Source organism: Tachypleus tridentatus, chromosome 12 (assembly GCF_004210375.1).
Source record: "Tachypleus tridentatus isolate NWPU-2018 chromosome 12, ASM421037v1, whole genome shotgun sequence".
In the NCBI taxonomy this organism is placed as follows: domain Eukaryota; kingdom Metazoa; phylum Arthropoda; class Merostomata; order Xiphosura; family Limulidae; genus Tachypleus; species Tachypleus tridentatus.
The window spans coordinates 83,486,368-83,774,725 of record NC_134836.1 but is presented as its reverse complement, the minus strand read 5'-3'; the positions used below and the strand labels follow the sequence as shown (position 1 = coordinate 83,774,725).

General features: G+C 33.2%; 3 protein-coding genes across 7 annotated transcripts; all 3 read left to right on the top strand.

Annotated features, from left to right (window-relative positions):
- Positions 1–20,983: 20,983 nt before the first annotated feature.
- On the top strand, positions 20,984–54,142 carry LOC143233839 (glycoprotein-N-acetylgalactosamine 3-beta-galactosyltransferase 1-like). Of its 2 annotated transcripts, none has more exons than XM_076470602.1 (4): positions 20,984–21,108; positions 22,352–22,705; positions 42,540–43,213; positions 48,799–54,142. In XM_076470602.1, exons 2-4 carry the CDS (start codon positions 22,429–22,431, stop codon positions 48,997–48,999), a joined length of 1,152 nt encoding a protein of 383 aa, XP_076326717.1. In that variant the 5' UTR covers positions 20,984–21,108; positions 22,352–22,428; the 3' UTR covers positions 49,000–54,142. The 2 variants fall into 2 exon arrangements, with proteins under 2 accessions (XP_076326717.1, XP_076326718.1); XM_076470603.1 differs by having other exon boundaries at positions 21,107–21,161.
- A 17,880-nt stretch (positions 54,143–72,022) lies between these two features.
- Positions 72,023–210,706, top strand: LOC143235683 (adenylate cyclase type 1-like). Its single transcript, XM_076473902.1, has 23 exons — positions 72,023–72,196; positions 73,290–73,890; positions 131,265–131,414; positions 131,690–131,808; positions 137,977–138,088; positions 139,017–139,144; positions 141,763–141,921; positions 145,634–145,777; positions 149,329–149,347; positions 149,722–149,880; positions 150,744–150,784; positions 159,182–159,326; positions 161,791–161,888; positions 166,170–166,254; positions 167,575–167,670; positions 168,655–168,914; positions 169,500–169,620; positions 180,706–180,825; positions 187,891–188,037; positions 192,946–193,044; positions 195,296–195,416; positions 206,663–206,787; positions 207,174–210,706. The coding sequence occupies exons 2-23, from the start codon at positions 73,318–73,320 to the stop codon at positions 209,826–209,828; spliced, it is 5,676 nt and encodes a 1,891-aa protein (XP_076330017.1). The 5' UTR covers positions 72,023–72,196; positions 73,290–73,317; the 3' UTR covers positions 209,829–210,706.
- Positions 210,707–225,183: 14,477 nt separating this feature from the next.
- Positions 225,184–266,451, top strand: LOC143233838 (serine-enriched protein-like). 4 transcript variants are annotated; one of them, XM_076470598.1, is made up of 9 exons: positions 225,185–225,491; positions 235,427–235,548; positions 236,349–236,428; positions 240,132–240,278; positions 247,641–247,832; positions 254,900–255,047; positions 257,855–257,972; positions 265,243–265,400; positions 265,701–266,451. In XM_076470598.1, the coding sequence occupies exons 5-9, from the start codon at positions 247,651–247,653 to the stop codon at positions 266,238–266,240; spliced, it is 1,146 nt and encodes a 381-aa protein (XP_076326713.1). In that variant the 5' UTR covers positions 225,185–225,491; positions 235,427–235,548; positions 236,349–236,428; positions 240,132–240,278; positions 247,641–247,650; the 3' UTR covers positions 266,241–266,451. The 4 variants fall into 4 exon arrangements, with proteins under 4 accessions (XP_076326716.1, XP_076326713.1, XP_076326714.1 ...); XM_076470601.1 differs by lacking the exon at positions 240,132–240,278 and having other exon boundaries at positions 225,184–225,491; XM_076470599.1 differs by lacking the exon at positions 236,349–236,428.
- Positions 266,452–288,358: the final 21,907 nt, after the last annotated feature.

The following is a 288,358-nucleotide window of genomic DNA, read 5'->3' as shown; positions in this document are numbered from 1 at the left end:
TGGGGGATATTTTTACCTTTGAATTGAAACTTTAGTCTGATGCAACCACTTAGTTGAATGAAGTATTTGAAACAAGTTTTTACCCACATTATTTATTACTAAGTACTAATACCAAAATAGTCACAATCAATGATATACCAGATATTTTCCATTTGTGGTTATTGCTCAGGCTTTACTGTCTGCCATAAAATATTGACAAAGGCTGCCTTGTTTTCTTGAAGGCTGAGAGAGGAAGACTCAAGTAATGCTTGTGGGTGACTACATAATTCATACCTAAACAATGAAGGTAAATTTTTGCAGTGTCTTCCAACCTCTGGAACAACAACTGAAGATCTACTTGCACAGTCTCATTTTCGATTTGACAGCTTGTATAGAACCAAGGGTAAATGCTTGATCAGCCTTCTTCAAATCATGGCCTCAAGAACCTGTATACCTCTCAACATTAACCTCTTCCTGGGTGATCATGCCATTTGCAGTGTTAAGAGGTGACTGACTTGGCACAAATGGTTCTCTTTCTCTTAGATATGTTCTAAATGTGAGGGTGTCACTGACATCTCTAGCATGTCTAGCAGTTTATACATCCTTATGTTGAGTGCTGGTTTTGTATATTACACCGTTCAGCTCTTGCATGACATCAGTGATGTTGGTACAACCTATACAGAAGAAGCCATGCCAGTTACTGTGTTTCTATCATTCCTCATCCTCACGTGAAGCCCCTACATACCTATACACTTCTCATCAATACCAACTTTATTATGAAGCCCATTGATAGTCCTGCCCAATATCTTTCACTTTTTCTCACCACATGGCAACCTTCTTCAAACCTTTTGTGCACCTCTAGAGGGGTGTCTGGCAGACTAATTGTCATTCATTGGTAGATATATTCAGGTTTTGCATATAATGTATAACCATATGCTGCAAAGTATGTTAGCATCTCATTGACAGATTGAAGGTGTAATCTCCAGTTCCCTGTCCTTTCTTTAAGAAACTTGCAAAGACGATCTCCACCATATTCATATACTGCACCCAAAGTGTCCCAGTCTGTCTGCATATCCATGGCCTACTTCTCATCATTCACTTTCTTTTTTATTTCTTGCAACACTTCTGCTGAATATGAATCCTCAATGGATATCACATCAGATACAAGTTCATCATACAGGCCTATTAGTGCTGTCAAATCCATTGTTGTGTTTGTTTGTTGGGTGGCTTGTCAAGTCCAGGGTCATTACATACATACTCTCTTTCAGAGTACTCTGATGTATCTATGGTTTATGCTGTGTCCTTGGTTGTTACTGGAATGTTGTATGCATTAACTGTCAGGATTGTGTTTAGTGCAGCATCTAATGCATGTGAGCTTGCACAATGTGAGAAATAACCTTACCTTTTTTTATATTTCACCTGTTAGGTTGTACTGCCAAAATGTTAAACCTAGTGATATGCTCAGTTTACACTTGAAAATGATTAATACACTTTTTTTTAAAAGTTAGCTTGTCAAAAACAAATATATGTTATTAAATTTGAAATCAGCTTGTAACACCTTGCAACATACATATGTGTGTGTGTGTGTTTATTTCTTCCATTAAATGAAAAACTAAAAACTAGTCTTGTTAAAAGTTATTTCAGTTTGTTAGGTATTATTTTTGTGGTTTAACTTGTTGAATAAAATTTTACTTCCTAAAGAAATGTGTGTATCCTATCTACTTACAAATAGAAAAAAACTATATTTCTGGGTGTTTTCAATTCATCACATAAGTTGGTACAAGTTACATTCATGTCTACACTGAATAATTCCTAACTAAGCTTAAAGCTATTAGTTGTACATTACAAGATGAAAATACTTCACTTTCAATTCTTCCTCTCTTGGATCCAAACAAGTATCTTATTTAAAATACATTTTCCTATTACTGCTGCCTTACAAAAGTTTAATACACTGAACAGTATTAATATTAATTTAAAAAAAAGTTTTGTGAATAAATTATGTGATAGTGCTTTCTGAATAAATTGTAAGTAATAGATTACTTCTCTGGCACTGTTTTTTTTATTCTTTTGTTACATGTCCCACATTCTCATATTTAATCATATTTTACAAATATCAAAGAGCTGATTACTAAAATTCTAATTTAATTCTTAATAACTAAGATATAAAATGCAATTAATTTTTCTGTTTTGTGCTAATTTCATTCTCATATTTATGCTCATTTACTTAAGAATGTTTTATAATGTAATTTTGTATTAAATTAATTATTTTGTAATTTGGAAAATTTATTGATGAAAAAATCACTAACATAATGATTTAAAAATCTCTAATGGTTTTATGAAAGCATTTAGACAGGTTATCAAGCTGATGAAACAGTTCCAGCAACTGTTTCCTTTATATTATGTGGAATAAGACACACATGGCTGATTATTTTTCAGGTGTTCTGTACCAGTTTTATCATAACAGTCCTGCATTCAGATTGGAGTATTTTCATGAAGAATGAAGAAATGTTAGTGCTATGTGTTATCAGAACGTGATGCTCAAGTGGACTCAGGCAAGGCATCAATGCTTAGGCTGATTGCCACATGAGCAAGTACAAGTGAGAGCTTCACAATTTGCAAAATATAGTAACTTCAGTCAGTAGAGACAATCTAGCATTGAATCTGCAGATGTGTACGATAATAGGTTGCCCTGGGTGTGCCCAGGAGAAAGTAGTGAAGTGAAACAGTGTATGCCCCCACCTTTCAGAAGTTCAGTAATGGAAGATTTAGGTTGATTTCTTAAGCAGTTTTACAGGGTAGCTATTTGTAATTACCAGAATCAGTAACAATTAATGCAGTACTATATACTGTAAAATACATGGTATTTTATATGGTGCTTTGTAGTAAGGATTTATCTCTCTAGTTTGTTGTTTAACTTGTGAAAGGATAATTTATTTATGTATTTCTATATATCTTATCATACTTTGCTGTAAATAGGCAGATGAAATATTTTAGTGGTTATTCTTTTATTTGTGCTGTATTTTCCTGTGGATATTATTATGGATAACAAAGGAGTTTTCTACTGTGGTCTTTGTTAATGTCACAGTGGCATTTTTATATAATTTCTATCATGATTTTTAAAGCATTAGCATCATTCCATAGCATTTTGCTGTACGTTTGTTATTTGTTCATCTCTTTTCAAAGGCTTTTCATCCCTTTGTTGATCCTCCTCCCCAGATATTTGTGAAAGCTACAGAAGTGCTATCTACAATAGCAGTCCATAATTTTGAGCTGAGAGACAAGATGGATGGCAGCTAGTAAACAGTATGTATTTCCAACTTGAGGCTACTCTAATCAAATAGTTGGATTTGACTGTTACTCTTATAATGCACCCATAACCTCAGAATGTAGAGTTTTAAAACAACAGAACACAAAGCATGAACTCTTAGATTCACAGCCTGCCATGTTAATTACTAAATATATCTAGCACAACTCTCAATTTTGAATGGAATATATTACTAGTATATTCTCATTATTAAAGGGCATTTTGAGAGAATTATTGCCAAAGGATTACATTTTTGGAAATTCTGTAGCCTTTCAGGTGAATTACTTGGCACAGTCTCTCCTCATAGCCCTCCATGATCGTTTGTCAGTACTCAACTGGTATTTTCTTCCATTCTTCTTTACAGAAGGCCTCCAACTCTTGCAAGTTTTTCGGATGACGCTGATGAACCCTGGTCTTCAACTCATGCCAAACGTTTTCAAATGGGTTGAGATCGGGGTGACTGCGATGGCCACTCCAAAATGCTTATATTGTTCCTCTGCAACAAGGATTGCACATATTTCAATGTGTGTTTAGGGTCATTGTTGTGCTGGAAGATCCAACGACGCCAAAGTCGCAACTTCCGAGCATCATTCCTGATATAAGTGCCTAATATATCAACGTACTTTTCTTTTTTCATGATTCCGTTGACGTGGTGAAGGCTGCCTACACCAGAAGAGCTAAAGGAACCCCATAGTATGATCGAACCACCTCTGTGTTTAACTGTAGGGATGGTGTTCTTTGGAATATTTCGTTCCCCCTTCTTACGGAAAATATTGCAAACATCATTGTGGCCGAAAAGCTCGATTTTAGTCTCGTCTGACCAAAGAATACTCTTTCAATAGGTAAAAGGGTTTATCTAGATGCTTTCTTGCATACCTCAATCATGCTTTTAGATGAACAGGCTTTAAATATGGAGTTCTACGAGGACGGCATGCTTTGAACCCAGAAGAGCTTAACATGTTCATAACTGTAGAGGTGCTTACTTCAACCCCAGTTTCCCTTACCAGTTTCTGTATGTCATTACGTGTTAAACAAGGGTTCCTACTAACTTCTCTGAGAACCTTCCTGTTGGTTCTCTCTGGAATTTTGGTGAGGCATCCAGAACAAGGGAGGTCAGCAGTTGATCCTGTAAGCTTAAGCTTGGAAATTATGCTTTGAACAGTAGATTTTAATGCATTAAGTTGTGTAGCAATACTGGAAAGAGACACACAAGACTTGTATTTTACAATAATTTGTTTTTTTTTAAATCACTGGTCAGTTGTTTCCTGTTCGCCATGATGACCAAGCAGATAATGACGGAGATGGTGCTAAATTGCTGGAAGTAAATGTTTTGCTGGCTAAATTCCAATAATTATGAACCCAGTGTCTAGTTCTGGAATGGTATAATGTAGTTTATTTGCCAAACTAAACAAACTTTTTATGGGAATATCAGTTTTTTCACACGTTCTGAACTGTACAAACACTTTCTGCTCCTCCTATTTTTGGTTATTTGTTTATAAACAGTTTATTTGTCATTCAAATTTCATAAAAATTTATGTAGATGTGTGTTAGTATAATATTTATAATATACTATACTTTCATTATCCTAATCGTGATACTTTTTAAGTTATGAGGAAAAAACTACTCACAACTCAGAGGTATGAACACTTTCTGTCGTAACTGTAAAGTGAAGGGAGGTGTGATATTTAAGAAATACCATGTTTTTCCAAGCTAAGAAAGTTGAACAATTTTATTTCATTACATGTTTTCATATGTTTACACATTTTGCACATGTATTCTGTTCTGTGTGTATTTAAACTGGCTATATTCTGTATCAACTTTGTTCTATTATAGTTGCACATTGCCAAAGGTTATTCTCATTTGTTGTTACTGAACTTTCTCATAGATGTTGTTGCAAGTGAATTTGTAAATCTTGTTTTTAGTGTTTTCTTTGGTGACCAGCACAATGTATAGCTGGAAATATATCTAGTTTATTTTAAATGATATGAATGGTAAGTGCACTTCAGGATGATTAACTTTTTTATGCTCTTCCAGTTTAATTTACACTTTCTGTTGGTTAAAACTTCTAATCATTGAGAGATCATTGTTGTTTAGTATTTGATGCAGTCATTTCCTGTTACCAGTGTTTGGTCTTGTTAGGAGAGCCTAGGTCCACTCGTGGAATAACTTCACTTGATAAAGACTGAGTCAGATATTCTGTGAACAACTCAGACATTCCTTAATCAAAACCACTCAAAACAGTTCTTTTACCACAATTTTTGTATATTGTATGGTGTAAATCCTATAGCAGCACAAGTGAAAACAATGGTTTCACTATGTTTCTCACATGATAAAGATGTAAATTCTTGAGCAACTGTATTTCTCTCAATAGAAATAATACACTTAAGAATTTTCCAGTTTGAGACCAAACTGTGAATTTCTTACCTGCACTAAGAAAACACAGAATTCACTGACTGTAAATTACAATACAATAAGTTTATTGTTGCAGTCTGTACCAGATATTCCACTTCTCAGTATTTTAAGCTTTAGAAAGTTTTCTCATATGTATACCACATTCATTTAGATGTACATACCTAAGTTAAAGCATGGCCTATGGTGTTGAATGCATGTATCCACCATCACATATTAATCAATGCATTCTTGCAATATAGAACATAACCATTCAGTATTTAATTTGGTTCCCATTGCAACTAATGCCATCATCTCCCATGTGTATTTCACCAATGGAATTAGCAAAAATAATCCTTCTTACCATAATCTAGCCAGATCAGTTTTGTATCATTAATTGTAAAATACATGAATATAATGAAGTCACTAGAGATGGCAGCAAAGTTACTTTTGGTATCATAACACAACAGTCAGTCCAAAATGTCATGTTTATCCCTTTATTTCTGCCAGCTGGGGGTTGTGAAAATATACTGCATCAGATAAACATTAAAATTAAATGCAAAACATCTTAGCATTAGTATTTCATTTCTGGCTATCAAGCATAGTCTTGTCTATCAACATCGTGTAAAATCACATCTATATACACAAAAGATCCCTAGTTCACCTAAGAAGCTTCTGTCAGAAAATGTCTACATAAGTTCACCAAAAAACTCAAGCTGAGTGCTTGAAAAACAAGGATTGGCCAACATCTTGATGATAAACTTTATTTGATAGGTCAGACAGTAACAGTTGTAATAGTCTTTCTGCTATTCACTTTTAAACCAGATTACTGTGCTGATTGCAAATTAATTGAATAGTTATTACATAATATCCTAATGAAATTTTACTGCAAACCAACATTTGATAGCTTAGAAAGCAAGAAATGTTAGTCCCTTTCAATCAGTGATTGTTAACTGACCAGCCATCCTAACTGTTGATTGAGCATCTAATACAATCCATAGTGATTAGAAAGTTTTTCTGCAGCATTTTGGTTAGTCATCAGAGCAGACACTTCCTTTACAGATACTTCTTCACACAATTCCTTACAAATAGTCAGATATGTATACAACTATCATCTGCATCATCAACCAAGACATGATTATATGATACTGTACTCTCATAATCAATGTCAACCTCTTCATCTATCCCTAATTCTTGACGTTACCACTTCCCCAGTTTCATCAACAATGATGTGTGTCAAAATGTTCAATATCTGTGTGTAAATCTCATGAATGTTTTAACTTGTTATTCACCTCATTGAGCTTTCACAGGCAAGATATTACTAATCTAGCTGTCAGTGCATATCACAACCATAACAACACTTTCAAAGTTTCATTTCAGTGATATCGAGAAAAACCCACTTGTAGAGAAATATATATGTAAAACGGCTCGTTTGGGTTGAGAAATTTTTTTTATGTAGAGGAGTGAACAACGTTTCGATTTATTCTTCGGTCATCGTCAGGTTCACAAAGAAAGAAACAAGTAACTGACCGGAAGCTGACCACATGTTTGAAAGGGGTTGTGTAACTGAGTGTCGGAATGTAGAGGACGGGCTTAAATATTTGAATATATAATTTTATATTATTTATTATATTATTTTTTTTAATATAGGTATAAAGGTGCTCCTTTGTATTGGTTTATTTTGGGCTTAAGTTGTTGTATAAGTAAGGCTTCTTTAATTTTGCGTTTGTTTATATTTGTTTCTTTATTCAGTATTTGAGTGTTTTCTATGGTTATGTTGTGTTTATTTAATTGTAAGTGTTCGAAAACGTGTGAAGGTAACTTTTTGTGTTCTTTGAATCTGGTTTCCAGTTTTCTACTTGTTTCTCCAATATAGAAATCGTGGCAGTTATCACATCGTATTTTATAAATAATGTTGGTGTTTGTCAGTGTAGTTTTTACATAATATAGACTTTAGTTTTGTTCCTGATTTTTGAATAAATTTGGTATTAACTGGAATGTCATATTTTGTTACTAGTTTTTGCCAAATGTTGGTTATTTTCCTGCTGATGTCAGGAATATATGGTATGCAGCAGTATATGGTTTCGTGATTTTTTGATTCGTAAGATATATTTACTTTTGTTGGTTGATTTTGCTTTCTGTCTAGGTGTGTGCGTATAATGTTTTCTACGGTTTGTGGAGGAAACTTATTGATGTTGATGAAGTATTGTTTTATTTTGTCTAATTCATTGTTAATTTTATCTGGTGAGCTTAGTTTTATGGCTGTATTTATTTGGTTTCTTAGTATGTTGAGTTTTTGTTTTGTTTCATGTGCTGAGTCCAAGGAATGTATAGTCCAGTATGGGTGATTTTTCGGTGGATTTCTGTTTTGAATTGTGTGTCGGTTCTTGTAATTTTGAGGTTAAGAGATGATATTTGATTGCTTTCTTCCTGTTCACATGTGAAGTTAATGTTGGTATGTATAGAGTTAATGTGATTGAAAAAATTAAGTATGTGTTCTGTAGATGTGAATCCCGCAATCGTGTCGTCTACATATATGTGCTTGTATAGTGGTGGATGTAATGCTGTGTTAATTGCTTGTGTTTCAGCTTGTGTCATACAAATATTGGCTAGAACTGGTGATACTGGGTTGCCCATGCTTAGGGCATTTGTTTGTATATAGTTGTGGTTGTTGAACATAAAGTTTGTCTTCATCGTGGTGAATTCTATGAGGATTGCTAATTGGTTACTGGGAATGTCTATAGATGGGTTAAGGTCTCGGATATAGAGTTCTAAGGCTATCTTGCAGGCTTCAGCGGTTGAAACTTCTGTAAAGAGGGATATAACATCGAAACTGGCCGTTAAGGCTTTTCTCAACCCAAACGAGCCGTTTTTACATATATATTTCTCTACAAGTGGGTTTTCTCGACATCACTGATTATTATTTCATCACGGCGATTGTACGAGAAGTGTAAGTCTTTGTGTTTTTTGTACTTACCTGTTACCATTATGTCTGAACTAGCATACCTTACAACATTATTAACAGTACACGCTTATACGATCGTTAAGAAACTAAGAAATTTAAACCAAAGAATTACCAATAGAAAAAAATGACATCTATTTCATCCAACAATGTAGAAAAGAACAACTACCGTTTTTATTCGTTTATAAGGCGATTCGCTTATAAGACGGGTCCCAACTTCACCTGAGAGATTGTCGATATTCTGTTTAGACTCGTTTATAAGACGAAGGAAGGAAATCTTTATTGATTCTTCTTCGTTAGCACTTTGGATGCATTGTGCTTACCGGTATGACGTTATATGGAAAAACGAAGTCCCGCGCGCCCTTCAACGAACGATGCGCTGACTCACAATCACAGATCTAATAATAACAAGATAGCTCACTTCCCTATTTTCACTGTCTGAAATATCTGCACAGTTCTGAGTGAACTAAATTTATTTTCTATGTCTGTAGACCTCGCCTATAAGACGGGCCCCCCAATTTGAGCCCGAAATCTCGAGGAAAAATCCCCGTCTTATAAGCGAGTAAACACGGTAACCCCTAATTTTGTAAAGGTAAAACTATCAAAAAATTTTAATACATACACAAACATTATCCAAAATTTACAGAAAAATCTACTTAAAGCCATGTTGAACACGAAATACAAAGAACTACATGACTTACAAAAACAAAAAATGAACCTAGACCATTACTAGCATGCTGCATCAAACCAGAGATTTACGGACTTATACAACGAAACGTAAACCAAATCAACACTAGGAATGACAGAGACAAAAAGATCTGCCGCAACAAAAAACTAGAAAAACTAAGATGCAAACAACAGAAAATAAAACACGACAAACCGTTGACTAACCTCATAATTAACAGATCCGACCGACAATTAAACACAGACGAGATACGTCTACTTAACAAAGGACTCAACTTCGCAATATCACCAAGGTACATTCCAACCTTAGAAATAAAAACATGGTTAGAAGATCTAGCCAGGAGACTTGTGATACTTTCCACAGAAAACAACAGAAGGAAGACAACTTAGACAATTTTATTGACATCCAACAGCCTAACTTCGCAGGTAAAATTAAAAATTTATATTTCTCAGAAACACCTAAAAACAACATCTTAAACGGTTTTTTCAAAGAATTTTCTCACAAAACAGAAAGTTAAAAAATAATCTTACAAAAAGAGACATTAATTCCATTAAAAACCTAAAACAAGACAAAGACATTAAAATTCTAAAAGCAGATAAAAGAAATGCTATAGTCATAATGAACACGAAGGAATACATCCAAAAAAATGAAGAACATCCTATCATACACTAACAAATTTAAACCAATACACACAAATCTAACAAAGACACACGAAACGCAACTAAAAATACTACTATACTGGTACAGATATGTAGACGACACGATTGCGGGATTCACATCTACAGAACACATACTTAATTTTTTCAATCACATTAACTATATACATCCCAACATTAACTTTACATGTGAACAGAGAGAAAGCAATCAAATATCATTTCTTAACCTCAAAATTACAAGAACCGACATACAATTCAAAACAGAAAATCACCCATACTGTACTATACATTCCTTGGGACTCAGCACATGAAACAAAACAAAAACTCAACATACTAAGAAACCAAATAAACACAGCTGTAAAACTATGCTCACCAGAAAAAATTAACAATGAATTAGACAAAATAAAACAATACTTCATCAACATCAATAAGTTTCTTCCACAAACCGTAGAAAACATTATACGCACACACCTAGACAGAAAGCAAAATCAACCAACAAAAGTAAATATATCTCACGAATCAAAAAATCACGAAACCATATACTGCTGCATACCATACATTCCCGACATCAGCAGAAAAATAACCAACATTTGGCAAAAACTAGTAACAAAATATGACACTCCAGTTACTACCAAATTTATTCAAAAACCAGGCACAAAACTAAAGTCTATACTGTATAAAAACTACACTGACAAACACCACACCAACATTATTTATGAAATACGATGTGATAACTGCCACGACTTCTATATTGGAGAAACAAGTAGAAAACTGGAAACCAGATTCAAAGAACACAAAAAGGTACCTTCACACGTTTTCGAACACTGAATGTCAAATAAACACAACATGACCATAGAAAACACTCAAATACTAAATAAAGAAACAAATATAAACAAACGCAAAATTAAAGAAGCTTACTTATACAACAACTTAAGCCTAAAATAAACCAATACAAAAGAGCACCTTTATACCTGTGTTGAAAATAATATAATAAATAATAATGATAAAATAAATAATATAAAATTATATATTCAAATATTTAAGCCCGCCCTATACATTCCGACACTCAGTTACACATCCCCTTTCAAACATGTGGTCTGCCTCCGGTCAGTTACCTGTTTCTTTCATTGTGAACCTGACGATGACCGAAGAAGGTCGAAAGGTTGTTCACTCCTCTACGTAAAAGAATTTTCTCAACCCAAACGAGCCGTTTTTACATATATATAGTTTCATTTCACTATAGTTTTATAATATCTTTTGGGACATAACCACTTTACCTATTTGATGATGCATCTATTCCTGCAGACACTGTTGCATGTTTTCTCCAGATATTCACTATGAGCTCTACCATTCACCTAATCATCAAATGTAAAGAAAAACTAGTTAAATTTTGCTCATTTGTTTGGTTAGATTTTATGACATGGTAAGTATCCATCCAAATCAGTTTAGTCAGGGGTAACAAGCTTAGCAAAATATGCTTTTCATTATTTTGTCCATTTAGTCACACCATTAGATTAAAGATGAAATGGTAGATTCTAAGAATGTTTTCACCACACCTAACACCCAACAGAACTGAGTAAACAGCTGACAGATGAACTAAGCTCCTTGATTGTTTGGATCACAACAGGTGTTCCCAAGCATGACATCCTTCAGTCAATAGAGGTATGATGGTCAGCTGTAAGTTGTCTAATTAATAAGCTTTGGCCAGGTTGTGAAGTAGTTAATAATGATCATCACATACCACTTACCAGTTATCAACTATATCTAGACCCACCGACTCTCTGATGGAACATCTTGATGTGGTTGGTTTTCTCTAAGCTATACATGTGGCACAGTTTATACATCATTGTTTAATTCCTTCAAGTGAACGTGATAGAAATGCTTCTGCATGTTTGCAACAGTACATGAAATTCCCTGGTGTCTTGATGCAAAGTCTGAAAATTTTTTCTTAAAGTTTTAAAGAACATTAGCTACATTAAACTTGTTACTATATTTCAGCAGTTAATAATGGTGGTTCAATATATTATCCTGTATTCATAATGACTATACAATGACAACATTTTTGTATGTCAGTATTAGGTTTGCCAGTTTGTGACTGCACTTTATCTTGCTGCATGGCAATAAGCATTCAAACTATGTCTGGATCCTTTAGTTGGTTTATGGAAATCTCATGAGTTGTTATTTGTTATGACTGCTGTAACAATGGCTTCATGTACTGTATGAATTCCAGGATTTGAAACTAGCTGCTGAGGTATTCTATTGGTATTTTTATGCTCAGGCATTGTTGTAGAACAAAGTTGCCCTTATGCAGTGTCTTACCTACTGTGAAATTGTTTCTTCTGGATTTTTGAAGTTCATAATAATTTCAGGAATGCACAATCCATTCCAATGGTGAACTCCTTACCATTCAACTAGTACAAATAATGTTTGGTAAACACAGCGATTATAAGAAGTCCATTCGTTTTCTTGTACAGTATTAACACTCAGGAACAATTACTGTACGACAACTCCATGCTATTCTACACCTGTGATAAAACACAGCATTCCATTATCAATGACATTTATAACTGGGATAAGTATATACTCTTGACAAGGTTCACCCAGTACCATTGTTCTGACCAAAGCGTGCTTCAAAGTGAAATTCATATTGACATTCCATTATTCACTTAAGGTGTGCATTAACCTTAGCTAATTCAAACAGTTGTGTGGATATTTTTGAAAAGTTGGCATTAAATTTTCGATAGTATAACATGACCTAAAAAACTATAGATTTCTTGTTTGTTTGCAGAATGAGAGCTGCAAACCATTATGACCATTATGATTTTTGCAGAGTTTGTGGTTTTTACATCCCAATTTCTGCGCAATAATGTATGATAGCTGTCTGAACCAATGAACCATCTGTTCCCAAGACTGTTCGCCAACTTCATGAGCAATACACTTTGCTAATGTCTTCATACTGAGCTCGTATTCTTAAACAGCTTGAGGTTTCAAACACTCTTCAAATTCTACCTTCATTCTTCAACACTGTAGAATGTTTGTGGCACTAAGTACTTGGCATGCTGTTTTGTTTTTGTTGTGGTTACCATGTTAATAAGAATCCTAGCAGTCAGCTGAATAGTCGAACAGATTAAAATAGGCACAATACACGCCTTTGTGTTAGTCATTGTTCAAATAATTATAACGTTTGCCACAGATCTACATTTTCCCTGTCACATAAATAAAGCTCATTAACAATTTGTGCAGTAGGTGTGGTCGAAAAATTTCAGGGTCTGAAACCAGATCAGAGATATCTACCATCTTTTGTTTAAGCAACATTGCCAAGAGAAAATCAGAGATGCACCTCTCTAAACACATTTTACTTGAAACCATTTGCCAAAATGCAGTTAGTGCCAAGTGGTTAAAGTAACAGCCTTCCACAGAGTACCTATTACGAAGGTGAAGTGAAGTTAATACTAATGTTGTGATACCTAGACCATGGTTATCCAAACTATCCACCATAAATAACATTGTTATACATCAGCTAGTTTCTGCACTTTTGAGCTAAAAACCAGATTTAATTCAGGTTCCTTTAATTCGGATTAACTGAGGTAGTTGCAGCCATAACTTTTTATCAACCTTCCTACATTTGTTTTAACATTGGTATGAATAATACTCATGTCCAATGGTCATATACGCAAATAGAATGTGGAAATTTCCAAACCAGTGGCCAGATTTAAGTGCAGTTGAAACAGTGGCTCCTTCCTTCCCTTGTACACCTGATGTTTTTAGAGGTTCAAATCTAGGGATTGTTTTGACTTACACAGGGTACACTTGTCATAACATTTCCCTTCTGCTTTAGTTTTAGTCATGGCCTTGGGATGGCGTTATTCCTTAAGATCTATTTGATCTTGAGGAAATATTAGTTATTCTGCCTTGCTGGAATTCACTCTTGCTTGTTTTCGACGAAATTAACCAATGGTGATATTGGTAATGCTAACACCCTGGTATTCTCAAAGATCTATTTGATCTTGATGAAATACTAGCTATTACGCCTGGGAGTATTGCAGAATATCATGCTGAACTTCACCCAATGTAAACATATCACTTTCCTTGGTCACAGTTTGCTCAACTCAGTACTCTGTGATACTTTGCCTTTTCAACAAACATGTTATCCAATAAAGACCACTTTATTAGTTTGGGGAGATTCAGACTGCTCTTTGCTGCTTTTTGTTTCAGAACACTACCAAAATTACATAATAGCAACCTGGGTTTCCCTCAGCTACCCAACAATTTCTTAGTCTCAAGGATTTGTTTGTTTGTTTAGGAATTTCGCACAAAGCTACTCGAGGGCTATCTGTGCTAGCCGTCCCTAATTTAGCAGTGTAAGACTAGAGGGAAGGCAGCTAGTCATCACCACCCACCGCCAACTCTTGGGCTACTCTTTTACCAACGAAAAGTGGGATTGACCGTCACATTATACACCCCCACGGCTGGGAGGGCGAGCATGTTTAGCGCGACGCGGGCGCGAACCCGCGACCCTCGGATTACGAGTCGCACGCCTTACGCGCTAGGCCATGCCAGGCCTAGTCTCAAGGACAAACAGCGATATGACCATAACATAATGGCTGGTTTAAGACTGTTTCTCAAATAAATTGTCTTTTGTAGTTCTTATTGCATTTGAGTCCTTGTTTGTCCTGCTATTTCCTTTCCTCTGACTGACATTTTATGCATTCTCAGAAAGTGCACTTTCATAATCATGACTTACAAACGTTATTTTACCAAGGAGACAATCAGAAGAAACATTCAAATTAAATTCCCCAATAACTAACTTATTTGATTATGGAACCAAAATGTAACTTGACATCTAATCTTTGGCATTTTGATAACTGATGTTCAATAGATTATCTAAAGTGTCTGTAAAATCCAGATTCAAGAAGTGTCAAATATATAGAGTTAAAATGCACTTGGAGAGCAAGGTAAAATAAGAATACACAAGCAAAAAATAAAACATCTTTATTTGCAAAAGTAGTTATGTTGAAACAAACATTGCTGGTTTCTATTTTACAGAGTGACATTAACAGACTCTTTTGGGAGAGATTTTCAAAAAACAAACAAACATGCAGGACACAGACCAATCAAAGAACAGTGTAATACCATATATTCAAGTCTGTTCAAGATTCAAATGCAGTATCACACAATCTTTAGATTACATGTGCCAACAACTGTTTCAAATAGCATGTGCGAGAGAGAGAGATATCCTCCAACTCGGAACACTTGAATATCTGTATCAACCCATAAGATAGACTGGTGCCTAGATAAGATAAAGACATGGACACAGGATCAAACTGGTATGGGTTTCTGGTAGATAGCTGCTGTGTTGTGTAATCTTTCATTTAGCAAAATTGTTGATCAATTCTGATGTTTTTCATACATCCAGTTTACAAGATATTCATATGAATATACTTTATTAAATATATTTTCTGAAATAGTTGTAAAAAGATGAAGTTGCCAGTTATTTCAACTGTAACACTTGCTGTGCATTTCTAATATACATACTTACATATATACATGTGTATATAGTATTTTGTATCATCTTGTGAATCACAGAAGTACACAATGGGCTGTATATGTTTACCGACCAAATGTATTGAAATCTGTTGTTTAGCATCATAAGCCCAAAGACTTACTGCTGAGCCACTGGTTTGAATACCTGTCACATTAAACATGCTCACCCTTTCCGCTGAGGGGGCAATATAATGTGACGGTCTTTCTCACTATTCCTTGGTAAAAGAGTAGCCCACGAGTTGACAGTAGGTGGTGATTGCTAGCTACTAAATTAGGGATGGCTAGTGTAGATAGCCCTCATGCATCTTTGTGTGAAATTCAAAACAAACCAACATGGGCTACCTTCAGTAGTCATCTTAATAACAGTTATTGTGATACTTTATCATCTATGAGCTACAAAACTCAACATTTTTCTTTTTTTACAGAATGTAGTTCATACATTTTACAACAGTGGTGCACAAACGTTTTGAGTCAGAGACCACAAAAAAAGTGAATATTAAAATCGTCCCATAGTTATTTCACACAAGATGACATCACATTTAAAAACACAAATAACGATTACATCAAAGATTTTGCACATTATTCTAAGAAATGTTATGATACATCAACTATCACAAAGTCAGTGCGATGGATGGTGCTGCATGTCATCTACGAGCTTAGAAATGTCCGGCTTGATGTTTGACATTGAAAGACGCAACACTGCTTCCAGATGATCATCAGTCAGCTGATTGCGAGTGTTGTTTTTGTTCAGTTTCATGTATGAGAAAGCCTGTTCGCAGTAGTACGTGCTGCCAAACATGCTGGTGTGGACAAGTGCATTCTCTTTCAGATTAGCAAATGTATCAGGCAACGTTTTGTAGAAGTCAAGCAAACTGTTTTCTCGGTAAATAGCAAGCAGTTCATCAGATGCCTGGAGATCAGTACGTTTGAGCTGATATTCTGCTGACAAGTCATCCACTGACACACTGAACGGATCAGCAAAAAGTTTCATCAACAATCTGCATTGGTCAAAGTCATAAGACCGTGAGATGAAGGATTGAATCAAGGTATCTAGCTTCCCAACATAAACTTGTGTGTCAATGTCCTGATTCTTCTGTATCTGTGACTGAAAAGTGGGAAAGTGCACGAAGTTGCCTGATGCTGCTTGCTGCCGGAACAACTGCAACTTTATCCTGAAAGCTGAGACGTGATTTGCAAGCTGACAGACAAGCTGATTTTTGCCTTGCAACTTCAAATTCACATCATTCAAGTGTTGTGTCATGTCGGCCAGAAAGGTCAAATCAGCTTGCCATGCTGGATCAGTCATGGAAATCAATTCTGTGTCTTTGTTCTTGCTTCTAAGGAATTCTATCACCTTATCAATTAACTCCCAGAATCTTCTGAGCATCTTCCTTCGACTCAGCCAGTGTACTTCACAGTGATACATAAGGTAACCATAGTCTAAATCAATTTCTTCAAGAAGACTTCGAAACTGACGGTGATTGAGCCTTCGTGATTCGATGAAATTAATGGTTTTCGTCACTAATGCCATCAGTGCCTGAAAACCAAGTTCTTTACTGCACAGGTTCTGTTGGTGAATAATACAGTGCAACTTCACCAACTGTCTGTTCTGCTTTCCTCGATGTTTCATCAACAGTGCTACCAGCCCGCTACTTTCTCCGGCCATGGCTGGTACTCCGTCAGTTGTCACACTTACCAGTTTCTTAAAATCCAATGAAACACTACTACACAGTCGTACTGTCTCTTCGAATAGAGCAGACCCAGTGGTCTGACCCTGCATGGAACCCATGCCGATTAGTTCCTCTGTGATATCAAACGATGACGACACACCACGAACAAAAACTTGTAACTGTGCTGTTGAACTGATGTCAGTCGACTCGTATGCTGTCAAAGAGAAGTAGATAAAGTTGGCTGCTTTATTTGTAAGCTGCCTTGTCACGTCTGCTGAGAGGTGTGAAATTCTTCATTGAACTGTCATACAATTCAAAGCCACCGTCTGTAGCTTGCAAACTGCTTCCGGACACAACTTGTCTGATGCAGTAATCATAATTGCTTGACAAAATCACCATCAGTGAACGGTCGGCCAGATTTCACTATCATCAACGAAATATCGTAACTGACCTCACATGCTGCACCTAAATCTGCTGACTGCTTTGAGAAAAAGTTCTGCTGGTGATTCAGCGACCGCCGCAGAGATTCAGTTCGAGCTGTTCGTCCATCACAGACAACGTTATGGAAATCTTTATGCTTCGACTCATAATGACGCTTTATATTGGATACCTTCCCCACTGCTGCTGTCGAATGACACAGCAGACAAATCACGTTCTTCTGTTGTTGAACAAAACAGTATTGCGCAGTCCAATCGTCATGAAACTGCCGGTTTTCGTCGTAACTTTTTTTTTACGATTAGCTGCCATTTTTGTTACGAAATAATATCAAAATAGGGCTAGTAAGTAAATCTTGAAGAACAATTGGAACGCGTGAGATTTCGTAATTACGGTAATATTACGCCATTGCGCCAATGATTAAATGCCTATGCATTAACGAGATTTGCCAAATAAATTTTCTTTATTGCTCGATACAAATACAGAACCATCCAGTATCTAATCTAATACATATTCTTCTATAGCGCGTAATCTTCGCGCAGGCTTGAACTCTCTATGTTTGACTTTTCCATTGGACATTGCGTCCACTCGGCGACTCGTCGCAGGCCGGATTTGGCCCATGGGCCGGACTTTGTGGACCACTGTTTTACCATGAAATATCACTTAGTAACTTAGAAATCAAAAGATCCTAATTACTTTCAATCATCTTTAATATAATTATTATCTCTAAGCTACTAGTTTGGTAGATGATCCCACCTAACATCAGAGCTCTATTTCACCTCTCCTCTTGGAACTTCCTCGTCTGATACATCTTGTACAAGAAAATCTTTCAATAAATTAATTATCATCAGTTGAGTTCAGGGGTATGGAACATTGCTCATTATATTCTTACTTATCAATCTCAACCTCTGATTCCAGTCTATCCTGTGAGTTATAAGTCTTCATGTGGTCTTAGGTTGTTAGTGTATTCAATATGTTCATGTATATCAGGCAATGACCTTAACTTATACCTCAATGACTTGTTCAGCAAAAGTCAAATTCTTTCTATGCTGTTGATGTGTGCCAAAGTCATACCCATTTTCGTTTCAAGCTGCACCTTCATCATACCAATAATCTTACACAACTTGGACAACATTTGGCTATTAATATCCTGATTTGTGTTTATTTATTCAGATATGCCAAATTAGTATATTCAATGTTTCACCAATACATCAATGATAAACTGTGTTTAAATATAGGCCAATAGATAAGCCATAGCTCACTTATTTAAAGTAATTAACAACAACCAGTATATATACAAGTTACCTCTTACTTTCTGGAGGCTCATCATGGCCAGATGGTTATTGCATTCAACTAGCGATCTGAAGGTCGTGGGTTCGAATCTCTGTCCCACCAAACATGCTTGCCCTTTCAGCTGTGTAGACATTATTATGTTACAGTTAATCCGACTATCTGTTGGTAAAAGAGCAGACTGAGAGTTGATGGTAGTTGGTAATGGCTAGATGCATTCGCTTGCCACTTGAGCGATATATGGGTCACTTAAATGGTAAACTTTTACAACGCAAGTTATTTGACACAAATCACAATTGTATATAATTTTTTCTTTGTTGTGCAGTACTTGCATTCAATTCCCATCAACATATGACTAGTGTATATAATACACATCAACTCCATCTTGCAATGATTTACTATTCATTCAAATCAATATAACTATTAGTGAATGAAAACATCTTTAGAAAATGAAATTCTCAAACACTAGCTTATGTATCATACATTATGTAACTTTGGAGTAAGCAAGGTTTTATGGGCTAATGAATGAATATATTGAGTCATGTAGATGTAATATTTTATATACATACAGTTTTACTGACCTTTTTTTAATATTGTTTTAATACAAAATGTAAGTACAATGCATTAAAATGCAAAGTTTAAGTATACAACTGGAGGCAGAAACTGACACCTATTTGGTCAGATATGGCTTGTACTAATGTTTTAAGAGAGTGCACCATGAAATGAGATGTGTGTGTTATTGGATACTCAATGAAGGGAATGTGGTTAAGTTTGAAGGTAGCTATATTAGCTGCTATTATGATAATTCAGGATGAGGACAGTGTTGTGAGATACATTTTAAATGTTTTAATTTGGATGTTAACTAGAGGTTGCATGATGTTAAAATCAACTAAGTTTGTGAGATTAGGTCCAGAATGTTCTAGATGATGTTATGAAAATCTATATTATGGATATGAGAACTAGTATTTTACTTCCAACGAACAGTGAATGAGTATTGAGTTGGTAAAGAGTCAGTCAGTTTTACTCCGGTGAAGTATTTAGATCACTATTAGTTATTGCACATATTCACTTACTCAACAGGTTGGCCGTGAAATTTTGCAAGTTTCTTTTCACGTTACTCGCAGTACAGTTAGCGTGTTATTTACTTAAGCCTAAAAGTTATAAAAGTGTAAGAGGCCTACTGGCATTTCTATGGATGTCCGCAGTTTTTACAGGGAAGGGCAGAATAATATGAAATAGTGTATTGAATAAAAAGTTTATATACATATGCTAAATGAATAAAGGAAGAATTATATTTATTATTTTCCAGGAGGGTGCTCTTGCTCCTTCTGTGGACGTCTGTGATCATTTTTTTGATTTGCTTACCAAAACTGTGCTGATAAACCTTGAAAATGCGAAGCTGCAATTCATAGCGGTAAGTACGGCCAATCAAATAATACATTGCATCTCAAAACGGCTGGAATGGGTATTAACATTTTTGTTGATAAGTAGAGAACAAACATTTTATTAACATGAAGATGACCGAGAAAGGTCGAAATGTTGTTGTCTGCTTATCAATAAAAATGTTAATACCCGTGCCAGACGTTCTAAGATACATTTTTGTTTCAAGTGGGTTCCTCGTTATCAACAAAGAATGCATTAGACTTTATGTCACAGATTATCTTTTCGATTTTACTTTGGTGAAAAAGAGAATAAATCTTTAAAGTTTAAGAAACACATACAAGTGAAAACTGTTTTGTAGAAACGTAAAACAAAAACTAACCTAGTTTGTTACCATTAAATAAACTGGACTTTGAGCTATTTTTGTAAAAATTATTTAAAAGAACCTACCCGACAAAAGAACAATGTTGCAATAGTTGGAGGTGTCCAATTGATAAAACTCCGTGCCTTTCGTATACAATACCTTTCGAATTATATTTATTAAAATTTAAAATATATATAAAGAAGTAATTATTGATTTTTTCTTATCATGACTTTTATAGTTGTTTTTTTCTTGCAAGCTTATATGAATAATATCTCTTGATATTTGTATTTGTCAATAAAATAATAATTTTGTTTATATGGTCTTTGCTAGAGGTCACTGCTTTAGAGTTCGGAATGTGAGCTTCTGTGAAGGTGAAAACTAGACATAGTTTTCTAATGATGGAAAAGTGTAGGGTTGGTGTGTTAAACTTATTGTTGGTTACATCTCTTACGTAAGTATAGAATTCGTTAGTTGACATTGCAACATTATTTGGAAAGTTTTTGGGTGAAGTTATTGGTTTGCAGCAATTATCGTTTTAGGGTTATTAACGTTATTTATGTTAAATTATTACTAAAAATTTTAATATATATGGATAAGGTAGTATTGTATTAGTTTTATAAATAGTAAATACCCAGAATAGTACTATTTTTAGTCTTGTGTACTAGTAACATCTCTTTTAGTAGACGTATTAGTAGCCGTGTTTCTTTCTGGTACTAATGTTGATTTGTTATCATGTACTTGTTTGTTTGTTTTTTGTATTTAAATTTGAATGCTACATTAGTCTACTGGCTAATATAATTCAGCCTTTTTACTAATTTAACTGAAAGCTATATACACTAATAATTAATATTTAATAAATATAAAAGGTTCCACAAGAGAAATAAAATAATAAATTAGGTATGTATGGAACTTTAAAAGAGGTGGAAAGAAAATTAACTTATTAGTAGGAAACAAATATGAGCATTTCTTTTGTAACGAGTTTAATTGAGGCAATATTTTTATATGGTGATCATTGTGCAAAGTTTGATGTTTTGCTACATGTTGAGATAAAAAAAACGAAAATAAATTTTAGCTTATACATTTCAATAGCCAAGTTTTAGTCCATGAAACAATATTTGTTATTAGACAATTTTAATAATATTCAAATGGTGAGGTGGAATTGGTTTTGGAAATTTTAAGAAAAAGTTACTTTTAATTTCAGATGTGAATGTTTGTTTTTAAAAATAAGAAAAAAATATAACTGTAAACTGAATCTATTTGTTTTACCAATGGCATGAAAAGAGAAAACCAAGTGTAAATACAATTACTTCAAGGAGGTTAACACTTTTTGGATGTTGAAGATCTATTCTGCTTATTATATATTTGTTTTTTAATCTAGGCTCATCCTTAGCCTGTATTAAACTGTATGAACTAGTAGTCTCAGGCAAAAATGTCTAACACAGATCAACATCACATTTTGAACATTTTTGAAATATAGGACTTTAAGAAACTTGTAATTAATTTTTTAATTTTTTATAAAAGATAACATATAATTGCTTCATATCATTTCTAAAGAAATAATTATTTACTGTGAATGTTATTATTCCAACATGTTACATATAAAAGCCACAAACACTAATACATGGCAGTGATGTAAGTGCTAATGAGAATGATCTTAAAAGTTGAACTATATTAAATTTTTACTTTTTTTTCAGCATAATAATGAATGTTGCAACAATGACTGATTTGCATTATCCGAGAGTTGTATAAGATATTGTCAAAGCAGGAAGACATGTTGACAATGGTAAATCACCAACCAGGGACAGGACTTTCTAAAACCTTTATCTTGACTTTAGGTGTTGGTATCATCTTTGGTTTCAGTTTTGCTTATGTGCTATTAAGTGTGGTATCTTGGGAAAAGGCTGATTTATTAAATAACATAGCAGCATCAGCACTTACAGGACAGTATGTTGGTCATCATGATCCTCATTCACATGAGGACATAGAAGATTTATCTGGTCCTGATGTTCCCCTTTCATTCCATAGTACTGATGAAGATTTTCATAAAGGTAGATACTATGCATTCCCTTCTTTAATACTATATCTTAAAAAAAATTAATAGAGTAATAATTTTTCATAATTAATGAAGTATGCTGATTTAGAATGTCAGTTTTGACTTGTAAATGAGTTGTATAATTTCAGTTGTTTTATAGTAAAGAAATTTTAATAATTTTTGTAAACTAAGAGCAAGAAATATAGAAGATAATCATGGAGTAATTTTGCAGACTATTACAGGTGAAACACTTATAAATTAATGATGCACCAGATACAGATAGTGTGCTCAGTTTTCCAACTGTATTATTGGGATGATCATAGCATATGTAAAACTTGTAAGTAATGAAGCACCATGTACAGATAAACTTGTGTACTAATGGTACCAAGAAGGTGATCAGACATTTATGAACAAGTTAGTATCATATAAAACCCCTTTTCAGTCTTATTTAGAGGAAAAATTGGATACCACATTATAAATCCCTGTCTTAAGTGTCAGTGGTATCCAGTGTCATCAAATGAATTCCAGACCTCTGTATACTTTAATTTGGAGTTTCAGAATGAAACTAATTGAATGTTCAGATCTGGTGGGATTGGAAAATTTTAATGAATATTTTACATCAAAGCAATGACTTAAAACAGAGGGCAAATTAGTAACCCATTCATGGTTGGGAACATGCAACTTAGTGATGAAGTAAAATGGAAATGTAATAATAGCAAGCATTCATTAAATGTTATGGCATCTTTGAAATTCCATCATTAGTAATCTAGAGGTACAAAAAATATTCACATTTTGCTTAAGTTACATTTTTTTTAAAAAAAAGGTTGATTTCTGACATGATGTGGAAGTGATTATCCCAGAACCTACAGAAATGTTGAAAATTGAACTACTAAACAAAAAAGGGAGCACACTGTTCTAGAAGCTTTTGTCATGTCCAAATCTTCCAAAATTGCTTGCTTTTATAGGTTAAGTGACTTGCATATTCCTTTACCCGACATATTTTTCTTTGGATATCAAGATCATGTTCTATATACTACGCTATTTAGAATGTTATTGTTTGCATATCTCCATGTATTTTAGAATGTGCTGAAGAATAAATTTAAGGTTTTATCTGGACGTGTTTGATGTGTTGTGGTTGGTTTTATATTTTTCTGTATTAACACAATAAAGCCTTCACTAAATGGAGATTCAGGGATAAGGTGATGAATCTATGGCTACCATTCGTTGAAATCTCTTGCAGTCTTTCCATCAGTCAAAACCAGTATAAAAAAATCATAATAGTAACCTTTTACAATCCACCAGGATACTATCTTGCACAACCTGACCTGAAGACAAAGGACAAAGTACTTTTGAAATGTGTTTTACACTTAAGTTTTTATAACAGGCAGTTGCTATCCATTCATCCACACATTCAAATTGTACCTTGCCATTTGTTTTGTTGAATGTTTTTGCTACCATCAGCTTCAACAAGATTTTTATTTGTATGTAATAGTATTATATACGTTATAAATCTTTATTGTAGTATATTCACAAACCTTTCATAATGTATTTATTTTGAATTTGTTGTTTATTCTGTATATTTGTGAATTTCACATAATGTTGTCAATATTATGGAAAACCCTTAGTTGTTTTTGTTCTATCTGCCTTTGTTCTTTTGATATTCATGAATATATAATACCTGCACTTAGTTTATTTTGTTCTAGGTGACTTTATTCTTTTGGTATTCTAGAATAGATAACACCTGCTCTTTCTATGGAAGGTGTTGCTGTGATACTGCATGTTGTGCAAGGATGCAAACAGTGCTATCCTTCAGTGGTTTTTCAGTGAATGAGAATGAACAGTCATGTGGTTAATGCCAGGTGCTCTGGGTAAATATATATTTTGTAAGGAATAGTGGATTTAGTTTGGTAGATGGATTTAACTTGGTCTGATGAAGTTAGAAGAGTGAGAAAATGTTAGTCTCATGTCCATAAAGCAAGCTCACACACACACTGTGCTTGTGTTTTAAGTGCCATATAATATTCCTTATTTTGATATTCACTTTGCATCTAGTCTATTTCATCCATTCTTATGCCTAAGTCACTTGGAGATACAGCATTAGTTCATAATTTGTATCTTGACCAAATCTTCAGTTACCAAGTTCATCTGCTACCTTGTATTCCATGTAACAAATTATCAGCAAATTTAATATTAAACAGTATATGCATAAGAATTGATGATTGAAATAACAACATGGTTGTATTTCTTGTCTTTTCCTTAAATTTTATTTAATGTTTTGTGTACTGATTTTCTTATCTGTTTAGTTTGTTTAGTTTTTCTCCAGTTTCAGGTATTAAGTAAACATGAGTGTTGTTCCCGAATGATACAAGATGTGAGAAAAAATTGGATAAATGATAAAATAATAAATTGACAATTCTAAAGTAAAATGTTTTCTAATTTATTTTGTGTGATGTTTGAGCAGGCACCTTTCGTCATGCAGTAAACACCATGTACAATAGAATTTGGCTCAGACAGAATGAAAAAGTTGCACAAAATAAACTAGAAAAAGTTTTTATTTAGGCATGTCAATTTATTTTTTATTATTGTGTACCACATTTCTTGCTGAGCAGGTATCACCATTTGGAATTAATTGTGTGTTTTAAGGTGATTTAATCAGTACGGGAACAAAAGATATTAAGATGCATTTCAACTTTTCAAATAGAAAAGTGTTCCAAACAACACTCCTGATCAGCTTAGTTAAAAAAACAAAAAATTATGCTCATTCTTCAAAATGTTATTGGTTTTAACCTCTTTTTATTTTCTTTTTGTACTATGCCTGACCACAGAAGAAGGGCTAAACTCTGTAAAAAGAAATATTGAATGTAAACCTTTCAGGCCAGCATATGAATGGTGTAGACTGTTCAAGTATTTGATAAAAGAGTCTTTCTCTACTTGTTGATTCTTATCACAGCGTCACTGAGTACATCTGTCTGTTTACCTACCACGTGCATGTGACACGAAACAGGGAAGGAACCAGCTGTGAGTTCACCAAAGTGTTGCTCTGTTTATTATTGATTTCTTCGTACAAACACACGTATATCGGTATATATATGTTTATGTGTGTGTATATGTATAATTATAAATTATTGCTTTTAACCTGAGTTTGGCTGATTTAGAATATTCGCTTTTGTCACGTGATGACACCCAACCCTATAGTCACTTCATGGACTAATTCGGTGTTTTTTAAACGTTAATTAAATACCGCCGCCTTTCTACCCCATCAAAGTTTTCGTTGACTCCCCTTCACAATAAAATAATTTTCACAAGTGATAACAGCAGAATCAACAGTTTTTCATGTTTTCAGTATTTTTCTTGCATGAAAAATGCTTGTAAAGAATAAGTACGAGATATAAAAAAGATAAAACTTTAAGACCAAAAATTATTGTTTTTACGTTGTCGTCGTGTCCAAAGTTTGTGTTCCTGCTGCTATTATTTTTGGGCTTTTCCTTCGAAAAGGCTTGCCATCATTACGCTCCCCACTCGGGGGAGAGCGCTCCACAGTTTTGAAAACTTTGAATTAACTGATGATTAAATGGAAGTATGGTGTAATTGATGTCATTCTAAAAATGCTATAAATTTTATTAAATGTGATTATGCAATACTATGTTCATTCCTCTGTTAAATAAAAGATGTTCAGAAAAAAAACTGGCTGACACCTTTTAAGTAGTCATAACGCAAGTAATTATGGCATGCAACGTGTTCAACTGTGAGTGAAGAATAGTCGTTGAAAGTTTGGAATATTTAAGTACAAAAGTGTAAGGGAATCTAATTGAAACTGATTACACGAGTTTCGGTTAGTCTTGCGTGTGCGTTTCGTATTTGAGTCTTGTACGTATGAAAAATAAAGGCATAAAAAAATTCTCTATCCAAACCAGCTGTTTTTACATATATATGTTTTTCTACAAGTGGGTTTTCTCGTTATCACTGATTAAAAGACGTAGTGGTTTTTAAACTGTGTATACGTCTCGATTTTTATATGCATATATGAGTAAGACTACATGGGTATAAACTATTTTTTGTCAACAACCAATAAATAACATTAGCTTTGTTACATGTTTAATGTTTTATATAAAGGTAATCAATATTTTAAATGATTGTCTTAAAAAATCTTTATCCTGGTAAAGCTGCTCGTGAAGTAATGCAAGGCCTAGCTATGGGTGTCTTCGTATATACAGGGTGGCCCGTAAGTCCCTACCCATCCATATGTTATGTTATATTCAATTACCCGTGTATTGTAAATTTGTTTCTTTTTTTTTCAGAGAAATATGGCCGATGTAAGCCCATTTACACTTGAAGAGCATATTGTGACAAGTATGTAGGTACATGAGAGTAGCGAGAATGAGGACAACACACAGATACACTGGATACATAAGATATATGGATGGGTAAGGGCTTACGGGCCACCATGTATATTACGAAGCTGTAAAAACCGTACGGTTGAGTCAGTAACGAACATATCACATCCTTGTTTTGTAGTTTCCATCATATTTTTAAATTGACTACTGCTGCGAGGGGCCTGCACTGTTTTACAATTATTCTCACTGGCATCGCTGACAGTGAGAATAATTGTCATTAAAGGAATACTGAATTTCACGAATTTAAAAAGAAACAGAAGGAAGAACAACACGAAATTCAAACTTTTTGCTGTGATGTTTATAGACATTCCTAGAATTTGAGACTCGGTCATTACATATTGTTATAAACGGAAACTTGAATTTTTTTATTTTTCAAAACTTGTATTGCGTAGTAGAATTTTACACATTTTTATAGAAAGTTTAGAAGAAAAACGATTTTTTAATACTCCATATATTTGTAAAAGACCTTTACATTTTAACCAGCTCGTAGACTAACTCGATGTTTCCCAAGCTGCTTATCCATTATATTCAGATATTAAACAGTTGTCTACAATAACCCTGATTAAGCCCACAAAGGCGAAACGTTGGTTAAAAAAAAAAAGTTCTTTTATAAATATCTGGAATACAAAGCTCGTTTATTTCTAAACTCTTTATCAACAACTGTACAGTATTGTAAAGTTCTGACGACCTGTTTAGAAATTTTAAAAATACCATTTGTATTAAAACAGTTTGAACCATCTTTGTTTAGGCAGCCCTGTCGCTTGCTTGATAGTGACAATGGTTGAAACGCTGGTTGTAGTGTTGAATTACGTAAAGAACAAAATTTAAGATATTTTGGTGGTATTTCAAAGACCGTCACAGAAGGAGTTTAGTATGCTTTCTGTCATTATTCATAAAATTGTGAAGGTATTTCAGAAACTTTCACAGGTCTTTAGTATGCTTTCTGTCATTATTCATAAACATATCGAGCCTATTTATAGTTGGATTCGCTTCCAACATAACCTATTTTGGACAAAATTAATTAATACTTCAAACTGCATCTGACATAATATTAAACCACCTTCACAATCACCCTTATCGTTCGCATGCCCAACAGATGCATTTTATTATTTAAGTGTTTTATAGGTGTGTAGTTTACAGTGCGAAACATACAAATTTTTGGTGTTTGAACCAGACATTTAAAATATGTTTGTAATGGTAAAAGCATAGAAAAGCAGCTAAAATATCACACATGACGCTACCGAATTTACATTAACACTGTGTGTATATTTTGCTGATATAAAACATATGGAATAAAGGTTTAATTGTTCCATTATGTATATATTATCGACAAAAACTGTAATCACGTGTTATGTGCGTGCCTTACTCAATGCCAATCGTGATGACGTCATTTAATGTAACTAACTCAATAACATATCGTATCGCTATATAAAGTATGTATTTTATATATACATAGGGTGTTATTCGTGTTCCAGTTTAATGTATTGTACGTTGTATGCTCTTTCATGAAATATAGAAAACAAACCTTGTGTGAAACAAAATCCGGTTGTAAAACGTACGTCAAACGAAGCTTGCTGGGTTTGTCCTGCTGAGTAAATAGTGAATAGATGACTTAGTGAATACTGGTACAGTATCAACAGTGCACTCTAGGAATACTTTTATTGTATATGTACGAAGGATGTGAGATTTGGATCGGTTGAGTGGTGTTTTGGTGTAATAATGGCCCAAAAAAACTAATGACTGAATTGAGCAGGTATATCAAACCTTATTACGTTATTTTAAGGAAAATAATAGTTAATTTTCGTTATTGTATGGAAATTGTGTAATTTTATGATTGATGAAAGATTATCTTAGGACTTGAAAAGCTGCTTCCTTTGTATGTAATTGTAAAAACAATCGCATATAAAATTTACAAAACAGAAAATGTGAAACTGCAAACAAACCTTCATGCCAAATTTGGTGAAGCTCGATCTACAGGGGAGCAAAGCGGTGGAAACAAAACTCCTATGAAATTACAAAATTCAGAAGAGAAAATGTGTCTCCCCATAGTCCTAATGAACCTTCATACTAAATTTGATGAAGATCCATCCACACCCTTTAAATTAATTACATGGACATACAACAGGCCTTACTAATATATATATATATATATATATATATATTCATATTTTGTATGACCCCTATATGATTTCTAAAAAAAAGTAGCCATTTTTTCAGTTTATACACAAATATTTTCATAAAACGTTTGTGATGTTGAGAGTTAATATTTGGTGTGAAATGTAAGTTAAGAGGTGTATATATTACACCCAGAATTATTGAGACACAAGGATTCAAGTCCCACATTTTTTGGATACTGCTAAAATTCAGATGTTTTGGAACTGGAACAACAGCTGATAAAACAAAGACAGTGCTGATTATACTTGGAATATTGCACTATATAGACATAAGAGTAAAAACCTTGAACACTACAGAAAACATTATTAATACATAAATATACATTATATTTCATGGTGAATGATAAAAATTCTTGCAAAACAATTAATTGGAGAAATCAGTCAAGAAATACATAGACAAAGTTAGTTAAATTTCCAAACTGGCAGAACAGACGTGTCTGCCCAAAACAGGTTCTGGTATCCAAAACCTGTATTTCAGTACCAGTTATGTACTCATTTAACTCCATCTCACTGATACTATTTTAATCAAGGGATAAAAATATGTTTAAAACGTACTTTTTGTGGTCTGATTCTTCTATACTTCAGCATCAATGTAAATTACATAAGTAAAAGAAGACTTTATCATTAAAACCATGGTAATTATGAGTAAAGGAAGCTTGTCACTTTTGACAGAAACATAGATAACTGTTTTAAACATAAGAAATTCATGCTTTCATATTGGTTTATAAGTATTAGAAATGAAAATTATTGGTTATTTCATGCCAACTAACTTTTAGGGTACCTAATACCACTGTTTATTTACTTAAGTGTATGATATTTTGAAACTGGCCATTTTTGAGGTAAAGTAAGAGTGCTCACACATAATCAGGGTTTGCAGTCTGTTTTCGGTAGTCAGTACAGGAAGTACTGGTAGTGGTTTATTGTACATGATATGTTGAGAATAATATCTGTTATAACATGTTCAATCTTTGGAATTGTTTGTGGAATTATAAATGCTTGTGGTATTTTTGACTTCATACTTCAGTCAATAAGCAAATTTTAATTCCAAGATTGGCAGTAGCATGAAATATGGAAAATTGGCAAATCCTAAGCTATGGAAGAGAACATGAATGTGTTTACATGACTGATTGCACGTCAGGTAGGTGCCTGTGTGACTAACCCTTAGTATGCAGGCAGGTCAAACTGGGTATGTCACGACATTTCAGTTAGTTACATTCAAAATTTAAACTATTTAATTTTCATAGTATGTGAACAAAGATGACACCAAACCATAGATAATAAAACAAATTTTGATACAAGATTTAAGTTCTTAATTATATAAGGAAAAATTTAAAAGCAACCTTAAATTCACCTAGTGTTAGAATTTGGGTATTTGTTCTTGAGCTTTCTTATTTTCTGAATTACTCTAAAAAACTAAAGCTTTAATGTAAGACTCTTTATAATTTCATCATTGATATTCTGAAATTATATTTTACTATTTTTCAATCTTATGGGGATAAATGAAAATTGAGAAACCACTTTCCACACTTGCATTTGACATGCTCGAATTTACAATTTGTTAATAGATTTTTCTGAGGGTGACTCTCATTTAATTTATAAGTGGTAGAAAGCCTAGTTTTCAACTGATTCATTGCCATAGTTGTCATACAGTGTGGTCTTATAGATAATTGACAGTTTGATTTGATGTGGAAAACATTTTCCTCCAAGAGCACACTGGGAAGAATAGTTGAATTTCTAACGGCTCAAATCGTGGTTAGAGATACTCGTACAGGTACCATCAACCTGGTATCATTGGTACTATTGCAAACCCTACACACAACCATACCTATTGACACTAATTTCTTGGGTAACAAAACTGAAGGTATCAAATTCCATTTTTCAGTTGGAATAATTTCATGATAAATTTCGACTTGCTCAATGCCACTGTATTCTCAACTTAATATAGCACATGCAGCAATACTGACAAATCTTAACATTAAAAAACATAACCAAGTGGTTTGTTTATAGCAGGCTGCTTAATTATTTGTCATATACAGTGTAGCAGAAGCAACTTGAACTGAATGTGTAATGAGAATTTACAAAGACATGTAATGCTACATGGTTTCATGGTAAATTACCAATTATCTTGTATGTGCAACATGACGTGTAGTTGTTCACAGGATTGATATATTGTTGTTACTCAGCTGGTGTGAGAATTCTATTGGTATTAGAAAATGTAAAATTTATTTTCATTTACATGTATCAATACAGTGATCATTAAAAATATTCAAAACTATGACATCTCTTCTGATCTGACTACAGTTGGGTAAAGTCTGTAAATGACTATGTAAATACTATGATTAAATTACCTGTTGCCAAAACACATGAAGTTACAGGCTGGCACTTGCATGTATTAAATGTGCAAAGTGATGTCATAATCATGTATTAGTGGGAGTGATTGGTCAAGGTTTTAAGTTATTACAGAAAAACGTTTATTAATCTTGCTTGTATGTCTTGTGTAATGGTGACTTGCTTATGGATGATAGGTACTCTATAGATTACAATACTGAAACTTGTGTAAAAACTGAAGGACAACACTATCTCAGTGGATAGAAGGTCTGTGGAAGAAAAAGTAGGTAAAGTAAACACAAAACTTGTTTAACAGAAAGACACATTTTAATAATGAAAGATTTGGCACAAAGATCACAAGTCAAATTAATCTTTCATTCTAGAAAAATTGTCTTTTGTTTTCATGAGGATGTGTTGGTTTACAGAGAATATGAGTTTGTCAAAGGTCAAAAGGCTTTATCTTCAATTTAGCTAGGTCTGAATATATTGATGAAGTAGACTTTGTAGGTCTTCCTAGAGCTCATTTTTACCTTGAGAATTAATTTTCAGTTTTAAATTTCCTTCTGACCTATCAGTATGCAAATCATTTTTGCTTTAAAATCTGTAGTAACAATACTGTGAAGCACTCATGTTATCAGTATTGAAAGTACACCCCTGTAACTACTGTAGTTGCAAGGGACAAGCCATAAGTAGTACTGATGGGTTTCACCAACTTAAGAATTGTGGATAAGGGGAGTAAATATAAGTAATTCGATTAATTTTTATGTAGGATGGTGCATCTTTTGTAATTATGCCATGGAATCTTTTCTATAAGAGTTAAAAAATTATTTTTACTACAAATTAAGTAATATTACCTACAAATTTATAAAACTACAACAAACTTCATCATATAAAGCATTTTTTTTAGTAATTTTTGTTTTATCTATGATTGTGTGTTTCATAGATATTTGGAATTAAGGTTACCAAATTTAACAATTTTAATATTACCATTAAAATAAGGTAACTGAAGTTTTTTAATCAGAATTAAAAAAAGGTATTAATATTAATATTTATTAGAAACAGCGTAAGCTGTTAATAAAACAGTGTATTCATATGATACAAGAGGAGTTTCAGAAAAGGTATATATGTTTAATATTTGTATATCCCACATTTTAAATATGGTGTACTTGCTTATCCATACAAGTTTTATCATGCAATAATGGTAGTGGTTCATAAGAGAGATCACCCACTTGTTCTTTTTAGTGTTATTGTTGCTCCAAATGTAATTTTAGCTAACAGAGGGTTAAAAGAAAAACTCAGTAACAGATTAATGTTTGTAAATAATTTCAGGTTATATGAGTGGAAAAGACAGTGGTCTGTGATTCAGTGTATTTTGAGATGTTAATAGCAGTTTTGTGTAGTTACACTTTTAGTTATAGTTAGACTTGTACAACTGATTTAGTTACTTATAGTTATTATTACAGTCAACTATGTATCGTTGTAATTATTTTAGTTAACTGAGTGGTGACGACAAACCTGTTGAAGTAAAACAACTAGGCTCTACATTAATTCGGTGGCAGTCAAATACAAGGATAAACAAATGACAACCTCAAAAAAAGAAAAAAGAAAGTTACACAAACAGGTAAAAGAGTAAAAAAAAAGAAAAAGAAAGTTACACAAAGAGGTAAAAGAGTAAAAAAAGAAAGAAAAAAGTGTTTGAGGAATTATATAAAATAACTAATTCCGAAATGAGCATTTTACTTTTCACATACATGTCTAAACCCTGCTATGAATTAATTGTCCATAAATATATGATAGTTTCTTGGTTTAGTTGTATTGTTATGTGTATGATTAATTTATGTTATACATTCTCATTAGTAGACATTTTTCTCATATCTATATTTGATTTGAAATCTCTGGACTAACAGAAGATTTTAGTTGCAAGCTAATTGTGTTGTTTTAAAACATAATTTAATTTGGCTATGGTAAAAAATATGTTCATACTTGAGTATTTTAGAGTGTGTGTGTGTGTGTATATATATGGGTTAACCTAATGCTAGCATGGTTAAAAACATCAGTGCTGTTAAAAGTTATTTATCCATTAAAGGGCAGTTATGTTTGTAGAATCCTTGTGCCTTACATTGTGTATATTAATTGTAAAGAATATGACAAACTTATTAACGTTATATTGAGAACAGCCTAGTTTTATACTTGTATACAAACTAATATTCTAAGAATGTAATATTATAGCTCAGAAGATGGTAGGGTAAATTGTTTTAAGTTGTTAAACATAAACCTTCACAGTAGACTGTCTATGCAGCTGTGTTCACTGAATCCCAAACTATAGCAAGATAGTCCCTCCAGTTAACTGCTGAGCTGGGGAAAGGGATGAGGTGAAGAAGATATAGGAACTTTGTTAGCTGCATTTGCACTTTCATGGACAATTCCAGTGAGTTCTGTGCTGCAGGTACTGTTACAGTTTATGTATTTTAAGTACTGCAGAAAAAGTAAAAATATTATGTGAAAATAGTTACTGAATGTTTTCACTTATTATGAAGGAAATTAACATTTTGGGACAACATGAGACCTGTTGGTCCATTTGGGCTGTTCTTTCTTATAAACTAAAACTATTAATAAATAAATTAAAAGGACAAGTTTAAAGCCAGCCCTTATCATTCATATATTTATTTATCAAGTATTCTCTTAAACTAACTTCAATTTATTGCTTTTACAACACCTGAAGACAACTCATTCCAAAGGTCAACTGCCCTCTTAGAAAAAGAAAACTCAATTGAAGATAGCTCCTACCTCACCAAAATTTATATTTGTGTTCTGTAGTTCTACTGTTTTCACTGTTAAGTATGAAAAATTTGATACATCAGTATCATCAATTCCTTTTACAATTTTAAACAGATCCCCCAACTCTTTTTTTCAAGAGAAAACAATTTGAGAGATTTCAACTTCTCATCATATGAGAACCCCACCATCACAGGCACCATTTTTAGTGACCCTTCACTGAACTGTTTTCAACAATTCAGTGTCTTTCCTAAGGTAAGAAAAACCTAGAATTTATTGTATTGATGGATTCATTTGCCTTGATAGGAAACTGATGTCATCAAAGTATTCAATATTGGCTACAGATCAGATTACACAGATTAGTGTCTTAAAGAAAATCTTTTAATGCAAAAAAGTTATAAATTATTTGTGCATGATTATTTCATGCATATCGTAAAAAAACAACAACAACAATCCCTGCTAGTAGAAAAACATGGAATTTACAGTTAAACTAGAGCATTAATGTGTTTGAAGGTATTCTGTTGCCTTTTTATGAATAAATTTTGTTTGTTGTTGTTAAGAATGTAAACATAATAAGATTAACTTTTGAAATCTTTTAAAAATGACATTGTGATTTTTTTTCATATTTTAATTTGGTATTATGCAAAGGTATGTTTAACTTTTGCTGAAGTAAATTCACAATATTTTCAAAAAATTGATTTTTTTTTATCATCCTTTAAGATGTCATACAACTCATTGATTTTGGAACATTAATCAATGTGATTATGGTGTTCAAATGAAGAATTTCAGTGTTGGGTTTGTTGTACAGTTTGATACTGGCAATAATATCTGGATCAAACAAGTACCAGTGTTGGATGTTCTCAACAGGTGTTGTGGACATTGTGTCTGATGCTGATGTTTGGGTATAGTGCTCACAAAACCCTAGCATTGCTGCAGTATCCTTGTTTGGCACTGTAGTGCATTCCCTGGTAGGGCTTTATGGTGGGTGGGGTCAATGGGCACTGAAATGTAGCTTCTTTATTAGAGACCCATCTTTCTAACAAAATAAATAAAAATGAAAGAATTGAAAAAAAGCAAAAAATAGATCATTGGGAAATGACCACACATGGATAACTCTGTTGTACAGTCAACTTTACAGTCAGATTCTACACTTCAATTTCAGATTCTCCATTTCTTATCTGAGAAATCCTTGCTGCAGGTGTCTCCACTTTTTATTCAGAAGGATTAGAGGGACTTGCTGGCTCCCCAAAGTCAGTAAAGAAGTTGTACTCTGGAGACATTTTGGTGGAAACATCTTCAATATAGCATATTTCCCATGTGACTTTGAATTCTTTCAGAGGAGTTATAGTTGAGAGGGATTTAAAGAACATTCTTGAGTCTGAAATCCTTGCTGGTTTCTCCAACCAAGGCATTACTACTGTATGCTGAATCTCTATCATTAAAGATGGAATTATGGAACCTACCAATGTTCTGATACTAATGTTAAAATCACCTCGTTCTCCTGCCACAGTCAAAGCAAGTTTATCTAAACTGTGAGGTACAGCATTACAATCCTAACTCTCTTGGATCTTTCCAGTGTCATCGGTTTGGTTATTCATAAACACAGTGTTGTGGTTCTTTGGTATGTGCTCATTGTGATGGTAAAGGCCCTGACACTTGCAAGTACAACCTGGAACCACACTGTGTTAACTGTAGTGGTCCACACCCCTCTTACTCTATTTCTTGCCCTAAATGGGTAGAAGAGGAAGAGGTGTAATGTGTAAAGACTGTTAAGAATATCACCAACTCATACACTCAGAAATTATTGTCCTCAACTCTATCTCGGACGTATGCTGCTGCACTCCATTCCACTATCATAGTGGGAGTGCAGAGAGATCTTTCCATGCCTCCAACAGAGTCATTTCAAAAACATCTTAAGAATCTTGTGCCCTTCATAATTAAAAAAGTTGACACATCTATGTCTACTTCTATCTCTGTCCCTAACACTCCTTCCAGTGACTGCAGAATTTAACTTTCTTCAGGTTCAAATGTTTCCTCAGGTTCATTCTCTTCTGCAGCCCCAGAAAGGAAACTGACCATTTGTTCACGCCCTTAGTCATTGGGATCTTTGTTCACAGACAGAGACCTGCCTACCCAACCCAAGGCAGGATCCATGGAGGTTGGTAGTTCTTCATCCAATAAAGAAAAGAAACATGGTTGCAAACAAAAGATCTCTTTGCCACATTCTCCTCCACATAAATAACAATGGCCACTCTGATCCAGTGGAGCTGTCAAGGTTTTTGATCAAATTTAGATGACATTGAGGATTTGATTAATTCTTACCATCATCTGTGCCTCTCCATACAGGAAATCTTTCTGAAACCTACTGATACAGTCACCCTTCAGCAATTTTCCTCACATAGAAATGACAGGTAATGTGATGGATGAGTGCGTGGTGGGGTGGCATTGCTGGTTGATCAGTGCGTGCCCACCCTGTCCTTGTGACTTGATAAACCCTTGGAGGATGTAGCCATCTGTATTTCCTTGGGTTGTATCATCACTATTTGTTCTCTCTACCTGCATCCTGAAGAGATCTATTATCACTCAGACCTTGATGCCCTCATTGAGCAATTACCATCCCCCTTTTTACTACTGGGGATTTTAATGGATATAATCCACTTTGGGGTGGTGCTAGTATTGATGGGAGAGGTTGTGCTATAGAGCATATGTTTTTGGACCACAACCTGTCTCTCTTCAGTTCTGGTTGTTATACTTATTTTCATGTACTTAGTTAGTCTTTTAATGCTACAGATCTTTCTATTTGCTCCCCTTCACTCTTCATTTACTTTTTCTTGGAGAGTCTACTGTAATCCATGGGGCAGTGATCATTTTCCTGTCATTTTGAGAGAGACTGGCTGTGGTCAATGCCATCCAACCCTCATGCCTTGATGGAAGTTGGACCAGGCTAACTGGCCTTCTTTCACTACTCTCTCAGAACTTGATCCTACCATCATGTGTAAGCCATCAATAGATGACTGTGTGGCAGCAGTAACTGACTGTATTGTCCAAGCAGCTACTTAGTGTATTCCTAAAATCTTGAAATGCATCCCACAGTATCCTCGTCCTTGGCAGAATCTTGCCTGCCACATGACAAGAAAAGCTCTAAACGGGCTTGGGGATACCTTTTGTAGTTACTCCACACTTTTAAACTGTGTCTCATTTCAGCAGGCCTGTGCACATTCTCGGCAGGTCAGACATCAAAGCCAGAAGAAATCTTGGATTAAGTACACCTCTAGCATTTTTTCTTCCACCAGTTCCAAAGTTATATGAGGCAAAATTCAAAATGTTAGTGGCCGCTGTCCTTCTGCCTTCCCCCTTTTAGTCATTTTCTCTGATGGCCAGGAAGTTGTTGATACACAGAGCATTGCCAATACTCTCGGCAAAAGCTTTTCTCATGCATCTAGCACTTCTGCTTCACCTCCCATCTTCTTAGCCATCAAAACATGAGCAGAACAATCGCCTCTTTCAGGCTGATTGTCTCTATGACTGTAATCACCCCCTTACACTGGTGGAACTTAAACTTGCTCCTCATCAGTATGGCAGTACATCAGTCAGATCTGATATTTTTTGCAAGATGGTGCTCCATTTTTCTCCTGCCTTTCTTGCTATATTTTGATTGTTTTTAACTGGATTTGGCAGGAGAATGTTTTTCCCAATGCTTGGTGCCATGTTGTTGTACTCCCTTTTCCTAGATCTGGGAAGGATCCCAAGATTCCTTTGAACTACAGTTCAATTGCTTTGACGAGCTGTCTCTGTAAGATCTTGGAGAGGATGGTTAATGCTCATCTTGTTTGGTTCCTCGAATCAAACAGCCTCACTCAATGTGGGTTCTGAAGCCAGTGTCCCACCATGGACCATCTGATTTGACTGGAAACATCAATCAGAAAATCTTTCTCAAATGACAACATCTTGTTTCTGCATTTTCTGACTTTTAAAAGGCTTATGATACTACGTGAAGGTATGCTATCTTGCAAGACCTCACTTGTATGGGTAGTATGGCAATTTACCAATTTTCATTAAATACTTTTTAATAAATTGGCAATTCCAAGTCCTTGTGGGTTTGATACTTTCCCATAGGAACTTGGAGTCCCTCAGTTCTGTATCTTGAGTGTCACACTTTTCATTATAAAGATTAATGGCATCAGTGGACAACTACCCCCTACAGTTGCAAATGGTTTCATTGTTGACAACTTCTACATCTTAGGTCACTCATTAAATATGAGGTATATTGAGCACAGCTACAGACTGCCCTCAGTCATTTACTGATGTGGATCACAGCAAATAGTTTTAACCTTTTTCTCTCCAAAATTGTTTGCATGCACTTTTGCCATAAACAGGGCATTCATCCTGATCCTGAACTCTGTATTGGTGAAGCTGTGCTTCCTGTGGTCCCTGAGGTAAACTTCTTGGGGCTTATATTTGACCATAAGCTGACCTTCATTCCACACATCAAACAGCTATGTGTCAAGTGTACAAGGGCACTGAACATCTTCTATGCCCTCTCTTCCACCTCTTGGGGGGCAGATCGATGTTCCATGTTAAAAAATCTGTCATGCCCTTATTCAATCAAAATTAGACTATTGGTCTCTTGTCTATAGCTTTGCCAGGACTTCAGTTTTGAAAATGTTGGACCCTGTTCACCATCAGGGGCTTTAGCTCTGCACAGGGGCCTTTTGCACTTTTCCAGTCCAGAGTTTGTACATGGAGTTCCATGAACCCCTTAACACCTTCGTTGTTTACAATTGTCTCTAATGTATGCTTCAAAACGTCAATCTTTACCACAGCGTTCTACATGAGGTTTTGTTTTCCTTCCTCAATGGGTCACTTTTTCATAATAGTCTACCTTTTGGCTTTCGTCTCCAGGTAAAGTTGGATGAATTGGGTCTATCTTTGGATGACATAGCAGTATCCACAGATCAGCTCATCTCACCATGGCTAATTACTATCTCCAAATATGATATTTCTTTGAGCCATCTGAAGAAGATGGATATTCCCGACTGGAAGAATTCCTTTCTGTTTGCTGAACATCTTTCAAACCATCCTTCCAAATATCATTTATATGGATGGTTTGAAATCAGGTGACTCTGTGGGCTCTGCCATGATTTGTTGTGGTTTGGTGGTTGGGCACAGAATTCCTTCTACAATTTCTGTGTTCATTGCTGAACTGTATGTCATTTCTCTTGCCCTGGATCACATAAAAACTAAGTAGTACTCAAATTGCACTATTTATATCAACTTGCTTATTTCTCTACTGGCCCTGGAGTCACTTCATATTAGTTCTCACCTTGTTCTTGCTGATATTCAAAACCAACTGCATCATTTCTCTTTAACATCCACTTTTCTCCAATTCTTCTGAATACCAGGCCATGTTGGTATTTGTGGGAATGAGCTTGCTGACACTGCAGCTAAATATGTCTGCTCTGGTGATGATATCACTGTGCCTGTTCCATACATGGACTGTTGTCCTGTATTCAAGGCTTGGCTTATTGCCAGTTGGCAGTCGACTTGGGGTGAGCAACGTGAAAACAAGCTTTCTCAAATAAAATCTTCTATTGTACTTTGGCCATCTTGCTTCTGTAAGGATTGGAAAGAGGAAGTTGTCCTAACTAGACTATGCATTAGCCACAGTTCTTTAACTCCTTGTTTTCTTTTATCTGGGACTGATGCGCCAAGGTATGTTGTCTGTGTGACACTCAGGTTACAATGAGCCACACTTTATTGTGTTGTTGTTGTTATGACTCTCAACGACTGCACCATTTTACACATGTTTTGTCCCAAGATCTTCCCATAATTTTGGACAATGTCAGCAGTGATGGTGACACTGTTCATCTTACAAATGTTTTTAGTTTTTTAAAGGCCATTGACCTTTTAAACACTATTTAAGTTTTTAATTCATAAATTAGAACATTTTAATTTTATTTTCTTTAGTATAACTAGTTCAATATGAAATTAGAAAATGGCTGTAACATCAAATAACTCAAATCCAGGACTCGAAAGGCCATCTTCAGGTGATTAACACTGATGTTTGAACTTACCCGTTAGTCATCCTGGCGAGTCATAATAATTAAAATTATACTACAGAATGTTTTTTAATACTAGTATTACTGTAATTTCTTTCCTACTGCTGTACACTAGATATAAAAATTGGATTTCATGCTGTTTAAGTTTTAAATCAAAAATTCAAATTTGTTTTACCTTGATTCCTTTTTTATGAATTTTAATACTTTTACTTTACTTTTAACTTTTTACTGGATGTTTGGCACAGATAGTCTAGTTACTTTGTACCATAAAACACAAAACCCCCACCCACTCACCCTTATTTTTAATTTTCATGTATGAAGACATTTAAGTTTTTATTTTTGAATATTAAAGTTTATAGGTTATTTTCTAATCTTGTGAACTTTCAGATCAATATTTATATTTTAGTAAAGTTTTAAAGCTTTTAAAGTTTAAAATATTGAAGTGAGTGTTTTTATCAGTAAGAGATGTACATATAGAAGCTAATTTCAATAAAGTAAACAGCTTGCTTAAGGGAAGGATGTACATGGTAACACAAACATATTTGCTTGTTTTTTTATTCTAAAAAGGTTCATGATAAAAATTGTATTGCTCTTAGATATTAAGTCTTGAATAAATTGAGAGAAACTAATGCAGCAGCAATGTCCTTCTAACTGGATGCAAAATGGAAATTGGAGATTTCATTATTTAGTCTCTATAATGAGTATATTACCTTAGAAATAGGTTTAACTACAATGCAGATATTATGAAATGAATTATCATATATTTGTTCAAAATGTCATTGGATTTTAAAACAGAATTGAAACACAACATGTGTCAACATGAAAAATCAGGTTTGGACATTGATCATTCAAAACAAATTCTGTAGATATTTGATAGCCATTTAAATAAGGTTAAGATTGGATGGTAATAACAGTACAGGGTAAAAATGAATCTGTTTGAAATAGGGGTACAAAATACTTTTGATTTTCAGAGGTCAATCTTATAGAATTTGGTTTCTATCTTCCCACTCCATGACCTATTGTGCATAGGTAGGGTCACAGTGAAAATATCAAAAGCTTTGAGTTACACAAAATGCAATAAACTTTGCACTTTGACTGTCGTAGTTCGAGTCAGAGTGACACCATCAACTCACAGACAGATCTTGAGAAAATATACATTTGTAATACATCTGTGTATCATAGACTTGTACATTGGATTAAAATCTTATCACATTTCTTGAAGATATTCATAATAAGTAGGGAAATGTATTTCTTTAATTCAGGGTCAGCCCATGCATATTCAGTTAAAAAAATTAGAATTCTCTATCTTAAGGATACCATATTACTGGTATTATTTAACTTGCACAGCTTCTGTTATTTAGTTCAAATAACATACTTAATATCATTTTTATATTGTATAATGTAGAAATAGTTTCATTTTCAGTTGTTGGCAAGAAATGCTTTTTTGTCATTTGATAAGTATAATCCATGGAAGATCTTAACAGTTAGCATTTGGAGTTGTGAATTCAAAGGTCACTGTAGTTTGAGGTTATGTGTTTATTATAGAGGGTGTAAGGATGAATATCAAATCCCACCATTTAATTAGAATAGCCCCCAAGCTGGAAATGGATGCAGCAGACCAGTTATCTTCTTTCTTTAGTCTCTTAGTTCAAATATAGTGCAGGTAACCTTTGTGTATGTTTAGTTGAAATTTTCACTGAGGTACTTTTGTGGCAAACCACACATTAAACAATCAGAGTATGTCAAGAAAGACAGTTGTAACTGTGTTTGGTTAATGATAACACACAATCATGTCTTTAAGTGCTGGTTGGGTTGATATATATATTTTATATAAGATGTTAATCATCCATAAAATATTTAATGTGAATGTAATAAATGAAAATTTAATTGACCATATCCATTGTTATACATTGTTACACTTCTCACTTGGGAACTACCAAACATGTGTTTTGACCAAATCATAAAATGAGAGAAAATTTCTTTTGACTATTTGTCATTTGGTGAGACTAATTTTTTTAGGTAGTTAAAAATAATTTTATAATAGTTAATTTGTAAAATCCCTTCAAACCTTTATTTATGAATACATTGTAGATAATTGAAATTTTATATCCTGCTTCTAGGAGAAGGTGTTTTGGCAGAAAGTTTAGCCAAGGAGGTGCGTGTTTTGTGTTTCATTCTTACTAATCCTACAAACCACCAGAAAAAAGCTAAACATGTGAAAGCCACCTGGGGTCGTCGATGTAATGTTCTTCTCTTCATGAGTTCAGAGGAAGATAAAACTCTGCCTTCTGTGAAACTGAATGTGTCAGAGGGAAGAAATTTTTTGTGGGGTAAAATAAAAGAAGCTTTCCAGTATGTCTATGAACACTACTTTGACCAGGCTGATTGGTTTATGAAAGCTGATGATGATACCTTTGTTATTGTTGAAAATCTTCGTTACTTATTAATGAGTCATAATTCCTCAGAGCCTATTTATTTTGGATGTCGCTTCAAGCCATATGTAAAGCAAGGTTACATGAGTGGAGGAGCAGGCTATGTTTTGAGTAAGGAGGCCTTAAGTCAATTTGTGGAGAGGGCCTTACGTGATAAATCTAACTGTAGAGGTGACAGTGGTGGGTCTGAAGATGTAGAGATAGGAAAGTGCTTAGAAGGTGTTGGAGTTCAAGCAGGGGATTCTCGAGACAGTCTAGGTCGAGGAAGGTTTTTTCCATTTGTTCCAGAACATCACTTGATACCAGGTCATGTACCTAAAAACTTTTGGTACTGGAAATGGATTTACTATCCTGCTGAAGAAGTAAGTGTGATATTGTATTTGAGAACAATCACATTTACTGTGGATATGTAGGTTCTTTAAATCTATGATCATACACAGAGAAATATCTGTTGTGCATGTTACCTTAATATAAATGTTAAACCTTAAGGTAGAAAAACCAGATTTCAATTTGAAAGGAAGAATAATTAATTGGAATTTTTTTTCTTCAAAAAAGCCACTTGTCATATTAAAAAAATAAACTATTTAGAAAATTATTTATAAAAAAAGAAAGAAAAGAAAATGAGGAAAAACATATTCTCTTGCATATGGTAATCCAATATGATTTGTGGCAATAAAAGTAATGAAAATAAACTCTGAACTGTTATTTGTAAATCAATACATATGCACACACAACTGTAAGTCAACTTTCATTAGTTGTTTTTAACTGGGCCCTACTTATATGAAAGGTATCTTCATATAAATACATTTGCCTGTGTCTTGTATTAGAGGTGTTTGACGAATTCCATATGTTGTGGACTTGTGAAATAGGTTCAACCCATTTAACTTTGCAATCATTGAGATGCCCTGAATGACTGTTAGATTTGTTCAAACCACTACATACTTAACCTCATATGTAAATAGTATAGGCAAGTCATGTAACTCTTTAATTTAGTTAAGTACCCATTTTAAGCCCTATGTTATAACTTGCATTATATTAATATATATTATTATAAAAAAGGTATCTCATTTGATGTGGTTCTTTGTATGACTTTAGCTTTGTCCGTAGGTCATTTGCATGTCTAAACAACTGCATAACACTTTATATCTACATGTATTTTTACTGAGTGAAGGTTAATTTGTTTCTGAAACGGACTTCTTGGTCACAAGTGCTGACATAAGGTTTTTCATAAACATCGTATTGAATATATCACAGAATTAGTTTAAGAAATTAGTGAAATAGGAATTGATCATGAGAAGGCAATATTCAACTAATAATCAGAAATTTTCCAGAATTCTTAAATCATTTTTCATTATTCTATAAGAGTTATTTTCTCCTCATGGCAACCAAAACAAAGAATTAAAATGGAAGCACTCATCTTGAGACTAAACTGTTCCTTTCTTTAGTCTTTCTATTTAGCAATGGTTAATAAAGAAGTTATGCAATTAGCATTGAAAGCAGACAGGCAGTGCTTGAGAAGTTAAAAAGGCCAGGTTATTTTTTGTTTTTAGGCAAGTGATAGGTTTAGACATAAATCCTTAATATGTTTTTGATTATAAAAAAATATGCATATTTGAAGAAAATTGAAATTAACTTCAAATTCTTGATAGTGAACTAAATCTTGCTTATTAATAGTTGGGTTCATTGCCTTGATGGCTAAAAGTTCTTTAACACTCTTACGAAAAGACGTTTTTAGTCCTGATTTCTCCAAGCCCGTTCCCCTGGCTGTGGTTTTGCTAGATAGTAGATAGGGACAGTGGGAATCTCGTTAATCCATTCATTAATGGATTTAAATGGCAATTTCATTTAAATACAAAATTATTAGCCTAATATTAATAACCTTTCAAGTTGCTCTGGGGCCTATTAGGCCCCACTTTTCGTAGGAGTGTTAATGTACCCTGAAAACTGGATTAAAAACCATCAAAATGTTTTGTTCTAATTTAATTTTGTTTGATGAAGTTAAGAGTAATTAATGTGTTTCAGTTTGTAACTGGATCATGCAGTTGTTTTAGTAACTGTTCTGTGTATCAGTATACACACACACACACACACACACACACACACACACTAGAGAAAGTAACATACCTGGAGTTATTAGGTTGATGGTGTGTGTATTCTGAACCCATTTTAGCATAAAATATAACCAATGTACTTTTGTTAAGTGGTATGACATGAAAGGCATTGTTGGAATACATTGTTATAAAAATGCAGTCTTTTCTACATTTTAGAAATTATTATATAAGGAATCCCTTTTCTGTGTGGCTTTTCAGTAGCTTGCTTTATTAAAAAGATGCTTGAATGTGCAGGAATGTGAATAAGTAATACCCAGGTATACACCCTCAGGGTATACTTTGTATGGGTGCAAAATTTCAAGTTACTAAGATCTTTCACACAAACAATTTATGCACACACGTGTGTGTGTGTGTAAATATCTGTGATTTCTATTTGTAATATAAGGAACCACTTTCTTTTCTATGTTGTTTTTTGCTGGCTTGCCTCATTAAAATGATGTACATGTTCACACTCACATAGATAACTAATAATACCCAGTTGTACACTCTAAGAATCCACTTAGAATAGGCACAAAATTTCAGGTTTTTTAGGTTCTATGTTCTTGGAGTTATGGCAATCGCATATTCTTTTCTATGAAGATTTTTGTTCTCTTGCCTCACAAAATGATGCACTTGCACACTTGTGTTGATAAGTAATTATATTCAGGTGCATACCTTCAGGGTTCGTGTAGTATGGGTGCAAAATTTCAAGGTTCTAGGTTCTTTATCATGGAGCTAATGCAGGAAAACACAGACTTAAAACATACCCTTTTATTATTGTAGATACCTGTATATAGTAATCTGCTGTGTCTTTGTTTTCATTTAATACTCATTCTACTATAATTTAAGAGAAGTTTATTTGTGTCTTTGTTTGTCCTCTAACTCTTTAGGCTTTTGCATTTGGAATTGCTGGCTAAGTATAGATCTGTTACTGGGGGTAGCCACTAGGGGTACTGATGAAATTTATTCAGTTTCCTCCTTTATTACTTGGGTTATACATACAGTTTGTGTACTTTCAATAATTATTGACATATGTAGAGTAAAAACAGAAACACTTATATTTGTAATTTTTAAATTATTAATCTCACAATTATATTTTCAAATCCTATTAATCATTGAAGGGATTTCTTATTTTATATTGTTTATACATACTTTCAAGATAAATGCATCTGTATTAAGAGACATTTTAAAATAATATTATTCATTGCTTTTTGATTAAAAGTAAATAAAATGCTGTTTAAATAATCAAGGCTAGTGGATGTGAATAATCTTATTCTTGTGTAGTTTCAATCTGTATATTGCTACTGGTTTATTTCAGAAAACAACTGTGATAAATCTCTCACCATAGGTACTTTTGCTAGTCTCACAAACTCAGAACATTGATGGTTATTTTATAATATACTTTTTGATGAAATGAAAATTTTCTAAATAATGTCAGTTTTTCTGTTTGGCTAGAAAATGGTGTAGCAGTAATAGGATGAAGTTATTTTGACAGTGTGAAAAGATATTAAGTATCATCATCCTATTTTAAGTTTCACCTTTTCAACTAACTGTGAAATGTTGTTCCACATTTTTGACACTCACTGTAAGCTGGCTGACAAGCATTTAGTAAGGGTAAAGCAGCTCAGTAGAAATTCCAACAGACCAGAATAAATCTAAACTTAGAGCCAAGAAAAATACTTTATAGTGACTTAAAAATTATTATAATGAGTTAAAGTTTTTATTAGTTTGATATTGTACAAGTTAAAAATGTACTAAATAACTTAAGAAATTTAGTGTTATAGTTAAGCCTGATTGCAGGTGGACTTTTCTTTGTGCTCCTGCATGCATCATTACTAACTGTTAAATGTATTAATATAATAAAATACCAAAAATGTTAAGTTGGAGATTTGTCATTTGTTGTTTCTTTCTTTAGATTAGTTGAAATTCTGACTCTTTAAGCAACTTGAATGACTACTTCAATATGAAACCATGCAGAATATGTCTTAACTATTTACAGGTGTTTGATGCATTTAAGCAGTATTGCTCTTGGTTGTATTCATGTTTATAACCATATAAAAAGAACACCCTAATTCTTTTTTTTTACTAAACCTGTATAAGACCTTAACAAAGATTACTGTATTTTTCAAAGTGATCACATTCTTAGTAATCACACTAAATTTAGAAAATTTTTAATTTTACACGTTTTAAATCTGACTTCACAATGTGATATTACTTCTAAAGTTAAGAAAGATCATTACTATATTTTTGTTTACAATAACGTTAGACTCATTAGTGATATGCCCAAAATATCAAAGAAAATGCACCTATAAGCAAGGCCTAATTATTTTCAAGGTTGTATTGTTCAATATATAAAAGAATTACAAAATTTTATATAATTGTTATAAAAATCAGACTATTAAATTATAAATTTTCTGAATAACTCTAAAATATTTTATTTCTTTCACTAATACTATGTGACAGTTTTAAATTTCTCAACTATGTAGAAAATTTGATGTTTTCAGAATTGACTGTTTGCTCACTTTTGATATTGGATTTTTATTTGCCAACATTTCTCTTACTGAAACTATTGAAATAGCTATTAGTATGGTTTGGCAAAGGATTAATACTGTAAAGGCTGTCGTAAAAACATTGTTAAGAAACATTTCGAATTTGATACTAAGAATTTCCATCTTATTTTTAATAAATAGAACTGTGAACAGATTTGTGGTGTTGCTATTGGTTATAATTTTGACTATAGCTAATTTATTATGTCACTGCAAGGAACAGTGATTTTGAATTTTAACATTTTTATTATGTCATGTATTTATGATTTTTTATTATTTTTTAACAAGCTACAAATGACTAAATTATGAGAAAAAAGGATATTTGTAAACACTTGGCAGCATAATTTTAAACAATTAGTTATCACTCAAATAGGTCAACAGAGAATTTTTATTTTCAGAACTACTTTTAGATTATATCCTATAAAGGTAGTGTTCTCAAAACATAATTTTTTAGAAATATACCTATTATTTGTCTTCAAAAGTATACATTGGCTGTGGCAGCTGATGTTTATGTTGATGAGTTAATGAACATGCATCATCAGTCAGTGTAACAAGTCATAGCATTCTGGTAAAATGGTTGTGACATTCACATTGGAACAAAATAGTTTGGCAATGTTTATCTGCTTCTAATGAAAGAAACTTGCTTGTTAAAAAAATCTATTTTTATCAACACAATACTCCAGACCATTAACTCAACAATATAAAAATAATATATTGAAAACCTACTGAAGAGTTAAGAGTAAATAACTGAGAGAAAATGACAATATTTAGTTATTTTTAAAATAACATTTACTATTAGTTGTAAACTGTTCTAATCCTACAAGTAACTTATCTATGTAGTAATGTTTAAAAAAGATAGCTATCTGAAGCAAAATACAAGTTTTATGAAACAAGTTGCAAGTAAAGAATTTATGAGAAAAAAAAAGAATATTTGTAAACACTTGACAACATAATCATTTCTAACAATTACTTTATTACTAACTGCTTGCTCTGTTTGAAAAAAACAACTGAAAAACAAATATAAAATTATTCACCACTATTTGAAACTTTGTAAGTGTGATGAGACACAATGAATGCTAGGAAATAAAGCATGGATGTAAAAAAAAAGATGAGACTAACCTATAGTATTTGATAAGTTTTAAAGAAATTAAAATATTTCACTAAATATCAATGCTAGATGAGCTGTTTTCTGAAAATGTAATGTAGTTAATCATTTTATGTAATACTTACATGTATACACTTGTATAGCATACTGTATGGGTAGCAATCAAAACATATTCAGTATTAAAATTCTTTATTTGTGTTTTGCAGGGAATGAATTGTTGCAGTGACACAGCCATCTCCTTTCATTATGTCAGTCCAAACATGATGTATGTTATGGAGTATTTAATCTATCATCTTCGACCATATGGACTTCACACCAGACTTCTACCTACACAGCATACTAATTCTAACAAAATCACTGAATTTCCATATAATAAATCTGGCCCTTTAGATCCCAATTCATCCTAAAACTCAGACTAATCGGTTTTTTGTTTACTTCAGAACACCAAAGATGAACAAAGTAGAGTTCTGAAAATGGTGTAAAATACTCTCAGTTAATTAATTTTAACATCAGTTTTATAATACACTGTGGAATATATTTGATAAGGTTAATTATTTTACTGAAATATGTGATGTATTAGTTTACTGAAATCTGTGAAAGGGAGGACATACTGAGACTTGAACTTTTATATTTCAATTAGAAGATTTATGATATTAGCATACTATTTCACAATGTATGAAATCAGTGACTGGTATTGATGTTACTGCACATAGCTTGGAGTGTAATGAGTAGATATAATTTTTTTTTGTCACTTGCACTATGACAGTATTATTAATGGATAACCCTTTTGTATGTTCAATCAAGACTGAAGGTTGCAGGCACATGTTTACTATTATCATAATTTAACATGCATTAATTACAATAAATCAGTGAAATAACTAGACTATATTTGAGTGTTGTAGTGAAAAAAACTCATTCTAGTAGATTTTTTTCTGACATTTTTGTTGACTGTTGGTATACACAGCATGCAACTTAATCACCTTAGTCTTTCAGTTACACTATTTCACACATACATGATTCAGGCAAGTCTTTTTTGACCTATTGGATCTGGTATGAATGAGAGCAATAAATTGACACTTCATGTTACTTATTTAATTACATATGTAATATAGTATTTGCTGTCTATCAACTATTCTTTTTTTGTTATTCTATTTAACATTTATATTGTATATTATAGTAATAATTAATTTATGGTCTTACATCTAGTGTGGTAAAACTTGGAAGCTGTATAATTTGATACAGAAAATGTCAAGCATTTTAAAGTTGTTTTTATTTTTTAAATAAGTATTACACCCAAAGAAACCAATGTTTGGAAGAGTAGAGATCATAGGTACATGGGTGTTTTTTTTTATGGAGATTAGTTTTTCAGCTTCACAGTTTCTGAAGATTTAACAAGAAATAAAGATCTTGTAAATCCTTATTAGTAGCTAGAACAAGAATTCTGCAAGTTTTAAAGAAAGCATATATTTTAAATGTGTCATACTTAGATAGTGATCCTGTAGATTCTATCTCATCTTCCAGAAGTATGTCATTTTTACTTGGTACTGTTCTTTTATTTTTTAAATTAAAGTATGACTGTTTTTTTATATAGCATAATTTCTAGTTATATGCAACTTTATACCACATAAATTTTCTTGCTGTGACTGCATTTATATTTTTGCAAACTGTGAAATTGAAATGTGAAAAATAGAAATTTGTGTATAATTGTTTGTATAAATAAAATGACTGGTTTCAACTGTGTGATGCCTACATTCCTTAAATGTACAAGGTAGTCAGGATAATAAGTTATTTCATAAGTGCTGTCTGTGATTAAGTATTTTTAATGTCTGATAATTTGCAGATGCTATTCAGCTAAAAAGAATACATGTGTAGCATATGGGTGTGTAGTTTTGAAGAATAGACTTGGCAGTGCTTAAAGCATTATCTGTATTGAAGGTGTCAGTGATATGATTTGTTGTGGACCAAGGATGTTACTCTGTGGCATTCTGAGATGGCTTTTGCAAATGATCCAAGAATGACTGGTGAGAAATTTGACACTTTTCCTGGCTCCTCCTCCTAATTTTTTTTTTTTTTATGTCTACTTCAGTTAGATTGTCTTTGTCCATTCTTTCTGTGTTTTCTTGGCTGATCTGTTGTTGAAATTTAATGGGTAGAGATGCTTTGTTAGAAAGTGTTTGTTTACTATCTTTTGCCCTCAGGGAGTTATCGGAAGCTTTTTTTTTCTCTTCTGTGCTATTTTCTGGAGTTCCAGAAACATTGGAATCCTGAATTGATACTGCCCATTTACATTCTTCTTTTTCATCCTTGGCTTCTCATCTTTCTGGCTCTAGTGTAGGAATATTGGCCAACAGTATTTCCCAACTCCCTCCTTTGGTTCCAATAATAAGGTCTAGTCCTACTTTGAAGGGTCTTTGGCTTGTTTGGACTAACAACAGTGGTCAGTAACTATTCTGGGGTGGGGGAGAATGATTACATGACTTCCTGGATGTTTGGAGCTCTTTAACCAAGGATCTATGGGTACTTCAGGTTCTGGCTTTGGGACTAGTCATTCAGTTTACATCTTTTTACTTTCAACAGATTCACAGTGAGTGGAGCTTTGTTTCCAGGTCATAAGAGAGTTGATAGTCAAAAAACAGGAGAGATAATACAATTCTTCTGGGGCTTTATTTCCATTTATTTGTGGTACCCAAAAAGACAGGAGACTGGCATCTAATCATCAACTTATCTTGGCCCAAATAATTTTTTAGGTTCTCCTCACTTTACAATGACACTTAGTACCAGCACTCTGAATGACCAAATTCGATGTTACTGATGCTTATTTCAATATTCTTGTAGCAGAATCTTCCTGTAGGTTTCTCAAGTTCGTACACAAGTGTTAGTTGCAACAGTTCCAGGGTCTTCCTTATGGTCTTGCATCAGCACCTTATGTCTTCTGTAGAGTTGTTCAAGCTTTTTTCATCACCTGTAATTCTTTAAGCCTTTGCACACATCATTATATGGACAACTGGCTCTTTCTGATATCATTCTGTTAATTAGCAGAACCACACTCTCAGATTCTCCTTTCACAATTTGCAATAGTGGGCTTCCTTATCAGATTGGAGAAATACTGTTTGTCACAGACTTTATATTTTGTCCATTTGGGTGTATTTTTCAATACTTAAGTTTTGTCCAAACAGCCCTTTTCAGCCTTTAACCCATGGAAAGAGCCATCAGGTTTTTATTTGTCTCCTTCTCCTACTGCACAGATGGTTTTCTCTTTCTGGGAGATTTCTAGATACCTCGAGCCTCTCGTTCCTTTGAGATGAGCACATTTGATGTCCCTTCACTGGTCACTGTACAACCAATGGATCATGCATTTTTATCCTTTGGATCATCATGTCTCATTACTCAGAAGCAACATTGTCAATTGCAAATAGTGGTTGGATTGGAGCAGCACTACTACTATTGTTCCCAATCCACCACCACATTCCAAGATCCATCTGTTCACAGATGCATATATTCAGGAATGAGGAGCTTATCTTCAACATCAGGAGTTCCAGGTTACTTGTACAGAAGACAAGTGTACCCTCTGTATCAATGTTCTTGAACCTCTTGCAGTACACTTGGCAATGGTTCAAGGTCTACCTGTTTTGAAGGGGAGAATTTTCATGATACATTCTGACAATTTCAGAGTTGTATCTCAGATTTCTCATCAGGGAGATGCACATTCTCAAGACCTTCATTTTTGTACCTTGGATTTTCTCTATTGAGCTCATTCCCACTGATCAGTCTTTTAACATGTCATATTCTAGGTTTGATGAAATTTGATTGCAGTTGGATTCTTTCAACAGAATGGATATTACATCTCAAGGTTTTTCAGTGCATTTGCTCTTATTTTGGGTCTCTGACAATAAAAAAAATTTGCAAGTCATTAGAATTCTAAACTGCAAATTCTAAATTTTGGTCTACATTACTTCATCCTCAAGCATTAGCAGTAAGTACATTCACTCAGCATTGGACAGGTTTGTATTTGTATCCAATTCAGCAATATATTCCAAAAGAATGGTATCAGTAAGAATATACATCTAACCTGCTGTTGTGACTATCATTTGGAAGTGTAATTTGTAAAAAAAAATATTAAGGAGAAGAAAACAAATAATAACGTTGTGTAATTACATTTGTTGAAACCAGATGCTGTTTTTTGTTGTATAAAATATGCAGGTATTATGTGACTGTCATAAATTGTATGTAGTTATTTAGCAGGGTACAGAGTATACAGGTTACAGGATCTTATTGATCTTGTTTTTGATTATTATTACTATTATTAAAGATGGTAATAAAATTTATGTTGACATTTTAGTTTTGCTAATATGAATGTAAGAGATGAGTTCTTGCTTGTTTAGAACCTTGTTACTTGATTTTTAAACAACATTATATGTGTAAGTATTCAAAACAAACTGCTTTTTAAATTAATTATTTTATCACAATACCCTGAAAGTTTCTAGTTTTATTATTTTGGAAAATAGTTATTCATATAGAGATAATGAGATATATGTTTTCTTCAAAACTCATCTTCAGTAACCTTAAAAGTATTAATTGTTTTGTGGTAAAATGTGAAGAACATTCTACATACAAAAAAATTTTCTAGATTGAATTATTTTTCATCATTCTTGAAGGATTGGCATTCTTCTTACTCTTATGCATGTTAAGATGAGCTGAAATAATTTAAGAGTATGTTTGGATATTTCTGTTGGAATTTGTGGATTGGGAGTTTGAATCTCTTCTCTGAACATACCCTCTCAATCATGGCATGTCATAGTGTGACAGCCAATTCCACTCTTTATTGATAAAGAATAGCCGAACAGATGGTAGAGGATGATGTTGACTTACTGCATTCCCTGTAGTTCACCCCTTCTAAATCACAGACAGCTGGTGCAAATAGTTGTGTGCAAAATTCAACAGCTGAACAAAGAAGGTACCTTTGTTTACAATAAGAGTTATTTTTCCTGTAAACTTTCACTGATAATTTTTTCATTATTTTATTAAATTACTCATGCAGTAACACAGCAGAGATAGAAACTTGATGTATCAATATTAGCACATATGTATTCTAAAAACCAACTTCTTTCCAGTTAAGGGAACTTATTTAATGTTTTACCACCTATTATAGAATTACAGTAATGTATATCATGAGGTATAACTGTAGTGATGAAATTATGACTATTGTAAAAATGTTATTCATTTGTATTTGGAATCTAAATAATTACTGTGGTTACCTTAAATACTTGTGTATCACCTATCCTTGTGCGTGTTGTTTTTTTTAAACGGTTTTTTTATGTGTAACTCAGGCGCATAATTCACACAGTGTGATTGTGATCTAGTCATACGTTTTGTATTTTGCACATTTGAGTTACTCTTTGAAGTATTTGAATAGTAATCTGGAATTTACTTGGTCATTTATTCATTTGTAGAAGTTGTTATTCATTGTTACTCTATACTTTAATGGGTACTTTAACGCTGTTTTCAAGTTTATACTAATGTAATAGATGTTTAATTAAATAGTTTGTCATACGTGTGAGTTTTATGATAAATAAGACTTTAAATTACACTGAACATTTGTTTTCCATGTTTCTGCATTTTGCACAAAATTGTTTCATGCTATTTTACTACATGTACCTCGTTTTTTGACAGTTTCACAAATTACACCGATGAAATATATTACAATAAAATATTTAAATTGAATGGGTATACACAGAACAAAATTGAATTTTATAAATATCTGGATGTAAAGTGGTTTCTTCTAGTTGAAAAGCTGGAGCATAATATTTTTCTGTGTACTTCTATTTAGTTGTTCATTGTATAAAATTCCCAAAATCCAACATATCTTTGTAGCTAGAAAATTTTAAAATGCAGGGGAAAAGGGTTTTACCACACGTGTACCACATTGTAGTTAATACATGATATATTTCCTTAAGAAAACATCAGCAGAAGTCATTTGGGTAACATCTTATTTTCAGATAGTTTGATCTGTGGGTGCCCTAATCTAAACAATCTAAAACGTACAAACTTCTAGTTTGTAAATATTCCCATAAACTTTGTCACTAATATCATTTTTAAGCAAGCCATATCGTCAATTACGGTTACGTGTAAGGACTTGCAGTGGTATGAACTGGCTGAAACAAAAGTTGGATATCTCAACAGCAACACACTTCCGGACTTGCTGATTGGGAAGCGGAAATGCAGTTATTGCTTCAGACAGGGTGGTGTAAACAATAATACTAGTATTTCTGTGTTACTGTGGAGTAGTCTTAAACAAAATATGCCTTTGTAATTATTATTTTTAAGTTGTTAGGTATGATGCTACAATTATTAAAGATTACGGTAAAGTGTCTAGCTCTGTTGTTTTGTCTCCTACAACATCATCATTATTGTTTAATTAATACTTTCAGAAATAGAAGTGGAAGGAATTATGTCACTGTACAAGTTAGATTTGAAAGTTAACATGAATAAAAAAAGGTAATATACATGGTGGCCCGTAAGCCCCTACCCATCCATATATCTTATGTATCCAGTGTATCTGTGTGCCGTCCCTTATTCTCGCTGCATAATATTATCCGACGCTATGTTATGTGAGACATTTTCCTCAACATAACAGGGATTATTGTTCCAAATGCCGCGGTAACAGTTGCCTTTAACTCATCATTAGTATTATAACGTTGTTTAGACACAATGTCCTTTATGTATCCCTAAAGAGAGTTATCACATGTTGTCAAGTCCGGACTTCTTGCGAGCTATTTCATGGGTGCCGGGGATGTTACAGAACCACGACCTATCCATTTGTCTGGAAAAGTGTCATTAAGATAATCTCGCACAGTGAGGGCATAATGAGCCAGAGCTCCATCTTGTTGAAACCAAACCTCCTCTCCGATTCCAAGTTCATTGAGTTTCGGTATAAACCATTGTTGTAACATGTTCAGATATGAGGTATGGTTTACTGGCCCGTCAAAGAACTATGGTCCAATAACATGACGCGCATTAAGTGCTGCCCAATTATGACATGCGGAGTGTTGTATTCAATTTCTTCATAATAATGAGGATTCTCTTTTGTCCAGAAGTAAACATTTCGTGCTCGACTCAAACGGTAAATTGAGCACTCGTCCGTAAACATCACCTTTCCTCGAGAAGGGATCGTATTGAAGATTCCCAGTAACTCATCACACGCCGGTTTCCTGTTTTCTTTATCAGCATCACTTAGTTCATTCACAAATATGGGTCGCCATGCTTTAACTCACATGTCCTTTTTCATAAAGGTCTGCATGGTTGCTCGCGGGATACCAAGTTCAGCTGATCTTTTCCTTGTCGACTTCAATGGTGAGTTAATTACTGACTCTTCCACACCAGCACACAACTCTCTACGTTTAACTGGTCGTTCTGAACGAGGTGCATTCTTAATATTGCCAATTTCAAACAATTTGCTTTCCCAATTTAACATCGTTTTTCGTGTTGGTAGATCCTTATCGAATCTTTCTCTAAATTGGCCAGTTATTGTATCCAGGGTGTCCCCAGTATTCTTGCGCTCATGTACCGACGTACTTGTCACAATACGCTCTTTAAGTGTAAATTGGCTTACATCGGCCGTATTTTTCGGAAAAAAACAACTTTATAATACATGCGTAATTGAATATAATATAACATATGGATGGGTAGGCACTTACGGGCCACCCTGTATCTAAAATGCATCCGCTATCAAGCAAAGTTTATACGACTTTGGTATGATGCAAAAATAATTATAATTGAAGTTTACATGATTGGGTTATGTGTAGATTGACTGCTTCGCACCATGGATTATATAGCCCATTACTGTTCACTAGTCACTGAACATGCTTGTCCTTTCAGTTTTATGAGGCGTTATAATGTAACGATAAATCCCACTATTCGATGGTACAGAGTTAGAGGTGTTGATTAGCTGTCTTTCCTCCATTCTCTCATTTCCAAATAAGAAACGGCTAGCGCAAATACCCTTCGAGTAGCTTTGTGTAAAATGTTAAAAAACGCCACTTCTTGTTCAACTTTGGAAGTAAAAACTGTCGAAAGATGAAAACAAAATAAACTCTTTTGAAACGATGTGCCCCAGTATTAAAACGAGTTAAATTTTATGCAATGAATATTTAATCTTTACGTTAATTAGCAGTTGTAAGTTTTTTATTTCACTGTTTGAAAGCTTATCACGTAATGTTTAATTGTAGTGGAAAGAGGTACTAGTGTGTGAGAACTTAAGTATTCTTCATTCCGTATATGGTAGCATTTTGGCACCTAAAAGTACTTTGGAAGCAGCTCCAATTTACACCATTATTTTTTTGTAATTATTGTTGTTTACTTCTCAGAAATAGCGTTTTCAATACTTATCTAAATTGTAAAATTGTATTCTGAAAATAACTAATTTTTCGATCAAAAATAGGGTATAGTTTGTTCTTTTCTGACGTATGTTTGTTTTGAATTTAGCGCAAAGCTACTCAAGGGCTATTTGCGCTAGCCGTCCATAATTTAGCAGTGTAAGACTAGAGGGAAGGCAGATAGTCATCACCACCCACCGCCAACTATTGGGCTACTCTTTTACCAACGAATAGTGGGATTGACCGTCATGTTATAACGCTCCCACGGCTTAAAGGGCGAGTACGTTTGGTATGACAGAGATTCGAACCCGCGACCCTCAGATTACGAGTCGAATGCTTTAACCACCTGGCCATGCCAGGCCCTTTCTGAAGTATAATCATCGTATGTGTTTGTGGAATTTCAAGAAAAACTGACAAAACTTTTGTTTTTCTATACACCAGGATCATTTTCTGTTTGTGTATGATGTATAGTAGAAAAAAGTTGTATCTACACTGCTGGCCAAAATCTTAAGGCCAATGAACATAAAGAAAAAATATGCATTTTGTGTTATTAGACTCGACCACTTATTTAAGTAAAGCTTCGAAAGATGAAAATAAGAAAAGGGAAAATAAAAATAAAAAACGTTTTTAGCATTTAATAGGGAAAATGTGAACACTTTGAAATTAGCCTAAATATTAACTGCTCAAAAGTTTAAGACCATGCCAAAAAGAAGTCCTAAACAGGGTAGGAAATGCCCAACAAGAGATCTCGGTAGTGAATTGCATGACCGTCATTGCGAATAACTTCAAATATTCGCTTTGGCATGCTCGATATAAACAGAAGGCTGGCTGGAATGTTATTCCAAGTAGTGAAGATGGTTTCAGGAAGGTCATGCACTATTTGGAATTGACGTCCATTTCTATAGACTTCCCTTGCCATCCACCCCCAAACATGTTCAATGGGGTTCAGTTCGGGCGAACACACTGGATGGTCCAAAAGAATCACATTATTCACCATGAAAAAGTCCTTTGTCTTGCGGGCATTGTGGATTGCAGCGTTGTCCTGCTGAAAGATCCAATAATTTCCACACAAGCGAGGGCGTTCAGTCAATAAGGATGCTCTCTCCAACACGCCAATGTAGCCAGCTGCTGTTTGACGCCCCTGTATAATCCGAAGCTCCATTGTTCCATGGAAGGAGAAAACACTCCAGATCATGATGGAACTCCTCCACTGTGTCGTGTAGAAAATTTTTCCGGTGGGATATCCTTATCGTGCCAGTAATGTTGGAAGCCATGTGGACCATCCAAGTTAAATTTTTTCTCATCAGAGAACAAAACCTTCGTCCACTTTTCTACGTTCCATGTTTTTGGCTTCTCAGCAAAGTTTAACCTTACTGTTTCGTGGTGTGGCCTTTGAAGACGTTTACGGTTTTTAAAGCCTTTCTCTCGTAGATGCCGTTTTATTGTTCTTGAGCTGCATTATGCGTGCGAAAGGGCCTTAATCTGGTTCGACGATCGGCCGGTGTCTTGCTGGACAACCCGTCGAATTCTCCTGCTCAACGCCGACGAAATTTTCTTGAGCCGACCACTTGAATTTCTCGTTCAGTATCCCTCAGAGTCTTTTAAGAAATGTGCAACAGCACTTTTACTACGCCCAATCTCACCAGCGATGGCACGTTGAGAGAGACCTTGCTTTTGCAACTCGACAATTCTGCCATGTTCAAACTATTTCAACTTTTTAGTCTTTGCCATGTTTTTACCAAATGTAACACAGGAGATGTTAGTGGGAGATGTTGAGAACGATAATGCTTGAACACAAATGACTAAATTACGTGTTTACCGATTAATGCTTCGTTTCAGAATGGTCTTAAACTTTTGACCAACCAGTATTTAGACTAATTTCATAGTCTTCACATTTTCCCTATTAAATACTAAAAACGTTTTTTTTTTTTCTCTTTTCTTATTTTCATCTTTCTAAGCTCTATTCAAATAAATGGTTGAGTCTAACAACACAAAGTGGATATTTTTTTTTATGTTCATTGACCTTAAGATTTTGGCCAGTAGTGTATAATATGGCATGTGCTAGTGCGTACTTGTTGAAAGTATACATGCATTCTTCTTTTTGTAATATAACGTGACAAAAATTACTCTTGCCTACAGCATGACTTTAAGTAATGCGTAAGTGGATGCTTTTTATTATCAGTAACACGTTACCCAATCTATAAGCATGTGGTGGTAACATGACAGCAATCTACCAACATATGTCGGCAACATGACATCCTTCTACAAACATAATCATGATTTGTTTTACCTTTTTGTAGTTTGTCAAATATGTTAAATTATAGCTAGAAATGTTTTTCTCTCTATAAAATATGAGCGCTCAGGCGTTAGGAAGTTGTTGTTGTTTTTTTTGTTTTGAATTAAGCACAAAGCTACACAATGGGCTATCTGTGCTTTGCCCACCACGGGTATCGAAACCCGGTTTTTAGCGTTTTAAGTCCGCAGACATACCGCTGAGCTACTGGGGGCCAGGCGTTAGAAATCCAGCCTAACTACACCCATGAATTAGTGATTATTTATACTATAACATTTAGAAAGAAATATTATTGTAAAATTATTTTGAGATTGCTCTTAAGATAGAATTAAGGGTATATATATTCCGATAGGTTCGAACCTTCTGTAAAAGAATGATTTATATTTTATCAACTGTCTTTATCTTTGTTTTACCCATCATGCATCCATTGCTGGTTGTGAATGCGTAACGGTTATAAAATAGCGAATTTTGAAAAGTTTGATTTTAAGGGGTGTTGTCATCGTGTGTTTTTGTAAATTTCTTGAGTGCATATATGTGACTAAAGCGTATTTGCATAACTTATAAAACCTGTAATTATTTTTATTTTGCGCAGTGTGTTAGCTGCAAATAATCGAAAATCAATGATGTTATGACAGTGGTTACTAAGACTAATTTCTGTAATTATATATCGAATAAACTCATGTTTCGCGTACATAGCGTATTTAAATTTTAGGCATTCGTTGGAATTGGTATTGATATGTAATATGTACTGCTTTATATATAAGACTTGGAAAGGTTAAGGATTAGCTTAATGTTTTTTGCTTCCATTTTTGTTTATGCCATTGAAATAAACGGCTTTAAAATTAATATGATAAACGTCATTCAATTCTGCATGTCCACCGATGGGACAGTAATTAGTTTATGGACTTGCAACGTATTTCGTTTACCGCTATAAACATTGTAGAAAGTACAATGTGGCTTTGTTCTCAAAAACAAACACTTTTGCACTAGTATGAAGGTAAAAGAACCATTGTGCAACTAGCTATTAGGAATGCTAAGTTTCCATATGAGCGAACATGCATACACGCACTGACTGACTAATATACATCGTTCTACTAATTGCATTTTATAATTTATATTTTGTCATTTTGTAATACTTATTTACTGTAATTTGCAAAGAAAAACTTAAAAATGTTCATCGTTACATTTATGCATAGTTCCGAGGAACTTCACCAGTAAAGAACATATTCATCGATTGTTTTAGAAATTTTCTGCCTTTCCAAATCATTCTTTCATAACTTTATCCTCATTTTTTCTCACGTAGTTTTCTCTCTCTTTTTCTCCACTTTACTAGTATTTGTGTAAAACAATGTTGAAAAATAAGCTGAACCAATTAATCAGTCAACACAAACGCAGATGATGTTGAATACAAGCTTTGAAGGACCTTCCACAGTAAATATTTAACTGTGGTATAATCCTAAGTTTTATATATTAAATGTAATTGTAGTATTCGTTTTGATGAGACATCACCAGTTATAAGTGATGTGCATTTTGAGTTTTTAAACAAACATTTTTGGTAAAAACAATTGACCAGAAGAGCTTTATGAATACCATATTTATGTCTTTAAGTATGCTTTCCCCATTTCTATACTTTTAACATTTGTTCAACAGTCCTTTATAATTACAAAGCAATTATGACTTTTTGTATTGTTTCTTGTCAAAGGTTAGACTATTTCTGTGTTAGACTGAACTTGCACACCTCTGCAGTAACTAAATACTGTTTTATCTAGTGATTTCTAAACACGTACTTTAGCCAATTCGAATATAGTGATTCAACTTTAATTATCTCAACACATAGGTCCAACTCTGGTACAGCGGTAAGTCCACAGATTTACAGCGCTAAAATCAGGTGTTACTTCCCCTCGGTGGACTCAGCAGCTAGCTGATGTGACGTTGCTATAAGAAAAACACATATACTCAACACAGCAACAATATTTCTCTATTTAATTCATTCTCTTGCACAGGTTTTCAGATTTTTTAGATAATAGATGCAATGATATACGTGTTCATAAAAAAAAACACCTTAATTGTTTAACATACCATGCTATCTGTCTTCTGGTAGAACAACAGCAAGTCTATTAAAATTAAACGTAAAATACCGTTGTTAAATTCTAAGTGGTGGACATAGTAGATTGCCCAGTGTGATTTTGTTCTAAAACAAACAAAGAAATTATGCTGCCATCTATGGACATACACATGAACACTATAACAAAAAAAGAAGTAAACACTAGATATTTGTCAGTAGGTTAAAATAGAAAATACCTGAAACAAAATCACCATTGTGTTGGATGCTATTTGTGATATTTTAACTTCTTTTATAAACTGCCTTTTTTACGTGACTAAATGTAAAATGAGAGTTCTTGTGGTATAGTATCTACGTAAGGACTTAAGCTGTGTTCATAAATATAATGTGCATAATACGTTTTAGTGTTAATGATGTTTTGAATCTCACAGCACGTGAGCTGATAATATTCTACCCTCTTTAGATATCCTCATTCGCCTTTCTAGTTGTTGTTATCGAATGTTAACATACTTTAACACGAAACTCCACGTGATACTTTGAAGAGAACAAATTTTGTAACATCTTTCAATACAGATTCGGTATAGTCGCACAAGTGTATTCTTAAAATCTATATCATTCTCAGCCGTAATGTCTTGGATGTAAATACCCCACCTTTTTTTTTTCTTATTTTTGAGAATGATGCATGAACGAAATAATGTGTACCATTGTGAGAAAGACATTTACGAACTGTCGTGAATGCTCATTTTATATACAGGTATAGTTGTAAAGGCACACGGCTTGGTATATTTCCATTTCCTAGATATTTTTAATGACAACTAAGTAATCACAATAGAACTAATATATGTATTATTAGGTACTAATTTAAATTTCTAAATTTAGTGGGATTGATAAACAATGAGTAGCGACTTTAATAGTCCATTTCTAGCGCGAATTTGCCCGACTGTAATACTCCGTCAGAGTTTAAAGTTGTTGATGTTCTATATACAGTTTTTAAGCATTGTCTTTGCAACGTCTGTAACCGATACTTGTATCCATGAAGATGAAACTCGTTTTAAGAACGTTCTGGTAGTTAAAAGATTTCATTTTTAATTAACAGTTTGTATATTGCAAATTGAAGAAAGATACTAATTAATATTTTAGAAATATCTGAAACACGTTCGACTTCTTTTAAAGCATAAGATATTATTAATATATAAACCCTTGTGCAAATTAATTGAAACAAAACGGAAAATTACGATTTTTCAATTTTTTTGCGTTTTATTTCTGAGAATCGAAAAATTACTCACAAATTAAACTGCAATCTTTACTAATTTTGGGATCGCGGTACCACACCTCAATTATGTCCTCAATTAGCTTATCTTTCGTAGTACAGTCTTTTCCCCGAAATCTTTCTTTACAAATCTTCCAAAGATTTTCAATAGGATTTAAGTCCAGAGAGTTTCCAGGCCAGTCCAGCACCTTTATTCGCGTTGTAGTCATAAAATTCTTCACAAGTTTCGATGCGTGGTACGGAGACAGATCTTGCTGAAAAATGCCAGATCCATTTGGAAATCTCTTTTTCAATTCTGGAACGACTCTTCTGTGTAAAACTTCGATGTACTGTGGTCCTCGCATCATACCTTTTACAATACGTAAGCTTCCGATGCCATAGTAGCTGAAAAAGCCCCAAAACATCTTCAAGGGATGTTTTACGAACTAATTGATGTGAGATTCTCGAAGTTTTTCACCTAGAGATCTACGAACATGGAGACTTCTTTGACCCTGTACGAAGAAATGAGTCTCATCACTAAATAACACCTTCCTCCATTGTTCTTGCGTCCAGTTCTTGTGTTTCAGACCCCATTGATATCGTTTTTTCTTCATTGAGTTGGTAAGAAGTTGTTTTTTGACTGATCTCCTTGCCCTTATAACGCAATTTTGAATGACGTAATATTCCTCAAAATTTCGTCATATATTCCAAAAATAGATCGACTGTACTGCAAAACACAGCTAATGACGCCGTGTGTGTGGAAAAAATGACTATTAAAGGAAATCAACGGGTCCAGCGAGTCTACACCGGCCGCCATGCTGAAAATATTGTAAAATGACCATTTGTTTCAATTAATTTGCACAAGGGTGTATATATATGTGTGTGTGTGTGTGATTTTATAAAACAGGACAAACGCCAACTTATTAAAGTTGTCAAAACTGTATTAAATAAAGGAAAGGAGAATGTACTCATTACGATAAACTAACAGAAAACCTAAAACTCGTCTTCTATAATTAGTGACTCTTAAAAGTAAGGACCTGTTTTTATATCTTTCATTACCAGTGAATTCACATATTACATTATATTAAGTAGTCTTATGTTTTCATCTCTTGCAACACTTATTGTAAAGAACTGATAAAACGCAGGGTGAAAGTACTCTTTATCTGTACAATTCACAGGGGATACCAGGAGTAATTACTGGGATTAATTACAGTACGGATGGTACCTTTGTTTCATTTTCTATATTATTTATGTATTATTAGAAACACTGTCACTGGTCAATCATGGATCCTCAAGCAATTTGATACTTCCGGGTACCTGAGAAAAATTAGTTTAAAAAACTATAGGATAAGGACTTCATCAGTTTCCAGGGTTAAGTGGCATAATAAGTGATATCTGTGAAAAATATGAAAGCGTGAAACATAGTCCAGCCCAAACTCCTGTTATTGTGATGATATTACAGTCCTCAGCTTTTAAATAACTAACTATGTACTAGTAAACGTAACATCATAACCCAATTTTATTTAAAATCATGGTCTTAATGGACTTACTTAGTTTTATAAATCATTAAAACTAACTTATAAAAGGTGAACAGTTTGTTTGTTTGAATGGAAAGAACATTGCTAGTCTTATAAGCCCTCAGACTTGACGCTGCGCCACTGTGTGTGCAAAAAAGTAATGTTATAATACTAATATACAAGACAGTAAAACGATTACATTGTCAAAGGTTTTGGAAACCACCTTTTAGGAATAATTTAACTTAAATTTTCATTATATTGTTAAAGTAGAATGGTGAACCAAGAATAATAATAAAAAAACGTGACATTTCACGTTAAATTATAGAACCATATCATCATGTGTTACTAAGAAAAATTGTTATAAATAATGTATGGTAGTAAGTATGTTAGCCACAAGAAAGCAGAATAAATGCAAGGTAGGACACTATGGGTGCGAATTAGGTTTCACTTAAAATACACTAGTTAACAATTTATTTACATTACAGGATGTTACAGCCTGAAAGCTTAAAACAGTTTTATTGAATAAAATTGAACAAAATTAATCTCTATAATGTATTCTCTTACTTGATCAAGACTTAAAAATGAAAGAAAAAGGCAAAAGAACGTTAAATGTGTGTAAAATAGCAAGGTTTGTCTTATTATTATTTCGCGCATAGCCACACGAGAGGCTATCTGTTCTACTATCCATCATTTAGCAGTGAAATACTAGAGGGCAAGATACATATAGTCATCACCACACTCCGCCAATTCTTGGGCTGTTCTTTCACAAACAAATAAATCGATTGACCATCATGTTAGAGTGCCTCCACGGTTGAAAGGGAGAGCATGTTTGGTGTGACCGGAATTCGAACTTGAGACCCTCATACTAGAAGTAAAGTTCCCTAACCACCTGGTCATGCAGTCCCGAAACAACAAGAAATTCTAGCAATGATTATTGTATGTATGAGTAAAAGCCGGACGAACGTATTATTGCCCGGAATAAATGACACATCTCATATTTCTCTTGATTAATCTAATTTTTCAGTACAGTAATAAAAAATAATTATCTCCAAGTGTAGTTTTAAATATCAAAAACACAACAGACTGCCCAGACAAGCATATGTATGCCCAGACGGGGCTGTTAAGTATCACGGAATGATACTCGATTACTCCAGTTCTTCCTTATGTTCATAAAAAAAAATGACCATTTCCAAAGGACAAATCAGCCAAAGCTTCAGGTGGTGAAGGGTATTTCGCTTAACATGAATTAACAAGAACAAATGCCAGCAAGTGGACTGGCCACATGTTGTGAGCATTGGACAATCCATTTTTTGGCTATAAAGCAACCATTCAGTATCGCCTATGGGTCAGTTTTCCTCATTTTTATCTTGACTGCTTAGAACCAAATACATGATTAATAAGGTGAGATCAAATTACTCAACATAATGAATTAAATTTTATCTAATTGAAAGAAGTGAGAAATAGCTTTTTATAGATACTATATTGTGGTGTAAGGAGTTTGTTCACAGCATCTGAAATCTAACTGCCTATGAAGATTCATTATTGTTTTCTACATTAAATTAGTTGAGATGCGTCTTGTCCCTGAATCCTTTCAGACATTCAGTAATAAATCTTAAATAGGAAATTCGAATATAAAACGCAATCTAACGTTTACGACAGTATGATGTCTCCATAAATGTGTTTTCGTAGTATGATACGTCCATTTGTTTGTTTAAGCAGTTTAATGTATTTGTATTAATTCATGTGTGTAGCATTAAGTATCTGTTCGGTAAATATTAATTTACTTTTATGAAATACTGTATAGGTACAATCTATTAACATCTCCATATCTCTCACTATATTCGTGGGACAAGCTGCAATATTTTTAAGGCAGTAAAAATATTTGAGAACTTCTGATATCGAGAAAGGATAAAGTGGAGTCATCCGTCAAATATATATACGTAAAAACGGCTGGTTTGGGTTGAGAAAATTTTTTATGTAGAGAAGCGAACAACGTTTCGACCTTCTTCGGTCATCGTCAGGTTCACAAAGAAAGAAAGAGGTAACTGACCGATAACTGACCACATGTTTGTAGGGAGTTGTGTTACTGAGTGTAGGAATCTAGAGGGCGTGCTTAGATGTTTGATTATATTTATTAATACAGGTGTAAAGATGTTCCTTTGTATTGGTTTATTTTGGGCTTGAGTTGTTGTATAAGTAACGCTTCTATAATTTTGCGTTTGTTTATGTTTGTTTCTTTATTTAGTATTTGAGTGTTTTCTATGGTTATGTTGTGTTTATTTGACTTGCAGTGTTCGAAAACGTGTGAAGGTAACTTTTTATGTTCTTTGAGTCTGGTTTCCAGTTTTCTACTTGTTTCTCCCCTATAAAAATCGTGGCAGTTATCACATTGTATTTTATAAATAATGTTAGTGTGGTGTTTGTCAGCGTAATTTTTACACAGTATATACCTTAGTTTTGTGCCTGGTTTTGGAATAAATTTGATATTAATTAAAATGTCATATTTTATTACTAGTTTTTGCTAATAAACATATTCAAAGATTGAAAGTAAATACAGGTCCACGGATAAGTGTGGCAGCATACCCAGAGCCTAAAGCTGTAAAAGTTAAAACATCGCGATTAGTTTGACAGTATAAAGTCCTTATTGGATAACGATTAATTATCTGATAACCTTATCGATGGTGGTCTTTAAGTAGGACATCAGTGGAGAATGTCAGGAAGAACGATAAGATTAACTGTGTTGATAAAATCAATTGTAACGTACAATAGCACAGACTGAAACATACATCATACAAACATATATAAATAAGAGAGATATGATGAACAAAGATATTTGTACAATTGAAGAGCAAGAACGTGGTAACCCCTAGGTATTATGATTATAGTCAGATTCACTACACGGTCTTTATAATTTAGTTACCTGGAAAACACAAAACTTCATAAACTATCATCTTCAGAAGAGCTGGAAGAGAATTAGTGTTCGTGCCATGCAATATTACCCCTCACGCCAACTCTTGGAACTGCAGTATCTGTCTCCCTTTACGCACATGTATTATATACTGGATGCTTTGTGTCTTTCTTTGAAAACATGACAACTTTGCAAATTTGTATGGCTTAGGAACTATTGAATTGTTCTGAGTCACTGAGTATATAATATTTCTAAAACAAACTGGAAGATTATTTCGGCCAGATCAAAGTATGACTCCAATTGTTACTCCCAAAAACCTCTATGATAATCAGCCAAGAAGTAACATTTCTGTCTGATATAATTCTAGAGTACTTTAGATATGCTTGATCCACGTGTTTCGTGGGTTTTAAGTGTGAAAAAAAGTCCGGGCAATAATATGCTCGTCCGGTTTCAATCCATTCAAATATTGGTATGTTTACCTTATAAACAGTCTACGACACAATTTGTTAAGATACGTTTACTTTTCTATATATACGTTTACTTTTCTATATAGGGTCGCGATTCAATCTGGATTGAGCTTTAGCTAAATTCCAAAACAAACAAACAAACAAACTTTTCTATATAATTCAATCTGGATTGAGCTTTGCTACTCCAACTTGTGACACTGAAATGTAGAAAAAAACATCAAATATTAATAGCACATTCGCATTTTTATAAGCATGTTTTACGTATTTATTCTTCGATAATGAATATTAAAGTTTTATTTCTTCATTAAACTAATCCAAATTTAAATCCATAATATTAGACCATTATTCCAAGGAACGCAAAATAGTCCGTCTTTTAAAGCAGAATACAATTAATTTGCCAAATTATAGAGCATTTTCCCCGACTCATGGTCAACAGAGAATTATGTAAAATGAGACAGAACTGTTTATTTGTTTTGCTTTTGAATTTCGCGCAAAGCTGCTCGAGGGTTATCTGCGCTAGCCGTCCCTAATTTAGCAGTGAAAGACTAGAGGGAAGGCAGCTAGTCACCACCACCCACCCCCAACTCTTGGGCTACTCTTTTACCAACGAATAGTGGGATTGACCGTCACATTATACGCCCCCACGGCTGAAAGGGCGAGCATGTTTGGCGCCACGGGGATGCGAACCTGCGAACCTCAGATTACGAGTCGCACGCTTTAACACGCTTGGCCATGCCGGGCCAACTGTTTATTACAGGCCGTGAGTACATGTTTTTTTTTTTATTATTTATTAGTCTAAAATTGAATCCTTTTGATTTTAAGACAATTTCTCTTCACTTAACAGTAATTATTGACTAAAATGTAATTTATTCCTTAATAATGTAACGATTACTAGGTATTTGTAGCTGAATGAAGTTATTCTATATTTAGTTTAACGAAGTACAATTTTGACGTTACGCAACGCAACAGGGACGTGTTGACCCTTTGGTAAAGTTCTGGAATTCGAAGTTATACTTTAAGCTTTAAGTGTGTTATAAAAGCGACAGCCAGCCCCTAGGCGTGAACTGTGAATTTCAGAGCGTTAGTGATTAGCTGTCTTCACTATAGTTAGTAGTTCAAAATTAGAGATGGCGACAGATAGCCTTAGTAACTTTGTTATAAAATTCAAAATATAAATAATACAACGTTCACATGTTATTACTTTAAAATTATAATATTACTAATTATTTAATTATAATAGTAGTTTTGTGAATATGGTCTTTGCACGGACAAATCCACATGTATACTTTTGAGAAAAATGAAGGAAGTACGTGAAAAACGTAATGGAAATAAAACAAAAATATCTGAAGTTGAATTTCAGTTCAGTGAATAATTAATGAGGCTTTTAATTGAAATTATTGGCAGAAATGAGAACCATCATCAAAATTTAATTTTTCTTTGAAAATATACAAAATTAAACGATTTTTACTTTTACTTACGCAATTATTTGTTGAATTGACTTTAGTAAAATGTTACTTGCAACATAAAGTTTGAAAAAATTGTATCATTGACTTATTGCGAAAATTTCTTGACACTGGGAATTATATATGTACGAGGTCTGTTCAAAAAGTACGCGGACTGACGTCATAAAACAAAATGTACTTTATTTAGAAGTTACAGGTCTGGGACCCCTTCAAAGTACTCACCTCCCCAATGCACACACTTATCCCAACGGTGTTTCCACTCGTTGAAACAGTCCTAGTACGCTTTTTTTGTAATGTCCTCCGGCTCCTTCGTCACATTTGCCTTAATCTCGGGAATCGTCTCAAATCTTCTTCCTTTCAAGGGTCTTTTGAGTTTGGGGAACAAGAAAAAATCGCAAGGAGCAAGGTCAGGTGAGTAGGGGGGGGGGGGGGGGAAGAACAGTGATCGAGTGTTTGGCCAAAAACTCACGAGTTCTGAGGGCTGAATTTCGCAGCAACGCGGTGCATCTTCAATTTTTCGGTCAAAATCTCGTAACAAGACCCAACTGATATCCCACACTCTTCAGCAAGCTCCCTGACAGTCAGACGTCGATTTGCCCGCACCAGGGTGTTGATTTTGTCGACGTGTGGGTCGTCAGTTGACGTGGAAGGACGTCCAGGACGCTCATCATCTTCAATGGACTGTCGACCATCCTTAAAACGTTCATGCCACTTGAAACATGCCATACGCTTCATAGCAACATCACCGTAAGCCGTGTTAAGCAAAACAAAAGTTTCAGTCGCATATTTTCCAAGTTTAACACAAAATTTCACAGCAAGTCGTTACTCCTTCAGGTCATTCATCCTGAAATCCGCCAAACGAAAATATCGCACTTCACTTAAAACCGCGTAGCTAATACACAAATGAAGATATCTGCAATGGGGAAATGGCGTCGTAATCAGCTGATCTGTGCGAACCTAGCGACACCAAGCGGATTTCCCTGGAACCAACTGGAGCCGCGCAATTCAAACAGTCCGCGTATTTTTTGAACAGACCTCGTATTTTATCATGTACGTGAGTAATATGCCTCTGTCGGACCTAAATTTAGGTTATGCATCACAGTTCGCTGACGATGTAGCAGTCTGGAAAAGTGCCCCCACTCCGTCAATAGCAGCAACGAACCTACAACCAGTCCTAAATAACATCGAAGAATACTGCCAGAAATACAGAATCAAAATTAATATTCCAAAAACCCAAGTCATAGTATTCAGCAGACTGAATAAGCTGAAAAAAGATCCACCAAAACTCTATATGAATGGATCACTTTTACTGACTGCTACTTCTGCTAAATTTCTAGGTCTAACCTATGACTCAAAATTAACGTGGCTACCACATATTAAAAATGCACTGATACGAATCTGGAAAAAGAGCAAACTATGCAAGAAGTCTTTCAGGTAAAATCCAAGGAACATCACCAGACAACATACTTAAAATCTACAAAACGTACATTAGACCAACAATAGAATATGCGTCACCTGCCTGGATTAACATAGCACCCACACATGTACAGAAACTTCAACGTATACAAAATTCTGTACTAACTTCAGCACATAAAGTACCACGTAGCACCTCAACCACATTCATGCACAAGTATGCAAACATAGATACAATACCTGAAAGACTCTTGCATAATTCTCTAAAATATTTCAATAAGAATTGGCATAAAAATGACTTAATGTGTGATCTCGACAGATATCACGTACATGATGTAAATGGTCCTAAATACCTCTCCCCTTTTAACATATATTTAAGAAGTGTAACACAAGCTGGCCACTATGCACTAGACACTTAGTCCTTGTTTCTTATTATTTTTGTATAATTATTATTTTCTTTTTTTACTCATTATTATTATTATTATCTTTTTATGTTCTCTCTTTTTGAATTATTATTCAAGTATTGAATAATAATAATTATTATTACTTTCTTTTTTTGTGTGTGTGTGTGTGTTACTACAAGTAGTAGTAGCATTCTCTCAATCGAGAAAAAGGTGAAAAATACAAAAAAAATATATATATAAATACAAAAAAAACTTCTTGTTCGTCCATGCATGGACTGAGCCCTGAAATGGACCTGAGTATGATGTTATACTTTTACTCTGGCAGTTAATTCTTAACCTTTCAGCCAGTAGAGGTCACTCATCTTAATTAACGTCTTCTTGTTATTTTGATTTTCAGAAAAATTCCTCCAGTATGCACTATAAATTTTAAAAGACAACAGAAATGCCTTCTTGTAAAAAGAACTTGCTCATTGCTTACTGGAATGCAATGAATGTGTTATTTCCTCATCCATGTATTTGAACATCAAATTATTCAACATTTATGTAGTAGAGACAGTTGACATGGTATTTAAAATTTTACTTACCCATGTAAGTTCTCTCCGCTATATATACTTACTTTAAGTGAGTTTCTCGTTGACGTGAATGTTTTTTTTAATCAGTTATTTACTATGATATTGATAATAATTTTCAACGATTTTGTACGATAATACATTAGCCCAATTCGAATATATAATTTAGATATTAACCCTAATGGAATAACTTCCATAACTTTTCTCCTTTGTTAAGCTGCTTATCATGAAATCAACAGTTTAGTGGCGTTCTGCTCTGTGCTTTTTATCGAAATTCCTTTGTATATTGATAGCCTGAAAACTACCGTCCTTCTCTCTCTCTCTTTCTTTAAGCACTATCACAGAATCTCACCTCACTCTTTACCGTGGCAAACATAAAGTTAGTCTTGCTCCAAAAAACATTTAAAGGTTATCGACCCTCTTCTTTGATGGAAAATATCTTTTGGTTTTCTAAAATAGTATTAAGTTTTCGCGTCCGGTAAATCAACATTTTCATACAAGAACAGTGCCAAAATATTACTATGTGAGGAAACTTCCACAAACATGGCCCCGTGGTTTACGTGAAACAATCTGCATCAAATTTTCGTATTTCTGTATTCCAATATTTTGCAAAACGAGAAATATCGAGGGCGTGTTTCGCTTTGACTAGTGACCGCGAGATGACGCTTTGGCCAATTTCATGCTGAGGCATTCGTGCCGCAGGCAGGATTGTTGTAGACGCGGTTTTTCATGTTTGATGGTAGGAGTTCATTTGGCAACGTAGGAATATAGAGAGCTTTAGGCACGTGAATCACACTATGAGTTTTATAGTTGTAAAAATAATAACATAAAATAAAGAAACTGGAAATATACCTTCGACTATAATGTTTTGGAACCAGATTCGAACGGTAAGTTAAAAATGATTGAGTGGAATACTGTGAATTTTGGTTAGTTCGTTATACTACAATAGAAACATATTCACACAAAGGAACTGGTGAACGTTCAGTTGCCTACTGTAGAATAAATGTGTGGTGCTCGTAAACATAGACGGTATAAGAAATAAAGTTAGAAAAAAGATCATGTCCAAGGAGAATAACATCAATAAGACCACTTTTATTAGGATATAACGTAAATGTGGAGTTGGCACTTAACTGAAGTTCAGAGAAAAGGTAATAAGAAGCGGTATTGTATAAATTAACATTATATCTGAGTAAATACTTTAGTTTTCTCTTTTCAAAAGTTGTAATGATTCAGTTTCGTTTCTCATTCTTAAAGAAATACCATACTATGGACCAGGTATGGCCAGGTGGGTTAAGGCGTTCGGCTCGTAATATGAGGGTCGCGGGTTCGAATCCCCGTCGCACCAAACTACTCGTCCTTTCAGCTGTGGGGGCGTTATAATGTGTCGATCAATCCTACTATTCGTTAGTAAAAAAGTAACCCAAGAGTTGGCGGTGGATGGTGATGACTAGCTGCTTTCCCTCTAGTCTTACACCACTAAATTAGGGACGGCTAGAGCAGATAGTTTTCGTGTAGCTTTGTGCGAAATTCAAAACAAACCAAACCATTGATGAGGTGTCTATTGCTTCCTATAGCGGTGGAATATAAATTAATACTGTAGTATAATAAGTAACATATAACGTTGAATTGTTGTTTTACAAGGTTTTATAGACTGATATAAAATGTAGGCTCGACATAGCCAGGTGGGTTAAGGCGTTGGACTCGTAATCTGAGGGTCGCGAGTTCAAATACCCGTCGTACCAAACATGCTCGTCCTTTTAGCTGTGGGGAAGTTATAATGTGACGGTCAATCCCACTATTCGTTGGTAAAGGAGTAGTCCAAAAGTTGGTGGTGGGTGGTGATGACTAGCTGCCTTCCCTCTAGTCTTTCACTGCTAAATTAGGGACGGCTAGCGCAGATAGCCCTCGAGCAGCTTTGCGCGAAATTAAAAACAAACAAACAAACAAATAATAAAATGTTATTTTATTTATTTTTTACAGAAACACCAAGTTATTACATCAGCCCAAAATGGATCATTCGGTTAAGACAATGAACTCTCACAGAAAGGTAGCGTTTTCTCGGCTGTTGAGTGGAAGAAGATTCGAGAATAACGAGCTTGAGACCCTGTATCAGCGATACATCTTCAAAATGCAACAGTCTTCTATTGTTAGTGTGTTGGCATTATTTATTTTCTTAAGTGCTGTGCATGCAGTATTACATTTCTTTTTTATTCGAACGCCCACCGTTGCGAATTTATATTTTTTATTGCACTGCATTAGCTTCATTGGGCTGTTGATATTTGCATACATGAAACATTTGAAAGATTCTCACTTCTTGGTACTTTGTTACGTTATATTATTTTTCCTTGTGACTCTCTGTATTATTACCCTTCCCGTGAACATTGGTTTTCGTAGTACGGGGGGAGGACGTTACAGTGCTGCAGATGGTGTCTGGGAAATTGTGTTTGTTGTGTTTTTGGCGCATACTATGCTTCCGATAAAGACTCGGTTGGCTCTGGGTATAGGAATTTTGTTGCCTGGAACACATCTTGGAGTAAGTGCAGTATTAGTTGGAGAGTTTCTGGGACTCCAATGGCAACAGGTAAGTAATATGTGTGTGTGTGTATATATATATATATATTTAGTTATTTTTCAGGCCTTATGTGTTGAATAATTGAAGGAGAGTTCGATAATTTATATTGATCGTGCTAAACATATGTCGATAAAAACGTTTGGTGTTACTTGTGGTTCTAGGAAAGTTCGCATTTAAATTTCTTCAGAATTTCACATTCAATGCTTCTATGGTCCATTTTAAAATAATATTATTTTTATGCTAAAAGTAAAACTGTAACACTCAAATTAACCACTGCTTATAAACGTGACATTTTCCTATTAGTTTCGTTCAATGAAAAGTTTGAAATTTGTTCTGTATAGAGATAGAGACGTGATTATTTTCACATCACCACACTCCTGTGTTTTATGAATTCTGGACCCCTACACGCTAGGTGAGTGCGATATAAATTACACTCTTCAACCTCTACAAAAAATACTGAATGCAGACCTTATGATCCCATTAAAAGTCCTTAAGTGTTAAATAAACGCAGCCTTGATTAAAAAGTATTTCTTGCCTTGCTGACTACGAATTAGTACTTAAAGGTTGTCTTCCCCAACATATTTATACGTATCATAAATATGAATATTGGCTGGGCATGATCTAGTAATTCCCAAGGATTCGCAGATTGCGATCTGGAGCCATGAATGCGTTATAATAGTGATAGCCATTTCCCACTATTCAGTTAGATAAGAACTGGTGGTGAGTAATGTTAACTAAATGCTTTACCTCTATTCTGTTACTTCAGATGAGGGATTGCTATGTGTGTGTGTGTGTGTACTCTTTTGTGAAACAAGTAAATGTTTAACAGATTTACTGTTTTACATATATTTTAATACCTACGTTTGTTTCAGTGTATTTTTCATGCATGTGACGTTTATTGTTAGATGTGTACTGTGCAAGTTGCGTTTGTTCTCTAAATTTAAAAAATATTCTCGAGAGAAAGTATCAACAATATGTGATGTACGAAATAACTAGCATGTCTACAAACATCGTTGAACGTTCGAGAATCTCGCGTGTTTGATATGCAAAAGCAAAGCATCACAAGACGTCTAGAGACAATTTTTTATTGTTGGTCAGCTGCAGTCAGTATACGATAAGCCCCGGAAGCTATATATGTGATAAATAGTTAATAATTGGAAAACTGCAAAATTTTACTAGGAGTGTTTATAGATTTCGAACATTATGAACCATGCAACTTCAGTGAATTAACTTTTGGCATTACTATTTCTATGAGGACATTAAATATCTTTGTCGATAAAATGTCAGCTTGTAAGGGTGTGAGGCCAACCAAGAAAAGACAGTACTAGCTTAAGCAAGGTGTAACAATACCAACTCATAATTAATTTGCTCCTCATGGACCTGGGCCGTCGATAAAATATTCACTTCTAGACCAGATAGAAGACTCGGAATAGTCTGTAAATTTGTAAAACTCTTGTATATAAACCAATATTTGTAATAACCGTTATTGTAAATTGTATTGTTGTTTGTATGTTAAACATATTTGTGTTAAAAAAGAAAATTGTGTGAATCAATGTTCGTAAATATCATAAATTTGATACCTATTAACATTTAATTATCTTCTAAATTAAAATTAAGATTAATGGCTATTTGAAATTGTTATACGTAACGTACGTAACATAATAAATTGGAGTCGAGTGTCCGACTTCTGAATCAGATGCGAAAGCCATTCTAAATTCAAATTCAAATCTTAATCCAATATTTATTTATCAGTGCCAACAAGATTTGATCATGTCTGTTTGTCAATATTTACTTGAATCACCCTCTCTCAAACAACTAGAAAGATATAACAAAAGTGAATTGCACGAAATCGCCAAAATCTTAAGAGTTAGACGTTAAAATAGCACGATAAAAAATGAACTAAAAACGTATTGTTGAAATAATAGTCGATATTGATTTGTTGTCTGAGGAAACATTAGGGAATACTGTAGTGTCTCCATTAGCCAGTCAGAGTTGAGCGATAAAGATAAGTTAGAAATCCGTTTAAAACTCAAACAAATTTAGCTTGAACATGACCGCATCGAAGCCCAGAAAGAGCAAGCCCCTATCGATGCGGAATGAGTAAGTAACTTGTCACAAGGCCGAACAAGCCCATATAGGCTGAAAGAAATGGAAATTAGATTTAAAACTGATTGACTAAGGCAAATTGACAACTTTTAACTTAATCGATATATTAAAGTACTATTATTCAATGAAAATGAAGTTGATAAATACTTTCAACATTTTAAGAAAGTTGCCCAAATCATGGAATGACCCACGGAAAAATGCTCATTATTATTACAGAGTGTTTAAATTGTGACAGCACAAAACCTTAAGCAGCTCGCTATCAAGTAGATTGCACCAATCACAATAAGGTTAAAGCAGCTATGCCCAAAGCATACGAGGTAGTACAGGAGGCTAATCGCCAAAAGTTTCGAAGTTATCGCAAGCAATATACCCAAACTTATATAGAATTTGCCCATGAAAAAGAGGTTTATTTTGATGGATGGTAAAATTTTATGCATATTAGCAACAGTTTCAACAAATTAAGACAATTATATTTAATTGAGAAATTTAAGTGCTCTGCAAGCGACGACTTCAAAACTTACTTGAATGAAAAGAAAGTTTAAAAGTTGCAGGAAACAACGGTTTTTTCCGATGATTATACTGACCACAACCTATTGACGTTTTTTAACCAAATGAAGGGGAAGAACAGACTTTTACATGCTATATAGTTTTGTGGTCATAAAGTTATGTGGATTGATTTTGTATGTAGGCTGTGAAATTAGATTTTAACATTACAAAAATATGATTTGAAGATAATCCATATCAAAGGGGTGGATAACATCTGTGCTGATGCGCTTTTACATGCTATGTAATTTTGTGGTCACTAAGTTATATGAATTTATTTTGTTATATACTGTCACGATTTTTGAAATTGTACAATTATTTGACAATATATTGCATTTAACGTATTGTTTTCAATGCCAGTTTTTAATCCCCTAAGGAGTGAGATGTAACAGATTTACTATTATACATTTATTTTAATGTCTACATTTGTTTCAGTATAGTTTTTGTGCATGTGATGTATATTGTAAGATGTTTATTGTGCAAGTCCTGCTTCTTTAAATTTGTAAAAGATTCTCGAGAGCAAGAATCAACAGTACGTAGTTTAAAATTACTACCGTCTCTTCAAACATTGTTAACTATTCTAGAATCTCGCGTGATTGGTATATAAAAGCAAGCCATCACAAGACTCTGAGAGACAGCTTTTATTATTGGTCAGCTGCAGTCAGTATACTATAAGCCTCGGAAGCTATATTTGTGATAACTACTTAATAATCGAAAAACTACAGAATTTGACCAGGAATGTTTAAAAATTTCGAACATTAAGAACTGTACAACTTCAGTGAATCAACCTTGGACGTTACTATTTCTACGAGGACATTAAATATCTTTGTCGGTAAAAAGTCAGCTTATAAGCAGTGTGAGACCAACCAAGCTAGCTAGCTTAAGCAAGGTGTAACGATACAAACTGAGAATTAATTTGTTCCTCGTGAACCGGGACCGTCGATAAAATATTCAGTTATAAACTAGATGTAAGACACAGAATAGTTTGTAAGTTTGTAAAACTTCTGCGTATAAACCAATATTTGTAATACCTATTTGTAATAACCGTTATTATAAATTGTATTGTTGTTTGTATATTAAAATATATTTATGTTAAAAAGGAAAATTATATATATCAATATTGTTGGCAAATATTATCAATTTGATACGTATTAACATTTAATTAACTTCTAATTTAAAATTAAGATTTCCGATTTTTTGAAATCATAATACATAAGTACGTAACTTAATAAATCGGAGACTCGTCCGAGATAAATTACACTACATAACAAACAGTATGGGTTTTAATTTGAGAGTTTTTGAAATGACGTAGCTACAAAGACAGATGTATTTGTCAACATAACATTTACATGTATACATTTTAAGTATAAAAAGTGTTCATTACACCTTGTGAAATGCTATTCGACACTATATGCTACCTTTTAAATTATTTTATATTTGCTTTCCTGACGTCCATTATTACACATTATTGGTCAGTTCTGCTGCAGACCTCACTATAAAGACGTGTAGACTTTCCAAACACTCTTCACCTTACGTGGACGTCGGTGTCTGTAGCTATAATCAAGGAATCACAGAAATCACTGGGTGGAACAACAGGCGACGACGAAAGTATGTCAGCAAAAAACAGCAACACGAACAGTGATTTATTTTTTCGATTTACTTAGAAACATTGATGTGATGTAGCCCTGCCTTATGGCTTCTGGACACACAGTGCAAGAACTTTACTTCCCATAACTGACTTCAATATTCTCTCTATAGTAGTCGTTCTCAAACATTTTATTTGCCTTAATGGATCACGATTGGTTTATTTATACACTGTGCCGTTGCTTCCTCTCCATAATCACATCACCTTTTTTCGAACCACCTGAAGGGAGCCCACATATTGAGAACCACTGATCTAGAGCTTATTTTTTACCATAAAGTGTAGCAACAAACCTCCTTTTTTGTCGTGCAAGGTATTTATTTTTCTGTAGTTTTTGTTTCTCTCCTAATGTATTTGTGGTGGGGAAATCAGTTTCCGGAAGAATATAGTGGATTTCTTGGACGATCTATGAATTTAATCATGATAGCTGCAATCTTGTTCTTGGTGGAAGGATTTAGGTGGTTTTACATCGTCGTATGTGGATCTGCCCTTGTCGATACTGTTCTTTGTGCTAACGTAGTTGTTTTAAAATTGTGTTCTTCGAAATTTGCAACTATTTGCTATTTCGCTTTACGAATATCGTTGTTTAGAAACGATGGTGACATAATTCTTCTCTAATGAAGTCCATCTATAGAGACATTTCAGTGAATACGGAATGCGTGAGCTAAATATATAGGTGCTAAACATACTGTAGCGCTACCAATCTCCCTCTCGGTACATACCACAGTATTAGCATATGCTTATAAAATAAGATGAACTCACCATACTGTGAGAGTATCCTAACTACATACGATACGAAACCTATAATAGCATTAACTTCAGGTATATAAGTAAAATAGTATTATGTTATTTCCAAATAACATATCCAAATAACTGGATATACAAGTTTTAAGGCGATAGATATTAAACGTTATTATCTAACGTATTTATTACATTAATATATGTTTAACACGTCGGAAGTAAACAAGTTTTACCCTATGTTAACATTAACTTCAACGTGGAGTAACACACTCGTAGGATGTGTCACTTTGCTAAGCATTTTATTATTATATGGGCTTAATTAATCCATAATACATTTTGTTAAATTCATCACGTTAATGCTATTTATGATATACATATATCAAAACAGTTATTTTTTTAATGAGTTAGTACGTATGTAACTCGAGGAATAGTTTAATATTCATATAATCTTATTATTTTATATAGTTTCATACAACAGCCTTGGACTCGTTAGTTGTGATTTAAAAAAAAATGCAGATAAACTTGTAGTGCTATTATATTGTAATTGAGAGGAATCGCCTTGAAAGATATGTTTTTCTCTCTCGTTTCCACAGGTTGGTTGCTCCAGGTAGATCGGCTGTGTCATGTAGGCGAGAATTCACACGGTTTGTGTGATCAGTTATCCCCTTTTATTGCTTATTTTACTAAGTTGGTGGTATGCAACTAATAATGTAGAAGATTCTGGAATGTGATGTTACTAATGTTGAAGTTACATTATTAAAGTGCCACTTTTAAAAATTGGTCTTTACTAATAAAATGTGAAACAAGAGGGAATCTTCAATTGTCATGGCACTTGAAATATTTTTTAGACAAGTAAATTAATCTATGAGATCTTTATTTCCCTTTTTATTAGCTGTCTTCGTGTGTATCTGCCAGCAATACCAAGCATGGTGTACGCGTATACCAGATTCAATTTTATTACTTTTCAGAATCTTTACTAGCCAAATCTCAAATTGAAATTCCTCAAGGCAGGATAAGAGTAATTAATCTACGAGATCTTGGGCACGGTCAAATACATCGATCAAGAGGGTTTGATCTGCTGAATCCAAAATTGTAACTAGATTTAAAATAGGTCAACAGCTAACGAAGCTATAAGAAAAGTTTGTACTTGAATAAATAAAAGAAAAAAAAGACAAAAACTCAGAGTTGTTCTATGAGCCGCTATGCCGCGGCAGAAAATACAAATAGTCGGAAATTATTAAATTTTATAAGGGTGGTGTGATGGTTATTTGATCAAAGGGAAGACAACAACACAGGGCACCTCTTTCTTTACACACACACATACATAAAAAGAAACAAAGAAAACTAATAAGAAAGGTATCATAAGCATATATACACTCACACACACATATACATAAAAAGAAACAAAGAAAACTAATAAGAAAGGGAAAAAGGTATCATAAGCATATATACACTCACACACACATATACATAAAAAGAAACAAAGAAAACTAATAAGAAAGGGAAAAAGGTATCATAAGCATATATACACACACACACACAAAAAGATATATATCGTATATTGTTGATAGGGAAAACCCGACGGAAAGCTGGATAAAAACAAACATTTGTTTTTTATCTTAGTCTACTATCAAAAGATGATTTTAAACAATCGCACTTTCATATTTTAATTGTTACATTAAATAATTATCGCACAAAGAGGGGATATGTTTACTTATGTGTAAGCTAGAAAGCAGACGTGAAAGACTCATTTTACAAACGTATATTGTTTTCAGTTTTATAAGTAACTGGTAACCGTAGGTGGGTTGATAAAATAACAAAGGCATACTTTGTAAAGTTAATTGTTGCATAGGTCTATAACACCTACACATACTTTATATTAGTAGGACGAAATAAAGTAAATAATAAAGTGAAATAAAGCCTTGAAGTTTCAGTCATATGAATTAAAATTTATTGTGTTACTATGGGCTGTTACTCTTGGTGGTGATTAAAGAGCAGCATCAAGTATTGTTTTATTCGATGCCGATAATCGCTGAATTAGACGCCATTAGTAAAATTAGGAAATAATATCAAGGAAAAGTCATGTGTCAAGTTTAACGATCTAATCACTACATGCTAGTTATCAGCATGTGTACAGATAACCAGTAAAAAGTACATTAATGAAAGCATAGGGTATAGAATTAATATTAATTCAGACATTAATACGAAACTGAAACCCTCATATGGTAGTGTTGTATATCATGACAGCGTTGTGTTTCGTAATCTGTATGTTTGTGATACATGATTAATGATAATGTGATCTGACTGAAAAGAAGCCTTCTTTAACAGTGAGCTTTCTTACAGAAGCCTTCTTTAACAGTGAGCTTACAAGTTGCGTGATCTCATCGCTGCCATATAACTTTTTTTTCATTTGTATGATGATTTTCTTTTCTTTGTTGTGTTCTACTTTGGTAGCTCGCCGTCAGGACATGCATGTAGGACGGAACGATCAGTCTATTTTTTTGTGACATAAGTGTAAAGGTTTTCAGTTAAGAGGATTTGTATCTGCAATAAGTGTTCTAGCACATGAGCTCGCTCAGGAAGCAAGTGAGGGGTGGCATCTGGTATGCCACTAATGGCTTCGAGTGTCTTAAAATAGAGTGCATGCTTTTAAACAAAATTAATTGGAAATACGTTAAAAATATGAGCCTTTACCTTTTTGCCATTCATATCACTAGAAGAATCGGGGCCTATTTTTTGTTATTTTACAATATTATGGTGCCATCCAACAGAAGAACGATTTTGTTACACATCCACAGACAAACTTAAAGCTTTAGTACTATTAGTTACAACTAAGCTCTAAACAATCATTTGTAACTTGAATTTATATATCTTACTTTAAACCAAAACTCTAATCAAGTTTAAGTTTATTATTATTTGCTCAGTAAAAACCATTGTGAAGTATTCAACTATCCTATTAATCAAAATTTTAAGTGTATTAATAACTAAAATTCAAGCGTATAATCATAAGATTCGTAAGTGATGGATATTAGGAAATAATAATGAAGCTGTCCCACTTGATCTAGAAACGTTAAACAAAACACACTCTTGCTTCAGTATACTCGATTGATTTGGATTTTCCCTTTGAACGACCTGGTGATGTTTTGAATTGTTTGGTCGATTCAGTTATCATAGAGCTCTTTAAACTCTCCACTGTTAAACTTATTACAATATAGATATATTTTATTAATCGTGGTATTAAATCTGTTGATTACATTGATGTTCAGGTCGTTGATATACCTATGGATACTAGGTATTCTACTAAAGTTCTTAACTTGTATATGTATTTTATATAGGTCTGTAACTTGCAGCTGCACATATGATTTGCTTAGTTTGAATAATCAAACTACTGATAATTATATTACTAGATATGTCTTATGGGGTCTGGCTAAACTCGCAATCTGAGAGCGCAGGTTTGAATTCTCGTCCCACTAAACATGTTCGCCATTTCAGGCAGGAGGAAGTTATAATGTGAGGGTTAATCCCACCATTTGTTCATGAAAGCGTAAGCCCAAGAGTTGGCGGTGGGTGGTGATGACTAGTATTTTACAATTAAATTAGGTACAGCTAGCACAGATAACGCTCGTGTAATTCAAAACAAACCAATCTGAGGGGTGCTGGGTCGAATCCTCGTAGCTAAGTAAGCCAGCCACCCGAGTGTAAAAAATTCTTGGCTTAAAAAAATACCAGCCAGTTCCAGGGTAGTCGGAATTAAGTTTGTAAAAGAAAAGCAAAATGTTCTAAGAATTGTTGAAAATGATATACGGTATTTTATACACAAATGTTTATTTAGGTTAAGACATAAAATAAGAAATAGTTGGGCTGAACGAAATCTTTTTGAGCACAATATGGTTACCGTGCCTGGATTCTGAATCCAAGGGTCAGGGTTTACGCCCCTACTGCAAAAATGCCTTTAACACTTTGGGGGCGTGGATGCAGTATAACATTGTTGATCGATAGATATCCTACTATTTGTTCGGAAAAAAGTATCTCAAGAGATACCAATTAGGCACGACTGTGGACAAATAGCTCTTGTTAAGTTTTGCGTGAAAATTCCAAATATAGCATAAGTATTTTTTATAAACGTCAAGAATTCTCTTCGCTAAAATCGATGACTACCTAATATGACCATTAAATACTAGTCATTTGTACTATTGTGTAGTCGGAAAATAGTCAGGTGATGGTGGCAGGGATACCTGGCAGGTAGTACATTTGACTGCTCTATGATAGGCGTTATGACTTTCGTTAGGTAGTCATTCTGACCAATGCTGACCACCTGACAATAGTGTCATTGCCTACCTGCAAACCACTACAGAGCAGTCATGACATAGTCAGTGGGACCCTATTCGTCCAAGGAGCGGCTGTCATAATGACCATCCATTAACAACGGACTGTTGTCATTATGACTATCCAACAACCATGGAAGATAAGTCATGTTGACCCGGTCAGGACCACCTCTGCAATGTCACTGTTAGGCAAAGAGACCATCTTCAGTCAGTTGTGGTCAGCAGAACCATCACTGAGCAGTCAACCCTGCTGCCATCTGATGATTCAATCTAAGTCCCAGTAACCTGCCACCATCCTGAAAAATATGAAATGCATTTTAGCAGCACTATTTTTTATTCCAAACTGAGCACAAGTGTCCATCAATATACATGTACCAAAATAAAATTCAAAATGCAGAAACAATTTGAAAATAAACAACTGAACTTTACACTTGGTTTTTTGAAAATTCGCCCTGGATCAAATACACATGACAAGTTACTATTACCAGATGTAATATAACCTTATGGCTTTGAACACTTTCCTCTTCCTTTACTTTTGGACGTTTTGACAGATTTCCCGCTGCTATGTTTTTTGACATTCAAGAGATCAAGCAACTGAAGAACACATCTGTCTGCACCTTTTTCAGATTTGGTAATTTTCCTGGACTCATCATAGAGCTTCAGAACAACTCTTTCAACAAAGTTGAAGATATAAAAATTCCCTACATACATAGTGAATGCTTCCACAAAATCTTAAGTGACACAAATATCAAAGCCATCAATATATAGTTTGAATTCCTGATCACAAAACTGAGAAACTGAAATACATTGAATGTATATATCAATATAGGTTCCCTAACTTCAGTACCCACCACGATACTTTCACTTTCTCTTAGAAGAGGCCCGGCATGGTCTAGCGCGTAAGGCGTGCGACTCGTAATCCGAGGGTCGCGGTTTCGCGCCCGCGTCGCGCTAAACATGCTCGCCCTCCCAGCCGTGGGGGTGTATAATGTGACGGTCAATCCCACTATTCGTTGGTAAAAGAGTAGCCAAAGAGTTGGCGGTGGGTGGTGATGACTAGCTGCCTTCCCTCTAGGGACGGCTAGCACAGATAGCCCTCGAGTAGCTTTTCGAAATTCCCAAACATATCTTTTAGAAGGAAAGGGATACCAAGAATGGCAATACTATATGTAACATCAGGCATGTCTGAGGACTGTTTCATAAGAAATGTTAGCAATGGAATATTTTCTGGTGATATGTTTCTGTCCTGCAGGTAAGAATTTACGGAGTCCTTATATTGAGAGAGAAAGTTGGACAATCCTTTTTCTGCATCATTTCCTAGCCGCTTAAATTCATTCAGTAGCTGTGCTGGTGATGCCAAAAGGAAAGGATAATGCTCTGCAAGTTCATTGACAGGAGTGTTGTCAATGACCAGTTTCCTACGATCATGCAGAATTTTGTTCATAAGTAAGTCCACTTTACAAAGATCACCCTTTTTTTCTGCAATGCAGACGAGTTTTCATCCATTCCTTGTGTTTTTCGGTGGAAGTTTCATCCCCCCACTGGCTTTTCACACAAGTATTGCTTTAATCCGTATAGCCTCTGTTCCGAGATGTGGTTTGGAGATGGGGTTTCATCTGTTGCAGTTTTCGTCTTTTCTTTCTTTCTTGGACTAAAGGCAATGATGAATCATTTCGCTTTCCATTATTCTGGAATTTCTGACGAAGCCTCATCCTCCACAGCTCCTGCAATTAGAATTGACATAATTAGTTCTATTGAGAATGAATAACAAAACTGCCGTGGTATAACTATAATTATTTTAAACAGTATTTCTTTTAAACCACTTTTGGCATTTTTCAGGTTTAATCTGAGAATCTGAAAGTCATACACATACTGGTTAGTAAATCAGTTGTACGAGTTCATCTTGACAGTGTATTCTCTTTAGCGTAAAATTAGTTGAGTTTCATTAGTTGAGTGATGTTACATCGTATACAAACAAAACAAATATATCAAAGTATCAAAATAGTATTTTCCACAGTCCCTCCTTGGTAGATATATGTACTTGTGTGTATTTTAAAAAAATATAACTTCCCACAAAAATTTTTACTTGTTTCTTCACTAATATGATGCAACACAAAAAATGCCATTTAATTTATTTTGTAATTAATGAACATATTTCTTGCAGAATACATTTACACCCTTACAAGTGGTAATATGGTCATTCCTGTTATGCACTTTAGGGCGAATTTTATTGGGCTCATTGGCTTTTGAGCTCATAAAGTCACATGTATAGATAAAAGAATATATTTGTGATAAAAACGTAACGTTTTTAACATGTAACATGTGACGAAATATCGCTTCAAAGACTTCGTGTTATAAACAATTGCTTCCCAAACGTTTTTAGCCTTAGTCTCCCTTTATATGAATAAAAAAAGTCTGAAGGTCACAACCTATAACTTTAATATTGTGATTGAAAAAAAAAGAGCCATTATAAAAATAATATCTTCTTTAGACATACGGTTCATTGTTTGTTTGGAATTAAAACTAATTCAGCATCTATGTTTTTGGACTATTTTTTTGGGCAGTTGCCCTGATAAAACTTCATGGATCAGTGTAGGCTGCGGCTCCCACTTTTGTAAACATTGTCATAAAAAACCGATCCTTTCTATCTCGTACTCGAAACAAGTTACATAGATACGGTGTAGTGTTAAAAGTGTTTGCAACACTGAGACATTTAAGCAACAAATTTGTGAAAGAGATTACTTGGGTAACTTGATTTGCATCTATTACTGAACATAGATTAAATATAGGCACACTTAATATTATTAATATTGTTATAATTAATAATTCATGAAACTGTATTGTATATGTTGAATGTCATGCCAGTGTTACTGGATTTTCACGATTACGTTTATAAAAATCATTATTTTCTCAAGGCTTAAGATCTGTATTTAGACATTCGAAATCATTTTGCAAGCGAGTATAATGTAATTTGTATCTTGTAAAATTGTTTATTTGGGCAATGGCATCTTCCACCTACTTATTATCAAGGCTTGTTCTTTGCTGATTTGTCCCTCAGTGGACTCACACCGCTAGAAACCGAGTTTCGAAATCCATGGTGGGCAGAACACAGGTGGCCTATTGTGTAACTTTATGCTTAATTACAAACAAACTTTTGTGATGCTGTCTCCCGTTTGTTGATCAAAGATCCATCATGAAACTTCTTACGAACCAAATCAATGACCCTGCTGCTTGTTGCAAGTCTTTTGAGAAATGTTTCTTTTCAATTCTCCACTTCATTCACAGTTTATTCACGAGTACACCTGTATCCATCTGAATGTCCACACTTCCGCTTTCAACTTACCTTTCAAGTCAAGTGAGTCCTTACAAACTTTCTATTTCCAGAAACATGGAAAATACCTTTTGGCGATCCTCTGCTAGAACTCTTTCAACACATTTAAGTTTACATGTACAGTAGAAGTTGACATCAAATTATTTTTCCTGTTTTTAGCTGTCCTTTTATTATTGTATATAGTTCATTTTATTAGCTTTTTCCTTCGCTCATACCGAGGTTCTGGGTTTCTACCTTTTTGCAAATTGAGTCACTAGATGATAAGTATTAACTATATCAACACCCAAAAGTTACAGAAAATCATACGTTTGACTAATAGGCAAAGACAAAGATAATGTCGTCAACACAGCAACGGCCGTGTTTCGTTAATGCTAAGTTTAGTGCTAGTTGACACAATGTGTTTATAATGGCTTATGTTCATATAAACTACTGTAATGCATGTACACGTACTAGCTGTTGGTTGCTACATGAATGCGGTGTTAGATTAAAATGAGTTGAGGTAAGATACGCACTCTTGATTGCTAGACGATTGCAGTGACCGTCAGATTCGTACAGCATAAAATAAGTTAAGATTGGCACTCTTGGTTGCTAGAGGTAAGATATGTACTTTTGATTGCTACACGAGTTCATTGACATGTATACTCGTACTCTATCTTACGAATGTGGAGAACTACTGTTAAAAGTTGCAAAGTCAAGTGCTCTTTCTATACAAAAAATATTTGCCCTTTTACAATGTTGTTTATGTTTCTTATCTCTCGCAAGGATGCGTTATTTGATTTCTTTGTTTATTTTTGAATTTCGCGGAAAGCTACACGAAGGTTATCTGCGCTAGCCATCTCTAATTTTGCAGTGTAAGACTAGAGACAAGGCAGTTAGTCATCACTACCCACCACCAACTTTTGGGCTATTCTTTTACCAACGAATAGTTGGATTGACCGTCACATTATAACGCCCCCACGGCTGAAAGGGCGAGTATGTTTGGTACGACAGGGATTCGAACTCGCGAACCTCAGGTTACGAGACCAATGCTTTAACCCACCTAACCATGCCAAGCCTGGATTTATTTTCAGACATCAATCAGTATTACTTTGTAGATCCACAACAATGGGATGTCGTGCTAGGGTTTAGGGCATTCCAAAGTTTAATAATATTTTTCTAACGAAAAATGTGCTACGTGCAAGAGGGAAAGTAAAAAGGGGTTATTGCACTTTGGTGTCAAATAACACTCTAATGCACAAATTAGATTGGCAATGAGATGATAATTGTACATCTAGATGTATGTGTAATTACCTTTATCATTTTCAAAATGTTGTTCTGAAAATAAAACCCATCTAACTGACATAACTGAAATCCTTGATAGGATAAGTATGGGTTGGAACTTTCTACTCTATAGCTGAAGTCTAGTGATGACTAGTTGCCTTCCCTCTGGTCTTATACTGCTGAATTAGGAACGGCTAACGCAGATAGTTCTCGTGTAGCTTTGTGCAAAATTAAAAAAACAAATAAACAAGCAAGCTGAAATTCAAAGAGATTAGGCTTAGATAATTTTTTACAAGAAATACTAGCATTTGCTTAGCCCATAAGATATAGAAAACAGTTTTTGGGATTTTGTGGGTTAGGTCACTTTTGCATAACAACGTACAGTTAATGCTTAGCTGCTATGCCATTGCTGCAACTTAGCTGATGTTTAGATTTCATTCCTTTAATTCCTTTTCATTTTCTGCTGATATGTTTTATAACACGACAAATATGTGCGATGATCTTACTGAATATTATTATAATTACGAATCACACTCAATGTGCGATGATCTTACTGAATATTATTATAATTACGAATCACACTCAATGTGCAATCATTCATTAAGCGTAATACAGAAACAGATTAGAACAAAAGATGAGCTACGAGAGAATATTGGCGTTTCTTCGATGAAACATTAATGTAATTCATGTTTTCTCGTGAAAGGGCGTAATGAGCATTTTATGTATGCGTTTGAAGCAGGAAAACTGAGGCGTCTAGTGAAGCGTATTTTTTAAATCTAAATAACAAGAAAGCTGATTGACTCTGCAAGAAATCTACTTTTAAAAATTCGGATTACATGCTCAAAGAACGTGTGATATTGCACAATTTTTGTGTTTTAACACGCAAGTATAATCCACCACTTTCGATTTTGTTTCCAAAAAGAGCATCAAATGCTCATTTTGAAGTTCTCAAATGGAAAGAAACGAGTAAGTGTTGAAACTATGAGTTGTAGCAAAATCACTTACATATATCTGACGTCGTATTTACTTTCTGAAAATTGCACATTGCAGAAACATAATGTTGATATTAGATATAGTAACTTGTAACCAGTTTGCTCCTGAAGAAGAAAGGTTCACCTTTCGAAAACGCTCGGGTTACAGGTTGTTTATTTATAAATTTGTATGAACACTTCTTGAGCTTACGTATTTTTCTGACATCACAATTGTAAATCATGAATGTTATAAATGTATATTTTACAACTCTTATTTAGAGTAATTTGCAAATGAACAAACAAAATTCCAACTTTCATTTACAGGCACTTCTCAGGTTTCTCGCTTTTATAATTATCCTGCCATCTCAGAATATAGGTTTATATTTGTTAATAAAATATTTTCATGTTAAGTGTTATATTTATTTTGTAAACTATAGTAAAATAATTTGTACATGTTAAATATAAAGATCTTTAGAGTTATGTAAGTTTTTCCGAGTGAAATGTATAGAATGTTTTGTAAGTGTGGAGACTTATTATTTACATTCGATAACTATGGGTCATATTTAAACTCCATTGTTTGAGATGATATTGTGTTTTAACATTTAATGTGAGATTTTAGGTTTAAATACGATAGATTGAATAGGCTCATGATATAAATCAATCAGCTGTTCAAGTACTACAAATTACATTAACTGTAAATAGGCGACGGAATAAGCATTATATAACAATAATGCATTTGGATTATGTTTGATAGATGAACTCTCCCCAAAGCTTTTGAGAGCTATGGCCACAGGCCATTATGACTTGATAGTAATAACAAGGACTGATAATGGGCAAAGTTTTAGTTCTTAGGTCTCATTGGGTACGTTTTGATTTTGATTTGCAAATATATGTGTAAAATACAAAACGGCATTCATAATACAGTAAAACAAAACAAACAACTATGGACCAGGTAAGATGGTCAACTCTATATCTTGAAAAGTAGGCTGATCAGAAGTAAGAAAGGATTCCGCTGCTGAAGTGGACTTTTGAGATTTGAATCCATATATGTGTCGCTGACGTCTCATTAAACTATTCAATTTTAGTTCTGACCAGCAATGTGTTAAATTCAAGACTTACAAATTCTAAACCTTATGGCGGAAGACTTTTGAAACTTCGTTCTCTATACTTGTGTCTCCACAACAGGCTGTTGCCGTCCATTCTACAAAGTTTCATCAAAAACATTTACATTTTATCATTGCAAATATATATCTAACTAAAGAAATTGCAAATGTTTCAAATACTCGAATACTACAATGAAGTAATCTTTTTTGTTTACTTAAAGACCTTTTAATATTGACCTAATAATAAAGTCTGCAAATACAATTCTATGTATGCCCTTTGTACTCGTATGTTACTTTTTCACTGAGAAAGCAGCTAATTTTTCCTGGTGATGATTCAGTCTACACGCTGATTTAAACTGAGACTTCAGTTTCAGTTTGCATGTAAGTGAGACGTATATATGTATATACACGTGCATATAATCTTATTTCTGTCAACACTGGAGTTATTTTATTGAAGATATATTCGTCGTTGGTATGCTATATTGCTTTGCGTGGAATGGTATTGTGTGGAGCTATATATTACATACTAACACCTGACTCACGAGAAAAATGAGATGTTACCGAACCTCAACAAATCGCATTAATATTATTCTAGATAATATTTCAACTTTACACTAGATAATTATGCGAATTAAAAACAAAACTAACACCCCAGTGATGGACTGACTCATTCATCGTATGTCCCTAAACATTTAGAGATCAGTTTCACATAGCGCGTGTCTGTTCTAATGGGCGTCTCTTTAATACATATGTGTATATATTTACTGAGATAAAATATTAAACTAACCAAGTAAGATAAAGACCTATTTTGCAATTCCTTTGCACTGTAATAGATAACACTAGGATTAAAATTAATAACGTGACGTGCTGTTTTAAATGAAGGTAACTCTGCCTTCACTGTAATTTATCTTATCTCAGTAAATGTTGTTACTCTTAAAATGTGAATGAGGGATAAAAAATTAGAATCGTCGAATATTAAGTGGTGCGAAGGTTCATTTTCTTACTGGGAAAACCTTTAGAATTGTTCAGTTTTTCCGAGACTAGCTAATAATGTATACAGACAAAAATATATGCAAAAACCGCACAGAAGATTTAAAGACATAGTTTGCGATACAGAGGGAAAAGCAACAGTACATACGATGGTAATAATATATAGGGAAACTTTATCTTGATACAATGTTTTGGTCTTAAATCATTCTTCAGGTGATGTTTGAAGTTACATAGAGTACATTTGAATATCACTAAAATAGCTAACAACAGGAGAACGTGTGAAAGATGGTTCGAAGTGTGATGTATTAATAATGGCAAATCAATTGTTGTAAAGAAATGACGTAAGTGGCTAAGAATCAGAAGGAAAAGCTGTAAAGAAACACAAAGCCAGAGGATATCAAAAGTAAAGTTGCAAAAACGAAAATTATTCGTATGTAGAGTGTAAATAAAGCTTGTTCTTTATGTTGGTGTAGATCTTCGAACAACAAATTTGAGATGTGACAAGTCCTGTTTGTCATCTGAAAAGTTTGTTTGTTTTTGAAGTTTGCGCAAAGTTACACGAGGGCTATCTGCGCTAGCCGTCCCTAAATTAGCAGTGTAAGGCTAGAGGGAAAACAACTAGTTATCACCATCCACCGCCAACTCCTGGGCTGTTCTTTCATTAACGAAACTAATGAAAATGACATTTTTGTGTGACGGGGATTCAAACCGGCAACCCTCAGATTACGAGACGATCTCCCTAACAACCTGGTCATGCCGGGCCCGTCTGAAACACGTATACAGCATTTATTCTAACACCAAATTCACTTTTGAAGAAGGGAATAAAAGCCAGGTTTTAAATGACATGAATATAACATTATAAATAAACTCCAACAGTTTTAACGCAAAAATCAGCCACAAACCTGGTAACGGTAACAACTATATAAAGTGAGACTTAACAAAACATTGATACGTTATCATGTGTTTACAATAGAAAATTTAACACATGTGGCAGAAGTAATCTACAGCATGAACTATAATCAATATCTGATACATTTATTAACGAATGTCACTTTTTAAACATATTGAACAAAATATGAAAACAAATTCAATAACGAAAAAAAAAAAGGCAACAAACTTGTAACAATATGAAGGAAACAAATGTACAAACATAGACTCACCAACATGTGAGTATCATGGTTATGAAACCAAAAACATCATAAGAATTTGGAAGTATGTAACAAAAATAATTCAAAGTTATTTTTTATTCAAACGCCGAAAGTCCCCTGCTGGTAGAATGGTAAGTCTACGGATTTACAACACTAAAATCAGGGGTTCGATTTCCCTTGGTGGACGCAGCAGATAGCCCGTTGTGGCTTTGCTATAATAAAACAAATAAACAAAGACTAAAAATCAAAGATCATTTAAGGAATGATCATTTTGACAACTCCAGAACAGAAGTATTTCCAAGTATCATTGTGGTCGATGCTACAACACTTACACAGGCGAAACGGGACGCAACATAAACATTAAGATCAAATAATATAACAATTCACCATTACACATTTGTGAACACAGCACAACGAATCAGCATCCAATTTGCGTTAGTAACTTTAACATCTTATGCAATGAGAACAAAATTAATGTAAAAATAAAAGAAGCATTTATTATTCGTGAACTAAAACCTAATTTAAATAAAACACAACTGTCACCCTATATGTTTTTAAATTGGAACAAAATGCTAACGTGGTATTTTACGCAGTAGACGACAGTTATCTGATAATGGCCTCACGAGTGGTTGAAATGTTGTATTGAAGTTAAAAATAAAAGTAAATAATCCACTTAAAAACTGTGTTTCTGGATTTTCATTCACAAATGATGCTACCTGTTTAAAACATCGAGAATGTTCGAAAGCTAGAAATGATTTCATAGTTTGAAAATTAAAACACTTTCATTATGTGTACTTTGGAAATATTCCTTACAGTGTTTAAATTGTGATTTTGAAACAATGAAACTGCTTTTTGTAATCCACACTGACATTCCAATCACACCAGGTGGTTATGGTGCTTGACGGGTCAGGGGTTTGAATTTCCATCCCACTAAACATGCTCGCCCCTTCAACAGTGGAGGTATTATAGTGTGATGGTCAATCCCTATGTTCATTAGTATAAAAGTAGACTACGAGGTGGTGATGTGTGATGATGACTATCTGCCTTTTCTTTAATCCAGAGTTGGGCAACAATTGTGGCCAACTCGAGTTTCAGAATCAACTTTTTCCATCATTTATTTTTTATCGCAAGTTTGGTAATCAGCAACTGCACTGCCTCACGTCATCGCTAATGTCGCGCACTTCATCACTGCTACAGACTCCACCCATTTTGTAACATCGGTTTGGTTTATATGTTTGTTATCGAGTGTGCGTTGTTTTGCATGCGCTTACAAACATATTTTTATTGTGCAACTTTCAAGTGTTTAAATATATTTTGTTTTTAATCATATAATATAGATAAGTGGATAATTCGAAAACGAAAGAATCCAGATGATGGTGAAAACTCAGAAAATAAAGACAATTTAATTGGTTCTGACATTACTGCCGAAAATAGAATGGCACGTGATTGGATAAAGGTGAAACGAGAATATAATGAAAGTTGGGAGTTTGCAGTGAGTGAAGCAAATAATAAACCAGTGTGTTGTCTTTTGTGTAACAATAAAGTATCCAACCTTAAGCAATACATTAACAATTTTCACAACGAATTTGACGTAAAGTTTCCAGTTGATAGCAAAAATTGTATGAATGAAATTAGCCGTCTGAAAGCACAACTTCATGAACAAAAGGGAGGCCTAAAAAGATTTTTATCATCGATAGAACTAGTTATGTAAGCTAGCTATAAATAAGTTCCGATTCTAGCTTAAAGAGAGAAATCATTTTCTGACGCTGAACTGGTAAAAGAAATATTGATTGTGGTCATTGAAACTCTATTGGAGAATGAAGATTCAAAAATAAGAGATTATATTCTTCGAAAGGTAAATAATTTCCAATTAAGTCGAAGAACAATTGCCAATAGAATGCTAGTTGAACAACTAAAAGACTGTGTATTTTTCTTTAGCACTAGATGAGTCAACAGATGTTAATGACATTGCACAGTTAATATTTTGGGTTCGCATGTAACCTCAGATCTTCAAGTGAGGGAAGAAATGCTAAGCCTTTGTTGAGTACGAGATCGAACATGCGGAATAAACATCTTTGAAAAATTTCTTGAAAAGTCAAAAACATTCAATCTGGATTTAAAAAACAACAACTGGTTTCTGTCACAACAGACGGTGCTCCAGCCATTACTAGAGCGAAATTAGGATTTGTTTCTGTTTTGAAGCAGTAAAATAATGTGAAGTCCAAGCTGCCATATTTCCATTGCATTTTGCATCAGGAAAATATAAGTGCTCAGATGTCCAAAAGGGATGAATTGAAAAATTTGATGGACATTGTTGTAAAAATTGTGAATTATATTTGAAGTGGAAGCTCTCTTATTCATCGACAGATTGTTGAGTCATTGAAGAAAAGCAGTGACTATTAATCTTACTGATCTTGCAAATGTAACATGGTTAAATAGAAGAAAAATCTTGAAATGATTTACTTCCTTATTTCCTCAAATAAAAGAGTATCTTGTTGAAAAATGTAAGATTGAAAATTTCCCTGATATTAAAACTTTGTCATGGCAGTGTGATTTGTACTTTCTGTGCGACATGATGGATCACTTGAATAATCTGAATACGAAGCTTCAGGGAAGAGGTAAAATAATAAGCGATCAATCACAGTCTATTAATGAATTTCAATTAAAGCTAAACCTCCTTGCGGAACAATTACAAAAGAATGATTTGACACATTTTGCAAAGTTGAATAGTTTTCTAGAAAATAATAAGGACTATGATTTCTCTGATGCTAAAGATGATCTCTATGTAAACTGGATCAAAAATTTGAATCACGTTTCTCCGAATTTATAAATTTGAAATTGATATTTGACTTTCTGCCTGAACCATTTCAATTTGACTTGGGAAATTTCAGTAAGGAAATTACATATTTTTTGTCTTTGTATAAGTATGGATTTAAAGACGAGATGCTTACCCTGCAAAGTGTAGAACACATTAAAGGTAAATACAAATGTTCTCTCAAAGAGATTATGCTCACTATTCTGATAAATGAGAGTCTTTCCAATTTAAAGATAGCAATTTCAAAATTATTTTCCATGTTTAAATCTACATGGGCGTGTGAGTCGACTGCTGCCTCAGGTGAAAAGGACCCTGAGTGGGCCCCATTCACATCTACCTTACACGTTTTATTGTCCAGAAAGTTATATAGCCAGCGAATAATTCCCTGGGGTAAATCCATTATACCACACCGTGTCAAATGCTTTCTCAATGTCGAGAAAGCAAGCTACAGTGCATTAATTTTTATTAAAGCTGTCTGTAATTGTTTCTGTTTATCTGATTAGGTGGTCTGTATTTTCTAAATCCGTTTTGAATTTCGCGTAATTTTGAAAATACTTCTAAATATATAGATAGTCGGTTACTAATTATTATTTCTAAAATGTTGCCGATGCAACTGGTTAGGCTAACTCAGCGGTAATTGTTTGGTTTATTTGCTGGCTTTCCTTCTTTCTGGAACATTAATATTACTGCTTCCTTCCAAGAAACAGGAATATATCCGGTTAATAATAATAAGTTAAATAAGGCTGTAAGGTGTTCATATAATGTCTGAGTATTATGTTTTAGGAGGATGTCTTGTATACCATCTTCTCCAGATGCTTTGTTTTTGTGTTTTGATAGCTGTTAGTACTTCCGTTACTGTTATATCTTTATTAGTTGATGGGTGCTCTGAACACTAAACATTAAAAGATTATGAGTTTGATTATGAACACTGAACGCTAAAAGATTATGAGTTTCTTTTTTAATTTTGCGCAAAGCTACACGAGGGCTATCTGCGCTAGCCGTCCCTAATTTAGTAGCGCAAGACTAGAGGAAAGGCAGCTGGTCATCACCACCCACTACCGACTCTTGGGATATTATTTTACCAACGAATAGTGGGATTGATAGTAACATTATAACGCCTTCACGGCTGAAAGGGCGAGCATGTTTGATGCGACGGGGATTCGAACTCGCGACCCCAAGATTACGAGTCGAACGCCTTAACCCACCTGGCCATGGCGGGCCATTTCAAGGTTTGATCTGTTTGTTTTATGTCGTAGTCTGTGTCAAGTGAATTTGTTTAAACAAGTGTCAAATAAAATTAACTGATATAGTTAGATATATATACATAAAATAAAAAATACATATATAAATTATAAAGAAGATTAAAAATAAATTTAATTTAAAAGGACCACAAAATACACACTAAAAGAACGGTAATGTGGACAGTGTCACCATTACCAAAGACTCTGTTCAATCTTAAAATATGGCGATAAATAATATCATCATTGAATATTTGGGTAACAGCATGAGAAAAATATGTAATCAATAATGACTTATTATACACTACTCGCACATCACTTCCTTGCCTAAAATATTATAGATAATGAAGAACTTGTTTAGACGAATTTCTGCCCCCTCCCTGATTGCGCTTTCCAGTGACACAGCGGCATGTCTGCGAACTTACAATGCTAGAAAAGGGTTTTCGATATCAGTGGAGGGTAGAGCGCAGATACCCCTTGTGTAGCTTTGTGTTTAATTTCAAACAACCAAGCAAACAAACCTCCTGAGTTGTGCACAAACGTAGACGGTCAATCAGTGATTATAAGCTAGATTTGGAAAAGCTTGTTCAGATGTTGACCATCCAAAGTTTTTGGTAACTGGTGGGAAGCTTTGTTTTAATGATAGGATTTGAATTCTTATATATAAATAGATTAGATTATTCAAGTTGATGTCATTAAGCTGAATGAAATACTAATATTCCGGAGATAACACTCTAAGAAACTAGTAGTATTCACTGAAGTTCTGACAAAGAAAGAGTTATAACATTTCCGGAATTGAAAAGTAACAATCAAGTAGTCTTTTGTGCCACAATTAGCTTTTAACTAATGTACGAATTTTTCATGTCATGATTACATGGAAATAAAAACTACTATTCCAACTAAAGCTACAATAAAATTCGAATTCTCGACATTTAAACTGAAGCAGAATAATACAGTTTAGCTCATTTCACCATAGAATATGACTCCCTTCAGGGTAACACAAGTAAATATGGAATGTATTGCAAAACTAATAACTCCTGCAGTTTCCACATTTTGTTGCCGTCTGAGCTTGAAATAAAGAAACTTTCAAGTAGGACTTCATATTTATAATCTACATATTCTACTCTAAACCGAGAAAGTTAAAAGATGCTGATATTATTTAAGTAAGTTAGGTTTTCAAAGAAAATTAGAATATGTTCAATTGCATAACTATTTAACCTCTTTGAAAGGTCACAAAATTAGCTTAATGGTCTCTGTCTGTGTGTAATCAAAGTGTATCTGTTTAATTCACAACTCACAGAGTGATACGACAAACCAACGATCATAAAGACCAAGGATCTTTCCAAACAAGTCATGGGTAAAGTGGCAGAAAAGCAGTAATCAGGAATAGATCTGAAAAATAAAATCTAAATCGCTGATAATTCATTTGAATACAGTAAAGTTCAACATTTAGAAGTTGAATATGCATCATATTACTCAGTCACTTACCAGATCAGGATTCCCTTCCAAACTAAGCAGTCCGGCTAGCAAGAAACTGGTTAGGGATGCTACTGCGAAGCCAAAAGTGACTTTAAAAGATTGCAAAGCTCCATGTCTGAGAGAGGAGTCAGTGTTCATACATCTACAATATTTCGGTACATACACAAAGCTGGCCTCTATGGATGAGTGGCAATAAAGGAACTATTACTGAAAAAGAATAATTTTAAATCTCGTATGGAGTTTGCGACAAAGTGAATAAATGATACTATAAACATGTGGCAGAATATTTTGTATTTAGACGAGACAAAGATTAAGCTTTTTGTTTAAATTCACAGCATTACGTGTGATACAATATCAACATAGCACATCACCCAGTCAGTACCATCCCAACTATCACACATGGTGGCGACAGCATCATGTTTTGGGGATGATTCTCCTCAGTAGGATTGAGGGGAAGATGGATGATACAAAGTACAGGCAAACTCTAGAGAAAAACCTACTTGCGTAAGTTAAGAATCTAAAACTGGGTCGAAAATGCACATTTCAGAGGGACAGTGACCCGAAACGCAGGTCCAAAGTCACACTAGAAAGAAGAAAGTCAATGTCCTGAAGTGGCCCTGTCAAAGTCTCTACTTGAATATAATGGAAAATGTATGGCGAGATTTGAAGATTGAAGTCCATCAACGATTCTTAACGAACGTGTTAGAACTGGAACAATTCTGCCAGGAAGAACTGGTAAATATTACACCATCCAATTTGAAAAGCTGGTACAGATCTATTCAAAAAACACGCAGCAGTAATTGCTGTCAAAGGTGCTTCCATCTCGTATTGACTTAAGTGGCTGAATATTTATGCAATTGGAAAATTTCAATTTAAAGAAAATATATTTTCTTTACAGGTTTTTATAATATTCAACCTCCTTCACGCATAGCATGCCAAATTTAATCATAAGAGATTTGAATGAAAACAAGTTCATTAAAAAAAGTTTGTATTATTGTATTTCATCAAAATGTGACATTATTGGTAGGGATGAATATTGTTCCCAGACACTATATGTATGTTTCATATTGTTCATAGAAATATACTCTGAACTAAGTGAAGTGATAAGCCATAAGCCCATAAGCTTTGATTTTAAATTAAGACTAAATGACCTCAAAAGCCAATACTAAAGACCATACAGAGGCCAAAGTAGATTTGGTTATTGATTGCGAAATTTGGTCACGTTATAATATTTTAAGAATACGAATCTTACCTGTGCATCAAGCCAAAATTATTTCATGGTCGGTTTAAATCTCGCACGAAAGGCGAGTTTACTTTTGATTTTAATTTACCAATTGCGATCGAATTGTTAGCCGTGGTTTATTATTTCTTAATGATTTTAAAATTGTTCCATTGTCAGTGGTTGGGTTCACAGACCAAATTTATTTTATGGCTCTTTCCTTTCTATAATTTGTCGAGTGATATTAGACTTAACACTCAATGTTATAAATCAATTAGTTTTATGTCAAGTATTCTTCTTTTGAAAATGCCAAGCTGCTGGGAAAGCGTAACACAAGGGAATACTAAAAGAGTAAGTACTAGTTTAACTGGATGGTGACAATAATATAAAGGAAAATGAAAACTTTGAAAGAATGGAAATTAAATTGGTGACAACATAGACGTAACACGTAGAAGTTGGTTGTAGTTTGAAAGAAACTGGTCATTTCTGATTATTCTAATAAGGTTCATGTGTATTCCACACGTACTCTATCTTCGAAGATTATATATTTAGTAACTTATCTGAAATTGTGAATTTGTTTATAGAAGGTTAGACAGACGTTTGACTTCTGCTGTTTATATATATTTTTTTCCGGTAATTCTAGCCGTTACGTCTGTTCATGTGATCGTAAAGTATCACATAACATTTTCTCGCATGATTAGATAATGATTGAAATATATATATTTAGAGTATTTGTATCCAGGAATGCATTATTATTTTTCCCATTTTAAGATCATACAAATGTTTCACGCAAACTGTAAACAAGTGCAACATTTTCACACAAACTTAGTATGTGTGTGTATGTGTTTGTATGTATATATAAAGCAAAATCTAATGGAAAAACAATAACGTCTCAAAGAAATTATCAAATGTATTAGAGAAGACTATAAGGTGTAATTTTTATTGAGTAAATTGTTCCTGAAATAGGGGGTAACCCATCTACCAGCCACACTTCAAGCAACACAGATGTACAACAGGATAACTAGAAGGGTAGACAAACAAGATTCAGAGTTAGGGTACAAGAACTCACATCGTCTCAAACCCGACTGCCACTCACTATCTGCAGCCGGTTTGAGCTTGTCAATCACATGTTATTTATGAAGTCAAAAGTAGAAATAGTTGCTAATGAAACACCACCCTTAATTTATACCTTATTAAATCCATGTACATTTATTACGAAATAAAAAGAGCGGTGAGTGAAACTACCTAAGTTGTTTGCTAATAATTGATCGTCTTTTATATGTTTTCATCGAAATTATGGAAGTATAATTCAGAATAGTTTGAATAAACTTGTTACCAATAGAGGGCACAGCACAAATAGCCCCTTATGTAACTTTCTGCTTAATAATAAACAAATAAATTCAGCTATTTGAAATAGATTTTCCAGGCCGATTTATGAAATGTGTCACAAATCATATGTTGAAAGTTAATATTTATAGCTGGCATTCATAATATTTAAGTGAACTTGAAATACTAGCGTCCTATCAGAGATCGCACGTTAAAATAATGTAACCCATAGCAATAAAAAGAGTTTAAAAATTTTAATAATTACCAAGTTTTATGTCCATTTATTATTCATTTATCTTTTAATAGTTTAACGTCTAAAACATAAAGTATTGTTATAACATATAGTTACATACGATTTTAGCTAGGAAATAAGAATATCTGCCAACAAAATATAGGGAACTATACTATTATGGGATAGTAAACCAAAAGTGAGAAAATGAAAATTAGTATTTTATCAAAAACGACTAACTGTAACTTTTCTTCCAAAAACAACATCGAAATTTGAATAACGTGCACTGTAATTAGTATTATTAGCTCGTTCTAATTTAACTTATTTAGGGTAAATTTTAACATGATAAACATTTAAATTGTTAATATAAGTTAAGGCATGAACATAACACAGTCTAAGGCACGTGAATCGGGTATTGCTAAAAAACATTTCTATAGAAGAAAATATTCAGTTAGCCACATTAAAAGAAATGTTGGACCAATACCAATAACCCGTTTAAATGCTTGTTCATTGAGAACGATTTAATTATTATAAACACAAGTGTTAAATACATTTTACTCCGACATCTTGAGGGACAGCCGCTAGTATAGCGGTAAGTCTATGGAATGAGAATGCTAAAATCAAGGGTTCGATTCTCCTCGGTAGGTTCAGCAGATAGCCCGATGTGGCTTTGATATAACAAAACACACACATCTTGAGTGAAATTGTATTTATATATAATCTAGAAACTGATCATTTGGAAAGTAAAGACTATTATTACGAATCACAAATTTCCTGTAAATATTATTTTATTAAATTAAATATCTGAAATCATATTTAATGAAATGTGAACAATTCTAACTGAATTAGTAATAAATCTAAATTTAATAATGAACCTGTCACGATCTAATGGTTGAGGAGATAGACTTGAAACTTGCAGAGCGTTAGTTTAGGATCCCTATCACCGAACATTTTAACCATTTAAGTTTTGAGAGCGTTGTAACGTGACATTCGTCCCACTAGTCGGCGGTGGGCGGTGTTTAATTGCTACATTCATTCTAGTCTGTCACTGCTAGATTAGACAGCTAGCACAGATAGCCTTCGAGTAGAGTGACGCGAAATTCAAACCAACTAAATTTCATAGGTATATTATCTCGCCTTCCGGTAGTTTAGGAGCATGTTTGAAGGTTTATAATCCTACAGTTGGGTTTCGATACCTAAGGTGGGAACAATACAGATAGCCCATTTTACACTAAGGGCTTAACAACAAGCAAACAAACAATTTTATGTAATTTTAAAATTGCATAGAAAAATAAAATCAAACATGTATTCATCTTTTGTAATAATCTTTAGATTATTACTAATACATGTAAAATCAACAGCTGTATCCATCTTTTGTAGCTTTCTCTAGATTATTGCTAATATTTTATACAATGCTATTTTTATAAATGTATAAAATGCACAATCTAACTGGGAATTAGAAAGATTTAGCAAATTTAACTGTTTTTTTTTAAAATACTGATAATAACTTACCTCCGTTCAAAGGAAAACAATAAGGACAAAAATATTGTTTACCGGTTTTAGTAATATCATCGTCAAGGTTTTTCTAAATATTTTAATATTTTATTTTAGTCTCTTTATGAATCCTAACTGTAGAACTTTGTTAATTTTGAAAGTGACATCTTTGAGGACCTTTAATTTACTTCCAATAACATGTTTAATAAATAGAATTTGTTTACTAATTATTAGAACAATTACAAAGTAAATTTTATTCAATATTTAGATATTCAACAAATCTTTTATTGTCACAAAGAACAGGGCCTTCATTATGCTTAAAACTAATTGTAGTTAGTCAAATATTTATCCGCTTAAACTTGTTCAAGTGTGTGATTGAAGAATGGAGTCAATGTTTGTTGGTTTTTGAATTTCGCGCAAAGCTACACGAGGGTTATCTGAGCTAGCCGTCCCTAATTTAGCATTGTAAGGCAGCTAGTCATCACCACCCACCGTCAACTCTTGGTCCATGCTTTTACCAATGAATAGTGGGATTGACCGTCACATTATAACGCCCCTCACGGCTGAAAGGGCGAGCATATTTAGTGGAATGGGGATTTGAACCTTCGACCCTTCGGCTTGCAAGTCGAGCGCCCTAACCGTCTGGCCATGCCGGACCTGTCTGATAGGAAATGCTTCATCTTGAATATTTTACAAGTTAAGTACGACAAATATTCATAATCATGAATTTTATGTCTAAAACCTTTCACAGTATTTTTATTTTTATCATCAATTTTAATGTTATTACAGACAGAAAATTCTTCCCAACTTAAGTAAATTTAAGTAAATGAAAAATAAAATTTTTAACATTAGAATATTTAAAATCCAGCCATATTTTGACAAGCATTTCACTTTTACAAAATTTAATTTGAAGTCTAACATCTCACCTATGTTATGGGGAAATTCTAACATCCCACCTATGTTCTGACGAAAGTCTAACATCCCAACTATGTTCTGGTGAAGGTTTACTATCCAACCCATGTTTTGATGAAGGTCTAACATCTCATTTCTGTTCTGGTGAAGGTCTAACATCCTGTTTATGTTTTGATGTTCTCTCAGAGAGATTATGCTCACTATTCTGATAAATGAGAGTCTTTCCAATTTAAAGATAGCAATTTCAAAATTATTTTCCATGTTTAAATCTACATGGGCGTGTGAGTCAACATTTTTTACGCTAGATTATTGATACAGATCTTGGCTTACTGACATAAATTTAGAGGCAGAGCTAAGATGCTCATTGAGCATAGATATTAAGCCAAATTTCACGAAACTTGTTGATGAAAACTCTCATCCATTTTCACATTGAAGATTAGTTGAAATACATTTATTTTGATTAAACTAACATCTTTCAATTTTTATTTTGGACAGTGGGACCAACGTCGTTTCAATTAGCAACAGGTGTTGCCACTTTGAAAAAGTTGCCCATCCCTGATCTAGTCTTTAACTGGTAAATTAGTGACGGCTAGCGCAGATATCCCTCGTGTAGCTTTGCTCCATTTTACAAATGAACCAAACTATTCCAATCAGAAGACCGCGAAAGAAAATGATTTTGTTCCAACCTGATTTAAACCAAGTTATGCAGTATTAAGAAATTAAAAAAAAAATTCAGTGGAATAAAGGAAGATATATTCATTAAGAGATAAAATTTGATAATTTTTACTCTTTCTTGTTTGCCAAGAAAGAGTACTTCTGTATAGAGGTGTGAACTTCTGAAACTGTTTGTACACAAATTGTGGGTGTGTGGAATATTTGTAGAGAAGTGAAGTTACGGGGGAAAATATCCCTAAAGGCAATTGAATACATTAATTACTCGTAAAAATAAAAAAATCCAGTATAGTATAGTAAATCCTGTGTTTAACTTCTTGTACGTTAAATATTAGGCAGGATTGTTCCTCAATAATAATGAGAAATAAAAATTATCTCAAAGTAGTTCAAAATTTTTAGTTAAACAAGAAAAACAACGACTATTTATTAGTTTTAAAAAACAAACAAAAAGGCCTTTGTCATCTTTTATGAAAACGTGTATCCACCAATAAACTCAATAATGGACTCAATTTACCGACAGACAAACGAATAGAAAATTTATTTGGTGGTTACTTACTTGATTAAGAACAATATGTCTGTGCACCTAAACAAGTCTTATTTTTAAAAACCTGTTTTCATGAGAACAAGGACAATAACATTTAATTCAAATATTATTTATTGTTTTTAAATAGGTATCTCTCCTGGAAAATCGTGACGGTTTGATTTTTGACTGGAAACTGTAAGGCCAAATTAAAAAATGAAATCCGGTTTCTTATAAGATATTTTGAGAAACCTTAAAGAGTGAAGTTTGTTTTTCAAGAACTTGATTGAAATATTGCTCAAACACTAAAGTAATGCAAATATGTATAGACATATACATGTATATGATGCATCAATCAAACTCTTGGATTTTGGGATTTGAAAAATGAAATTTGTTGTTGTTTTGAAGCAAGCACAAAGCTACGAAATGGGCTATCTGTGCCCTGCCCACCACGGGTATTGAAACCCGGTTTTTAGCGTTGTAACTCCGCAGACATACCCATGAGCCACTGGGGGGCATGAAATTTGAGTCACCAAAATTTCTACAGTGTTCTAATGGAATGAAGATAATGAAATAGGAAAGACTCCTGTAACTTTCTGTTAATAAATTTGATATTTCTAATCTTAATTGTATTGAATTTTACAAGGAAAATTACCTTGAGTAAAAATAAACCTATATATATAAATATCTTTTTTATTTTTGGTAAAATACAACATACTTATTAATAACTAAAACGCATTGTCTCATCAAAACATTTTTGTTTGGTGTTCCGAATAGTTCCAAGGGATAATTTATTTTCAAAATCAGATTAATTAAGCTTTTGAAACAACTGAGCTGATGTCGACTGCACTTCATGCAGTACATTTTTCTTCGTTATTTAACTTATATAATCCTTTATTAAAACTGAGTCTCATGAACAGCTTGTAATCAAATACTGTTCCAAAAGAAAATAATGATTTATAATTTTTTTTGGTACGATACATTTGCTTAAAAAAATTACCATATTAGAGGTTTTTGCCACGGTAAGACTTATTTATTTGAAAAATATAACGTCTGGTATAAGACCAGCCTCAATAACAAAAGTATTTTTCTGGTACTTTGTGCCTTTTCTTTCAGAATCTAGAAGAAGAAATAGAAGTGTTTAAAAAGTAGGACGAAAAGATCAGAAATACCGTATAAAAAGTGAGGAGGTGAAATGGATATAAAAAAAAAAGTACCAAAACAGATATAGACATGGTTAACAGTATAGTTACCGATTGGGGTTTGAATAAGATATCTTTGATACGTGGCATAATTAATTTTTTCAGTAACTATTTTCATTTTTGTTAGTTTATCATGCATCTCATTGTTAAAATAATAAACTATAGAAAGGAATTTCATTGTACATTCACCAAGAGATACGTAGCGCTGCGTTTTGGCACTGAAAAAATATATGAAAGTATTTTTATAGATTTATCTTAAGAGTAATAATTACAAAAGCAAAAACAAAAAAATGACGTTTCTTATCACAGTAATAAGTAAAATTATTGAATAAAACTTACAGCAAACTATTTTCGGTAAATGTGTGATTATCATCAGGGTAAAATTGTACTTAAATTATGAAATTAAACTGCGAAAAACATGGTTAGTGAAATTAACAAGTTACACACAGCTAAAGTTACAAGTACAGCCTCAAGAACATTGCAGAAATGTGACCGTTAGGGCAGAATTATTTCACAAAGATAATGTAGAAATGATTAGAGTTTACGACATAACCTTTATCATTAACTTTAAAACAGTGACACAAGATGTTTTGAACAGATAACTCACTGATTCATGGAAGAGTCAGTGAGATATCGCAGATGGAGAATCTTGTGCCTACAGTCAAACGTGCAGGAATCTCTATGAGGATTTGGAGAACAATATCTGTGTATGGTTGGCCATCTTCGCAAAATTGATAGAATAAAGAATCAGTATAAATATCATAGTATATCATTAGTTCATCTTCCTGTTGATTGGACAAAATTTTATATTTCGATAAAATAATTATCTCAAATCCTGTTCAAAGAAATAACGAGCTTACATAAGCTTCAAGGAAAAGTTGAATCAAATTATACTAAGGACTTTGAGAAAATAAACAGATACAATACCTTAAAGATGCCAAGTTTGTTATGATTTCTTTTAAGATTAGCGATAATTAAAAGACGATTTATACAACAAATCAGTGACTATTTTATGTGTATGGCCCGTAAAATGACAATAGTTGAGGCATTTTAATTTTTAATAAATTTGAACACTGTTGCATGTATTTGTGTTTGTTCTTTAAACAATGTTCTTCTATGAACAATGTTAGATTTGTCAACTTGGTTAACTCTGTCCGTTCTTAAAATATGCAAAGACGTTATACCCAATACAGCATTGTAAGTTTACGACAGTGGTAAATGAATCACCTACTTTGAAAAATTCATAAGAAATGTTAAAGACAATGTTAAGAAAAACTGCTAACAATGATCATCAGCAGTTGTAAAATTTTTCATTGAAGACCTCGAAGAAATGCTTAGAAAACTTCTTTATATAACGTCTTGGAGATAGTGTATAATATCGACAGATATTTATTCGACAGAGCTGAGTATAAATATCAGGGGACAGGTGTTCTTTATATGTGAGATAACTATTAAGTGTTAAGGAAAACGTTCTGTCTGTCTTTGGACGCATCTCATTCTAAACGAGTGAACCGAGTTAGAACAAATTTGACATTCTAACTTACTAATCCAAAAGCAAATTAAATTTATATTAAACTTTCTCATATATTGAAAAATAAGTTATAGAAAATCCTATATCGTTACTTTGATATCTATTTTAAATACTCAAGTTTGAACAAAATTCACACCACAACAAAAACTTTTACGAATCAATGATTATAAATAAAATTTTCAGTATTTTGGCTTGTTTCCCATAATAACTAAAATATATTGTAATAAAATATCGAGATACAGTGTGGAGCTATATCTGGATAAGTTGTCGGAGGACCTGGGAGGGTCATGTTATATTTAGTCCTCTCTTGGATTAATGTGTAATAAACTTTCAAATTAATAAACTGTATTCATGAAAACGAGTCTTAAATGCAGTTTAAAACATCGGGTTAAAACACTGATTCTACTTTCAACTTTGGGTTCATGTCCATAGAGTGCTTATAACATTCAGCGCAATTTCGCTGTTTCTCTTCATTTGTTCATATACACTCAGAGATATTTCCATAACAAATGCCGTTTTTTCACTTGATATAGTTACCAGATGCATATTTCACGTACAATTACGTTTTAAATACACTAGTGATATGTAATTCTAAATTATATATTATAGCCTCGTGCAAGTGGACTTATAATAAAAGTTGAGTGGATGAGATAGTTAGAACAATCTTTACCATTTATGATATAAAGATATAATGAGGTTAATGAATCGTTTTTATATACATTTTTTTTAGAAATCTATGAGTCTCTCGTGAATTAGTTTTGTATTAACGTATTAGCATTAAGTTTAGACTTTTTGTTTTAAGCATTCTGAAAGCTATGATGATTACTATATTTTTATTGTCTGTACTTTCTAAGTATGAGTTTGTGCTACATTAGTCCATACAATTCGGAGAATAAAGATGTTATCACTCTTTAGATTTCCCATTCTTTTCTGATTCACACACATCATTTATATTCCAGTTTTTACTGGGGCTACAATAAACACTTAAGCCTGAATTAGAGAAGTATTTCATAATTAAAATATTTTAGGATATTTCTTGCATCCTGGTGTATAATATAATTTTCCGTAAAAGCGAAATTCAAAATTATCACTAAATCTAATGCGATAAATATATTAAATTCAAACACTAGAAATCTTGGCCACATCTTTATTGTGAAGTCGACTGTTTTGAACAAGAAATGATGCAACTGTTCTGCCATTTTCTCCAAGTATCTTGACTCAGCTACTACAACTCCTTATTTCTGTTCTATTTCATTTATCTTAAAACAGTTTTCTTTGGAGAATTTTTTCAAAGTATCTTGACTCAGCTACTACAACTCCTTATTTCTGTCTATTTCATTTATCTTAAAACAGTTTTCTTTGGAGAATTTTTTCAAAGTATCTTGACTCAGCTACTACAACTCCTTATTTCTGTTCTATTTCATCTATCTTAAAACAGTTTTCTTTGGAGAATTTTTTCAAAGTATCTTGACTCAGCTACTACAACTCCTTATTTCTGTCTATTTCATTTATCTTAAAACAGTTTTCTTTGGAGAATTTTTTCAAAGTATCTTGACTCAGCTACTACAACTCCTTATTTCTGTCTATTTCATTTATCTTAAAACAGTTTTCTTTGGAGAATTTTTTCAAAGTATCTTGACTCAGCTACTACAACTCCTTATTTCTGTCTATTTCATTTATCTTAAAACAGTTTTGTTTGGAGAATTTTTTCAAAGTATCTTGACTCAGCTACTACAACTCCTTATTTCTGTGTATTTCATTTATCTTAAAACAGTTTTCTTTGGAGAATTTCTTCTAAGTATCTTGACTCAGCTACTACAACTCCTTATTTCTGTCTATTTCATTTATCTTAAAACAGTTTTCTTTGGAGAATTTCTTCTAAGTATCTTGACTCAGCTACTACAACTCCTTATTTCTGTTCTGTTTAATTTATCTTAAAACAGTTTTCTTTGGAGAAAGTTTTCAAAGTATCTTGACTCAGCTACTACAACTCCTTATTTCTGTTCTATTTCATCTATCTTAAAACAGTTTTCTTTGGAGAATTTTTTCAAAGTATCTTGACTCAGCTACTACAACTCCTCATTTTTGTTCTATTTCACCCATATTATTTTGGAATTAACTTCATTGAAAACCTTTGCAGTGATTTTGTGAGTTTCAAGAGAAAAAAAGGACTGAGGAGTTCTGTGTGAGTTTTTTATTATAGCAAGAGCTAATACTACCGAGGGGAATCGAACTGCTGATTTTGACGTTGTAAATCCGAAGACTTACCGCTGTACCAGCGGGGTATTGAGGTGTCTTATTTTCTTAAAATAACTTGTAAAACTTTTAAGGCAACTTTTAAGTTCATTACAAGAGCTTCGGAAATAAATCATTATGAACTGAGATTTCACTTTTACTTGTAGAGCAGTGATGGGTATGGAATTTGCGGCCCAAAAGTTAGTCAAACTGTACATCTACTTAATTTTATTTAAGAATCTATAACATTGCGTGGTATAGTACTGCAGTGTTAAGAGTGCAGTTGATTAAAAACTCGTGAGGAATGTGTGTTTCGTATGAGTCAAAATCAAAGATCAATAACTTTGGATGACAATTTCTTAGTCAGTTGTGAAAGACACTAGCTAGTGGAACTCCATGGGGTGAATGATTTATCATCTTTTGTTAGTTTTTCCATATGTAGAAATAAAGAAACAGTACTTAGAAAACAGTAACTGATCCGAGGCTGTATAACAAATTGTTATTCCAAACACCTTATGTTAAATTTGAAAAGTAATGAAAAGCTTTTTCATTTATATGGGAAAATAACGACCAGATAGAAAATATTTCCTTAAGTAATACTAGTTCTCTTTAAGCAAGCTCAAAATCTTCGCATATTAGCATGTGTCTTATAACAGTACAAAGAGATACAAAAACAGTACTCGACACAACTGTTTAGTGGATAGCCTCTGCATGATAGATATTGTGATTATACATATAAATATCAAGCCAGATCAATCTCTCATTGTAAAACAACTTAACTGGAATGGTGAGAACTGATATACTACCCGAACTGAAGATTTGAGAGAAAAGTATGTTAGTTTTAGTGTCAGATTTGTACACTTCTATCGTTGTTTTCAATAAAGTTTCAAATAAGAACTGTCACAGTGATAAACTGGTACAGATAAATCGGGAAGGAAACATCAAAAATAAAAGTGTTTTAACATCGATGAAGGTAACATAACAACTTGCTACTTATGTAGGTTGAACAGGTTTAGAGAGATAAGAGTATTTTGTGTTAAGATCATGCATGCAATGTATTTAAACTACGTTGTTTTGTGTTAAATATGTTTTAATTTACTCTTGCGTAGAAAGTGATAGACAGTATAAACATATATTTTGTACACGCATACACACACACACAAACATCCAGTAAGAAAACAATCTATAGTAGCTTACATATATCAATATTTCTATACATAAAATGTAAAATTGTTCATCTGCTTTCTGGTACCACAACATGTTGTAAAAAACTGGATACAATCTCCAAAAAGAATTAAGTAAAGAAGCTCGAGTGGAATACTCCCCCCCCCCCACCAGTTCGTGTTTAAAATGTTAAACAATGGAATCTGACAGTCAGTTCAATTATAATGCTTGAATGTTGCGAATGAAAACTCCATTGAGTGAAGAAGTCCGTAACAAAATACGTGAAACCAACATTAAACGAAAGTAAATGTTAATGTTTCGTGTAGCATGGATATCCATGTATCAGATGAGCGAGCGGATGGTGTGATATGGCTCAAAAGAGTAGATTGTTTGTTTGTTTTAGAATTTCTCGCAAAGTTACACGAGGGATATCTACACTAGCCGTTCCTAATTTAGCAATGTAAGACTAGAGGAAAAACAGGTAGTCATCACCATCCACCGCCAAGCCAACTCTTGGACTACTCTCTTACCTACGAATAATGGGATTAATCGAAACCTTATAACGCCTCCACGACTGATAGAGCGAGTATGTTCGGTGGGATTGGGATTCGAACTCGTGACCCTCAGATTACGAGTGTCCATATTACCCTTCAGATAATTTTGCCTCTTTGATTAATAATCAGAAATTAGAACAATAACATCTTTTCATATTAGATTTCTCACTGATAATTTATAATTCTGTTGAATACAGTAATAATAGTTCAGTTAACCGTGTATGGCTATATATATGTCCTTTCTACGGCCACAACGAACACTTGTATGATACGAAAGCAAAATATACTGAACACATCGCTTCGCTTCTTCTTTGTGGGTATGTTGAATTTTTAAATACCCAGGAGGGTCAGGTGCACAAGACCTCTTCCTTCATCTCTAGCTTTCATGTCGGCTACTATTATGTTGTTGTTGTGATGTTTTTGGGCCAGAGTATCCCACAGTACTCCGGCCCTTTTAAGGGTAATGTCCATGTATTGTCTTGATTTGCCTTCCCCCCCTATATCTGTTTATTTTTCCATCTTTTATTCCATTTTTACTTTTTTTACATTTGTTCCATTTTTATTTTTTCACTTTTATTCTTATATATATTTTCCTTTTTCCATATATATTTATCGGAAAAATAAAATAATAATAATAAAATAAAAAATAAAATGAAAAGAAAAGGAAGAGAAAAAAGAAAATAATGAAACAAAAAAAATAATAAAACTAATTTTAAGCGTCTAGTGCATGGTGGCCAGCTTGATATATATTTCTTAAATATATATTTATAGGAGAGAGGTACTTTGGACTATGTTCATCATGTACGTAGTATCTGTCGAGATCACACAATAAATCATTTTATGCCAATTTTTATTGAAATAATTTAGTGCATTATGCAAGAGTCTTACAGATATTGTCTCTATGTTTGTATACATGTGCATGAAGTACTACGTGGTACTTTATAGGCTGAAGTTAAGATTGAATTTTGTATTTTTTGTAGTTTGTGTAATTAGTGATGTCGAGAAAACCCACTTGTAAAGAAATATATATGTAAAAACGGCTCGTTTGGGTTGAGAAAATATTTTGCATAGAAGAGCGAACAACGTTTCGACCTTCTTTGGTCATCGTCAGGTTCAACTTGACGTTGTTCGCTCTTCTATGTAAAATATTTTCTCAACCCAAACGAGCCGTTTTTGCGTATAAAGTTTGTGTAATTGTTTTTCTGTTATGTTTATCCAGGCAGGACATACGTATTCTGTTATAAGTCTAATGTATGTTTTGTAGATTTTTATTATATTGTCAGGTGATATATCTTGATTTTTACTTGAAAGACTTCTTGCATAATTCGCTGTTTTCCAGATTCTAGTCAGGTTATGTTAGTATGCTGTATCCATGTTAATTTAGTATCTTAAGTTAATCCTAAAAATTTAGCAGAAGTAGCAATCTGTAAAAGTAATCCATTCATGTATGACTTTGGTGGATCTTTTTTCAGTTTATTTAATCTGCTGAATAATATTACTTGGGTTTTCGGAATTTTTATTTTTATTTTATATTTCTGGTAGTATTTTTCTAAATTATTCAGGACTGGTTGGAGGTTTGTTGCTGCTATTGAAGGTGTGGGGCTACTTTTCCAGACCGCTACATCGTCAGCAAATTGTGATGCAAAACCTAAATTTAGGTCTGACAGTGGCATATTACACGCATACATGATAAATATGATAGGGATAACTACTCCTCCCTGTGGGACTGCTGCCTCAGGTGAAAAGGACCCTGAGTGGGCCCCATTCACATCTACCTTACACGTTTTATTGTCCAGAAAGTTATATAGCCAGCGAATAATTCCCTGGGGTAAATCCATTATACCACACCGTGTCAAATGCTTTCTCAATGTCGAGAAAGCAAGCTACAGTGCATTAATTTTTATTAAAGCTGTCTGTAATTGTTTCTGTTTATCTGATTAGGTGGTCTGTATTTTCTAAATCCGTTTTGAATTTCGCGTAATTTTGAAAATACTTCTAAATATATAGATAGTCGGTTACTAATTATTATTTCTAAAATGTTGCCGATGCAACTGGTTAGGCTAACTCAGCGGTAATTGTTTGGTTTATTTGCTGGCTTTCCTTCTTTCTGGAACATTAATATTACTGCTTCCTTCCAAGAAACAGGAATATATCCGGTTAATAATAATAAGTTAAATAAGGCTGTAAGGTGTTCATATAATGTCTGAGTATTATGTTTTAGGAGGATGTCTTGTATACCATCTTCTCCAGATGCTTTGTTTTTGTGTTTTTGATAGCTGTTAGTACTTCCGTTACTGTTATATCTTTTATTAGTTGATGGGTGCTCTGAACACTAAACATTAAAAGATTATGAGTTTGATTATGAACACTGAACGCTAAAAGATTATGAGTTTCTTTTTTAATTTTGCGCAAAGCTACACGAGGGCTATCTGCGCTAGCCGTCCCTAATTTAGTAGCGCAAGACTAGAGGAAAGGCAGCTGGTCATCACCACCCACTACCGACTCTTGGGATATTATTTTACCAACGAATAGTGGGATTGATAGTAACATTATAACGCCTTCACGGCTGAAAGGGCGAGCATGTTTGATGCGACGGGGATTCGAACTCGCGACCCCAAGATTACGAGTCGAACGCCTTAACCCACCTGGCCATGGCGGGCCATTTCAAGGTTTGATCTGTTTGTTTTATGTCGTAGTCTGTGTCAAGTGAATTTGTTTAAACAAGTGTCAAATAAAATTAACTGATATAGTTAGATATATATACATAAAATAAAAAATACATATATAAATTATAAAGAAGATTAAAAATAAATTTAATTTAAAAGGACCACAAAATACACACTAAAAGAACGGTAATGTGGACAGTGTCACCATTACCAAAGACTCTGTTCAATCTTAAAATATGGCGATAAATAATATCATCATTGAATATTTGGGTAACAGCATGAGAAAAATATGTAATCAATAATGACTTATTATACACTACTCGCACATCACTTCCTTGCCTAAAATATTATAGATAATGAAGAACTTGTTTAGACGAATTTCTGCCCCCTCCCTGATTGCGCTTTCCAGTGACACAGCGGCATGTCTGCGAACTTACAATGCTAGAAAAGGGTTTTCGATATCAGTGGAGGGTAGAGCGCAGATACCCCTTGTGTAGCTTTGTGTTTAATTTCAAACAACCAAGCAAACAAACCTCCTGAGTTGTGCACAAACGTAGACGGTCAATCAGTGATTATAAGCTAGATTTGGAAAAGCTTGTTCAGATGTTGACCATCCAAAGTTTTGGTAACTGGTGGGAAGCTTTGTTTTAATGATAGGATTTGAATTCTTATATATAAATAGATTAGATTATTCAAGTTGATGTCATTAAGCTGAATGAAATACTAATATTCCGGAGATAACACTCTAAGAAACTAGTAGTATTCACTGAAGTTCTGACAAAGAAAGAGTTATAACATTTCCGGAATTGAAAAGTAACAATCAAGTAGTCTTTTGTGCCACAATTAGCTTTTAACTAATGTACGAATTTTTCATGTCATGATTACATGGAAATAAAAACTACTATTCCAACTAAAGCTACAATAAAATTCGAATTCTCGACATTTAAACTGAAGCAGAATAATACAGTTTAGCTCATTTCACCATAGAATATGACTCCCTTCAGGGTAACACAAGTAAATATGGAATGTATTGCAAAACTAATAACTCCTGCAGTTTCCACATTTTGTTGCCGTCTGAGCTTGAAATAAAGAAACTTTCAAGTAGGACTTCATATTTATAATCTACATATTCTACTCTAAACCGAGAAAGTTAAAAGATGCTGATATTATTTAAGTAAGTTAGGTTTTCAAAGAAAATTAGAATATGTTCAATTGCATAACTATTTAACCTCTTTGAAAGGTCACAAAATTAGCTTAATGGTCTCTGTCTGTGTGTAATCAAAGTGTATCTGTTTAATTCACAACTCACAGAGTGATACGACAAACCAACGATCATAAAGACCAAGGATCTTTCCAAACAAGTCATGGGTAAAGTGGCAGAAAAGCAGTAATCAGGAATAGATCTGAAAAATAAAATCTAAATCGCTGATAATTCATTTGAATACAGTAAAGTTCAACATTTAGAAGTTGAATATGCATCATATTACTCAGTCACTTACCAGATCAGGATTCCCTTCCAAACTAAGCAGTCCGGCTAGCAAGAAACTGGTTAGGGATGCTACTGCGAAGCCAAAAGTGACTTTAAAAGATTGCAAAGCTCCATGTCTGAGAGAGGAGTCAGTGTTCATACATCTACAATATTTCGGTACATACACAAAGCTGGCCTCTATGGATGAGTGGCAATAAAGGAACTATTACTGAAAAGAATAATTTTAAATCTCGTATGGAGTTTGCGACAAAGTGAATAAATGATACTATAAACATGTGGCAGAATATTTTGTATTTAGACGAGACAAAGATTAAGCTTTTTGTTTAAATTCACAGCATTACGTGTGATACAATATCAACATAGCACATCACCCAGTCAGTACCATCCCAACTATCACACATGGTGGCGACAGCATCATGTTTTGGGGATGATTCTCCTCAGTAGGATTGAGGGGAAGATGGATGATACAAAGTACAGGCAAACTCTAGAGAAAAACCTACTTGCGTAAGTTAAGAATCTAAAACTGGGTCGAAAATGCACATTTCAGAGGGACAGTGACCCGAAACGCAGGTCCAAAGTCACACTAGAAAGAAGAAAGTCAATGTCCTGAAGTGGCCCTGTCAAAGTCTCTACTTGAATATAATGGAAAATGTATGGCGAGATTTGAAGATTGAAGTCCATCAACGATTCTTAACGAACGTGTTAGAACTGGAACAATTCTGCCAGGAAGAACTGGTAAATATTACACCATCCAATTTGAAAAGCTGGTACAGATCTATTCAAAAAACACGCAGCAGTAATTGCTGTCAAAGGTGCTTCCATCTCGTATTGACTTAAGTGGCTGAATATTTATGCAATTGGAAAATTTCAATTTAAAGAAAATATATTTTCTTTACAGGTTTTTATAATATTCAACCTCCTTCACGCATAGCATGCCAAATTTAATCATAAGAGATTTGAATGAAAACAAGTTCATTAAAAAAAGTTTGTATTATTGTATTTCATCAAAATGTGACATTATTGGTAGGGGATGAATATTGTTCCCAGACACTATATGTATGTTTCATATTGTTCATAGAAATATACTCTGAACTAAGTGAAGTGATAAGCCATAAGCCCATAAGCTTTGATTTTAAATTAAGACTAAATGACCTCAAAAGCCAATACTAAAGACCATACAGAGGCCAAAGTAGATTTGGTTATTGATTGCGAAATTTGGTCACGTTATAATATTTTAAGAATACGAATCTTACCTGTGCATCAAGCCAAAATTATTTCATGGTCGGTTTAAATCTCGCACGAAAGGCGAGTTTACTTTTGATTTTAATTTACCAATTGCGATCGAATTGTTAGCCGTGGTTTATTATTTCTTAATGATTTTAAAATTGTTCCATTGTCAGTGGTTGGGTTCACAGACCAAATTTATTTTATGGCTCTTTCCTTTCTATAATTTGTCGAGTGATATTAGACTTAACACTCAATGTTATAAATCAATTAGTTTTATGTCAAGTATTCTTCTTTTGAAAATGCCAAGCTGCTGGGAAAGCGTAACACAAGGGAATACTAAAAGAGTAAGTACTAGTTTAACTGGATGGTGACAATAATATAAAGGAAAATGAAAACTTTGAAAGAATGGAAATTAAATTGGTGACAACATAGACGTAACACGTAGAAGTTGGTTGTAGTTTGAAAGAAACTGGTCATTTCTGATTATTCTAATAAGGTTCATGTGTATTCCACACGTACTCTATCTTCGAAGATTATATATTTAGTAACTTATCTGAAATTGTGAATTTGTTTATAGAAGGTTAGACAGACGTTTGACTTCTGCTGTTTATATATATTTTTTTCCGGTAATTCTAGCCGTTACGTCTGTTCATGTGATCGTAAAGTATCACATAACATTTTCTCGCATGATTAGATAATGATTGAAATATATATATTTAGAGTATTTGTATCCAGGAATGCATTATTATTTTTCCCATTTTAAGATCATACAAATGTTTCACGCAAACTGTAAACAAGTGCAACATTTTCACACAAACTTAGTATGTGTGTGTATGTGTTTGTATGTATATATAAAGCAAAATCTAATGGAAAAACAATAACGTCTCAAAGAAATTATCAAATGTATTAGAGAAGACTATAAGGTGTAATTTTATTGAGTAAATTGTTCCTGAAATAGGGGGTAACCCATCTACCAGCCACACTTCAAGCAACACAGATGTACAACAGGATAACTAGAAGGGTAGACAAACAAGATTCAGAGTTAGGGTACAAGAACTCACATCGTCTCAAACCCGACTGCCACTCACTATCTGCAGCCGGTTTGAGCTTGTCAATCACATGTTATTTATGAAGTCAAAAGTAGAAATAGTTGCTAATGAAACACCACCCTTAATTTATACCTTATTAAATCCATGTACATTTATTACGAAATAAAAAGAGCGGTGAGTGAAACTACCTAAGTTGTTTGCTAATAATTGATCGTCTTTTATATGTTTTCATCGAAATTATGGAAGTATAATTCAGAATAGTTTGAATAAACTTGTTACCAATAGAGGGCACAGCACAAATAGCCCCTTATGTAACTTTCTGCTTAATAATAAACAAATAAATTCAGCTATTTGAAATAGATTTTCCAGGCCGATTTATGAAATGTGTCACAAATCATATGTTGAAAGTTAATATTTATAGCTGGCATTCATAATATTTAAGTGAACTTGAAATACTAGCGTCCTATCAGAGATCGCACGTTAAAAATAATGTAACCCATAGCAATAAAAGAGTTTAAAAATTTTAATAATTACCAAGTTTTATGTCCATTTATTATTCATTTATCTTTTAATAGTTTAACGTCTAAAACATAAAGTATTGTTATAACATATAGTTACATACGATTTTAGCTAGGAAATAAGAATATCTGCCAACAAAATATAGGGGAACTATACTATTATGGGATAGTAAACCAAAAGTGAGAAAATGAAAATTAGTATTTTATCAAAAAACGACTAACTGTAACTTTTCTTCCAAAAACAACATCGAAATTTGAATAACGTGCACTGTAATTAGTATTATTAGCTCGTTCTAATTTAACTTATTTAGGGTAAATTTTAACATGATAAACATTTAAATTGTTAATATAAGTTAAGGCATGAACATAACACAGTCTAAGGCACGTGAATCGGGTATTGCTAAAAAACATTTCTATAGAAGAAAATATTCAGTTAGCCACATTAAAAGAAATGTTGGACCAATACCAATAACCCGTTTAAATGCTTGTTCATTGAGAACGATTTAATTATTATAAACACAAGTGTTAAATACATTTTACTCCGACATCTTGAGGGACAGCCGCTAGTATAGCGGTAAGTCTATGGAATGAGAATGCTAAAATCAAGGGTTCGATTCTCCTCGGTAGGTTCAGCAGATAGCCCGATGTGGCTTTGATATAACAAAACACACACATCTTGAGTGAAATTGTATTTATATATAATCTAGAAACTGATCATTTGGAAAGTAAAGACTATTATTACGAATCACAAATTTCCTGTAAATATTATTTTATTAAATTAAATATCTGAAATCATATTTAATGAAATGTGAACAATTCTAACTGAATTAGTAATAAATCTAAATTTAATAATGAACCTGTCACGATCTAATGGTTGAGGAGATAGACTTGAAACTTGCAGAGCGTTAGTTTAGGATCCCTATCACCGAACATTTTAACCATTTAAGTTTTGAGAGCGTTGTAACGTGACATTCGTCCCACTAGTCGGCGGTGGGCGGTGTTTAATTGCTACATTCATTCTAGTCTGTCACTGCTAGATTAGACAGCTAGCACAGATAGCCTTCGAGTAGAGTGACGCGAAATTCAAACCAACTAAATTTCATAGGTATATTATCTCGCCTTCCGGTAGTTTAGGAGCATGTTTGAAGGTTTATAATCCTACAGTTGGGTTTCGATACCTAAGGTGGGAACAATACAGATAGCCCATTTTACACTAAGGGCTTAACAACAAGCAAACAAACAATTTTATGTAATTTTAAAATTGCATAGAAAAATAAAATCAAACATGTATTCATCTTTTGTAATAATCTTTAGATTATTACTAATACATGTAAAATCAACAGCTGTATCCATCTTTTGTAGCTTTCTCTAGATTATTGCTAATATTTTATACAATGCTATTTTTATAAATGTATAAAATGCACAATCTAACTGGGAATTAGAAAGATTTAGCAAATTTAACTGTTTTTTTTTTAAAATACTGATAATAACTTACCTCCGTTCAAAGGAAAACAATAAGGACAAAAATATTGTTTACCGGTTTTAGTAATATCATCGTCAAGGTTTTTCTAAATATTTTAATATTTTATTTTAGTCTCTTTATGAATCCTAACTGTAGAACTTTGTTAATTTTGAAAGTGACATCTTTGAGGACCTTTAATTTACTTCCAATAACATGTTTAATAAATAGAATTTGTTTACTAATTATTAGAACAATTACAAAGTAAATTTTATTCAATATTTAGATATTCAACAAATCTTTTATTGTCACAAAGAACAGGGCCTTCATTATGCTTAAAACTAATTGTAGTTAGTCAAATATTTATCCGCTTAAACTTGTTCAAGTGTGTGATTGAAGAATGGAGTCAATGTTTGTTGGTTTTGAATTTCGCGCAAAGCTACACGAGGGTTATCTGAGCTAGCCGTCCCTAATTTAGCATTGTAAGGCAGCTAGTCATCACCACCCACCGTCAACTCTTGGTCCATGCTTTTACCAATGAATAGTGGGATTGACCGTCACATTATAACGCCCTCACGGCTGAAAGGGCGAGCATATTTAGTGGAATGGGGATTTGAACCTTCGACCCTTCGGCTTGCAAGTCGAGCGCCCTAACCGTCTGGCCATGCCGGACCTGTCTGATAGGAAATGCTTCATCTTGAATATTTTTACAAGTTAAGTACGACAAATATTCATAATCATGAATTTTATGTCTAAAACCTTTCACAGTATTTTTATTTTTATCATCAATTTTAATGTTATTACAGACAGAAAATTCTTCCCAACTTAAGTAAATTTAAGTAAATGAAAAATAAAATTTTTAACATTAGAATATTTAAAATCCAGCCATATTTTGACAAGCATTTCACTTTTACAAAATTTAATTTGAAGTCTAACATCTCACCTATGTTATGGGGAAATTCTAACATCCCACCTATGTTCTGACGAAAGTCTAACATCCCAACTATGTTCTGGTGAAGGTTTACTATCCAACCCATGTTTTGATGAAGGTCTAACATCTCATTTCTGTTCTGGTGAAGGTCTAACATCCTGTTTATGTTTTGATGGAGATCTTACATCCTATCTACGTCATGGTGATGTAACATTTTGTCTATGTTCTGGTAAGATCTAATATCCCATCTAATGTAATGAACATACATCGTCACATATAAGAGCAATTGAGTAAGATGTGGATAATTTCAAAACTGGAAGCCCTGAGAAACATTAGTTTCATTGTTAATTCGGTTATTAAGCCTATAGAGGTAAAATGAAACTAACGATTATTTTACTTTTCGTTGTTATTTTTTAGGTACCTTAATACAAGAAATGTTGTTAATTTTGAGCTAGAAATAGGATGGCAGCTAGTAAGTAGTATCTACAATAGATTCATGGGCTACTCTGATCGAATTTTGAGCTTTGATCGTTATTCTAATAATGCATCTACAGACCCATAGCGTGGAGCGCGATTTTGTGGATCCATACAGTGGTGGATACAGTAAGCTATCCACCAAAGCACGCCCGATTCACTGGTAGTACACGCACCAGAGTAGAATGTATTTAAAATAACTTCAAGGTATTTTAATTGTCAATCGAACTTTAAGAAAATGAAAAGATCTAACATCTTATCTTTGTCCTGGTGAAGGTCTAACATCCTCTCTATGTTTTGATGAAGGCCTAACATCTTGTTTATGTTCTAGTGAAGATCTAACATCCCAGCTACGTCCTGGTGGACGTAACAGAGATGTGATCCTGTAAAAAGAACACAGATTAACTTTCGTGAAAGAAGTTGTTGTTTGTTATTAAGCACAAGGCTACACAAAAGCCCATCTGTGCTCTGCCCAACATGGGTATCGAAACACGGTTTCTAGTGTTGTAAGTCCGCAGACATACCGTTGTGCCACTAATGTGCATGTAACTGTGTGCGAAATTTAAACCAAAAACACATAGCTGTGGAAATGATCCTAACTCTGGGAAGTTGTACTTTTAATCTATGGTACGATATTAATGAGTTTTATTGCATATTTACTATAAATTATTTAAACATGTAAATTGTTTTACAGAAATTGGGTGAAGTAATAATGGTTCACTGATTTCTACAGTTTATGTTCTGGTTTTACCTGGTGCGCATGTTTGGATGTATATATATATATATATATATTTCTTTCTTCCCCACTATGCAGTGTTATTAAACATATTATCATCACAGAAAATATAGTTACATATCATGTATAAGTCCTCTACCATTTGTGTTGCAGAAATGTAAAACAAGAAATAAATGAAGGGGCGTTAAAAGTGGAGAAAAGACTTTAGATTGTTTTGGACATGAAACCATTTTAAATAATGACCAGGATAAAAACATCTGTGAAACAAAACTCTAGTGACAGACATAATTATCAAAGCTTTGCACAGGTGTTACACAGCATATACAGATTAAGTATCCTTTGCCCGTGTACAAAGTCGCAAGACGTTTGGATATTCTACGAAACCGAAAAAATAAAAAAAAATAAAAACACGCTTGGCCATGCCGGGCCATCCATGTGCTTTTATCACAATATTTACAAAATGCATCCACGGCAGTGGATAGTTTAAAATGTATGGTTAGAGGTAATTTAAAAAAAAAATTCTAATTAGGTGATTCTAGTAGAACAGCATTTCGTAAACTACAATCCAAACTCAAAACAGGTCGCAAGGCTACTGTAGGAGAGTGTGTGGTGAGATACAAAATATTGCAATAATAAATATTTTGGAGTGTGTTTAGACAAAAACAACAACTATAGAAACCAGCTCTGAACTTTTACGTCCATTTTATCTGTTAACATAACTCAAGAGCTGGACTGTTTTGTTTTGTTTTACATTTCTCTGAATACGAATTAAGAATTCATTATTTGCTAAGAGTAAAGAATGGATAATTTCTGGAATTTTACTTCGCTACTAATTCTTCTTGTTCCTGTCGTTAAGCCTGAGCTGCCGAATAAATAATGTTTAATGTTAGTTAGCGATTAGGGGCCTGGCATGGCCTAGCGCGTTAAGGCGTGCGCTTCGTAATCTGAGGGTCGTGGGTTCGCGCCCGAGTCGCACCAAACATGCTCGCCCTTTCAGCCGTGGGGCGTTATAATGTGACGGTCAATCCCACTATTCGTTGGTAAAAGAGTAGCTCAAGAGTTGGCGGTGCGTGGTGATGACTAGCTGCCTTCCCTCTAGTCTTACACTGCTTAATTAGGGACGGCTAGCACAGATAGCCCTCGAGTAGCTTTGTGCGAAATTCTAAAACAAAATAGTTAACGATTAATATTTTGTGTAAGCCTGATGAACGTAAAGTATTGAAATTACCACATGACTAAATTTTTCTCCTAAGCCCACTTTTAATTATCTTTAATAACAGTAACAAACCTGCTTTAACTAAGGTTGCTTAAAAATACAAACTGTATATATATTATCACAGAAAGTATGGCTACACAGCATGTATAAATCCTCTAATGCTAGTGTTTCCGAAACTTAAAACATGAAATAAGTAACGGGGAGGTAAAGTGGATGATCGTAATTTGTGCATCTTTGTATTAAAACATTAAATATGTATATATGCTGTTTAGTAGTTTTCTAGTTTGTATTGTCATATGAAATTTAACAATTGTGACTAAAGTGTTCGGAGGGTTTGCATGTCCTGCGGGTTCGAACCCTATCATTGAAATACTTGCCCTTTCAGCCTGCTAGGAGGCCTTATAATGCGGCGGTAAATATCATTATTCGTTCATAAAAAAATAACCTAAAAGTTGGCGGCTTTTTTCTAGCCTATCACTCCAAAATTAGGGATGGCTGACTCAAATAGAAATTAAACAAAGTGTTCCTTGACTGAAATACGATCATGCTACGTAGCAGAACATTTGAATGAAATTGATAACAATAGAAGAATTCTTCTTAGACATAATATTTAGTATTTTGTAATAAAAGTCCAAGGTCTTTTAGAGTTTCATTCTTCCTCTTTCTAATTATATATAGTAATTCTTTAATAAAATCTGTTTCTTAACGATTTCCATTTAAGTTTTGTCACTTTATGTTGTCTGAAGAATGTTTAGGTTTACAGTCTTCTTGGCGAATCTCTAATTTTTCTTCTCTTTTTTAACATATGCCAGTAATCGACATCTTAAGGAAAATTAAGTTTTAATGCTTTCAGTCCGTGTTCAACAGGAGTAACATAGATTTACACGATGTAGCTTACTGTTAAAAGAGTGTTGATATTAGATGATATCAGTATCTTTATATCGCTCAATCAATATGCCTAACTAACCTATTTATATAGGTCTCCCTTTAGTATTCTGATCATGAGCGTCCTCAGGAAGGAGCATTTACTCCACTACAATTCACAGAAGAAAAAAAAACCGCAAGCATTATGATGTGAACTATACATTGTAGTTAAACTAAATATTAGTAGTAATTTTTTATTAAAATTGTGAATTTATGTTTGCTTTTAAGCACACACAACATATTATTTCAGTCTATTGAGTTACACTGTAAAGGCTTATCCCCTACATATATGTTTTGCTCCCTTGATTTGAACTAGTTTGTTACCAAAATTAATCTCAAATGTTACAGACACAGTTTTTAGTGTTTCGAATTTCGTTCTTGCACAGCAAAGCTTTCATGACACAAGCATCGTTCGTAAAACATGAGAGTCTTTTGGTTTCTTACGAATAATGCAAATCGGGCGCTAAGTGTGTAATAAGTTAAAATCGGTGCTAATAAAGAACGATTAATTTAGTTGAGTAGACCATTAAACTGTAATCCGTATTAACTACTTCTGTACTTTTGCAATAGCAAGTGCCGACATTTGTGTTTGCAGCAACTCCTATGTCTTAATGCATTATACTACGATAAAATGACCCTGAAATCGAAATATTTATCAATAAAATTTGATAATTAATTTTTGCATCCACTCGTCTACACATTCCCGCATATTTTTATTTAAAATTGTCTGTGATTTATACTTACTATTAGTATTTTATTTGCTAGGCATACGATTAGTCAGGACAGTACTGCAGAGTACTGTCAGACCTTTCATACCTGCTTTGTTTTGTACACTACACAAAAGTAAGAGTACCAATTATTACAGGAGTATCAAATATCTAATGGATTCTAGTCACACGTGTAATACAGGTGGTAAACAATTTAAATTTGTAAAACTGTATTTTCTTTGATAGTATGAACAATCAGAGTATTCTATACTGAATTATTGATTGTTTACCAGTAATATTTTGTTGTAGAAGTCAACTTTCTTGGCGAAGCCAGAGAATATAATTATTAAGGTAAAAACAACGACAAACAAATTTAGACATATTTATGTTTTGCTTTTTCATATACACCGTAGACGCAGTTCGGATTATCTGCATTACTACTGTTTCTATACTTGTAATTCGCTCTCATTTCCTATACTTTTTCTTGTTCTACTGTTGCTCTAGTTACGAACAGCTACATGAACTGAAAACAAATTGTCTGTAAAATCACTGGAGCAATATAAAAAGAAGTGATCTCATGCTATTGTCATTGTATCTGATCTTGCACAATATATAAAGAAAGGTGGTAAATAGCATATATTTTGATGCAGGTGCTAGCAAACTCCTGCATATCAAAGATATGGCATATTTAATTAATGTTTCTGTTGGTACTCTTCTTAGCTGATCTGTAATGTCAAATGCTAGAAAAGTAGTTTTTAAAATCTGGTGTCTTGTTTAAATATGTCTACGAATAAGAGCAATTGTACAGTGAAAGGTTTGCTGGATTTGGAATTAAAAAGATGACGAAACTCTAGCTGTTGCTCTTACCAGATACTAGGTGTTGTTAGACACACCTGAACTGATCTGAAGAAAGTGAGAGCCCAGAAGAAAGTTTGTTTCTTTTTGAATTTCGCACAAAGCTACTCGAGGGCTATCTGTGCTAGCCGTCCCTAATTTAGCAGTGTAAGACTAGAGGGAAGGCAGTTAGTCATCATCACCCACCGCCAACTCTTGGGCTACTCTTTTACCAGCGGCTAAAAAGGGCGAGCATGTTTGGTGTGACGGGGATGCGAACCCGCGACTTTCAAATTACAAGTCGCACGCCTTAACCCACCTGGCCTCCATAAGAATGAGATATCTGACATTTAATAAATTACCCTCTCTTGCCAACAGCAACAAAGAATCTATGCTAAGCTTGTGTTTCTGGAAGAAAAGATAAATCAATTTTACCTCTGCAGAAAGAGTTGGAGATAGATGGTTCTAGGCTACCCAGAATATACCACATTACGGAAGTTATGCTCTATGTTTGTTTGGAACAAGACACAGAGGTTGTATCAGCAGAAAATTGTAGTATAGTTTTTAGGAAAGCTGTTACCTAAAGATGTTGCTTAAGTGTGACAACGCATTAACAAAATTTGTGTGGCTATGAGTGGAAAATATGAAGAAAAAACTGAAAGGAATGAGTCTGTTACTGTAAAGAGGCTATGGATGCAAGAAAGACTAGTCTTTTCCCGAAGTCAGTTCAGAGTCGTCAGTTTGGCAACTACAGGGCAATTTTTTCCTTTGTGGGAGATTGAACAATGGAAGGGCAGCACACAAAATGTATTTACTACATTGCAGATCCCTCTTCAGACAACCAAAAAATTACAGCAGTGAGATTCCGGAAGGATACCGGAACCAGATATTCAGCTCTGTCAGTAGCAGCTTTTAATCTGCATTCCAACTGAAAGAGCAAATAGTGTAGGGCGTTTCTTTAGTAAACGGCGCTGTATTCAAGGTTAGGCCACAGTCAAATGTTAGAAAACAGTATAAACAAAAAAAATATATGTTAATGGGAATCTCTAACTGAATTAGTACAGGAATTTTTTAATGCTTATTATTTTATTACCCAACCATAAGATAACACAAACTGGTGACGAAACCATATTTTTCTTTTTTTCTCTGAAAACTTCTGATTGATTTACTAAAGTTATTTGATCTTAGACTGACAAAAAATACTTGGTTGTTGCTCAGGGACAAGAATGTCTGTTTTTTAAAGACTATACAAACTGGTGGCAAAAAATACTCTTTTAGTAACTTGAAACTTTTTTTGGAGACTGACAGAGTTGCTACCGAAATACTTAGCTGGTGTTTAAGATATTTTTAAAACTAAAAACATTGTAAACTGTCGGTACCAGACCAGTAGACTTTTTTGTTTTCAACTTGAAATTGTAATTTCTTCAAATAGAGAGAGTATTCAGCTATACTTTATTAGTGTTTAAGTTTTTTTCTGACTAAACCCGATTTAAAGCCAAGTACTTATTTGACTTTAGTATACTTAAAAAAAAACAACATTTACTCTATCTTGTCACCCACCCTTTTTTTTACCCGAATTTTGAAAACAATTTTATCAGCATTTAGAACTTTTAGTTTTAACTTGTGGCTTATTTTGAATGAGACTTCTTAATGGCACTCTTACTATGTACTTTCATTAGATCTGTTATTAATTTAATTAAAGAACGGTTTATCTATAAAATATTTCCTCTTTAATTTTTTGATAACTTTATTAATCAAATATTGTTGAGCTTGTACCGACGTATTTTGATAGTATATCTTTACACAATTGTTTCTTTGCTTTGCTATTATTCTTGATTTGTAGTAATTTTGTCGGTATAGTAGGAAATAGCGCGGGCTTTAGGTTAGCCTAAGTGTGCAACCTAGCATCTTAATTAACGAATTATATGCATGATTTAATCAGTTTGCCTGTTACTGTCGGCCATTTAATCAGTTATTTAGATTAGTAGTATTGAATTTAGTTTCGATGAATAAACAGAAATATGAAAATAGCAAGTAATTAAAATTACTGTTAGGCTTAACCAATAGACGTTGGTTGTGGTAAACGTGGAAATTGAAGAAATAAAACATTTTATGTTACTCTTGAGCAAACTTTTCATTATTCTTTTTATCAAACAATTTAGAAGGACACGGCCAAGAATAGGTATAATTATTAAATAAACGGAGAATATGATGTAAATATAAGTATAAGCCTAAGTATTTGCAGACTCGTACACATAATGTTTGAAAGTCGGGTTCTAATTTGTGAGTTTAAAATCCATCACATATTGTGCAAAGTATAATCAGCATAGAAAACATGCTAATACTACGAGAAACTATAGCGTCCTCCCCGCAAGAAAATTTATAAGATAGGTGTTATGAGATAAAATCTGGGAGTAATTTTGCATGAAATATAAACAATTACATGGCTGTTCACATAAAATTAACCAGCATTCATTGAAAAGTTAATAAGCATTTTTATATAAGTTTGATTTGCTCAAATATTTTAAAACAAGTGTTTTTGTTGCTGTTTTTTATTGTTGAAATTTATCGCCAACAAGTTAAAGACACCTACTGTAAGGCCTAAAAATATAACAGTGGTAATACGGCTTCAGACTTCCAATTATAAAGTGTCAACAGAAGCGATTGGGTGCGATTATTTCAAGCCAAAAAAAGTTAATGCTTTACCAAACGAATATGTACTTTGTAGAAAATAATTTTTTACATAACAAAAATAAGGAGTTTGACTGAACCTTCCTGATCTGCATATTATGATTTGATCCATAATAAACTAGCTATGTACAAAATTGTCTCATGAAAAGACGGGTTATTGTCGAAATAGCTAATGTTTCAAAAGAATGACATTTAAACAATACACCTGTAGACTCAATGTAGATTGTTGAAAGTAATATAGCATAGTTTACATTTACATTTAAATTATGATTTGCTCGTAAAACTGGAAGATATGGTCACTTGAGACTATTAAATCTCAGACACTGCGATGAACGTTTACACTGAAATATAATCTGATGATAGAATTTAAAAATTTCTATCTCGAGCACCATCTGTTCAGGAAATGAGCTGATACTTTCATAAAGAGCGAGTACACACAATTTCTACTAGATATAATCGAATCAAAGTATTATGATGATTAGGTTATATTAAGTCGTTCGAGAAAGAATTCTAGCTAAAGCTAACACAAAGAATAATCTGTTTATTCAGAGGGTTTAGTAAGTTAAATTAAAAAGGTTTTTAATATGAAAATTAGCGAGTAACGTGACAACTAAATCCTATATTAAAGTCGCAGTTGAATGGAATGTATGATAACTGCGTTTTAATATTGCTTGGCATTTTCTAGGAAGTGTATTGCCACAAAACTTGATCGTACTTGGGATCATATTTCAGCACAAAATATTCATAAACGTAGATTATAAAGATCTTTTCAGATCGGGAATTTAAAAGTTCTAAGACAGAGATATGCCTTGTACTTGATGGAATTGTAAAGCAAAATAATATGAATCTACTTGCAGTGCTATAAGAGACTGCAACAAGGCGCATCCTAGCTGTGGTAAATGTGGTGCCTTGTGAAGATGAAAATTCACGAGCATTAAATCAGTGACAAAACCTGTTCACAGATCTCAGGCGTTCAGAGCACAATCATAAATTAAATCTGTGTGTGAAAGTGATACAAATTGTTTGTGTGAAATATCCATTAAACCATTGCGTACTTCAAGTAGCTGTAGAGTGGAACTGGTATTCTTGCAATTACATAAGTATTAATAGTTAAGTCACCGGATGCAGCACCTAAGGATTTCTGTACAAGCGTATTGTTGAAACTAGCACTGGGAAACCGTCGTCTTCTTACATTAATGACTTATGCAAACCTTGTGGACATGTCATCTTCACGACTGAGAATTTTGCATCGAAACTACGCTGCTCGGCTATTGTCAAGATGCACGCTAGTTAGCTAGAACATGACTAAGAGAGGTGACATGAACTATAACGATATGGTGTGGCTCCAAACTTGTTTTAATATAACGAATTCAACCTTCTACATGTAGCTTTCAAGGCTTGTGTTATAATTACCTAGCCATGACATCACTATGAACGGAAGTTCTTAGTTGGTGTTTTGTTTTTATTAGCTAATAATAAACTGACAGGTATAGAAAATGCCAAACAAATTTTGTATTAAACCAATAAATAACTCTTTTAATATTTTTTAACAAAGGTTACGTTTTCTAGAAATTAATTTTAACTTTATACACACAAATTATGTGTAAAATACGTGAGGCATACAGATGTTTTAATGAAAGTTGAACAAACTTGTAAACAATGTTTTTTACAGACCAAAACTTACCAATTTCATTTTATATGGTCGTAGAAAAACAACAGTAATAGAAAAATAAAGTCACGTTGCGGCGTCTTCTCTCACAGTACTTCAGTATTTGGTACTTTTTGCTTTCAAGCGATACATTTGTTTATGTCCATAAAAATTACGCTCACATATCCATAAACGTGTAGATGGAGTTTTTATTTTTGGACTTCGTTCAACAGAATTATAAATCATTAGCTAGTAAAAAATTAATTTGAGGAAATTCTATCGTACACTGCAGACTAATTAAACACAGAATCATCTAAGTAGGTTTATTTGAACATGGCACCAAAAACTTCTTTTTCTTATTTTGTTGCTTCCATACACACATAGTCTGTCTGATTATTATCGAATAAAGTGGGCGAAATTTTAAATTCTGACTATTTTAGAACACGGAAATTTGAAGTCTGACATAACTTGCATGATACTCATTTTTAAAAATTATTTTAGTTAATATATTGGTATTTTTTGCTCTATTGTATTCTAAAATACACGTGGTTTGTTCGTTTGTTTGTTTGTTCTTTTAGTTTCGCGCAAAGCTACACGAGGGCTATTTGCACTAGCCGTCCCTAATTTAGCAGTGTAAGACTAGAGGGAAGGAAGCTAGTCATCACTACCCACCGCCAACTCTTGGGCTAATATTTTACCAACGAATAGTGGGATTGTCCGTAACATTATAACGCCCCCACTGCTGAAAGAGCTAGCATGTTTGGTGCGACGGGGATTCTAACCTGCGACCCTCAGATTACAAGTAGAACGCCTTAACCCACCTGACCATACAGGTGGTAATTTTAACTCGTAACTTTTTAAAGCATATATAAATATATATTTAATTTAAAGTCTGTAAAATGTAACTGTTAGGTTCCTTGTCGAAAGCTCTACCATATATTTATTTTCAAAGAAAGAAATGTCGTATAGCCAGTAAAATCTACATTATGAAATTTCTAATACTCTCTTACAGTGTTTTGAATCAAAAATCCTCTTTTAAAACGTATGTGCGCACATTTTCATAACCGCAGCTTTTTCTTTCATTATGCTATTCGAGTCTCCGATGGGTCAGCCGTTAGTTTTCGGATTTACAACGTTAAAATCCACGGTTCATGCCCTGCGGTGAGCACACAATGCTGACATCTCATTGTTTAATATTGCGCCAAAAATAACGTTATTCGATTTGTTGGAAGTAACTGCTGGATGAGAAACATGTCTAATTATAAATTTATTTTAAATTCGAATAATGAGTTGATGCCAACAGCTTTGGAAAGACCTGATACAATAATATTTTGCACCTCTTTCACAGTTCAACCACTATGTAATTTACAATAAATGATAATAAAAAATATAGCAAAACCACATTTCCAGTTTCTTTGCGTAATATTTCGGCGAATAGTTTTTTTTTTTTTTTTAATTTCGCGCAAAGCTACTCGAGGGCTGTCTACGCTAGTCGTCTCTAATTTGGCAGTGTAAGACTAAAGGGTAGGCAGCTAGTCATCACCACCTACCGCCAACTCTTGGGCTACTCTTTTACTGACAAATAGTGGGATTGACCTTCACATTATAAAGGGCTAGCATGTTTGGTGCAACCGGGATTCGAACCCGCGACCCTCAGATTATGAATTGAACGCCTTAATCCACCTGGCCATGCCAAGCCTATTTCGGACAATAAGGGAATTGAAGAATTACACAGGTGGACATTCCACAAGTTGTTACCATAGATATAAATAACAATGGTTGAAACACTATAAGGGGCCTCATAGGCAGTACCACGTACAAGTACTCCACAGAATACAATGTGCAAGGGCATGAATAAAGAAACATAAAATATCAAAATAATTATATATATATATATATATATTTCAACTTAAGATATTTTATTAGATATTGCTCTTGGGATCATAATGCAACTCTAAATCAATTACATCAAAATATTTCTTATTTAATACTTTTAGTAATGCTTCGTTTTAGATACGATTTACGCTGTTTAAACATATCTCTTAATACCTTATTTTTTCATAGTTGGTAGCTAACGGAATATCCTTTTTCTGTGCTAACATGGTTGGCCTTTTTGTACACAATTTCATGGAGCATGCGCAAAGAAAGATTTTTCTTGATACCCGCAACTGTATTAATGCCCGTCTGGAAATGGAAGATGAGAACGAAAAGCTGGTCAGTAATAGATAGTTTGGAATATAATGAATTAATTTTTGATGCAATTTATGTATAAACGTATCAGTCACAAAGTAGTAAGATTTTTACATCATTAATTGTTTTACTAGGTAAAGCTAAATATAAAAAAGTATAAGATTGTAAAAATGTGTCCGAAAATTTAAAACATTGTTAAATGTAGAGATTAAGCTGAATATATTGTTTTATAAAGCATATGAGGTCACCAGAATAATTAAAAAGAGGAAATCAACTGAATTTGTAATGATAATTTTCAGGAACGGTTACTGTTAAGTGTTTTACCACAACATGTTGCTATGGAGATGAAAGAAGATATAATTTCGCCACGAAAGCGACAGTTTCATAAGATATATATTCAACGACACGAAAACGTAAGGTAAGTTTTGTATTACTTCATACGTAATGGTAATTGCTTTGCCGCAACTACAGAAGCTATTGTATTGAATGAAGTAATGTTAGAAGGGTAATTTTCGTATACATCTTATTAAATATTATATTTATGAAACATTCTCCGGTTTAAATGAAGTATTTGTGTCAAATTGTTGGGGTATTAAGCCTAGTCATCTCGTCCATGGGATAGGCATAAATTTTCATTAATTGCATGTGTGAGTGTTTATATATATATATAAAGATATACAAGAGATACAAATAGCGGAATCACAATCATAACGAGAAATAACAACCAGATGGTGAATTTATTAATAGTACAAAACATTATAATATAAACACTAAAGAAGAGAGAATAACTTGCACAACGCATTAATATTTTATATGTCAACATTTTGCATTATACATGACAACTTGATGCTGTATATAGCGCTAGACCACTGTTATATTTGTCGTTTCTTAGTCGTCCTGATGAGCCCTGATATTGATGAAAGATTTCGTTGGTACTGGATATTTGCAGGTATGATGGATTTGACAAGCTGAAACGTATTTTTCTTTGCTTTCACTCACGGGGTCTTAGAACATTACATATTATTTTTATGCTGCCAAACGTTTATAACTGTTAGATTGTGGAATATTGTTCCAAATAGCTTGTAACTTCCAACAATTCAGCTAAGTTGTTTGGTCACCTTTTGATCTTCTTGGTTTCTACATACATCCGTACAGGCTTAAGAACGTTCACATCAGAACTTGTGCAGGCCAAACTATGATTGTGAGTTTTACATTGGTTTATTTACTCTCAATATATTGTTTCACTACATTTTATATCTGGTTGAGATCATTCTGCTTCTGACGATGGATACTTGCCAGTTAAATCATGTTTCTGCCGAAACTGTATATTGGATTCTTTTTGGGGGGAAGGAGTGTAGCGAGGGACAATAATAGGTGGACTGGTGTTACATTGTATTGTAGCTTTACATACAGTACACACAGTAGAAACATAAAACTGAACCTTTTTTGTAAGGTTCTTGTAATCTTTCGGGGGGCTGTTGCTCCTCCTTTCCTCACAATGATGAATTAGAATTAATCAGTACTTTGTAGCAATAAAGATGTCATCAGTTTTGTGTAAATCACTTATTCTGTTGGCTGAGATGTAAACTCAGACTTATTTGTTTGTTTTTTGTGCTTATATTATAATACTATTTTCCTTTGTGTAGTCGAACAAACTGGCGTTGATTGTTGCAGAACAATTCGTAACGGGATTTATCTATAAAAAACACGTGTCTTCAGCTAAGTTTATTTTTGTTTTTGTTGCCTAGTGGCTATATCAACATTTGATTTCAATACTTCTCAGTTGCGGGTTTTTGGAGAAGCGGCACGTCTATTGAGATCACTTCATGTTAATGTTTCTTTTTGTTGTTTTGTATTTATAGCATAGGCTTTGGCAAGATCTGAACTAGACTTTTGTCTATCTCGTAAAGAATCTATCTTAAAATTAGTAACATTTCGGAGAGCTAATTTTTTCTACTCAAACCACTACTATTATTAAAAGTTCCAGTTTTACTTAGCATATTTACAGCCTTGCATACAGTTTATACCGTGTCAGGTTTTTACGTGTGTGTGGACATGATCATTTACAGTAGGTGTACCAGGTCTGTTAAAAAAATACGCGGACTGACGTCATAAAACAAAATGTACTTTATTTAGAAGTTACAGGTCTGGGACCCCTTCAAAGTACTCTCCTCCCCAACGCACACACTTATCCCAACGGTGTTTCCACTTGTTGAAACAGTCCTGGTACGCTTCTTTTGTAATGTCCTCCAGCTCCTTCGTCGCATTTGCCTTAATCTCGGGAATCGTCTCAAATCTTCTTCCTTTCAAGGGTCTTTTGAGTTTGGGGAACAAGAAAAGATCGCAAGGAGCAAGGTCAGGTGAGTAGAGGGGTGGGGAAGAACAGTGATCGAGTGTTTGGCCAAAAACTCACGAGTTCTGAGGGCTGAATTTCGCAGCAACGCAGTGCATCTTCAATTTTTCGGTCAAAATCTCGTAACAAGATCCAACTGATATCCCACACTCTTCAGCAAGCTCCCTGACAGACAGACGTCGATTTGCCCGCACCAGGGTGTTGATTTTGTCGACGTGTGGGTCGTCAGTTGACGTGGAAGGACGTCCAGGACGCTCGTCATCTTCAATGGACTCTTGACCATCCTTAAAACGTTCATGCCACTTGAAACATGCCGTACGCTTCATAGCAACATCACCGTAAGCCGTGTTAAGCATAGCAAAAGTTTCAGTCGCAGATTTTCCAAGTTTAACACAAAATTTCACAGCAAGTCGTTACTCCTTCAGGTCATTCATTCTGAAATCCGCCAAACGAAAAAATCGCACTTCATTTAAAACCGCGTAGCTAATACACAAATGAAGATATCTGCAATCGGGAAATGGCGTCGTAATCAGCTGATCTGTGCAAACCTAGCGACACCAAGCGGATTCCCCTGGAACCAACTGGAGCCACGCAATTCAAACAGTCCGCGTATTTTTTGAACAACCCTCGTATGTGACTTTTGGGTATAAATTTTTACAATAAACGCACTGCACATAATTCGCAGAGTGGCGTTTGTGTTACTAGGTCTAATGATATGTAATATAGTCAAGTTAAGTAGCAACGTTTTCTAATTACATGAGTTTGAGTAACACTATTGTTTAATTACACAAGTAATAAAAAATAATAATAGCAAAATATTAAATATGATGTAAGGATGATAATGCCAAAAAGTACAGAAACAAGATAGGGATAAATATACAAAACATAGTAAAATCCCTAAGTTGTCATCAAGTAGAGTCAGTCTTACAAACGTATGGTTATTAGCCACTGTAAGGTCGTATGGCACTATTCAGTTTAAATGCTTTTAATGAAACCCGAATTCCTGAAAATGAAAGTTCAACGTGTAGGTAAAAGTTATTATTGGAATGATATGACAACTGATGTAGTGATTGCAGTATGGTTTTGTACCAATATTTTCTAATTACATGAGAAGTGACGTAACGATATTGTTCTTATGTGCTTCAAAATATTTTTGGTGATGTAGAATATTGATTAATATGTGGTTTAATGATTATGGATAATATCTGGTTCTAACACTATGAGATATATCTGTTACGTTTTTATAGGTGTATAATACGGTTTTAAAGTAAAATCTATTTCATTTTCAAAAAAAAAACTATATATATTAAATGTTTTTAAAATTCCAGAATACTATTAACATTTTTTATTAATTGCGAAGTATCAAATATTATAGGACTTACCGTTACAAATCAAGCCCTTTCACGCGCGGTTATATTTACTTTTTTGTTTTTTATAACAAAAGATTTATTGCCATAATTATCATAATAATTTGAACCCAATGTTCATGAAAATATTAATAAAGTGTTACTCTATAGTATGATTATCAAATAAGTAAGCTTAGGACTTTTGTCTTAAGGAGTTACAGAAAAGAGTCGAACTATTTTTTTTTGTTGGTTAAGTCTTTGCACGAAAAGGCCTGGCATGGCCAAGCGCGTAAGGCGTGCGACTCGTAATCCGAGGGTCGCGGGTTCGAGCCCGCGTCGCGCTAAACATGCTTGCCCTCCCAGCCGTGGGGGTGTATAATGTTACGGTCAATCCCACTATTCGTTGGTAAAAGAGTAGCCCAAGAGTTGGCGGTGGGTGGTAATGACTAGCTGCCTTCCCTCTAGTCTTACACTGCTAAATTAGGGACGGCTAGCACAGATAGCCCTCGAGTAGCTTTGTGCGAAATTTCAAAAAACAAACAAACAAACAAACTTTGCACGAGCATCTATTATACGCTTTCGCCAAAATTATTTTTAATGAAGTTTTATATTTTAACTAATGGTAATAACAATCTATAGACTTAAAAGTACAATTATTATTGTTTATATTTTTTATACTGTGACTATGTTTTATTGTTTGATTAACTTTAAATGATTTCATCATTTTATAATTTATTTATTTATATCGAAGAAAGGTTAATTAAGCCCTTTATTCAAGAAAACGCAGGTTAGTGCGATGCATTTGTTGTCTACTAAACATTTATTTCATTGTTTGTATTAGTTGCAACATATTTATTTTCGCATATTTTACTTTTGTTATGAACTTAATACGTTGGCTTCTGTGTTACATACTCGAAATTCACAGCGTCTTATTAGTAATGCATCCCGTGACCTACTGAAAGGTCACAGTTATCTGTGTTTTTATACATTATTTTTCCATAGCACTAAAGTTAAGGATGTTAAAAATATTATCTTGTAAATGGTACGCTTTTATATCTACTTCATGTCAATATCGAACATATTTGTTTGGTGGAATGTAGGAAATTTGGGAAATGAAAATAATTGGGATCGGGTTCCTGATCACCTTTTGATGAATCTCTATTTACTTTTGATAAAGCATAAAATATGATAGTTGTTGTGTAAGCCATCTTGCACATAAATTATTCAGAAAACAAAAGAAACAACATGCTAAGCAGTGATAACTACAAGAAAAAAAAACAACACTAGAGCGACATTCAGTAAAGTGTATACCTCCGCCACGAAATGTTTATCATATCCCGCTCTCAGAAAAATAAGAAAATGTGTGCGTGTGTCCGTTGATAACAACGGACATGGACTGTTTTCAGCAGTACAATGAGGAATAATTTCCTATTTATGTCCACCAAGTTTCACCAAAATCCGATTATTATGACTAAGTTATAGAGCAAACATGATATGAAAAATCGTTACCAATGTTAAGAGATAGGATTCAAATGTATGCCCCACTTTCGTCCGAATTTATCACACCGTTGTTGAGAAATTTTGCCGAGAAACACACACTCAGAAAGGTGAAAACATAACCTCCGTCAACATTGGTGGTGGAGGTATTAAACCATAGGGATCTTAAATTAATATAGTGGTCTGTCGCACTTCTTGACAACAGCTTACAGGTTTGTCACCACATTCAAACATTTAGCCAGTCTTGAAACTTTTATCAATAATCTCACCCAAATTTTTCTCGCTTTTTTTCCACAGTACTAATATTTTGCTCACACGCAAAATAATCTTAAATTTAACAATGTAAAAACAAAACTAAAAGTATTATGAAAAGCTTTAATCAAATTCTAATCTTCAAAGTGCTTTTCCAAGTACGTGTTCCAGCATATCACCATATGTTTTTGTTAATTAACTCTTCTGCCCTACCATTATAATTGTTATTTCTTCAGAAATATACTAAATAGACCAAAGTTTCTTTTGTACCTGCTACAAAACAGTGTACTTTATCAAGAACGCCCTAAAATATAGCACCTGATAAGCAAATACTGGTTACTTTTTTCCATGTGTCCACTACAAGAGAATCAGTTTATGCTTTTATAATTTAAGACTCCCAAATTACAAATATTTCATTATTTTACCTTTTTTATTCTTTGATAATAATATTGTTATCCACTGCAGCCTAGGGGCATCATTTTTAGCCCTAATTAAATATGTTTTGCACCTTAATTGAACCCAGTATTACTGCTCCTTCCTCCATCAAGAACCATTTTAACTTTACCATTCTCTCATTTTCTGCTCCAAGCTACAACTTAAGAACCAATTTGTTTATTTGTTTTTTAATTTTGCACAAAGTTACATGATGGCTGTCCACGCTAGCTGCCCATAATTTAGCAGTGTAAGGCTAGAGAGAAGGCAGCTAGTCATTGCCACTGCCAACTCTTGGGTTACTTTTCTACCAATGAATAGTGGGATTGATCGTCACATTATAATGCACCCATGGGGAGCATGTTTGGTGTGATGGGTATTCAAACCTTCTATCCTTAGATTATGAGTCGAACGCCTTAACCCACCTAGCCATGCCGGGTCTACTTAAGCACCAATAATCAATACTGTATGTTTTTATTCTAATATTTAAACTAAGTTAAACTAAATTAATTTTTAAAAATATTGTATTAATCAGTGAATTATAAAGTAATAAATTTCTTGACAAATAACAAAATAAAAACTTTTCTTTTTAAACAACATTGGACTCTGTAATTTGTCTGCTTACTCTAAATGACCTAGGTTAATGCTTTTATTCATCAGTTAGATGTCCAATTAACAATATTTATAAATATGTGTATTTTTACAGTATTCTTTTTGCTGACATTGTTGGATTTACAGTGTTGGCTTCTCAGTGTACTGCTCAGGAACTAGTTAGATTGCTGAATGAATTGTTTGGAAGGTTTGACCAATTAGCAAATGTAAGTATTGATGATAAACATAGATAAGTTAGCATATTTTCTCAGATATGTATCTTGAATGTATTATGTTTAGCTGTATGGTTCATTCATTTTGCATTTTTTATGAAAATTTATCATGTATTAATCAGTGAATTAAAAAGTAATAAATTTCTTGACAAATAACAAAATAAAAACTTTTCTTTTTAAACAACATCGGAGCCTATAATTTGTCTGCTTACTCTAAATGACCAAGGTAAATGCCTTTGTCTGTCCAGTACTTTGTATTTTGATTTTGCTGCATGAATTAGTAGGTTTATTTATATAAAACCAATGTGTTCTTTGTAAAGACTGATATAATCTCTAAATACATTGAAGTGGTTTGCTTGTATTTGAAGATAAACATAACCAAAAATAAACTTACCAGTATTATTACTGTAATTTGAAGGTTGGTGGCTAAGTATTTTGGTTCAGCTCCAGCTGTCTTTAAAAGGAAGTAACTTCAGTTAAGCTGTTATATGTAAACACTAAAACACTGTGGTTAGTTTCACAGTCTCCAAGCTTGAAAGTGATGAAGATTGATGTATATGTGACTGAATGGTTATTGTCAAGTGACATATGCTCTGAGTAGTGTCTATGATTGCTATTAGAAATCAAGTTCTTAGATATGCTGTAGATTATTGCTTTTATTTTCAGTAAAAATAGATATGTTTACAGTATGATATGTTCTACAAAATATATGAAGGTTTTAAATCAACAAATGCATTAAATACCATTTATCACACTTTTGAGTGTTAGAAGATGTTGGAAATCTGTCATATCTTTAACACTGTAACAGAATTATTTATTTTTAATATCACTTGGAAATTAAATAACTTTTCATCACTAAATGTAAAAGAAATAAGTGTAGAAGAAGAGAAGGAGTATGTTCTATCTATGATTTTCATTTCAGGAAAACCATTGCCTTCGGATCAAAATTCTTGGTGACTGTTATTATTGTGTTAGCGGACTTCCAGAAGCTTGTGTGGATCATGCTCATTGTGCTGTGGAGATGGGTTTGGATATGATAGATGCTATTGCGTAATTATAACTATTATTTCTGCAATGTCTTTCATTTTAACATGAGTTTATATCAGTAATGCCAGTTATTTAAATACATATTTCATGTTTTGACATATATTTTTTCTAACTCTTCAGTGTTCCAAATTCAAAATTAGTTTATTTTTGTTGGTCAATTTGTCATTTTAGGAAGCTTTCAATGTAATGTAATTGAAACTTTTCCTGTTGATTGCACATCAGTGAGTAATCTCTACTTTTATGAAGATCTGATAATAAAGTCTTAATGTTTTCTGTTATTGTATTTATTTTTAGAGTAATACACAAAATTAACTGAAGGACTTTCTGAAACACATATGGAAACATTACTTGTCATGACATAAAAGTTTTATCACTTAAACAGACTTGGTCATTACATTGTAAAACATCACATATAGACTGTTCAACTTGTATTTCTTAAGAAGGTAATATGCTCTATTTATGCAAAGCTTAGCAGAATTTATTCACTAGAATATTTGGAAAGCATACATTTGTATAACTATATAATATTATAATATTTCATGATGAAGAAGAACCTGCTTGAAGTAAATATATATATATATGTTAGAGACAGGTGATATGGGTATTAAAACAAGGAGCAATGTTTCAAACTCCTTAGGTCATCATCAGGTTAGAAATGACATTTGCAAAAGTAACCATTACTGATTGTGTGTCATAAGGATGACAGTAATGATAGCAATAAAATTGTAGGGGTGTTACTTGGTGCTGGTTCAATGTTCTTGTATTAGAAGGTGAAAAGGATATTATGAACCTGATGATGACCGAAGAAGGTCGAAACATTGTTCGCTCCTCTGCGTAAAAAATTTTCTTAACCCAAATGAGCCATATATACATATATATTTTTTTCTACAAGTGGGTTTTCTCAACATCACTGATGCCACAACTGTACAAATTGCAAAATTAAGCATCACTTATGTGACATCATTTTAGTGTCTACTGACTGACTGACACATAACACATCACTGTATACTGGTGTGAATGGTTAAAACAGGTGAACCCCTCCAGGCAGCCTTGAACTCTCTTTTGGGGAAATTAAAATATATTGATCTGAAAGTGAAAATATAATCTATTGGAGATATTAACTGACTCTGAATCTGTAAATTTATATCTGTAGTTTTGATACTAAAGAAGCATATAAAATATCATGAAAGAAAAGCAGTTTGGAAACATTTGTTAAATTTAAAGAGTTTAGGAATTATTATGTTAGCATGTTTTTTAAAATCTCCTTCATCTTATGTTAACATTGGTATTTTGTTTTATAAAAGAACATTTATATTGTTTTAATATTCTTGTTGTGATAATATTGTAGTTGAATTTGTAGAAGAAAAGTGTTTTATGTGTATGTGGTATTTTCAGGTCAAAATTTTTCTCTTAGATTGGCAAGATAAGTCCACTAAATAGCAAGAGATTCTACCAATATATTAATTACAAAGTAATTCTGAGTCTTCTGAATAAATTTATGAGAAAGAAATAAAAAGACTGTCCACAATTGTACAGAAATGTAATGAACAATCTTTATTTCAACATAAACACAACGTGGGTAAATCTGTGAAATGTTAGAAGGGTACTTTTACTCTTCAGAAAGTTTTGTCTCAAGCTAAGTTTTATATTGGTTAGTTAAAACACTAACATTAGACTTGCCAAGAGTGCTGACTAGCATTACTCACATGATTGTTCAATGCCATTTGAAAATAAGAGAATGTGTTACCTCAAGCTGTTAGCTGATCTATTATTGGAGAAAACAGCTGACTGCTTTACAGCAATTTCCTTTCCATGGATAGACCAGGTAATATTTCTGAGGGAATGGAAAAGAATAGTAAGTAGATATAGAACAGTAGTAACTTAACAATTTCTTGACCATGTGTTTTTAGCTTACTTACCCCCAAATGGTAGTACCTAATCTCCTTATTTTCTTTTCCTTATTTTTATTTCAATTAAATTTTTCTTTACTTTGGAGAGCAGTCATCTTCCTACAACTGTCTGCAGGCAGTGAAGGGTGATATAGAAGTTTTGGAGACATTGTGGGCTTAAGCACCCACATTTTCATTTCCTAATTTCTATTTCTGTACCTATTGTTACTCTTTTATTTCTTATGTGAGACTGGCAAATGGAGGTTAAGACTGGTGTATGGTGTATCCCCACCACAATGTGCATTCTACTTCTCAGTCACCTTCAAAACTTAGGGTACATTTTATTATCCCACATTATAGCTTGTAATCTGGGATTTTTGCAATTAGTACAGCTTTTTGTGTTTAATTTATTCTTGTCTTGGCTTGTTTTTTAGGTTATAACAAATTAATGTAACTAGTCAGAAGTTTGGATTTGCTGTTTTGAACGTAGTTCTTCCTTGTGACTTTGCTTATTTAAATTCATGAAAATGTATTCATTTTCACTAATATATATATACATACACACACAGATAGATATTTTGAAATGCTTATAGCAGTGAGGAATTCAGAAGATATTTAAGTAGAATCTATTTCTAGTAAATTTTATTATATGTTATATGAACCATTATCATTTTAACTTTGTAGTGGTATTCACTTTATGTTTTTTTACCTTTTGATTTAATGATATTTCAGGTCAGTAGTGGAAACTACAGATGTAAAATTGAACATGAGAGTAGGTATTCATACTGGAAGGGTACTCTGTGGAGTTCTGGGCCTGCGCAAGTGGCAGTATGATGTGTGGAGCAATGATGTAACATTGGCCAATAGCATGGAGGCAGGTGGTGAGCCTGGGTGAGTAGTGCATCCACATACTTTCATCAAAGAAAAGAATTGTTTTGCATGGAGTTAATGTTGCACAAATTGCACTGGAACTTTAAACTCTTTTTTTGTTTGTTTTTAGTTTCAAGGCACATTTTTCACGAATACATTATTCTTCCAAAATGGTACTATCTCCTTTTTCCCACAGCTATCTCAACCTTCACATACCCTCTAGGGTCTAGGCATTGATAAACCTTGTAAAAGTGCACCAGTCGTTTATACCCCTATATTTTTTTGCATTATTGCAGCAACATGTGCTGATCATGTGACAACTCTTCACCAATCAATCCCATTGTGCCTTCCCTATGCCCTTGTAGCTCAATCCTCATTTTCTTGATTGAAATTCTCATGTGTGGATGTGTGTTTTACAATCATCGTGTGGCAGCACAATTTTTGATTGTGCTTGATCACTAGTTAATATCAGTTTCAAGTTCAAGTTTCTACTCATTTGTTTTTGAGATGTTTCTGTTTGGATTTGGGTTTCTTAATAGCGGTTGGTAATTTTCCTACTATAAGTAACAGCAGTTATGACACTAGGCTTTAGTTTCAGGTTTCATGACGTCTTCTGAGGAAGCACAGCCTTTTGTTTGTGAGGAGTTCATGTCTTACATTTGGCTTGCGATTTTTTTCCTTTCAAGATAGTTATTGTTCCTTTTCCTAGGTGATTTATGGTAAGTTTTTCAGTGTGTATTTTTCACTCCTTAAGTATTTGGATCAAATTTCTGCACTCAATAATTTATGCCATTCATGTCTTCTCTAGTCAGTGTTGTGTAAGTTAAAATTTTATACTTTTTCTTACCATCTAGGTTACTTTAGTTTATCAGTTAGAGTTTTTTTCTCTTAATTTGGTTTAATATTTTTCACTGTTAATGTTATAAATTCCTTTTCCTTTTTCGATATCTTTAATATTACTCACTCCTAATTGGGGATAAGTTTTGAGTCAGATGTTAATTTTGTTAACTGGGTGCCATTTTATTCTCAATTTTTTTCAGGCTGAGCTTTCTTTTAAAATCCTTTGTCTCATAATTTCTTTGAGTTGACTTCCAGGTTCCATGTTTGAGGTTTGTTTATCTTATCAGTGTCTTTAGTGGTTTGGCACTTCAAACTTTAGTTATTTGGGTCGGTTTTGCTAATTTTGTAGGTGAGTTACTTTTAAAATTCTTTGTAGAATATACATTTGTAATTTTTTTTTTAGTTCATTAGTTTTATGTATGTTTTCAATTTCTTTAGTTTATGTGTCTTTTTGGTTACACTTCATGACAGTTCCACTCATTTATTGGGTTCTCTATTGACATTTCTGATTTCTATTTTCCTTCTTTTTTACTCATGTCTCAGATCTCCTCCCCTTTTCCTTAGGATCATACCTTATCTGGTTGTCTTGCTCAGTCTGTTTGCCTACTATAAAATGGAGCTATCTAGTGTATACAGCCCACACAACCAGGAGGTTACTCCTGTTCTTTATTTCACTATACACAGGAGTTTAAAGTCTCTTTCTTTATCTGTCCTTGTTGTATACCTGCTTACAGTTGCTTTGCATCTCTTCTCACTCTGGTGGAATTTTATGCCTCATTATCATGTTCTTTCTTTTGGTCCTTCTAGGTTGTGCATTTCTGTTGTGGGTGCTCACTGAGTGTCTTTTTTCAGCTTTGTATGTGTTTTGTGGAATGGTATGCTTTTACACATCAACTTTACTAATTAGGTCTTCAGACTCACATTTCATGGATGACAGGCTTCTGTTCACCTCTCCTTATGCCCAGTCAGTCACTCACAACTGCTTCTTTCTTTGAGAAGCTTCTCAAGTGTGATTCTTTTTTGGTTGGTGAAGTCCTTTACTAATCCCTCACAGTATCTTATTCTTTTTGGGGGTTCTCTTTGCTTTCCTTTTATGGTCAATCCTAGCCTTCTCGATGTTGGCCCAAGAATATTAAACAAGCAGTCATATTTGCAACTCTTTTCCTTCTCCTTATGCCATGAGGTTCACTCTCTTTTGGGATGTGGTTTTTCTTGACAGTGCTGATTCCCTTCATTGAATACTTCTTGACCAGCAAAACTTTACTCACAATCCCTTGGAACATCCCATTTTCATTGATTTCCCTGAGTTTTTGGTTTGTTGGTTAGCTGAGAAGGCTACTTTCCATATCCACATCCTGGTATCTGGACAGTTCATTGGGTTCTGTATCCCTTCCTCCTTTTCCTACAGGACAAAATGGTTTTGGTTCTTTTTGCTGTTCCACTATCATCATCTTTATTAACGAGATGGGAGGTATCCTGTTCTGATTTCTGTCTGGCCAAACTGGTTTTCATGTATTTGACAAATGATCTGACATGACTATTCTGGAAGCTCATGTTTCCTGAGTTTTGATTCTTGTGGTTGATTTCTTATCAAATTCCCACCTGGTTCTTCACAGAGTTGTCTGTTCATCCTCATGCCTATGTTTTCTACTATCCTCTTTTCTATTTTTGTTAGAGTTTATTGATACATCAAGGGAAGATTTGCAATATGTACTCTTGCAAGTGAAAATTTACCATATGTACTCATATTGTCACAAGTTAAAAATGTTGTTTTTATTGGAGTTTCTAAAGTATGAGTTTACAATTATATAGTTTATATAAATATTCATTTCTTGTCTTTTATCATTGGCTTATAACTTTTTTTTACACAGTAGTGAGTTACTCATTTTCCTTAACTGTTTAAATAATGTTTGTATAAAGTGGAATACCTAGGAATATGACAAATGTAATTAAAATCAAATTAAGTGTTACAGTGGAGACCTTAACAAGAGGAAAACTGTTAAGTAGTTTTCAGATAGTCTAACAACTAAAATTCACAAATAAAATCTATTTTTAGCTGAAATTCATGAAACATATTTTTCTGTTGTTCATAAAATATGTTTTAAGTGGGGTACGTTTTTTTGTATGAATGTTATAATGACTTTCAAAAACTCATATAAATAAGCTAATTTGATGTGATGTCAGTTAAATATCCAAGGTATTACATTGTTTTAGGAATATCAAAAATATTTTATAATTAACATTCACTAGTCTTACATTCGTAGCTGTATATACCGTTTATATTTGAAAGTACAAATATTTATGAAACATGAACATGTTGAAAAAACTAAATAAGCTAATTACTTTTAACAAGTGCTTCTCCTAACAACTGGCATTTGAAAAATACATGTATTTTAAATAATTTAATGAAATTAGGTAAGAAATGTAATAATTACATTTGATCCCTTGTTTAATGTTTTAAAGATTATTATTTGGTACTGTAAGCATAATATGTTAAATTTCTTAGTATAATTTTTAGGTTTACCTGGCCATTAACTTTTCAGGACCACTGTTATTGGAGGATCCTCTTATTTACATCTGTTTTATCCAATCATCTAAATTATGAACATACAATTAAATAGTTTCTCTAACATTTCTGTAATGATTAAATCTTACAGTAGATTTATAACGATGTATCTAATATTTTGCATATTTTACCAACTTCAAGTAGTTACTAGTCTGGAATTGTGTTTTTCAAATGTATTAGTAACACCATATTTCTCTGTTCATTACCCACACTGTGAATAAAGTTCAATTTGATGAAATATTAGAGTTTGTGGTTGTTCTGTCAAGGTCTGTGCTCTCTAAGGAAGTACTGGAATTAGAGAATAAACATACTTTTGGATGTTTGTAGGAGAGTCCACATCACTCAAGCTACACTAGATTTGCTTCATGGAGAATATGAAGTTGAACTTGGACATGGGGCAGATAGGAACATCTACTTGCAGGAACACAATATCAAAACATACTTTATTATACCTCCTGCTCAGAGGAAAAGGTATATTTTTTATTCTTCCCTTTATTTAATCTAATGTGTAACTATGTTATTATTTGCTTCCTCTGATAATCAGTATATAGTTTTTTATTAATAATGCACTTGAGCTAAAGCTAAAAGTTCTTCCTGAAGTGGTACTTCATTTCAGGGAAAGAAATAATTTGAAACAAAAAAGAAAGGGAAGACTTTACCAGTATAACAAGCTAAGTTTTTGAATAAACACATGTTCAATTTTTATTTGATATATACATAAAACAAATATGAAAAGCAAATTATAGTTAAACTAAAAAGCATATAAAGTCATTGTTGCTACTCCATTTTTTTTATGAATCATATAAGTGGTTTTAAAAACAATTCATTGCTATAGCTTAGTAAGGAAAGATGAAAACTAAAAACAAAATCTAATCTTAGGGAAAACCTATAGAAGTTTCAAAGTCTTAGTCATTTTGTTGGATATACAAAACTGTTTAGTTTAAGAGTTATTTAACTTATTTAGTGATTTAATATTTAATGATTATTTAGTTTTAATAACAAGATTGTTAAGAGTTGATTATTTTAAAAATGATAGTTGTGACAAGTTATGTAGCTGTATATTGCATATTCAATTTGATTGTTATACTAGGCTTTAGTATTATTGTTAATGTCATCTTACTTAAAGCCTCCAAGTTTTTCTAGATATGAGTAATACTGTTACTATATAGTTCTAGATTTTTCTGTTGCATCTTGTAAATACGTGCAGATACAGCAAGTTAAAAAAGACAGAAAAAAGTTAGTTAGCAAAAGAAAATGCAAAGTTAGCCAGTGTATAAATGATTAGCCTTAATGGGTGATTTCTACAGTGTATTACACATCTGTATTATAACAACAGAGATAGGAAAATAATTTATTTTGTCAATTGACTTCTAAAGTAACTGAACAAGTCTATGTAGACTTATGACAAAAAAAAGGGACAGTTATATAAAGCTCTGGATACAGCTGTAGCAATGAACAAAAGACGTTAAGTAAAGTTAAGATAGAAAAAAATTAAGTTAGTGAAAGTGAAGTAAAATTGTGTGATTGTTAATTTAGCCATAATGGTTAATATTTCAAACTGAATTTCACAGTTTAACAGAGATAAGAATAATATGCCTTTTCAAAGGGTATTTAAAGTAATTGAATCCATTTGTGTGAATATAGAGGGAAATAAAACAATTATTTAATGTTCTGGATACGACTGTGGTAACTCACAGGGTAATGTAAGTGAATTTATTACAGATTTTATATTAAGAAACACTAGAGAATAATAATTCATCTTGTCAGTTGGATTCTAAAGTAATTGAAATAGTTTGTGTGGACATTTGATGACAAAAGAGAATTACATAAGAATGTGAGATACATCTGCAATATTCTATCATGTAAAGATGTTTTGAACATATGTTTGACTGTTTTGAATGTATTTACAGTCATGTGAAAAACATTAGGACACCCTATGAAAGTCTGTGTAATTTTGTAACATTTTTGGATATATAGATATTTAATCTCAATTTTAACAATACTGAGAGATTATAGGAATATAACTAAACAATTAAAACTGAAGAAACGACTTTTCAAAATCTTCTGTAAAATGTAATTCTACAAAAATGGATATTCTAACTGAGGAAAAAGTTAGGACACCCCCACATTTATACCCACTTAAAATGGCTCAACTCACACACAGGTGTATCACACCAGGTGCACATGATTAAAAGATCGTTACTCAGCATTGTGAATGAGGCTTGCCCTATTTAAACCTCAGACATTGAGTTTGGTGTGCTTCTGACTGTTGAAGTGAGAGTGAGCACCATGGTGAGAGCAAAAGAGCTGTCTGAGGCCTTCAGAAAGAAAATTGTAGCAGCTTATGAGTCTGGTAAGGGATTTAAAAATATCCCAAAAGAATTTGAAATCAGCCATTTCACTGTCCGGAAAATAGTCAATAAGTGGAGGGCTTTCAAAACGACTGCCAACATGCCCAGGTCTGGTCGTCCAAGCAAGTTCACCCCGAGAGCAGATCACAAGATGTTAAAAGAGGTCTCCAAACACCCTAACATGTCATCACGGGACTTACAGCAGGCTCTGGCTACTGTTGATGTGAAAGTGCATGCCTCTACAATCAGAAAGAGACTGCACAAGTGTAACTTGCATGGGAGGTGTGCAAGGAGGAAACTTTTGCTCTCTAAGAGAAACATGAAGGCCAGACTGAAGTTTGCCAGAGAGAATGTAGACAAAGACCAGGACTTCTGGAATAATTTTCTTTAGACAGATGAGTCCAAAATTGAATTATTTGGACACCAGAACAGAGGACACATTTGGCGGTAACCAAATACAGCATTCCAGGAAAAGAACCTCATACCACCTGTGAAGCATGGAGGTGGAAGTGTCATGGTTTGGGGCTGCTTTTCTGCAGCAGGACCTGGACAGCTCACAATTATAGAATCCACCATGAATTCTACTGTGTATCAAAGGGTGCTTGAGGATCATATGAGACCATCTGTAAGAAAATTAAAGCTGAAGCAGAACTGGACCCTGCAACACGACAATGACCCAAAACATACCAGTAAATCCACCAAGGACTGGCTGAAAACTAAGAAATGGAGAGTCCTGGAATGGCCGAGTCAAAGTCCAGATCTTAATCCCATTGAGATACTGTGGGGTAACTTGAAATGGGCTGTACATGCAAGAAATTCCTCAAACATCTCACAGCTGAAAGAATTCTGTATTGAGAAGTGGGGCAAACTTTCTTCAGACCGATGTCAGAAACTGGTAGATGGCAACAAGAAGCGTCTCACTGCAGTTATTTCAGCCAAAGGTGGTAACACTAGCTATTAGGGGGTAGGGTGTCCTTACTTTTTCCTCAGTTAGAATATGCATTTTTGTAGAATTACATTTACAGAAGATCTTGAAAAGTCTTTTCTTCAGTTTTAATTGTTTAGTTATATTCCTATATTCTTGCAGTATTGTTAAAATTGAGATTAAATATCTATATATCCAAAAATGCTGTAGCACCCCCAGTTCTGTTGCCTCTGAAAATTAAAAATGATTTGTAGAGCTAAAAGCCTGAGATATGCATATTTATTCCAAAGAGAGATACTTATAATTTACATTGATATAATTATCTGTTTGGCCTGGATTTTAATTAAAATTATCTACAAATATATATCGTGAAATATATGTAACAGAACTTCTGACATAATTATTGGTGCTGAAAAATACTCTCTAGCCCAATTTATTACTATAAAAAGTATCTACTGTGAAAATATGTTTAGAGTTATTCATGTAAGGAAAAAATTCAAATTTGGAAAATAACAAAAAATAAAATTTAGTGATGAAGTCTGCAATAAAAGAAATTCTGTATGTTGTTATTTAAGATAAACTTTATCAAATGGTCAAAATGTTAGTTTATTTAAGCCTTTGTGGCTTTACCAAAGACAAAACATTAGTTAAAATGAAAAAGTGTAAATGAGTATAAAGGTCATATTTTATATACTTTTTTATCCATATGTGTAAATTCACCTAGTACATTCTATAAATTTTTAAAGATGGCAAGATATTTATAAAGTAATATTAATTTTTAACCTATAAAACAAAACAGCATTGACACCTGTCTCATTAAGCCACATTTGCTGTTTTTATCTTGTAACTTGTATCTTTTGCTAGTTGTGTGTTTGCGTTGTACTTTATCTCAACACAATTACATATATGTTGATTACTAAAATCATAATTAAGTTTGCATGTTTATTTACTTACAGCTTCTTAGATTCATTTACTTTGACTAATTTAACAAGTATTTTGTCTTGTGCAATTATGTAACTTAGTGTTGTTTAGTTTCTTGCAGACCAAGTTCTCTCTCTTTCTTTCACTCTTGTTGTGTTGTGACATAACTGTGCCAAACTCTCTCTGATTATTAGCCTCTGTTGTTTAACACACTTCAGGTACACCACTTAGCAAGCACGTCCTCTAGAAAGCTGTCCTTCAGAAATGTATCAAATGTGGTAGTGCAGCTTCTCCACTCTATCAAGTACAGCATGGATGTTCCTTTCTCTAATATAGCTGCTATACCATCAACTACTGATAAACAAAGCTCAAAGAAGGTGAGAATTAGCAATTAAATGCACAGTGAAAAATATTTTCATTTTTAAGAGTTCCTTGAAAATGATTATAAGATCCTGTAGTTGTTAGAGTATTAAATATACAGATTTACTTCACTAGCTATGAACTTATTTGATATAATATGACCAAAATTGGAATGACTTTTTATGTTAATGCTACTTATTTAAAAGTATTTATTAGCTCTATATAACTATAAAAAAATTAAAAATTGATAGCATTGAGCATTTATTTATTTTTTCACTCTTTTTAAATGAATAGATATGAGTTTTCATTGTAATATTTCACTCTCTGGTTTAGCACTTTTTCAGGACCAATTTAACTCTTAAAGTTTTATTCTAAATTTTATTAAAATTGTAGTATGAAGTTATTTAAGTATGTAGAGGAGCTGATGTTTAACTAATATTTGTCTTTAGGTTTTTTTAATTAGTTTAATCTTTCTAATTAACTCCACAATTAGCTGAGTTCTACTCTATAACCTCTCTGTGTTAACTTAGATAAATAGAATATTTTTTTGATCAGTTACTAATCAGATGGATCTTTTAATTAGTTTTAAAATAAATTATATTTGAAGAAAAGGAGTTGATAACTACTGAATAAAGTAAATATTTGGAAATATATGTTATTCAAAATGAGTGTAAACACTTTTAATACTTCAGTATAATATTGTGAGGAAAAGATTAATGAGTTAGCATTTAGAGGTAGGTAGTTGGAGCAAAATCTGATGATGAATTTTGCATAAATATTTTAAGTCAAAAGTATTTAGAGTGTGAAGAAACTTCTTTATGCCTCATTTCTGATTGTTTCAGTGAAATTTTTGTTTTACAATGCATTTTGACTATTTTAGGCAAAAATGGCTGATAAAATCAGAAAACCATTCAAAAAAAGGTATGTGTGCTGAATTATTGCTGTATTTGTTGTGAATTTGGAATAAATATAGTGTTCGAAAATTAAGTATAGAAGAGAAGCAAATGTTTCTGACCATCCTGGATTGTTTTTTGGGCCCTAAAATTTTTTTGTGAGAGTTGAAAGATTTTTAAACCTAGTTTTCTGCCATAAAATTGATTTGATTGAAAGTATATACATGCATTAAGGTTCAAAAAAAGAAAACACTTTATCTAGAAAATAATACTTTATTCTTCAGCATCATTCTTATAAATAAAAATATTTCAAAATCTAATTAAACTTCCTTTTTTATACAGAAGTTTAAAATACCAGAGTGTGAGATGAACAAGCACTTGAAAAAAATGTCTGCATTTGTAAACTTTCTTTAAAAAAACATTCATAGGGTCAAAATCATTTCAATTAAAAAATGGTAAAAGATACATTCATAATCAAATGGATTTTTATGGCCACTTTTTGTTGAAATGTAATGCAGAACAAGAGTCTGGGTAAGTGTGCTGGTGGCTCATGTATAGTTAAATACTATTGTGAATTACACATAAATACTACTAGATAACAAGGAAAATATAGAATTGCAAGTCTCCCATTATAACCTATGAAAATGTATTTTTGTTACCTTTTTTATTCTCATTACTTTTGCTTGGAATAGGCCAAAAAGACCTAAAAGTATTATTAAATGTAAAAGTAAACCTGTGTTTTCAACCAAAAATATTGCAGCAAAGTTTTCAATGTGATAGCCATGATATTACCATAATTATTACAGATCCATGGGAATAGCATGATATTGTAGCATTTGTGATGTGAAGGAATATCTGCTATATTCTATTCTTTTATATGTATTTTTCCTTGTTTTTGTTTTATGTTTTATTGTTATTATTCATAGTTTTTGCTTTAATTTTCTTTAACAAACTATTTTTGACTTATCTATTCATTGTTGGTATTTCCTCCCATGTATTTAGAATATTATTTCTAATTATAAATTTAAAGTCAACGTTTTTTTAATACAAGGAAGGATGCTCATTTGAATCACTGTAAATTTAAATATTATTTTGTTGTTGTTGTTTTACTAAATTTTCACATTTGTGACTAGAGTTTTGTATCACTTGAGCATTTGTCTCCATTATGCTACTTACTTTTTTCACAAGGTTAACTGCTCTCATTTAGTGTTGCCCTCTATATGCAAACTTCTTCTTTATGCATACCACAAGCCTTACACTGCCCCCTTGTAGGAATTACTGTATTCCAACATGTCTTTCATGTAAATCATCATGCATAATATCTGAACTTATTGTGCACATGCGAGGCATATGACTCCCTCCATACTCCTCTACCATACCTTTACTTTAAAATTTGTCAGTGTCTGAGTTTTGATATGCTCTTTTATTTTTTTATTGCTGCATATTTGATTTTTTCCCTCCCACAGTGTTTAATTTTGAACTTGATTTATTCATCTCAATTATTATATTTGTTTTTATCAGTTCTTTCAGATCTTTTCTCTTTTCTGCACTTGTGTTTTGTGTAAACTTTCTGTGCTGTAAATTGGGAGTTACAAGCTTCAGTTACAAATGACCCAACGATGTATTTGCTTTTATGCATCTGAATATCAAATGTTCCATGGTCCAACATTTATCCTCAGTCTTTGCCATAGCTCCCACTAACATTTCTGAGCCTTTGCTGGTTATCTATCACTTTTTTCCATCATTGGAATTTTCTTGTCATTACTGTTTTCATATTGTGGCGTCTCCTAAGCCTAATTCAGTCTTCATAAAAATTATGTCTCAGGTTTGTGATGTTTTCTCTATGTCAATTATTATTCAGCTAAATCATATTTTTGTTTTCCCTCCTGCCCCTGATTATCAGATTCATAGTGATCATATAGGGGATTAGCATACTATGCCCTGTGAGGACTTTGGCTTATTTCCCTTTCCTCTCATCCTGTTGTCTGCCAATTTTTATACCAGTAATTCTTAGGCCTTTCTTTATCTGTTTGAGAGATGATTCTTAAATTATGTGTGTTTCTCAGTTTTACATAATTTTTTGTTGTTCTTGTTGGGACATTAGAGGTCATGATGTTATATTGGCTCAGGTCCATTTACTCTACATTTATCTTAGGGTTTTTTTTTTTAGTGTCTTTGTTTTTCATATAGTTCCAGAAGTTATCAGGCCTAACGTGCTGTTGGCCAACTAATGTTTAACTCTTACAAATATTGTATCCTTTTGTATCTTGGAGACTCATTTGCTTCCATCTTTTTTATCCTAAATTCACCACTTCTCATTTTTTTATTTCCTTCTCTCATCCTCAAGCTCCCATGACAAACAAGCATTTGTCAGAAGCAGTATGGTAATTGCTCTGGCATTAGGCAGTTGAACTTGTACCTCATCTTCTGTATGGTTTTTGTTCGTGCCTTTTCATTCTTTTTAAGACAACCAGGTTTTGGCAGCCAGTAATTGAATGCTCTCACTTCGGTTTCTTCATATCACTATTCAAGTTCACATTTATGTCCTTCTTCCCCTGAGATAGGTATTTTCTCCTGAGTTGTAGACATTATCTATGGATGACTGCTACATTTACTTCATATGATGATATCACCTCTTTCTAATCTTTTTCGTTGGTTTGTCCCTTTCAGGTTGGTTTATCAGTTTTAGGTTTTTCCTCCAGACTTGCTTTGACACCTTGTATGTTTGATCGAATTGTCATGTCCATGCTCAGGGACTGTAATTTCATTATTATGTGGCTAGTTGGCTTTTTCTGACTCCTACCAAAATGGGTTGGCCACTCTATGCTGCAGCTACCTTCTGGGGGAGCTCGAATGGGCTTGTTGGACAACATGAAGTAATTCTGATCCACTCACTATTTTATCCAATTGGTGGTCTTTTTTTTCTATTTAATTATCTGTCATATTCTGCCTTCACAACTTGGTATAACAGAATTTTAGCTTAACACACTCTCTTTGCACATTTCTTTACTGCTCATGAGATTCTTTTGCTTTTGGAGATTTAGTTATCCAAGACATCACTGACCTCCTTGGTCTTGCCCATTTATGATCCATTCACAGGATATTTTATGAACAATAGAACCATGATTGGGATCTTCTTTCTACCTCCACTTCTCTTCTTCCTTTTCTATGAGACTATCTGCATTGGTGGATGGATAAATGTCCATTTGTCAGCAGGTGTGCCACTTTTTTCCCTGCATTTGGATTTACATCTTTTTATGGATGCTTCCCTTCAAATATGGGGAGTATGGGTCAATCACTGTTCTTTAGCTTCTGTCTGTACACTGGACATTACATCATTTCATTCTTCACTCCCTATATTGTTTGGGAGTGATTTCTTTGACCAATTTTACAATGGTAATATGCATCTTCAAGCATATAGGTCCAGAGATGCCAACCATTACGATTTTGGTGTATACATTATGACTATACGCTCATACAGACAAATATTACAATTTGTTGCAACTCCCAAATTATTATATATTATATTGGCCTATACAATAAAGTGATAAATTGTTCTCCCAGGGCTTGAAAGGGGCGAAAAGAAAATTTCTAGTGAGATACAAATAAATTTTGATAATGAATAAAAGACATAGTCCAAATGGTTACTTGTGATAATCATGTTTGTGCTTGAAATAATAAAAAATATTTGTATCTCCAACGTCTGCCAATAGTTTGAGTGTGATGCTTCTCTATACTGGGTACGCGGGGGAATCTATAATTACGTCATCAGTGCTTGTCAGCCAATCAGCTCTCGTGTAGATGGGTATTTCTCGTTTTCTAAGCAGCATAGAAACACCAATGTGATCGTTCACAAGATGGAAAAAAAGAGGCCTCATTCACCAGATTGTCTTGTTTCTGGCAAATCTAAAAGGACTAAAACTATGAAAGGGCTTTGTCTATAATCATTACACTCAGTCATTTGAAATAGTTGGCAGCTCTGTAAATCTATGTTTTGGTCCTTGGATCTCTTCTACAGGAGCCATGCACATCACACTTAGGTTATTGCATATCCTATGCAGGACAAGTTCCATCTGTTTATGAATCATCTTTCGTGCCACAACTAGATATATTACACTGACTGGGTATTATATCTATTTATTTTCAATATTGCCTTGACTCCTCCTCCTATCTCCATCCATCATCATCTTCTTCCTTTCTTCTCATTGACCTTGATCACATGTTGTACATCCCAACCTTTATGTTCTGTGTCTTTACATTTCTCTTTTGTCAGGCTGTTAACAATATGATCTGTTAAACACACTGAATTGCTTCTGGGTATTGTATCTCCTTATTTTCAATATTGCCTTGACTCCTTCTCCTATCCCCATCCATCATCTTCTACTTCCTCTCTTCTCATTGACCTTGATCACATGTTGTACATCCCAACCTTTATGTTCTGTGTCTTTACATTTCTCTTTTGTCAGGCTGTTAACAATATGATCTGTTAAACACACTGAATTGCTTCCTTGTTAGCTAGCTAGCTCTATCTATTCATTTTACATGGTGGTGTAGACAATAAGAATGGCAAGTTTTCCACAGATGATATACTGCTAGGGGGTTTCCTGCTGACTGGCCTACCCTAGCTTGTATAACAGAAATTCTCACCCGGCTGCTTGATCTCCAGATGTCAGGTGGTCTTTATCCCATACCATTTGTTTTTCCATTACCATAGTGTTTTTACTTCACCTGTTCTTCCCATGCTCACGTTTTCCTCCTTGTTATATCATCCTCATTGTTGTTCTATTCTTCCAGATTGGGTCATTCATGTGATCAATCATTTCCTTACTTTACCTCCATTTGAACCACTTTCTGATGTTCAGTGTTGCATCTTTTCTGCATTACTTAATTCCTTCTCTTAGCCTGTGGATATTGATGACTGGATCTGTTTGCCATTGACATTTTACGTAACATTCTTCCACTAGCTGTCTTTCCTTTATCCAGTTTGTTTCTCCTGAAAACCCTAGCAACTCAGGAGGGATGTTCCTCATTATCTCGTATTTCCCTTCTTTCTTTCTCCTATCCTTACCCTTCACCAGATCTGGATAAACTTATGTTGTTGGTCAGGGATTGTCATTTTCCTAGAGCTGTTTTACCATCTTTCTTGATACATAATCCCTTCTTTATCCCCTGGCAGTCATCACCCCTTCTTGATTTTTAACTTTTCCATTTACCATTGGGCTCCACCTATGGTTTGATTGGATTTTTCCTTCTTGATGTGTTCTAGTCATCCTTCCTTGCTTTTCCTACTGTCTACATAATCTTGTGGTTTATTCTTTGTCAGGAATTTGTCTATGACCTGTAGCTGTTCTTCACTCTTCTGTACAACTTTACTCAGCAAAGCTTATTCCTCTTTTTTTTTTCTTCTTTCAGGAGACCATTTCTTTCTGTTTATCACATGGATCCTGCTCAGTGGCAAGTGGTGCCTTAGCAGGTATTCTTTATTAACTCAAAATCCACACTTTAAGCCATGTTAACTTGAACTTTCTCCTCCATGCTTCTGCATGCTCATCATCAAAAAGGCATATTCCACAAGATTGGAAAATGATTGTTTTTCTTGTGATAATTGCTTTATAAATATATCTTTTTGTAACTGTACCACCCATAGATTACATGATGCAGGTACCCCTTTTTTGATCTTTGGATTTATTTCTCTGATTGTCAGGGATATCCTTCAGATGCTTTAAGGGATACTTTTGTTGTTTCCTCACACTAATCCCTCCTCCTTTTTTATGTGAGATTCTAGTTAATCTTGCAAGTGGAGGTAAGTCCCATTTAAGAAGTTATGATTTTCCTGTACTGAAAATGTACTTCCAATTGGTACTTACCTTTTGCTCACATTTTCTGTTCATCCTTCTCACTTTTCTGGTGTTCACACCTGCCAAACTTCAAAGTGCAGGTTCAGTAGAGGAATGTAGAGGGAATCACATGAGTGTGTTATGCTACATTGGTTAAGAGGTGATGCATAATGATTTACATGAGAGACATATCAACAAGGGGGTAATATAAGGTTTGTGGCATGCATGAAGAAAACGTTTGCATATAGAGTGCTGCTCACCAAACAAGAATAGTTAATCTTGTGAGTGAAAGTACATGCCTATTGGAAATACATTTTCAGAATACGAAAAATATAACTTAAATGTTCTGAACCATAAATTATATGATACTAGCAAATGCCTGTCAAAACAATTGAGTTGTAATTTTCCAAAAAAATAGTGATGAAAACTATAAAATGTGTAGTCAACCCAATTGCTACGATCAGAATATATTTACAGTATGATTGTCTAATGGGCTATTTACAGCCATCTTTTGTAATTCTGTGTGTTATTTCAGTAACAAAAATTGCACTGTAATTGTTTTTAAGCAGAGGACACTGAAGACATGCATTGTTGACAAAAAGTCTTGGTTTTTGAATCAGTGGATGTATCCAGCACATTAGAGCACTCAGCTACACTAAGTAACCACTGATATTTTTGTGCTGGATGCCAACATTTCTTGTCATTTTCTACTTTTTTACCATTTAATATGGAAAATGTGAACACGATGAAATTACCTAAGTACTAGCTGGTCAAAAGTTTAAGAACATACTGAAACGAAGCATTCATCAGTGAACACATAACGAAATTTAGTCATTTGTGTTCAAGCATTTGCGTTGTCAACATCTCCCACTGACATCTCCTGTGTTACATTGGATAAGAACATAGCAAAGGCTAAAAAGTTGAGAGAGTTTGAACGTGGCAGAATTGCTGAGCTGCAAAAGCAAGGTCTCTCTCAACGTGCCATCGCTGGTGAGATTGGGTGTAGTAAAACTGCTGTTGCAAATTTCTTAAAAGACCCTGAGGGATACGGAACAAGAATTTCAAGTGGTCGACCCAAGAAAATTTCGCCGGCATTGAGTAGGAGGATTCGACGGGTCGTCTGGCAAAACACCAGCCAATCGTCAAACCAGATTAAGGTCCTTACGGACGCAGAATGCAGCTCAAGAACAACAAGAAAGGCTTTAAAAACCGTAAACGTCTTCAAATGCCACAACGTTTCCCACACCACGAAACAGCTCGGTTAAACTTTGCCGAGAAGCACCAAACATGGGACATATAAAAGTGGAAGAAGGTTTTGTTCTCTCATGAGAAAAAATTTAACCTTGATGGACCAGATGGCTTCCAACATTACTGGCACGATAAGCATATCCCACTGGAAACATTTTCTAAGCGACACAGTGGAGGAGGTTCCATCATGATCTGGGGTGGTTTCTTCTTTCATGGAACAATAAAGCTTCAGGTTATACAGGGGCATCAAACAGCAGCTGGCTACATTGGCATGTTGGAGAGAGCATCCTTATTGACTGAAGGCCCTCGTTTGTGTAGAAATGACTGGATCTTTTAGCAGCACAATGCTGCAATCTATAATGCCTGCAGGACAAAGGACTCTTTCATGGTGAATAAAGTGATTCTTTTGGACCACCCAGCATGTTCACCCAAACTGAACCCCACAGAAAATGTTTGGGGTGGATGGCAAGGGAAGTCTACAGAAATGGATGTCAATTCCAAACAGTGCATGATCTTCATGAAGCCATCTTCAACACTTGGAATAACATTTCAACCAGCCTTATGCAAATGTTTATATTGAACGTGCCAAAGCGAATGTTTGGAGTTATTTGCAATGATGGCCAAGCAACTCACTACTGAGACCTCTTGTTTAGCACTTCTTTTTGGTATGGTCTTAAATTTTATACCAGCTAGTATTTAGGCTAATTTCATAGTGTTCACATTTTTCCTGTTAAATGCTAAAAAAGTTTTTTATTTTTACTTTCCCTTTTCTTATTTTCATGTTTCGAAACTACTCAAATAAGTGGTTGAGTCTGACAATGCAAAATGCATATTTTTTTTTTTATGTTCATTGGCCTTAAGATTTTGGCCAGCAGTGTATATATTCAGACATATTCCTTTCTCTATGCAATTTTTGAATCATGCTCTGACTTTTGAAATATTTCTTTCAATTGGACAACAGAGAAAGTCCTGTTTTTTCCTAAAATTCCTTCACAGAATAAAATATTTTTGTTTGTAAAAAATTTTTTCTTGGATTAATCATTCATCATATACAAAGTATTATGGATGAATGTTGATATCAATAAGAAATTTTAGAAATTGCAAAATAATTTTTCTATAACGTACTTTTCAGAATAAACATTTAGATATATGTATATAATTTTTTTTATATGATTAGCTGTTTAGAAGATACAAAGTGTAATATACAAACAGATAGACATTTGGCTATTATATGTGCAAATGTTTGATCATTTTAAAGTTTTTAAGAGCAGCCACCACCTGAATTAAAATGCTTTTTGAATTGTTTACTTTGTATTTAACATCTAATTATTTACCTTTAGGCATTCTTCAGTTTATCATCAGCCAACAAATCGGGTTAACAAGTACTTGGCCCAAGCTATTGAGGCTAGAAGTATAGATATGGAAAAGGCTACTCATGTCAATATTTTAACACTTTGTTTCAAAGATAAGCAGAAAGAAAGACAGGTTAGCATCATAACACTTTAAATTGTATTAATACTATAGGTATAAGATACTATAAGAATAAAATAATTTCTGATCATTAAATAATGTAGCATTAGAACACTTTAATTTATACTGTTGCTATAGGTATAAGGTATTATAAAATAATTATTTTTGCACTGAACATTTAGAAATTTTTATGCAATACTAAAGAGATTATTCAACTCTGTTCACTACCAGAATCCATTGTTTTTAAGAGCTAAAGAGTGAAAAATACTAAATGTTTTAATAGGAACAATTCTTTCAACCATATATCTTAGTGACAACATAATCTAAATAAACGTTTATCAACATTTGTTAATAAAAACAGGTTTATATATATATGTATATATATATATATTTACACACACAAGCGGAATTGGTATTTTATGTGTAGTTAGATAACTTGTGCTGCTAAAGGTGAATTTTCAACAAATTTAATAATTGCCTTAGAAACTATACTTTGGTTAGGTATAATTCCTGTATGGTTGCCATATTTTTAAACACTTTAGTTTTTGAGTAAAAAAATGAAACAAAATATGCGTGTCCTTGAACCTGAGTTTCTCTCGGTCATTCAGCTGTTTCTGTGATATTTTACAACTATGATGTAATAGTTTCCAAACATGCTTTGTTGCACGCCAACCATTTTGTTCCTTTCAGTGCGGTGTTTTATGTAAATCTATCTGTGCTTTTTTTGGATTACATACTTTGTGAGATTATTTTTTGTCTTGATATTTATGATAACATGGTTTACTGCATTGCTTATGGTTGTAAAAACGGTTTGGCATTGGGCAAAAGCTTCTTTTCGTTTCCGTGCAAGGAGAAGGAACTGGCAAGGTGGCGACGGTGGGTGCAGATGATCAATAGGAAGAACTAGATTCCTGGCAAAATAACTAAAATATTCAGTTTTCCTAGTCTTTTCCATATCCACCTGACAAATCTGCGATAAGCTAAGTATCTATATAGCCTGAAAATGCAAAATTACAAACCTCTAACCTTAGTAGAAAGTCATTTTTCTCTCCTAGCTATTTTGAAATTCTATAGATATTGTTTTGAATCAATATATGACCATTTCATAAATATAAGGAGAATATTTTCAAACCAGTCAGCTTGCAAAATAATATTATTAAAATCAGAATCATACTGATGGTTGGTAGAAAAACTTGAAAACAAGAAATATGTGCAACTGAAACAAACATCTCGTTGGGCTTTGGAAATATTGATACACTTGAGATGACTAAGTAGGATCATAGTTTTGGATAAACAGTATCTGAAATATACTATTTTAGGTTTAACTGCATCTTAAAAAATACAAACTTGTGACTTGGCTCCTCATCACCGAAGGGACCATTCAAGTCAACAAATTCATAGTATGATGCTTCCAAAACATCGACATTCAGGCAATTTCCATCAAAGCCTCGAGTCTGGGTAATGCACTCTTCATCTTTTAATCGGTTTGACACCTTGTCGTATGAGCGACAGCAAACGCACTCTCTCCTGGTTGGCATCTGCTTGCATAAACCACTCCTACACCTTGCTCAAACATACAGAATATGTCATATAAATTATACATTTATGGTAAATATTAAATTAACTATTCAGACTGCTACATCTAGTTTGATTTTATAGACAGAATTATGACGTATAATTGAAATTCATTTTGTTACGAGTCATAAATTACCGGTACAATGATTGTGGAAGGGTCGAGTATTAGTTACCATAGTCGTTAAAGTATAAATAAATAAAACCCAGTCTGTGATACCAATAATTTATAAACACCAGACAGGTTTCAAGATGCTTAAAATTGCGCGTGAAATAATACAGACCATATTTGCTTTCATGACTCTGGCTTACCATTCTTCCACTGGAGGTATGACCGACTTGCAACTGGCCTGGGAGCTATCGGAATCCACTCTCGCTCGTGGAACTGTCCTCATCACTAGAACTTGTCAGATCTGTGTCAAAAGTAACTGTTTTAGGTTCGTTCAGAGTAGGTTCGAATGATATGGTGCTACTCAACACTGTTCAGAACACAAAGTCAAAACAGACTCCGCCTCTGTTTCTCCGTATTCACTAGCCATGTTTATTTACATTCAACATGCTGGCATTGGCGGTTTGTTTGGCAACTATTATGTCACAGTACTTTTCTTAGAGGCAAACGTAAAAACTAAAACGTTCGGATTGCCGCTCGGAAAGGGCTCTTTCTGCACCAAGTTCTATGTTTCATTTATTAGCACATATTTTTTATAAAAAATGTGAACCTGCAGAATTAATCAGTATGAGTAGTTTTTTTGACTGCAAAGTTTTCTTTTTTCTTTAAAATTCACTTTAATCCACTTACATTTCCTGTTTTATTACTTTTCGTATTTAATGAAGACTTGAACCTCATTTTGCTTTTTCATAAAGTATCAATTATTTTCAAGTTTGTATATTTGTTTTGCTTCTCCAGTATCAGGAAGAAAATGACAAAGGATTCACCAAAAGCATGGCTTGTACCCTAGTAATTTTATTGTGTGTGGGTTGTTTACAGGCTATTATATTGCCTAGGTAAGATATTGTTTAATTACAGAAGGTTTTGTTTTAGATGTACCTTTATGTACTTGTTTTCAAAGTTGTAGAGTAATATTTTGTTGGAAAAAACATATGATTTTATTAAATTTAATAAACATCAAAATCAATAGCAATATTTAAATATCTTTTACTTTTTCTTTGGTTTGCTACTTTGTGCTTAAAAAGCTGTAAAAAAGTGATTAAATTTGTTGGATCAAATGTAGGATCAAAAGATAGTTAATGTTTGAGTTATTTTTCAAGCAAAAGAATTCTCAAAGTTGTAAGTTTTCTTTTTATCATATATGAATACAACAGTGATAAAGAGAGAGGTATGTAATATTAATGATTAAAAAGAAGAAAGTAATGCAATAGATACCTTTGTAACATTTAAATATACTTTAGCTGTTGTCTTTATACAACTGAGAAAAGAATATCTGATGGATTTAAGGTTCCTGTTGGCTACTGCTAAAATTGGAAAATAAGTTTGATGAATATTTAACAGAATTATTATTTTAACATGATACCAAAATCTATCTGTAAATTAATTTCAAAATATTTTGTGACATTGTCACGTAACAATTACAACCCAAGATGTTCTTAACAGACCAGTGTAATGTTATTCATTCTAAAGACTAGTTAAGCTATGGGGTTTGATGAAAATAAGCAAATTCTACATAATGAACCTAGCTGTGATGATCTAGGAAAAACAATGGGAGATTGACAGAAAAACCTGAATTTAAGTATAACATTTAGTTTGTAAGGTTAAATCTTTCCATGCATACAGTAGGTAACTAGTTAGTTGATTATAAAATACTACTGTTTTGATGGAAATGCAATGTATGTAATTACATCAAACAGCAAGGATATGCTTACATTCCAAACACTACTTTGGCCTAGTAAATTTAAAATCTTGTTTATGCCACTGATACTAACAGGTTTGCAGAATTCGAGTTATACTTCTGTGACATACTCATTTTCTAAGGAATTTCCTTTTCTTATTATGAAAAATATGATTAGGATAAATTACTAGATATATATTATTGATAATGCAAAAAAAGAAAAATCATTATAAACAGCTTAGAAAGATAGCTCAAAATATATGAAACCAGTATTTTAAATACAGCTAGTTGTAGAATATTTTAAAAGACTGGATGATCTATTTGATAATTTGGAGGCAAACTATGCAAGTTGATATGAAATTCCTTCTGTTGTTGGCTTAAGACTTTTTTTTTTTAATATATTCCTGAAGGTGATGTTGAATTTCAAGTACATGTGGTTATAAAATAATTTTAGTTTTCTTACTAAATAATGAATCAAATAAAGAAAATGATATTTGATAAGAATATTATGTTTTCATCTAAAAGATACTTGAAAAATTAATTGGATGTAAGTTCTTTCACAAATAAGTATTGCTTCAGAGTTAAGTATTACCAATTTCCATTTAATAAATTGAATGAGTAAACAACTATTGAAAAAAGTAACAAAATACCTTAATTTTATTCTGTACAATAACGGAGAAAACAGATTGCTAAGTGTAAGTTTGAGTAATATAAACATTTTGTATTTAATTTTCTGCAATATAATGTAGAACTCATGTCTTATGCTTAATCACAAAAACTTTTAAAATTTTTGAACAAATAACATATTAACATAATGTATATATAACAAATAGTTTAAGGGCTAAAAAGGAACTGTTGGTCCATCTAGGCCATTCTAAATGTGGACTAACCTGTGACCTGTAAAATGAAATTATAACCCCTTTAGATTTGTATTAATTATTTCTATGGATATGCCCTAAAATTCTGTTTGTCTCACAACTAGCAACAATATAATGTTTGGATGGCCTTACAGCTTGATCAACCAGAACACTTTTGTAATACTGTTAAGGTTATTCCAAACATAATTATACTTCTAACACAAATTATGATATCTCACTTGCATTACCTTGCACTTATTATAATTACCAGCCATCTGCAATATATTTGCACAACTCAACAAATAATTCAAATCCTTTTATAAAGTAGTAGTGTCCTCCTCACAGCCAGCAACATCAAAACCTTAATATCATTAGCAAATTTAAATAATTTATTGACTACTTTTTCAACTTTGTCATTGATGTAAATTAAAAAAATAATAAGGGTTCTGACATTGAACCCTGAGATACTGCACTTGTAACATTAGTCCAGTTTGACAGAACTATATTTATAATGATGATCTGTTTTTTCTGTACAGACACTTTTATCTACTTAGCAAACTTATTCGCATCACCTACAGAGAGAATTTTTTTCGCAAGCCTTTTCTGTGGCATGTTGTCAAATGCTTTCTGGAAACCCATATACACCAAATCCATATCTTTACCTTCATCCATGTAAGCAGTAACCTTTTCAAAGAATGTCAAATGATTAGTGAGGCAAGATTCTACTATAGTTAAACCATGTTGACTATACAACAAAATTTAACTTTATTAAATTATTTTTAAAACATCTTTTATTTGTCTTTCAAAACGTTTTTCAACATACAAGAAAAACTAATAGGCCCATTATTCCACAGACTATTTTTATCACCCACATTGAAAGTAGAAAAAGTAGAATTAACATTAGCCAATTGAAAAAAAGTAGCTAATGGGTCACATATTCAATTCTTAACCTACTTTAAAATCCTTTGGGAAATACTATATGTACCAGATATTAGCTTTATTATTCTCTAAACTTTCTAATTTTCTGTTTACTAACTCAGAATCTAATGCAATCATTTTGTTAGATCTAGCAACTTGATCAAGAAATATAATATCTTGTACTTAGAAGATGATATTGCAGGAGACAAGTTTCTCAAAATTTTATACATGTAAATAATTATTCTCGAAATAAATTGATGTTAACATCAAATTGTATCATGTGGGAGTATGCAACAATTTTTCTTTGAGTGCAGTCTGTAGTGGCTTTGGAAATTTAAAAGTTTAACCAGGAGTTTCTGACAACAACATAGGTGGATGGAGTAATAAGCAAAGGTATTTCTAGTATGTTATATTAGTATAATTATTTATTCATTTTCGATGTCCATTTTTTTGTAGTTTAATAATCTTTTGTCATTTTTCAGACAGCTTAACTTTTAATTATCATGCTCTAATCTTTAATAATTAAAATGAATTTAGATTCTCGAATCAGAACTTAAGGTGGGCATAAGCAAAAACATATTGTTCTTACATACTGAGCCTGTTTTTTGAGAAGTTTTTAAACAATAGTTAATGGATAAAACAGCAGGAAGAAAGATTTCAGTAACAACTTTTTTCTTATTATATATAAACACCATTTATTTTTTATTCAGTATAAAGATGATGGGAATGTTTTATATGTTTATCCAAAACTTCCCAACAAATCTTATAGTTTATACCTATACCATGCAAGAAAAGGTTGTCAGTTTGATTTAATTATGGGATTATTACAAAATCAACATACTTTAAGACTCGTTAATGTGATTTTATATTTCCTTGGGGTTGTATATGCTATTCTGATGTCAAGTTTGTGTTTAACTGAAAAGTTAAAATTTAAGGTGGTGAGCACAACATAGACATTCTACCATATAGCCTTGTGCTCAAACAATAAACAAAGTAATATATTAATTGTTATTATCTTTATTTAAGCCTTTTGTTGGTGTGTTCAAAATAAGTTGGGTGCTCTCCCTGTTTCAAAATTATTTTCATGAATTAATTTAAGCAAACTATTTTTTTCTCACCTTATTTTGAATTATTTGCATATTATAATATACTAAAATATGCTATCAGAAATGAAATAAAAATCTGCCTTCTTTTAAGCTCATTTGCAGAAAAAACCTGATACAGAAGGGGTTAAAGCAAACATTTTGCAAATCTATAAAAAATGTCTGCATTGAGAAGAACTTTGAGTTTGAAGTTAAGTTACTCATTCAGTCGAGCTAGAAACATACTGTTGTAAAAATGAATGTTTATAGTTCTACTGACATCTGGTTAACACATTACAGGAATCATAATTATAATTAGTTCCTCAAACTGTCATAATGAGAAATTTTAACAGTTCAGCTGTGTTAAGGAGTTTCACTAGCTGCTTAAACACTTCCAATATGTGTGTGTGTACATGTATACATATACACATACATATATATATCTGTACATTAAAATTGAGCAAAAATATTAAATAATTTCAAAGCCTTATTGTATAACTATAGTATGTTAGTCAGTTATGAAAATAATTGTGCTTCAGATTAATCAGATTGACTCTTTTCTTTTTTTTCTTAATTTTTTAGGACACTTCTCTTGGCAGTTCTGTTTGCAATTGCTTTTCTCTGGATGTTGGCACTTTTTGTTTTATTACTGGCTGCTCGAACAAAGGTAGGCTATGTAAGCATTTGTTAACTTCCTTCACTATAAATTTTCTTCTAAAGATTTACATTTTAATTTAATAGTGATATATCTTTGGAGTTGAAATAAGTTTTCAGTTTATTCTGTTTTCCTTATCTAAATTTAAGATATTGAAATATATGTGATATCATTTTTGTATTTCTCAAACAAATTACTACTTTAAGGACCTTGTTACTTTCCTTGACATCCTTTCCTTGTTACATTTTTGGGCTTAATGAAAAGTGTGAACTTCTTTCTGTGTGTTTTGGATTAAATAAAGATGCGAATTCTTCTTGACATGCATCTTAATTTAATAAAAGATATCACTTTTTTCATGTTTCTTGATTAAAGAAGAATATTCTTTTTTTTTAAATAAACTTTTTTCAACAAAAACAAATATATTGGTTCTTGCAATAATGTAAAGGAGTATAATGTTTTTAGTTATGTTTTTCAATTTTATTACAATATTTTATGGATTTGAATAGCTTCCTATGAGTAATTAATAGGATCTAAATGTAAAATTGAGTCAACTGGAAAATGCAGACATAATCTTATCTTGTGTAATACTGATATTTAGAATTTGATCGCAGTTGTAACATTTACCATTACTAGTATTATATAGTTGTGAATTTCATCTGTGATACACACTCATTAGAAATTATTTTTTTACTTCTTATTTGAAACTTAACCTGTCCCCAAGTTTTTCATTCACTCTTTTTTTTTTGTGAGAAATTTTTTTTAAAACTTATTTATAACTTCTGCTTTAAATAAAATTTTCCAAAGCCAAATTAAATCATTCTTTTTATTTTTTTATCTTTCCAGCTGAAATTATTTTAATTTCTGTCTATATTTTTCTACAAAATCTTTCTTTAAGTATACTATAAACCATTATATGATGTGTTCCCAGTTCTGCAACATTTATCACTAAACCAAATGATTCATGTGGATTACAAAATGTCTCTCCACTAGCTGATCATGTTTACTTGATAAGTTACATATTATTTACTTAGGATATTCAGTTTTTCCTTGATCTAACTTCAATATTATCTAAATTTAAACAAACTAAAAAAAATTACTGGTTAGAGCTCAACTTATCCACCTATTACAACATTATTACATTTTTTAAAAGTTTACAGTCCAACACTTTATCTGTGGAGAACACCTATTCCAAAATTGCATTATTGGAGGTAGATACAGTAAGTTAAGTATGCATTCTTTGGTAGATGTCTTTTTTGTTTTTACTATTTTTCATTAAAATAACTCTTGGAGTTCGTGAAATGAAATAATAAAACTTTTATTTTGTACTTGCAGTGTATTTCATGGGATATTAACCAAGCATTTCTTTTCCGACTTGTTATAACCATTTTTACTATACTTTTGGTGTATTCTGTTGCTCAAGTTAATGTGGTAAGTTTATCTTTTTTGTATGAAAGTTCTTTGAAGTTTTGTTGAGTTTATTAACATATAGTTACTTTTTGGGGAGCATCTATTTATACAGTACAAGTTTTCAGTTTCATACAAATAGCTACATTAATAACAATTTATCAACTGGTTGCAGTATGTATGTTCTTTACAAATAACTGATCACTTTCAAAGTGATGTTGGGATGATCCCTGTGAGGAACTTACATCAGCTAGTTAAACACACTGGTTGAATTAATCAATTAAAAAAACACAAAGATATCCTTGTATAAAACACAGAAAAATGTTGTGGAAGTACAGTGCGAATGATTTCCATTCACTGTTATTACAATGTTATCAACAACTGTCAGTTAGTTTGTTTAGGTATGAAAATCTTTACAAGAAGACATTGTAACTTCAGCCACTTTTATTCTCAAATCTCTATGACACAGCCACCCTAAAATAGTCATCACCACTGGCTGAATAAAAAAAAAGTCAAAATGTAAAGTAGTCAAAACATGTAACCAAGTTAATAATTGTGAATGAACACTTTGTGAATGCTTTATTTGTTTACTTCTGCATGTTTTACTTTTATTTAATGTGTGAATTATATAAGGTATTTTCTGCAGTGTATTTGTGATCCTGTGTTTTAGGGATACTCTTAAATTTATATCTTAGATATTAGTGAACCTGAACGCCACACTTATGCCTCATTTGTAAATGAACATTTGCATATAATTTATGAATTCTGAGTATCACATGTTTTTACTATATCATATATGTTTTGTTTGGGAAAGCTTTGAACATAATTATGATATTAATATAATCTAGAACGTTTGTATCTTTATGTATCTAATAAACTTTATAGTTTTCCTGTTTCAACAGTTTTAAGTATCACCTGTTTTATTGTTTTGTGAAAGCTTTAAACATAACTATGATATTAATATAACCTTGAATATTTGTATTTTTATGCATCTAATAAACTTTATAGTTTTCCTGTTTCAACAAACCCATGTGTGTTTTATCAACTACAAATGTGACTGAAGCACCTTTGACATCTGACCATCGATCATGTCCACTACCACAGTATATATACATCAGTTGTTGTTTAACCTTCTTTCCTGTTGTTGTTTTTCTCCAACTTCCCATCCTTCTCAAGGGAGTACTGTTGTTGCCAATGGCTACAATTTTTCTTCTAGTAATAGAAATGACTCATACATCATTATTTTATTGTTATGATTTACAAACAGGGTAAGGAATTTAAGAAATACAAGTCAGAGTTTAAGATTTGAAAACTAAAAAATACACTGCCTTCATTTTTAAAATTTATAGAGTAAGGAGTTTTAGTTCTGTGAGCTGAAAACATTGTAAGTGATAAGTGAAGACTGTTTACTACAGTAAAAAATATTGTAAATCAAATAATAGCTCTTAAAAGTGCAAAACAAGTTTCTTATTATAATTTTTTCTTTATTTTGAGTGAGAGCTTAAATCTGAAGATGTTTGGTATATCACTGAAAGAAACATTTAATTTCTTCATTATTTCAAAATTTATAAACATGCTAGCCTTCTTTATTAGTCAGTTTAACTTGTAATAAGATTATTCTTCTAACAAATTTAACATATGAATGCATATATTGTAATGTTAAGCAAAGAAATGGTTTAGATGTATTAAAAAAACAAAAGTACAGTATCCCAATTTAGTATATTAGATTAAATGTACACAGTAAGTTTAATCAGTTTATCTAATGTGAAGAAACAAAACATAATAAGTGAAAAATCAGTTATTCTGACATTTAATACAAGTTTATTAAAATATTAAAAAAACTAAATTTTCAGATCAGATGTTCCTCTCCACACCATTGGAATAGTAGCCATTGTTCATTTCATGCTTGCAGTGCTGATACAGGGGCGTCAAGTGGAATGGGCAGCGAGGTTAGACTTTCTTTGGAACACCCAGGTGAGATAATTAAATAACATAAGAATTGGAAATACGTGTATGACTAATTAATATAAAGAAAATATTAATTTTGGTTGGTTGGTTAATTTAGTGTTTTATGGCACAAAGCAGCTAGGCTATCTTCACCAAATATCCGGTATTAAAAAAAAAGGAATGTTGCAGAATGCTTACGTATTATTTCAAAACTCTTAATAACATATTCTTTGTGTTTTTCCTATTTTTCTAAAATTATAAAAGTGACAATCTTTCTTCCCATATGAATCTTTAATATGAGCACATATAACTGATCAGCATTTTTAACAGTTATGCTTTTGAACTTACACCCCTCGGTGTGGCTTCCTGTACATGGTGAGGGGACCTCCCAGGGAAGGTTCTGTTAATTAAGTTTACCTCATCTGAGATCTAAACATCAACTCACGTGTTTGTCATGCATGGTGACCCATGAAGGGGAGGAGAAGATCCTGGTGGTTGAGGAGTCTAATCCTAACATACCACTTTTGCCTTAAATTCCTGTACATGGGTGGCCTTAGGGTGGCCCACCCTTGGGTCAATCAACTAGTCCACTTTGGTTAGGGTCAACTAAGTACCAGTGTTGGATGTCCACAACAGATGTTGTGAACATTGTATCTGATGCTGGTGTTTGAGTATAGTGCTCATAAAACCCTGGCGTTGCTGCAATGTAGTTGTTTCGCATTGTAGCGCGTCCCCTTGTAGGGCTTTATGGTAGGTAGGGTCAGTGGGCACCGAAATATTTCTTTTTTTTATTATAGATCCTCCAAATAAACACTTAAATAAAATAGTGAAAAAAACAGTCTGTAGGTAAATGACCACGTTTTGAAGATTCTGAGCAGCAATGTTCAACATCTGTAACACCTGTTGTACCTCACTTTCTTGTACTGCATTCTCTTTCACACAAACCTTTAGGGCAGATGTCTCCCTTTTTCATTCAGAAGGGACTAGAGGGACTTGCTGGCTCTCCAAAGTCAGTAAAGAAACTTCACTCTGGTGATATATTGGTGAAAACATCCACATCTCAACACAGTTAACTTTTCTTGCATTCAAAGGCAATTGGGAATATACTTATACCTATTGAGGTTACACCTCTTGCTACTTTGAATTTGTCACGAGGAGTTATTGTTGAGAGGGATTTGAAGAACATCTCCGAGTTAGAGATTCTTGCTGGTTTCTCTACTCGAGGAGTTTCCGCAGTGAGGTATTTCTCCACTTGTAAAGATGGAATTATAATGCTGACCAATGTTCTCATTGTGATATTTACATCACCATGTCCACCTGCCACCATCAAGGCAGGTTATCTTAATTGTAGGGTATGGCCATACATTTCAAACCCTCTCAGATGTTTTCAGTGTTAGCGGTTCGGTCACTCGAAGATGTCATGTCATGGTTCCTTGACATGTGCTCGTTGCGTGGCAAGGACCATGATGCCTGTGAATGTGAAACGGACTCTCATTGCATCAATTGCAATGGCTCTCACCCGTCCTACTTTCATTCTTGCCTTAAATGGTTGGAAGAAAAAAGGTGAAGTGTTTGAAAACTATTCATAACATTACTTACCCTGAGGCTCAAAAGTTGCAGTCCACAACTTCATCATCGATATATGTTGTTGCACTTCATTCCACTACTACAGTGGGAGTGCAGACGGATCTCTCTGGGCCTCCAAAAGAATTCTTCTCAAACCAACTGAAATGCCTTTTGACCTTCATGGTTAAAAAAGTTAATGAATCAACTTCAACACCCATCTCTGTACCTGACATACATTCCACAAATCCCAAGATCCACTTCCTCGGATACATCTTTTTTTCCCACCCCAAGATGCAAAACAATCATTCGTTCATGTTCTCAGTTGCTGGAATCCTCTTCCAACAGCAAAGACCTGCCCAATAAACCCAGGGCAGGATCCATGGAGGTCGATAGACCTCCCTTGAATAAAGACAGTAAAGAAAAAAGACGTGGTCGTAAACAGAAGGGTTCTCCACCAATTCACCTACACCTAAATAAAAATGGCCATCTTGATACAATGGAACTGTGAAGGTTTACATTATAATCTGGATGACATCAAAACACTGATTGCTTCCTACCATCCTGTATGTCCTTCCTTACAGGAATCATTTCTGAAACCTGCTGATACAATCATCTTTCAGTAGTTTTCTTTGTATAGAAATGATAGGCTGTGTGATGGATGAGTGTATGGACGGGAGGCACAATTGGTTGATCAGCATGTGCCCACCTTGTCTTTGCCACTCAACATACACTTTGAGGCCATAGCTATCTGTGTTTCCTTGGGTTGTACCATCACTGTTTGTTCTCTCTACCTGTCACCTGAAGAGACCTGTGATTAACCAGACCTTGATGCTCCCATTGAACAGTTGCCATCTCCCTTTTTAATTCTGGGGGACTTTAATGGGCATCATCTCCTCTGGGGAAGTGCTGATATTGAAGGGAGGGGCTGCTCTGTAGAGTGTATGCTCTCTGATCACAACCTTTCTCTTTTCAATTGCGATTCTTATACTTATTTTCATGCACCTAGTCAGTTCTTTACTGCTATTGATTTCTCAATTTGCACCCCTTCACTATTCTCCCACTTTTCATGCAGTGTTGACAATAATTCATGAGGCACTGATCATTTTCCTATAATTTTGAGAGAAACTGGCTGTGGTTAGAGCCACCAGACCCATGTGCCCCAGTGGAAGCTGTATCAAGCAAACTGGCCCTCTTTCACTGCTCTCACAAAACTTGGTCCTGCCATCATCTGTAAACCTCCAATAGACGACTGTGTGGGAGCAGTAACTCACTGCATTATACAGGTAGCTCCTCAATGTATTCCTGAAACCTTGACATGTTTTTCATGATATCTTCTTCCATGGTAGAATCCTGCCTGCCACATGGCAATGAAGGCTCAAAAACGGGCCTGGGATACGTTTCGTAGGTATCACACACTCTCACACTGCATCACTTTTGAGCAGACCCATACACATGTTCAGTGAGTAAGACGCTAAAGCCATAAGGAGTATTGAATTAAGTTTACAACCAGCAGTTCCACCACCACCAGTTCCAAAGTCATATGGGACAAAAGTTGAAAGGTCAAGGGGCAATATAATTCTGTCCCACTTTCAATCTTGCTCTCTGATAACCAGGAAGTAGCTGATACCTGGGGCATTGCTGATACTCTGGGTGAAAGCTTTTGCTGGATATCTAGCACTTCTGCTTCTTCCTCCACCTTCTTAGTCATAAAGACTTGGGTAGAGCAATCACCTCTGTGCTTTCGAACTGATTGTATTTATGACTGTAATCAACCCTTTACATTGGTGGAACTCAAACTAGTCCTTCATTGGTCTGGTAGTACACTGGTTGGACCTGATGATGTACACTATGAAATGCTGCGCGTTCTATCTCCTGCTTCTCTTGCTATTCATCTGATTGTTTTTAACAGGATCTCACAGGAAAATGTTTTTCCTGATACCTGGTGCCAGGCTATTGTCCTACCTTTCTCAAAGCCTGGGAAGGATCCAAAGATTCCTTCAAACTACCTTCCAATTGCTTTAATGAGCTGTCTCTGTAAAACATTAAAGAGGATAGTTAATGCTCACCTTGTTTGGTTTCCCAAATCATACAACCTCCTCTTGCCCTCATTGGATTCCAATGATAGTGCTCTACCATAGACCACCTGATTCAACTTGAAACGTTGATCAGAGAAGCCTTTTTTCAAATGACAACATCTTGTATCAATTTTCTTTGGCCTTGAGAAGGCTTATGATACTACATAGAAGTATGGCATTGTGCGAGAAATCCACTTATATGGGTTACATGGTCATTTGTCCACTTTTAGTAAAAATTTTTAATTGACAGGCGATTCCAAGTTTGTGTGAGTTCGACACTTTCCCATTCCTTTCTACAGGAACTTGGAGTCCCTGAGGGCTGCATTTTCAGTGCCACACTTTTCAGTATAAAAATTAATGCCATGACTGAACATCTCTCTCTTACTTTTGCAAACTGGTTTTATGTTGACGACTTTTGCATCTCATGTCAGTCGTTGAAGATGAGGTATTTTGAGCAGCAGCTACAGATTGCCCTCAGTCATTTACTGAAGCTGACCACAACAAATGGCTTTAACTTCTCTTTCTCTAAAACCATTTGCATGTACTTTTGCCACCAAGGAGGTATTCATTCTGATCTTGAACTCTGTATTGGTAAAGTTGTGCTGCCAGTGGTCTCTGAGACAAATTTGTTGGGGCTTATCTTTGACTGTAAGCTGACCTTTATACCACACATCAAGCAGCTACATGTCAAATGTGCAAGAGCACTGAGCATCCTCCATGTTCTCTCTTCCAACTCTTGTTTTGTGCTGAAGATATATTGTGCTCTTATTCGATCGAAACTCGACTATGGATCACTGGTCTATGGTTCTGCCAGGACCTTGGCCTTAAAATGTTGAATCCCATTCATCATCAAGGACTTGGCTTTGCACCAGGGCTTTATGCACTTTTCCAGTTCAGAGCTTATACTCAGAGTCTAATGAACCTTCTTTGCAACTCTGCCATTTGCAACTGTCTTTACTATATGCTTCAAAATTTTGTTCCTTACCAAAGCATCCCACTTGGGGCTGTGTTTTCCTTTCCTTCCTCAGTGTGCCATACATTTTCAGAACAGACAATCTGCCATTGCTCCTTTTGGCCTTCTTATTCCATGTGCAGTTGGATGAATTTGGTCTGTCTTTGGATAACATTGCTGTATCCACTAGTTAGCCCATCCCACCATGGCTTCTTATAGTCCTCAATTTTGACCTATCTTTAAGTCATCTGAAAAAGCAGATACTCCAAATTGGAAATACTGTCTGTTATTTGATGAACATTTCATGAACCATCCTTCCATTCCTATTTATACAGATGGTTCAAAATTATTTGACTGTGTGGGCTTGCCATGGTTTGTTGTGGTTTGGTGGTTGTGTGAAGAATCCCCTTTACAGCTTCTGTGTTTACTGTTGAACTGTATGCCATTTCTCTTGCCCTGGATCACACGGAAGCTAAGCAGTACTCAAATTGCACTATTTATATTGATTTGCTTAGTTTTCTACTGGCTCTGGAATCGCTTCACATTAGTTCATATCCTGTTCTTGCTGATATTCAAAACTGATTGGCCCATTTCTCTTTAACATCTACTTTCATCCAGTTTTTCTGGATACTGGGCCACGTTGGAATTCACAGGAATGAGCTCGCCAGTATCGCTGCTGAATCTATCTACTCTGGTACTGTCACTGCTGTGCCTGTTCCATACATGGACTATGGTCCTGTATTTAAGTCTTGGCTTGGTGCCAGTTGGTAGTCGGCTTGGAGCGAGCAATGTGACAACAAGCTTTTTCAAATAAAGTCCTCTACTGGACTTTGTCCGTCTTGCTAATGTAAGGATCGAAAAGAGGAAGTTGTTCCAACTAGACTACGCATTGGTCACAGTTTCTTAACCCATCATTTTCTTTTATCTGGGACTGATGCACCAATGTGTTGTCTGTGTAATACTCAGATCACAATAAGCTACATTTTAATGTCTTGCCATCATTACGATTCTCAACGACAGCACCATTTTAAACATGTTCTGTCCCAAAGTTTATTAACATTAGATAGTTTTATTGGCGATGGTGACATTGTCTGCCTTAAAAATGTTTTTAGTTTTTTAAATGCCCTAAGCACAGCCCAATAATGGTGCCCCCCCTCAGCCCCTTCATTGTTTAACTGACAAGACATTAAGACTCAATAAGTGCTGAAAGTGAAATAAAAGTTTGAAAATTTATAACCCTTCTTCAGTTTTTTTCCAGGCAGGGGTGTAGATTTTTTACACCCGATGGGGGGGGGGATGATTTTTGCAACCACTTATGTGGACTGTTCAATTTGCAAATTGGTAATCTCTGATTACGTGAACCTGAAAGCTGTAAACATGAAGTCACAGAGTAATCTTGCTGCCACGATACTTGCACGTATACTTAGGCCTACTGACTGATACTTATGAACTATCGCTTAGATCGAAAAGCTTAGAAGCACACCTATATTAAAGCTGTACTTTTCAGATACTCCAGCATTTTGCCATACTCCAATATATTTTCATTTTCAGCAATTATTTCAACTTCTGACTGTCTTGCAGAGCAACTTACATCAATATTAACACTAGTGATATCAGGAGAATTTACAGGCAAAGTAAGATCAGTTGTGAGACTTGTGCTAGTTGAGCCAGCCTGTGAAACCTCAACGTCACCATGATATTCTGACCTTGAGATGGGCAAAGTGGTACTTGTAGGTGTGGAGCTTAGTTTAACTTCATTCTTGCCAGAGTCAGATGCAGTACAAGTGACTTCTGATGGCAGAGATGGGTTTTGATTTGGAAGATCGTGTTGTTGATGGAAAAAATTAGCTTTCCAGTCTTGGCCACTAAATCCAACGCCTTTTGTTGGTTCTTTTTTGCCAGTTTTCTCTTTTGTGCACCACTTAATTGAACACGTTTCATCTTGCAGTCTGAAAAGTACAGAAACAAAAATAAAAAAAATACAAAAGAATATGGATCATATATAGTTATAGTGATTAGAAAAACACTGTAATTCATGAAGAGAAACGTTGATAAGACAATCAAACATACCAAATTCTATGTCTACATTTAGACAAAGATTGTCAGCAAGTTATTCTAGGATTTAGGTCCATCATCACATAAACATGAATTCATAAATACCTTTATTGACTTGCTGCATTCTGATTGGTTGAAAATCATTTGAGGTCAGTCTTGAATTGATTCGAAACTGGCTTCAATCCATTTTAGGAGAATTAGTTTTCAGTCATTGCAGAAGTTTCATTAAGTTAGTTCCTATGGTAGCTGTATGTAGGAAACAATATCAATGGTTATATGCAAATCTATTGTGAGCCAAAAAGTATTTCAAAACAATTTGTGATCAACAACACATACTGTAGTAGACACAGTGATAATTATTTACTGGTACACATACATAACATATAATCAATTGTAAACTGTACTGCCTCATTGAACTACTAAATACTGGGTTAGGCCTAGGCTAGAGTATTTAATCCTAACCAAATATTTGAAGAATGAGTTGTAACCTCAACTTTGAGCTCAGGTTTGATGTGGCTGACTTTAGATGAGCCAACAAACCATACATCAACAAGATAGACATTTGTCTGAAACTTTATCTGCATGCCTGGATGTGAAGGCAAATCAAAATGATGGCCATAAATTGGGAATAGTTCACTTCATTATTCCAGGCTACAGTAGCATTTGCAGTGTACTTACACTAAACTAGTTACAGTATTTAGGTCTAACATTATTGTCACTCAGTTCTCAGATAACAACATTAACATTAAGCCTGATGCTAATACATTACAACTGAGGCCACTAATGTTAAGCCTAGTACTCAGTACTAACCTTTCTCACCTAAACTTGTTCAATTTATGCACTTTTACAGACAATCCTAAGTTGATTTTGTTGATTTGTCAATTCTTTACAGTATCTTTGTATAACCACAGTGCCACAGTACTGTACTACTACTATTAGTATAGTGTATACATAACAATATTAAGAATCATGTAGTTGTACACATCAAATGCTTATGCAATTTGACCTAAAAGGTTGAATCATCATCTGTAGACTGCTCTAATCAGTTGTTTTCCCAGCTTTTCAGAAATGTAATAGAACACATACTGATCTGAATTGATAGTCGCAAAATAGTTGAATTACACCTAAAAGTCTGTCGTTGTTGTCTCTATGTTTCTGTCTTAGATTGTTCATTTGTCTCATAAAAAATATCACCAAAGGGTGGGGGCATTATGACATCAGGATAGGATCAAGGAAGAAGTAAGGAGAATATAATTGTGATCTCCATTTTTGGGTTTAAAAAATGGCATATTTGACAAAATTTTGTTGGCTATTTATCCCCTTATTAAATCTCAGCTTCAGATCTGTTTATGTTATTACATAATCACAAGGGAATACATGCCCAAATACTCTTATATGTTACGTGCAATCTGTGAATGGTGGCATTGCTACAGTGGCATTTCTTTCTAAATTTTTTCTTGGCATGATAAGTTTCAAAACGTGTACCCTCACACAAAGGAGGATTTTTTTCACAGAAAATTGTTTAAATCCAAAAAATTACAGCACACAAAAGCTTCAGTGAGAAACACAGTTATGAAAATATTACAAAACACACATGAGAAACACAATAATACTGCAAATGAAACTGAAACAAATGAGACAATAACCCAAATAAACGTATGAAAACAGAAGCTGAGAAAAACACAAAACTAGCCATGTCTCTGTACACATTTGTTAACATTTCGTTTGACTTGTGTTTCTGTGGTATTATACTCTTATTTTTCTGTAGATGTGACTGAATAAAGCAGTAAAAGATAAAACAAAATAATTCCACTGCCTATAATTTCTTACAAATAGCCACAACAGAAGGAATGATTGAGAAAAATATTTTGTCTTTAAGGTCAAACATCATAACATACAATTATCATTTATCTGAAGTTTTGTCAACATTTTGTACTGCTCTTTACAGTAATCTTTTACAAATTAATGACTTCTTACTTCAGGTACATAGTTTAGTAGTTTCTCAAACCTTTAGTTACTCACTGAGGCAAAGAAAATGTATTTTTAACAATGCAGAGTAAAGTCAAACATGGCAGATAAAGACAGATACAAAAAAAAATCGAATAAGGTTGAGTGTAGCAGTGAAAAGGTTAAGGGCATGATGGCTAAGGGAAAAAAACTGTGGTGCCTCCCTTCCATTGGTGTCCTTATCACATGCTTATTTTGCTTAATGGTTAATCCAGGGCTGTACATATGCAGCTAGTACAAGACTTTAATAAAAATTGTAGTTTAAATCAAAGGTATAGAGCTAAATTCTGTAGTTCTTGAGCCCTACCAAAATCTGTTGGACTACATATATCAATTGTTTATTACTAAGTTTGTTAATTTTAGAGCAAAGTCACATTTAGAACTAAACCAAGATTTAACATTTTTAAGTCCTTAGACTTACTGCTGTTCCATTGGGGAATTATATTACCAAGAGAAAAACTCTCTTTACATGAAGCATTAAGGGAAAAACAGCAACTTGTTACCATATACAAGATATTAATAAAAGTTTAAAAAACTCATATTTTATTAATGGACAACATTTCAAAAAGCACTATAGTATTAATAATCCTTTGCAAATCTGCAAAAGAAAATCTATAAAGCTGTCTTCATTGTATATAAAGTAAATAATAAGCCTTTTAGAAATGTATGTTTTAAATGCACAGTATAGTTGTAAAATGTATTTTATGTGTTTTAATAGTATATCTGTATGTCTTAGTAATCAAACAACATATGAAAAAATTATTTCCTCATGTTAATGCTCTGAAACCTACTCTTGAGTTGAAGTGGTTACGTGATGCTTTTCAACAGCATCTAAGGGTGAGTGACACTGTGTGTGGGATAGAGCTCTACCAATGGAGGTGGTGGGATTACAAACAACTTGGTGCTCTCTGACACCCTGAGAGGATGGTTGTGAAAGACAGTTAACTTTGGGTGTAAATAAATAAGCTGTATAGATATTTTTATGAGTTTGAAGTATTGAAACTCAGATCCAACTTAAGCTGCAGGAGCAGCATTTCACTGTGCTCCCAAACTACCACTACCCTTCTTTCAATGCCTAAAGGTGGTAAGGCATCAGAAGTTAATAGACCTAACATGTGTTATATAAATAATGTAAACTGAAGGTGTTTCCCCTACAATTTTCTGAATTTGTCCATTTTTAGTTTCAAATCAGAGAGGTTTAAAATAAAGTATTTGTACTTTACACAACTTTTATCACAAGTGATATATGGTACTTGCAAATATCATTTTTGTTTGTAGTTTGACACTTGTATTCCTCTTTGGGATCTTTTCATTTAACTTAATTCTTTATGATACGTACAAGTTTGTACGAGCTCAATTTTCTTTTTCTTGTGCTTGAACATTCTGTACTGTTAGTTATTAATTCAGGTCTTGAAGATAATATAGTTTTGATATTTGAGCTTAGAACTGTAATCAGGTCTAATAGAAATGGATGCAAGAAGTTTTATTTTTGAATATATTGAAAATGAATTGGCCAACTGAGTCCATTTGTTTGAGGAAACAGACTAATTATTCAACGAAATTGTGTTTAGTGAAATATTTCTGATACTAAGCCAGTCGATATAACAATTAAGTGTTATAAAGCAACTATCATTTGAAATAAAAAATTGATACTACAGGGTTTAAGAGTTTTCATTTTCTAATGATATTCTAAATGGTTTTTTTTTTTAGTCATCATAGATTCTAGTTGGCTGTTTTGATCATTTGGATGTTACCTATTTATGTTTGACTTCTGTGTGGCTCTTATATGTTGATATATATTTTGATACCTAGTTTAGACTAAGTAGTTAAAAAGTCTTACTAGCAGTATTTAGAGACTTAAATTTTTAGTTTGTTTTTTAAAAGAGGACTTATTTGTACACGACTATTGATTTTGGATAAAAAAAAGAAATGTTTTGTATCATTGAGTGGATTGATTGGTTGATTTTTTTAAGCACAAAGTTACACAATGGGCTATCTGTGGAATATTAGAGGTATTAGTGGCATTTAAAAAACTCACTTTAGTCACTGCCTTTGTTTGACTTGAAGTCAAACATTTTTTATGATAAAATGAAGTAGTGTGCTAACTGTTGTTTGGATTAGTTAAGAAGTTCTTAAGTTGCAGCAACTAGTGTTGAATTTAGTTAGGAAGATCACTTATTTAGCATCAACTTGTTGAATCAAATCTTAGAATTTTATTCTGTAATAGTTCAGTTGCTGATTAGGATAATTTTTTCTTTATTAGCAAGTTTTATTGAGTCTGCCAAATATTACAGGGTTTTGATGATTCCTTGTGAGTGGGAGAAACTGTTCACAAGAGAAGTCATTCTTTCAACAAGAGTTAATTATTATATACAATTTGTGTAGCATTATTTGAGTTTTTACTTAGGTTTTATAATGTGTTACCAATTTTAATTTAATTTTATTTGCTAATTTCAGGCTTATGAAGAGAAGTGTGAAATGCATGAACTACAGAACAGCAATAGTCGTATTTTATTCAACTTGCTCCCACCTCATGTTGCTACTCACTTCTTGGACAGTCAGTTTAGAAGCAATACGGTAATTCATTGAACCATCAAAAGAAGAAAAACAACAGTCATGAAAAACAATAGATTCATCTTTGATTGACACTCAAAAGTCATTGCTATTCTTTCAAGGCTTCTGCAAAAGTTAAAACATTTATTTACAAGTGTGCAGTGCACATGTAATATGTAATTCTGTTTATTTAATTGAAATTTTTCATTTAAATAATATGTTGATTTAAATTTTAAAAGCTCAGTATAATACTAAAAAGATCTGTATGTTTGGATTTATAAGATTCTGTTTTACCTCATCAAATTCAACATTTTATTCACTTTACAGAAAATGTGTGTGTGTATATATGTATATATGTGTATCATCAGTAACTTCTAATCAAAGTAACATACCAAGATAGATCAAAGCTAAATGTAGCCCAGAAAGTGATTAGCTGGTAAGGTAGTTTAATTAATATGCTGGTCTGTGTAGTAGAATGTAATGTCATAAAATATAATCGTAACATGATTTTGTGTATATATATATATATATATATATGTATATAAATATTAATAAATTTATAAATAGCTCAATAATAACCAATTGCACACACACAAACATATGTAATAAAAGGAATAACTTTAAAACTGTTATATTAATTGGCAAAAGGAAACCAAAATCAGCACTGTAAAACAATAATGAGCTTAATACAAGAAAATTTCAAAATTTTGTTTCATAACAATTCATCACACATTTGAGTTGTAATCCAAAGGTCATGATGGAGATTGCCTGTGTCAGTAGCACCTAAAAGCTTTGGGGATATCCTATGTATGAAGCAAAATCCAAAAAGGAGATGATAAACCAGTTAGTAGTTATGGAAAATTAGTTAAAGGTGCAGAGTTGAGTGCTTATACCTACATCTCAACTCAAATTCATACATATATACATGTACTTCCCTCACCAAATGGTAATGTTCCAACAAATGCTATACAGAGTGTTATACATTCAAAACTTTTTAGATATTGTAAAATTTGTAACAATATACAGATTTTAATATAAGTATATTAGTACAAAAGTTTATTTGCAATGGCTTCGATGAAAATAAAACTTAATAAAATATTTAAACTTATTTTATAATAAATAAAAAGTACTTACCCAAATTTGAAAGTAATAACATAAATAAAATCATAATATATACAATAGGAAATAATTTTTGAAATTTATTTTTTGGAGGAAAATAATTATAATTACTTATTTGGATATTTTTATATGTTATGTTGTTATATTAATGTAATTGTATCACCCTTCTCTATACAAGACTTGCTACTGTGTGGTTCTCTTAAAAACCATTAAAGAACCAGATAGTAGCATGACAAGAAGGAGGATAAGAGCTATACTAATAGCAAAAAGTTGGGTTTATTTTAGTGGTATCTTAATATCTTGGTATTTATGTCCAAATGTCATTGTGGAGGCTCGAATGTCAGCTTCAAGGACAATTTTGCTGTCTTTTCATTGAAGTATAGCACTATAATTATTATCTTTGTTACTGTTTGTTTTTATTATTATTTTTGTCAGCAACCATCTTCCCACTTCTGGCAACAAGAGTGAAAGGTGGTAGAAATGGTGGATATTGTGGTTCCAATAGGATCACTTACTGCTTCTCACAGTTACAGCTGTTTTTAATTTGAATATCCTACACTGCATAGTTGTTTTCAACTGCCACTGGCCTTGAAACTCCTCCTTAACTTCACATGTATACCATTATATAGCATGCAATGAGCATCTGAAAATCTTTTACCTATAGGAGTGCAACATGCCCTCACAGCTGACTCCCTCTATGCAGTTGGATCTAATCTTCATTTCTTGATTTGGCATTACAGTATTCAGATGCTTAGCACGTTTTTTATTTATTGTGCTTCATTTCTCTTGATTTTAGAACTTCAATTTCTAATTTCAACTTCAATAATTTTGTCTTTCTGAGTTTGCAATTATTTCACTTATAGAGGATTGTCTGACCCGTTCGAACAAGTTTTGCTCCATGGAGTGATACCTTGACCCACAAGTCTTCTGATGACTCTATTCTTGGTTGCTTGATCTCAATTTGCCACTCATTTGAATATCAAACTTCAGCTTACTATTCCACATCCTATGGCTTTGGGGTTCAATGCCCTTAATCAGAATTGAAAGGACCTCTACATTTGTTCATAGCCTCTCATCTGCCTTCTTTCCAGAGTTCCTTTATTTATCAAACTATTCTTTGCTGAGTCCTTCTTGTAGCTCTGTTTTGGCTCACTTTACCATGGATTCTGTGAATTCTCCTTTTCCAGGTTTCTCCTCCATTTGGTCTTCCTCTCTCCTTTTCATTTCTCCATCAAACTCACTTGGCGGTGTTTCATCATTCCATTCCCACCCTACAGCTTCACAAGTGACTTTTGTTTGAGGCCTTGTGAGAGATTCCAAACTTTCCACATGGATTGCATCCTTTTTTTTTCCTGCACAGTCCATCTCTCAACTATTTCTGTGTACCAGCAATATTGTATCATGTTTTTGCCATTGGTTTCTCTGCTGTGGATCTTGTCTTCCTCTTCTACTTTATATCATTTTTCCAACATTCTTATTTGGTTGTTCGATGAAGGTCTCTTTTTTGACTGTTGCCAGTTCTTGAATACAATTATCTTTTACCTTTTGTTTTTCCAATTTTTTTCATGTCTTCTCCTCTCCTGTTATTTATTTTTTGTTTCAGTCTGTTCTTATCTATCATTTTCTTTGTCACGCTTACTTGCTGGTTTGGATTTTCAATATTGTTTATTATACTCTTTCCCTTCCTGTTCCTTGTTTCACATCTCATTGGAGGCTTATTTCCTACTTCTGTTGGCTTGTTGGCATCAGTGGTTAATTGTGTTTGCCCTTGATGTCTCTTGCACCATTAACTGCATCTGCATTTTCATTTATCCTGGTTGTTCTTCCATCCATGAGATCTCTGCAGTTTGTGACAGTAATTTTCTGATAAATTGTTTAGGCAGAATATTCGTGATGAAACGTTGTAGAATGGACAGCAACTGCCTATTATGGAGACACAAGTGTAGAGGATGACGTTTCAAAGGCATGACTTGAAAACGAAAGGTGGAAGACTTTCAATATGTCGTTCTCTACACTTGTGTCTCCACAACAGTCAGTTGCTGTCCATTCCTCAAAGTTTCATCATTGTGACAGTAATTTTTTGCCTTCACTCCTTTTTCCCTTCTCTCCTCTCTCTTGATGTCAAAGCTCCTGCTTCAGATTGTTTATCCAAGGTAATCTTTCTATTTCACATATCCTTTCTCCCTTTATCCTCACTGGATAGATTTGTCAACTTATTTGTTTTGTCTATTGTTCTTCCTCTTCTAAATCCTGTCAACACTTCTAATTTTTCTCATTTCCCCGTCCTTGGGTGCTAATTTTCAATGTTCTTTGGGGGGAGGGAATAATCCAAGTCATCATATGGACCATTCCTCTCATGTATGTGCTCCATTATTTCAATTGGTTTCAGTTTCTTTCTCAGCTGAATATTGTCTTCTTCCTGTTGCCATACTGTGCTTTTTACTTCATATTATGAATGGGTAAGTGATTTTTACTAAAGTTTTGTTTTCAGTGGCTTTTTTGCACATTATATGGATCCTTCCTCTGTGGTGAGAAGTGCCTGTCCATCAGTCGTATTTCCTATTATCTATACTGTGTGATCTAACAGGTCTATATTGCTCACTGTTGAGATAAGGTATTCCATATGACTGCTCACAGGTTAGCCCTTGCAGTATACTGCTTCATAAATATGTTTATACAAGAATGTAGACTTGTGGACTTGCATGAGTAAAGCAGACAGAAATTGCTGCTTATCCCTAATATTCCTTGGATAGATTTAATCAAGAATTCACTGCTTTTCAAAATACAGTTTTGTGATTACTCATCTCACTTTTTCCAGTGATATATTTCTCTGGATTCTCCAATGCATTTTATTTCCCCTCCCATTCTTCTTGTGGAATGAGAGTCTTGATCACTTCTTAGCTGCTACTTCATGCTGTATCATAGGCAAATCCTCCTTTAGTGTGCACATTCCCATTCATTCAAGAGTAGGGCAGTGATATTCTGTCTGTATAGAGGTTTTGGAAAGGAATTGATCCTCCACTTTTCATTTTCACATTCCTGTCTTCATTTAAGTGCACACAATTTGGGTTTATTACTGCAGGTGGTGCTGGATTTGTACATGTGATGGTTTAGGTTTTTCAAATGAAGGCTCCTCTTCCCTTCTGGTAGTTAGTTCTGAGGTTAATGGTTGAGGATCCTACTCCTACTGTGGCTTAGTTGAGTTTCCTAGTACCACTGGTATAGATCAGAGCTGACCTTCTGCTTATGGTTCAACATACACATATTCCACTATACACTCACTGTACACACATATTCCACTTCTTTTCGATTTGAAATTGGTATCTTGTTCCATTACTTTTTGTGACACAACACCTACTGGCTCCACATGTGTGAAGTGAATATTTGGTTCTGATGTGGTACTGTCTCCCAGGGGTGTCTTTCCTCTTCACATGCTTTTGAAAGGTACTCATCTAAGTACCATCACACCAGCCTTTTCACTTGATCAGTGTGGGATTCTAGCTGTAACTATGAGGGAGGTAAGTGATTGTATCAGAAGTTGATATTTTCCAACATCAAAAATATATTCCTGATAGATACTCAACTCTTATCACACTTCCCAACCATCTTCCCACCTATGGTGTAGGTATGTTTTTTTGTAACTAATCTTGAAGTGAAGATTTGGTTTAACTGCATAGAGGGAGTCAGCTATGATAGAAGGATGTCTTGCATTCCTATTGGTGGAGGATTGTTGCATATTCAGTTGCATGCACTAAAGCAGCTGAACCATGTATTATAGAAATGGAGTAAGGTTGGAGTTTCAAGGCTAGTGTTGAGCAAAAACATTGCACAGTAGAGGGTAGTCAAATTGAGTATAACTATAAGTATGAAAGAGAGAGAGAGGCAAATATATATTGGAAATATATTTTTAAAGTAGGAAAATATTAACATCTGAGTATCCACATCTTTCCTTTTTTTTCTCTTTCTCTTTTTAAGCATGAGAGGCTGGGAATCTTGAGTTAAGCTTGATATATGGTGTACCACAAATACAAGTTGGTTTTACTTTCACTGCTACCTCTTCATAAGAAGCAGGGCATATTTTATAATGATTTGTGTCCTGGTACTGAATATTTGTTTAATTGATGCATTTTTTATTTTATTAAGTATATATTTTTCATGTATTTATTTGTTTTTCTTCTGTACAACATTAAATCTAATTTTATATATATATACTCTTAAAAAAAAACACACAAAAGGCAAAATATGAGACAAATTGTTAACAAGTTTATTTCGGGTAGTTCTGTATGACATGTGTGAAACTTTGCACATTCACTGCTGAACATCCAAAGTCTGCAAAGTCCACGTTCACTAGGTGAAGTTTAATGTCACTCAACGTCAATAACGAGTATGTCCCCCGTGAACATCAATAACTGCTTGGCATCTCCTGCCCATGGAAGCGATGAGATGACGAATCACATCCTGTGGAATGGCTGTCCACTCAGCCTGCAAAGCTGCTGCAAGCTGAGGTAGAGTCTGCGGTTGAGGTAGTCGCCGTCGCAGACGTCGGTCCAACTCGTCCCAAAGATGTTCGATGGGGTTTAAATCTGGTGATCTGGAGGGTCAGGGAAGAACGTTGATGTTGTGGTGTCTCAAGAAGACAGTGGTAAGTCGGGCTGTGTGAGTACGGGCGTTGTCATGATGAAAAATGTTGCACATGGGACCTAAGAATCTCGTCGACGTGTCGTTGAGCCGTAAGATTCCCTCGAATGTGCAAAAGGTCTGTTCTGGCATTGTAGGCGATGGCAGCCCACATCATGATGCTGCCACCACCATATTTGTCAACATCCTGCACACAGTTTGCTGCAAAACGTTCACCTCGGTGACGGTAAACACGGGTCCTTCCATCCTGCCTATGAAGCATAAAACGTGATTCATCGCTGAACCAAACATGCCTCCATCGTTGATGAGGCCATACCCGATGTGCCCGAGTCCACTGCAGCCATGCTTGATGATGTTGCTGGGTGAGGATGACGCCTCTGACTGGACGTCGAGGTTGGATTCCTGCATCTCATAGATGGTTGCGTACGGTCTGATCAGAAATCCTACGCAGCCCTGGTATGGTTGAGGCAGTAGACGTTGCAGTGGTGGTCCTATCCCAAAGGTGACGTAACCGGATGTAGCGATTTTGTGCGGGCATGGTCACACGAGGTCTGCCAGATCGTGGACAGTCACGAGTTGATCCATGTTGTTGGTGACGATTCCATAGCCTTGTGATGGTGCTTGGGTGGACATTCACAGCTCTGGCAACATCTGATCGAGATTCGCCTGCTTCCAAGCGACCAATGGTGTTGTTGCGTTGTGCTTCAGTCAGTCTTGGCGTAACTGTATTGCGTGTCTGTGGCTTAACACTGAGCTATGGTAACCGAGAACCCGTCAATTTTATAGGGATTTTGCACATGTTGCACTTGCAGAACATGCAGATCTCTCAAACAAATTTATTGGACACGCATGTGTTTTGGTGAAAAATCCGATGTTTTCCTCCGTTTTCAAAGTGCACAACTTTTATTGTCATTTTGGTCTGACAATCAGTGCCTTAACACGTGTAACATCACATACTCTGAGCTTGTAACGTTATTACATATATTTCTCTTTAAAATAACAAAAATATCCCTTTTGCATTTTTTGTTTTGAAGAGTATACATAAGGTATTAGAAAATAGTGAAGAAATTTTAATTTTTAGGTGTCACATTTCATTTATGTTTCTGTTTTGCAAGCTTCCATTTCTCATTGGAACTTCTTTTAGCTTAAATTTTCCTAAGTTACTTTAGATTCTGATCAAGTTGACTTTGTGTAAGCAGTGTTATGACCTTATAATATTGTGTTTTGATTTTAATAATGAAGAAGAAAACTACTAGACTTCTAAACATTTTATGTATTCATATTTAATTGCATATTGTAATTTATAAACTAGTTTTTTCATCACTTTAACAGGACTTGTATCATCAATCATACAGTAAAGTAGGAGTGATGTTTGCTACTATACCAAATTTTCATGAATTCTACATAGAGCTTAATGCCAACAATCAAGGTGTAGAATGTTTGAGACTTTTGAATGAAATAATTGTGGACTTTGATGAGGTAAGTATATACAACCTTTTTAGCAACTATAATGAATATATTTTGTAATTGAAAAGAATTGTAATTCAGTATTGCACAATTACTTTACAACATTAAATTATATATCCTGTTTGTTGTGTAATTTTTATAGACTTTCTTTAATGGTGTATGATCTTTAAATTGTGTGAGTGAACTGTTTGATTACTGAACACTAAGTCAATTATGTTATAAAATCAAGTTTTCTCAGTTACGTACAAACAACTGACACTAAATAATTTATACCTCTGATATGAGAAATTACACTGGCTTCCTTTGTGAACTGAGATATTTTCCCTTGTTATGTTGTTTCTGTTTAATAAACAAATGCTTAATAATTATTTTACTGTTTATGTTGAATTTTTTTGTTTTTCACATGATTTGAATTAAATCTTTTATTCACTCCAGAACAATAATTGCTAATATGAAAGGATTTTGCTGTTATTCTCTTGATTAGATTTCTAAAATTACTGGCAGTGGTCACAATTAATTTGGTGGATTACATTGTTTCAGTGTTGGTAATTTTATACTTTGTCAAAAGAATATTTCTACTTTAACTTCAGGTTTAACTGATGGTTAATTTTTTAACCTTGCAGTTTTGCCATACTTCACTTCCTTCCTTTTTGTTCTAATTATTTGATGATAAATGTTAGATAGATTTTTCTTTTTTCTAACTGGTCTTATATTTAGTTCAATATCTTTACTGTATTTGGTAGAAGTAGAATGTTGAGACACTGATCCTTATATGCAAAAACGGCTCGTTTGAGTTGAGAAAATATTTTACATAGAAGAGCGAACAACGTTTCGACCTTCTTCGGTCATTGTCAGGTTCACAAAGAAAGAGGTAACTGACCGGAAGCTGACCACATGTTTGAAAGGGGTTGTGTAACTGTGTATTGAAATGTAGAGGGCGGTATTAGATGTTTGAATATATAATTTTATTTATTTTATTATATTAATATAGGTATAAACCCCTTTCAAACATGTGGTCAGCTTCCGGTCAGTTACCTCTTTCTTTGTGAACCTGACGATGACCGAAGAAGGTCGAAACGTTGTTTGCTCTTCTATGTAAAATATTTTCTCAACCCAAACGAGCCATTTTTGCATATAAATTTCTCAACAAGTTGGTTTCTCGACATCACTGACACTGATCCTTAGTTCTCTACTATTTGTTTTTGGATAATTGTTCATAGCAATACTATTTGGCAACTTCAGTTTTGGTTTCAGGTTCATTTGGTGAACAGAGTTTGCTTAACTTCATATATTAAATTCTGTAAAGTTAAATTATTGATTTGTATTGTGTGCATATTTTAATTTCACATATTTATCAGTAAAAACTAGTCTGATAAACAAATGTTATCAAATCTGTAGAATGACTGTACAATGACTTAATTTAAGATGTAAAAGATTTATATTTTGACCTCTGATTAATTCATCAGTAATTCAGCATTTAGGTGTAATGCATTAAGAAACTAAGAAAAAATGGCACATATTTTTCCAATGTGTCAAAATCAGAATATACAATTGTTTAATAAATTTTTGGATGGGGTAAAGCATTGCTGATATTCTGTTTGAGAAACATGAGTTAAATATTAGTGAATATTATCATAAGTCAAATACCCTTTTTATATGCATGGTTATTCCTAAGATATGTAAGATGAAGTTTGTATAAGACCAATCTTTTCTGCTTTTCGTGTATTGATTATAACTCAGCTAAATGATTAGCATGATTTTTTTTAACTTCAAACAGTGCTGTTGCATATTTCACATTTTAAATTTTACTTAGGAGCTCTCATATTAAATCTTTTCTTTACAAAAATACCAGGGAAAAAAGGTTGTTTGTATATTTTGAACTTCTGGTAAAGTGAAAGTTTACATAATCATTACATCTACTCAGTTTCTACTTGAACACTTTCATTATGTTACAAAATTGATTTTTATTTGTATGACAGTGTGTGTACACAGCTAGACAGGCAAAGTGAGAGTTGTGTGCTTTCATCTTTTCTTTCTAATTTATTTCTCATCAGTTTAGATATAATAAATGTTTTAAATATTCTACATTTGAAATAGGTGTGTGGAATATTTATCTGGTTTAGAGATATTTTTATTCTGTAATAACATTCACATACTAAATTTGACAGAAATCAAAATTAATTTTTTTTTTAAAGTTGGCATCAGTTTATTGCAAGTTTTTCAATTTGCATATAACTAAAAATCAATAGTTGGAATATTAGTGTATTTATTGTACATAACTAATAAATCCTCTACACCAAATAAACTTGAAACTGAAAAAGTATGTTGCTAAATAGTAGACAAGTGTGTAGCACATGTATTTAAATCTTGCACTATGCAGGATGCATTAAGGATATTGAGACAAACAAAAGACTTTTTAATCAAAAAGAAAGGAAAATTCTATGTTGTTTATCAATCTGTAGCAACATTTTAGAACAAAACTAAGGGTAATATAAAAACTGCTAGCTTCAAGTATGAAATACTTGTTTTGCCCTCCATTAGAACAACAGTATGTCTGTGAACTTAACTGCTGGAAATTGGGTTTCAGTACATGTGATGGATAGAGCACAGGTAGCCCATTTTGTAACTTAAACTTCAAACAGAAACAAACAAAAATGAGTTAAAATAAAGTATTTGATTGACACAATGCATAATGATGAACCTTGAATGTACCAAATTAATTGTAATTGTTGCTTGCCATTATATAAATAAAGCAAGTAGAAATATAAACACTAGGTTGATAAAGGATAATCAAAACCACACAGTTTTTTAACATTGTTTTAGATTGACTCATAGATTTAGTTTTTGAACATGCATTGAGTAAATGGAAACAGCTTCATGAAAATAAATGTCTTTAAACCTTCTCTTTACTTATTTTAAATATAGGGTATTTATGTGTTTGATGAAGCTCAGTACTGTAAGAAAGACATGATACAGTTTTGTGATATTTATATATTGTTTTAAGCAGAGAAGCTAGATATTGCATATCATTTACTTATTGGGATCTTTGTTATATTATTCAATGAATATTGTTTGAGTACCCTTTTTATCTTATCATTTTCATTAATTCTTTATATATATATACATTTATATGTATATATATATATATCATTATGCAAAGATTTATTTAGAAATCCTACTAAACTTTCTGCACCACAAACATCTCTTACTAACAGGTTCCCTGTCCTTGGGAGCCATGTCAGGTTGCTCCTTCTCCCTTCTGTTGTTTCTCATCTAATTGCCTCTTCTCTTTTGAGGCTGGCTGTCATGGTTTATTGAGATAACTTGTTTGTGTACTGCTTCTCAGCTCAGGTCCTTTGGAAACTTAGCTCTCCTTTGTGCACCTGTAGATTTCTTTTGCCAGTGATCTTTTAGTCATACAGATGCTTTCTCATGGCCTGTTTCTGTGTTTTTGTACTATCTCCCCTTTCTTTTTGTCTGTTTATTTATCAACCTCCTTTCTATACTGTGCACTTGCAGCATCTTAAAGAGGTTGTGTCCTCCTTACTGGCTGTGGAAGCTGTAGAGTGGGTTCTCCACCTCACTCAGTGGTTTTATTACTGACTTTATGTCATCCTCAATGGTACCAGAGATAATTACCCTATGACTGATTTATTATCCATAAATGTTTTTATTAACATTTCTTGGTTCAAGATGGGCAGTTACCATAGTTTGTAATGGGTATTTCCTTTTGGATAGTGAGTGATCGATGTGAAGTTGGATTTACCAGTTTCTCACCATGATTAGTTTACTATCCTATTTTTTTTCCTTTGATTTGTCCACAATAATTGTTTTTCAGTTCCAAATCTTTCCCTTTGGGTTAGCCACAAACCCTTACATGTTCAGTCAAGTTATGCAAGAATCTACATTCTTTTGGATTTCACTTCTGTTATTATATGGGTGATTGACTTATGTTGGCACTGTCTCAGGGTGCTTCTGTGAATATACCACATCTGAGTTAGCTGATGATTAAGTGCTCCAAGTCTGCCTTAAGCCCCTCTTAGTATTCAATCCACCTGTTTGTATGTGGGTCAAGCTCAGCCATCACCTTTGCATCATTATGCCAGGGAGGTTCTGTTTCCTGAGATTCTTCAGACTTCTAATTTACCTGTATGAGAAGTCCTCTTACTTTTGGAGACTATTCCTTTCCTTCAATGCTTTATTCCTCTTCAAAACACCCATATGAATTCTTTCAATTAATCCTGGCTGATTAATGGAACATGTTCAAGGACTCTGTGTTAGGCCATGTAAATCTGTCTCTATCTGCCCATTCATCTCTATTGTAGTAGACTGATAACTTCAACATGACTCTTGATATTCCCTCTTTCCACACTTCGACTTCTATCTGTGCATAAATGCTTTTTTTTTTTTTACACTATTATCATCTCAAGGCTTTTTTCTTCAAAGGAGAGGTCTCTGCACATCATATAAATGTTATTTTATTATTAGGCTTGCCAATATCTGCAGTCTTAGTTCACAGGTCATCTGATGGTGATCCATTTGGACAATTCCAAGTTTACATCTCACATCAGCTGTCTGGTAGTCTCTCTGGAAATTTTCGTTTGGGCTCACAACCATCATATCCAGTTGTTGGTGTATTATCATCTATCAAAACTCAGGATGTTTGAATCTGGTGATAGATCACTTGTCAAGGTTGGACAAGATTCTTACCACAGTGGGGTATCTTCATCCTTTGGTGTTTGATCAGTGGATTTGTTCCCACGTTGAGAAATATATATTAATTACTTTAATCATAGATGCAGTGGTAGTAAGTGTTTGTGAGAATTGTTATTGTGTTTTTTACATTAAAATATTTTTAAAAACACTATTGCTTGAATTAAGAATATGATTAATTAATGAGTTCTTTAATATTTTTTGCAGCTTTTGGATGAAGACAGGTTTTGCATGATTGATAAAATTAAAACTATAGGAAGTACTTATATGGCAGCAGTTGGACTGATACCTGAATATTATATTTCTGTAAGTTCTCTTCCAATATAATTTACTTTTTCAATCCTATTTTTATTGAGCAGGCTTGCAGTTTCATTGTATAAGAAAATATCTGGGTCAAAAATGTTTTCATGTACTTGATTAACTATTCTATTTGGTATTAATGCTTTCATAGTTGAGAAATTTAAGGGCCATATGTAGCATCACTGTTATGTAAATTGTTTAAGTATAGTACATTTTACATAAAAACATTCAATCTTCACTCAAAGGTCCTAAATATATATGTATAAGTTAATACTAAAAACAGACATGCAACTTAAGAGATAATGATGTTTTATAGGGTTGTTGGCTCAATGTTGATCCTTTTTATATGAAACTTGCTTTGCTGCTAAGTACTTATCTGGCTTTCCATGTCTGTATCACAACTTTTACATTCCTGGCAAACATAGGGAGTCTAATGTTCATTATAATTACCAGTATGGTGGTAGTCTATATTCATACTGACAAATGTTCTTATATATAACTTCCAGGTATTTGTATATACACATAATGTGTATTTTTATATATATATGTTCACGTACTCACACACATATACACCTACAACTTATATACTTATCAAGGTATATGGTAGTATAAAAGTAAAAGCTGGAATGTCTGTGCATATTTGAGTTTTTTTTTGCTCATTTGTTCATGTGATGTTAATTTTCAAAGTCTTTAGATCTGGTCAAATTCAACATTTATGTATCTTTAGTATGTACATATAAACATATATAAAATTGTTATAAAATTTGTTTGTTTGAAATTAAGCACAGAGTAATACCATGGACTGTCTGTGCTCTGCCAACCAGAGGTGTTGAAACTCATATTCTAGTGTTGTAAGTCTGCAAATATACCACTGTGCCATTGGGGGGCTTGTTATATAGAAACTGGCTGTAGTAAGTACAGAATGAGGGATTTAGCAAAATATTTTCACAATAAATAAAATCAAAAATTAAATTAGCATTTTTTTATCACTATTATCCTTCATTAGTCTAGATGTAGGCAGTTAGCATGGAAACAGTTTAAAGTTTCCATATTTTGGCACTGAACAGTTCAAAAACATTTTTTTACCTTGAAACAAGTATTTATTATAGGAAAGAATATATCTCTTTCTATTTGCTGGCTGATTTACTTTTCTCAAGAAAAATATGTGTGCAACTTTATAATGTTAATTTAACAGCTTGACATGGTACAGGGCTTATTGTTCAATTTTAGTTGCTTTCTTACTTTTATATTGTCTAAATAAATCTTAGAAAGAGAACAAAAACATGGTTTTCTCAGTCACATAAAAATCTTTTCAACCATAAAAGTTCTTATGCAACAAAATACGCTAAATATAGGTTCATCAGTAAACATTACATAAATGTAGATACTTTTTTGTTAGCAACACAGCCTTTGGCAGTAATGAAAGAACTAAACATTAATATCTAGAATCTGTTTGGACATAGTATTTATTATATTAATAGGCTTATTTTTTCAACAATATAATTAGTTTTCATGAAATAATTTTGTTATATGTGTTCCAAATGTTTACTACGAAGACTGGAATGTAATGTTTTTAGAGAGAAAAGAGCATTAAATAAAATAAGTGTTTTGGTGAATCTAATATCAGTCAGTTATACAAGTGTAGAACAATGGTGTGAAAAAGAACTTTCAAGTGTATAGAATGTATAGAACAATTTTAGGTACAGAAATGTAGCTTGAATTGCACATATTGTAACTGTGTGTGTGTATATATACATATATATAATTTGAATTTCGTTTTGTAATAATTATTAAAATTATTTTAAGAATTTACATTATTTTACATTATGTTACTGTTCTAAATTATTAGTGTTCTTAAATTCTCTCTTTAACATACATTAAAGGAAACATTTGGAAAACTACACAGTTTAAGTTTCTTTTACTTGCCACATTGATACAGTTAGTTTATGCAAGTAACTCTTTTTAAGCCCAATCATGTGTTGTTTTCTGTACACTGCAGTTTGTTTATTGTATATATTATTAATGTGCCTTATAAAAATATCAGTGACAAATTTATATTACTCTGGTATTCTATGCACATATATATCTGGATCATGTACTTCTAGTAAAATAATTCTGTATTTTCATTAATATGTTTATTATCCCATACAGTCACCATTTATTGCATCAGTGTTTATACAAGATAGTTGTGTGTAACTATTTCATGTACATGTTAACTGTTTCTTAGAGTAATCATTGCTTAATGTTGTCCTGGTAGGAAGATGACTACATCAAAGGAGCTCAGTGCTTGTCTACTTTAGTTGAGTTGGTATTTGCTATGAAAGAAAGGCTGGCCAATATTAATCAAAATTCTTATAACAATTTCATGCTACGAGTAGGTAAGTGATCATTTTCATTATTATGCAATTCTTGATGTATTAGTTTAGAATGACTTGTGATCCATGGAGAGTACAGAAGTAGTTAACTTTAAGGTTAAGGTTTGTTTACAAGTTCAGAATATTAATTACCATATGATCATCATTTGTTTTAATCTTTACAGAACTTTTCTCCATTTTTATTTCATCTTGCTCCACATTCTTTAATTTGCACATCAGATGTTATCATTCTCTGGAGTTTACATACTACTTTAAGAGATTATACACTTTTCCTATAATTCATTAAAATGTATGAACATCTTCATATCTTTGGTTCTTTTTTTAAATTACTAAATAGTTCTATCTTTTGAATCTGGCTTGACTTATAATTGCTGGTTTCTGGTTCAAATCTCCATACCACAAACATACTCACCCATTCACACATGGGGATGTTATAATGTGATAGTCAATTCCAATCTTTATTGGTAAAGGAGTATGCTAAGAGTTGGTGGTGGATTGTGATGATTAGCTGCCTTCCCTCTAGTCTTTCACTGCTATATTAGGATGGCTAGCACATATAGCCCTTGAGTAGCTTTGCAAGAAATTTATAGCAAACAAACAAGTCAGTTTTTCTTTGGAGAGATGAATTGTATGTATTTGAACTTTTTAAGTGTCCAAATCATGTGAGGATTTTTCTTTTCACATCTCTTGGTCATATGAAAGCGTATTTTACTTAATTTGAAGCATTATTTATATGTATGTGTTACAAACTGAGTTATAGCTTGGTCAGTTAAGTAGTGCCTCTGACCTCGCATAATCTGGATATGTAATATATTGTGGAATATAACTTTTTTTTGTAGTGTGAACAAAAAGCAGTTTCTTGTTTATACAGACACCTTCATTTTCTGTTTTAGTCTTTTTTTTCTTTTCAATAAATTTCTTTGTGCTTCTGAAATTGCATTTCCAGGGGTATGCTCTTCTACATTCAGTTTGTTTGCACCATTTTAGAATGATGTTTTTCGTAAACTGAAGTATTCACTAGTTTGTTCTTTGTAACCTTCTATACTGGCTCACAACGTATAATGATCTTAAACATAAGATTCTTCAGTTCTGAACAAACAGTGTTGCATACCATCGGAAACTGTGTTTAATGTAGATATGTACTGAAATAAATGCTTTGGCATACTTTTAAATTCTGAAGTACAAAATACTCTTATTTTATTTCTTGTTGGAGAAAGTACTTTTACATAAAGTAGAGTAATGTAATAGAAGAAACTATGGTCTAAATATGAGGTGTATGTAATATCTTTCAGTATTAATTGTTATAATTCAACTTGTACTAAATGCAAAGTATGTAAGAGCAGTTTTACTGTTCTAAAAAATGAATTCAGTTATTAAAAAAGCATTTATTTGATTACTGATTCCAAAGTTTAAATGTTGTTTGTTTTTAAATTATTTTGCTCAGTACTTTTTATTTATTGTATATTTAATTTGTCAGTGACTGAGTTTTAAAATTCTTCAGTTTAATAATTCGATACTGAAATAGTTAGGGTAAAATGTTATTGTTTTTTGTGTGTTTTGTTTTTTCCATGCAGCTATTAACTGTGGGTTTTCCCTAAATTAATGATTGCATCTTTGACTCTTTGAGTTCAGTGCTTGGCAAATCAGTGAAAGAGGTTTTTATTTATTTTTTAACATATATAAAAAAAGTATTTAAACATGGGATAAAAACAAAAAAATATTATTCATTATATTGAAAACTATTTTTTTATGCTGCTATTGTAGTAAATTAATATGTCATGGCAAATTCTCTTATGGAACAATGATTTTTTTATGTGATTCTTAACATTAAAGTAATAATTTTAAAATACATTCCAATGTGGTACTTCTCTTGTTTAGTGCTGTCCTCTATATACAAACTTCTTCTTTATGCCTATTACAAGCCTTACAAGATTCCAACACGTCTCATTGCATATCATCATGTGTTACCTTCTCACCAACAGGAGCGTGACATGCTCATGTGATGCTTTTATGCTTCTCTACCAAAATATCACTTCTTGTTATTCAACTTGTAGGTTTGGATGTACTGTTTTGTTTGTTTTTATGCTTCAAGTTTGAATTTGTTTCCTCATATAGTGGTTGTTTTTTTAATTAATTTACTTTCATTCAGTCTGCTTCTTCTATTAGTATCTTTCAGTTAATTCTAGTCACCTTATTTTTTGCACTCAAATTTGATGAAACTATTTGTGCTATGAATTCCAAAGTTATTCTTACAAATTATGAAGTTACATCAGTGATTAGCATTGCTTCTCAGGCCTCAGACGTGGATGGCGTGATGGTGGATTTATCTGCTTTTATATAGTGGGAGATTAAACATCACATGGGACAGCCTTTGTCTCTGGAAATCACCCAGGCTTCTTCAGAAGTGGCTGATCCTGTGCAGGCTAATGGAGACTTTGTTTACTGTTTTTCAACTCCAGATTTAGCCTTATCTTCTCATTTCCAACCCTATGAGTCTACTAGGCCTAATGCAGTCATTATGGCTTTAGTAACTTAGGTTTATGGCATTTTATCCCTTTCTCCTATTATTTATGCTCCTTTTTTCGTATTTCATGGACAATCTTCTCAACCCTTTTTTAGTCATTTTCCCTCACCTGATACTCAAGTTCATGCTGATCACTTTGCCTCACAATTAAGTGACGGGATTAGAATGCCACCTCCTTCTTGGACTTCAGATCAGTTTGTAATTTCCTACCATCATGCTGTCTATTCAGTTTTAGACCTGTAGTTGTTAATTCCCTTATTGCCTATATGGGGGGCAGCTTCTGTATCATCTGTCTGTCTTACCCATGCCCAGTATTCTCACTTGTGTCTTACCTTTATTAATCTATTATAGTATCTTTCTTCCTTACACCTCCTATCTGAAGCTTTCCACAGAAATACTTATAAGTTTTCTGGGATACCTTTGCCATTTTATCCTCCACTTTTGCCTGCAAAATATTTTTGGCTTGGGTGTTAGATATGTTGTTAGGACCTAATAGATTGTGATGCCTTAGTATTAGACTTTGGTCTTTTTACCTTCAACATATCATAGATATTTATGTACGACTCCATTCCTTAATACATTCCTAGAAGCTCTAGAGCCTCTGCTAACATCAGCCCAATGAAAATCCACATTTATAAATGTCATAGTCCATTTGTCTCAGTCAGTTCCTGACATACCTACAATTATAATTTTGTGTTTTTCCTCTTCCCAGCCCTTACCCATTTCTTTTACTTGCTTTCCTTAATGTCACAACTCCAGTTTCCACCAATAATGGTAACTACCTAGTCAGTTTGGGTCTAATGGAAGCATGTCTATTCAAGTTTCTTCATTGCTGGTGTTCCTTCACCAGTAATCAATGGGTGCTCCAGGTTGTGTCAGATGGATTCATTATCCAGTTTCTTTACCAACTTCTTCTTCTTCCTTACCCCATTTCATTCCCTCCACTTTAAGATCTCATGGCTAGTCAGTATCTGTCAGAAGCAGTTCAGGAATTTATCTTGCAGTTGGCCATCAAACCCATCCTTTTTTGTCATTCTCTCCAGGATCATATGTATACTCACTTATAGCAGTATCATTTCCATCTCATCCTTATCTCTGATTTGCCCATCTTGGGGGTGATTTATCAGTTTCAGGCCCTCTCCTCCCCTTCAAACATGTACCAACAACTTGCATATTTTGTTGAGTACTCTGAGCTCTTGCTTGACATCTCCATGCTCTGACATATCAGTCAGGCCCAGCCTTCTCCTTTACAACTTTGTTCAATGGAATTGTTGGTTTGCCATGCCCTCTTGGCTCAGTCACATACTGCTTGTGAAGTTCTATTACTTTTGGGGATGTGGCCATCATCCCTTTGGTAAATGCTTCACAATTGATGGAACCTTGCTTGAGACTCTCTTTCCATTCCCATTTTACTTCTTTTTACCCTGCAAGATAATCTGTTTTGATGGTTGGACAAATTTTCATGTGTTGGAAAGCATGCTGCTTCCTCTCCTGTGTCCAGATCTACATCATTTCATGGATGCATCCATTCAGGCATGGTCTGCAGATGAAAATGCTTTGCAAATGAATGTATCTCAGAATGGCTGTTATGGTTATTAATTAACACTTTTACTAATAAAGTAGAGAACAACATTTTGACCTTTGTAAGTCATCTTTAGGTTAACCTAGGAAGGTCAAAATGTTGTTCTCTGCTTTATTAGTAAAAGTGTTACTAAAAGTGTTGCTTCTAGTGGGTTTCTCATCATCAAGAATTACTTTGCCCATGAATCTTTTCAAACCTCTTGCTGTACATTGTGCATTGTATCACTTTCTTCTTCTCACCCAACATTGTCTGATGATGTTCATACAGACACTTCTACAGTAGTGGCACATATTAATCAGTTTGGAGATTTCTGTTTTTAGATATTTGATCTATTGTACTGGGCCCATGCACATCACATTTATCTTACTGTGTGTCATATGCCAACTGCTTTCAATTTGTACATGAATCATCTTTTGCACCCCAACTAGATACACTGCTGGCCAAAATCTTAAGGCCAATGAACATAAAGAAAAAATATGCATTCTGCATTGTTAGACTCAATCATGGCTTCATGGTGTTCCTTCACTAACTGTTATTGGTCTACAGCTAGGGGGTTTCCCAGTTACTGGATTTTTGTGGCTTGTGTGACAGGATTTCTTACCTGGATCTTTAAGGGTCTTTGGTCTTCTCAGTTTAGGGATATTAGTTGGTCTTATCCCATACTTTTAATTTATTCTGATACCATAGAGTTTTTACTTCCCCTCTTCCTACCATGCACATATGTTCCTTCCAGATACGCTGCCTTCTCAGGCAATCAACCTTTTTGAACTGGGATGTTAACGTGGTCCTCCATTATTCCCTTTTTTCTAATGTTCCATGTTTCATTTTTCCTTTAAAACATATATCCTTCTTCTCTTATCCTATGGACTCTAACTGTTGGATGTGTTTGCCATTGACTTTTCATGTATTCTTTATCAACCAATCAATCTTCTCCTTTATTCATATCATTCCTTTCCTCCAAAGACACTGGCAGCTCTGGAGGGTAGTTCCACCTTTTCTCTTGTTTCTCTTCTGCCATTTTCCATCTTTACTCTTGACCAGATCCAGATAAGCTTCTGTGCCAGTCAGGAATTTTCGTTGTTGTATTGCCCATACTGATTCCTTCTTGGATACAAGTTCCTGACTCAGTATTCCTTGGCAATCCTCTTCCCTTTAGGTTCATCTTTTGGTTCAATTGGCCGATTCCTTCCCACCTTCTTTCTCCTGAAACTTATTCCAGGTGTTGTGCCATTTGATTTGACAACTCACTTTCTCCTTTCTTTTTTGTCTTTCTTTTCCAGTGGAAGAGATTCTGCAATCTAGCATGTGGACTATGCCCAGTATGCTCGTCTCCCACTATCTCCATTATATCACAGTTTCTTCTGGGTTTCATCTATCAGCTGTGGCCATTCTTGAGACTTAAGTGCAGCTCTAACTGCTAAGTTTTTATTCATATTTTCCATTCAGGAGTCTTTAGTTCTTTATCTCATTGATCCCAATCCAACTTTATGGTGAGTGGTGCCTGACCAGGTATTCTATAACTTGAAATCTGCACTGTCCAGTCATATTAACACTTGCTTTACCATTCATGGCTTTGAATGCTCACTGTTGAGATGGGGTGTTCCATAAGATCACTTGTAAGTTCATGACCTTGTGCTGTTTTGCTTCATAAACTTGCCTGTACTGGACTGTGTACTACTAGTAGACTGCATGTGTAAAGCAGAAGGAGATTGCTACTGATGTCTGGAGTGAATGAATAACTCAGTATGGTCTGCTTTTCAAAATAAAGCTCTGTGGTCACCTGTTGCACTGTCTCAGGTGATGATATTTCTCTGGACTCTCCACTGCATTGTCACCCTCCTTTCTTTGAGTGGAATATGGCAGTCCTTACCACTTTCCACTTTCAGGCTGCTGGGGTTGTTGACCATGGAAGCACCATGCTGAATTAGTTCCACACAATAACCATTCAGTTACAGAGTAGGGTGGTTGTGTTCGATGAATATGACTTGATATTCTAGTATTTGTGATAACCAATGACACTGGAGTGAGATGTCAGAAAGCAGTTCATCCTTTTGATTGGGATCCTTTGTTCTACCCTCATGTGGATGTCAGTACCCTGCAAACAGGTTTTGAATTTAGAGTGAACTAATCAAGATAAGTCTTCACACAGGTTTTGTGTTGTCTGTATTTCTTGATTTCCTTCATCTGTGTTGTAGGTCATAGAGGTGGTACATGGGATTGTTCCAGTTCTGTCATTGGCTATCCTTTGTCTTGTCTTCTTACAGGGATGTTATTGCCATTTGGATAGCCCCAGCATATTTTATGGTTGAGAAGTGGATTGTATGTGACAGACATCCTTTTAACACCAGAAGTCAAGTTACCAAATTGATAGCTCAGAGGTAATCCTCATGTTGTACCAGGGAATTGGATTGATTCTCAATCCCCCAGTTTTTGAGTTGTAGGTGAAGAAGATATGATCATTATTCTAATTAAGCTCAGGTGTCAATACCCAGCTGGCAGATATTGGATGTAGTTGACTTATTGAGCATGGTATGCCATATCCTAGCCACTCTATGCCTAGGGGCACATTTTTTGTTTACTCACCTTCCTCATTGTGGGATTGAGTTATAGTACATTTCTGTAGTTAGGATCACTTTCTTGCCACATTCCTTCCCATTATGATATACTTCTCTCATTTTTATTCTTATATCTTGCACAATCCACATTTGGGTAAAGAGTATATCTCGCTCAGGAATGGTGTGGTTCTTCTCTTCTCTTCTTCTGATCTGAATTTTTCATTTCCAGGAGCAACTTTCAGATGCTTTTGGTGGGGACTTCCATCAATCCCTCACACTGATCCCTCCTGTTTCATAACGTGGAATTTTAGCTAACCTTGTGAGAAGAGGTAAATACTGTATTGGAAGTTATAATCTTCCTATACCAAAAATGCATTTCTGATAGGCACTTACCTTTCTCACATTTCCTTCTCTTTCACCCCACATTTCTCCAGCTCTGACATCTCCTCCCACACTTCAAAGTGATAGTTTGGTAGAGGAGTGTAGAGGGAGTCACATGCATCTTATGTCATAACATGCTCTTATTGGTGAGGAGGAGATGCATGATAATTTGCATGAGACCTTGTTAGAATCTTTCAATTTGAATAGGGGGTAGTGGATGGCTTATGGTATGTGTAAAGAAGACATTCACATATAGAAGATTGTACGTAAGGAGAATAATGAATCTTCTGAGATAAGGCCAGTTCCTACAGGAAATACATTTTCAGTACAGGAAAATTATAACTTTCATTAAAATCTTAAATCCAACCTAAAATTTGCCAATAAAATACCAAAAATTGAAATATTGGTATCAAGCTTAAAGTATATACACTGCTGGCCAAAATCTTAAGGCCAATGAACATAAAGAAAAAATATGCATTTTGCATTGTTAGATTCAACCACTTATTTGAGTAGAGCTTTGAAAGATGAAAATAAGAAAAGGGAAAATAAAAATAAAAAACTTTTCAGCATTTAATAGGGAAAATGTGAACACTATGAAATTAGCCTAAATTAGCTGGTCAAAAGTTTAAGACCATACTGAAATGAAGCATTAGTGTTGTCAGCATTTTCCACTGACACCTCCTTTGTTAACATGGGTAAAAACATGGCAAAGGCTAAAAAGTTGACAGAGTTTGAACATGGCAGAATTGTTGAGCTGCAAAAGCAAGGTCTCTCTCAATGTGCCATCACTAGCAAGATTGGGTGTAGTAAAACTGCTGTTGCAAATTTCTTAAAAGACCCTGAGGGATACGGAACGAGAATTTCAAGTGGTTGGCCCAAGAAAATTTCACCGGCATTTAGCAGGATTTGAAAGGTTGACCTGCAAGACACCAGCCGATTGTTGAACCAGATTAAGGCCCTTGCAGATGAAGAATGCAGTTCAAGAACGATAAGACGGCATCTTCAAGAGAAAGGATTTAAAAACTGTAAACGTCTTCAAAGGCCACACCTCCTTCCACACCACGAAACAGCAAGGTTAAACTTTGCCGAGAAGCACCAAACATGGGACATATAAAAGTGGAAGAAGGTTTTGTTCTCTCATGAGAAAAAATTTAACTTTGATGGTCCAGATGGCTTCCAACATTACTGGCATGATAAGCATATCCCACTGGAAACATTTTCTATGCAACACAGTGGAGGAGGTTCTGTCATGATCTGGGGTGGTTTCTTCTTTCATGGAACAATAAAGCTTCAGGTTATACAGGAGCGTCAAACAGCAGCTGGCTACATTGGCATGTTGGAGAGAGCATGCTTATTGGCTGAAGGCCCTTGCTTGTGTAGAAATGACTGGATCTTTCAGCAGCACAATGCTGCAATCTATAATGCCTGCAGGACAAAGGACTCTTTCATGGTGAATAAAGTGATTCTTTTGGACCACCCAGCATGTTCACCCAAACTGAATCCCACAGAAAATGTTTGGGGGTGGATGGCAAGAGAAGTCTACAGAAATGGATGTCAATTCCAAACAGTGCATGATCTTCATGAAGCCATCTTCACCACTTGGAATAACGTTTCAACCAGCCTTCTGCAAATGCTTATATCGATCACGCCAAAGTGAATGTTTGCAGTTATCCACAATGATGGCTGTGCAACTCACTACTGAGATCTCTTCTTTGGTATTTCTTATCCTGTTTAGTACTTCTTTTTGGTATGGTCTTAAACGTTTGACCAGCTAGTATTTAGGCTAATTTAATTTGTTCACATTATCCCTATTAAATGCTGAAAAGTTTTTAATTTTTATTTTCCCTTTTCTTATTTTCATCTTTGAAGCTCTACTCAAATAAGTGGTTGACTCTTAGAAAGCAAAATGCATATTTTTTCTTTATGTTCATTGCCCTTAAGATTTTGGCCAGCAGTGTATAAACAAATATCTACTTATATACATTTTTATAAATTACATGTTTCAAAACAGGCAGGATTACCTCTAGTAAATATAACAATACTTTTTCTGTTGAATTGCTCTCATTGAAGCAACATACATGTAACTAAAGTTCTAATTGCACTTGTTGCAATGCAGAGTATATGTCAACTTACCAATATTTTTATATTCTTCCATCTTCCATGTGACAGGAGGATGTATATAAGCTAAACTGTCCCACCATAATACAGATTCTTTTGTTTCCTACTAGTAGAGCCAGGGTGTTCTTACCTTATCTAGATTCCAGTTTCTGAGGTGTTGGACAGTAGCTTTTCTTACAGAGTGACTTTTTTCCATTCCTTAAGAAGAGAGCAAAATTGGGGACCCTTCTACCTGGTTCCCTGAATGATTTTCCCAGATGTCAGTTGGAGAGATATCAGCTTATGAAGGAGCCTACTCATAATACTTGTTCTGATTTTAAGTTCAGCTGTCCACTTGGGTTGAACATGTATTCTTATTTTGATGAATATTAGTTTAGTACATTGTTTATGTAAGAGGGTTCCTTGTCTCCTTATAATTCTAGACAAAAACAAAAAAATCAATCCTGTGCCCTTGTTTGTTTGTTTCATGTCCTTCATATGATTATAGGAATAAATGGAATTTACCCTGCCTATGTGGTTGGGGAGTGAGGATAAATGTTCATAATTCCATACTGGATGAGTTCTGTTTCTTCAGATTAAGTATGATATGCAGGATTCCATCATTCACTGATGTTTCTCTCAAAGGTTAATGTGCTGTGTTGGAGAACCAGTATCATTCTGGTTCATAGATTTCTCAAGAAGCAACAGCTTTCACATCAATATATTAGAACTTTGGTCTTTTCAACATGTGTGTTTCTTCTTTATCACTATTCTGTTTTATTTCACACAAACAACTCTACTGTAGAAGCTTACATCAACAATAGGGAAGGTACACGTTTTTAGTTTTTCTCCTTGTTTAGCTTCATTTTTAACACATTCCAAAAAAGGGAGCCAGTGGATTTGGAAGGACCTTAGTTACCTGATGATCATTGCCATTGCTATACCAACCAACCATATTCTTCCACTCTAATGGTCTTCAGTTCTAGATTGGTATTTTGACTACCTTTCATTTTATCTTCTCCCTTGAGTCATGGCCAAGATGAGTTATCCTAACTGCTAGTTTTCTCTATTAGTCTACTTTGATCTTCCAAACCTTGGCTTCCTTTACTATTTAACTTTCTCCTGAGCAACAGGTTTCAATACAACAATCTCAATTGCCCATTTTTTACAATAAGGTATATGACAGCTGACTGTTGCTTGGTCCTTTCTCTGAAAAAATTGATGTTCTTCCTGCATAGCTGAAATATTTTGAACAGTTTTTGCAAAAACTCTTCTTTGGTTGTGTGCCAGTCTCATTGGGTTATCTTTCATAATTGGTGTATTTGCTGTGGTATATCTTGTTTATCTCCAGCTCCTCAACAAGTGGATTCTTTTTTATTTATTTGTTTCATAATCCTTACTTTTGAGCTTTTTTATCATAGCTTGTTACAAAAATACCTTTTCTGTTAATTTCAGGTGCTGAAGAAGCCATCATTCACTTCTGTTGTAACTATTTAAAAAGCTTTTCTGACTCATTGTGCTTCAGCAACTCCACATTCTTAGGCATTGCCATAAATAGTACTTGGTATTAAATTCTTTAGTTTCTCTTTTAATTGAAACCTTAGTAATATCTTTACTATGTCATCTTTCCCAGAAATTGCATTTTATTTTATTACTGGCAATGAACAAAGTTCTGACATCTGTGCTTTTAATACCTTATTTTCTTAGAAAGTATTATACTTGTGCTCTGATTGTGCTTTTGAACATAAAACATGGGTTGTAAGAGAAGGAACCCACTATCTTACTTTTTTACATGTCATAGTTGACATCTGAATTAATGTTCAAAAGAATGGTTTTTATGTCCTGTCAAGTCTATTCATTACTATCTTTTACATAATGATTCTTTCAGAAGGTCTTGAAGAGGTTGTTTATACCATACAATGAATCACACTCTTTGGATTTTGCTCCAAACTATTTTAACAAATAGTCTAGAAAAACTTAAAAAATTATAAAATGTAGCTACTTCTTTATAATTGGGAGCACCATCTTTACTTATATTTTTAATAATCAGATGATAAGTAGCATTTAATGAGCATACCTTCAGTTCTGTGATTCTTACTTTGTTTTCTAGGTTTAAGTGTTGGACCAGTTGTGGCAGGTGTAATTGGTGCAAAAAAACCACAGTATGATATCTGGGGTAATACTGTGAATGTAGCCAGTCGTATGGATAGCACAGGACTACCAAACCATACACAGGTTGGTGCTAAAAATCATACATAATGCTTTGTAGTTAGTTCATACCATTTGGTTTGGAAGTTTGATTTTTTGAAATTGAATTGTTGCTACAACTGAAAATGTGGACTCATGAGAAACCAATGATCCAAGAACATGAAGAGAATAATTTAAATAATTTTTAGGTTCCAGTAATTAAATATGGTAGTAAAGCACACTCACTTTAGAATAATAAAACTATTTTTAGGCATGTTTATGATATTTTTTATTATATGTTATGCTATTAGTTATTCTAAAGGGCATATTAGAAACCTACACATTAAAGCTTATAATGCAATTATGAATTTTCTTAAAGTTGAAACTCTGCTCCAATTAATTATTTTTGTTGAAAAGTTATTTCATTATTTTAGGTTACAGAAGAGGTATTTCAAGTTTTGAAGAACTATCCATACATCTTTCAGTGTCGAGGACGGGTTAATATAAAAGGTAAAGGAGAAATGACAACCTATTTTCTGATGGATAAAAAGATGCAAAAGGATGTACATTTGAGTCAGCAATCTCAAGGGTATAATGAGTTCACTGTGCCTGGATCAAGTAAGGGTATTCCAGGGGGAGTACTGGCACCTCTCAGTATGGTTGCTCAAAGTATCCATCAGGCTGCAGAAGTAGTTGGTTCTAGATCCAATGGTGCCTCAAATACACTACAAATAAGAAAATCACAAGGTTATCAACAGGTGAAACCTCATGATGTGGTAATGTCTGATAATTCAAGACTTCCTGTGTTTAGGCTACTTCCTTGTAACACTCAGTTGTCAAGTGAACCTTCTGAGCTGAATTCACATGAATCTACACTACCCTATTTTCAACCCAAACCAATCATTGGTAATACCCCACCAAAATCTTACTCACAATCCCGACCTCACCAACCTCGTTCTGAGTCTCGGGAAACAACTCCTAGCTCCCAGAAGCAGGCATCAATTAAAAGAGGTAACCCATGGGATAGTCTTCGACAGCTAGGAAACAGTGTACCTCCTCCTCCTTGCAGCATACAATATTTGGTAAATTGCAGAAGTGTAACTTCACCTAAAAGCTACTTTGATTCAAAACCATTAAAACCCTCCATTTCTTTTCAGGAAACACTGGTATTTCCTCCCCCACCTCCAATTTCTTCAGAAAGTGAGCAAGATTTGATACAGATGAATGATTCACTGTTGTTTAATGCAAAGTCTTTAAACATAGGTAGATTAAAACATAGTTCTGATAGTCTTCTTGGTCAGGATCAGTCATCTGCTCAGCCTTCTTCAGTGGAAACATCATCACTGAATCAATCATCACCACCATCTGGTGAAAGGTTAAATCAGACTGGCTTTAAAACATCATGTATAGAGACACCAACTCCTGCTTTCAGGGATTTTGCTTCTTCTAACATGTTATGGGTATACCCTCTTCAGGGCTCTAATGTTGAAAATTCTACTTGTCAATCCAAAGAAACTTTTAAACCAAATATTTTCCCCTTAAGAGAAAGTATTTTTTGTAAAGAAGACAAAAACCTTCCTGAAGTTGGGCAATCACCATCACATGAATTTTTTATCATAAAAGATTCAAGTGCTGATAGAAGTGATCAGCTTGTTACACATAAGTTTGAAGATAATACTGATGAAGCATTACACAAAATGCCCAAAATTGGTAATTATCTTGCTAAAATTCAAGGGAGAAGGATGGATGAGGCTCATCTGAGAAGTTATCCACCTAAGGGATACAACACTTCACTTTTACAAAGTTTATCATCTGGAAGGTCAGTATCTAGTGCTAACATTGGGCCAGCTGACATTTCTCAGAGACAGAGTCTCACAAAAGAATTTAAAAAAACAAAACAAAATGAAAATGATTCTGATAAGTTAGCTTTATTTAAAACTTCTTCAAAACACAACTCTGCATCTACACAAACTGATTTCCTGAGAAAACATTTAGTACTGAAATTTCCTCCAAAACTGTGCTCTAGAACTTGGAAACAAGAACTGAACTCTAGGTGTGATGAAAGAAAGAAACAGAACCATAAAATACAAACAACAAAACAAGATGATTCAAAAGTCCAAATACCATCTTCTGTAGGTATATGGAAAGAAACACCAGATATAGTTGATATACCTTTTCAGGAACTCCAGAACATGAATGAAGTTCTTGCAGAATTTGGTGAGGTACGTCTTCCTCAAGAAAAGAAAAGGGAAGGAACAAGAGAACAGCTTTTAGAAGTTAATCTCAATAATAACTCTATGACCACAAGAAAAAAAGTCAACGAACATGGAAAGCAACAAAATAGTGATATTCCTTTACAGGAAAGAAAAAATGTTATTGGTCTTCATTTTCATCCTGTTGAGAAGAAAATGACCTTAAGCATACCATCTTCATCTACCTGTTTGAAGCAGTTAAAGCCTCAGCATGAAGAAAACAACACTTCGAGAGGAGGGAAAATTGAAAACATTCCACAAAGCTTGAATCTTAAGGCATTAACTTATGAAGATGAGAAATTTCCCAGTTGTTATTCTACTCAAAAGGAAGACCTCAGTAAACCAGAGTATGTAAATATTGACACTGCCACTCCAATCAGCAGGGACAACAAGCAACAAGATTTGGCTTCAGATGAATCTGAAGATAATGATTTGGATTATAGTGACAGGGATGAAGATTATGATGATGATGATTGTTTAGCTGAACTTCCTCTGATAGACGAACAAGGGTATTGTACAGATGATCCAGCCCTAGAAAATATCTCTGTCATGAATGAGCAGGGTCTTACAGATGCAGAAGGTGCTCTTAGTGACCTAAATTCAATTTTCAATGATCCTGGACATGATGGAGATACAGATGGCACTAGTGTGTCATCACAAGCAAGTAGCAATGCATTTGACAGTGATCATCTCTTGAGTATTGACTCATTGAACATCATGTACGACTCAGAATATGATAACTTTCATCCAGGCATTACGAGTGGTCAAAATATTTTCCATCCTGAGCCAACTATTGATACTGACCCAGATTATTTTGATGATATATATGCTGTATAACTAGTAGTATAGCAAAAAACTTTGGACAGCTATTTGTTAATGAGAATGAAAGCTGTGAAGAAAACTGATTCTGTGCACTTAGCAACCATTTTTCACTTGAAATTTAACTAAAATGTTGTAAAGGTCACATAAGTAATTATTTTTCTTTCTAAAGATAAAAATGTGCATATTATTGTATTGATTAAATTTTTATTAATCACTTATTTAATGCTACATTTAGCTGATTGAAGAAATAGCTCATGGACAACAGATTTATTGAAAACAACTTCAGTCTCTAAAAGAGACTGGTAGTGTTTTAAAATAATAGTAGTAATACCTTGTGTAGAATCAGCATTGCAGCTAAAAAAGGTTTCCAAATTATATCCATTCAACCCATACCACATTTAGTCAGTCTGTATTTTACATAAAATACTTTACTTTATGAAAATCATTATTTGTTATTTTTTACTACTCGTGAAGTATTACTGTTATTTTTTGGTGTAATTATCAATATTGTAATTCCTTTTTTTGTATGTCATTACTGCTATTTCTGTTCTTTTGTGCTTCTACAAGGTTCATTGATACTGTTAACAGACAGCATCTTCAGCTGACTTGATGTGCTGGTGGAGTTAGCTATACCCTTATATTCTTTTGTGATGTAACTAGAGAAAGTTTTAAAAAAAGGTGTATCAAGACAAAAATATAGGAATTAAACCCATAGAATATCAGAAGGCTTTAAGGAACACTATGGAACTACTTATTTAGAACTTTTTTGTCAAGATAAAAAATTGTGTGTGTAACTTAAGTTACTATTGCATTAATGCCAGTTCTGTGTGGTTATAACAAGTTAATTGATATAAATGTGTGACTTGTTTATGTAAATTCTGATTGTGTATTTTAATATTTAAAAAGAATTCTACACACAGAGGGTATGCAGGACACTGTAACAACAGCAATTTGCGTATGTGACATTCTGTGAAATAAGACAGAAATATTCATTTTCTCCTGTGAGAAAGAAAAATCTTAGATTGTTATGAAGAGCAGAAATATTGAACAGAATTAATTGCAGATTGAATGACTAATATTATGGCAAGACAGGAGAAAGTACTTCATGATAAATATGGAGAATATTTTATTATTGGATAGATTTGGCACTTATCCTATAAAATTATATAGGATAAATTCACCATATATATAGTATGGTGAAGTAAAATGGACTTAAAACCCCATTAAGATGATGTTTCATTTTTCTCATTTAAAAGTGTTGTTCTCACATTAATAAAATGTTTAAATGCAAGTTTAAACATTCAGTGCACTGTTGTTACTGTTAGAAAGGTTTCCACTGTTCCTGTATTATCATTGCTATAATATGTTGTTAATAGTTACTATATGTAATATTTATATCCTGTGTAATTATGGTATTTTGGTAATTTTTGTCATGACTACATAACTATTATAATAGAGGATTTCAGAAAACATAGTTATTCTGTTACCAGTTAATTATTTGCTTTTAATGAGACATTTCTGTCTGCAAGATTTATTACTTTTTACTGGTGGTTACAAAATATTGAAGATTTAATTTGATTTAGATAACATTACTCCTCATTAGTAGTCTTGAACTATGCCTAAACAAAAATTATGGATCAAGTACTTATCAAAATGTTAGTTTTATTTATCTTAAAAGTTATAATAAAGTTATATAGCTGATATCATGGTGATATTCTCTTCACTATAGATATGTTATTATGTTGAAAGGGATTAGAGGATTGGCAGAAATAATGTTAATTAACAGGAGCCTGGGGTGACTATACTTGGCTATACTTATTATTATAAAAAGTAATTGGGAACGAGAGCAACTTATGGCCCTGAAAGAACTTTTTAACTTAATGTATGTTAGAAGGAAATTAATATTTTTGCTTTAATGTGCTTATGAATTTTCAAGAAAATATCAAGAGCTAAACAAAAGAGATCCATTATTTTAGATAAAACAGTAAATCTTTAATAAAATTACATTTATCCCTCCTGAAAATGGTCAGAAATGATCATACGTTGTTTCTGTTCTATATGTTTGAAATTAAGAATTACTGAGTATTGCCAGTAAATAAAATATAAATGCCTTAAAATTCAATTGTAATGAATGTAGAATTAAAAAAGAAAGTTGTACACCATAAAACTTCACTCTTGACAGAAGATTAAATGAATTTTAAGAACTAACCATCTAGTCTTAGGAAGGAAATGTTTAGGAATAATAAGAAACTTTTTCATTGATCATGGTTGTAGATAGACTACTACAACAGCCAAATGACTAATTCTTAGAAACATAAGCATGATCAATACTAACCTAAAAATAACTTTTATAATTGTGGTAGGTTAACTGGGCTAATGAAAATATGCCAACACAGCATTAAAGCAATGAATAGTTTTGGGAAAAGGCACAAAGATATTTGTAATGCATGGATGACAGGTATTTTACAGATAGCAGTGCACTTGCATTACCTTGTGCTATTATTTCTACTATCCTTTTAATAGGTCTTTATTATCTGGGTTCTCCCAGCAGTAAGCCTATGGATGTACAGTATTAAAATCTTGGTTTCAATTCTGCATTGTGGACACAGTAAAATATCCAATGTGGCCTTGTTCTAAAACAAACAAATACTTTATTATCTGGAAGATTTATTTAAGTTTTTCCATATGTAATTTCAAAAAATAGTTTTCCAATGAGTGGACTGCATTAACATAGCTTGATGCATCTCTGTTTTTATGCAGTCCAAGATTACTAGTGAGGATGGTATTCCCATACACCTGCATAACTTTTGAGTAAGCAAAAATGTGTGATATATTTAATTTGTTTCATTAGCAGAGTTATTTTAGTGTTTGTGTGGAATTGTTGATCAAACCACTGAAGTTTGGAGAAGTGATACTAATTATGATTCATTACACTGAATGACCAAATATAACAAATAAAGCATAATTTTGAATAAGTAAGTATGTTGTTGTTTTATAAATCTTTTTCAATAATATTTTTTTATAAAAGATATTTCTCTTCTCATAATATGTATAAGTACCAAGATGGTTTATTGTAACTATTTAAATGTAAAGTGTTTATAGTGTATTTTTTAAGATTGTATAAGAGAACCAGTAAGTCTAGCAGATACTGATGCACTTAAGTTAGGAGAAATCTTTTAACTGATTATTTTAAAACTTGCTTTTTATAGAGAGGAAAATAAGTAGTACCATAAAAAATATGTTTTGTTTTTGTTTGTATCATAATATTCTAAACGTAATATAAAACAAGTCTTTTAATTTGTAGTTGTACAAGGGATATTGGTAATGTGAAAACATACCTTTCATTTTTAACATTTGTTTAACTTCTTTATAACTGATTTTCAGAACTGTGTCTTATTTATAAAGCTATCATGGGAACCTCATGGTTAAGTTTAACTAAACTTTAACATGCCAACAAAATTGTTTTTATCATGACAATATTTTATCTTGTACATCAACAAATTAACTGCATAAAGCCATTCACTGCCAAATCTTTGAATGATGTTCATCAAGTTTATATTATTTCCTTGTTAATTCCACTGAGAGTATTGTACATGACTTATCGTGAATCTAAGCATGATGTAGACTTCAAGTTTGAATTATAAAAATTGCTATTGAAGTCACAGTACATAGAGTGTAGCAGGAGATTTTGTTTTCTTTTCAGGAATATCTAAAGGACTATGTTAAGAGTTGTCCAAATATTGTTTTGTACTATAGAACTTACTATTTTGGATCTTATATGATGTTAGTGTCATATTTTTGTATAAACTTCACTTTACAGTAAATTAAATAAAAATTATCAGTGAGAACTGTTAACAATGAATAATTTAGATTTTTAATCTCAGAGAAATAAACAAATATTGTTGATAAGATTTTGAAGAGACTTCCCTTTGACAGTGTAATTAATATGACTCCTAACTGAGTGCTAAATATATCTGAGGAGTTACATTTTTACTTTTTGATTTATTTCGATACATATGCCTTTACTCTTAGTTCTTTTATTCCAATAAAATCAAACTTGAGTAATTTGTTTTTTTTTGCATCAATAGATGACAATGTTGTACAATTACACTCGTATCAAAATTACATTTAAGAAACTTGTCTCAATTGTTGGTGTAAAATATATATTTTAGTTAAGAAAGCGAAAGTGCAGTGACTGCCCAGAAAAGATTGTTGTGACGCTGAATAATACAATAAACATGTATTGATACCTTTGCAAAATTTATTGGAAAAAAATGAATAGAAAAGGTTCATGAAAATGTTTTAAATATCGCTAAATCGTATCAATCACTAAAAAAAATTACAGTGCAGTATGCTGATGTTTTGTCCATATGTTTTTGTACCAAGATTAAAGATTTGTTGCTCACATTTTAAAAAATACTTGTGACAGAAGTATACAATACTTACATTAGTACACTGCTAAGTTTCTAAATTCCTAAACACATATTTATGAAAATATATACGATGGATATTTAGATTATAAACATGGAAACGCAAAAGTGCTGAAACCGTATATTAATAATAAGCCTCTGCGATCAGGAAGGAAAGTACCATCTAATCTTCATTGACTATTGACAATGTAACAAGGAAAGGCTAAATATCATCTGAACGTTCTTGTTGTAGCAGCAACTTCAAACTCCATGATGCTATATTTATGAGCAGTTTAAGATAGTCGAGTGTTTGAGTTAGGAGGCTCTTGGATGAGCCTAGAAAGAGCTCTAAGTTGTTTAAACCTAAAAGTAAACACCAACAATACCCTTTGTTTGATTTTTAAAAAGCAAATTGATTTAGTTTCGTTTTTAAATTCATATCAATAACCTACAGGATCCGAGCTGCACCATTGTGTTTTGGATTGCAATTAATCAAGCTTTAACGTATTGTGCTCACTGTGAGCTGCTAACAATTTTATTGTGGAATATGAACTTTCACTTTTTATATGGATTGTGTTGCAATTGGAGCAATCACGGAGGTAGTTTTTGTTAATAATAAAATAATTGTATAAAGTTAGCAAGAAAGGGAATGAGCAGTTAAATTGTTGTTCTGATTACTGTTTTGATAATTTTATAATACTGAAATTCTTAATAAGATTCTTGTCAATGTCGACTATGCCACAAGCTTTCCGACTTTATAATGACTTTCTGCACTCTCTCCCTTTCCCAGAACTTTTGGGCCATTATTAATTGCTCTACCATTTACAAAGCTAATTCTGCTTTTTTATACTTTTATACAGCTCTCTCATATACTCTGTCTAGCTACCTTTAACATAATAAATTTCAACAAAAAAAATTTGATTGTCCTTACTTTTGATCCCTCTTCTGGAAGGCCGGTTAGGTTTCTTAATCGATTTTCAATTTCTTTTTACAACCAAGCCTTTCAGTTACATGTCTTCATTACGAATTATTCTACAAACAAAAAATAACGAAAATCAAAAGCTGTCTTCCAAGTGTGAATACAAGAATAAGCAAGAATAATACATCGTGACATGATTGGTGGTACACCAAAATTAATGTACAGATATGACACACATCTCTCCCCCTAGTGGCTCAGCGGTATGTCTGCGGACTTACAACGCTAAAAACCGGGTTTCGATACCCGTGGTGGGCAGAGCATTGTGTACCTTTGTGCTTAATTCAAAACAACAACAACGACACACATTATCAGACAAGCTGAAAAGCTTGTCTTTCATCTGGGTTATAAACTTAATAAATTGTGAAAAATGGATGCTATGACAAATAATACAAAAATACTAACTGTTACACAATTTATTTATCACATAACATAATACTACAGTATTCATTATTATCTCACTACACGTTTTGTATAAGCTATAAAAATTCACTATGCAAATACTTAAAAGATGGTATACACTATATAGTGTTCAGAGTTACTTTGTACGGAAAGGTAGCGAACAAAGTAATGGCGATAGGGTTGCTTTTTGTTACCTACTTTCAACACAAACTTCTTAATGTCTTTCATCACTATTTCATGTTATTTATTAGCTGACAGTTATTGGCCGCTGAAGTGCCTTACGGGATGAAGTTGTGAGGTTAGGAGTCAAGTAGGAAGTGGGTGTAACTTCCCAGTAAAATGTTATGTGTGTGTGTTTTCTTATGGGAAAACCACCTTGGGCTATCTGCTGTGACCACCAAGACGGAACGAACCCCTGATCCTAGCATTGTTAATTTGAAGATTCACTGCTGCCCAGCCGCAGGACGGAAAATTTAATAATATTTTTTTGTGTTTGGTGTAGAAATGTGGCAATATCTATCAATGATTTTGTTAACTTACGTCAAAGAGAATAAACGCTCAATAATAGTAATAATGAGTGTTGGTGAAAAGACTTGTGAACCCTCATTAACCTGCTCCTTGTTCCAGACTATTATTTCACAACATTTCCTCATTACAAGTCCTTCATTAAAACTCATGACGGATAATACTTGTGGTTATAACACCCAAACGCATTAGGGATATTCCATTTATCAGAGAAGAACCAATCTGCAGCCAGTTATGGAGAGGCAGTTACCCTTAATATTTAGATATAATCTTAAAGTAGAGGTAAACCGCCCTAAATTTTTATAACATAAGACTCTTAACGTCCACCTTTTTCTAAGACGAACAACAAAAAAAAAAACACAACAAAAATACTCTCGTAATAAAAATAAATGACCTATATTTTACAAGACTCTAAGCCTTCATCTTTTTTATCTAATAATTATAAATTGATGTTAAACAGAACTAAAACTCTTATCTTAATAAGTCTTAATTTTCCATCATCTTCCCTTTTTCTTGAACATTTGTTGAAGTACAAACCGGGTGAGATGAGAAAGTTACATGACGTTGGTCTTTCCGTTGTGATATACTGAACAAAATACAAAATAATGTACCAACTTTGGATAGTTGTGCTTGTCTCAGCTCATTCAGTTTATACTTGGATAAAGTTTCAGGAAAAAGGGAAGAGAACTGGAAACTAAGGATTATTAAAGTAAGCGTTTTAGTTCTGTTTAATGTCATTTATTAAATAGCAGATTGGAGGTTGAAAATCTTGCAGAAATTTAGGTTGGTCTACTTTTAGTACGAAAATATTTGTAGTTCTATAAATATTCCAAAGTTTTAATATATTTTTTCTTTAATGGTTCGTGAGTTCACCACTGGCATTTCCAACTACCCAGTTAAGTGATTTCTTTGTGTTTCTTTCAGTGTTAGCGATTGTGTAGGATTAGTCAATTTCAGCGACGTAATATTGCTAAACGGCACCAACTTCATTTGAATGTGTTTATCAAATCGGTTTTGGATGGTACTGCAGGTAAATCACTCGAGACACTTGATTTTTTTAGCGCAATCCCACGCAACAGACTATATGCGTTTTGTTAACCACAGGAAATCGAGCCTATGACTTTTAGTTTCATAAATGTTTAAACTTTCTGCTGAACAACTGAGGTATCTATTTGCGCTACTTCTACAAATTATATCTACATGTTAGCATTGTGAGTCTGTAAATATAACGCTGAACCAGCTGGGGCAAATGAGATAGTCATTGCGATCTAGAATAGCTTTGAGATTTTCCAAAGTCTGTGAACCTGATGGCCAAGATGGTAATTGTATGAGGATGGGATGGTGAGAAAGGAATATTATCATGGGTGACTTAATGTATGATTTTTATATAAATCAAGTTTAAGTTACCAGCTTGGGAGCTGGAATTTTCCATCTGGACGAGACCTTAAGCGCACTTGAGCTAAACAACTATATCAGGGAAGGTAGTGTGCAATTAAAAGTATCCGTCACAACAAGAATTTTTCTTGCTGCTTTTAAAACTAAATAACGAGTTTGATTGTCACTTTCAAGTCTGTACTACGCTCAAAGTTGAAAATGTGAAGAATTTTCAATGTCATCAGGTTTCGACCTTGAACTCTTTGATCCACAGCTCGATATACCATGTTAAACATAAGGTCATTCGCTAATATCTTTAAGTAAAATGAGGATATAAAGCAATGGAAACTTACTGATAAAAACGGGCATTTTAATGGTAAAATTGATTATATAAAACAGCATTTAAAGTGTGGAACAGATAGTAATTCCAAATACCGAAAATATTGTCTAAATATTTGAATCACAAATGAGGGCGGAGGCCACTTTTAGTCTTCAAATTTCTCAATAGATCTTGCTCAAGCAACTGCGTAAAGACAGCTCTAATTTGAAATCGCATTATCTTTTAACTGGCTGTAAAAATGATACCAAAAACTAAAAAAGTTGATATTTAAAATTAATCCAAAAGTCAATTCGAGGCCCAAGCCATAAAGACAGTTATTGAATGATATTTATCACAACTTTTAAACTCTCTTCTGTAGTAGTATAAAGAGATTACGTTTTAGATTGAAAATATAAGTATTTTTCTTTGCAAGTAACGTACTGAACATATATATATATATATATTGACCCATATTGATATGTGCTGGAATAACAGAAATATCCTATGTATCACGCTTTCTGCTAATTACGATAGGAGTGTAGTAGAAGACTCAAAATCCCACATAATAGACTTTATTAACACGCCCAGTTTATGGGCTTTTAAGATACCATAAAGTCCAAAAATACGGCTTTGAAGCAATTTTATGTTACTAAGGGATATTCGTGAGAGAGAATAATGTGATTTCAGGATTTTAAATACATCTTTACTTTATTTTGAACATATCGGGTTGAATCTTCAACAAATTGTAAACGTTCCGTCAACATTGTTCTAATATTTGTCAATAAAATTACTTCACGAGTTTGGTCGATTGTTTTACAACGACTTAGAAGTTTTGCCTTAGGTTCATTAGAGTCACTAGCTCAAAATGGTTGAAAATCGATAGTGGTAGAATAGTTCTTAGATCTTACTGAAATATAACTATATATTGTTTCCTTAATTCATTATTATCTCAGTTTCTTTATACGATGTAGGAGGGCGTTTTTTACAGCAAGTGAAAATACTTTTATTTAAAACTCGATTGTGTGCTTTTCGTTATTCCATCGTGTTTAGAACAATTCCTGATTAAATATTGTAGCGAAACACTGGAGATTTTTGTTTGTTTGTTTTGGAATTTCGCACAAAGCTACTCGAGGGCTATCTGTGCTAGCCGTCCCTAATTTAGCAGTGTAAGACTAGAGGGAAGGCAGCTAGTCATCACCACCCACCGCCAACTCTTGGGCTACACTTTTACCAACGAATAGTGGGATTGACCGCAACATTATACGCCCCCACGGCTGGGAGGGCGAGCATGTTTAGCGCGACGCGGGCGCGAACCCGCGACCCTCGGATTACGAGTCGCACGCCTTACGCGCTAGGCCATGCCAGGCCCAGATAATGAAATATAATTTTTGTCTGGAAATGTAGGGTGTTTAGAAATTAAATAATATTTTATTATTTGAAAAAATTATACATTCGTTTGACATTTTAATTAAGCCTATATAATTTATTTCATTCATTCATTGGATGTAGAAATTCCAAATATTTTACTAATTAAAAGCAAGCCAAATTCTTTTCACGATACAAGTACGTCTGACTAGCTTAATAATAATATATCTTATATAATTCTTTTTGAAACATATTACATATTTGTACTGGTCATGAATAGTTATCATAGTTAAACTTAGTAGTTGCTAAATTAATTCCATACAATAATCTACAGGAAGTATTTTGCACTATTGACTAAGTGAGATGAACGTCTTTCAGGTTTCTGTAAGAAGTAATTTTTACTGCTAAAGTTTTCTTTTGAAGAATTAATTTCTGTTGTATTTGATTTGCAATAAATGCCCAGAACAGCTGAAAATATTTAACTTGCGATTTTTTCTTTTATATTAAAGTATTAAATCAAGTTTGGTGGTTAGTTAACTATTATTACTAAAAATCATTTCAGAAACCTTTTTATTTCGGGGGTATTTATAATAGTTTTATATATTATTTATACATTTCAGTTTTTAGTCGTATATCTAGTTTGATGATTTTTTCAAGATATCCTGTTAGTTGAAAACAAGCTGTTAACAATCAGTTTTGTGTTTTCATTTGTAACAATTTTTTTATTTGAAATAAAACATTAGATAATCAGCAAAGATACTGTAGATGATTGATAATACTTTTGAGGAATTCAATGTTATAAGAAACAGTTTTATTTCAATAGGAAACATTCGTTTACTGACGTTAAAACAATATTTAGATACTGGTCGGTTTTAGGTTACTTTTACAATCGAACAGTGGCAGATTCAAATCTCAAATAATACGTAGTGGCTTTCAGTTGTTTTTTTTTGTTTAAGCGCACAATAGTATATATGCTGTCTGTTCACCACAAAAATTAAATCCCTAATTTTTATGTTGTGAATCTGTAAACATATCGCTGTTCACTTCGGGGACGTGGCTGTCAAATAGGAAACAAAAAAGTAAAATAATTTTTGGAAAGAGGGGGTAGAAATATATATATAATAAAGATATAGACTAACTCATAATAAATATTTATTTAATTTTTTCATCACAACAACTTCAGCTATTTTCGTATGGTGATATTACAATCTTAAAGTTGAAAACAGAATCAATGTTTAAAATATGCATTTCAAACGTTGATCCTATTATTAATATTTAAATTTATTGCACAAGTTTTCTTGATTGACTTTTTGAGATTAGAATTGCTTTGATACTTTATCATTATGAACAGGAATGATTGGTTCATTTTCTTTAAGGTTTTAATAAAACGTGAGGCTCCTTCACGATGCTCTTTCAGCCTGTTGTTTATTTCTTTTTTTCTCTAGTCTTAACTACACGAAATGTCTTTCATCTCTTAGGATTAATTGTTTCTAAATATAATTTAAATTTTACTTCATGGTTTATGTGTAATCAAAGTCTTTCTTTTCATGTTGTCATTTTTTATTTAATTAGATTTTCATTAACATGAAAGGTTGCATTTATTGTTATTCTTAGAACGTATACTACGTTGTACATCTGGGATTTGTATAGCTTTAATTGTGTTGATTATTATTTTAACAGCTCTTTCCAATCAGTTGTTTTCAATAAGGATACCCAGCACTGGCTGTAGTTGAAAATTTAAATTTTTACTCAATATATGAAATCAAATGCAAACTTATATATATAAGAAGGAAATAACATCCTAAAGGAAATTCATATGTTCGTGAGTATTTTAAAGAAAGCAAACACATCGTTTCTGACAATACCGTTAAAACTATTAAACATATCCTAATCTCAACAGATGAAAAGCAGCTAAAACTATAATTACAAAAAATAATAACAAAAAACACTAATTTGACATGAAATAATTATCTATCATTATTAAACATATATCTGTATATTTCTACTATTTTGACCAAAATATTTTCAGTTATTTTTTAATTCTTTAAATCCGCCTACACATCTGTAAATATTGCTTTTAACTCGAACTTTCTACTGTTTATTTGTAACAGTAATTTTTGGGTCGAAAAGTTGTTTTTATGTTAATATTAAGAAAGCTACTTTTTATATCGTCAAAAATAGATCATAGATTCTTTTTCGTTAAAATGTAATAATAAATCTTTAATTATAAACGTTTTGTTTTTGTTTGTTTTGGAATTTCGCACAAAGCTACTCTACTCGAGGGCTATCTGTGCTAGTCGTCCCTAATTTAGCAGTGTAGGACTAGGGGGAAGGCAGCTAGTCATCACCACCCACCGCCAACTCTTGGGCTACTCTTTTACCAACGAATAGTGGGATTAACCGTCACATTATAACGCCCCCACGGCTGGGAGGGCGAGCATGTTTGGGGCGACGCGGGCGCGAACCCGCGACCCTCAGATTACGAGTCACACGCCTTACGCGCTAGGCCAATTATAAACGTCAAAATTGCTTCATTATTAAAAAAATATATTTTATATAAATCACACACATGCATTCTTAACGACCTCTTGAAGAAGTAGTTAGTCATAAAGTAGCCATCCCCTTAAATAATAATTGTGAATCTTATATATTAACATTTGATAACTAAGAGTACGAAAGGTTTTACTTGTCTACAACTAAATTAAATAATGATTTATTTTTTTAGTTTCTATGTAATCGTTTAATTTTGCAATTTTTAATTCAACTGATTTCTTAAATTCTGAAAAAGATGTGTTAACAACAAAATATTTGCTTCAAATTTATTTATTGTTTTTAATAACCTCGATATCTCTGGTACACAGCATAGACAGTCCATTATATTGCTTTTTGCTTAACGAGAAACAAACAAATATTTACTAAAACTGTTTAAAATATTCATTAAAGAAGAGACCTATAATTAAAAAGTAATTGTTCTTCTGTTTGTTATATATACGAATAGTTATGGTTGTTTTTTTAATTTCGGATACTTTATTGAAGAGATACATTATTACAATACGTTATCCTTTCACAACAACTTTCGCCAGTATCTTCAAAATTTTCGACTTCCAACTTTTCAACAGATCAGTTTTCTCCCACCTAAGCTCCGTCCTTTTCTAGAATCTAGTCTATACATGCGAGTTCTTTTGTGTTCTCATTGTTTCTATGTGTCCTGTATTGAGTATTTACTCTTATACAATTTTTCAAACACAGCAACTTTGTGTTAAATCTCTTAGGAACTGTCTTAGAAGAACAGTTTCATTTATATAACCTGTAATATATATATATATATATATATATATATACTTATATACTTGTATATAATATAATAAATATACTTGTGCAAGTATGTATATATGTAAATGTATACAAACAAAAATGAGAATACAGACGTCAGTATAACCAGCTTAAATTTGTTAATACATCGTCGTTACCATGTATACATTTTAGTTTTCTGTGTGCCTCTATAGTGCACCAATTTATTTTCATTGTTAAGCTACTCATGGTGCGCTGACTGGGATATCGAAACTCGAGTTTTAACGTCATAAGCCCTCGGATTGCTAATGAAATATTGCGAAACAAGTGCACAAAAAATACATTAGAAAAATTTTATTTTTGTCAAAACCTCCTTGGAGTTTCAAAATATCCAGCACTATTTTAACTGACTTGACATAAAAAGTAAATAATAATGATTTACAGGTTTGAGACGGTTTTATAGTCTTGAAATGTTTACATATGCTACAGTAATTTCTATACGCTGAATACGAAAATGATATACATGTTTCTTCATCACGTACAAAAAATCATGTAAGCTTTCACATAAATGAAGAATTTTCATTGAAATCGGGTCACATTTTGTTACGCTTAAAATGTTGACAACCACTGCCTAGAGATTCCTCTAGATCAATCGCGACGTGAGAATCTTATTGATCGCTCTAGAAACCATAGGTAACAAACATATTAATAAAAAATGTTAATTGTGGTAAGCGAAATTATGATTTGATCTAAGTAAGAGATTTTTTGTTCTCTAGATGTGTAAAAAAAATCTTTTCGTGACAGAAAGGAAAATAATATAATTTTCCAAACTTGTATAGCTGAATTATGGAAGATTCGTTATTAAAACTAAAACAACTTTTATTATTTTAAACTTACAAGCTTGTGTGATTAAATATTTATTTTAGTTTATACAGAGTAACTCTGATTCTCGAATAATTTTATTTGACTCCTAGTTCATAGGAAGTCTTGAAAACATATATATATACCAAACAGCAGACTGGGTCATTTCAAATGTGTAGTGGCTCTGTTAACGTGATTGGTTCAAGACTTAGAAGACAAATACTTGAAAAGGTGATATTTAACTCCTATTTCGTAATCTTGTAACAGAAAACTGCAGGATAACTCGTTGGCACGGCATTAGAATTTCTTAAGATTTCGTTTTAGCTAAAAGACTTATGTAAGGCTCTTTATAGCGTATAAGGAAATCTTTGAAAACAGTGTACAATGCTTTGTATATAGAATACAACTATGGGACTGTAGACTTGTCCAGAATTTGTGTAATTTCATAAGCAAAAGTAGTTTGATTGTGTTTGCCAAATGGATTATTAAATTTTTTTGACGTATGTTTTTGTGTTTAGGGTTTTGTCAACAACAGCGACGACATGACTACAATTGAATAGCTGTTGCCGGGTGATGGGGGAAAGAAATGGAGTTTTAGCCACAAGAAAGACGTAGGGGAAGGAGATACAGCGTATTGGCTCGATAATGTTTGACACAATCAATAATCTCTTGTCAAGCTGGAGTTAGCTCATTTGAGAACACATTTTCGCTATGCTTGCAACAAGCTACAGAGATTGATACTGAAAACATCTTATCTGCTCGAGCACGATCGATAGCACGCAGATCCCAAGTGTTGATGACGTCGTTAATAGTAAAGACTAAAAAGGTGTCATTAAATGCACGATGACGCCTAGAGACTGAGTGTCTTTGTGAATTTTAAATGGAATTGAGATTGTTTTATATTTAGAAACGTGTTCTTCGCTTTTGTTTCATATGTTTCTTAAACATGCAAACGTCATAAAATGTGGATAGATAAAAACATTGTTTTCTACAATGCGACTCATATTTCAAGTAATAAAGGGTCTTTTATTTAAAGTCATAAATGGTGTTTTACCTCTATAATCGATAGGTTTACGTCATAAAAAGGTGTTTTCTTTTACGAATATTTGACTTTTTGTTATTTTATAACTAAAAAAGATAAAATACCTAGAAATCCTGTTTCTAACAGTATAATTATCGACGGCAGTTTGGTGAGTGCACGATAACACTTTTAATGCTTGATTTGAAATTGTTGCTGGTGTTGGACTCTATATCGCTCATAAAACCTGTACAATCTACTCAAAGTTTCATGTACAAGTCAAATCCTGATTAGAGCTGACTGTTAATCATAATTACTATATATATCTGATGCAAGAACAAATCGTGTGTGTATACGTGCTGTACTTATATCGTCTTAAATTGTGGTTTATCATATTATTAATTTTAAGCAAATCTATTTTTGAATTCCTAAACATTGGTTTACTTTTTGATTTAGTGGACAAACATATGTTATGTCGTGGGCACTAATTTCTTAATTCACACGTGTTAAAAGCTCCAGTATAAAAAATACCTGCAACAGACCATAGACAAAATTCAACTTAAAAACAATACAAATTCTGGTAATAGAATAAATGCGTTCATGAGGGAATGGCGGTACACCACTCTGTCATACCATTGCAGAACATTCATAAAGTATGAGCTTCCTATCACGGTTAAGAACTAAATAAAGAGCCTACATGTTCCTCGAAACGGGCAATAATTTTGTGCAAACACAAAAAAATTAAAACAACTGAATTTTAAAATGTTATTTACACTATAGTTTTATCAGAATGTATGTCAACATTACGTAGCTCAGTACTAGAAATCAGGGTGTGTTTTATTTTTCTAAGAATTTCAGGCAAGGTTTAAGGATGATATCTTATTACATGGTATGATTTTGAGAGCTCTTAATAATGATTGTGTTTTTACACGATATTCCGTGTACGTATAGTTAATTACGTATTAGTACTGTGTTCTTTTGAAAACGAATGCAACTATCCAAATTAGTTTGTTAAATATTCTTGCCCTATAAAATATCTAAACTGTGATTAGTAGAGAGTTTAAAATCATTTGACAGGGAAAGACTGAATTTGATTTTACCATGGACTAAAGTATGATGCTGGATGTATAAACGACAGGTTGGTACGAAAAATGTTTTTTGTTTTTTAATTGATGAAGTATTCAGGTTTATTTAAATCAGTTAATTAATTGATTTCTGAAAGAACTCAAATGTTTCCTATTTTTTATGTGTGACAATTTTGGATATATACAGTGAAACAGATTGTCCTTTATTGTTATATTATACCAAAGATGGACTTATTTCTAATTCCATACAGTTGTAACTGTCATTTGATTCTTCAGGAAGTTGTGTGAGGCTTGAAATCAGTGTTTCAAATTGCCACCGTTTTTTGAAACACTGTTTATATCTTGTTATGGTGATGTTCCTTCTAACGCATACTTACAGTATGTTAGTATAGATCTGCATTCGAACGACGGCAGCAGCAACGAACATTTGACACGTGCAGTAGTTCAGCATGAACTGAAAACTAGATCTCAAATTGAATTTTTCCTATGCAATCGTTGCTCCTGGTGATATTCGAATGAATAACATTTTTTTCATAGTTTACATTTATTGTTCTGAAAAGTAACAATTTTTCGTTTTACTCTTAGATGACGATTCTATTGTTTAAATTTGTTCCTTTCATCAAATAAAAATTACCTTGATTCTGTTGAGCTACGAAAATAATGACAAAGACAGTATAATCAGTTTCAGAATAGCACTAAAACGAGCAAGAAAATGAGATTGTCTTGTAACACGATCAGTTTAGATAAACAAAGGAACGAGATTTTCTTGTAGCATGATCAATTTTGATAAACGAGAAATGACTAGCTACCTTCACTCTAGTTTTACACTGCAAAATTAGGGACGGTTAGCTAGATAGTCATCGTGTAGCTTTCGGAGAAATTGAAAAAGCAAACGAACAGAATTATTCAATTTAACTCGTGGTTATGTTAGTATTGATGGGTAGTCGTTTAAAAAAACCAACTAAAATAAAAAAGTAGTTTTATTTTGACTTTGAAGCGAATTAGAAAACGCAAGACGCTGCCTTTCAGGACACATTAATAGAATATACAATTCTTTATAATACTTTGTGTGTTTGGTATAATAATATACAATCATAAAACAAATAAATATTTTATTTACTATAACTGTTCTATTTTTCTAGTTTAGTAAAATATGAAAGTTTACTGTTTTTTTTGCTAGACTTCCTTTTGTCCAAAACCACAGTTACGAAACAATTAATATAAATTTTAAAAATGCTTAATTTGTTAAAAATTACAGTTTCGTTTAAACTCATTCCAATATATTTGCATTATGTAATTCTCTTCATAAATGAATCTCACATTTCTTCCTCTTGTGTTTTCCTACTGCATTTCATTTCACTTTGATCTTCGTTTTAAGTTTATTTCATCTAAATTGACTTTTCACAATTTTCATTTACTTCTGGTTTGAATCTCATATGGTTGAAGTAAAATATGTTTAGGTGACTTTAATCGCCCTGTTGAAATGCAACGTAGTAGTAAGACAATATAGTTTGTAAAGTTTCTAACTGGTAATGTCAAACTATTGCAACTAAGTTTTTGACGGGTATGACGTAAAACATATGGGTCTTCTTCTAGGGATTTACAAACCTATTTTGACATACGGCTTATGTTTAGTTTTTTCAAGGGCAAATAATGTTGTATTAGATTTCTTTATGGTAAAGATCATTAACGAATACAATTATATGTTAAACACCAACCTAACAATCATCCTCGTCAATTTCCTGATGTTCCTGTGATGCTCCTAGTGCTCACAATATAACCATTTCGTTCCTGTGTTGCTGCTAGTGTTCACAATATAACCATTTCGTTCCTGTGTTGCTGCTAGTGCTGACAATATAACCATTTCGTTCCTGTGATGCTGCTAGTGCTGACAATATAACCATTTCGTTCCTGTGATGCTGCTAGTGCTGACAATATAACAATTTTGTTCCTGTGATGCTGCTAGTGCTGACAATATAACCATTTCGTTCCTGTGATGCTGCTAGTGCTGACAATATAACAATTTCGTTCCTGTGATGCTGCTAGCGCTCACATAGTCAATTCTGCCTTTTCTAATTGTCCCAAAGCAGAAGTTGCCTCAGAGCTGGAAATGAGGAACATTAGACGGCGAAACACGTTACTTTACAGTTTATAACAAAGTTTATAAACTGTTGGAAATTAGTAATATTCAAGTAAATGACCTAGAGAAAAACTATGTTTTTTTAAAGGAATGAACAGTCAACATTCTTGCTAGGATCGTTGTTACAAGCTCTACACTAATTCCCAGTCCCCATCATTTAGTGAAGAAGTGCTGCCGTCGTTAAATTTATCTGCTGAAAATATATTTAACAGTCGTTTTGAGGAATTTTAGTGGTATCTAAGAATTGCTACGTAAAGTTGAGCCATTTAACAACATTCGAAAGAGGAAGCTTTTAACGTTCTCCATGGAGATAGAAAAATTTGTACAGCCGAGCATTAGGATAACAATGGGCTGCTCTGACACTGCTTCTAGTTACCCGGAAAAGAAAGAAGACCTTTTGCAACAAAACTCATGGCAATGAGTTGGGAATATCTCCTGACATTTACAATATACTGAACAGAAACCTTAAGTTAATGAAAGTTCACAAACCACATCTTGAAATCAGTTGTTTTCTTTGTAAGAAATACAGGCGAATAAACTGAAATCAGAGCAATATCAGTCGACCACACTCATATAATTTCTATCGATACAGATGTAAGAAACAATTACGCTAAGTATTATCTTCAGAATCAATGTTCATGTTCATTGGAGGCTTGTGAAGAAAGTCATTGTAATAGAAACTGCATGCTTGACGATGAAAGTATTTCAAAGTGCAGCACTGAACCTGGGGTATCGTTTATATGAAGTGCCATTGACTCTTAGTACAAGTTAATACTTATTTTTTATACTTATGACTCTGGAGTCTACATGAAGCTTTCTTAAAGAAGCCGTCATTCGCGTACAAAAAAAAAAAACATTGCAAGAGTGAAACAAAATATTAAACGTCAGTCTCCTCCTGACGTTCAAAAGTATATTCAGGTGTTATGTCTTAAAACAGTCAAAATGATTTTCTCAATATTGAAGCTGAGGCACCAAAGCTACAGATTACAAATATTAATCCGTAACGACTAGAAAACCCACTTGTAGAGAAAAATATACATGTAGAAACGGCTGGTATGAATATAGAAAGTACTATATAGAAGAGCGAAAAACGTTTCGACCGTCTTCGGTCATCGTCAGATTCACAAAGAAAGATAGAGGTAATTGTCTGATAGCTGACCACATGTTTGAAGGCGGTTGTGTAATTGAGTGTAGGAATGTAGAGGGCGTGCTTAGATACTAGATTATATTTATTAATAGAGGTATAAATGTCTTCCTTTAAGACATTTGAGATAAAGCGTGTTGTGTTCATTTCTGTTTTCCAGGTCACCGAACATGCTCTCTCTTTCGGCTGTCATACAGTCAATTCCATTATTCATTGGTGAAAGAGTAAGTAGCTCATGAATTAGCGGCGAGTATTTTTGACTAGCTCTCTGCCCTCTAGTGTATGCTAAAGTGGGGACAACTAGCGTAGTGAGGCCTGTTATAGCTTTGTGCTATATTCAAACCAAGTTAACCATTCGTCATGAGGCGAAACCCCCTTGAAGTAAAAATGTAGCTCAGAATGGCTGGTATGAGTATTACCTCTTTTACTAATAAAGCAGAGAACAACGTTTCAACTTTCTTACGTCATGGTTAACGAAGAGAGAGTTTGCAACTGACAGTTGCCAAGCACATGTCTTATGGACAAGACTGTAAACAGGTATGGGATTGTAGGGGACGTTGCAGTTGGATGCTAGGTTATTAATTAGTATAAGTATAAAGGCGTTCCTTTATATTGGTTTATTTTGGTTTTAGTTGTTGTATAAGTAGGGCTTCTGTAATTTTGCGTTTGTTTATGTTTGTTTCTTTATTTAGTATTTGAGTGTTTTCTATGGTTATGTTGTGTTTATTTGACTTGCAGTGTTCGAAAACGTGTGAAGGTAACTTTTTGTGTTCTTTGAATCTGGTTTCCATTTTTCTACTTGTAATGTAATGGGGTAAGCTATCGGTCAGTTACCTCTTTCTTTCTTTGCGAACCTGACAATGATCGAAGAAGGTCAAAACTTTATTCGCTCCTCTACATAGAGTTTTTCTCTATCCATACCAGCCGTTTTTACATATATATTTTTTTCTACAAGTTTTCTCATCTTCACGGAGTGTAATACATACTTTTACATTTTTGACATGTGAAAATTTAATATAATTTTACTGAACTTGTAACTTTCATTATTAGACAAAGCTGTAGAACTGTTAAATATGTTTCTGCACCCGCTGAAAGTCTATTTTTTCATTCTGTAGTAATTGTAACAAATGTTTTCCAAATTCGTTTTGCTAAGTGTATTTTTTAGGAATTTTACTCTGTATACTACGGGTGGGTAATAATGCTGCAATCTGGTAACATTTGTGAATTTCCACAAACAAGATTCAACACATTGTCTTTCGTATTACTACTTACGACAAACAAACATATATTGTGGAGTTATCCGTAGTTTGGGCTCTGAATTGAATAAGAGACGAAAGGAGCTAGCCAGGATTCAAACCATATGAATGTATGTGTGTTTTCTTATAGCAAAGCCACATTGGACTATCTGCTGAGTTCCCCTCGGTGGACTCAGCAGATATCCTGATGTGGCTTTGCTATAAGAATACACACACACATAAACCATATAAACTAGGTGATCTCGAAACATTTTCAGGAAAAGAGGCGGATCAGCTTTTGAATGATTAGGTACTTGCAAGTCTGTGGATTTTTTAATGGATTTCATGTATCCCCTGTTTTCTAGTACAAAACGTTTTTCTATTGTAAAAGATAGATCTACATCTTCAGTATTTAATTTTGTCATTGACATTATTCCTCCTACTTATTTTTCTACGAAAAATTCTTCAGTTTCTGTTTTTTCTAAAGCCACACAGCCTCGTGTTATACTTAGAGGTCTACAAAAGATGCAACTGTGTTTGGTAGAATGACGCTTTGATTTCTTGACACATTTTGCAGTAATTTATCGTATGTTTAGGTCTACGATATGTTCTCAGTAATTTAAACCACGAATAATTTCCTCTCTTCTCAGTACTCAACACGCCCATCATATCTCTAACAGCTCTCGCTATCAACTATGGTATGCTTATGGCAAATAAAGACTTTCGCACCTAAAGCTAATGATACAGAAGTTTTATCCTAGCATTCTCGATATTAACCTGGGGAAATAATTGACTTAGAATGTGTTTTTGCTTCAGCAACTATGATATCTTATCTCTGTTTTACATAAGCGAATTATTTTCATTGAAATCGTAAATTATTTTGTTATGCTTAAAATGTTAACAATCACTGGGTATGGACCAGCTGCCTTCTCTATAGTCTATCAGTTTAGAATCATGGACACTTATTTGTTAATAACTCTTGTGCAGTTTAGCAAGAAACTATAACCAATCAATGTAACATTCGCAAGAAAACGTAATTAAGACAAGATTTCATTTGTGGCGAGCCGGAAGAGGATTTCGTTCTCTCTCTTTTGCTAGTTGAATTGAGAAGATAAAAGTTAAGACTAATAATAATGAATGTGTGAAAGGTGAAACTAGATATTATATAAAACTGGACGATGAAAATATTTTGTATTTGTTTTTTATATATTTTGGTTTCTTCTGTTTTTTATGTATTTTATATTTCTCTTCCAATAATTATTTCGAACAACAACAAACATACAGAACAATTAATCCTTAAAATAATTGTAGTGAGCAGGATAAAATGTGGAAAACAGGAAAAGAGAGAATGTCTCTAAAGATGACATTGCGGGTTCGGAAACAGTAGTTAACATATCGTTATCAAAGACTGTGTAAACTTACTAGAATTTGTGGAAAAGAGATACAGTCAGAAAGTTCTTTAATTGGACTAGACAGTTGTATTCTGAAAGCTCTGGAGGACAAGACGTTTCAGAATCTGTAGTATGTGATAAAAGCCGGCAATTGCAGTGATCAATGCAGTATGCACATAGGTCAGAACAGGTCAATAAAGGAATACAGAAAGAGAAGTGGATTCAAACCCTTAAAAGTTCCTGTCGATTGTCAAAATCTTCAAGTCTTGTCGTTCAAGTAAGGTCTTTGTCATATAAGACTTCGAGATACTTTATTGTATTGAAAACCCGATTTATATATCAAACAATGATAGTCCACGATTTGAAGAAACTTAAGACAAACTGCACAAAATATCATGGATTTGATTTTGCTAGCTAAAATGGTATGGTATCAATGGAGACTTCAAACCATTGTGTACATCGAAAGAAGTTGAACTTGTATCAAGATGATCATAAATATGACAATTCCTCAGTCGAGTTTGATGGAAAGACGATCACTTCCTACTAGAGACAGCAAGCTGGCGAAATGAAGAAGATCAACATTAGTCGAAACTAGTACATCTGGGTATAGAAATGGATGCAGTTTGAATAGGAGAATGGAATTATAAAAATGAACTGGTTGTCCCGAAATCGAACAAGTTCTGTTTGAGACAAATTATGATAATTCTTGTCAACTAGAATACGTGATTGTGAAACATACAATCCAAGGAGTAGGTAAAATAATGGGGCACCTTGACTTCAAGAAGAACATAACAAAAGTGATAATTCTAGAGGGAGAGTACCTCGTAGCTATGAAATGTCCATGATAGGTATTCTGAGAAGGAGAAAACGACAGCATACAAACACACCACTTTAGCCAATATCCTGTGATTACCATAATGATGAAAATGGTATCCAAATAACTGCTGTTAGTAAGGGTTTGAGAAAAGTCTCATTTAACAATATGCAATCATAGACAACATGGTCAAGGAGTGGTTAAAGTAACAGTAAATTAGTGACAAAATATCGTATGTTTACAAAAACAAACTTTAGCACTTCGTCTCTATATATCTTAAGCCCTGTATTTTAGCTGATTTTTTAGAATGGTAAAGACGAGATTACAAAGAACAAGTGCTAATCTATGTCGCCATGTTGCAAGTGCGTGTGAAAAATGTTACTGTAAGTTATAACAGGGTAACTTCTTGAGTCGTAAGATAATACGTCACTCTCAATGAGATTGACTTATTACTGAAAATATATTTATTGGTTCAACTAAGTCAGTTCAAATTAGCGTAGGTAACCTATAAGGAATATTGCATACTGATATAATAGGGAGAGACAAAGCAATAACATGAAACTTTTGTTACTAGCGTAAACTGTTCGGGGTGAATCCTCCGTATAATTATGTAAAATTAAAGGATTGGTTATTTGTTTAAAACTTAATAGTTAATGAAGGACATTCTTCAGGCTGTTTTTATAAGTTTTTGTTTGTTTTTGAATTTCGCACAAAGCTACTCGAGGGCTATCTGTGCTCGCCGTCCATAATTTTGCATGTAAGACTAAAGGGAAGGCAGCTAGTCATCACCACCCATCGCCAACTCTTGGGCTACTCTTTTACCAACGAATAGTGGGATTGACCGTCACATTATAATGCCCCCACGGCTGAAAGGGCGAGCATGTTTAGCGTGATGGGGATGCGAACCCGCGACCCTCGGATTACGAGACGCACGCCTTAACGCGCTTGGCCATGCTGGGTCGTTTTTATAAGTACCTCCCTCTAAATGAATAATAGCTTAAGTCAGTAACCTTCCTTGAAATCTCCAGTATACGTTAGTGGTAAGTGTAAAATTGAAAACACTGTGCGCAAAGATATTACACATTTTATCTATTTACGCTTTTTCCTTCTTGGGCTACAAAAATTAATTTAAACTCTCAGCAATGTTTTTACGTAGCACTTTAACAAATGACTAAACTAACTTATATTTATATATGGATAAAAATAGAGCAATAAAGATTAAAAAGTGCGAAACATTTTATCAGTTAACCAAAAGACTTTCGAACTGATGGCGTATTACATTAGAGAGACATTAATAGTTTTATAACTTTAATCGTTTATTCACGAGTAAGGTATTTGAGTAAGTTAATTCAAGCGTTATTGTTATGTTTGTATCTTGCCAGCTTTAGTAGAAAACTATCCAGAAATCATTATTATGTTTTGCAGGATTAATTTAACTGTACATTATTTAACTCTATTTCTGTACACTTCAGATTTGTTTCTTCCTTACATGTGTAGAAACGAAATACCAGTAATTCAAAAAGACATTTGTATTCTGGAGTCAAATTTATGAAAATAATAATGGGATATTTTAAATTGGAATACAACTATTGATATTTAAGTGTTGAAATGTGTTTAAGCACTACATCTGAAAAGAACAAATTAATTTATTTACTTATAGAAAAAATAAGTAGATTGGTAAGTTATCCTCCGTTTGAAGTGTTAAAGCTTTCTTTGTTTTTCTAATTTCGCGCAAAGTTACTCGAGGGTTGTCTGTGATTGCCGACCCTAATTTAAGTGTAAGAGTAGAGTGAAGACAGCTAGTTATCACCACCCACCGCCAACACTTGGGATACTCTTTGACCAATGAACAGTGGGACTGACCATCACATTATAATTGCCTTCATGGCTGAAAGAGCGAACATATTTGGTGCGACAGAGATTTGAGCCCGCGGCTCTCAGGTTACGAGTTAAGCGTCCTAACACTCTGGCCATACTATGCCGTGTTAATTGAATGAAAAATTATAGTAATCATAAATATGTTGTATACTGATTATTATGCAATAACATTAAAAATAAGTTAAATTTTTTGTTTATGTTTGTAATGATTTTATTCAACAATAACACAGGAATTTGAAAAAGTAGTTAAAATTAAGTTACTAATTTGTGTTGTTAATGTCCTTTATTCAATAATAACATAATTTAAAGAATAGATAGCATTATTGTTACTTATTATTTTTCTATATTATTCATCGGAAGTACTATTTCCATCGTTCCAGGATTAAACCGTTTTTCTGCAGATTCAGGAAAAACGATAATGAAGCATAGTATATTCTATTGATTAACATTGTTTTATTGTTAAGAAACATTGTACAATTCTATTGTAGGTTAACTATAAGGAATATAAAGCATAGAAGGAACAGTTTTCGTCAATTCGTTTTTTTCTAGTTAAATAGCGTTAAAAAAGATCAAGAAAATAATAAATATCGAGTTCAAAGTGATACGTACAACATTACTTTTCATTTAGTGTAAAATATTGAACCATATTCATGTATCGAGAGTTACGGTACAGTTAATATATTATGAATATTATTTATTATTTAGGAAAATTTCAATACAACCGGTGTGTGAACATTATTAACTATTTGTTGAACTTAACCTATTATATTCAATACTAATCAACGTCACATAACCGTTATGCTTAAAAAGAAACTATGCTGGAAGAGCCGATAACAACTTGAATACCGACATACAAACGAGACGTTTATAAAAGATTACCCATTAACGTTTTTCAATATTTAAAAAAATAGTAGGTGTTTTTGAACAAAAAGCTTCAGCGTTTATTTGAATTGGATAAATTTTGAGATGAAAGAAAAGAAGTAATACACGTTTTAAAGGAGAAACCAGGTCATTTGTTTAAGTCGCAAATTGATGCAGAAGAGTGGAAAAGAAACATTTGACCTTTTAAAAGAGTAGAATGGCAAAGCATTATTGAACCATTATTCATCTATGGAGCTGTATATAAAGAAAACAAAATAAAAAACAGAACACTTGTATTATTTTAACTGACAAATTACTAAAAATATAGTAATGCTATAAAATTCTTTCTCTTCAGCATTTCAGTCTAATTTTAACAACACTTATATTCTTAATGTCACTATTTTGATTAGAAAAAAGTTAGAATTATCTCTAAATCTGAGAATAAACTTTAGTAGTTGAAATTTTATTATAAGGAATATAATAGTTATTTTATAGGAAGAATTGTGTTTGTGTTTTCATTTATAGCAAAGCCACATCGGGCTATCTGCTCAGCCCACCGAGGGGAATCAAACCCCTGATTTTAGCGTTGTAAATCCGGAGACATACCGCTGTACTAGCGGGGGGCTTATAGGAAGAAACAAAGTATTGTAAGTTATAACCTTTTGAATACAGAAAAAGTTTACTAAATATTAAAAAAGAGTGAAACTGAAACTACTTGACTCTTAATATAAAAAAATACTAAGTTAAAGCTTACATCAGACGTTACAACAAGCTAAGAGTTTCATTGAAATTCTACACTATACCTCAATTAGATAAGAATTTAACTGAATATTTATCTAGATGCTATAACAAACTAAAGATTTGATGATAACGGTTTGAATTAGAAATTTCCATTAAAAATAATTAAAAGTCTTGAGTGGTAGCTGCAAAAAAATGTTTGAAAGTTGCATAATTTTATACTTTGAAAATTTCAATTTTGTAAATAGTTAAACACATATAGTTTTCGAGGAACACCTAAAGACTAAGTATTGTTTGCTTAAGGCTAAAGAAAGTCTGAAAAATCTTATTTTGTTTTGCAGTTTCTTAATTTACTCTACGATGGCGTTCTATTACAAGAACTATACTTCTAATTTATCTTTTCGGCATTCAAAATTTCCAAGAATATACGCCAAGAATAAATTTTACATCTTTTATTGACATAAGTTATCATTATGACAAAGTATGAAACAGAAAACATTCATCATTATGCTTTAAACAGTATTTTAATATTGTACTTTGATCACTCGAATTATTTACTTTTTATCCTATAAATTGAAAAAAATTATTACAAGACAAATTTAATTCTTGGGTTTAGTCAAATTTAACACTTTCTAATATCTGTTTATCTTTTTGTTTGTAAATAACCCATTAGGCAAAATAAACTTGAACTTTCTTTTCACGTAAACAGGATTCTTACCACAGAGTTGATATAATTTTTATGGAGGTGACATTATCTTCTCTTCATATACACTAAGTAGTCAAGTAAAGGTAAATCTATTTTAATTTTTATTAAATTTATTTTGCTTAACTTATTGTTTCATAATATATCCTGTCTAATACATTCATTAAGAAATTACAAAAATAAATCTGTGGTGGGCAAGAACATCATTTGATGGAATAGAATTGAATAGAAAATAGAAATACGTAGATGGCTAATAAGCCCATTCCATGCGTGAAATATTCTTCCGCAATGCGCCCAAGATATAATTGTGAGATAACTTACTGTACAACATGTAATATTGTTCCCATTTTTCAATATTAATGTTTCGATTTCAAACAGTCTTTGCACCTTTTACTTTTCCCAGTTTGTGATCTTTCGCTTTTAACAAGCTCTTCATGGAATAATTTCTTTTGAATGTATGCTTCTGATATTCTGATTACATGGCCTAACTATCTTAGTTGTGCTTTAATGACTATGATACTAGCTCTTGGCATCCTTGTATGTTGTAAAACCTCTGTGTCAGAAAATTTTTTGTTGTCATCTTATTCTCATCAGTTGTATGAGACAATTAAGATATGTTTTTTTACTTTTCTTGAGATGGTCATTGTATGTTGGTAAAGACTCACATACTTAAACCTAAGATTAAATAATTAGAGTTTTTGTACTTTCAACTTTGTCTGTAAACTTTTCAGTCTCAAGAAATAGGACGTGCCTCGTGCTGGTTGGTGTGAAACATTTGTCTTTTACAAGATGGTGGTTAGGCCATAAAGAGAGCAAGCTGCAGTAAAGCAATTCTGGAAGTTAGCCACTAGTCTACTATCATAAGCAAAAAACAGTTTACACACCAGATCTTCAAAGACTTTGGTATTGATCTGAAGTCTTCTGATATTGAACAGTTCTCCATCAGATCTAAAACTAATCAATACTCTAGTATAGAAATCTTTATAGACATTTAAAGACAAATATGATACTGAAGGATAACAATGTAAGAACACAGTCCGGCTTTAGGTCATTTGTCTTATAAAAAGGCTGAGATATTTCACCATCCTCTAATATTCTGGCCATTATACCATCTTGAAACTGTTTAATCAATAGTGAATTTGTCCAGACAGCCACAATTTGCCAAAATATTCCACAACGTGTTTCTGCTCACCGTATGAAATCTCTTGGCCAGGTCAACAAAGATGTAGTAGATATTAATGTTTGATTTTAGGCACTTTTCTGGATCTGTCTGGTCGCAAAATAATTTCCGTTATTCGTTTTCCTTTCTTAAAACCGTACTGACTGGTGTGGGTCCTTCTAGTAGAGGTTATATGAAATGGTTTGTCTGTAATTCTAATGAGTATCTCTTTAATGAATACATGAAAAGTGATATCCCAGTGGTTGTCACATATTTATAAATTCTGCTTCTCGTTGTACAAATGGACAAATGAGACATCTCTCTATTGCTGGAAGATCTTTTTCTTGTATTCATGTTTGTTGGAACAACTCCATCAGGTCATGTACAAGGAGTTCTCCACCTGCCTCCGATATTTTGGTTGGGATTACATTAGAACCAGATGCTTTCTTAACAGAAAAACCCTTCAAGGCTTTCTTTGTCACAGTAATAGTGGGTTTCCTAGCAATAACCTCAATAATGGCATACTGAGAGAGTTCATCAATGAGCTCATCGCTCGTTTTTGATTCCATGTTCGGTAGGGTGTATTATATTACGTATTATAATTTATTTCGGACGAGTCTCTGATTTATTATATTACGTACGTCACATATTACTATTTCAAATAACTTGAAATTTTAATTGCAATTTAGAAGTTAATTGTTAATATTTACTAAATTTGTGAAATTTGTCAACAAAATAGTCAAAATTTTCTTTTTTAACACAAATATATTTTAATATGCAAACAAAAAGATATAATTTATAATAACGGTTATTATTAATTGTTAATATAAATTATGGTTTATATACAACAGTTCTACAAACTTACAGACAACACTGAGTCTTATATCCTGTATATAACTGAATATTGTATCAATGATCTAGGTCCATGACGAGCAAATTAATTCTGAGTTGATATTGTCATGCCTCGCTTAAGGTAACTAGAGGAGGCCCGGCATGACCAGGTGGGTTAAGGCGTTCAACTCGTAATCTGAGGGTCACGGGTTTTAATCTCAATTGCACCAAAGCATGCTCGCCTTTTCAGCCGTGGGGGCGTTATAATGTGACAGTCAATCTCACTATTCGTTGGTAAAGGAATAGCCCAACAGTTGGCGGTGGGTGTTGATGACTAGCTGCCTTCCCTCTAGTCTTACACTGCTAAATTAGAAACGGCTAGCACAGATAACCATCGAGTAGCTTTGTGCTAAATTAAAAAAAAAAAAAGGTTCTTCTTTGGCTTCACACCTTTACAAGTTGACTTCTCCCTGCAAAGGTATTTAATACTCTCGTATAAATAATAACGTCCAAAGTAATTCACTGAAGTTAAACAGTTTGTGATGTCCGAAATCTATAAACGTTCCTGGTTCAATTCTGTAGTTTTCTGATTAATAGGTGTTAATCAAAGCTATACTTCCAAGGCCTATGCACATTGACTGTAGCTGACCAATAATATTCCTCTCTGCACATCGGTATTATATAGTTTAAAGGAAATTTATAGTATGTTCAGCAAAGTTCAAACACGTTAGAGTTTACGTCACAAATATTGTTGATTCTTACTCTCAAGAATCTTCTACAAATTTCGACAAGATACGTCACAGGCAAAAAGAAAACTATAATGAAACGAGTGTAAGTGCTAAAATAAACATAACGGTAAATGTATTACAGCTGTTAAAGTAGTAAATTAGTTTCTTTAGCGTTTTGGTCTTGTCGCTTAAGATGTCTTATTTACCTGAATACACAATAGACATTTACTCCGCATAGTGGAGTCATAAAATGTGTACAGTAAGATATAGAATTGCTTCATGTTGTTTCTTTCAGAGAAGTACTGCTGTTCCCTAGCTTTGTTACTATGCACGAAATTCAAATCAAACCTTGTTTGTTTGTTTTTTGTAATTCACCTGCAGCATGAAAATTCTGTGTTTTTATTGTTTCACGATTCAACTGACAACTTGAAATTCTATAGATTCCATTAATTTTTTCTCACTGATTCAGTTTTGAAAAGTTTCACTAATTGTTTTATTAAATATAATTCAACCTAGAGCTAAGATCCTAGAGATTCCACTAATTATTTTTTTTGAAATCACAATTCAGTTTACAGTTAGAATTTTAAGGGTTTCCATTAAATTATTCCGTTTTCTGTTATTATTTGTTTTAGATCTAAGAGTTACGTGCTCTCTGCCTAAAGCGGGCAATCGAACCCAGGATTTTCATTGTATACCCAGAAACTTGTTGTCACCCGCTGTAGAGAGGAGATATCCCTTTTTCTTTTGATTTTTGTCTACACTCAGAAATTTCAAAACTTTTCTTGTATAGTTTCCCAAAGTTTTAAAAATGTTCTCCTAAATCGTTTTGTATATTTAATTTAACATCCACAAGTTTTACTAAAATACTAATGATTATTTTTTAAATTATTTACCTCACTATTAAGGGCACAACTGCTTCCTTCAGTCTTTTCAAACATCAAATTTACTTCACATTTGAGATTTATACTGCTAGCTCGCAAAAATATCACATTGCGCTAGATTATAATTTTCTTCTGTTATTCAAAAGTTTCAATAATTAGATATTTACCCGCACGTGCTTCATCTACGTAGAACTGAAGGCATAAGTACTGGGCATGTGCAAAACACTCTGTCGCCAGAGCGACGAGAAGAATCGGGTTTGAAAGCTTCAAAGCATGCATGAGAAGACTGGGAGAACGGGGACGAGTTTGATAGGGATCGTTTCTTAACTCTACAGTGGTAAGTGAAGCTTCGATGTTTAAAAGAAAAAAATGTTGTGAATCAGGAAAAATAGCCAAATTTAATTTTTCCCATGTAATGTTTATTATTGTACTACTTATAATTAGAACAAATAATAAATTAACTATTATATGTTTTTAGTTTGTATACCTTTAATATATGTACAGTAAAGAACAAAACACGTATTTTTAAATAAGATTTCCTGTTCGTTTCTAGTTAGTCGTTTTCAACTGTTAATTGTACTGTATCCTGTAAAAGCTCATTTTGTTTTAGTAAATCGTAAACATTTCCTTTGGAAATATTATTTTATTAATTTCGTTTAGGTCTTTATTTCGTTTAATCTTATTTGTTGTGCTTTTGCTTTTGTCTCTTTGTTTTTGCTTTTCGTTTCTTACAATGAAGACAGTGAAGTGCACAATAAAACCTGTAACAGTCATGATTGGGAAGATTGGTTCTTACCATTTTACTCACTAAATAAAGTATATTAGCATACATTATGGCTTCAGTATATATCTGTGTATTTAACTAAGAAATAGAATGATTGATTCAGTGAAAAACATCCTAGCGGTTAGTGCGTCTAATTGTGATTCTGAGGTTCCGTGGCTCGCGTCTCATTATCGCTAAAAAAGTACAAAATTCGTTCCGAGCTTTGGGAAGTCAAATACCACAATTCCGTTCGATAAGAGTAACCTCATACTTTGCGATAGCTGGTGTTGAACAGCTTCATTCTCTCTGTTTTACCAGTTGAAAGCCTTTGTGTAGCTTTGAATGAAATTCACTAACAAACAAAAATATCGACAGAATGTAGAAAAACGTTGGCACATATTACTTCAGCACGCATATAAGTTACACGATTAGTTTATACATTTACCGTATTTTTAAAAATCAGAAAGAGTAAAAACCCTCAGCTGGAAGATTTGGTCCAGTCTCCTTGAATTAGCTAATTATGTAGTTTCTATGATTAGGTTGTAAGATGAGGTGAAATATTGTTTAGTTTTTGTTTTTTTAATTTCGCGCACAGCTACTCGAGGGCTATCAGCCGTCCCTAATTCAACAGTGTAAGACTAGAGGGAAGGCAGCTGGTCATCATAACCCACCGCCAACTCTTGGACTACTCTTTTACCAACGAATAGTGAAATTGACCGTCACATTATAACGCCCTCACGGCTGAAAGGGCGAGCATGTTTGGTGCGACGGGATTCGAACCCGCGACCTTCAGATTACGAGTCGAATCCACCTGGTCATACCGGGTCAAAGAGGTGAAAGAGAGTAAAATGATGTTCTTACATTTTATTTGGCTGTTTCGAAACTAAAATAACTTTGAAAAACTTGTTCAAAAATTATGTGGCAAGATTTCAGACAAATAAATAAGATATTAAGATAATACTTATCTCAGGTACTAAAGAAATACAGTAATTATTGTTTTTGCTCACACAGTGAAATGATAATTTCAGCCTGACTGTTGAAGTTGATTTTGGTGATTAACTTCGCTTCATATCCAATAGTTATTTTAAATATTTCTTTCCTATCGCTGAGTTCATTATTTATTATTGAGTTTTTACGTCTTAATGTAGATAGGGGCATAACATTTTACTCATAGTATGTGTCAGAGATTCATCTTAATAAGCCCTCCAGTGGTACAACGGCATGTCCGCGTTTCGATGCCCGTGGTGGGCAGAACACAAATAGCCCATTGTGTAGCTTTGTGCATAATTACAAACAACATCTTAGTCAAATATTCTGTATACATTAAGGAATCGAAACCTGTGTCAATAAATTCATTTACTGAAACATCGCGTGAATATGTAAGTATTCTTAAATAATTAGTCATATGTTAGCTATGTTTCAATAACATCGTAATCAGGCTTAACACATATCGCGATCCTTTTATTGTTCTAAGCACATTAAACTAATAATTGATTGTATTTAAACACTATCTTAATTTGATCCTGTCTTTACTGGTATTCTGCATTCTGCCCAAATTGATTTAAACAAAATAATACGTTTTATTACAAAAGTTTATGGCCAACAATAATTTAAATAAGATTTTCTTATTTAGCTCGTAACTGCTTTTAGAAGTTAGAACCATAAGCCAAAACTTTATTTATGGTTGATCGATCAGTGGGAAGGAGGTTTAACGTCTTATATTTGTGTTTGTAAGGTGTCTTTTTTTTTTTCCTTGCTAAAGTTAACGTTATATATATTTTAAGAAGATAGAAAGTGTAGTGACTCGAGGGATTACTTGTCTATTATTTTCTCTAAAAGCTTCTCCTCTGGTGAGCTCAACTTTCTAGAACTTACGAAATTCAGTTCAACGAACACATCAGGTAATATTAGTGTAAATAGCTTTCAGTCTGAAACAGAACTTTGTCAGAGACACATTTGTATATATTTTTCGTATATTAAGGTCTTTCTCTGTATGATATGGTAAGAGAAGTGTGTGTCAATTATTTTAGAAACTATAAAAACACATCTGTGGGGAGTTAAGTCACAAATTTTAAATTATCAGGACTCACTGGAAATTAAAACCATTGTTGTGAGTGACTTGTGATTTTGAAGAAGTGAAAAGTTTAATTTTAATTGGTGTCCCTCAGCGATACGTCTGTGAACTTACATCGTTAAAAATCGGATTTCGATACCTTAGTGAGCAGAGCACAGATAGCAGTTTATTATGGTACGTCTTATAATTTACTTCCAACGAATCTGCGATTTATGTTACGTACCACTATTTCAAATAACAGGAAATTTTAATTTTAATTTAGAAGTTAATCAAATGTTAATATATATTGAATTTATGATATTTGCCAACAAGATTAATACGCATAATTTTCTTTCGTAACATAAAGATATGTTAACATACAAACAAAAATACAATTTGTAATAACCGGTTTAGAACTGAATATACGCCCGGCATGACCAGGTGGGTTAAGGCGTTCGACTTGTAATCTGAGATTCGCGGGTTTGAATTCCCGTCGCACCAAACATGCGTGTCCTTTCAGCCGTGGTGGCGTTATAATGTGACGGTAAATCCCACTATTCGTTGGTAAAAGAGTAATCCAATAGTTGGCGGTGGGTGGTGATGACTAGCTGCCTTTCCTCTAGTCTTACACTGCAAAATTATGGAGGGTTAGCGCAGATAGCCCTTGAGTAGCTTTGCACGAAATGAAAAAAAGCAAACAGAACTGAATATTTTCTCGACAATCAAGATCCACGATGAGAAAATTTATTCTTAGTTGATATTGTCACACCCGCTTAAGCTAGCAAACTTGATTGACCTCACACCTCTGACTTTTAACGATAAAGATATTTAATGTTCTCGTAGAAATAATAACATCCGAAATTAACTCACTAATGTTAAACGTTTTATAATATTCAAAATCTATAAACGTTCCTGGTCAAATGTCTGTATTTTTGCGATTAACAGGCGTTAATCACAATTATAGTTTCCGAAGCCTGTCGTTTACTAACTGTAGCTGACCAAGAATGTTCTAATACTGTCTCGCGTAATTGTATAAAAGTAGCTAGCCGAGATTCAGGAACGTTCAACAATCTTCGAACACGCTAGCGTTTCCGTAAAACAACTACTTTTGATTCTTGCTCCCGAGAATCTTATACACATTCAAAGAACAGGTGGGACTTGCACTATAGATATCCAACAATATACAACACATGCATTAAAAGAACTATACTGAAACGAAACAAATGTAAGCACTAAATTAACGTCCGTTACAACAGTAAAACCGTGGTATTAGCGTCAAACAACAGAAATCTACACATCTTCCTGGCCACATAAAAATAAGAAAAACTAACTGAAACATTTCTACTACACAAATTCGATACATTTTAGTTGATTATTTCTATATTAATTTTAAGAATTTTTGAGAATAATGAGTGAATTTCTCATTTCGGATGAAGCTGATTTTTCTTGGGATCTTTCCACTTGTTACTAAATAACCGAACAAATAGTGTAACTAGTCCGAAAGCTCATTTAATTAATTTTAAACGAGCCGAAATAAGTTAATAATAATCGATTTTATAAAAACTAAAATAGTAATGTATTTGACATGACCATTAAGATTTGAACAATGTTTTACTAAATAATTTACAAAAATGTAAATCGATAGCGTTCGTATTGAAACCTTGAACGTACACAACAAAACGCGCTCTCTTTTACTGACAGTCGATGCTACCCTTCTTTTTAAGAACGATAGCGTTTTTCTACTGTGTGTAAACTTAATAATGAATGTTCATAGGTTTAGTGTCATACTTCTCCACGAAGAAACAGTTTGGGTAAAAATGGTTTTCGGATTCGGATTTAAGGCTTAAAAATGTATCGGGGAATATTGTTACAAGTATGTTGGAGCTTTTCATTTCACTTTGTATCTTGTTTTATACTCTCAGTTTTTGTTCGTATAAACACAATGCTTTGTTTTACTGGCATTTTAGACAATACACACATTATACAATCATATGTTTTAATGAAATGCTCTTATCTTGCTGCTTAAAAAACTGCAATCCTACACTTGTGTTTCGTCATGATTTAAGGTAGTAGAAAATTACGAAAACGGCATTTTTTTTCTGTTTGATGTGGATGTAATTTGACCCTGAAGGTGGCATTGAGTAAAATATCATATCTTGTGTGAGGCTATACCCTGAAGTATTAATGTAATAAAATAATTTTACCGAATGATGTTCTCTCTAAATGTACACACTGAATGAAAGAAATTCTGCTGTTTGAGTCTACCGTTACTAAGTGGTAACACTGCGAAATTCATTCATTTTGAGCTCAGTTTGTTCAATGGATGACACTTTTATGTATCTTTTGTAGCTCCACTAAATCTATCTTTTTTTTTTTTCATTTTTCTCAGAAATACTCAATAAAGCATTTATCATCCAAGAATTGATCTTGAAGGGCCCAATGAATAATGTTTTCATCATTTTGTTGTATATTTCGCTTTCAAGAATGTAGTAAATAAAACAGACACGTAATGTTGGGCCTGATCCTGTAGCATTCATTAATTTTCTCTTTCGTGTATGTTTTAATTTATGTCATCCTTTAAATATCTTTTATACAATAATGTTGGATTTATTCGAGAAATACCTATTAATTAACTTTCTGTTTGTTGTGTTTGCTTTGATCTGAGATACCTTTTAAATGCTTTTCTGCTCATAATGTAATTAATTTTGTAATTTTTTACGTAGAACTTTATTCTAAAATATCAAGTACCCATTGAACAACCTCATATTCCTTATGTAGTTTGAATCTGATTATATATTTATTTTGATTCCATTGGCCGAATTTATATTCCTTATGTGGTTATTGATCCCCAAAATACCGGTTATAACCATCTTTTCTGATGATAAGTTTATTTCAGAAGTATTCACTTACTAGCCCCCCGCTAGTACAGCGGTATCTCTGCTGATTTACAACGCTAAAATCAGGGGTTCGATTCCCCTCGGTGGGCTTCGCAGACAGCCTGATGTGGCTTTGCTATAAGAAAACACAAACACACACATTCACTTACTAATACTTTCTTTAATAAGTGAAACTTCAGGCTGGAACATATTTAAGTTCAATCCTGAATTATCCATTTAGAAATATTTTTCTTCTTGTTAATAGAGTTTGAATTCAAAATATCTTCTCTGTATCAAGTATGGTCTTGAAACATTAACTAAACAATCAGCAGTTACTGATAAAACCGGATGTTCATTAAGGTGGGTTGACATTTACTGAATTCATGACAGTTTTGTCAACATTTTGTAGTTCGACTTTAAACAATGCGTTAAAAACAATCTGCCCACTTTTTAGATTTAACCTAAAAGTATTCTTTAAAGAACCTTATGTCTATCTACGGCTCAACACTCAAGTATCCAATAAATAGGATTTTGCCTACTGAGATTGGCTTGGCTTTATGGCTGTTGCGCTATTTGAAATAAAAGAAGGTGCTTTTTAATAAAATTCAGCTTTATATTTGGCCCTCAAGTATCTTTTCTATAGTTTTACGCCTAGTTGTGATGGTTGACACTGGGGTATTTCTACAGTTTTTTTTTTGTAATTTTAGTTTTGAAGTCTGAACGTGTTTTAAATACCACCAGAAAATTTGCACCGGTGCGTTTAATAAATATGTGTATGTGTTTGAAATGTTCAGCCTATGTAAGACGGTTATACCTAGAAACTTGGCTGTGGAGCTTAGTTTTATTTCACTATCATTTAACTTGATTGTAACGTTTTTCAAGTGTTTGTTAAGGCTGTGTCTGAATATAATTCCTGTAATTATAAGATGTTAATAATTAGCCCCCAGTTGTTGTACCAGATAACTATAGCGTTAAGGAATTATATTTGATTCTACTAGCTGTGATTAACATCTATTAATAGGAAAACTACAGAATTTGACCACAAACATTTATAGCTTTAGAACATTAAAAACCGTTCAACTACAGAGAATTATTTCGGACGTTATTATTTCTACAATAATATTAAATATCTTCAAAGGTAAGAAGTGAATTTGTAGCGGTGTGAGGCCAATGAAGCCTATCTAGCTGAAGCGAGAGGTAACAATATCAACTCAGAATTACTTTGTTCATCGTAGACTTCTATAGTCGATAAAATACTTAGTTCTAGACTAGATATAAAACTTAGTATTGGCTGTAAGTTTCTAAAACTGTTGTATATAAACTATCATTTCTAATAACTATAAGTAATAACCGTTATTTCAAATTGTATTGTTTTTGTATGTTTGTATATTAAAATATATTTTTTGTCAAAAAAGGAATTTGCGTGTATCAATCTTGTTTGTAAATACCATAAAGTTGATAATCGCTATTTAACTTCTAAACCCAAATTCAAATTTCTGGTCATTTGAGATAGTGGTGATACATAACGTAATAAATAATAATACGTAACATTGGTTTAACACAGAGCTTCTCATTAATTAATATGTTGTTTATTGGCTTTGGAATGGATACTGATTTTTACTGCCCTTTAAACCCTACACTGAAATATATTATTCGATACAGTGTGAAGTGAAACCCTGAAGTGAATATATTTTTATAATGTAAGGCGGTAATACAAATGTTTAACGAATACTGGAGTCTAATATTCATTTATAAATTTCTGCCTGTTATAAAATATCGAATTTTTAATAAAATGTATGGTTGGTCTTCAGTTAAACAAACTTCTTAGTTAATTTTAGTCTGTCGGTAGATTATTGGCTTTTATGACTATAAATATTTTGGCGCAAACGCATTTTTTCTTGTATTTATTACATTTATTCTAGCATTTTGCAACTTGTTTTACAAAATACTTGCTTTCTTGATATATCGTTAATTTTTCAGTAGTTGTTTTTGTTCTTGATTCATCAGGTCAGCCAAAATGTCTGATGATATCACAAGCAGCGAGGAAGCTGATTATTCTGTTTTCGAAAATAAAAGTGGATTAGCCGAAGACATGAAGTTCCTGGCAAGCATGCCTGAGCTGTGTGACGTAACCTTTCTGGTGGGTGAAACTAGGGAGCCCGTTTGTGCTGTGAAAGCCGTCCTTGCAGCCCGCAGCAAGTATGAGTTTTCAATTGCATGTTCATTAGCTTGTTTGTACATGGAAATGTCTCGTTAATAATTTACGTTGTCCACGCTATGATATAAAAAGTATCTATCTCACATCGTGCTGAAGACCTGATATCTTCTTACAAAAGCAATTCATTTCAACATATAAACGTGTTGATAAATTAGTAAGGATACGTTTTATTTTCAATTTACATAATTTGTCTTTGTTTGTTTTATGATATGAGATGTCGTCGTTGCGTATGTTTAAAAAGTGCAAACGAGGATAACACTATGTAACAACATTTTTACTTTTTCTTGTTCCTGGGCAGAAAGTAAATGGAAAAGACTTATTTTTCCCTTTAAATTTTGCTTTTGTAACCTGGGTAATGAAATTTTCAAATTTACCCATTTTCCAGAACATTCCAGGTAGATTCTGTGCTGAGTAGCTGATAGAGAATTTTCTCAAACTTACAAGAATTTTCAAGAACTTTCTAGAACGTTGTAGAACTTACGAGTATTTTCAAGAAGCTTTTAGAATTTTCTAGCACTCTCCATAGTAATATATATATATAGGGGCTCACCACTTCAGTTTAGTTCTAGCTGCCTAAGTGAATATATAGATCTATCCAAGGAGGCTTTACCAAGTTTTCCTGTTATCTTTGCCTTTGGGACAGCAGGGACACCGCAGCTCACTACAACAGGAAACACTGGCCACAACGGACCGAGTTCTCTGTGAAGAAACACAATGTTAAGTGTGAGCCACTAGTGGACCTCTAGAAGTTGTTGTTCCCACCATTGCACAAAGAATTTGGGCTTGTAAAACAATTTGTCACAGCTCTTAATAAGGAGTACGCAGCCTTGAAGTACCTTCGAGACTTCTTCCCTAAGCTGTCTGAGGCAAAGGTCAAAGCTGGTGTCTTCGTTGGACCACAAATAAAGAAGATCCTGGAGTGCACAGAATTCCCCAAGAAGCTCAGTAGGAAGGGAAAAAAAAGCTTGGGGAAGCTTTATCGCAGTGGTGCGAGGCTTCTTGGGCAATCACAAGGCAGAGAATTATGTGGAACTGGTTGAGACTATGGTGAAGAACTATGGCAAAATGGGCTGCAGGATGTCCCTGAAAGTCCATATCCTTGACGCTCATGTTGATAAATTCAAGGAGAACATGGGTGCATACTCAGAGGAGCAAGGCGAGCGTTTCCACCAAGATATACTGAACTTTGAACGCTGCTACCAAGGAGCGTATAACAAAAATATGATGGGACACTATATTTGGGAGCTGACACGTGAAAGTGATTTACATTACAGCCGCAAGTCTCGAAACACTACTCACTTCTAAACATCTTTGTTCATTTTGGTATAACTTTAGTATAAATACATGTAAATCTTGATTCATATGTAGTTTTATTCAGACCTTATGTAAATGAAAATGTGCAAATTTGCCCATTTTTACATAGAAAATGGATTAATTTCTAAATTCCATTATCCCGGCCAAAAAAGCAAAATTTGAGGGGAAGAATGGCCATTTTGTATAGTTTTATGACATAAGCAATTAATAAATAACACATGCTATCCAGGAACAAAATTTGTGTTATATAGTGTAATGGTATCTTATTCAACAGAATCTGCAACTTTGGCTCTTTTCTTCCGTTTTATCAAATAATTATGAGTCTTATTCGATATATGTTTGTGACTAGGTAATATCATGTTTTTGAATAAAGAGAAAAAATAAAAATTTTCAAGTAAATCGTAAAGAACATAATACATTTCATGCCCAAGAATTGTGGTAAAGACCTTGATTCAATCGGCACTAATTCAACTTCTTGAAATAGACATGGAGACTGGTTTCGAATTTGTTATCTCATGTATTATAGAGTTTACGTTAGCCATTTCGTGCTTTCTAAAATACATTTTTCATACCTGAAAGCTCTCAAAAATGGAAAATTGTACAGATTTATAAGCGCTGCTAAATCTTCTATATCAAAAAATACTTAGAAGGCACAATGCTCTCGAAGACAGAGAAATGTTTTCAGTCTTGTTTCAGAAGAAAGTGTTCTAAGTAAGAGCCTATGTAGAAACATGTATAAACATGTTTGAATCACAATTTTCTAACTTTCGATTTTAGATGAAGCATGAAAAACAAAAAGAAACCTAAAATATTGGTAGAATATACACATAAACAATATGTTATCACAAGTTGTGAAAAAATGAGTAGTCAACCATCGAATTTTGTGAAGTTGGTAAGTTTGTTTGTTTTAAATTTCGCATAAAGCTAATCTAGTGCTATCTGCGTAAGCCATCCCTAATTTAGCAGCGGAGGGAAGGCAGCCGGGCGTCCCACCCACCACCACGTAACTGGCATGATTTTGAAATAAAATAAAGGAGGGGTGATTTTCATTGCTCGATAAATGCTAATTACATTTACTGGTATATACATATTTTCCTTACTAGTTTATCGAATTTCCTGTTTCTGTTAGTCTTTTCTATAACTATTGCATAAATCCACCTTCCCGAAAACAGAACAGAGCGAACACTAAAGTCATAGTTGTATGACTCATAATCTGAGGGTCGCGGGTTCGCATCCCCTTCGCGCCAAACATGCTCGCCTTCTCAGCCGTGGGGGCATTATAATGTTACAGTCAATCCCACTATTTGTTGGTAAAAGAGTAGCCCAAGAGTTTGCGGTGGGTGAGGATAACTAGCTGCCTTCCCTCTAGTCTTACACTGCTAAATTAGGGACGGCTAGCACAGATAGCCCTCGAGTAGCTTTGTACAAAATTTCAAAACGAAACAAACAAATCATAGTTGCAACGAATATTATACTTGTTCCATGTATGACCATAAGAAGTAGATATTTTAACGATGTCTTAAAACAGAGGCTAAGGTTTGTCTACATTTCAATAAAAACAAAGTTTAATGTTGGCAAACCTGTTTAAAAACGACGTAAAAGGTTATTTATTTTATCATATAACCCATTTCCATTGGACAATGGTCAAATTACGGTGATATATGCATCACTGGAAACAATTTTTTTGGTTTTTGAAAAAGCTAAATGGTTTACTTCAGGGACTCGGTTACCAAAGTTAACTACATACAGCTACATACGCATTGTTGTGGTTTAAGTAGATTATATTGAAACATTTTAAAAGCCATTTCCATTTTCTGCACAGTTGAACTTCTGTTATCTCGAACAATCCTCGACATCTCTTTCCTATCCGTATTTAATAGTTCTTCCTTCCCAAACAACCTTTGATATTTATCAGGAGGCAAATTTGATAGTTCTTCCTTCCCAAACAATCCTTGATATTTGTCTCCTACCTATATCTGATAGTTCTTCCTTCCCAAACTATCCTCCATATCTGTCTCCTACCTGTATCTGATAGTTCTTCCTTCCCAAACAATCATTCATATTTGTCTCCTACCTGTATCTGATAGTTCTTCCTTCCCAAACAATCCTCCATATTTGTCTTCTACCTATATCTGATAGTTCTTCCTTCCCAAACTATCCTCCATATTTGTCTCTTACCTGTATCTGATAGTTCTTTCTTCCCAAACGATCCTCCATATTTGTCTTTTACCTGTATCTGATAGTTCTTCCTTCCCAAACAATCATTCATATTTGTCTCCTACCTGTATCTGATAGTTATTCCTTCTCAAACGATCCTCCATATTTGCCTCCTACCTGTATCTGATAGTTCTCTCTCCCGATCACAATTCTGCTTGCAATACAATTTTCTGAGCTGATAACAATGCAGTGTAGACGCGGAACTCACTAGCCTTTTAGTATCCTAAACTGAGCTCCAACAATAACTCTTCGTTCAAAGTTTGATAAATCTTTCGACATTCGCATTATGGTGACAGCTGATGCTGTTTACAGTCTATATTTATACAACCCTGGTGATGTTATTTTTGAGCATGTAAGTACATACCTTGTATAAACATAGAGTGAAGATTGGTTTATTCTACAGATAAAGATATCTTCTGTTCTAGCTAGTGAGTGTAGATTGTTTTAAAACTGAGGAGCTGGGTGTGGATACAAAGTTTTACCAGGCTCCAGTTTTTATAACGTAGATATTATAATGACTTGACCTTTAACGTTTTTGATATGGAATTGCATTTGCTTTATTTTTATATAACGATCAGTTTCAAGTTTATTTTTAAACTAATTTGGCATTTGTTCTGTAGGTAAAATATCTAACGGTTTGGCTAGTGTGTACATTAATATTTTCTACATGCACTTGGGCATTTTTTCATTTTACGTTATCCATATTGTCACCTTTCCTCTCATTTAATGCTCATTTGTCATTCTTTTCTTGCATATTAAATTGCGCGCTGTTAATTTAATAATACATATTACTTTCATCTATAAACTTAGCTTTTAACTTCTCCAGAAATCTCTAAACTTTAGATATGATGCTGAACTCATCTGTGGGTTGCTCACCTCAATAATAGAACGTTATTATACGAGATACTAAGCTATTTCGAACAAAATTAAAGATATTTCTCATATAATGTTTGGTTATAAATAAATAATATGGATAAAAAAGCAAAATGAACTAACAGAGTAGTTTAGTTTCCTCAATCCAAAACAGCTAGACTGTGAAAATGAGCAACGACAAATGAACAAAAATACTAGTAAAGAAAGAAGTAGAATTTATCAAACGTATTGACTTAGAATAAATAAATGCGTTTATAGCAGGTAAGTAAATCACCAGAAAATGTTGAAAACACAGGACAATTATATATATATAATATATGTAAACATGAAACATATTTTCCATTAAGTATTATTTTGATTATTTTAACAAGATTTGTGAAATTATTGTTCTCACAGTAAATTCATACGTTTTGTTATTCTTACGTATAAGAAAAGAAAAAGAAGCGATATGTGTGTGTGTGTGTCTGTTAGTTTGCGTTTCCGCGCGCATATCTCAAAAACTGATAGACCGATGTACACGAAAATATTGCAAAGGATAGGAAGTCAGTGTGGTACAAGCATTTTTATGATGTGAGTTTGGGTCAATAACTCTGTAAATTATGATCGTATTTTTACCAAATTTCAAGGGGGCGTTAAGGTTAATATCTCTCATCATGCATCAGAGAAATTGCATACCCTCTCCCCGTTGATCATTTTCGAGATTGCATACGTTTCTGTAGGATAACGTCACATTTCATCGTCGAGAAAGACTTTCTGAGATCTAGAATGGTCAATGATCCGGATCATTTTCTGTTGCGTGAAGCTTATATGATGTTAATGTATAAATAAAACACTACTGTCTGTTGTATGTAGGGTGTGATCTTCTATGATGTTAATGTATAAATAAAACACTACTGTCTGTTGTATGTAGGGTGTGATCTTCTATGATGTTAATGTATAAATAAAACACTACTGTCTGTTGTATGTAGGGTGTGATCTTCTATGATGTTAATGTATAAATAAAACACTACTGTCTGTTGTATGTAGGGTGTGATCTTCTATGATGTTAATGTATAAATAAAACACTACTGTCTGTTGTATGTAGGATGTGATCTTCTATGATGTTAATGTATAAATAAAACACTACTGTCTGTTGTATGTAGGATGTGATCTTCTATGATGTTAATGTATAAATAAAACACTACTGTCTGTTGTATGTAGGGTGTGATCTTCTATGATGTTAATGTATAAATAAAACACTACTGTCTGTTGTATGTAGGGTGTGATCTTCTATGATGTTAATGTATAAATAAAACACTACTGTCTGTTGTATGTAGGGTGTGATCTTCACAAAAGTTGGTTCATTAGATCCATGCGAGGGGGAACAAAGTTTAAGTTTTATATTTTGCATTTTATTGTTTTTATTCGTGTTTTCGCGTTTTTTACGCGAAAAAGAAATAAATATTCCAAAGTTTAAATTTCCTAAAGTCCAATTTAGAAATATTTTTTGTATCTGTGTTTATAATAGTTATATTACTTTTAATCTACAGGCATATAAACAGGCTCCAATGGGAGCGAACTTCTCTTCAAATATGGCTAATTTTCATTTGATTTTTTATGAAAAATCATTTATGAAACGTGTTTGAAATCCTAAGTTAAACCTATATACGTTTCGTTACAGAGATGATTTAATTGCTTTAAATAACCAGAACTTTACACAGATTCATATATACAAAATGACTTTTAAAAGTAATACCGATCACTTGTATACTGACAATTTAGATTTAGTTATTAAATTAATAAATAGCAAAATAAAATTGACTATTTGTTATAAGAAAGGGCATGTGATTTTCTATTCTTTGTATACCTACCCTCCAACAGTGTTGTTTCACCTATGATGCTAAGAGGCATTATTATATCATTACTAAAGAGATTTTTTAACTGTTTCTAACAATATCATTTCTGTTATAGATAGTGTTATTCAGGGTGGCCCGTAAGTCCCTACCTATCGATATATCTTATGTATCCAGTGTATCTGTGTGCTGTCCCTCATTCTTGCTGCATAATATTATGCAACGCCATGTTCTGTGAGACATTTTCAAGTGTAAATGGGCTTACATCGGCCATATTTCTCTGAAAAAAAGAAACAAATTTATAATACATGCGTAATTGAATATAACATAAAAACATATGGATGGGTAGGGACTTACGGGCCATCCTGTATTATGAATAACTAAAGCAGAAAATAATGATTATAAACATTGGTAATTGAGAAAAAATATATTCACAGTGTTTTACAACAAATATGAAAATATTTTTACAAAGTAGTTATATGGATATACAACGGACAGTCCTATTATATTTGTATAGAAATGATTGTATGACGCTGTGATAATACGAATTGTCACCATGTGCTTGTAGAAGCAGTCGTTTATTAATATTTTTGTTGAATATACAGATACATTTTAAACCGGGATGCTTAAGTGGAATGTAGGAAACCTCTCAGTTAAAGCACAGTATATAACCAAATACATTTTTAATTTTGCTATTTGTATATACTTCTATGTTTTACCATTATAACCGGGAGTATAATGTTACAATGTCATATTATACGAAAGAATGTTTTGTAGTGAAGTATCAACATGTGACGTAATTTTGTGACTAGAGTTTTCCACAAGATGTTGTACGGGCAGCGGCAACAACAGCCTGTTCGAGAACCTTCTCCGAAGAAACGGGATTCAATCAAGGACACTAAGCTCAGGCTATTCTTGAAACGAAGCAGTGAACCAAACATCACTGTCCAGGCTCCACCGGTCAGTTCCTTCTCTACCTGAGATGTAGTTTCTAATTGCGCGTCACTTATTTACGCATTCGGAAGGCTGTTCGTACCTTTTGGAAACTGTGTTGATCTGTCGTTATAACGCTTAACAAACAAAAGCATATTGTTGTACGTTCTATAAGTAAAAGACCAATTGAAATTTTTAAGGTCAATTAGCATTATTTTTTTTTCTACGAACTGCCTTAATTTCAGTAACAATACCTGTCTGAACGTCATGCAGTTTCTACCAATTAGGTAACCTACAGAAAATTGATTTGAACATATGCATCTGAGTTCGAGGATGACTTGTTATAATACTGTAAAGAGGATGACTGATTAAAATGCTATCCACACGTTAAAAGAACCGTTCCAAACGTTACTTTAAACTAAGAAAACAGCAAAAGCTTGCATTAATCTCGCTTACGATAGTAAGTTAAACATAACATTCATCTATTTCTAATATGATAAATTTCCATATCTTAGCGGTTTTTCAAAGTCTTTATAGACGTGACCGTAGAAAATCTTGCAATCGCAAAAGGTGTCTGCTTTATAGTTTCAAATTCATGTTGACAGTTGTTTACAAAGTTCAAGAGAGTACGCGATTTTCATTATACTCGAAGTTTTATTTAGTCTTGATTAATTATCAGTGTTAGAAAGGACAATGCCAATGGATCTCAGTTGGTTCAATAGTACATAGAAATTCTAAAAATCGGATTTGGATTCCAGACCATCATATTAACTAATTCAAATATTTGTAGTCCTTCATTCCTTAACCTCTAAGGGTACAAAAAGTAACATCCTTCTTTGAAGAAAGGTATTAATTTCTCTGTCCCATCACAAATTTCGTAACTATCCTTTGTATCACAACTCGAAATATTAGTTTATTTTTTGCAATGTTGCCAAGTATCTTGTGAATCCTGTGAAGAAAATGACAAAATTTCGAGTAATTGTAGTTCCTCATACAGAAGGTTGAGTATTTTATATATAAATGATTCTGAATATGCAAATCAAAATATTAACTACATCCAATATAAAGTAGAATAAAATGTATTAAAACTACATTTTGATATTGTTGACGTTTCCAAGTAGAGTAAAGTCACAGATAATAGATTATTTTGTGAAAAAATGTAACAGGTTTTTTCCCAACAGTAAATATTCATACACTCATATCATGGATTTGGAATGTACAAGATAGGGATATTCCTTGTACATAATAACACTGAAAAACACAGGAATATTTGTCAACGTTTGACACTATAGCCATCCAGAAAGAGACCTGCTATAAGAATATCCCAGCCATGATAAGCATTTTGTAATAAGTGAGAATCCATGAGCACAAACATCAGTGACAAATTATGTTCAACAGTAATTAAAAAAAAGATTTATGTGTGGAAAACCGACATAGACCACGTGTATTAATATTTTGAACATAGATGAACAATATATTAATAATCTCAAGTAAAACAACATAAATTCTAAAAGCAGATCAGGACAATACCATCGTAATCATTGAAACAAATGAGTACATTTGAAAAATGGATGACATCAAACGCAGCACCTATTGATTCTGTGCCGTAATACTCTTGAAATGGGCTCTGGAAAACCGTAATCCTTATGCACTAGATGTAATATGAAAAACTAACAGAAGGAGTGGTATGTCTTGGACATGAAAGCCTTAGAGCCTTTTGCAAGTGTCATGATCTATGCACAGACGTCAAATATAACATGAATGGATATAGTGAATGTAACGACGTGATAAAGCTCAAAATTGTTTTAATATAACTTATTCAACTTCTATATACATATGATAATGATTTACCTCGTACATTGGTATTTCATTGTTTCTGTTTTGTGAAACACGAATTTTTACCCATAAAGTACTTACCACGCATTAAACTTATCTTGACGAAAATAATACAACTTAAGTTTATACAATTTAGTTTCTAAGAAATTGACGATAAAATCAAAGTGTGTTAAGGAGATTCAACGAATGTGATAGTAGACAGTATTTGATATGCTTCTACAGAGATTTAGATGCAATTACTGTTTGGTATGTTTTACAAGTGTTTTGATATAATTTACCGTTCTAAGTTTATTACAAATATTAGAGACAGACAATTATAACATACATATTTATTTTTGATGCCTTTAACGTTGGGCGTTTACGAATTTTCAGCTGTCCTCGTACTTTGTGTGAAAATTTATAAATACATGGTGCATATGTAGAAATCAGTACAACAATCTTAGCGTCTTTAGTAGATGTCAAACGCAGCTCATGAGTCAGTTTTATAAGGTGGCTTGTATTCTTTCATGTAATGTTTTATCTAAAACTGTAACACGTGTACGAAGTAAAATAGTTTTACTGACAGGTTCCCTGAGCATAATTACGAAGATATAGTTTTTGTTTTGTTTTTTTATGTAGGGTCTTTCCCTTATTTGGTTAGCTTTAATTTGACTAGAAATAATTAGACTTAAATCAATAAATAATTAGTGGATGTAAGATTCGTCTAGTTCAATAAATGCATTTTAATTTAGCTTAAATGACGTATCTGCTACTTAGTACAAACTATTTATCTTCTCAGTTAGTCCACATTTATAAAGTACGAATTATTTTAAATTTTTTTGTGTTCCTTATTAATTAACCAATAGGATATTGTTATTTTTTACAAATTACTTTCATTAACATGCCATTTCTCTGAATGAATAATTAAATCAGAGGAAGATCTAAGTAGTTAATGACATTTAGTTCAAATTCAGTGATATATAAGTTACCTAAAAACATACTGCTTTTCTTTTCTTTAGCTTCCAGCTAGTGGTCATCAGACCCTAATTGTCGAAGAGTTCGAACCCGACGTCTTCCGTCAGTTGATTGAATATATTCATACTGGTTGTGTAATGCTTCAGGCTCGTACCCTGCTAGGTAAGTAAAGTCATCGACAGCTTTTATCACATAAAATCATACTAGTTATTTAAAGTAACGGGTTAGAAAAAGCTTCTAATTTGTGCCTATAATTTACGATAAAGCCAATGGAATATCAAAGTATTGATTCTCCTTGAATCTTACAAAAGTACAATCTAAAACCAGTGTAAAGAAAACAATAAAAAAGTTATGATATGTATAAAGTTTGTTCTTTGCATTTAAGCTAATGGGCTGTATGCGTTTTGGGTACCACTGATACGGAACCTTCAAATTTAGGGTTATAACCCTCAAGCTTGACGCTGAGCCATCGGGGAGAAAGGAGAGATGAGTAGGAGTAATTTATGACAAATTAAAAATAAACTGGAGAGAAGAAGAAACGCAAAAACACTACAGACAAACTCGACAAAGAACCTATAGTAATCCGAAAAAACCGGACTATACTCAGGAAAGGAAATATAGTGGAATAATATCAATACCTACGCACGGATTTAATAAACTAAACGTGTGACCATTTGAATGAGAAATATACAAAAACTATGTTATTATATGACAGGGACTTGAAAAAAATTACAGCATTAAGTACTTAAATGAACTGAGTGCTCAAGAATAATAATAAACTAACAATAACAGATGTAATGTTAGCAAGTATTGTGACAGGAAACAGATGTAATGTTACAACGTGTTGTAACAGGGGACACGTAATATTAACAAGAATTGTGATAGGGAATAGATGTAATGTTAGCAAGTAATGTGACAGGAAACAAATATAATGTTAGCACGTATTGTGACAGGAACAGATGTAATGTTAGAACGTATTGCGACAGGAATAGATGTAACGTTAACAAGTATTGTGACAGGAACAGATGTAGTGTTAGCAAGTATTGTGACAGAGATCAGATGTAATGTTAGCAACTATTGTGACAATGAACAGATGTAATGTTAGCAAGTGCTGTGACAACGAACAGATGTAATGTTAGTTCGTGTTGTGAAAGGGAACAGATGTAATTTTAGTAAGTATTTTGTCACAAGGAACAGATATAATATTAGCAAGTATTGACAGGAAACAGATGTAATGCTAGCAAGTATTGTGACAGGGAACAGATGCAATGTTGGCAATATTATGAAAGGGAACTCATACAATGTTAGCAAGTATTCTAGCAGAGAACAGATGTAATGTTAGGAAGTATTGTGACAGTGATCAGATGTAATATTAGCAACTTTAGGCCAAAGAACAGATGTAATCTTATCAATTATTGTGATACAACGAAGAGATGTAATGTTAGCACTTTTGTGACAGGAAATGTAATGCTAGCAAGTATTGTGACAGGGAACAGATGTAATGTTAGCAAGTATTATGACAGCGAACAGAAGTAATATTAGCAGGTATTATGACAAGGAACAAATGTAATGTTAGAAAATATTATCACAGCGGCCAGATGTAATGCTCGCAATATTGTGATAGGGCACAGGTATAACATTACCAGGTGTTGCAATGAATGTTAGCACACGCATTGTCAGAGGGTATAGATGGAAGGGCAGCGATTATTATTACAGGGAATATATATCGTGTTAACAAATATTATGACAGTGAACAAAAGTAATGTTAGCATTTATTGTGACAAGTAGAGATGTAGTGCTAGCAAGCATTGTGACAGGGAACAGACATATTGTTATTATGTATTGTTACAGGGAACAGATGTAATGTTAGCTCGTATTGTGAGAGGGAACAAATGTAATGATAGGAAGTATTGTGACGAGGAAGAAATGTAATGTGAGTAAGTTTTGAGACACGGAGCAAAAGTAATGTCAACACTTATTGTGAGAGGAAAGATGTAGTGTTAGCAAGTATTGCGACAGGAAACAGAACTAATGTTATCAAGCATTTTAACAGGGAACAGACGTAATATTAGCAAGTATTGTAACAGGGTAGATATGTAATGTTAACAAGTATTGTGACAGGGAACAGATGTAATGTCAGCATGTATCGTGTGATGGAACGTATATAATATTAGCAAGTACAGTGCTAGGGAACAGATGTTATGTTAGCTAGTACTGTGACAGGGTACATATATAATGTAAGGAAGTAATTTGATAGGGAAGAGATATAATGTTAGCAAGTATTATGACAGGAACAGAGGTTATGTGAGCACTTATTGTGACAGGAAAACATGTAATGTTAGCAAAAATTGTAACTGGGAAGTATTGTGACAGCGAACACGTGTTATATCGGCAGGTGTTGTGACAAGGAATAGTAAAAAATATTGACAGTACGAGGTCTGTTCAAAAAATACGCGGGCTGACGTCATAAAACAAAATGTACTTTATTTAGAAGTTACAGGTCTGGGACCTCTTCAAAGTACTCTCCTCCCCAACGCACACACTTATCCCAACGGTGTTTCCACTTGTTGAAACAGTCCTGGTACGGCTTCTTTTGTAATGTCCTCCAGCTCCTTCGTCGCATTTGCCTTAATCTCTGGAATCGTCTCAAATCTTCTTCCTTTCAAGGGTCTTTTGAGTTTGGAGAACAAGAAAAGATCGCAAGGAGCAAGGTCAGGTGAGTAGGGGGGTGGGGAAGAACAGTGATCGAGTGTTTGGCCAAAAACTCACGAGTTCTGAGGGCTGAATTTCGCAGCAACGCGGTGCATCTTCAATTTTTCGGTCAAAATCTCGTAACAAGATCCAACTGATATCCCACACTCTTTAGCAAGCTCCCTGACAGTCAGACGTCGATTTGCCCACACCAGGGTGTCGATTTTGTCGACGTTTGGGTCGTCAGTTGACGTGGAAGGACGTCCAGGACGCTCATCATCTTCAATGGACTGTCGACCATCCTTAAAACGTTCATGCCACTTGAAACATGCCGTACGCTTCATAGCAACATCACCGTAAGCCGTGTTAAGCATAGCAAAAGTTTCAGTCGCAGATTTTCCAAGTTTAACACAAAATTTCACAGCAAGTCGTTGCTCCTTCAGGTTATTCATTCTGAAATCCGCCAAATGAAAAAATCGCACTTCACTTAAAACCGCGTAGCTAATACACAAATGAAGATATCTGCAATCGGGAAATGGCGTCGTAATCAGCTGATCTGTGCGAACCTAGCGACGCCAAGCGGATTCTCCTAGAACCAACTGGAGCCGCGCAATTCAAACAGCCCGCGTATTTTTTTTAACAGCCCTCGTATTGAAAAAGGGAACAGATTTAATGTTGGGAAGTATTGTGGCGGGGTACACATGTAACGTTAGAAAGTATTGTGACAGTTAACATATGTAATGATAGTAAATACTCTGATAAAGAACAGATGGAATTCCAGAAAGTATTGTGACAGGGAACAGATATAGTGTTAGCAAGTATTGTGATAGGTGAGAGATGTAATATTAGCTCGTATTGTGACGGGAAACAGATGTAATGTTACAATGTATTGTGACAGTTAACAGATATAATGTTATTATGTATTGTGAAGGGATGGAGATGTAATGCTAGCATGTATTGTGACAGGTAATAGGTGTAATATTAGTAAGTATTGTGATAGGGAACAGATGTACTTTTAGTGAGTATTACGACAGGAAACTGAAATAATGTTAGCAAGTATTGTGAAAGGGAAGAGATGTGTTGTTAGTACGTACTGTGATAGGGAACAGATGTGATGTTACCCCGTGTTATAACAGGGAACACGTTTAATGTTATTAAGTATTGTAACAGGGAACAGATGTATTGTTAGCACGTTTGTGACAGGGAACAGATTTAACTTTAGCAAGTATTATGACAAGGAACAAAAGTAATGTTAGCAAGTATTATCGCAGGGAAGAGATGTAATATTAGCAACTATTGTGACAGGCAACAGATGTATTGTCAACATTATTGTAACAGGGAACAGACGTAAAGTTAGCAAGAATTGTATCAGGAATAGATGTTATGTGAGCACGTCTGTGTCAGGAAATTGATATAATGTTAGCATGTATTATGACAGATAAGAGATGTAATGTTAGCATGTATTATGACAGATAAGAGATGTAATTATAGCATGTATTATGACAGATAAGAGATGTAATGTTAGCAAGTATTGTGACAGGGAACAGATCTAATGTTGGCACTATTATGACAGAGAACTCTTACAATGTTAGCAAGTGTTCTAACAGGGAACAGATATAATGTTAGCAAGTATTGTGACAGGGAACAGATGTAATGTTAGCAAGTATTGTGACAGAGAACAGATGTAATGTTAGCAAGTAATGTGATAGGGAATAGATGTAATGTTAGCAATTATTGTGGCAGGGAACAGATGTAATGTTGGAATGGATTGTGACAGGAAACTGATATAATGTTAGCATGTATCGTAACAGATAAGAGATGTACTGTTAACACGTACTGTGACAGAGAACAGATATAATTTTAGTGAGTATTGTCATAGTGAACAAATGTAATGTTAGCAAGTATTGTTATAGGGAAATATTAGTGTTAACAAGTATTGTTATAGGGAAATATTAGTGTTAGCAAGTATTGCCACAAAAAAATAGATGTAATGTTAGTAATTACTATTATAAAGAACCGATTTAATGTTAGCAAGTATTGTTACAGAACAGATGTAGTGTAAACAGTATTGTGACAGTGAACAAATGTAATGTTAGGATGTATTGTGACAGGGAACAGATATAATGGTTTTAAGTTAATATATTACGAACAACTAGCCTGGTAGAAAATCCGAGCACAACACACTTACAGAATTGCCAGTAAAGAACAAAAGCAGCGCAACAGGGTATGTGTCTCTATTAGTTTGCGCGGTCATATCTGTTGTTAAATATTAAAGTATTTTATACTGTTAAGTGGTACTAAGGGTTTCTTCCTTATAAAATCTCTATCTTCCAGCTATTTCTTTGGGAAATTTTACATCTTCTTTATGTAAAGTCTTCTTAACCCTTATAAATTGTACTTGTTTAAAAACACCAATTATATGTTGTGGAAAATGGCCAAAGAAGGCATTGAACTCAAATGTGTTTCCAAAGTTACCAAGAACTTAAGTGTTTCATGGAAAATCATATAAAATCTTCTGAGTCTTTCTGATCACATTCCAACATAACTTGAAGAACATCACACTAATTATAGGCTTAAGATTTCTTATGATTGATTTTTCTATTTAAGTGGACGTGAATTTGTTAGTTTTAACATTACTGAAATGTATTAACTAACATGATAGAAGCGAAATAGAACTGTATACAGCTAGCCCTTCTTATACATTTAAGTAGTAATTGAATTATTACTTAATTTAAAATTTGTCCTAGAAGGCGTACAGGAAGAATTATTTAAGAAGGTTTTGTTTTGCAAAGAGTTACTTGTGATTATTTTCTTAAGTAAACAGTTTTATAAGGATTATAAATATAAACAAATTATAAGGATAATGAAACCTTTTATCCACACATTAAACTACAAATGACATTTAAATTACCTGTAAATATTGAAAATCTATTCAAACTAATGACCCATTACCTTCTCCCATTTGTTTCTGGATCATGTATAAATCCTAAATAATTGTAATGCAATTTCAATTGTCAAAAAAGCCAGTTACATCAGTGAACATGTGGGTGTATCAATCAGAATGCCCTGAATAGAATAGTGGTATGTCGGCGGACTTACAACGTTAGAAACAGGTTTTCAATTTGTGCTTTATTACAAACATTCAGGCCAATCTAGAAAACAAACAAAATTTTTCAGACTTTGCACTCCTCATACGTAATGAAAACAGCTGGTTGCTGGATTAAAAAAATCAAAGTAATCTCAACTGGATCAGGAAATAACGAACCTTTAATTAAAGAAAGCCCATGCATTATAAATACACTCCAAACTCGAAGTAATAACAAAACTTCGCTATAGTTCAGTCTGTTTTGAATAACTAGTGGTATAATTCCGCACAAAAACTGACTTAATACATTTACACCCATACCATTCTTTTTTCTAATTATTTTCTGTTTTGTATTTTAATTTATCTGTATAAAATGTTGGAGTTAAGAAATTTAGAACATTTATCATCTAACGTTTTTTTGTTTTAACGACGTCACGTGTCCTCATGTTCTAAGGCCCAACCCTATATGCTATGATCAGTGCGTTAATTGTACAATATAACTTAACACTTTCGTGTCACCATCTTAATGCTGTTTGGCATCTAATTTTGTGCCATCTTCCTATTTTTGTTTGTTACCCACTTTGTGTCACCTTTATAGTGAAATTTATTATGTACATTTCTGTTCATTTCTAGCGTTTTCTTGTTATCCACCTTTTGTGTCATCTTACTAGTGTCGTTTGTTATCCTTCTTTTCTGTCATCTTACCAGTGTCGTTTGTTATCCTTCTCTTGTGTCATCTTACTAGTGTTGTTTGTTATCCTTCTTTTCTGTCATCTTACTAGTGTTGTTTGTTATCCTTCTTTTCTGTCATCTTACCAGTGTCGTTTGTTATCCTTCTCTTGTGTCATCTTACTAGTGTTGTTTGTTATCCTTCTTTTCTGTCATCTTACCAGTGTCGTTTGTTATCCTTCTCTTGTGTCATCTTACTAGTGTTGTTTGTTATCCTTCTTTTCTGTCATCTTACCAGTGTCGTTTGTTATCCTTCTCTTGTGTCATCTTACTAGTGTTGTTTGTTATCTTTCTCTTGTGTCATCTTACTAGTGTTGTTTGTTATCCTTCTTTTGTGCCATTTTACTATTACTAATGTTGTTTGTTATCCTTGTTTTGTGTCATCTTACTATTACTAATGTTGTTTGTTATCCTTCTTTTCTGTCATCTTACCAGTGTCGTTTGTTATCCTTCTCTTGTGTCATCTTACTAGTGTTGTTTGTTATCTTTCTCTTGTGTCATCTTACTAGTGTTGTTTGTTATCCTTCTTTTGTGCCATTTTACTATTACTAATGTTGTTTGTTATCCTTGTTTTGTGTCATCTTACTATTACTAATGTTGTTTGTTATCCTTCTTTTGTGTCATCTTATTAGTGTTTGTTGGCCACCTTTTATGTCATCTTCCCAGCGCTGTTTGGCATTCACTTTTTGTTTCACCTACGTAATACTTTTGTTAGTGTTATAATGTTTCTACATTGTATTGATTATTGTAAAGCGAATCAGAATTCTGTGAATTAATCAAAAGGTTTTTTCATATCCATTATGAAAGTGTTAAAAATAGCATGATGTTTTCTAAATCTTTAGATTTAAAGTTTACGGACTTTACAGTTTCCGAGAAGATTTAGAGTTGAGTAAAAACGTTCTAGAGCTATGATGTTAATTTTTGCAGGTCTTATGAATGCTGCTGATTATTATGGTCTGGATGAGTTGCGAAGAGCTTGTATGGGTTTTGTACAAAGTTGTATTAATGTTGACACTGTGTGCGCTCTACTTGCTTCAGCAGAGAAGTACATCCAGTACAAGTGTACGAAGTCTTTAGTTCAGAGGGTAAGTTCAGTACATCCAAGAAATGATTTTTTTATAATAAATTGAGAAACTTTCTTATTTTATTATATTTCAATGTAGTGATTCAGAGTAAACCAGCTCCTGAGGATTTTAGAAAATGGTTAAGAATTATAGTAATTTTGTTTGAAACTATTTAAATTAACCAACGTTTTAGAATTGCATATTTGTCCTTCTACTTGTCATGTTATTTATAAAACCAGTTACAGTGCTATAAAGACTGTTATCGGTTGATAGTATTATGAAAGTTTTTAAACATTTTTTCTTTTTTTTTTCTGTGTGAAGGTTTTAGAGTTTGTGGATAACCATGGGAACGAAGTGCTCAGTCTCGGCTCCTTCGCATTGCTTCCTCTTCATGTAGTGAGACTTATCTTATCCAGAGAAGAATTGAGAGCCGACGAGATGACTAAATTCCAGGCGGCGATGCACTGGAGTCGGCGCTACTGTGACAGCATGGGAAATGCTGACTTACGCGATACCATCGCTAACTTCATTGAATATATTGAGTTTTACAAAATTCCAGCGAGTGTACTTATCAAGGAAGTTCATCCTGTTGGAGTTATACCGGACCACGTGATTATGAATGCACTTGCATATCAAGCTGATCCATCCAGTGTAGATGTGAATAAACTTAGCTCTCCTAACCGTTTCCGACGAGCCAGTCTACAGCCAAACTTGCTCCGGTCCACAGGGCTTGATCACGCTGCTATAGCCAGCGTTACTGCTGCTGCTCCAATCGTTGAAAGTCCTGAAGAAAACCGCCCGAAACAACCAGGACAGAAACGTAAACTTTATAAGAGAAGTAACACTCTCGCTGAAAGATAATCTAGCTCTACGTTAACCTGTCGTGTAACACATGTAGCTTGAAAGCAGTTTTACTGTGAGTGTCTGTGATAAATGTTGTCTTACCTAACCACAAAAACAGTGGAAGGCCGTGATACTTGTTGTAATGTTAGAGTTCTATCAGATGAACGTTAGGACGTCCATCACCAAGTTTATCAACAGTATTCATATTAAATAGCATCATTTTATGTTATCTACCTTTCCTATGAATTTTTTTAAACAAAGAGATTGATATTATCAAGTGGTATATTAACGGTATAAACGGAAACACCACAGTTGGACGAGGTATAAAATGTATTAAATCACTTTTTTATGCTCTTATTTCAAAGCTACACATCTTTTTTGCGACCAGGATTCGAACCCGCACCAAACATGCTCGCCTTTTCAGTCGTGGGGGCGTTATAATGTGACTGTCAATCTCACTATTCGTTGGTAAAAGAGTAGCCCAAGAGTTGGCGGTGGGTGGTGATGACTAGTTGCCTTCCCTCTAGTCTTACACTGCTAAATTAGGGTCGGCTAGCGCAGATAGCCCTCGAGTAGCCTTGCGTGAAATTCAAAACAAACATATCTGGATGCACAATTAAGTTTGTGAGAATATGATTCCTGCCTGTAACTTTATAAATATCCGATATAAAAAATATAGTTTCAAAAACACGCCCAAGAAGTTCGTTTGTAAATTTTCCCAAAGTAACGTAAAGGGTTATTCTAAAGTAATATGTTAGGCCCCACTCGTGAAAGCTGTGAACCGTAGCATCACAAATGTTCCGCGTACACATAAAAGACTTGTGCGCACACAGACGTCGATATTCAGGTTTAATTCCTGCCGAATACCGAATGTGAACTTCGTGTTTGTTTATCTTTTGATGTAACTAGCTAACAGTGTTTTATTCTCACTGTCATATTCTGAAAACAACTCACTGATTTTCATTTATGAAGCGGTTTCAAACCACTCTCATTATATCTTAACTTGTAAAACCTATGAATCAGGATTTTTGGCAAAGGTTAAGATTTATAAAAAGGGGGTAACGAGGTTTTCTTATTTGTTGATCTTGCAGCTGCTATTTCTCAACAGATGTTTTTTTTTCCTAATATTGAATAAACATACAAATGCATATTTTTGCAGAATAAAAGATAGTTGCTATCATAGAAAAGAAGTATCAACCTATAATCAGTGATGACGAGAAAACCCACTTGTAGAGAAAAATATATACATGAAAACGGCTGGTTTGGGTTGAGAAAATATTCTATGTAGAGGAGCGAACAACGTTTCGACCTTCTTCGGTCATCGTCAGGTTCACAAAGAAAGAAAGGTTTACTGACCGATAGCTGACCACACGTTTGAAGGAGGTTATTTAACTGAGTGTAGGAATGTAGATGGCGTGCTTAGATGTTTGATTATATTTATTAATATAGGTATAAAGGTGTTCCTTTGTATTGGTTTATATTGGGCTTGAGTTGTTGTATAAGTAAGGCTTCTTTAATTTTACGTTTGTTTATGTTTGTTTCTTTATTTAGTATTTGAGTGATTTCTATGGTTATGTTGTGTTTATTTGACTTGCAGTGTTCGAAAACGTGTGAAGGTAACTTTTTTATGTTCTTTGAATCTGGTTTCCATTTTTTTACTTGTTTCTCCAGTATAGAAGTCGTAGCAGTTATCACATTGTATTTTATAAATAATGTTGGTGTGGTGTTTGTCAGTGTATTTTTTACTTAGTATACTAGTTTTGTGCCTGGTTTTCGAATAAATTTGTTATTAACTGGAATGCCATATTTTGTTACTAGTTTTTTGCCAAATGTTGGTTATTTTTCTGCTGATGTCGGGAATATATGGTATGCAGAAGTATATGGTTTCGTGGTTTTTTGATTCGTGAGCTGTATTTACTTTAGTTGGTTGATTTTGCTTTCTGTCTAGGTGTGTGCGTATAATGTTTTCTACTGTTTGTGGAGGAAACTTATTGATGTTGATAAAATATTGTTTTATTTTGTCTAATTCGTCATTAGGAACACCTTTATACCTATATTAATAAATATATCCAACATCTAAGCACGTGCTCTACATTCCTACACTCAGTTACACAACTCCCTTCAAATATGTGGTCAGCTACTGGTCAGTAAACCTTTTTTTCTTTGTGAACCTGACGATGACCGAAGAGGGTCGAAACGTTGTTCGCTCCTCCACATAAAAATAAAATTTCTCAACCCAAACCAGCCGTTTTCACATATATAAGTATAAACCTACTTATTTCGCCTCTAGCATCTTTGCGTTATTACCTTAGCAACAACATCAACCCTGCACTATCAGATTCAGATTACCACAACATTCAGTTAACAACCAGATACACAAGTCTCTTTATGTGAAAGAAAAATAATAAGGTTAATATTTTTTTTTAGTTTGGGAAATGTGTATAAATCAATATCTATAGCGTTTTACTTATCAGTTTTATACGTTTTCTTAATATTAATGAATGTCGAATCTTCCGGAATTGTAAGGGAGGATTCAATAAATGTTATGCTGTTTTCCAGGAAAATATAAATAACTCAATCTCCACCTCATTTTGCATGAATGGCTTCAGATATTGAGATAGTGTATGTTAAGAAGAAACACAGATTGCAATGCTTATTAAAACATTCTGGTGTTAAGAAAAGATATGTTAATTTAAACCAGTTAACTTAAAGGAAAAGATTGGTAAGGTTTCAATTATATGTTCTTTGGGTATAAGGAAAGACAAATAAATACGGTATTATTCATATTTAACGAAAGACATGCATGTTGAATAGGGTAGTTATGCTAAAAAGAAATTCGAGTACTTAGACAACGTTTTTCTGCATATAAAGGAAAGATGCACAAATTCAGATCCATGTCAACTCAATTTATAAAAAAAACAAATATATTAAGTAAGAAAATTTATTATTTCTATTCTCTGCCATTCTACGTAGTAACGTATGACCCGCAAATTCAGATCCATCACGAAATTATTTTAGTTATTAAGGAAAGATGCGTGAATTCAAATTCACGTCGTTTTGCATTACAAAGAATAAACACAGACTGAAATGCAAAGTTAAGTTTGTCTTAGAAATCGAAGAAAGATACGTATATTCAGTTTCATGTAATTTCTATCCTGCACATTAAGGAAATTATCAAAGAGATCCACGTCGTTATTTATATGTTGATTTAAGTCCACTATATATCTCTTTTGTATAGTAAGCTTAAAAGTGCACTAAGTTCATGGCTGATTATTATTTTGTGATTTAAAGAAATACATGAATCAGACATTTTACTTGGAAACTTTATTGCTGTAGTGTCATGGTGTAAAATATATTCCACACTAATATACAAATCTAATTCCAGTCTGTCCCATTATACTTTTAAATTACATATATTCAAGCTAAGGCTGTTAGAAATACATGAAAAAATCATTTTAAATCTTCATCTACAAGATGAAACCGAGAATTTGTAGGAAAAATACGTAGATCCAAGTTAAACAGAACTGCATGTTCTTTAGAATAGCTGAGATCGAAAGGGTGGAGAAAATATGTAGGATCATGCAGTATATAATATCGAGAAACTAGATACAAATTCCAAATGTGTTTGATACTTTTACAAAATCTATATAGATTCAATTGATATTAATTCTATTTAATAAGAAACAATAGGTAACTTCAGAGAAACAGCCTGTACGTTCAAGCGTATTTGTACATCTAGAACCGTAAATTTATCCATGTTAATTTCATTCCGTACGCTTGGGAAATATAAATCTATCCAAGTTAATTTAGTTTTGTGTCTATATCCATAAAAACTGTCTCTGTATATTTAGGGAAAAAAAAAGTATAACTACAATTAAGAATATTCCGTTGCTCTCGGTTAAACGTTTAGTAAAAAAGAAATTGTAGATCCAGATTAAGCTAATAGTGTACGTCTCTGAATAATACATAGATTTAGGTCAAAGGAAATAATAAAACTAGGAGGCTATTCATTATATGAGGAAAAACTTCTTAATTCATGGACAGAGTTATTTTGTGTATTTATTTTAGAAAAGATACAGATCCAGTAAGATCTTATTATATTTAGAAACATTGCAAAGTATTCGGTACACCAATGAAATGACATACGCTGTTAGGTCCATATCGCACTCCACATATATCTATTGGAATAAAATTCTCAGAAGAAGGATTTAGTTCTTGGTTGTTGATGTACCACTCGATTGAGGTTGTTTTAAAGTTGACATCTTGCTACATAAAATAACGTTGTTAGAAGAGATAGATTCAAACAAAGCTCAAAACAGTTTGAAAAGTAACAAGATGTAGTTGTATCTGTTGAGGTTAGTTATATTATTACCTTTTAATACTTATGCTTGTTTCAGTATAGTTTTCTTTTTTGCTTGTGACATATTCTTGACTGTGTATTGCGCAAGTCCCGTCTGGTCTAGATTTTTGTAGAAAATTATTGACAGTAAGAATCAATAATATTTGTTTTACGAAAACGCTACGGCTTTTTCGAACATTGTTGCAGTTTTAAGAAACTCACGTGATTCGTATGAAAGCTGATAGACAGTAATGGAAGATAATTATTCGTCAACTGCAGTTGGATATTGTCGAACGTTCGTGAATCTCGCCTAATTGGTATAAAAGCTAGCCGAGACACATTAAAAGAAAATTATTTGGTTACTACAGTCAGTAAACTATAAGCTTCGAAAGCTGTAATTGTGGTTAACGCTTACTAATTGGAAAATATTAAACATCTTTCTAGGCAAAAAGCAAAAGTCAACGGTGTGAGGCCAATCAAGCAAGCTAGTTTAAGTGAGGTATGACAGCATCAATTCAGAAAAAAATTTGCTCGTCGTGGACCTAAATATCGATTAAATACTCAGTTCTAGACCAGATAGAAGACTCAATACTATTTGTAAGTTTGTAAAACTTGTATATAATCCAGCATTTGTAATAATTGTTATTATAAATTGTAATTAATAACTGTTTAAAAATGGCCTAAATAGAATGTTGGATTTATCATCTATAAAAGGAATAATTCTTCGACTACTCTTTACCAATAGTGGAATTGAATTGACTGTAACATACTAACGCAAACATGGGTGAAAAAGTTTAGCAATTTGCGAGACCAAATTCAAGATTCAATTTCGCAATCTGTGGATTACGAACCCATGCGTCACCACCAAACTATGCCAGGCTAGTCATATTGGTCAATATTACATTAATAACAGTATTTCCGGTTAGGTAATTTTTTATTTGCTATGATTGCTTTTTAGTGATCTTCGCACAATTAAAAAATTACTAATTCTTTCTAATCCTTGTGGTAAGTAATTACATAAAAGTTTATAGGTAACGTCCATATCAAATTACAAAATATCAAAACTCGAAATTCCTGATTAAGGTGATGGAGAAATCACCTTTTCTTATGTTAAAATAAGTAAATATATCTGAATTCTGAGCACCACATGTAAATAACTTGTATCCAGATTTTTAGCATAAGATTTGTTTGTTTGTTTTACAATTTCGCACAAAGCTACTCGAGGGCTATCTGTGCTAGCCGTCCCTAATTTAGCAGTGTAATACTAGAGGGAAGGCAGCTAGTCATCACCACCCACCGCCAACTCTTGAGGTACATTTTTTACCAACGAATAGTGGGATTAACCGTGACATTATAACGCCCCCACGGCTGAAAGGGCGAGCATGTTTGGTGCGATGGGGATTCGAACTCGCGACCCTCGGATTACGAGTCGAACGCCTTAACCCACCTGGTCATGCCTGGCTTTAGCACAAGACCTTCTTCATCTATCATATCCAAGTTCTAATTAAGAAGAAGAGTTTACTTTTCAAAATAGAACATGTTGAAGTGTTTAAAAGATAAACCGTCTTAAAATATTCTATTATAAAATTACAATCTGAAAGCATGAAAAAAACTTGATGAAGATTTATCGTATACCTTTTTGGTCGAGTTTTAGTAAGTAAATTGAAATTATTTTATTTTATTTTTGTAAGAAATCCTTTTTGTTTCTCAAGTACACAAAAATCAACCGGACGCGAAAAAAGAGTAACATTAAACAAAACAAACTATGGTATACATTCAATTTCTTGTCCTGCCTACAAAGTCCTCACATGAACATCATCATATAAGAAAATATAATGAAGTAACTTTTGTTGCAGTAAGTCAAACTGTATAAATTCCCTGCTAATTTTTATCATTAAATTTTATGATTACTTTTCTACGACTTTTTAACTTCTAGTGAATTAAATAGAAATAAAACACCCTGTTGTTACATTTTGTATTATGCAAGTGTCCATAACTTATTTAGCCATTTTAAAAATTAACAACTTCGAAATTATTATAGATCAAACAATCTGGTTTAATTTATACTACTAATATGAACAACTAATAAGGTTTTTAAATGTTTCCAGTTGTGTACTCTGAGCTTCTAAGAAATGTCCCTTGCATATGATCAACTGTTGCATCAAATACACTTGGACGTTCAGCTTTCTTTTGTTGTAATACGTTGCCAGTTGTTAGGAGTTTTTATAGCAAGCTCTTGTGGTATTCTTGGTATTTGTTCATAAATCGTCGGTAATTCAGTTGAACTGACACGATTGATTTGAATTCATTAAACCAAAGCACACACTGCACCTTTCCTTATGGTATTGTGATTTCTTTTTTTTTTCACTTTTGTTTCTTTTTGCTGTTAATGTTACTACAATGAATCTGCAACAGAAAGAGGAAAAACGTTATGAGTTGTTCATCAAGTTGAAAAACAGACGCAGTGTTCTATCTGTAATATTTTTCAAGTTAATCATTTTTAAAATGGGTCAGTTAATTTATAGCGACCTTATAGTTTTACAATTAATGAATGAAAACTTTCACAATTTTCATTGGTCACATACAAGAAATATTAATCTCTAAGAGATAAAGCACTGTTTTGCAACGAACGTTCGAGGACAAATACACCTTAAAATCACAATTAGAATAATTCAAACAACATAAATGTCGAATTGAAACAATCTATGAAGCGCAATACAAAACAGTCTGCTCGTTACTTTAAATAATAATTTATCTTTTTCAAGTTTGTTTGCAAGTTCACTGTTTCGATCACACTTTAAATTATTTTTGTTTAATTTCATTTACACCAACTATGCTTCCAAATGTTAAAAAAAACATCTATTATACAAATACCAAGGATCACATTTATAACATTGTAATATTACACCTTTTGCCGTATCTGGAATATTTTTAATTAGTGCAGCGTTTTTTGTTTATTATTTTTTAATTCATTTTTGTTTCTAGGTTATAATATTCAGAGATTTGGATTTGCTGTTTTTAACGCAGTCCTTCCTTTTGATTTTGTTTGCTTAACTTTATTACTATTAATTTTCTTTAATATATATATTATGTATTATATATATATTCTTTCTTAAGTGCTTCTGTGCTTTCAATCAGTCTTACATATGGGAGAATAAGAAGTAAATTATTTGTTTGGAATTAAGCCCAAAGCTACACAATGGTCTATCTGTTCCCTGCCAACCACAGACATACCGTTGTGTCACTAGCAGGCAACAAGTAAATAAAGATATGAATTTGTGAATTATAAGAAACGACATAAAGTTTTCTCTCTAGTTATGTATTAGGTAAGTATAGTTTCTGAGTGTACGTTTTATAGCAAAGCCACATCGGGGGAGATTCGAACCCCTGATTTTAGCGTTGTAAATCCGTAGATTCACTCCTGCCCCATCTGGGGACTAGTTGCTGAGATGGCAGTATACGTCAGTCATTTATATATTATATTTTGTTTTGTTGAAGAAATTAAAAATCTAGTAAATTGTTTTAACTCTGAATGATATGTATGAAATTCAGGAAAAATTACATTAACAGATGACAACCCTTAATGCAGGGTTTCTGCAGCGATACAGAGCGTTTGAAAACAAAGCCTGTCTTTTTACAAAAAAAAATCAAAACTTTAGTGTATGACAACAAGATGAAATGAATGAGTAAGCATCTTTTCGATATGTTCGAACACCCAAGTTTTATTGTGCTTGTAAAAAACAAGAGAAACGACAGTTCATCTAATTCACCTGTCATGACCAGTAGAGTAGATGCTATCAGTATCGGGTCTCATCAATTCCGTTAAGTGGATAAAATCTTTTAACCGTAAGTAGTTCTGATCTTGCTTTTATCTTCTCCCTTCTTTTGTCTGGAACGAACAAATGAGTCTACTGAACTTTCTGACTTGGTCAATTAATTAGCTTTTTGATGAAATGTCAATCACGAACTCACTGAATTACAGATCCGAGCTCCTTTAGCAAGCCTTTGTTTGTAATTTAAATATAGCTACTCTTTGCGTGTGCGTGAGTGTGTAGAGAGAGTTACACGTTTACTCTTCAGTGCCAGGGGAAAACCCTCGTTAGTTCTGACACAGCCACTCATTAAAAAGGACTTCGCACTTGTGTTATACTCTTTATAAAAACAATTCCTATAATTAATTTAAACCCACATGAGAAAGATAATTTACCATTGCACCATACTTTATGTGATAACTTAGGTATAGTCATTTTAAGAAGAAGACGTGCCCACGTCAACTGTTATTTAGACATATCAACATTTTACAAATGGCGTCGTCGTATCAACACTACACTCCTCGGTAAAATCTCTTATCTAGTTTAATTATAATCACACTATGAGGTGACGCCTCACGTACATATACTACTTAGTAAAAGTCTTTTAAAAAATTTAAGTATTAACAACAGTTGATTTTGTGCCAACACTTCGTAGGTAAGTTACTCTTTGTACTTTAAGTGTACGATCGCTTTCAAAAGGTTCTTATATCTGATATTCTCTGTGTAGAAGCAAAAGAAATCTTGATAGTTTAAGTATGGTTACATTTTGGCCAAAAATAGATTTTACTCATAAAGTTTGCTATCTAAATCTTTCTGTATTTCAAGTATATCCTTACTTCGGAGTGTAAGTTTCCACATGAACATCTCCTGGTGCGTAGAAAGAAGTTTTCTTGATATCGTAGGCATAATTTCACTTCATAGCAGACCTGCACACCACACCTACACTTTACTACTTAACAAATCCTTCTGGTGGGAGGAGAAGGGGCTGGCAATTGTTCCTAATAATTTGGAGAAAACTATAATAGTTCAAGTATAGCCAAACTTTAGAAAGGTTGTGTACATAAGGATAATATCTTCAGTAGTTTAGGAATAGCTACATTTTAAATAACAAATGCCTTCAATTCTCTTTCAGTTTATAAGAGAAAAACTTATTGTTAGTAGATAATAAACAAACGCCTAAACAGTAGTTGTTATTTATCCGATAATTTTTTAATCTTCATTTAAATATAGAATATTATCACATATTCTTTATATGTGCATTCATTTTTATAGATAAATGTTTTATTTCACTATTCCATTCTTTCCTTTGGCCTGTAATTATTTTTAGTTTAGATACAGCCATAGTTGAAAGAAAAGTTTTCATATATGCACTTTACTTCGAAAGAAAATATTTTACATTCCGGAGAGAGTGTGGTCTAACATTGTTTTCTCACACTTTGGAAAAACATTTTCATTTGTTTAAATACAATAACGTCTTCATTAATGCGTGATAGGAATAATTCTTTTGATTAATTTACAAGATTGACCTAAGCCAAAGCACCAGCTCTCTTCTCCAATGATGGAGTCCAGTCGCAGTATATTTGTCAGTGCACAGTCCAAGTAGAGTGACATCATCCCTAATACAAATGGCGCCAGATTTAAAATATTACTTTATGTTTTAATTTTAAATTTTTAAAAGTTTTCAACGCTAAGTACCCAAGGTAATTGAAATGATTTTGATACTATTACTTATATTGATAATAAACACTTCAGTCGTTTGTAAACCTAAACGTACGAAAACTGAACTAATGTTGGCTAAAATACAACAACCTTGATTTACTTAAATAAGTAATTAAATAAAATACTTATCCACATCAAATTTTCTGCATTGTTGTGAATTATCTACTTTAGGCCTTAAATTATAAAATCAATATAAAAATATACTTGGATTATTTTCTTTTTATTTATTTACACGCCAGAGAAGACCCGTTGCATCAAATTGGTTAGCATGTAGTTCAGTTAGCTTTGCACTATTCGTAATTCCCAAACACCACCAACTACACAAAGACAACTAGCCAACAATGACTATATTGACTTTATATCTTATTATAATTGCAAAACAAAATTCCCAAACACCAATCACACATAAACAACTCATGAGTGCTGCAACAGTTTTTTTTTTTTTTTTAGAATTAATCATAAAGCAATATACATTTTTACCACCCATACACATGATATATATCTACAAACTGTGGAATTGATTTCTAACACATACATAACCACAGAGTTTAATCGCATCGTTAAGTAACGCAAAAAACAACTAAATAACCAAGCAACACTATAATACTAATAGTTTCCACAGGGCTTATAAAATGTGAAAGCTCTTGCAGATACGTCCACACATCTAATTGTGTCTACATGCATTGTGAAGTTTGAAGAGTGTTTGGTTTAACTAAACCATGTTTAGTTTGTACAATCTAACTCTAATTATGGATTATTTGATACAAGTCCCTCCTTGTACTGTGGTTCGTTATAACGTTGTTACATTTTATTTTTATACAATATTTTTTTAAAAAATCGGTCATTATTTTGATAACGTATTATTAAATTATTCTCAGTTGTTAAGGTCTCTAAAAGAAAAAGGAAATAATTCATGTAACAAAGATAAAATAACTAAAATATTTCGGGAAGGTAGGTTGTACAAGTGAATGTCCCCGTACACCCAACTAATGCAACACTTGATAGCGAGATATGTAAATTTTACCCTAATGTTTTGGGTGATTGTTTTGAAGAGTGGGGAGAATCTTGATGTACAAAATAGCTTCTCATGTTGTTTTCTTATTTGCAAATGCAATAATCATAAAGTTTAATATTATTGTAATGTTATTTTCAGTGGGAATAGAAAGTTCTAATTGTTTCCAAAATTGATAGCTTTTGAATATATTCTCAATAACATAAAGAACCACCAAAATATTCCTTAATATCTAGCCACATTTCTTTCTTATATTACTTCAAGTTAATATTTTGTACAAAATTTATTAAACTTGAAAAACATTTGAAAATCATTATGTAAGTTTACAATAGCGGGAGACATTTGGCTTGGAACCGAGACAATAGAAATGCACAGTTAATTTTTTTCTACAAATTTACCGCTATGACATTATTATATACGATTTTGTAAACATAAAATCAACGTTTCAGTTCTTTTTATTGTTTTTAAAGCTGAACAATGTTGCATACATTTATAAGCAGCCATTTAGTATTATTTCACATCAAAAATTACATGGATCCCTTGATTTTTTTTATTTTTCGGACATTCGATGGCTGAATAGCAAGTACGAAGTCTGTTCAAAAAATACGCGGACTGACGTCATAAAAAAATGTACTTTATTTAGAAGTTACAGGTCTGGGACCTCTTCAAAGTACTCTCCTCCCCAACGCACACACTTATCCCAACGGTGTTTCCACTTGTTGAAACAGTCCTGGTACGCTTCTTTTGTAATGTCCTCCAGCTCCTTCGTCGCATTTGCTTTAATCTCGGGAATCGTCTCAAATCTTCTTCCTTTCAAGGGTCTTTTGAGTTTGGGGAACAAGAAACAATCGCAAGGAGCAAGGTCAGGTGAGTAGGGGGGTGGGGAAGAACAGTGATCGAGTGTTTGGCCAAAAACTCACGAGTTCTGAGGGCTGAATTTCGCAGCAACGCGGTGCTTCTTCAATTTTTCGGTCAAAATCTCGTAACAAGATCCAACTGATATCCCACACTCTTTAGCAAGCTCCCTGATAGTCAGACGTCGATTTGCCCGCACCAGGGTGTTGATTTTGTCGACGTGTGGGTCGTCAGTTGACGTGGAAGGACGTCCAGGACGCTCATCATCTTCAATGGACTGTCGACCATCCTTAAAACGTTCATGCCACTTGAAACATGCCGTACGCTTCATAGCAACATCACCGTAAGCCGTGTTAAGCATAGCAAAAGTTTCAGTCGCAGATTTTCCAAGTTTAACACAAAATTTCACAGCAAGTCGTTGCTCCTTCAGGTCATTCATTCTGAAATCCGCCAAACGAAAAAATCGCACTTCACTTAAAACCGCGTAGCTAATACACAAATGAAGATATCTGCAATCGGGAAATGGCGTCGTAATCAGCTGATCTGTGCGAACCTAGCGACACCAAGCGGATTCTCCTGGAACCACAATTCAAACAGTCCGCGTATTTTTTTAACAGCCCTCTTATAACGCTAAAAATCGGATTTCTATATCCTCATGGTGCAGAGCGTAGATTACTCATGATGTAGCTTTGTACTGAAAAAAACGATAAATTATATTTTTTAATGGAAGTACCGCCTGTTGTAAGCATTATCAATAGCAATGCAGAAACTAAATTCATTCAAATATACAACAGATTTAATGTGATACATTTATTTTAATACCTACGTTTAAGTTTGACGTATATTGTTGAATGTGTATTGCAGAAGTTCCATCTGTTCTATAAATTTGTAGAAGATTCTTGAAAGTGAGAATCAACAATATTTATTTTACGAAAACGCTAGCATGGTTTCAAATATTGCTGAACATTCGAAAATCACGCATGAGTATAATAGCAAGCCATCACAAGACTCCAAGAGACAGTATGCATATTATAAGCTTTGGAAGCTATAATTATGATTAATGGTTATTAATCGAAAATGCGCAGATAGCCTAGTTGCTTTGTGCCATAAAACACCAAACAGTTAATCAGAATTTGACCAGGAACATTTAGAGATTTCGAACATTACAAACCATTCAACTTAAGTGAATTGCTTCGAACGTTATTATTTCTACAAGGGCATTAAATATCTTCGTCGGAAAAAGTCAGCATTTAACCGTTATGAGGCCAGCCAAGAAAAGAAAGCGCTAGCTTAGACGAAATGTAACAATATCAACTCAGAATTAATTTGCTTGTCGTAGACCTGGTACATCAATAAAATATGCGGCCCGTCATGCCCAGTCGTGCGACTTGTAATCTGAGGGTCGCGGGTCCGCATCCCTGTCACACCAAACATGCTCGCCTTTTCAGCCGTGGGAGCGTTATAATGTGACTGTCAATCCCACTATTTGTTGGTAAAAGAGTAGCCCAAGAGTTGGCGGTGGGTGGTGATGACTAGCTGCCTTCCTTCTAGTCTTGCACTGCTAAATTAGGGACGGCTAGCGCAGATAGCCCTCGAGTAGCTATGCCCAAAATTCAAAAACAGTAGACCAGATAGAAGACCGAATATCGCTTGTAAGTTTGTTATATTTTTGTATATAAATAATTATTTGTAATAATCGTTATTATAATAATGTATTATTATTTGTATGTTAAAATATATTTTTGTTAAGAAAGAAAATTCTGTATATTAATGTTTTTGGCAAATATAATAAATTTGGTACATATCGAAATTCAATTAACTTTTAAATTAAAATTAAAATTCCCGGCTATATGAAATCGTAATACGTAATATAATGAATGGGAGACTCGTCCGAGATAAATTATAAAACATAACAATAGGTAATTTGCGAGTAATGGATTCGAATCTCTTCACCGAATAATCTACCCTTTTCAGCCGTAAGAACGTTACAATCAATCCCACTTTTCCTGGGTTGCTCAAAAGTTGGTGATAGGTGATGTTCACTAGTTGACTTCCTTTTAGTCCATCACTTTTAGATTCAGGATAATTAGCACCGTGTAGTTTTGTGCGATATTCAAAACAAACAAACATCTTTAACTGAGCCCTTTCACTTATTTTTGCGTAACTAAATTACAATAGAGGTGATTAAAGAGATAAAAGTAAGTAATCCAATATAATTATTTTCAAATACCTTTTAAGAGTTGCAGGGTTTCTCGGATACCTTTAACCTCAGCTAGAAACCAAAAGTTCGCTGTTTATGGTAATCACTATTAACCAAAAATAATAATATCCCAAACGACAGTCACACGAGTTAACTGGAAAGTGTCCTTCTCGGTCAACAGACTTGCATCACTACATAAGCCCAACAAAATAATGGTGAGTTAGATTTTATAACATTACAGTTTATTCCATTATTCGTTGGTAAAACTAGTTGTCCAAAAGTTGGTAGCAGGCAATGTTGGCCAGTTGCCTTCCTTCCATTCTATTCCTTAAACATTTGGAACAGCTACTGCTGGTGGTCTTTGAGTAGTTTTATGCGAAATTCAGTTAAACCGTTTAACAGTTAACAAAACTTCAGACTGTTTTCTTGAACCTACCTTGTGACTAATGTTATATTTCTTTACACTGTTCACTCTGTAGCCTATTAAATACTCTAATTTTTTTAGATAACAAACTCAAGGAAAAAGTATTGTTGTTAGTACTTCCAACGATTATAAGCAATTAAACCCTAAGTTGTTAACTTCATAAACTTGATTGTTACGTATCATATTGTAAAAATGCGACAAAATTCTCCCGAGTACGGCTGCTTATGAAAGTCGATGCTAATTCTAACATACAAAGAGGTATTTAGTACATCGCTTTGTGTTTTAGAGCAAAACAATGCAATGGATTATCTGAACGTTGTTATTCTGAGAAATTGAACCCCGAATTATAGTGATATATGTTCTCGAGCTTACTTCCGAGCTACAAAAGGAATTTTCGTTTTCGAAAGCCTTGTTGGTAATAATCTTTTCTCGCACTCAATAAAATGATAAAGAGCGGTGACACTCAGTTGAAAAAATCTCCATGAAAACTTGGGAGACTTGTATGTTCCATTGTACTGGATCCACTCATTGCATCGAAACACAAATATTTTTATTGACAACGCACTGTAACTTTCGTTATTGGAATAACACATAGAATGACAAAAAATAAAAAATAAACAATTGTAAATAGCATACTAGACAAACATATTGCATATGCGCTAGAATCCAAGGCATTGGATTATTTGCACATTTTAAATTAATTCAGCAAGTTATAATAAACGATCGAAGCCATGAGAAATATGATTTCTTGTAGGATATAACCCTTAGACGTTTATATCGTTGGTGGCCAGAGAAAAGTTAGTTTACACGTAACATGATAGGTTTATGTATTTTTCTTGTGCAATCTTTTAGGTTCATTTAATACTTCCTTGGTGTATCTTCATAACAACCATAAATAAGAAGGAATCCTCAATGGCCGTGGCACTTGAAATTTGTTTAGGCAAGATTAGAGTAAAAATTATACTAGAAGACTCCCACACCCTTTTTATTATTTATCTTTTTGTGCACTAGCAATATCATGTGTGGTGCGGGCATATACCCAATTCGATTTTATTATTCATTAGGATCTATAACCCACCTTCGAATTGAAATTCTTTTTGGAATGATTAGAATAAACTAATCTATGAGGCTTGGGCGTGGTCAAATACATCAATCGATAGGGTTTAACCTCTGGAGTCCAAAATTGAAATTAAAGCTCAAATCTGCCAAGTGATGACAGAGCGATCAGCTAAACGTTTGTACTTGAAAAACAAAGTCAGAGGCATTGTACGAACTGCTATTCCTCAACTAAAATAATTAAATGAAAGAGAGATATATTTCAATCGTATGTTGTTTGAAACTACAGTTATACTTGTTATCTATACAACTTCAATTTAGTTTTTCATTATAAAATTTAAAAGTGAGTGATTTTAAAATCTACTTTCTGAACTAGTTAAATTGTGTTTTATCGTTGATAAAATTTTATAATATATAACAATGTTTATTAATAATGAATAAGTTTTAAACTTTAATTTGGTTTCAGGATTTTTTACTCAGTTAGTTGAAGATTAGTCTTGACTAAAGCTGTAGAACTATCATTAAATTACAGAGCACTCGTAACAATCAAGCTTACTGTGGGCGCGTATAACTAGATGTTACAAGTAAACATATAAGATATCTGCGATAAAACATTCGACTTGGATAAATTAATAATTGGCAACAGTATTTGTCATAATGTAACGTGTATGAAAATATTATAAGCATTGCTCTGTATTGGAAAGAAATTAGAAACATAAGTATATCGAAGCTATTAATTTTTAATTTTGGTTTGGAACTAATTGTAACATAACTGTTTCCTATCTCGTTGAGATCGAAGTCATGCAAAAAATGAATTTTCACACCGAATGTTGAAAAATAATGAATAAAAGAAAATCTTGAACAATGATATCTTAAAGCAAATGGTGAATACTAATTATCTAAAGCAAATGTCGAATTATACTCTCTTAACGAAAACGTTGAATAATCTCCTTCCACTCACTTAAGCAAATGTTGAAAAATGCTCTCTTAAAGCAAAGTTTAAATAATCTCCTTCCACTCACTTAAGCAAATGTTGAAAAATGCTCTCTTAAAGCAAAGTTTAAATAATCTCTCAAAGTAAATGTTGAATAGTACTCACTTAAAGCAAATTTTGAATAATACTCTCTGAAAGAAATCTTGTATAATAATCTCTTACAAGGAATTTTTGAATAGAAATAACCTATTAAAGCAAGAGTTTAATAACAAACGATTAAAGCAAATGATGAATAATACTCTCTTAAAGCAAATGTTGAATAATACTAATTCCTTAAAGAAAATGTTTAGGAGTAATAATCTCTTAAAATAAATGTTGAATAATAACAATCTCTTAAAGCTAATGATGAATAATACTCTCTCAAAGCAAATGCTGAATAATACTCTCTTACAGCAAATATTGAATGATATTCTCTTGAACTAAATGTTGAATAAAATTCTCTTAACCCAAATCTTAAATAATACTCTCTTAAAGCAAAGGCTGAATAATAAGAATCTCTTAAAAATGTTGAGTAATAATAATTTATTAAAGCAAAAATTGAATAATACCTTATTAAAACATCTGATGAATAATACTTTATTAAAACAAATGATGAATAATACTCTCTGAAATAAATGTCGTATAATAACCTCTTGAAACAAATGTTTAATAATACTCTCTTAAAGCAAATGTTAAAACTGTCAAAAACAAACAGTGAATAATAATAATCTTTTAAAGCTAATGATGAATAATACTCTCACAGAGCACATGTTGAATAATACTCTAATAAAGCAAATGTTGAATAATACTCTATTAAAACAAATATTGAAAATAATCTCTTAAAGAAAATGTTGAATAATACTCTATTAAAACAAATATTGAAAATAATCTCTTAAAGAAAATGTTGAATAATAATAAACTGTTAAAAATGTTGAATAATAATAATCTGTTAAGGCAAATTTTGAATAATTCTCTCTTAAAGCAAATATTGAAAAATAACTTTTTAAAGAAAATGTTGAATAATAATAATCTCCTAAAATGTTGGATGATAATAATTTCTTAAAGCTAATGTTGAATAATGCTCTCTAAAAGCAAATATTGAGTAATATTGGTAAAAGTAAAAGTTAAATAATAATACTCTCTTCAAGCAAAGGTTGAATAACACTATCTGAAAGAAATGTTGAATAATAATAATTTCTGAAAGCTGATGTTAAATAATATTCTTTAGAAGCAAATGTTGAATAAAAAATACGATCATAAAGCAAATATTGATAAACACTATCTTAAAATAAATATTGAATAATAATAATAATCTATTAAAACAAATGTTGAATAATAATAATCTACAAATGCAAAATTTAGTAATACACTCTTAAAGTAAATGATGAATAATAATTTCTTAAAAATAAGGGTGAAAATAATCTCTTAAAGCATATGTTGAATAACACTCTATTAAAGCAAATATTGAAAAATAATCTGTTAAAGAAAAAGTTGAATAATAATAATCTTTCAATGGAAATGTTGAATAATATTCTTTAAGCAAATGATGAATAATACTCTTCCTAGGAAAATATTGAAAAATAATCTCTTAAAGGAAATGTTGAATAATAATCACCTTAAGCATAGGCTTATCAATAATCTGTTAAAGCAAATTTTGAATAATTCTCTCTTAAACCAAATATTGAAAAATAATTTCTTAAAGAAAATGTTGAATAATAATAATCTCCTAAAATAAATGTTGAATAACAATAATATCTTAAAGCTAATGTTAAGTAATACTTTTTGAAAGCAAATGCTAAATAATAAATACTCTTTTAAAGCAATTGCTGAACAATAAATACTCTTTTAAAGCAAATGTTGACTAATACTCACTTAAAGAAAATCTTCAATAATAATAATCTATAAAACAAATGTTGAATGATAATAATTTCTTAGAGCCAATCTTGAATAATACTCTCTTAAACCAAATATCGAATAATACTCTTTAAAACCAAATGTTGAATAATACTCTCTTAAGCAAATATTATATAATACTCTGTTAAAGCAAAGGCTGAATAATAATCTCTTAAAGCAAATGATGAAAAATAAAAATCTCTTAAAACAAATGTTGAATAATAATAATCTATTAAAGCAAGAGTTGAATAACAAGCGATCAAAGCAAATGATGAATAATACTCTCTTAAATCAAATGTTGAAAAAAATTTCGTGAAAAGCATTTGGAATAATAATAATATCATGAAACAAAAGTTGAATAATAATAATATTTTATAGCTAATGTTGAATAACACTTCTTTAAAGAAAATGCCGAATAATAAATACGCTCTTAAAGCAAATATTGTTTATTATTCTCTTATAATAAATCTTGAATAGTAATAATATCTTAAAACAAATGATTAAAAATAATAATATCTCAAAGAAGATGCTGAATAATAATAATCTTTAAAGAAGATGTTGAATTATACCTTTTTAAAGAAAATGTTGAACGATAATAATCTCTTAAAACAAATATGAATAATGGTAAACTATGAAAGCAAAAGTTGAATAATACTCTCTTAAAGCAAATGTTTAATAATATTCTATAAAGAAAATGTTGAACAATACACTCACAAAGCAAATGCTGAATAACACTCTCTCAAAGCAAATGTTGAATAATACTCACTTAAAGCAAAGGCTAAATAATAATCTCTTAGAGCAAATTAAAAAAAAATCTCTTAAATGAAACATTGAAATATAACTTCTTAAAGAAAATGTTGAATAACAATAATATCCTAAAACAAATGTTGAATAACAATAATATCTTAAAGCTAATGTTGAATAATACTTTTTAAAAGCAAAAGCTGAATAATAAACACTCTATTGAAGCAAATGTTGAATAATACTTTCTTAAAGCATATGTTAAAATAATCTTCAAAATCAAATGTTCAATATTACTATTTTAAAGAAAATGTTGAATAATACTCTCTTAAAGCAAATGTTGTAAAATAATTTATCAAAAAATGTTGAATAATAATAATCTCCGAAAACAAAAGTTGAATAATAATATCTTAAAGTTAATGTTGAACAACAGTTTTTTAAAGCAAATGCTGAATAATAAATATACTCTTAAAGCAAATATTGAATAATAATAATCTCTTAAAACAAATGTTGCAAAATAATAATATCTTAGAGGCAATGTTGAATAACGATCTTTTAAAGCAAATGCTAAATAATAAATACGATCTTAAAGAATATATTGATTAATACTCTCTTAAAGGAAATGTTGAATAATAATCTCTCAAAACCAACGTTTTATAACATTTTTAAAGCAAATGTAGAAAAATAATCTCCTGAAACAAATGTTGAATAATTTCTGCTCTATTAAAGAAAATTTTGAATAATATTCTCTTAAACAAATGTCGAATAGTAATCACTTAAAGCAAATGTCGAATTATACTCTCTTAAAGCAAATGTCAAGTTACACTCTCTTGACGCAAATCATGAATAACACTCTCTTAAATCAAACGTTGAAAGATAATAGTCTCTTAAAGCAAATACTGAATAATCTCCAGTGTCTTAAAGCAAATGTAGAGTAATACTCTGATAAGCAATTGTTGAATAATACTATCTTAACGATAATGTTGAGCAATCTACACTCTTTTAAGCAAATGTTGAATAATACTATCTTAACGATAATGTTGAGCAATCTACACTCTTTTAAGCAAATGTTGAATAATACTCTCTTAAAACAAATGCAGAATAATAACCTGTTAAAGCAAATATTCATTAATCTCCACTTTTTTGAGCAAACTTTGAATAATTATATCTTAAAGCAAATATTGCATAATGATCTTTTAAAGGATGTGTTGAATAATAATGTATTAAAACAAATATTGAATAATACGTTCTTGAAGTTAATGCTGAATAATATTTTCTTAAAGCAAATATTGATTAAACCTCTCTTAAAGTAATTGATGAATAATCTCCACTCTCTTAAAGCAAATGTTGAATAACACTATTTTAAAGCAAATGTTCAATAATAATTTCTTAAAACAAATGTTAAATAATCTCCTCTCTCTCTTAAAGCAAATGTTGAATAATAATAATCTCCTAAAACTAATTTTTAATGATACTCTCTAAAAGCAAATACTGAATAATACTCACTTAAAGAGAAGGTTGAATAATAATCTCTTAAACTAAATTTTGAATAATACTCTCTTAAAGCAAGTGCTGAATAACACTTTCTTACAGCAAATGTTGAATAATACTCTCTTAAAGCAAATATTGAATAATAATAATTTCTTAAAACAAATATTGAATAATAATAATTTCTTAAAGGATTGTTGAATAATAATAATCCTTTAAAGCAAATGCTGAATGATAAATATGCTCTTAAAGCAAATATTAATTAATAATCTCTTAAAGCAAACGTTGAATAATCATCATCTATTGAAGCAAAACTTACAAAATGCTCTCTCAAAGTAAATGATGAATAATACTCTCTTAGAGCAAATGTTGAATAATACTCTCTTAAAGCAAAGGGTGAATTATAATATATTAAACTAAGAGTTGAATAATACTTCTTGAAGCATTATTGAAAAATAATGTCTTAAAGCAAATGTTAAATAATACTCTATTAAGGAAAATGTTAAACAATACTATCTTGAAGAAAATGCTGAATAACACTCTCTTAAAGCAAATATTGAAAAATAATTTCTTAAAGAAAACATTGAATAATAATAATATCTTAAAGCTAATGTTGAATAATAGTTTTTAAAGCAAATGCTCAATAATAAATACTATTTTAAAGCAAACAATGAATAATAATCTCTAAAAGCAAATGTTGAATAACACTTACTTAAAGCAAATAAAGAATAATACTCTCTTAAAGGAAATGTTGAAGAATACACTCTTAAAGAAAATTTTGAATAATAATAATCTTTTAAAGCTAGTGTTGAATAATACTCTCTTATAGCAAATATTGAATAATACTCTGTTAAAGTAAGTGTTGAATAATACTCTCTCAAAGCACATGTTGAATAATGCTGTCTGAAAGAAATGTTGAATAATAATAATCTCTTACAGGTAATGTTGAATAATACTCTTTTAAAGAAAATGTTGGATGATACTCACTTAAAGCAAAGACTAAATAATAATCTCTCAAAGCATATTTTGAATAAAACTCTCTAAAAGCAAATATTGAAAAACAGTTTTTTAAAGAAAATGTTGAATAATAATAATATCTTAAAGCTTATGTTGAATAATAATAATATCTTAAAGCTTATGTTGAATAATAATAATATCTTAAAGCAAATGCTCAATAATAAATACTCTCTTAAAGCAAATATTGATTACTACTCTCTTGCTAGTCGTTTGAAATTAAGCACAATGCTACATAATGGTCTATCTGTGATCTGCCCACCCGGTATCAAAACCCGGTTTTTAGCGTTGTAAGTCTGCAGACATACCGCTAAGCTACTAGACAGTTAATCTTCTCTTATAACAAATGTTGAATAACAATAATCTCCTAAAGTAAATGTTGAATAATATTAACATCTTAAAGCTAATGTTGAATAATACTTTTGAAAGAAAATGATGAATAGTAAATACTCTTTTAAAGCAAATGTGAATAATAACAATATTTTTAAAACCAATGTTGAATAATAATAATCTCATAAAGCTAATGTTGAAGAATGCCCTTTTAAAGCAAATGTTGAATAATAAATACACTCTTAAAGCAAATATTGATTAAACCTGTCTTAAGGCAAAT

Bases quoted from the DNA above. Each gene is read 5' to 3' on its own strand.
- LOC143233838 (XM_076470601.1), top strand. From the start codon at position 247,651: ATGTCTGATGATATCACAAGCAGCGAGGAAGCTGATTATTCTGTTTTC. The intron at 247,833-254,899 runs GTATGAGTTTTC...TTTTGTGACTAG, and splicing joins GTCCTTGCAGCCCGCAGCAA to AGTTTTCCACAAGATGTTGT. The intron at 257,973-265,242 runs GTAAGTAAAGTC...TAATTTTTGCAG, and splicing joins TCAGGCTCGTACCCTGCTAG to GTCTTATGAATGCTGCTGAT.
- LOC143233839 (XM_076470602.1), top strand. From the start codon at position 22,429: ATGTTGACAATGGTAAATCACCAACCAGGGACAGGACTTTCTAAAACC. The intron at 22,706-42,539 runs GTAGATACTATG...TCCTGCTTCTAG, and splicing joins TGATGAAGATTTTCATAAAG to GAGAAGGTGTTTTGGCAGAA. The intron at 43,214-48,798 runs GTAAGTGTGATA...TGTGTTTTGCAG, and splicing joins TTTACTATCCTGCTGAAGAA to GGAATGAATTGTTGCAGTGA.
- LOC143235683 (XM_076473902.1), top strand. From the start codon at position 73,318: ATGGATCATTCGGTTAAGACAATGAACTCTCACAGAAAGGTAGCGTTT. The intron at 131,415-131,689 runs GTCAGTAATAGA...GATAATTTTCAG, and splicing joins AAGATGAGAACGAAAAGCTG to GAACGGTTACTGTTAAGTGT. The intron at 168,915-169,499 runs GTAAGGAATTTA...CTAAATTTTCAG, and splicing joins TGTTATGATTTACAAACAGG to ATCAGATGTTCCTCTCCACA.